The following is a 246,307-nucleotide window of genomic DNA, read 5'->3' on the forward strand; positions in this document are numbered from 1 at the left end:
TTTTTTTGATGTGTACAGGTTTTTGTGTGAACAAGTTTCCATTTCTCATGGAGTTGAGTCCAGCTACCCCATACTGCCCTCAGTACCCACTTTCCCAGCTTCCTTCCCAACTGCAGGCCTTGTTTTCTCTGAAGCATACAGCGAGTTGTGTCTCCTTGTGGTTTTCTGTCGATGTCGCTCCCGGCCGGCAGGAAGGACACACGACAAAGTCTGGCAGTGGACAACCTTTTCTTTTATTTTTCTTCTCCGTACAGCCTGCCCTGGGATCGCTCCCAGCCGAAGCCTCCTTTGGTCCGCTCCCCGCGGCTCTTTCTGGGCTTCTACTTCCGGGCTTCTTCTTCTCCCCCAGGGGTGGCACCAGTATATATACGGATACAGTGTCCAATCATGTTAAAGTAAGCAAGGCAAGCTGATTGGCTAACATCATCAGTTGCCAGGCAGACTATATTGTTGAGCGGGTTGCTTACGCGGTAAGCAGGAAACTAACGTGCTCGATGGGAGGGGTAATCTACCTCAGGCTTTACTCTTTACTACAGGCCTCACGTCCGCCAAGTGAGGCGACCGGGCTCGGGGCTGCGGCTCCCAACAGTTTTCCAGCAGGGAGGGACTGTAACTGCTTGCAGTACTCAGGATTGAACACAGGTGCCTCTACCACTAGGCAGCACCCTCGGTCACAGAGTCTCACCGCATTGCCTGGGCTGCCTCTGAACATATATGATCCTCCTGCCTCTGCCCCAAAGTAGCTGGGATTCACAGGTGTGCACAACTGTGCCTGGTCCAGGGCTGGATTTTGATGCACAGGTATTTCTTCCAGTGAATCACATATTTTTGTTGTCACAGCTAATGATTTCACATACGTTCTTAAAATGCCTGATTAAATATACTTTAATCCTGAAAAAATGTCCTGTGGAGTGACAGTATTTATCCTGTGCCCTAGGACTCCTGGAGTGTTTGCTATTGGGAGGGACAGATGGTCTGGGGACCAGGTGGGACATACCGAAGTTAGATGGCCCCCCAACATACACATCACACACAGCAACAGCCACCACGACACAAGTATTCACTCAGCCATCCCCCCCTCAGCCATCACAATATACCATCTGCTCACCACCACCTCCTCCTCAGAGAGGGGCAAACGACATGGGGTGACTCTTGTGCCCTGAGATGGGGGCCAGCTGGCTCTGGGGATGGGGGGCATTACTGCCTTAGGTGGGAGACAGGAGCTCAAGAGTGGAGCTTTGAGCAGGGCATGGTGGCACACACCTGTAATCCCAGCACTTGGGAGGCTGAGGCAAGCGGATTATTGCAGGTTCAAAACCAACCTGGGCTACAAAGTGAGCCCAAAGCCAGCCTGAACTGCATAACGAGATCCTGTCTCAAAAAAAAAACCAACTGGAGCTTTGAGGAGACACTACACAAGTCCACCCATCTGCTGTCCAGGAGGGGACCGGCTCCTGGCTTCTGGCTCCCTGGTACATACAGCAGCCCCCCAATCCCCAGCTTGTCTGTCATCTGATCCTCAGGATGCTCATGTCCAGTGTGTCCCCAGCAGGCTGCGACAGTCCTTCCTGGGCTTCACATAACCGACTCCTTCTCACAGGCCAAAGCATCGCCCGCAAGGCTGTGATGACATTTGAGGAGGGGGTTCCCTTCCTCTGTGGTGGGTTGCAGTGGATCCAAGGGCACCTCTCTTTTCACCTGGATCAACTCAGGCTCTGAGCTCTGCAACTTCACACGATCCACATAGTTCTGGAGGAGTCCGGCCCCAAAGGCGTCACCCTCCACATTGATGACGGTACAGGACCGGTCTCTAAAAGGACACAAGTGACGGGAAAGAAAATGAAAAGGGAAGGAAGCAAAGGGCCAGGGCCCATGCCTCGTGCCTCTCCTGCTGGAGTCATTAAATTTTGAGACAGGGTCTCTCTAAGTTGCCCAGGCAGGCCTCAAATTTAGGATCATCCTGCCTCAGCCTCTCTAGTGTTTAGGATTATAAGCCACGGTGCCACTGTGACCAGTTTTGAAGCCAAACTGGTTTCTAATCTTTATAATCTTTTCCCCCGTGCTATAGATCCAACCTAGGCCTCACCCTAGGCAAGTGTTCTATCACTGAGTTACACTCTCCCAGCACTCAAATTTGTGTTATTTTGAGACTGGGTCTCCCTGGCCTAAATGCCACCTCTACTAACAACCTGGGTCTACTGCCTTCTGGGGTTCCTCTTAGAACCCCACAGACGCCAACCCTCCCTCTGGAGCTTTTCCTACCTTTCCTTTTCTGTCTAGACAGGTGCCCAAAGACACACTGGCCCATTCCCTTTCTAGAGGTGCCCTGCAGCCCCCTCCCCCAAGTCCACACTCACACCAGCCAGTCTATCGCCAGGATCCAGGAGATGTCAGCGACAGGGAGGTTGACGGCTTCGAGGATGATGGCCAGGGTGAGGACCCCACCTGCGGGGATGCCGGCTGCTCCCACACTGGACGCTGTGGACGTGATGCTGTGGGCAGGGGAAGAGGAGCGGTCAAATGAGGAGGACTCTTGGTACTGGAAAGAGATGGGACCAAGTGGATGTAGGGGTCCCAGCTACAACCCCCACCCTGGATACTCACAGGATGGTGATGATCTTCACCAAGTCCAAAGGCAGCTGGTTGAGTTGTGCAATGAACACGGCGGCCACACACTGGAACAGTGCTGCCCCGTCCATGTTGACAGTGGCGCCGATGGGCAGGATGAAGCGGCTGATGTGCTTGGCCACGCCATTCTTCTCCTCCACGTACTTCATCATCAAGGGCAGTGTGGCCGAGCTACCAGGGACACAGGGCAGTTAGCGCCCGCCCACCCCATCTCCAGCAGAGCCCGCCCATCTTCCTGGCTTCCTTCCCAACTGTATCCTTTCTCCAGCCACAGGCAGAAGACGGGTGCAAAGGATCCTGCAAAATGCCAAGATTCTAAAATATGTAACCTGGAAACCCCCGAGTATAAACTGCTACCCCTCGACATATCCAAAGAAGGAAGAAATCTAAGGCAGTGGTTCCCTAAATTTTTAAGGGCTGGGGATAGAACCCAGGACTTTGAGAAATTGATGGAAATCCAGCACCTGCGCCTAGATCTAGTATCTCCAAACAAAGCTTCAGGGTCTTCAGACACCCAATGCCCAGCCCATGCACCTTTGCCTAAATATCTTGCCCTGGCAGACAGCAAGGCACACCTGGAAGAGGTCCCGAAGGCGGTGGCCAGTGGCGTCATGATGCCCCACAGGAAGCGGTAAGGGTTTTTGCGTGTGAAGAGGAAGTAGATGAGAGGCAGGACCAGGAGCCCATGGATGGCGTGGCCCACCACACAGCACAAGATGTATTTGCCAAGTTTGGTGAAGAGCTGCCCCACGTCCTCTATCTCCATGATCTTGCTGGCCACCAGGAACAAGATGCCCACAGGAGCATACCTAGTCACCCAGAGACTGGTTACTGCTATGGTCCCATTTTCCAGCCTTCCCCAGCATCAGAAGTCCAGGCCAAGCCACGCTGAAGTTTGGGTACCACACCCAGCAGCCTCTGTTCCCTCCTCTAGCCTCTCCCTTGAAGGTGGAACAGCTTGGAGATAAAAGCCTCGGGGCTTCCACCACCTCTTTGAGAGGTGTCCTCCCATTTGGATTTAACATCTGAGGGAGACAGAAACACCCATTATGTGTGGTCATTTGTTTTCTGACTTGCTTGTTCTGGCAGCAGGTATGACTTGAATCAATGCGTTCTCAGCACATCATCAAAAATAAAAGTGACGGCTTTAGACGAGATCAAGTACATTCAGGGTGGTACAGCCGTAGCCAAGTCACGGCTTCAGATCTTACTAATTCCCATGTATGAGGCATTTACAACACACTGAGCCTTTGATAGAGACTAAATTGTGACAACCCACAGAGCTCCTATTGTAAGTGTGTCTCAGTCAGAAGTAGTGGGGGGCTGGGGATTTAGCTCAGCGGCATAGGCATAAGTGCCTGCCTTGCAAGCAGGCAGTCGTGAGTTTGATCCCTGGTACCGGTAAAAAGGAAAAAGACCAAAAAAAAAAAAAAAAAAAAAGGAAGTAGTGACACACACCTGTAATCCTAGCACTCAGGCAGGAGGAAGGCAAGTTTTAGATCAGCCTGAGCTACATATCAAGACTCTGTCACAAAACAAGGTGGGGGATATAGTTCAGTGGCATAGGCGCCTGCCTGGCAACCTGAGTTCGAATCCCAGTACAAAAACATAAACACAAGGCCAAGCATGGTAGCACCTGCCTATAATCCCAGCATTCATGATGGTGACACGAGGATCACAAATTTAAGTACAATTTGGGCAACTTAGAGATTTAATGATACCCTGATCTCAAAAAACAAAATTAATGGGCTGGGGATTTAGCTCAGTGACACAAGTGCCTGTCTGGCAAACACAAGGTCCTGAATTTGATCCCTGGTACCGGAAAAAAAAAAAATTAGTTAAAAAAATTAATTAAAAAAAGACAGAGGAGGGGCTGGGGATATTGCTCAGTAGCACAGTGCCTGCCTGGCAAACACAAGGTTGTGAGTTTGGTACCAACAAAAAAGAAAAAAAAAAGGACTGGGGATGTAGCCAAAGGCTCTGGGTCCAACCCCTGTTTCAAACCCAAAAAGATCAATTAAGGTACCAGCATTTAATTCTTAGCACTCATGGAATCCAGCACTGTTGCCATTTTATAAGTGAGGGAACGGAGGCACAGAGATCACAAGTCATTTGCCCGAAGTCACACAGCCAGGGAATAGTCAATGTTGGACTTGAATGCAGGTCTGGCTCCAGGGAATGGCTGCAGGCGCCTCCTACCCCACAGCCAGGCCCAGCCTGTCCCCCTGCTACCTACCACATGATCCAGGAGACCAGCACCATGGTAGCATCATTGAAGGAGTTGAAGAACTGGATGAGCAGCTCTCCCTCAGGCCCCAGCTTCCGCAGAGCCACACCAAAGACAATGGCAAACACTACCAGGCCCAGGATGTTCATGCCATCCACCTCCATTCCCAAGGGCACCTTTGTCCAGAAACAGATGGGGGTGGAGGGAGGGACACTCAGTCCAATTGCTCAGCCATGGAGGGCCCGTCCTGGACACTCCTGAGATCCTAACTAGTCTGGGTCCAGGGGAAACAAGTGTCACCAGGAGTCACCTAAGTGAAAAGGGCTGGATATTGGGAACCCCAAGGGAGGGTGGGAACTGAAAGGGGTGCCAACTTGGGCATCAGGGAAGGCTGCCTGGAGAAAGGAGCATCCGAGCTGAAGATGAGAGATAAACCAGGTGAAGAGGTAAATCAGGTAGACGTTTCTAGAGAGGAAACAATGTTCAACAGCCAAGAAATGAGCCCAAACTGGGCATTCAAAGAACAGAAACTGGGCATGATGGCACATACCCGTCCTAGCATCTGGTAGGCTGAGGCAGGAGGATCCTGGGCAGAGGCTAAAGTGCGGCTGTGGGAGGGAGGCTGGGGTCTGACTCCACAGGGACCCACTATGCGTAGACTATGACAAGAAGCCTGGTCTTTTAGAGGACATGCAGCACAGCCACTGAGATTTGCACTGTAGAAAGACCCCTTTGGCTGTCAGGTTGGACACAAGATGGGATGGGACTGGGGATTGGGAAAGAGAAGCTCCAAGTAGGGGAGGGCTGTGGGGAAGCAAAAGTGAGGATAAAGTGCAGCCGCATTTATAAGGTGGGAAAGGCCAGACCTGGCAAAAGACTGCAGAGTTTCAATTAAATGCCACGCCAGTTAGAAGACCCAGAAGGCAGACAAAGACTGGGCCAGGAGCCAAACCAGAAAACCGCAGCGGTGCGACCCCGCAGCCCTTCGCTCACCTTCACCATGGTGTGGTTGAACGGTCTGTGTTGATAGACGGTGGTGTACTGTGGGCAAGGTTTGAAGAGTCAGTGTCAACTGTCACACAGCCCCAGCCCTCCTCCCGTCCCCAGCCGACAGGCTCAGAGCCTGCCCTAAGCTTCCTCTAAATGGATTTCCCCTGCCAGCAGTGATCCCATTAAGATAGGAAGATTTAGCATTCTGTTTCCTAGTGGTAAAGCCACCTGCTAGATCACCTGTCACACAGCTAGAATGAAAACCCACAGGGTGCTCCAGACCCATATTCCCCCTTCTCACTGGGAAAGATGAATGGGTTTTGGGACTACACAAGCACCTACAAAATCACCTGTAATATGTGACCACATGCATGCTCCCAGGCTTGGCCCAAAAGTCCAAGGCGAAGTTATGAGTGGCTGTCTTTCTCCTTGCCCACCCCAGCAGGGGACACCCCTGAGGACTTACTGATTTGAAGGCTGCAGATACCAGGTTGGAGGGGAAGATGTTTCTGTAGGAACAGATAGAGGGGTTACTAAATGCAATCATGGGGAGAGAACAGGGTTGGAAAGGGTGGACTGGCCTCCTAGAGGGCAGTGAAGGAAACTTTTGAGGCCCCATTTGTACCGCCCCTCCTCCATGTCCTGCCAGGTTTCAGACACCCTGTTGAAAAGGCTTGTATGCATTTCCAGGGTTACAAGTCTAAGCTGGCCTCCTCTAGCCCTTGAAGACTGACATTTCAGGCCCAGGGCATTGTGGGTTGTAAGAATGCTGGGCTAGGGGCTGGGGATTTAGCTGGGGCTGGGGATTTAGCTCAGTGGCATAAGCGCCTGCCTTGCAAGCAGGCAGGCAGTCGTGAGTTCAATCCCTGGTACGATAAAAATGGAAAAAAGATAAAAAAAAAAAAAAGAATGCTGGGCTAAAGAGTGGCAGGGTCACCCCAGCCTTAGCTCCACCCGTGCAGCTAACTTAACATTCAGGCCATCTTGCATCAGCTACTTCCGGGAGGCCTGAGAAGGTTAGTTTTTGAGGGGCTGGCCTGCAGGCAGGCAGGCAGGCAGGCTAGGGTGTGGTGCAGGAGGATCAGGGCGTGTTGGAAAGTAGAAGTGAGAGGCCAGGAGAAGGCGGCAGGGCAGCAGAGCAGGCAAACACATCATGAATATGCATGTGCACTCACACTGTGTGGTGCCTGCCCTGAGGGAGTAAGAGCAGAGGGCCAGTTCCAGTACCTCCCAGGACTAGGCATTCCATTCTTACAGACAGCCCTGACACAAGCATTATCACCGTATTTCACAGAATAGGAAATGGAGGGACAGAAGGGCAAAAAGAAACCCTGCCTAGCTAGAAAGTGACAGAGCTGGGATTTGAACCAGACTGTGTGGTACAGTAGAACTTCGACGTGTGATGGTCATACAGGTGTGCCCATGAACATGTGTTTAAGTATGTGCTCAGCCATTTCCGTGGCAGGCAGCATCACCAAGCAGTCTGCTAAAGGGTGTTAGCTCACAGTAACAGCTGTTGTGAAGCCACAGGTCTGCGTGTCTAAGTGTCTCCACAGGTGCCTGTGTCCATCTGGGTGGCTGTTGTTGGAAGGCCAGGTGACTGTGGCCAGCCAAGTGTGTCATAGCTGTTTTGGTACTGTTGAGGGGCATAAGGACCTGGTGCTCAAAAACAAATAGTCTGGGGTGGGAGTGCCCACCTGCAGTCCACAGCTAGGCTAGAATCCAGCTAATCTCACTCAGCCAGGAGGTATCACATTCTAAAATGTGAAGCCTAGCCCTGTGGAGTCCCCCATCTCACCACACTAAAGTCCCCAGAGTGGGAAGACTTGTTCCATGATACAGTTTCCTCCCGTAACTTCCAGGAAGTCCCCAAGCCAGAGACACTGAATCAGAGACCTTAAAGGCAAAGGCCTCCAGACCCCACTATCTCCCAGCTGGGGGAAGGAATGCAGTCTATTCCCCTTTAAGGGTGGTAGGGCTGACCCAGAAGACAGAAAAGGGAAGTGCAGGCCAGCTGGACTGGGAGACAGAGAGGGCAGGCTTAGAAAGGCAGCTGTGTCTGGGTGACACATGGTGTGAGGCTCAGAAGGAGGAAACTCCAGATCTCCTCGGGTCCTCCTGGGGCTCCTTATCCAAGAGTCCCAGTCCCTCTAATACTCTTCCTAAATCTTTATTCCAAAAGCTCCATATCGTGGGGTCCTTGGGCACCCGAAATTTCCCTTCCACTGCTGCGGATATGCAGCTGTTGGGGTGGGTCAGCATGAAGCTTCAGGTCTAGCTGGAGGGGTACTCAGGCTTCCCATCCTCCCAGAGTCCCATGCCTCTGGACAGACCTACGTCCCACAAGACTACCAAGCATTCCTCTTCCTTCTCCAAGACCTCCTTGTCAACCTCATGTAGGGTCCTGCTTATACACTCAGATTTAAAACCCCCTCCCCGGGAGTCCGGATCCACCCTCCCTAGTGACCAGCCCTCCCAGCCAGCAACCCTATGGAAGGATGTCTCACTCTAGAGGACCCAAAGTCCTTTCCTGTCCACGTGGCAACTGCCATATTCCTATCACGGGGTGTCCCACCCCGCTCAGGAGGGAAGAGAGGATGTCTGACCTTACAAGATCCAGGAACGAATCCACCACCTCCTTGCTGGGGGGCTCTTCCGCGGGCTGGGTGACAGAGGTGTTGAGGGCAGCAAAGGCGGCACCCGGCTGTAGCGCCAAAGCCAAGCCCACGCCGAGCGCCGACGCGAGTAGTGTGGTTACCAGAAAAAAGAGCAGCACCCAGGCGCCCAGGCGCCCGAGCGCGCTGGGGTCCAGGCTGGCGGCGCCGCTGATAAGGCTGCACACCACCAGCGGCAGGATAATCATCTTCAGCAGGCGCAGGAGCAGCTCTCCTGGGAAGGCGAAGATTACCAAGCGATCGGGTCTTATCGTGCCGTTGGCCCCCGACACCCCCAAACCCAGCGCCACGCCGGTCACCACGGCTGCTACGGTCAGCAGCACCAGAAGGTTGGATCGCAGGAAGCGACGCACCTGGCGGCGGGAAAGGCAGCAGCTACCGGCCGTCGCGCCTCGGTCCTCTGTGAGACCCAGCTCTGGGCCACTGTTGGCGGTAGGCTCCGCCGCCGTGAACCCCTTGGGGTCGGCCTTGGGGGGATCGACCACCATGATGGGCTGCGCCGGGTTCCTAGACGCCAGGAATTGGGGAGCGTTTGGGGGCTCTCTCCCAGGACGCCCGTCCTTAGGGTGGAGAGTGGGGTTAGAGCGCCCAGAGACTGCGACCTTGCAGGATGCCTTGGAGTTGGGAGCTGAGCTGCTCTCAGGACAGGGCGTTGCGGCTCCTGTGCTCTGGCCGGCGGCGTCGGACGCCCCCAAGCGCCTGGCTTTCTCAGCCCTGGGCGTTGGGCATACAGTTTTTCAGACTAGGACGTGAGGTCCTTGGTTGGCTCGCGGAGGTAGGGAGCGCCTTGGCGGCGGAAGTTGGCAGGAAGCTAAATCCAGGTGGCGAAGATTCGGGACGTCTGGCTTCGGGAACCGAGGACCCTGGGTCCTGGAATCCGAGGGTAGTGCGTCGGAGCCGGGAAACCGGGAAGCAAACCCCAGGAAGAAGGAGCTTAAGACTCTTGGGTCCAGGAGGTGAAATTCAGGCCCCTCGCTACGGAAAGTACCGGGACTGAAGAAAATAGTGAACCGCCAGAGAGGGAAAGCGCCCCGGGAGCGCCGCGTAGCTCTGAGCCCGCTCAGCGAAAGCTGCCAGGATTAATGGCCGGGCCTGGGTTTGAGAAGGCGGGGTCAACCCGCAGGATCCAATTGGCTGTGGCGCGTTCCGAACTCCCCGGCGAAAGAGGGGCGGGGCTGAGACCCGAGAGGGGCGGGGCTGAGACCTGGGAGGGGCGGGGCTGAGACCCGAGAGTGCCCCAGTAGCCCAAAGTAGGCTAAGAAACGAGGTCTGTAAGGGTGCGGCCGGGACGGGCGGGACCAGGGAGGACCAAAGGCGGGACTGAAGGGGCGGGGCATTGGGAAATTGCTTTTTAGCGCCAAAGAAATAGCTTTGTTGATTGGGGCTTGTTAAACCACAAGGAAATGCAGGTGATCCTCAAGTAGTTCATTTGCAAATCAGCTCAGCCTCGTATTTTTTACCGCTTGAGTTCTGTCTTTTGTTGTCTCTCAGATTTTAAGTACCTCCGTTGTAAAATGCAGGTGACAGAAGCCTATCCCTTATATGATTGCTGTAAAACTTGAATGAGACACAGTTCTTCATGTTTTTGTTTTGAGACAGGTTCTTGCTGAGTAAATCAGGCTGGCCTTCAACTCACCACATAGCCCAGGCTGGCCTAGAACTGTCGGCGATCCTCTGCCTATCTCAATCTTCTGAGTGCTCACTGGATAATGTTTACAGTTCATTTACTTATTTATTTTGACGTTATCTAACACCTGACACAGCCTCAAGTTTCCCAGTTTCCTGACTTGGACGCAGATGAAAATAATGAAGTTTGCCGGGGCCCAAACTCACCGCCTGAGCAGGGCATTTGACTGGTTTTCTCTGAGCCTGCCTTGCACCCTCATCCTCCATCGGAAACTGTTACTGACTCCTGCTCTTGATGCCTCTCCAGGAATGGAGATTTCCTTCGAGGGACTATCATTTACTCTGAGCACAACGTCTGGTCCTGTGAGAGTACGGTTAGGGACCCAGCAGTCACTGTGACAGTTGTGGCTCTGTCTCCCTAGGTCTTAAAGTCCAGTGGAGGAGACAGAGCCATCCTCACAATGATGACACAGCGACATGATTGGGAGGCAGGGGTTGCGTCAAGGAAGACGAATACAGCTGGAACAAGAAGTCAGATTGCTATAGTTTGAAAATGGTTTGTGGGGTTGGGGATTTAGCTCAGCGGCATAAATGCCTGCCTTGCAAGCGCACTGTCATGAGTTCGAACCCTGGTACCGATTAAAAAAAAAGAAAAGAAAATGACTTGTCCCCAATGAAAAAATTTTGCCCTGAATGGGAAGCTGCAGTGGTGGGAGGCTGGGAGGCGGAACCAAGGGGCTCTATCTTGAGGTTACCTTCCCCGCCCCTAGACAATTTACCTGTGGCGCGAATTGAAGTCCAATGGGTTACTTGTGCATCAGTAATGCCCCTTAGGCACCACCTCAAACCTAAGCTATATGTATGCCCCATACCACGTGTCCGGCAGAAAGAAAGCCAGATCCCGGAGGTCATGGAGTCTCTCCGCATACTTAAAATAAAGGCCACTTTTTTCTCATATTGCTATCTTTTTAGCCGCGCCGAAAATTCTATCACCCAACTCATGCAGGGATTTAATCCCCGAAGATTTATGGTAATAGTATAAGGGAATTTAATGTATCATGTTTCGGGGTGTGGGAGATTAGATTAGTAGGAGGGATCTTGATGAGGAGATGAAGCAAGGTTTGGTGGCTCCTGCCTCTAATCCCAGCCGTTTTTTTTTTTTTTAATCCCAGCTCTTTGGGATGCTGGGGAGAGAGAATCAAAAGTTGGAGGCTCTGATTGGACAGCTTAATAATTTCAAAATTAAAAATTAAAAAAAAGCTTTAAAATAACCAGCCTTCTAGGGGCTGGGGATTTAGTTCAGCAGCATAAGTGCCTGCCTTGCAAGTGTGTGGTCGTGAGTTCGATCCCTGGTACCGATAAAAAAAATAAAAATAAAAAAAATAAATAACCAACCTCCAGTGTTTCATTAGAATCAGGAAAACTGACTCATCTGTGGCCTATTCCAGATAAAGGAAATGACACATAAAAACCACAGAGCTGAAGAGCTGGGAATGTTCCAAAGCAAACATCTAACCTAGTTATCTCCATCCTCTGGTGACCCATTGCTCCGTGCTAGATTAGGTCCAGACTCCTCAGTTGGGTACCGATTGATTCAGTAGTTCATGCCTTCAATTATTCCACAAAGCACATGAGCAGAATAGAACACCAAGACCATTTAATAGCAGGAAACGCCCCACCACCACCACCATGTGCTGACACTGACCCTGGGTGGTTCCATGATTCATCTACCAGTTTGGTCTCTGTATCAAAGGATGCTTGAAGCCCTCATATAAAATGATACAGTGTTTCCTAGCACTCATGCAGATCCTCTGCATGTACCTGCATGTGTGCATATCTGTGTGTGTGTATGTGTGTGGGGGTGATGGGAATTGAACCTAAAACCCCACATGTGCTGGGCAATTGCTCTGCCACTGTGTGGGAGACAACTCCAGTGACTCCCTTTAGAGAATCTAAAACAATTGCTGTGACTTTGATTACTTGGAGACTCATTTTCTTATGCTGATATGTAAAAGGCTTCCTTCTCTCTTCAATTGGCTCTGAGCATTGCAAATACAGCTAGCCAAGGTGCTAATGTGCAAAGTCTATAGCCATCAGACAGTCCTGTTTCCTCGCATGGTGCTCTCCCCTTCAGGATTGAGCTGGTGAGATGTTAGAGCAAATAGCTCCAGGAATATCAACTGGGTAGGAGCCTCAAATAAGAGGCTATGACTCCCCAGGGCACAAGAGTTTGCATATCAGAAACCAAACCGAAGCGATAGCCCCCCAAAACAAGTCCACTGCTATCATAATTGGGTTATATAAATTGATCCTTCTGCATATCTTTATCTCTGCAAATTACAGAGATGCCATTCTTGCACCTGGCCAGTCAGCTCAAGTTACTCAGTAATCCCCAACATCCTGACTATCTCTCATTCCTGAGTGACCCCACTTTCTTCACAAGATAATAAATGCTAGGAGAGGCCTAGGATCAAGGCCTTTGCCTGCATGTCCTCACGAGGATTGGACTTGGGACCCTTGGCTGCCCATAACTTGGAACATGTCTTGGTGTCTTTACTCTCACCATGGGTTGGTTCGGTGGTGGTAGACTGGAATTAACTTGCTAGGATTCCAATAACATCTCAATGGGATTACAAATATAACCATTTGGATTGTGAGGAAAACTAGAAAGAGGATTACAATACTTGTATGACTGAACCCAATATTTGGGTTTACAATACCACTGGGCCACATTCCCAGCAATTTTTTTTGTCTTTTTCATTTTTATCAGTACCGGAGATCAAACTCATGACTGCCTGCTTGCAAAGCAGGTGCTTATGCCGCTGAGCTAAACCCCCAGCCCCACATTCCCAGCAATTTTTGATTCCTTTATTTTGAGATAGGGTCTTGCTAAGCAGGTAGCCTCAAAATGGAGATCCTCCCACCTCAACCTTTTTTTTTTTTTAGTTTATTTTTGATCCTTACATAATTCAGGTTGGTCTTGAACTCATTGTGCAGCCCAGGCTGGCCTCAAACTTGTGGCTGTCCTCCTGCCTCAGCCTCCCAAGTGCTAAGATGACAGGCATGTGCTACTATACCCGGCTTCAAACTTCTGAGTAGCTGGAATGATAGGTATATACTGTATAATTTTTTTGGTGCTGGGGTTCAAACCCAAGCCATGGTACATGTGAAAGTCTACCACTGAGCCATGCTTTAGTCAAGTTTTTTTTTTTTTTTTTTGGTCTTTTTCCTTTTTATCAGTACCAGGGATCAAACTCACGACTGCCTGCTTGCAAGGCAGGCGCTTATGCTGCTGAGCTAAATCCCCCCAGCCCCTGTCAAAAAAAATTTTTAAGAAGGGAGATGCTTGCCCTTTTTGTATTTTCCTGACATGATGACTCTACTATTTTGAGTACATTATAAAGACCAAAGAAAGGTGAAAAAACATAGATGTAAGTACTGGTGTCAGGCACAGTGGCACACATCTGTAATCCCAGGAGGCCAAGGCAGGAGGATCACTGAGTTTGAAGCCAACCTAAGCTACATAGCAAGACCTTTTATGATCAAAACAGAATAAGCAAACAAAAAAAGTACTCCTAATTGATCCAGAAGGCAGTATCTGTTTTTTTGTTTGTTTGTCTTTTTCATTTTTATCGGTACCAGGGATTGAACTCACGACCGCACACTTGCAAGGCAGGTGCTTATGCCGCTGAGCTAAATCTCCAGCCCCCAGAAGGCAGTATCTGAATGACTCAAAAGTTTTCATGTGTTTTCAGCTGTAAATTGTAACAGCCCTTTCTTTAATCTTTATACCTAAAAGGGTAAGAATTGTTCCAGGAATGCTTGTCAGCAACACCTGCTTTTTCATCCAGCTCAGAAAAAGATATTCTGTAATAATGTGCAAAGCTTGTACAATAGCGTCATGTGAATAGATTGGTAAAGTTAGCAAATATATATATATATTTTTAAAATATATTTTTAAAACCTGGCTCCAGGGGCCAAGCACTAGGCAGTGCATGGCCACTGAGCAGCAAATATATTTTTTAAAAAAAACAGATAAGAAGTACACACTGTCCATCAACTGAGGAATGGATAAAAAGATGTGGTATTTTTATACAATGGAGTACTACTCAGCCATAAAGATGGAAAGACTGGACACTTTTATAGGTAAGTGAATACAACTAGTTACCATACTCATAAGTGAAATAAATCAGACACACATGTGTAAACATCATATTGTCTCATTAGTGTGACAAACTGAAAGAAAAAATATATGTGTATGTATATAAAGAAATAGTTAAATAGTTATACTGCTGATTTCTCTGATTTCATTGAAGAGAAAGGTTTGTGATAGCATTATTCGGATATTTGAATGCAGATGTCTTGTGCTCTTGGGAGAATGATTTGGGGATGACAATGCATATTGTATGTATCATTGTTGCCTCCTAATTGACGCGTTCTGAAATTTTATTGTACTTTTTTTCTTCTTCTTCTTTCTTTTCATCCTTGAATAAAATGGATTTGGAAAAATATAAAATAAAATTGGTTTAAAAATCCTTCTGTCTCTGTCTCAGACAGAAGCTTTCTTTCAATAAATACTGCTCTTTAAAAAAATTGGTTAAAATGCAAAAAAAAAAAAAAGTGCAGGCTGAAGTGTGTCTATTTCTCAGAAGAAAAAAGCAAGGTGCAAGCCAGCACCTTGTCATCTGCAGGTGTGTCATATGTGGTGGTGCATGTTTGTAATTGTAGCATTTGGGAGGCTGAGGCAGGAGAATTGCTGCAAGCTTGAGGCCAGCCTGAGCTACATAGTGAATTCGGGGCAGCCTAAACTATATAGCAAGACCCTGTCTCAAAAAAAAAAAAAAAAAAAAAAAAAAAAAAAAAAGGCAAAGGCAGGTATGATGTCACCTTTCAGTTCATTACCTCCTTGCAGGAATTCTGAGAAATCACACTGAGGAAGGAAGCTGAGGTTTTGCAGTTCAGCGCAGGGGCCGGCAGAATCTGCCATCCTGGGCTTCTGTTTCCTTCTATTTCCCTGTTCCATGGCTCAGTGAGCAAATCACTCAGCTCTCTGAACTCAGTGAGCCTAGTATGCCATGCAAAGAAATGGGGATGCTTCCATAGAGGGGGTGAGGTGGTCACAGGGCGGGGTGGGTATACCGTGCTCTAACCGAGGCCCCCAGGTCTCAGCCCCAGGCCAAGGCTGGGGCTCAAAAGGAGACTGCTTGCCTAGCACAGGAGAGGCTCTAGGTTCTTATCTTTAGTACTGAAGATAGAAAAAACCCTCCCTCCTTCCCTGCCCAGGTTCTATAAAGCTGTAATGACCACCACCCACTACTAGGGATTGGACCCACTGATTTGCTCACTGAGCCATGGAACAGGGAAATAGAAGGAAATAGAAGCCCAGGATGGCAGATTCTGCCAGTGAATGCTGAACTATATTTTCAGCCCTTTTTTAAAATGATATATATGTATATATTTATTTATTTTGGTTTTTATGTGTGCTGGGAATTGAATTCACAATCTCACACTTGCCAGACAGGCACTGTGCTGCTGAGCTACATCCCTGACATTTTTATTTTAGTTTTTTGAGACAGTCTTGCAATGTAGCCTAGGCTGACATTGAACTCACAGAGATTCTCCTGTCTCAGCCTCCCCAGTGCAGCGACTACAAGCAAAGGTGTGTCATCACTCTTGGCTTTTTTAATTTTCTGTATACCTTCGAGAACATGTTTAATATACATCAGTGCTCTTTGTCTGCTACAAAGGGTAAAAGGGAATCCTCTCATTACAAGCTGACAAAGGTAAAAAGTAAAACAGTTTTACAATCCCGTGAACCACATGCTCAGAAACAGGGCCAGGAATGCACCTCGGTGGCACAGCGCCTGCCTGGCAAGAGCAAGGCCCTGAGTTCGATTCCTGGTGTCAAAAAAGAAACAAGAAAAATAAATAAATAAAGGAAACATTTGAGTTTAATACAAATGCGGTAATTCTAAGTTATTTACGACTACTTGTATAACTTCATACAGATAATAAAGTAGACTAAAATGCAAAGAAGGGAGAAATTAAAGAATGTGTATTGTACAAAACTAAAGTAAAATAAAGTGCATCCTAATATTTGGTAGAACTTCAGGCATTTTATTTTGCTACTGGGAATCAAACACAGGACCTTGGGCTGGGGAATTTAACTCAGCAGCATAAGCACCTGCCTTGTAGGCAGGCAGTCGTGAGTTCATCCCTGGTACTGATTTAAAAAAAGAAAGACAGACTCAGGACCTTGCACTTACCAGGCATGTGCTTGTACTACTTTATTTTATTTACCCGGCTGGCTTCAAAATTTGGATCCTCCCAAGTAGATGGTAAGGCTGTGCCACTTGGGACCCGCTGGACGAACTTTCACAGACAAAGCCTCTTGGAGCTCTGGCTACGAAGAGCTGAAGCAAGTGGGCTGCTTGCGTACATGGGTTGGACAACTTGGCAAGAACTTGGCTCAAAACTGAAACAAAGGGCTGGGGATTTAGCGTATAAGCGTCTGCCTGGCAAGCACAAGGTCCTGAGTTTGATCCCCGTAACAACAACAAAAAAAAAAACCTAAAATAAAGGCCAGGTATGGTGGTGCACGCTTGTAATCCTAGTGATACAGAGGAATGAAACTCCTGATCTCGATGTCCGGTATGACTTCGTGTTTTCTAAAATCGAAGGCTGAATTTTAGGAACAATGGAGGTTAAGAGCAGAATATATGTATTGAGAGATAGAAAGCTTCTGTCTGAAGAGAGACAGAGGGGGTCCTGAGCAGGTTGCCAAAGACTCTGTCTTTTCTAGGGACTTCTACAGAGCAAAACCATGAGGTGAGATGGGTCCAAAGTGGGTAAAACAGAGGAACTCAAGAGGCAGACAGGCAAGAGGTGGGACAGAACTATGGTCAACTAAGATTAACTATTCAAGTAAAATTGATTAAATTGGGGACAAATGGGGGAAGAGAGTCACTTAGCAAGTGGGCGTGGCTTAAAAGGGTAGTGCCTCTTTGTGTAAGGGGTTGAGATGGCGACTCCTGGCTTCCTCAAGGTGACCCATATGTATTTAGACTACCAATCCCTGATGTTTATATTTAGGGTGTGGTTGCATTTGTTTTGCCTTCTTTTTTTTTTTTTTTTTTTTTTTGGTCTTTTTCATTTTTACCGGTACCAGGGACCGAACTCACAACTGCCTGCTTGAAAGGTAAGTGCTTATGCCACTGAGCTAAATCCCCAGCCCCTAATAAAATAAATTTAAAAACCCTTAAAAAGGAATCCTGTGGTGAGAGACCTCTTGCAGGGCGCCGGCTCCCACAGGCAGACGTGGAATGAATCCTCCAGCTGGGCGTCTTACCTCTGACCCCACCACAGTCTTGAGATCTGAGACCTCTGGGCAACAGAGGCCGGGGATGGCACACAGCTGGGCCTCAGGTGTCACGCCACCAGGTGTTGGGGCATACATCTTCCTGGCTGTGGTCCTAGGAATCCAAGCCAGGGCTAGGGAGAAGCATCCCTGGCCATTTGGCCACGTGGACATATTCTGCTCTGAGGGTGCTCACCGCCACCCTCACTAAAGGTCCCAGACTGACAGGGTGTGGAGGGAGCCACCCGGACCGAGCACCTCCTTTGAGCCTACGGTGGGCAGTGCCAGAGCAGCACAGCCAGGGGGGAGCCTGGGTTGAGTTTAGGATTGGCTGGGGCCGCCGCGCCCCCTGGCAGCCCAGGCAAGCACAGCGGGTTTCCGACAGTTTCCCTCCTGCAGGGCTTTGCCTGGTACCCGGTTCCAATTTCACCACTGGGGAAAATGGCCTTGGAGTTCCGGGAAGGGGTGAGAGGGGCCAGGAGGAGGCTGGGCTGAGTAGTGGGGAGCCAAGGCCCACAGAACAGAGAAGCCCTTCTACTGCCACGTGTGAAATGACCCTGTTCCTCTTTGTGGTGTTTTTTTTTTTTTGTTGTTGTTTGTTTCATTTAGTTTGTTTTTAAGACAAGGTCTCCCTATGTAGCAGGGGTGGCCTTGAGGCCCCCATGATCCTCCTGTCTCAGAGCCAAATTAACAGTGAAGGAAAGGAAAGAAGGAGGGGACAGAGGTCAAAGGCCTGCAAGTGAGAAAGGTTTGCATACTTGGTGAAGAAGCACACAGCTGGATTTGAGTGGAGTAGAAAATTCAAGAGGGAAAGTGACAAGAAACATGGCTGAGCTGGGGATACAGCCTGGCAGCATGAGGTCCTGGGTTTGATTTCCCATATCAAAAACAAAAGAGGCTAAAAAACTAAAGCCAGGTGCCCTGGTGTTCATTCTTGTCCCCCAGCTACTTGGAAGGCTGAGGCAGGAAGACCTTGGAGTCTACAAGACCAGAATGAGCTGTATTATTTCATTCTCTCAAAACAGAAACAAACTAGACGTGGTGGGGCATGCCTGTAATCCCAGCATTTGGGAGGCTGAGACAAGAGGATCTTTGGGAGTTTGAGAGCAGTCTGGGGTTACAAAGTGAGCTCAAGGTCAGCCTGAACTGCATAGTGAGACCCTGTCTCAAAAAGATTAAAAAATTTTTTTAAAAAAGCAGAAACAGGGGCTGGGGATTTAGCTCAGCGGCATAAGCGCCTACCTTGCAAGCAGGCAGTCATGAGTTTGATACCCAGTACCAATAAAAAGGAAAAAGACAAAAAAAAAAAAGCAGAAACAGAACAGAACACATCTGCACAGGGCCTGCAAATCCTTTTGCTTTTTTTGGTCGCATCACCATCTTCCTTCCTCTTCTATGTCAAATGGCCTCCTGCGTCTTGCGTCAGGAATCTTGCGATGATCTTAGGGTACCTGAGTGATCAGCAACCACCTCACCCCAAGATCTTGATCCTTACATCTACAAAAAGGCCTCACGCCCGGGCTGCATTGCTGGGGGATCCAGCTGTAGTGAAACTGGAAATCAAAACAGAAACCCGAATTTACAGAAAGAAGGTTTCAAGCAGTGAATGCCCCTGGTGTAGCTGACTATCCCTGCAAGTCTCTCCTTCTGGGGTCTGCAGTCTTGAAGGCTGTCTCGAAGGCCAGGTAGATCTAGGGCTGGTGACTCTTGTTTTCCCAGTTTTAGACAGTCACCTACTAAGTGACCGACAGCCAGCTGCAGAGCTGGGAGCTGAGAACAGCACTACCCAGCATTTCACAAGACGAAGGCCAGACATTGTCTGCGTTGTTACCCGCTGGGTATTTGGTATCTGTAGGCCCAAGACAAGTCATAGGTTACTGGAAAAACCTCTTTTTTTTTGAGCCACGATGGCCTCAAACTCAGTATGTAGCCCAAACAGCCCTTGAACTTGTGGCAGTCTTGCCTCAGACTCCAAAGCAGGGATTAGTGAGCTGCACCACCACTCTAGACAGAAAAAGCGCCCTAAGTCCCTAACTGCCCCAGATTAAAAACAGACCAGGCTTTGGAGGAGCAACAGGTTGGCGGGCCAGGAGTCTGTTGATCTTTGTCCTGAACAGGATCTCTGATTCTGTCATCACCATGTCCTCTCGGTTGCCAGGTATGGTGATGGTGATTTCCACAGGGGTAAGTAGTGGATACCTGATTCCAGCCCACTCAGGGAACTCTAGGCAAAAAGAAGCTGTGTAAATCCTGGGGCTGGTCGGGGGCTGGGGATTTAGCTCAGCGGCAGGCGGTCATGAGTTCGATCCCTGGTACTGGAAGAAGAAAAAAAAAAATCCTGGGACTGGTTAAGACCAACTAGAAAGTAAGTCTGAAAGGGAAAAAAGGAAAAAAGAATGGAACCAAGTATAATCTTACCTTGTGGGGAGGCTGAAGCAGGAGGATTGAAAGTTTGAGCCCAACCTGGACTGTTTCCTGTGTTCGCTTCTCTCATTGTAGAATCTAGAAAAATGAAATGGCTTTTTTTTTTTTTTTTTTTTGGTCTTTTTCATTTATATCAGTACTGGGGATCAAACTCATGACCGCCTGCTTGCAAGGCAGGTGGTTATGCCACTGAGCTAAACCCCCAGCCCCCAAAATGTGACAGTGGGCAGGACTCTGCTAGAGAGGAGAGGAAGGCAGGACTAAGAGCAGGTGGCTGTGACCCAGCGCATTGTGTGCCTGTATGAAGGCGCTGGCCACAGCCATTGCTCACTGGAATTCATAGCACTGAGAGACGCGCCTTCCTTCCCGCACTGGGGAGCCCTGGCCCTGTCTGGCTTAGCACCTCCTCCTCTCCTTGACTCTGAGTTTCCTTTCTGGCTGTTTTGGTCAGGACAGACGAGGAGCTGTAGCAGTGAAGGACTCTCAGCTGGCTTGTGGCAAAGGTTTATCTCTTGCTCACCCCACGCATCCGTCTAGGGCTTGTCCAGGCTTCTGTCTGCACACGGTAATGTGAACGGCAGCTCTTTTTTTGCTTTCTTTCCTATCCCCTCCCTCTTTCCTTGTTCCATTTGAACATTTTCTTCCTATCTCACAGTACCTCTTACACATTTTGCTCCTTATGAACACTTTCATTTTCTCACAGCACAGGAAAGGTGCTGATCTGCAGCTCTTAGAAAGCATCTGCCTTTGAGAGGGTATAGTAGTAGCACAGCGCATATCTTTGACCCCAACACTCTGAGGTTGAGGCAAGAGGATTGCAGGTTAAAGCCTGGCCTGGCAATTTTATTTTATTTTATGTTTGTCTTTTTGAGTCAGGGTCTCGCTATGCAGTTCAGTCTAGCCTTGAGCTCACTTTCTAGCCGAGGCCGGTCTCAAACTCAAAACAATTCTCAGGGCTGGGGATTTAGCTCAGCGGCATAAGCGCCTGCCTTGAAAGCAGGCAGTCGTGAATTCGATTCCTGGTACCAATAAAAACGAAAAAGACAAAAAAAAAAACCAGTTCTCCTGTCTTAGCCTCCCTAGTGCTGGGATTACAGGTGTGCACCACCATGCCTGGCTTTGGCTTTTCAGTCTGGCCAATTTAGCAAGATCCAGTCTCTCTCTCTCTCTTTTTTTTTTTAACCGGTACCAGGGATCAAACTTACAACCACGCGCTTGCAAGGCAGGCACTTATGCTGCTGAGCTAAATCCCCAGCCCCAAGATCCAGTCTCAAAACTTTAAAAATAAAATAAAAAGACCTGGGAACATAGTTCAGTGCAAAGGCCCTGGGATCAATCCCCAGTACCTCGAGACAAAAAGTAAGAATAAAAAGCCAGGCACAATGGTACACAACTGCAAAGCAGTAGGAGAATCACAAATTGAAGTCCAGCCTGTGCAATTTAGGAAATCAGCAATATCCTGTCCCAAATGAAAAAATACAGAAGGGTGGGGATGTGGCTCAACAGGAAGGCCCCAGGTTCAATTCCCAGTGCCACCAAAAATAAAAATGAAAAGTACTGGCTTTGTAGGGAGCAGAAGAGCATTTGCCTAGCGCGGTTCAGCTCCTAGCATCACAAGCAAATAAGCAACAGGCAAAGCAGTGGAGCCACTCTTGCTGAAGTTTCCTATTGCCATGCAGAGACTAAGTCACTCTCTGGCCTCCAGAGAAATCAGGAGAAAGAGGAAAAGCCCAATTTCCCAAACAGGCCGTTTTGCTGGGGAGAGATGGGCAGTGGTTATTTATCTACCCCGGCCTCCTGGGATCATCCTACAAGGAAAGTAACTTTGTGTTTTGTTTATAAGGAAAGTAACTTTGGATCATCAGTGCGCCTTTTGTTTTCTGTTTGTGCTTTGGTCAGCCCTTTCCTTCTTTCTTTCGTTTTTTTTTTTTTTTTTTTTTTCCAAATATGGTCTTGGTATGTAGTTTGTGTAGTTCAGGCTGGTCTCGAACTCTAACCTTAGGGTCCAGGCAAGCCTCTTGCAGCAGCCTCCCTGGTGCTGGGATGACAGGTGTATGCCACTAGGCCTGACTTTTTCAGCCTTTTTCTATCTCTAGAAGCAATCTCTTCTCCTTGGTCTCTGTGAACACTTTTATTTATGGAATCCAATGTTGCCTGATTCTAGAATCCCTAAAAGAAGCCAGTTGAATTCCTTAGAGGTGGGTGACATGGCACAAGACTGTACTATCAGCTACTCAGGAGGCTGAGGCCAGAGAACTGAATGTTTCAGGCCAGCCAGGACAACTTAGTGAGACCCCATATGAAAAGTTAAAAATAGGCCAAAGGCCAAGGATGTAGCTCAGCAGCTCAGTGGCTTCCTGGCAAGCATGAAGTCAAGGGTTCAAAAAAAAAAGGCTGGTATGCATGTCTATAATTCCAGCATTCTGGGAGGCTGAGGCAGGAGGATCCCAAGTTCAAGCCAATTCTGGGGAATTTAGTGACCTATTGAGACCCTATTTTAAAATAAATAAAAAGGGCTGGGGATATAGATCAATGTGAAGGCCCTGGGTTCTATCTCCAGTGTCACAAAAGCAGAGGAACAAGACAATAAGTAAATAAATAAATAGGCCTGGCTTTGTGGCTTGGAACTCCCTGGGTTCAATACTACATAATGAAAAACAGTCCTAAGTTGTATTTCATTTTTTGACACTTTGAAACCTCAGGTGTCAACCAATAATCCTATTTATTTCAATCTAGAGTATGAAATAAATTAGTGAATCTCATCTAACAGTTAAATTTAAGGGGCTGGGGATTCTGCTCAGTGGCATAAGCACCTGCCTGGCAAGCGTGAGATCGTGAGTTTGATCCCCGGTAAAATAAAAAATAAACAGTTAAATTTAGCAGGAAGCATTGAGTTCAGCTCCCCATATCAAATAAAATGGAATATTAAACACTGGAATGCATTGTAGAACTAATCATTGTTTTGTAACATTTTCATTTAAATCGTATGCCTTAGAGCTGGGCACGGTGGCACACACCTGGAATTCCAGCGCCTGGGAGGCTGAGGCAGGGAGATTATCACAAGTTTGAGGCCAACCTAGCTAGCTATATGGCAAGACCCTGTCTCAAAAAACAAAAACAGACAAAACATGTGTGTGTGTGCACACACTGGCCTGCAAGGAACACACATCTCACTGCATATCCCATGTCTCTGGTTCAAAGCCACATGATGAACAGGGTCTACTGGTTTTGCTGTCACTCTCCAGCCTTCTCAACCCACCACACTGCTTCTGTGTCCGCAGCAGTGCTGTCCTCCTGTCGCATCTTCAGGTTTCCCCTGGGGTTCCCCTGAGTGCTCCAGATCCCCAGGCTAGCCCAAGTGTCCCCTCAGACCTTTCCCCAGCCCCCAGGCCTCCCTCCAGCTCTGCCCATCCTGCCCAGTCACTGTCTCAGTCACTGTCTGAGGACAGGTCTGGCCCTTCCGTTGGACCGGCTGGGAGCTGTCTCTACGTCTGCTGTGGCCCCGCAGGACCCTTCGTGGCCCTGCCGAGAGAGCTGGCCCACAGTGAGAAGGCCAGAAACGTGAGTTGACTCAGAAGCTGGAAGGAAAAGAGGTGGCCTCGGCAGGGACCCTCAGGCACAGGGAGCTCAGGGCCCCAGGGGCCTCTGCCTCTGGCCCTGGGAACTGGAGCGGCCACACTCTGTTCTTCTTCCAGTCCGCATGATTTATTTAAAAGCTGGCTTGTCTGACCACTCTGAAGGCCTCACCTCCACCCTCTTCACCCTGCCCTGGTGGCTTATGGCAGTGTTGTGCTCAGGTTTTTGCACCTGGAAGAGCTGAGGTATCCTACAGCCTTGCTGGCCTCCCCGCTAACCCAGCATGGGGGTTGGGCAGGGAGCAGTTCCCCAGAGGAGCAGCATGGCCATCACTCCAGGCCCACCTGGGAACCCCACCGGTGTCCCTGGCCTTGGTGACCTGGATATAAAGACATCTGATGCGTCTGAGGCAGGCAGGGCAGGATCCTGGCAGGGGGGAGAGGGATGCCCACTTCTCAGCTGACCTTGGGGAAGGGGTCAGTCCTGAGGCACAGGGGGGCCTGGTTGGAAGCTGGGAGAGAAAGCAGCCCTAAAGGGTAGGTGATGAGGACCGGGGATCTAGCTCAGTGGCACAGCGCCTGCCTGGCAAGCGCAAGGTCCTTAGTTTGATCCCGCTACAAAAAAAAAAAAAAAAAAGGTGGGTTACGGTGGAACTGGAGGGGACAGTGGGAAGACTGCCCTGTCCTCAGCCAGTTCTTAGTGGACATTCAGCCTATTCACAGCATCTATGTGGGTGCCACCCCCACCCAGAGCAGCTGGCCATGAAGAACCAGGACATTCTGAGCCGGGGACATTGCTGCCACCGATTGCCTGGGGCTATCGGAGCTCTGAAGTGGATTTCCTTCCCAGGAGCTGACTGGACCTAGGGGATCAATAAAAACAAATGAAAACAAAACAAAACAAAACCTGCCTGGCTTTCCAAGCCAAGACTGGGGCCTGGGATTGGACTTTTGTTTTTTTAACTCAGGACTGAACCCAGGGCCACCCACAGGCTAGGCAAGCGCTCCTCCACGGAGCCCTTTTTATCTTTCACTTTCAGAGAGGGTCTCTAAGTCACCACAGTGCTCAGGCGGGTCTAACTTTCCATCTTCCTGCCTCAGCCTTCTCAAGTGACACACAAGAGGTGTTAGAATTTGTACTTTAGCTGAGTGGCTATTAGCAGGCCCTGGGCAAAGTCAGCCCGGGTCTAGGGAAATAGTTCCAGCATTTCAGGGAAGGGAAAGCAAAAGGTGGTTGTCACCTCAGGCTCAAAAGAGACCCAGGCTCAAAAGAGACATCATTTTGAGGACATCACACAATTGGTGGGCTCAATCCTATCTTGGTAAAGACAAGGAAACTGGATCCCACATCTCCACAGCACCCTGATGTATGTTTGTAACCCAAATATTCTGGGAGGCAGAGGCAGGAGGATCTCAAGTTTGAGCCCAGTTTAACAATTTAGTGATCTAGTGAGACCCTGTGTCAAAATAAAAAAAGAGCTGGGGATGTAACTTAGTGCAAAAGCCATGGATTCAAATCCCAGTAAACACACACACGCAAAAACACACAGGCACACACACCCTATAGGGAGTTAATGAAGGAGTGCTGAAGGCCGGATGTTTCCTACAGCCTCAGGGCTGCCCAGAACAACAGAGAAGTCACTCAATGTTTTTCCCTTTGGTTGAGATGCCAAGTGGCCCAGGGTGGCCTTGCGCTCTGGGACTCAGGGACCCTCCCACCTCAGCCTCCCTGCAGTGGCTAGGACTCCAGGCATGTGCCACTGCTTCCTACCGTCTCACTTCATTCTCACTTCATTCTGAAGCATCTTCAGCCTTACTGTTTTGATTGCAGTGAAATAAACACAACATGCCCACGCCAGGGCCGCCAGAGGGGCGGGTGGGGACTGGATTGAAGGAACAGGCTGAGACCCAGCTGGGGCCCCTCTTGCTCCAGCCCCTGAGGCCTGCTGTGCCTGAAACTGGATTGATGATGACTTTTCACCCTGCTGAGCCAGTCAATTCCAGACTCTGCTGAAGACTGTGACAAACTGACACACGGCCTGAGGAAGGGAGCCTTCCCAGAGAGTGGCGGGACACAGCCATTGAGGGGACAGAACCTCAATATGGCTGTTGTATGGGCTGACAAGAGGTCACAGTGAGGTTACGGTGTCACCTTCCTCCAGGAAGACAAAAGACAAGGCCCGAGTGGGAAGGCCAAGTCCAGCAGTAGCGGGGACTTGAGGTTCCAGCCACACAGCCGAGCCGTGGGAGCGGCCTGTGCTTTCTGGCACATTTGCTGCAGTGCGGAATGTACAGTCCAGCCTCCTGGGAATGTTCTGCATCGCTTATGTCACAACAGCAGGCCGGCTCTGGGCACTGTTTGCTGTAATCAAAGGTTGGAAGCAACGTCACAGAGGGCCCTGCAATGGGACACATGCTGCCTGAAGAAAACAGGGGGGCCCCAAGGGAGGAGAAGTGTTGTCACTCAGGGGCAGAGTCCAAGGGTTCCATTCCTAGTATTGGAAAATAATAATAATAATAATGAGGTGGGCATGATGGTGCACACTTGCAATCCCAGCACTTGGGAGGCTGAGGCAGGAGGATCCTTGTGAGTTTGAGGCCAGCCTGGGCTACATAGTGAGCTCAAATCCTATCTGGAGTAACAAGCCCCCCCCCCCAAAAAAAAGCAAGAACAATGGGAAGAGAGTGTTTGAAGCCAGGGTGGTTAATGGCAATGTATCATTTACAGTAATATTTCTTTTTTGGTACAAGGGATCCAACTCATGACCCTGTACTTGCCAAGCAGGTACTGTGCCATGAACTATATCCCTGGCCCTGTAGTAGATTTTTTTTTTTAAACAAGAAGTTTATTTAAACAACAAGACACTTGACTTAAAGGGAAAACTATCTAGAATTATTTTTTTAAAAAGAGTAATTTATTCCTACTTAAGGACAGATTGCCCTACATGAAACAGCTACCTACAAAAAAGTTATAAGGGGCTGGGGATTTAGCTCAGCGGCATAGCGCCTGCCTTGCAAGCAGGCAGTCCTGTGAGTTCGATCCCCGGTAGCAATAAAAAGCAAAAATACAAAAAAAAAGAAAAAAAAAGTTGTAAAATTGCCCTTGGTTTTACAGTGATAAACAACAAACATTAACATTCTCCAATCAAACAGAGTATTGCAAGGATTTTTATGTTGTCTTTTCCATCGAAACTGAGAGCAAAATAACTCACTGAAATATAAGGATAAGGGCTGATGAGCACGCCACTGATGGAGAAAGGGAATATTTTCACGGAAGCACTATTTCCCCATCGCATCGCCACTGAACTTGGGCACTTTGTATGTGCTGCCAAAGCAAGCGCTGCGGGGAAACAGCAGCGCATCTGGTGTTGCATTAACGCTGTTTAGATATAAATTATTTATTTTGAAGTTTGTAGAACTGAATTTTTAGTTATAACTAAGCACCGGCTTGTGAAATTCCTAAATGTTTAGCAATTCCCTCTTGAGAACTGGCTCCAGTACACACTGAGATGAAAATGAATCCAAGAGGAGGAAGTGAAGGCCAATTTTTTTGTTTTTTCAGGGCACAAGATTGAACCCAAGAGCCTGAAATGTGCTGGGCAAGCTTGTGCCACTGAGCTACCCCACAACCCCCAAAGCCTAGAAGTCTCTAGACCTCTCACCTTATTTAGTCCTGCCCACCCACATCCAGTCCTAGGATACATCAGACTCATTCCTACTTCAGGGCCTTTGCACCTGCTGTTCCCTGCTTATCATAGGTCATTCTATGGCTCACTCTCTTACCTCCTTCAGCACTTTGCTAAAATATCACCTCTGAAGAAGGGCATGGTGACACACACCTGCCATTCTAGCACTCAGGAGGTGGAGGCAGGAGAATTTCTGAAAGTTGAGGCCAGACTACATAGCAAGACCTCATCTCAGTGGGGCTGGGGTTTTAGCTCAGTGGCACAAGCGCTTGCCTGGCAAAGATGAGGTCATGAGTTTGATCCCCGGTATCAAAAAAATGAAAAAATAAAACCTCATTTCAAAAGAACAAAAGTAAAACCCAAAACCTCAAGCCTGGTGGGGCATGGTGGTACACACCTATAATCCAAACCTTTGAAAGGCTGAAGCAGAAGGATCTCCATGAGTTCCAGGCCAGCCTGGGCTACATAGTGAGATCCTATCTCGAAACAACAATAGCAACAAAAAAACGCTCAAGGCTGTCTCCAGTACTGCAGCTACCCCACTTTACAGTCTATCAGTAACACTCTTCAGGCCTCCCGAGCTGCTACTATGTACTGCTAAAACCTCCTTGTCATTTTATCTATCAGCTGTCCCTCTTTACTAGAAGGTCACTTCCAGTAGAGGATTGAACTTAGTTCCCACTGGTTTTGCAGGGAAGGTTTTCATTTTTGTCTTTTTGACAGTAGCAAAGTTTCATTAAAAGTAGAAAAAGAAACAGGCTCTAGAGCGAATTTGGGTCAAGGAAATGTAGGAAAAGAAGTCTGCTGCAAGAGGGAGAACACAGGCCACAGTTTGTTACTGTTGCTGTTGCTGTTTGGTTTACTGTGGTTTGGTTTGGTTTGGTTTGGTTGCTTGGTTTTTTGAGACAGGATCTCACCATGTAGCCCAGGCTAGCCTTAAACTTAGTGATCCTCCTGCCTCAGCCTCTCAAGTGTTAGGATTATAGACATGGGCCCCGCACCTGGTTGTCTGGATTGATTTTTGTGTCTCTCCCACACTCAGACAGAGTGTCATAGGTCTTCAATAAACATGTGTTGAATAAAACACTGTAAATTAAAAGCAAAGTTCAGGGCTGGAGATTTAGCTCAGCAGCATAAGTGCCTGCCCTGCATGCAGGCAGTCGTGAGTTCGATCCCTGGTACCGATAAAAAGGAAAAAGAAAAAAAAAAAAAAAAGTAACTTCAAAACCATGAGTAAAAAGGATCAAGATGCACTATGTAGCAATACTCCATGATAAATATGCTCATTATGTATTGTAAGCATATACGAATCTCAAACTTTTAAAAATAAATAAGTAAATAAAATAAAAGTATGAATATAAATCACCCCTCACACTGGGTGGAAATGGCTGGGGTTTTTCTATTTGTTTCTTTTCTTCAGTACTAGGGCTGGACCCCAAGGCCTCACACTGAGCTACATCCCCAGCCTCCTAGTTTTGGTTTTGAGATAGGATCTCACTCAGTTGTGCGGAATGGTTTGGAGTTTGTCAGCTTCCTGCCTCAGCTTCCCAAGCATCTGGGACCCCAGGCCTAGCAGCGCAAATGATTAAACCACATGTGTCTACTGCCCATTCAGTCCCCTGGCTGGCATCTGGTAGCAATTATCATCATCAGCTTTACTGGAAAAAATACTTCCCGACCCCTTCCTGTGTTGCCTGACTTTGTCCTCAGGCTCAGAGGTGGTGGCAGAGGAGAAATGCCAGAAGCCCGGTGTTTGTGGAGTGGATGTACCAGGGCAAGGGGCACGATAAACAGACAGGGAAGATGGAGAGAGTCTGAGGCTGAGAAGTTCCATGGAGACAAACCAAGTGTGGGAGAGAGGTAGCAGTTGGGAGTTGGCTTTCTCCATCAAATTGCAGGTTTCCGAGCTGGTAAGAACTGAGTTCTAGAAGATTCAACTTTTTTTTTATAAAATGTTGTTTTTATTAGTGCACATTTCCAGTGATCCTCCTGGCTTAGCCTTCAGAGTCCTGGGGTTATAGGTGTGCACTCCCACCCAGCTAACAGTACATAATGATTACATACATCCAGGAGGTGATACATCTATGGAACATTTTTGTATCGATTGCTTTTTGAGACAGAGTCTCACTAGGTAGCTCACACTGATCTCAAATTTGTACAATCCTCCTGCCTCAGCCTCCTGAGTGCTGGGATAACAGGCATGAGCCACCATGCCCAGCTCATAACACGTCTTAATTCTAGAAGATGCTAGAAGAAAAAGAAGAGGGGGAAAAGACTGAGATGTTGTTCTTGAATAAGCAAAAGGCCCAGAGTTTCTGGGGCTCAAAGGAAGTGGACATTTTAAGAAGGAGTGGATTTATTTGTTTGGTTTGGTTTTGTTTTCTTTTCGTTTCTTTTCTTTTTTTTTTTTTTTTTTTTTTTTTTTTTTTTTTTGTGGGGGGAGGGAACACGGTCTTGCTATGCATTTTGAGCTGGCCTTGAATTCACTTTGTAGCCCGGCTGGTCTCTGAACTCACAACAATACTTCTGCCTCAGCCTCCCTAGTGCTGGGATTACAGGCATGTGCCACCACACCCAGTTGAAGGAATATATTTCAATCAGGTAGGATGTGGGCCGGGGATGTAGCCCGGCAACACAAGTGCCTGCCTGTCAAACACAAGGTCCTAAATTTTTTTTTTTTTTTTTTTTCCGGTACCGGGGATCGAACTCATGACCGCCTGCTTGCAAGGCAGGTGCTTATGCCGCTGAGCTAAATCTCCAGCCCCTCAAGGTCCTAAATTTGATTCCCAGTATCAAAAAATAAATTAGTGAGTTAAACAAAAAATAAATCGGGTAGGGTGCACATGCCTTTTATCCCAGCAAATGGGAGGCTGAGGCAAGAGGATTGTTGTAAATCAGAGGTCAGCCTGAGCTACATACACAGTGAGTGAGTTCAAGGCCAGTTTGAAGTACACAGAGAGATCCTGTCTCAAAAACAGAACAAAACAAAACCAGGTAGATTTCATCAGTGGCAGAAATGTGCATTTTCCAGAAGTCTCAACAACCAGTGTCCTCTCCATCCACATGCACTTCTTACAGTGCGACCTTGGCTTTGACCTTGCTTCCACCGAGTGTGTGTATGGGGGGAGTTCCCTCCGTGGAACATGGGCAGAACGTGCCTAGCTGAGGCTAGAATGCCTCCATAGCCCCCAGGGTCTGGGACATCGTGCAGGCTCCACCCACCACTCAGTGAGGAAGTTCCACTGGTGCCCACAGCTGCCTCGTCCAGCACCAAGAGCCTGAGTCACCAGGAAGGGCCAGAGTGTCTCTAGACCCCTGAGAGGGCTAGGCTTGCTCCAGCCCTCAGTCTCTGAACCACCTGTGATGGCTGGAACACAGAAGAGCCGCAGGAGTCAGATGTGATGGCACACACCTGTCATCCCAGCACATGGGAGGCTGAGAAAGGAGGGTCACTTGCTGTGAGTTCAAGGCCAGCCTGGGCTACATAGTGATACCCTGTTCAAAAAATAACAGCAAAAAACACAAACAGAAAGCTCCCAGAGGCTCCTGTTGAGAGATTGGCTGCTGATGGGGTTAGGGAAGAGAGGATAATGAGGGCTCCCCTCTGTCAGCTGTATAAACTATAGGTGGCTGAGTGGCATTACCAGAAGTGAAGCGCACAAAAGTGGCCGGAGGATCCTGTGGGGACCCTGGTGTCTATCTCGACTGCTGTTCCTTTGTCCCCCCTGAAAGAGTTTTGGCCCAGACAGGACACTGTAGCTGGTAAAGCCTCAGGCTGAACCAAGGAGTTCCATCTCCCCCACCCCTAGGAATTAACCTGTGACTGTATCTTCCCCGCCCCCTAGGAATTTACCTTTGGCGCCAAAAGAATACCAATGGGCTACCTGTGCATCACTAATTCCCCCTTATTTTCCACCCCTATCCTAGGCTACTTGCCTCCACTTCATGTGTTCCATGGAGAGATCACCGACCCCAGGGGGGAGATGCCACACCCCAGGGGATCAGGGGTGTCTCTCCCCGCATTCTCAAAATAAAGGTCATTTATATTTCATAGTTCTTATCTTTTCAGCCACCACCAGTCCCCCACAGTTCTATCATATGGTTCCCTAACCGGGAACGGCAGACGAGAGACCCCTGGGGCTTTCCCAGTTTGAGTCCCCTGCCTTTCAGGACCAGGACCAGACTATATCCTGCATTAATTCCTCACTTTTACACTCGGGAGCTGTAAACTTGTTGGTGCTGGCTCACAAACAACACCGACCCAGTTTACCACAGGTGAGCAACCCCCAGAGATTGCCGCTGGGTCAGGCCCCAGGCGGGTTTTCTCCCCTTTCTGGGGGTTCGCTTGACACTGTCACATACTTAGATAGCCCAAGGCAGAGTTTTCCTGGGCCAGCCTGTGTCCACACTGAGAGGCTCTCACATCCTTCAGAGCTTTTTAAGTCCTCATGGGTAGAGCTATTACTAAACTCACATGAAATCCACTCATATATACTGGTGACGGCCAATTATTACGAGCTTTGAAACCATATAATACCCATCAGTCTAGAGTAAAATGTGATGACGTACACTTAGTAGACCACGGGCTGTTGCCTCATCTGGCTCTAACTCTGTGGGCCAGACCCCACACCAGATTTTATCTTGGGGACCACTTCTTGTCCCCCCCCCAAAAAAAAATCTACGGCTTATTACACTGACCAAAGGTTAAAAAAAGCCTATCTATGGCTTATTACACTGACGACAAGTTTACAAAACTCTCTATCTTTAAGCCTTTGTTTTGAGAATGTGTGTCCTCTCCCACCAGCGTCCCTTTGTCTCCTCGCAGCTTCCCCTTTCCCACCATGCGCTGACCCATTCTCTGCCGAGATGGGAAAAATGAGCCCAAACAGTGTTGAGAGATATGTGCAGGCTGCTTTAACCTCTCAAGCGTTTTCCAGCCCAGACAGTGTTGGGAGATACTGCTGCTTTAAGCTTTCACTCCACGCCCCAACTCGGTGTGGTATCTCCGCTCTCATGCCCCACTCCGGGTTGCGGGGTCAGCTCTAACACCACGCCCTAATCTGTGCCTCAGGGAGCAGCCCCAGCTTCACGCTGCGTCCCAACCCCCAACCCCCCCCCCCCCCCCCCCCCGTGAGCCACCACCGCTCCCCTACCTTGCACCTTTCCGGTGCAGTCCCAGCCTGCCCCCCAGCGCTGCATCCTGGTGCTCACCCCGCCTTCACTCTGAGTACCCCGCCCCCACGCTGGACGTGCTCTTCCCTCGCGCTGGACCACAAACACAGATAAACAGTAGCTCGCTAGCTCGGCTCAGAGATGCTATTTTTTACATTCACAAACCATTTAATCAACGTTAAATAAGCCGGCAATAGATAAGACTTTGGCTGATAAATGGGAAAGTGGCCAACTGGTGATTTTACCAGCCTTGTTTATCAATTAAAGCCTTCAGTAATCTCCTAAACATTTAACAACTAAAATTAAGAGGTATTTATGAATTTCTTTTGCTATAAACCACCAGTAATGTTCTATGTTAAGCTTACTGCCTATAATATACTGTATTGTCACCAATCTCCTGTTTGACAACTAAAATTAAAAAATAATTATAAGTTCCTTTTGCTGGGAACCACTAGCTCTTTTCCAAGGTGGTATGATATATGCAAAACAGCAAAACCAACACTGCAGCGGAAGCCAAACTTAAATCCTTTCCAGCCTGTCTGCCTGCCCTGGCTCAGCCCTCCACCAAGCCATAATTAACTATATTCAACTGATATTAAATAACACCATAGCTGATTTCTCTCCTAAATAAAAAGGTAAAAATTAACAGGCCATCCTCTAAATATCAGATAGCATTAAACATTTTAATAACATAAAGAGATACTTATATATATGACATAAATGTCAGTTCCTAAAATTCTCTGGACCTGTCCCTATAAGAAGTCATTACTAAAATTATAAATACCCTGTTGATTATATTTAACTCCTGCATATTTACTTAATTTTACAGATACCTTCTACTGTAGTCCAGATCCCAATCAAAAAGGCAAAACTTGACCTTCAAACCTCATAGAGACCTTAATATGGCTTTTCATATTTTCAACAACAGAGATAACACTTGTGACACTTGGAGTTCTGAGACAGGTAAACTGACACAAGGTTGAGATGCCTGCCCCCCTCTAGGGAGTGGCGTGACAGCCCCAGTGCTGCCTCCTCACCTCTCCCTCCTATGGGCACATAAAGCGCCTGCCTACATTAACCATAATCCTCTCCTGCTTATGTCACATACCTGGATGTGACAATGACCCATCAGAAACCACCCCATAGCCTCTTCCTGTCCTAGCAGCCCGCCCTTGGCCCATAAAGGATGAGACCACTTCCTGATTAAATGAGACTTGATTGGACTTTTCAACTTGTCTCCATCTCTCTTTGTCTCCCAACCTGTTTTATTCATCCCCATCCCCCTCCAGGTATATACCCCACGGATTGATCCACGGGCCAGATCACCCCCCCCCCACGGACCATGCTTCAAATGCAGTAGAAAGCATCGGGCAAGAGAGTGCCCCATCCTGGCATTCCTTTGGGATCTTACCCCAGGGCTACTGGACTGTCTTAGCCACCAGAGAGTGGGTAAGCCATTCTAACTTCCAGCCCTCACAGGAAATGCCAACACTACCAGATTCATTGCCGACAGATATGCTTAAACTTGCTGCTCAAGACTTACGGGGCTCGGGGCCAACAACAGCCCCCCTTTATGGGTGTCCGTCTCAGAGTCCAAGTCCCACTAAAAGTCTCAGGTAAGACATTCTCTATATTTGTGGACATAAAAGCCATATATGCAGAGTTCTTCCTGAATTTTCAGGCCGCTATAGTAAGTCCTCAATCTCTAGAGGGTATTAAAGGTCAACCTATGCCATTTACAAACAGGGCCTATTTCGAGCAGGTTCCAGACTGTTTCTTCCCAGTCCACCCAGTGGTACCAAATCTTCCCTCCACCACTCACTCTACAGTCCTAAATCTTAAAAATGCTTTTTATTCCCTTGTGTTTATACAGGCTGACCCAGATACTGAGGCCTCAATAGCTCACACCTGTTATCGCTAGTAAACCTCTCCTCAGTGATATAAACTACCCGCTTCTTTTCTTATTCACCAGTTTCTCAGACAACCCTGGTCAAGACTGACAGATAAATTTTGTCTTCTCACTTTGTTTATATTTTTTCAGAATACATAAAAGCCTTTCATACAACCAGGGAGACTGCTGATATACTTGCTAAAGTTCTGTTACAGAAAATCATTCCAAGGACTACAACCAGATTAAAGTGACCCATACCTGATATTCTTGGCAACCTCAACAGTGATCAAAGTTGTTAGACTGCCATCCTGGTTTCACATCACTCAGGCTAAGTGGTGCCCTTTCAGCCTTAGATCTAACCATCCTGTTGCCTACTCATCTCTGCCTTACCAAGGCCCCAAAGCCACAACTCTCAGGCTGTCATGTTTTGTCATCTAATTTGGTTTCTAATTTCTTATTCTTTTTACAGCAGGACTCTTAACAGTATTTCCTAAAGACTCCAAAGTCATGCATACCAGAGACAAGCCTTACTTACCTTCCGTCTTAACCTTTACCCTTTCAGATGGGGGAGTAATCACCTCTCATAACTTCACTCCTCCTAACCCCACACTTATTTTTCAGAATTCTACCTTACTGTGGCAATAATTCTACCTCAACATGGTCCTGATATAATGACATATCAAAATCAAAAGCACCTTTCCTTTTACCTCACCTGGGTCCTTAAATATGACAGTGCCATGCCTCCTCATAACATCTGCCTTCGTGATTCTGCCTCACTCTAGCTGCTGATCAGGCCTGGAGCCCTCAGAACCAGAGGGCCAGAATGACCCTTGCCCCGGAAGTGATTTCTCTGGACTTTTTGTCACATCAAAGGTATGTTGACAAACCTCCCGGGCCCCAGGTTCTTCCAGCTGCACCCGCTTGCTTGAACCTCTGATCTGCAGAAGCCAACTCATGCTACAGTAAGCTTGGGAGTTCTTTGCTATGCAGCTGTATACAGCTGGAAGCTTTTTTCCTTTGAGACAGCGTCTCCTTATCCAGCACAGACTGGCCTCAAACTCACAGTGATCCCCCTGCCTCAGCTTCCCAAAGTACTGGGATTAAGGGTAGGCATTACACATCCAGCTAGAAACTTTTTCTTTAAACTCTTTTCTGGGTGCAGTAAGTAGGAAGCAAAGCTCCAATGTGAGAGAGGGCATGAAGGGAGGAGGTACAAGAGTCTGAGAGAGAGAGTACAGTAAACAGTTAAATACTTAAGGAGCCAGGTGTGGCGACACACACCTGTAATCCCAGCACTCTGGGAAACAGGCTGGAGAATCTGGAGTTAAAGCACAGCCTGGGGAATTTAGTGAGACCTGATTTCAAAATTTTAGAAAAAAACACCTTTTTTAAATGCGGCTGGGTATCTAACTTGGTGCAAAGGCCCGGAGTCCTATTTCTAGTACTGGGGAAAAAAAGTATAAGAAATAACTCAAGTGCATGTCAACAAATAAATGGAGGCCAGGACTGGTGGCACACACCAGAATTCCAGCCATGACCGGCTGACGCAGGAGGATGGCCGTGAATCTGAGGCCAACCTGGGCTCCGTGAGACCTTGTCTCAAAACAACACAAAAGGAATGGCTAGAATTTAGGGTGACCACACAGGGAACTCTGATTCAGCCATCGTGAGGTGCAGCCCCATCTCTAGCAGTGTGGAAAGAGCTCACACAACGCTGGAAGGACCACAGATGCCAAGGGCTTGTTAGGCCATGTGCCAGGCCCAGCATGGATTATCTAATTGTGATGCTGAATCTTGGTGACACATGAGTTTGAAACTGCTGATGAGCCCAAAACCAAAAATGTCTCGAACCCTGCAAGTGATCCTCCTGCCTCAGCCTTCCAGGTGCTGGGAGTATAGGCAGGCACCAACACACCCAGTACTAGTACATTTTAAATGGTCATTGTGAGTTGGCATAATGGTGGTGAACACTTGTAATCCAAGATACTAAGAGGCTGAGGCAGGAGGAGTGGAAGTTGGAGGGCAGCCTGGATAAGTTAGCAGGAACCTGTCTTACCTGTCTTGAAATTTAAAAAAAAAAATTTTTTTTTTTTTTTTTTGAGACAGGGTCTCTCTATGCAGTTCAGCTGAACTTGAGCTCACTTTGTAGCTCAGGCTGGTCTCAAACTCACAACGATCCTCCTGCTTCAGCCTCCCGAGTGCTGGGATTACAGGCGTGAGCCACCCATGTCCAGTTTGAAAAAAAATTTTTTTTGGTACCAGGAATGGAACTCATGACTTAGGCTTGTCAGGCAGGCACTTACTCTGTTGAACAAAATCCTAATCCCTAAAAACTGTTTATTTAAAAGGGTAGGTAGGCAGCACAGCGCTAGAACACTTGCTTAGTGTGAACAGGACCTTGGGCTCAATCTCCAGCACAGCACCACAGGGGAAAAATAACTAAAATGGTAACTTTTATGTTAGGTATAGTTTTCTTGTTTATTGATTGATTTAGTGAGATGGGTCTTTACGTATCCCAGGCTAGCCTCAAACTGGTGATGCCTGCCTCAGCCTCCTGGGCGCTGGCATCACAGGTGTGTGCCCCCATGCACGGCTTTGTGCTAAAATAAAACAGGAGGGGTGGGGATTTAGCTCAGTGGCATAAGCGCCCGCCTGGCAAAGTGCGAGGGGCGCCTTTGCTCTGCAATGAAATTGGAGAACAACATAAAGCGCCCCCAGGAGGCCGCTGCCTGAAATCAGCGAGGGACCCTTGGCAGGGCGGAGGATTCGCACCCTGATATGTGGCCAGTTAGCCCGGCCACCGCTGCCTGGGGTCGGACAGAAGGTGTCCCCTAGTAGACGCTGGAGGAGAGGGGACTGGGAGCGGCAAGGGCGACGCGGCAGGCGGGGGCGCTGTAGGGCCGAGCCCCATGTGGAGCAGCCGCTCGGCTAGGCTGGAGAAGTGAGTGAGGGCGACAGCGCCTCCCATCCGGTGTGGGGGTCTCGGCTCGGATCCCGGGATGGGTGGATGAGACGGGGCGGAGCAATGGGGCTCCGAAGCCTTCAGCGTCGCTGCTATTTTTATATCACATCACTCTAATGCTTCCCAAAGAGCATCTGGCTGGCACAGACTGCGCTACCCCCAGGATGTGGGGTCGTCGTGGCAACCTCTTCATCACTAGGTGCCGGGGCGGGGCCTGGCAGCCATCTCCATGGAAACAGCCAGACCCACCTCCTGGAGGGAGAGCTCGCTGTTTAGAAGCCCCTTACTGAGCTGGGGCTCCTCCCACCAGCTTCTCTGCCTCCTCCGGGAGGCCCCCAGGATTGTTCCCAACACCTCTGCGGGGCCTAATCTGGCTCCCAGGCTGAGTCCTGGCCCTGAGAGGGGAGGAAGAAGTCGTGGGAGCTGGGTGCAAGGAGGGGATGTTTGAAAGCTCAGGCCAGAGAGAGGTCACCAGGAAGATCCGGAACATTCGTTCAGTCAGCAAACATTTATCGAGGGCTTACCATGAGCCAGGAACCGTGCGGGCACTGGAGACTTAGAGGTAGATGAAACAAAAGCCCAGTCTTCCAGAGCTGATGTCCTAGTAGTTGTGAGGAGACAGGTCCTGAATAAAACAGCAAAACGTACAGAGCAGCATTGCTTCCAGAAATATAATGCGAGCCACATGATTTGAATTCTTGTTTTTTTAGTTTTTTTGCTCCTCTCTCCTTTTTTTTTTTTTTTTTTTTTTGTCTTTTTCCTTTTTATCGGTACTAAGGATCGAGCTCACGACTGCCTGCTTGCAAGGCAGGCTTTCATGCCGCTGAGCTAAATCCCCATCCCCCCCCCCCTTTTGAGACAGTGTCTTGCCTTGTGGGCTGGCCTTGAACTTGCTTATGGAGCCTAAACTAGCCTTGAACCCACAGAGATCCTCCTGCCTCAGCCTCCCAAGTGCTGAGATCACAGGCATGCACCACCATGCCTGGCCAGCATCTCACTTCTGTAAAATGCCCTACTGCCACATGTGCCATTTCAGTTGGCAGAAGGGTGACTGCAGTAGTCCAGGTGGTAGATGACAGCAGCTGGACTAGCAGTGGGGGTGGCCTTTGTGGACATTTTGAAGGCCAGGACGACCGGATTTCCTGCTGTCCAGGAGGTGGGGCATGGAAGGCAGAGGTGTCCAGGTCCCTGCGGAGATCCCGGCCTGTACTCCCAGAGGTGGGTGGCTGCTTTGTAGCTGCAGGAAGCAGACAGTTGGCCGCCTCTGTACAGCCCCACACCAAGGTGCCCTACCTGACAGTTCCAACGCTCGCTGTCAGCCTAGAATCCTGCACTCCAGGTGGCTGAACCCAGCCCTGGGCAATTTAGCAACTTTTCTATTTCAAAATTGAAAAAGCTGTCAACCAGGTGTGGGTTACATCACTTGTAGAGGGTGGCCAGGGTTAACCCTGATAAGACTCAGGTAGGCGCTGGGCCAGGAGCCAACCGCAATTCTGCCTCATGCTCTCCCTGTGGGCTGCGCCTCCCTTTTCTTCCCCAGTCTCATGTCTGCCTGTGTTCACTTTCTCCCAGGGCCATCTTTCTTCAGACATTGGCTACCTGTTAGCTGCAACCATGTAGGAAAACAAGGCTTTAGCAAGGGCAGGATCACTCTGATAGTTAATGCCGTAGCCAATCACAGCTCTCTGGTGCATGATTGACATAGAGATTCAACCTCTCACACCCTCCATGTGATTGGCACCCTGCCCTGGCTGCCCTCCATTTCTTGCCCATTGTCCTATTCACTGGTTATTTACATTGATTTGTAGGCGCTCTTTACATATTGTGGATGTGAAGCCCTCCGTTGGTGACATGTGTGGCAGATTTCTTCTCAATCTGGAGCGTGTCTTTTTGCTTACTTTAGGGTGTCATTTGATGCTGGAGCATATTACTTCCCATGTAGCTGAACTGATTAGTCTTATATGGTTAGTAGCTCAGGGTGGCCTTGAATTATGTAGCCCAGGTTGACCTCCAACTTGGGCAATCCTCCCCACCTCAGCCTCCCAAGTGCTGAAATGACAGGCATGTGCCACCACACCTGGCTGGTTAGTCCTCCTTGTATCCTAAGAAAGCTTTCTCTACAGTCACAACAAGGAAGTTCTTTACATTTTTTCCCCTGTACTGGGATCTTCACCTTGAGCTGCAGGCCCAGGTCTTTTCATTTTCTCTTTTTTTCTTTTCAGATTGGAGCTAGGGGTCTTTCTGCTTTTTATGTGCGTTTTCCTTCTTCCCCAGTGACATGAAAGTGGTTTCTGTCATTTATTTATGAGGAGGGCTGAGGTGCAGTTTAAAGTACTCACCCAGTTTGCACGAGGCCCTGGTTTCAGTCCCAGCCTGGAAGCCCTATCTCTCCCTGGCTCGGGGGCTGGCTCCATCCCCGGCTTTTCTAGAACTCTCCTGGTTACCTGCTGCCCACTGTTACGCAGGGACCATGGTCCCGGTTGCAAAGGCTAAATCTTGATTTCTGACAAACTCTCACTTTTGTCCTTGGAATCATCTTGCCTTTCTGTGGAGCTTTGCTTTCCCACACATCTTTGTCCCTGAGGCACGGGGACAAAGGACCCACAGCTCCAGCTTCAACAGCTGAAATGACTGTGTCCAGAGTCCCGGGGGCTCGACATCCAGAGCATAGGTGTCATCAGAGCTGGCTCATCGCAAACCCCACCCCCACTCCCCAGAAAAACCTCACATGTGCTAAGCAGTGAGTCTCGGACCCTTCACAGCGACCCACACCAGGGTGCCCTGCCCGACACACCTGCCATTCTGCGCTCCAGGAGGCTGAGGCAGGAGGGTCACATAAGATCAAGCTCAGCTTGGGCAATTGAGCAACTTCACCCTCCAACCCTTTTTACATTTTTTTAATTCCAAAACAGGGTGTCCCAAGTCTCCAAGTTTCCCAGGCTGGGTTTGAATTTGTGATCCACCTGGCTCAGGCTCCTGAGTGCTGGGATCACAGGTGTGGACCTCAAGCCCAGCTTTGGTTCTTTTTTATGGCGGATGTTACCTGGCTCTGGATGGATTGTGTCCTGCTCACCGCGTCATCACTAAGTGGCCAGCTGGCTAAGCTCCAGTGTTTGGCTATTGTGAATAATGCAGCTAAGGGCGTGTGTGTGTGTGCACAAGTCTTTATTTGTCTTGGTTAAACAAGCCAGTGTGGGGCTGCTGAGTCACAGGGGTGTATTTACCTGTTCGAGAAGCTGCCCAGCTGCTGGCCAAGTGGCCGCTCCATTTGCCTTCCAGCAGCAACACAGGAGATGCAGTAATTAACCCTGGTGTTGGCTTGCAAGGGGGGGCCAGGGCAGTGCTGTCCTCTCTTCCCTCTGCCTTTTCCTTCCTTCCAAGGCCGGGTCTCACTGTGTTGCTCATGCTGGCCTCAGACTCACTAGTGAGCTCAAGTAACCCTCCCACCTCAGCTTCCCAAGTAGTGGAGACTATGCCCATGGTTTCAAACTTTTTTTTTTGAAACAAGGTCTCACTATGTAGTGTTGGCCTCCAAATTACTGGGGATCCTCCTGTTTGTTTGTTTTTTTTTTTTATAAGATAGGGTCTCTGTAGGCAGGCAGGAGCAGGTCTACAACATGCTAGGGTCCCCCCATCTTGCACAGTACAGAGAAGGCTGTTTGTTGACTGACTTGCTGATGGACTGAGGGCATGGCTAAGTTCCCAGCCCAGTCAAGGGCTCAGAGACAGGATGGCCAGGCAGGAATGCAGGTTTATTGGGGACTCCACACACACACTCTCACGGCATCACACAACATTGACATGGTTACTCAGGACACATAGGGTGGCCTCTTGTGCCCACACTGGGACCCAGAGGCGGCAGGGTGTGGCCACCTCCCTGGTGGCCCAGGCCCCCAGGGTCCTTCCTCCAGGGAGGCTGCCAGCTGGGCCTGTTTGGGAGTGGGCAGCATCTGGGCACAGGGTGGCCACCTCACTCCAACGATTGTAGCATCAGCAGCTGCTTCAGCACCTTCGTCTGGCTTGTCTCTCGGATCTCGCCCGCCAGGAACATCTCATCTACCACTGTGTAAACCTGCGTTGTGGGCAGGGGCGGCCATGAGTGGGGAGCAGGCACCGGGGACAGCCCAAGCCCACTGGGCCTCACCACCAGGCTGGACCCTACCTTGTAGAAGTTGAACACCAGGTCCAGCTCACAGACGTTGTGGAAATACTCGTTTAAGACCTGGGCAGAGGAGACAGGAAGTGGTGAGACACTGGCCGGGAGGGAGGGAGCCAGGGACACAGGGAAGTGGGGGACCGGGAAAGAGACCTCACAGGAGAAGGATGGAGAGGCAGAGAGAGCAATGGGGGTCACAATATCCATGGAGAGAACACCGAGCAAGCAGTGGCCATGCTTATTCACATCTGTGATCTCAGCTACTCAGGAAGCTGAGGCAGGAAGATCCTGAGTTTGAGATCACCCTGTGCTACATGGAGGGACCCTGTCTCCAAAAACAAGATTTAAAAAAAAAATCGAAAACAAAAGTAACAGAAACTGAGAACAGAAGCAGAGGAGACAGACAGACAGACAGACATGACATGGTAAGACAAAGATGGTAAGGGAGAAAAACAAGAACAGGGGTTGCTAGGAGAGAACAGAGAAAGCCGGCAGAAGCCTGGACCATAGAGACTGAGGCCAGCCTGGGCTATGTACCAAGGTCCCGTCTCTAAAGCACAAGAGGAAGAGGGGTGTGGTGGCACACGTCTGTACTCCCAGCACTCAGGAAGCTGAGACAGGAGGATCACCAAGCGTTCCAGGCTTGCCTGGGCTATGTTGTGAGTTCAAGTCAAATTAGTAAGACCCTGTCTCAGAAAAAAAAAAAAGACAGAGAGAGACAGAGACAGAGACACAGAGCGAGAGAAGAAAGAAAAACGGAGAGAGAGAGCAGAGCTAGACTAAGGTGGAGGTAGCGGAATGGGCAGACACGGACGGGCACAGGCACAGCAGTGTGGCTGAGGACATCGGTGGGGGTGGATTAAGGGGACAGGACAGGGACAGGGCCCGGCACCTCCACGAAGTTATGGATGGCCTCCAGGTAGGCCAAGTTGTTGTCGCTGACGTCCACGCAGATGCAGAAGTACAGGCCGGCGTAGCGTCGGTAAATGATCTTGAAATTCCGGAACTGCGGGCAGAGGGCATGGGTGAGTGGGGCCAGGGACTTTCACACTGGGCAGGGAGGGGCTGGCACTTCAGGCCACTTGCTGCGGGCAGGGTCATGAGGAGGAAGGGATCCACACATCCCTCACCCATGTGAGGGCCCTGCAGGAGACCTCATCCCCTTGGGGCCGGGGACCCCGAGGAGGGCAGGTGCCTGCTCAGAGCCTAGGGTATGATCAGGCGCGTTCTGGGCCTAGGGCATGCCACACATCTGTAACTCCAGCTACCCAAGAGGCTGAGGCAGGAAGATCTCAAGTTCAAGCTCAGCCTGGGCAGCTTAGCGAGACCCTATCTCAAAATAAAAAAAGGGCTGGGGTATAGCTGAGTGATCCAGCCTCACCTAGCAGGCATCAGGCGCCCGTAGCATCCACAGTACGGGCCATGCCCTCATGGAATTCAACACAGGTGAGCCCTCTTTGTCTCAAAGAAGTGTTTCAGGCCTCAGAGTTTTAGAAACTGCATAGGCTCTACTGGTTTAGCAACCCTAATCTGAAAATCTCAAACCTGAAATGCTCAAAACTTTTTGAGCTTCTTTTCATACCAAGGAAGTTTCAGCTTCCTCCCCAACCTTGGGGTACTGGGGACCCACACTGAGCTACAAGCCCTTTTTAGTTTAGTTTTTTTTTTTGGGGGGGGGGGTGCTGGGGATTGAACTCATGACCTCGCGTTTGCCAAGCAGGCACTTACACCGCTGAGCTAAATCACTAAGGCCCCCTTTTTAGTTTTTAATTTGAGACAAAGACTCACTAAACAGCCCAGGCTGGGCTCAAACTTACAATCTTTCTGCCTCAGCCTCCCAAAGTACTGAGACCTTAGGCATGCACTATTATGCTGGCAAAAAGAAAAGAAAAGCTACAGATTTTGAGTTGGGTGCAGTGGCACACACCGAATTCCCAGCTATTCAGGAGGCTGAGGCAGGAGGATCACCTGAGCCAAGGCATGCAATGTCAGTCTGGGCCTCGTAAGGAAACTGTGTCTCAAAACAATAGAAACTTTTAGATTTTTGTATTTCAGGTTTTCAGATGAGGGATATACAATTGGTATCTATAAATATTAGAATAACATACTCAAGCCCATGGGGCAGGGATGCAGACTGATTCTGTGTCTGCGGAGGTAGAGACTGATGGGCTGCGGTGGAGCCTGGCACAGCACGTGCAATGCCTGGGTTCCATGTCCAGCACAAAAAAAAGGAAAGAAAGAAAAGACAGCTACAGATACCGCAGGCACAGGAAGGTAAAAGCACACATTCGGGCGAAGCCTCGTCTAGGACGTGTGTATGGCATCACCTAGTGGTGACTGTGGGTGTTAACATTAATTAGTCCTACTCGTACTCTTGTTTTCTTGCTTTAGAGACAGGCTCTCGCTGTGCAGTTCAGGCTGGCCTTGAGCTCACTTTGTAGCCCAGGCTGGTCTTGAACTTGCAATGATCCTCCTGCCTCAGCTTCCCAAGGGTTGGGACTACAGGCATGAGCCGCAACGCCCGGCTCTACAGTGTACTCTTTTTGGACTGGTAGTTTTCTTAATTTCTGCAGGCTGATTCTGTCTTCTAGTTATCACAGCAATGCCTGCCACAACCCATGGGCAAGTGACCTGACACTGATGGTCACTTCCTCTTCTTCTGTCCTAAACTCCCTGGGAAATGAGTGTGGCTGTGCACGCCTGTAATCCCAGCACTGAGGAGGCTGATGCAGAGTGATCCTCCTAGATTAAAGCCAGCCTGAGCTACATAATGAGTTCCAGATCAGCCTGGACTATGAGAGACCCTGCCTACAAAGACTTAGCTTCCCTTCCACTTGATACTCCCCACCTGAAACTTCCTGCAGGAAGCCTCCGGACTCCTGGGTCTCTCCAGCCTCTTTCCTTTCTCTAGCCCTGTACATCCCGGTGGTTAGTATCTGGGGACAGGTCTATGTCTGCTTTATGGGTTTTTTTTTTCCAAATCCATTTTATTTCAAAGAGAAAAGAAATAAAAAGGAAATAAAACAAAAATTTAAAACACATCAATCAGGGGGAATAATGGTGCATACATTGTATACTGTCATCCCCATATCATTCACCCAGAGCGTAATACAGCTGAATTTGGTTGTCCAAACAGTATCAGCACAAATCTTTCTCTTCAGCAAATTCGTTAAGATAGTTATAACTATCTTTTATAATGTATATATCCATTTACCTATAAAAGGCTCCAGCTATCCTTCTTTACAGCTGAGTAGTACTCCACTGTATAAAAGTACATCTTTTATATCTGTTCCTCAGTGGATGGACATTTAGGTTGTTTCCAAGATATGGCTATTATAAATTGTGCTGCTACAAACATGGGTGCACAGATATCAATGTATCTCTGTGGTATGATGTGTTTAATTCTCTTGGGAAGCTACTTGGTTGGTTTTGTTTGGGTCCCCCCCTCCTTATTTTTGTATGGGAGATGAAACCCAGGGGCTCTGCACTGAGTTACATCTCCAGCCCCTTTAAAATTTTGCTTTCTTTGAGACAGAGTCTCACTCAGGAGCTAAGTTGTCCCTGCTGGACTCAAACTCATAATCCTCCTGCCTCAGCCCGTGTGACAGGCTCAGGCCTGTGGTCCCTGGGTATGAGTTGCCTGAGAGCAGCACGAGGCCATGCTGGTCACCATGGAATATCAGAGAAGAACACGAGAGCCTGGATCCCAACACCCTGGGGCTTCTTGGCGAAGGCCACCATAAGCACCGCGGCAGTCCCAGTGCCCCGGGTCCCCTGGCTGCTAGGTGCCCACACCTCAGGGCCCCGCTCTCCCCCACCCCTGCATCTGCACGGATCCTCACTCAGCCTTGTCTCTGTCACCTCATTATAACCAGTGTCTCTCAGCTCAGCTGTCCCCAGTGTGCAGAAATCCCCATATCTGCACTGCCTGGGCCACCTGTCCCCGATCATTCCCATGCTCCAAGCTGCACTCAGTCTTCCAGGAAACCCACAGGCCAGCCCCAGGTGATTCTGCCACACCCTACCCAAGCTGCACTCAGTCTTCCAGGAAACCCACAGGCCAGCCCCAGGTGATTCTGCCACACCCTACCTTCTTCCCTCACGTGCCCCCAACCTCCTGGAAGTCCTGCCCCAGTGCCTTTGCACTTCTTCTTCCCCCAATTTGGGAGTTCCCTCATTCTGATAGCAACTCCTTCAGGCCTTGGCTAAAAGTCGCTTTTCAATGCTTTCCTGAAGGAGCCAGGTAAATCTGCACACTCAGAATCCTTTCCCACCACCTCAACCACTTATCCTTCTTCAAGCTCTTTAATGCCACCAGATGGGCTATCTTTTACCCATCTCCTATCAGTTAGAAAGTCAGCCCTGCAGGGCAGAGATCTGTGTCTGTTATGTTCATTGTGGTACCTTTAGTACCAAGAACAGCACTGCACACAGGAAGCCTGTGGTGAATTTTTGAATGCTCTGCAGGGCATGGTAGTGCACACCTACAACACCAGTGTATGGGAGGCTGAGGCAGGAGGGTGGTAAGTTCACCCCAGCCTGACCAGTCTAGCATAATTTATATTAAAATAAAAAACAGAAAGAGCTGGAACTGTAGCTAGTGGCAGAGCACTTTGCCTAGCGTATGTAAGGCGCTGGGTTCCTCCTCAGCATTGCAAAGATGACAGCGACAAAACCAGTAACATAACTCCCTGAGAGAATCAAAAATAAGGGAGAAAGGAGGGCTGCATAGTGACACCGGTACAATCTAAGCAGGAGTGTACGGCCCTCCAGTCTCCTTTCCTTCCTTTCTCTCTGCCCTGGCTCATAGATTTGTAACTTTTCACAATGAAAAGTGCCCCTAAATGCCAGGCATGATAGTGTACACCTTAGCACTCAGGAGGCTGAGGCAGGATTGCCTCCAGTTCCAGGACAGCCTGGGCTACACAGCGATCAGTCTGCACTACACAGCGAGACCCTGTCTCAAAAACAAACAAACCAATGGTACCCAAAAAAGGAATGGGGAGGAGAAGGCTGAAGGCTGGTGAGATAGAATGAGGAGGAGGTGGCCAGAGGCACGGGACACACAGGAGTGGGAGGTGGGGGAGCTGTCACCTCCACAAAGTTAGTGTGTTTGGCATCTCGGACAGTGACCACGGCGTGCACTTCCTCAATCAGCTTCTGCTTCTCATCGTCATCGAATTGCATGTACCACTTGGCCAGCCGTGTCTTGCCTGCGCGGTTCTGGATGAGAATGAAGCGGATCTGGGGGAGGAGGGGGAAGAGGAAGAGGAAGTGAGCGGTGCAGAGCCAGGGAGCCCTGCCCATCCCCACTGGGGCTGGGTCCAGCGTCCCAGGGCCCTCCTGTTCCGAGGAATGACTTCCTTTCTCTGAGTGAGTGGCTCTGGGGCTCCACCAAGCCTGTTCCCTTGTGCATGGACACGGGGACTATGGGGACGCAAGTTTCCCAAGGACAACCATCTTGCCAAAGTGTCGTGAAGGTTAAATACATTAATCAACCTGCGCCAGTGGCCAGTGTGTAGTAGATGTTCACTCCATGCATCTCAGCTGGGGGTGGTGGTGCATACCTGCAATCCTAGCATTTGGGAAGCTGAGGCAGGAGGATCCCTGCAAATCTGAGGCCAGCTCGGGCTACATAGTGAGTTCAAGGTCAACTCAAACTACATAGTGAGGCACTGCCTTAAATAACCAAAATAAAGGGCCTGGGGATTTAGCTCAGCAGCACAAGTGCCTGCCTTGCAAGTGTACAGTCATGAGTTCAATCCCTGGTACCAAAAAAATAATAATAATAACCAAAATAAATAAATGTTTGTAACTCAGACTTCTTCAGTCTGAGTCCTAACTCTGCCACTTTTTTCCTCTTCTTTTTCATTTCATTTCTTTTTTTTGGCTAATTGTTTAAGAAACTGAAATACAATTCACATACCACAAAATCCTCAAGCTAAAAATACAGATAGTTCAGTGGTTTTCAGGATATCCCCTTAGTATGTTCACAGTTGTACAAATATCACTACTAATTCCAACACATTTTGTTTGTTTTTGTTTTTCAAACAGAGTCTCACTATGTAACCCAGGCTGGCCTCAAATTCTTGGCAATCTTCCTGCCTCAGCCTCCTGAGTGCTGGGATTACAGGTGTGGGCCACCACAGCAGGCCAGAACATTCTTATTATCCCTAAAAGAAACCTCCTGTCCTCCCGCTCCTCTCCTGCCCCTGTGAACTTGCCCTTTCTGGAAAATGCGTGTAAGTGGGATCACACAGATGTGGCTCTGGGAACCCGGCTCCCAACCGGTTTCAGGGTGCAGCCCAGGCAGCGCACTGCAAGCCTTCATTCCTTTCTATGGTGAATAATGTCCACGCAATGGCCTCTGGCTCTGCCTGTCCACTCACAAGTTGGGCATTTGGGTCATTTTCACTTCCTGGCTATCAAGATAGATGCTGCGAGGAGCAGTGATGTCCAGGTTTTTGCGAGGACTCTTGGAGCGGAATTGCAGGGTCATATGGAAGCTCTAGGTCGTACCATTTTGGGAACTGTTTCCCATTTGCATTTGTTGTTCTTGTTCTGTTTTGCTGTGCAGGGGAAAGAATCTGAGGCTTCCCAAGGCCAGGCCAGTGCTCTGCCCCGGGCCTGTTCTGTCTTCCTGCCTCAGGTTCCTGTGAGCAGAAACAGCCCAGCCTGCCTGGGAGCTCAGGTTAGCTATGACGATCATCAGTTTTGGCTGCGAAGTTTTTTGCTATGATCCTGAAAAGTCAGGTTAAACATCACAGCTACAGTGCAAACTGAATGAGTCAAAGTCAGAAGCACTTAGAAGCTGGGCATCGTGGTACATTCCTGTAACTCTAGCTACCCAGGAGGCTGAGGCAGAAAGAGTGCAAGTACAAGGCCAAATTAGGCAAAGCAGAGACACTGTCCCAGAATAAAACTTTCAAAAGGGCCGGGGTGCAGCTCAGTGGCAGAGTGCTTGTGTGGTATGCATGAGGACAAAGTCCTGGTTCCACCACGAGTACCACGGAATAAAACAAGACATAGACAGAAGGGCTTAGTACACACAGTACTTGTTACACAGGGAGCCCTCAATAAAATTAGCCATCGTTGTCTGAGAGGCAAAGCAGAGACTCTAAAGCCAGAACAAATCTTGGCCACTATTGCAGTGTGTTTGGGACAGATCGCTTAACCTCTCTGGATTTCAGCTTCCCTTTCCATGCAGTGGACACGCTGAGTACCTCCTTCATAGACTAAGGCACACGGCAATGAACACAAGGGTGCAGGACAGGGACTAGCATCTTCTAAATATCATGTCACACTAGCTCCTAGCAGCTATTATAGTTTGCTGTTACTTGACTTTGAAAACACAAGGCCCCAACATAGGACCCAGCTAGGAAGCCTGGCATGCTGATGTCCATTTTACAGATAAGCAAACTGAGGCACAGGGAAAGGAAGACCTGGGAGTTTAAAGGCTTTGCTCAAACCCCCTTACCCTAATCTGCGGGAGCCCTGTCCTTTTAACAGCACCCTACTTCTTTTCCTAAGCCTTATTCTTCACACACTCCACTGGGCCCCAACCCAGCAAGCAGACAGGAACAGGATTTTAAAAGCTTCTTCTGCCTTCTGCTGAGGCAGAGAAAGCCACTTCCTATGCCAGCAGGGGTGAGGGAGAAGGGAGAGGGGTGGGGTAGGCGGAGCAAGCACCCAGGGAACCTCTGGGAACCTGACAGCGCTTCCTCTTATGCCCAGACCCCTCAAAACTCTTCCCTGGTCGAATCTCTCCAGATCTCCTTCCCTCCGGCATCCTCACCCCACTGTTGTCCCCTCCGGATGCCCCCTAACTTTTCTTGCCTCTGACCCTTCTCCCTTGGAGTTGTTCTCTTCTGACCTCCACTTTCTCAGTTTCAGCCTCAGGAGCCTTCCACTGGACACTCCCTCCTCCAACTCCAAGGCTGCCTTCTTCCTTCCAAAGATCACATCTTGCCAGGTATGGTGGCTCATACCTGGAATCCCAGTGCTTGGGAGGCTGAGGGAGGAGGACTCCCGAGAGTCTGAAGTGAGCCTGTACTCAACAATAAGGCCTTGTCTCAAAAGAAAAAAATCTACCACCACCAGAAAAAAACAAAAATCGTACCTTGCCTCCAAGGACCCTGTTCCCTGAGGAGACTCATTCCCAGTCTGACACTGCCCCACTCATCTCCTGTCCTGACTCCCCGACCAAAGAACTCTTCCTCAATTCCAAAGTCCCAGTACAGGGTGGACCCCTAAATCCGAGCCTCAGTGGCTGCTCCAAGAGCCCCCTCTCCGTTCACACCTCCAAGTCTCCCCTCTCCCCAAGATCTCTCCTCTGGGAAAGATCAGTTCAGCTGCTCCCCATTCATTTCTGGCGCCCATTTCCCGATCTCCGAGCCTCTTTCCTCTGGAACCACGCTGTCCCCGACTGTAGACCCTGATTCCCGGCAGTGCCTACTTCCGGTCCCCAGCCCTAGTCCCTTGCCTTGAGATACTCCCTGCTCCTGCTCCAGCTCCCTTTCTCTGCCTGCAATGCCAGTTCCCAGCCTGGAGACCCCTCCTGTAGGGGGACCTCGCTCCCTTTTTCCACGTCCCCATTCCCGTTCAACGCCTACTCCTTGCCTCTAACACCTTTTCCCTACCCCGTGCCGCGCAAGTTGCCCCTCCAGTGTCAAGCCCCCAACAACCTCCACTATCTCCCACCTGCACGGCCCCTTCTCTTGGTCCCCCCGCCCCTGTGTCCCCAAGTCTGGAGATCCCAGGGCACCCGCAGGGCAGAATCAAGGCCCTGTTCCCCCATCCTAGCCCCTGATGGCCCCAATCCCAAGAGCCCGCGCCTGGTCCAGACCATCCGCCGCAGGGCGGGGGGCTCGTCAGTGCCGAACCAGGCTTCGGCTGTTTAGGCTTGGACCCTCCCTTTGCCAGTTCCGGGCTAGGCGCGCCCCCGTTACCATGGCGACCCCTGTCCGGACCCCAGCAGCCCAGGTCCCACGGCGACTGGATGGCTCCTGTAGTGGCCGTAGTTGGGGCGCCCAGGGCTGGAACGGACTTCCGGCAGAAGGACGCGCCTCTCTCGCGCAAGACCCTCTGGGAGTTGTAGTTTAACGAAGGGGTTTCTCCGACGGGCGGCAAGAGAGGGAAAGTGTCGGTCCCGCCTCCTAGCATGCGTCACGACAGTCGTTTCTTTATCAAAGAAGCCAGATTCTAAGTGCATTCTGGGAGTTGTAGACGAAGCTTTCTCCGAACACACACGCACGCACACGCACACACACACACACGCACACAGCATGCTGGGAATAGTAGTTTTAAGTAAACAGCATTGGGGAATCTAGAAATAAGTCTCTTTCCAGTAGCACTGGGTATTGAACCCAAAGCCTTCACACTGAGCTACATCGTCCCTGGCCCTTTTCATTATTTATTTTTAAATTTTATTTATTTATTTTTGTTTTTTTGAGACAGGGTCTTGCTAATGTGGTCCAGGCTGGCATCAGACTGGAAGAGATCCTCCTGTTTCAGCCTCCCAAGTGCTGAGATTACAGCCCTGCACCACCACGCCCAGCTGTATATGTGTGTGTGTATGTATGTATGTATTTTTGGTACTGGAAATCAAACTCAGGACTTTGCCCTTACCAGGCAGTTAGTTGAGCTATATCCGCTGAGCTATGTCCCCAGCTGTATTTTTTATTTTAGAATATAGTCTTTCTAATTTTCCTGGTGGGAACTCGAACTTGTGATCCTCCTCCCTTAGCCTCCCTCAGCCTCCCAGAGGAAGCGTTACAGACGTGCACCGCCACGCTGGTGTAACTGTCTTCCAATGTTCACCTAGTACTTATTGACGCTGGGAGTGTAGATCAGTGAGTGGTAGAGCATGCGCTTTGTAAGCATGAGGTCCCGAGTTCCAGCAAGCACACGCGCGTGTACGCTCGCGCACACGGTTCCCTGTGGGAGATAGACACCATGAAAGAGCATGAATTAGGTAGTCAAACTCTGGGTGTGGTGATCCCCGCTTGAAATCCCACCACTCGAGAGGGTGAGGCAAGAGGATCACGAGTTCTGAACCAGCTTAGGCTATATGATGGGTTTAAGACCAGTATGGACTACATAGCAAAAAACGCGTCAAAAGGGCTGGAGATTTAGCTCAGCGGCATAAGCGCCTGAGCTTACTGCAAGCACTCTTACTGCAAGCAGGCAGTCGTGAGTTCGATCCCTGGTACCGATAAAAAGGGAAAAGACAAAAAAAAGAAGCAATTAAAAAAAAAAGTGTCAAAAAACCCAACACAATATTTTTGCACACATCTGGCCCCTGTGGGTCTTACCCATGTGGCTTTGCACCAGTGGCTTTACCTCTTAACTTAATCTTCAGCTGTGAAATAGAAGGGATCAAAGGGTCACCTCCCTAGGGCAGTTTTCAAGAATGCCCAAGTTCTCAAAGTACCTGGCACTGCCAGCCCTAGCTGCTTGGGGACAAACCCCTCCTTAAATCGTGTGCACGGCCACAGGTAGAAAAGACAGATCCCAGCACTTTCACTGTACTATGAACCCAAGAAACTTGTCTCTTTTGTGACGTCTTTTAAAACATGCTCAATGGAGAGAGAAATTGGAAAATGACCAGATACACCTCCTCTGAGAAAAGTTAATCAGCCCATGTGCATCACATAACAAAAACAAGCCTAGGCGCTGGGGAAAGGAAAGGAGGTGCCGGTGACACCTGTGTGTCACACCCAGTGACATCTCCTGGTGGTGCTGGGAGATGGAGCATAGGCTTCATGCCTATTAGGCAGGTGCCCTACATTCCCCAGCCACTGTGTTTTTCTCTCTTTAGTTTTTACTTAGAAAATGACTATATCTACTGTCTTGGTCACTTTTTTCTTTGTCATTGTTTCAAAATACCCAACACCCACTTTTTGAGACAGGGTCTCACTATGCAGCTCAGGCTGGCCTTGAGCTCACTTTGTAGCTCTGGCTGGTTTCAAACTCACAACACTCTTCCTGCCTCAGCCTCCCAAGCGCAGAGATTACAGGCATACACCACTACACCCGGCTCCAACATATACAATTTAAGGAGGAAGAAGTTTATTTTGGATCATGTTTCAATAGTCTCAGTGCATGCAAAGGAAACAAGATAATCCAATAAAGGGGCCAGAGATTTAGCTCAGTGGCACAAGCACCTGGCAAGTGTGAGGTCATGAGTTCAATCCCAGTTCAAAAAAAAAAAAAAAAGGCCAAATAAAGCTTCATTATGAAAATTACAAATGTTTGGGGCTGGGGATTTAGCTCAGTGGCATAAACGCCTGCCTTGTAAGTGCGTGGTTGTGAGTTCGATCCCTAGTACCGATAAGAAAAAAAAAAAGAAAGTTACAAATGTTAGTCATTGGAAAGAAGCTAAGTAGTAGAGTGCTTGCCCAGCATGCATGAGGTCCTGGGTGAGACTGTCAGTGCCAACACACGCGCATGCGTGCACACACTAATGTGCATATCAAAGGGCACTATCAAGAGACTGAACAGACAACCCACAAAACGGAAGAAAATATTTGCCAAGCACATATCTCTTATAATATGGCTGGGAATGTAGCTCAGGGGCACAAGTACCTACCTGGTAAGCGCAAGGTCCTGCGTTTGATTCCCAGTACCAGAATAAATAAATAAGTAAAAATTTTTTTTAAAAAAACCCACTACCATTTAGAATAAAGAACTCCTACAACTCAACAACAACAGCAAAATATTCCAGGCATGGTGACATATGAATGTAGTTCCAGCCCTCAGGAGGCTGAGGCAAGAGGATGGCAGAGAGTTTGAGGCTGGCCCTTCAGCTACATAGAGAGTTTAAGGTCAGCCTGAACTACATAGTGAGACCCTGTTTCAAACAACAACAGAATAAAAATCAGTCATCAGTCAGTCAATCGATCAGTCCTTGGCTTTGTGGCAGTCACATTGGAAGAGCTTCCTAAAACCGGGACTACTCACTAGTGCAGGGCAGAAAAGATTGGACCCCATTCATGCCAGACCTCGGTGTCGGGTTTTTTTTTTTTTTTTTTTGTTTGTTTGTTTGTTTGTTTTAGCTTTAGCTGGTCCTGCCTGACATCTCCAGCAGATGGAGCCAGTGTACACGGAGAATGGAGTTACCAGAAACTGGAGAAAAAGATGGGTTGAAATTAGAAGCACCAATTGGTGGATTCGTGTGGTCTTTTAAAAATTTATTTTTCTTTTTTTGAGACAGGATCTCACTGTGTAGTTCGGGCTGGTCTTCAACTCACGATCTAACCCAAGCTCTCCTCAACTTCGCAGTGATTCTCCTGTTTACTACTTATGACCTGGCAGAAAAGACCTGGCATTTGGCTTTCTCTGTCTGGAGAAATAAGATGAATAATTTTCTCCATAAACTTTTGGTTTTGATCTTGGCATCTGCTGTAAATGCTTGACAATGTTAAAGTCACAAAATGATGCATGTATCATTGTACTCTGAATCTCATAGTTACTTATTTTATCATTGCAAATGATATCACATAAGCAATGATATCCATACACCTAATCACTGGAAAGGGAACTCAAATCTAGAGTCTGTGAAACAAAGCAAAGCAGTGCAAAGAACCTTTTTTTTTTTTTTTTTTATCTTTACGTGGAAGATGGCCTTTGCACTGAGCTACATCCCCAGCCCTTTCTTGATATAGGGCTTCACTAAATTATCCAGGGTGGGCTTAAATTTGGGACCTTCCTGCCTCAGCCTCCCAGAGCTCTGGGATTGCAGGTGTGCACCACCACATCTGGCTGCTTTTCCTTTACTGACGCTGTGAATACTTCATGCCCAAGGGGAATCATCATATACCAAAGACAGCAGTTGGCTTGCTGAGCTTTTGCTGTTTTTCTTCCTGCTATCCGCTTAATAGAAATGTTTGTGTGGGGTGGGACAGATTTTTCAGTCCACGCACACAGTACAATGGAGTGATGTGTTGAGGAGGTGGAGTTGGCCTCGAAGCAGAGAGGGCGAGGGGTACGCTGGTCTGTAGCAACAGTTTCTACAGCCAGCCCATGGGGCCAGGAGCCTTGTGCTCAGACAACTATTGGCAATGACAAAGTGACTATTGAGGTCATCACAGTATTAATTTAATGCTAATACTCTGTGATTTGTCTTTTCTGTTTGAGACCAGGCCTCACTGTATAGCCCAGGCTGGCCTTGAACTCATGGTGATCCTCCTGCCTCAGTTTCCCAAATGCTGGGATTACAGGTGTCTACCATTATGCCCGATTAGGGAATGCTAATATTTTGAGTATTTTATTTTATTTTTGGCTGCTTGGGTAACTTTAGCTCTTAGCCAAGCACATTCAAACATGTGGTTTTTGTTTTTGTTTTCCTTTTCTAGGTACAGCTTAAAATATTTGGACACAAGATATGTGTTTTTCATGCAGCCTTGATATTCAGAGTGTATTGTAATATATGCTTTTTTTTTTTATCAGTACCAGGGATCGAACTCACAACTGCCTGCTTGCAAGGCAGACGCTTATGCCGCTGAGCTAAATCCCCAGCCCCAATATATGCTTATATGCTTTTTGTTTGTTTATTTTGAGACAGTTTTTGTTTGTTTGTCTTGAGACAGTGTCTCATTATATAGTTCAGGCTGACTTTGAACTCATATGTAGCCCAGCCTGACCTTGAACTTGCAGCGATCCTCCTGCCTCAGCCTTCCAAATGCTGGCATTACAAGTGTGCACCATTAAACCCAGTTCAATATACACATTTTTTCAAAATTATTTTTTTCGGGGCTGGGGATTTAGCTCAGCGGCATAAGCGCCTGCCTTGCAAGCGTGTGGTCATGAGTTCAATCCCTGGTGCCAGTAAAAATACAAAAAATATATATATTTTTTTCAATATACACATTTTTGTGATACTTCAAAGGTTAAGATTATTTTGATAACATTATTTTCATATTTAACTTCAGATTTGGTTATCAGAAGTCTGTTGAGAGGGTAAACTTATAGCATAAAATAATTAACTTGGAATTAATATTTTGCATCAGTTTGGAGAACAAATGGCCAAAGAACTTGAACAGACCTTTCTCAAAAGATCTACAAAATGGGCAATAAGTATATGAAAAGATGCTCAGCATCACTAGTCATTAGGGAAATGTAAAGCAAAACCACAAGGTACCACTACCTGCCTATTAGCAAAATGTCAATTATAAAAAAAGAAAAAAAAAGTTAAATATAGGTTTGGAGCTGGCTGGGGCTCAATGGTAGAGGAGTTGATTAGCATGTTTAAAGCCTGAGTTGGTTTGATTCTTGGTACTGAAAAAAAAAAAGTAAAAAAGAAAAGAAAAAAAAATTACCTGGGTGGTGGTACACACCTATAGTCCCATTACTGGGGAGGCTGGGGCAGAAGGATTGCCCTGAGTCCTAGGCCCACATAGCAAGACTCCATCTCAAAAAACAAAACCAAAACTATAGAGTGATTTTGCACTTTGATTTTTTTTTTTTTTTTTTTTTTGTACCAGGGGTCGAGCTCATGACCACATGCTTGCCAGGCAGGCACTGAGCTAAATCCCTGGCATGGTTTATCTTTTTTTGACATAGGTATTCACTGTGTAGCCAGGCTGGCCAAGAATTTGCAATCCTCCTGCCTCTCAAGTGTTGGGATTACAGATGTGCGCCTGGTTACATGATTATCTTTTTTAAAAGTTACTACTTAAGGCTTCCTGCTGCTGCTACAAGGTGCTTATTGTATTCCAGTTCCCTAGCTTGCTTACCCTTCCTTCCTTCCTTCTTTTCTTTCTTTCTCTCTCTCTCTCTCTCTTTTTTTTTTTTTTTTTTTTTTGTCTTTTTCCTTTTCATTGGTACTAGGGATCAAACTCATGACTGCCTGCTTGCAAGGCAGGCGCTTATGCCACTGAGCTTAATCTCCAGCCCCTCTTTCTTTCTTTTTTGTATGTGTGTTAGTTACTGGGGACTGAACTCAGGGTCTTCACCCTGAGCTACATCCCCTGCCCTTTAAATTTCTTTTAAAACAGGGCCTTGCTATGTAGTTTAGGTTGGCTTTTGAACTCACAATGCAGCCCAGCCTTGAATTCTCAGTGATCCTCCTGCCTCAGCCTCCTGAATGTTGTGATTACAGGCATGTATCACTGTGCTTGGTCTTTATATTTCATTTAAAAAATTTTTTTTTGTTTTTTTAATTTTTATCGGTACCAGGGATCGAACTCACGACTGCCTGCTTGCAAGGCAGGTGCTTATGCCGCTGAGCTAAATCCCCAGCCCTTACATTTCATTTTGAGGCAAGATTTTGCTAAATTGCTAAACTTCCTGGCTGGATTTGAACTTGTAACCCTCCTGCCTCAGCCTCCCATAGTGCTGGAGTTATAGGTATGTACCACTGTGCCTGACATGTTCCAGGCATTTTTCTAAGCATATTACTGATGATAACCTCCAAACAACTCTGTAATGTAAGTACTAACATTATTATTTTATAGATAAGAAGAATGAGGTACAGAGAGGTTGACTACTTTGCTTGAGGTAACACAGCTTAGAAGCTGTAGGGCTGACTGAGAGCCAGGCCAGCCTATGGGCTGTCTTGGCACTGAGCTCTGTCACATATGTGTCTGGAGAAAGGGCGGGGGGAAAACACAGTCTTGGAGAGGCATCTGAATTGTCCAAGGAGATGGCATCTTATCTGAGTATTTAAGATGTTTTTCAAGGACAAGAAAACTCATGTTATTTTGTAATTAAAAAATTCAAAAATAGGGGCTAGGGATATAGCTTAATGGTACAACACCTGCCCAGCATGTGCGAGGCTCTGAGTTTGATCCCCAGCTTGGAAAAAAAATTGAAAGAGGCTGAGGATTTAGCTCAGTGGCATAAGCGCCTGCCTTGCAAGCCTGTGGTCATGAGTTTGATCCCTGATACCAGTAAAAATTAAAAAAAAATTAAATTACAAGAGCCAGCGGTGGTGGCTTACACTTGCAATCCCAGCTACTGGAGGTCAGAGACAAGAGAATCTTGAGTGGGAAGCTACCCTGGGCAACATAGTGAGATTTCCGTGTCAAATTTCAAAAAGGCAAAATGATAAGATATCCAACATAGGGACAGAATAGGCAAGAGATTTGAATAAGCATTTCACAAAAGATGCTACTGAAACAGGAGATACATATTTATATATGTGATTAATCTCATTAATTTTTTTTTAAATCAGTACTGGGAATCGAACTCATGACCACACACTTGCAAGGCAGGCACTTATGCTGCTGAGCTAAATCCCCAGCCCCAATCTCATTAATCTTTTGAGAAAGATAAACTAAAATCATATCAGACAAGCATTTAACAGCCAAAATTAAAAAAATAAGAGTGCTAGGGGCTGGGGGTTTAGCTCAGCGGCATAAGCACCTGCCTTGCAAGCAGGCGGTCGTGAGTTCGATCCCCGGTACCGATAAAAATGAAAAAAAGACCAAAAAAAAAAAAAAAAAAGAGTGCTTTGGAAACGAGCAGCTGAAACTTCTTCATCATAGTAAGTGCTCTTCCATTGAGCTACATCCTGGATTGATTTTATTCATGAACTCACCATGTAGCCTAGGTTGGCCTCAAATTCATGGTGATCTTCTTGCCTCAGCCTCCCCACTGTGCAGAGATCACAGGCATGCACCACCACATCTGACTTGAACAGCCAAAATTCCTGTGCCACTTGTAGAACAGTAAATTGATACATCCACTTTGGACAACTTCTTGGGAAAGATAAGAGGGCTATTATTGGCAATTTCACTTTAAGGTAAATGCCCGTCAACACACAAAAATGAATGATCTTGAACCAAGGATGGTGGTACATGCTGGGTGATCCCAGCACTAGGGAGGCAGAGGCAGGATCGGAGTTTGAGGTCAGCCTAAGCAGCAGGGAATTCCAGGACAGCCCGCACTACAGAGTGAGACCCCTTCCATGGAAGTGAGAGAGAGAGAAAGGAGGAGAGAAAGGGAGGGAGGAGAGAAAGAGGGAAAGAGGAAGAGGGAGAGGGAGGAAGGGAGGGAGGGAGAGAGATTGAGAGATCTACCCCAACATATAGTGAGGGGCAGCTGGATTCCAGAGAATCCATGTCTAAAAGTAGCTACTATATGATCTCATTCATATGAAGTGCAAAACAAGCAAAACCAAGATGTGGTACTAGAAGGCAAGATAAAGGTTTCCCTGGAGTAGAGGGTAGTGAATGGCAGGAGGCCCAGGGGCCCGGAAAGTGATCTGTCATGCAGTGTTCTGGTTACAGTGCATGTTCTTTTTGCAGTACTGGTGATCTGTGCACTTCTCAATATCTACATTGCATATAAAAAAATTTTTTTTGGTTCTTTGAGCCAGGGTCTGTCTATGTAGTCCAGGCTGGCCTCGAACTCCCAGCGATCCTTCTGCCTCAGCCTCCAGAGCGCTGAGATCATAGGTGTGGCAGTACCATGCGCGGCCCACACTTCGATGTTTAAAGCTTATAAAAACTGAGGTTTGAAGAAAAAAAAAAAAACTCACTGAGGTTTGACTTGCAATCCTCCCTGAATACTCGGCGTGTGCCCACCAGGTGGGAATTGCGGGGCTATGTGTGTTGAGATTGCTCGGTGGACGCGAACATCACCACCTCCCATTCTTACCTCGTGATTGGCTGCGCTTGTAGCCAATAGCATAAGAGTTCATGCAGGCTGCTAGCCCCTATCACTCCAGTTGAGATGTAGCTTCCTACCGTGGGTTTGCAGGCGGCGCTGTGGGCTCACTAACTTCTTGGCCACCGGTAGACCCTCTGGGATTCTTTTTTTTGGTTTTGTTTTGGTACCGGGGATCGAACTCATGACCTCACACTTGCCAGGCAGGCATTATGCCACTGAGCTAAATCCCCAGCCCTCCTCTTGGATTCTTTCAGACTCTCAGATATGGAGACAGAATAAGTTCCAGCACTGCTGTATTCTCTACAAAACTCGTTTGCGGCTTTTTTTTTTTTTTTTTTTTTTTAAGTATTTATTTAGGCTCGTGAACCCCTTCCATGCTCTTGGTCCAGGTTTCCGTGACCCGCCCCGTACCTACCCTGCTTCCTCTACTTGGTGTCACCCGGCCCTAGGGCAATGCTTGGGACATCTTGATAGTGGTCCAAATCGTCACTTGCCATGTTGCCACATCTTTCTTGCGGCTAATTGTTTACTCGATTGTTTATTTATCCAGAGTGGCGGGGGTGGGCGGAGTGGGGACGACTGCCCCCAGGGAAGCCCACTTCCTGTCCCTAGCTGGCTCAATTTGCATTCGGCCTCTCACACGCTGGAAAGAATTGCAGAGCCAGGGAAGGCGCTCCTTGATGTTGCACCCATCCAACAAAACACTGCTGAGCTTCGCCTTGGGCCGGCGCCTTTGTTAGGGACATCATCAATGACTAACTTAGTCGTGTTTCCTCCTCATGGGATGAGAGAAAAACCTATTACCAGACTGAAGTAAGCCAGCATGTCTAGGACTTGGATGGGGAAGGATGGATGGGGCTTTGCCTTGGCCTGTGGTGGGGAGAGGTCCTCCTGAAGGGGTAAGTCTATGGAGTTCGCATCTGAAAGAAGGGTAGGAGTTATTTGGTGGACAAGGACTTTGTCTTTTTGGCTACCATGCCCCCGGTGCCTCTCATCCTTATTTAGAATTGAATTCATTCACTTGGTCATGAACAAGTATTGTGTATCATTTGCCAGACTTAGGAAGTAACCAAGAGTCCTAGCCTTAAAAGGTGACACATAAAATGGTGACATCAACACAGGACTGATGAGTACTAGGGAAGGGTGTGCAGTCACCTGACCCCCACTTATCAGGGTTTGAATCTCAGGTATATCCATTCCTAGCTGTGTAACCTCTCTGTGCCTTGTAATTTACCCATACGATTGTTTTGAAGATGGAGTTGTCAAATGCTTTATTAGTCTCCCTTTCCCAACTTTTTTGAGACAAGGTCTCCCTATGTAGTTCTGGCTGGACTTGAACTTGCTTACGTAGGCCACGTTGGTTTCAAACTCACAGTGATCCTCCTGCCTCAGCTTGTAGAGTGCTGGGGTTACAGGCTGGTGCCACCACGCCCCGCAAAAGAGTTAATTTTTTTTTAAACTTAAAAGTTAAAAGAAAAAGGTTGTTGAAAACATTCTTTACTCTGACAAGTTTTGCTTAAGCAGATGTTTTAAAAATTGAGCTCATGTAATTTTATCAATGCTTATAGAGTACTTTGTATATGCATGGCATGATTTTTAGCATTTCAAATAGTCTCACCTTAATCTTTTATCCTTTATTTTCCTGGTCGGGGGTTGAAGCCAGAGCTTCCTGTACACTGTGGAAACCCTTTTCCCCTGCGCCCTGGTTTTGCTTTCCTAAATTTCAGGGGGTTGGAAAATACTGCTATTTGTTTTAAATCTTTCAAGTGAGGGTCCACAAACCCAGTTATTTTCATTATTGATCAGTGAAGTTATTCTACTTTATTACTATTGTTGATGTTACTGTGTATCAAACTTCACCACAGGTATGCAAGTATACAAAAACATCCATGATGAATATAATCATTATGTACTTTATTTATTTATTGTCTTTTTCAGACAGGGTCTCATTATGTAGTTCAGGCTGACCTTGAATTTACTTTGTAGCCCAGGCTGGTCTCGAACTCTCAATGATCCTCCTGCCCTAGGCTCCCAAGTGCTGGGATTACAGGTGTGCGCCACCACACTGGCTCATCATTATGTATTCCAAACATATACTAATGAAAAATTTAAAAAGATACACCAACCTATATATATATATGTACAATTTGGGCTGATTTCAGGGAGCCACCCCCCTGAGGGAGGTACAATTTTTCATTTTACAGAAGAAGACTAAAGAAAGGGACAAAATGCAACAGAAAACTTGCTCCTTCTTCATGCGTTCCAAAATACAGACTCGGGCCCAGAGAGCTCATTTTTCACAATCCGTACTTCCGGAGGAGTCCCAGAGGAACTCCTCCTTGTTCAAAGGAATCAAGTTTTATAGCGGTGCCCTCTTCCATCACTACTTCCCCTCCAGACGTCCAAGTGACAGTTGATTTGCAGTCATTTGGACAATAGTGATTTGGGGGCCAGGACTGCGTGCAGCACTAGGCCATCTTCCCTCTGCCAGGCAGCGAACGATCATAGAATCACGAACAACTTGTGTTAACGCGCGCATTGCCTAGATTTTCCTCATGCCAGGTTAAGAGCACGCGCTCTCCAGCCCCGCCTTCTCTTCCGGGACGACGAATTGCAAGGATCAGATTGGGCTGAGGTAGGCCACGCCTCTCAATGCTCTCCAATCAACTCCCTCGCTGGGTGCGCTCCCTCCTTCTTGGCCCAGCCCCACAACCCCAGCACCCCACGTTACGTCTCCCATTCTCTCCTCCTCCGTTATCCTGGGGGCTGCGGCTCGCGCGGCAAACCCACCTACCCTTGCCTCCCATTGGCTGGTCAGGTCCCGCGCGAGCGGGATCGCGCCCTTCGTCTCCTCTTTCAGAGCCAGGCCGTACCTCTCCACTCCAGTTTTCTCCCAGAGTCAGTGTGAGGCACAGGATTGATTGCTCCTGGAGCGCGCTTTGCACACGCCTCCCTCCAGCCACTCCCTCTCCCTTGCGCCAGGAGCCGCGCCGGCTGGCGGCCGCTACTACGCACGCGCACTTGCCCACCCTTTTCCCTCTGCCAGTTCGCGGGTCTCCTCGCGCTCAGTCTCGCGCCGCAGTAGCCGCAGTAGCGGCATTTTCTCGGGGCGCACGCGCACTGCTCCCTTCGCGCCCGCTCCAATCTCAGGCCGTGGCGGCTGCAGCGAGCCCTTCAGGCGCGCGCGCGCTGTGGCTGCGTCTTGCTGTCCGGTGCTGCTCATCCCCTCGCGGCGCGCGCCTGGGGGCCGTTATCCCCTTGCAGCAGTCCCCGCGCCAGGCACGCGCAGTAGCGAGGGGGCGCGCGCACTCGGGAGCGGCGGCCGCAGGAAGGAGGCGCCGCCGCCATCGCGCGCAAGGGAGGGAGCGAGGCCGGTCCGCCCTCCCCCTGGTTCCCGCCCCTCCCCCTTCCCTCCCCGCCCCCCGCCCCGAGGGAGAGCCGCGGCGCGGCGGGAGGAGGAGGCGGAGGAGGGAGCCCGCGAGGGAGGGTCCGCCCGGCCCCCCGCCGCCGGAGCCACCGCTGCCTCAGCCGCCGCCGGACGAATAGTGGGGGAACATGGCGCCGGGGCCGCCGTCGCCGCGGCCAGAATCCCCGAGGCCGGGGCCGCGCTGAGGGCGCCCAGCTGGTGAGTGCGCGAGCTCGCGGGCCCCGCGCGGCGAGGCCGGGCGCCGCCCAGCTGCGGGGTCCAGGGGGAGGCGGGGACGGCGGGGACCGGAGCCCGCGAACAATGGAGGAGCCAGAGGGGGAGGGGAGGGAGCGGCCCCCCAGTGCCCCGGGCCCGCAGTCCCTGCCGCTTGGCGCTGGGGCCCGGCCCGTGGGGCCTGGCCGCCTTCAGACTGGCCCTTGTCCATCCTCCCCCTCGTCTGTGTGCCCTCCTGCGGCCCGGTGAGTCTCGGGATCTATCCGTCCCCCCACCCACCTTCGGCCACCCTGCTCCCAGTTCTGCACCTCCCCGCTTCCCTCTTCCGGCCCCAAAAATGTCCTTCGCCCCTCCTGGACTCTGCAATGCTTGCGGGACCCACCTCCTCCTTGGTGACCCTTCTGCATCCCTTAATTCTTGCTCACACTTAGAGATGCGTGACCCTTCTGCTGGCTTCTGATTTCTGCGCTCGTTGCCTTTAGGATCTGTCCCCGGGCTCTTCTGTGACCTATCTACTATTATCCTGTCTCAGAATCTAGTATTGCACTCCCAGGAGCTGTCCCTTTAGGACTTGCTGTTGCACCTCCTTGGAGATCCATCTGAAAGCCCTGGCACTGCCGCCTCCGGGGTCTTTTCCCCTGGACTTGATTCCATCAGCCTCTTGGGCGCAGTTCGCCTCAGAACCTCTGCTCCCCTAGATGTCCCTCAGCTGCCTCTCTGACCCTACTGACTTAGTTTCCTCATGTTTGCCTCACCTCTCTTGCTTTCGTTTGCCATTCAGACCTTTTCCTCTCTTCCAGACCTTTTTGCCTCCTATTTTTGCCCCTTGCTGGAGCTCAGATCTTGCTCCCCAGTCTGCTTGCTTTCTGCGTCTGCCTCCAAGGAACCAGCCTCCTCCCCTTTCTCTGACCAGGCTGGTCCCCCGTGTCTGCTATTCACTTTCCTGACCTTGAGCCCTGAGTTTCCCTCAGCCTTGGTTAGGTCTGGCCTAGTGTTCTCTTGGGGGTTTCTTACTTTCGTTTTGGCCCTGGGAGCTGTTCCATTCATTTGCTCCCCTTCCTCTGACTGGTCTTTCCTTCAATTCCTCTTTGCCTAAAACCTGCTTCCTGCCTCTGCTCATTGTGGGGCTTAGCCTTGCCCTTCCTTCACTGTGCCTCTGATGATTCTGACCTGTCACCTATCCTGTTCCTCTTCTGTATCTCACAGACTGCCCTGAAGCGTTTCCCACCTGCTCTTTATCCTCATTTCATTTCTGCTCCTATCTTTACTTAGGTTTTTCCACCCCCAACTTATTTTCTTTTGGAGCTGTCCATTTGCCCGAATATTTTTTTCACCTTTTTTTAACTTCGCTATTCCTGTCCCTCTTGAAGTGGTCCTTTTAACATTAGTCTCCATATAACTGCAACCTAGCTCTGGTCCCTCTCAATACTATCTTCTGGCTGGCATTCTCTACTGCCATACCATTTTGATTCATTTTTCACACTGATTTCATGTATTCTGTCTCCCTAGCCTAGCACTTAGCTCTTTTTTGAGTTTTTTTTCCCCCTCACTTTTAATATTAAGGTGTTTGGGGTTTTTTTTTTTCTCTCTCTCTGGTGCTGGGGATTGAACCCAGGGCTTTTGCATAACCTTTTACATCCCAAACCTTTTTAATTTTTTTTTTTAAATTATTTTGAGGCGGGGTCTTACTACAGTGTGCCCAAGCTGAATTTATACTTGTGGTCTTTTTGCCTCATTTTGCCAAATAGCTGCTTTTACAGGCATGTATCACTGAAGTGTCTTTATTTATTTATTTATTTTTGAGACAGGCTCTCTGTAGTTGAGGCTTACTCTTTTTTTTTTTTTTTTTTTTTGTCTTTTTCCTTTTTATCGGTACCAGGGATCGAACTCACGACTGCCTGCTTGCAAGGCAGGCGCTTATGCCGCTGAGCTAAATCCCCAGCCCCCAAGTTGAGGCTTACTCTGAATGAGGCCCCACATGGGCCTCACTCGGTGATCCTCCTGTCTCAGCCTCCCAAGTGCTGAGTTGGCAGGTGTGTGCTACCATGCTTGGCCTAAACAGGTATCTTCTTAGTCATTTTTTTGTGTTACTGTCCCCTGCTTCTTGGAGCCACCTCAGTTTTTGATTGATGGTCTTTTCCCTTTGCTATCCCTTATTCAGATCTCTCAATTTGGTTTCTCCCTTTTTCCTTTCTCTAGTGTCCAGTCTGGCTCCTCTTGCATTCAGTTCCCATCTGACCTGGGTCTCCCAGCTTTTCCCTGTTTTTACCCTGCCTGCCACCCATTGAGGAGCTTTTTCAGGTGTCCTTTCCTCTGGCCTCCATCCCTCAGGTTCACAGACTAAAGGACTGGCTGAGTCTCTCAGCACCCTGCACCAGAGGGTTTTACCCCTCCAGGGATCTTGTGAGATCTGGTAAATAGATGGGGGGCAGTCGGGTGTCTGCCCCATTTCTCCCACTTCCATCAAGGCTGGTGGTCGGGTGGCTCACAGTTCATTGCCCCATTTTCTTTACTGTGCCCTTGTTTGTTCACCTCTTTGAGATCTCTCTGGGCTTCACAGCTTTGTGTCCTTTAGAAAGGGGAACTGCAGTTGCTCACAGGTCTTTATTGTCTTTCTTGCTTTCCCTCTGAGCTATTGCAGAAACAGTTGTACCCTCTTCCTCCTCTACATCCAAGGCAGCACTTTTAAGGAGATGCTAGAGGGGTACTTCTTTATATTTTTCAGCTAACAAGTCCTGCTCTTATTTTACTTCTCATGAAGGAAATGCCAGTTCTCAAGCTTCCCATTCCAGGAGGGTTATGGCCAGGCTTGGTGTTTACTGCTCTGGGCCTGCAGAAGCAGCAGAACTTTTCTTGCCTTCCCTAAGTGGCCTTTGGTTTGCCCTGTGACCTTGGGGGAGGAGCTGGACAGAGTAGGTTTATTTCTTTTTCACCTCTGCCTAGGAAGACACTAGCTTCCTGGTCTTCAAAATGGGGAGGGCCTGGGTTTGGAAAGCACTCTGCGGTTGTTTGTTGAAAGAGAGAGTGCCAAGTGTCACTGGATTTCTGCCCTCTGGTATTGCAGGCACTCCCACCCACAGGAGCCCAGTGCCTCTGGGCAGAGCCATACTGCCCAGGAGTTAGTGAGTTAGTGCCTCGGTGTACAAGGGGTGTGTGGGCGGGCCTGACTTTTCCCAAATCTTTTTTGAGGGACCTCAGTGGGTAGAATTCTAGAAGGCTGCTAGGGACTGACTGACATGCATGGATTTGGGAAGTGGGCCTTTGCTTCCTTGCCTGAGCCATTTTTTTCCAATGATTATACAGTGCAATGGTGTTTAAGGAAATCCATTCAGAGGTAGAAATGGTTTTACAGAGGAGCCAGACAGCTATTTTTCTTCCTTAACTTAGGTTAGAGGACCTTTGACATGTTCTAGGTTTATTTATTTTATTTTTTAGTAGTAAATCAAAAGCCTCCCTCCTCCCCAGTGCCTAGGGCAATTGCATGTTAAAGTAGCTATCCAGCTGGGAAGGAACATTTACCAGAAGGACTTACTTGACTGAGCTATGTTCAGACTTTATTTCAGCACTTATTTAGAAAAGTTCTGTGTGAGCACATTTGAAAAAACCAAACCAAACCAAAACAAAACATTCACTATCATGTATAGAATTAGACCAGTGACTCATCCAATGTTGGGGCATATTTCTATATGTGATGGTGAAAGGGCCTGGATAGTATATCTGTATGGTTCTTTAACTTTTTGAAGACTTCAAATTTTCTGAGCAAGCACCGTGGCAATTTTAATGTGTTTTCATTATTATTAAAGAATTGTGGTTTATTTTCACTGATGAATCTTTGGTCTTAAGCGTCATGAATTTACTTTAGAGTGTGAGTTTGGCATAAATAGGGCTTTTGTTGTTTGTTTTTGTTTTTGAGACAGGGTCTCATTAAATGGTTCAGGCTGACCTTGAATTATGTAGCCCAGGCTGGTCTCGACTCCAGGTAATCTTCCTGCCTCAGTCTCCTGAGTTCTGGACACTACAGGTGTGCTTCACCAATTTTTTATTCTTAATGTGGAGGTGACAGCTAATTAAGAATAAAAACAACTGTATATGCAATGCTTCTTAAATTTTTGTTCTAGTTTTTTGGCTTTTTTTTTTTTTTTTTTGAGACAAGGTCTCCCTGTGTAGTCCAGGCTTGTCTGGAACTCACTCTGTAGCCTAGGCTGATGTCAACTCATTTTGATCCTCCTGCCTCAGCTTCCTGAGTGCTGGGTCTAAAGGTGTGTACCATTGTGCCTGGGGCTTGTTTTTTTGTTTGTTTGTTTTGAGATAGGGTCGCACTATGTAGTCCAGGCTGGCCTTGAACTTAACGATGGTCCTCCTGCCTCAGTGCTGGGATTACAGGTATGCATCACTATGCCAGGCTGTGTTCCGGTTTTAATATCACTGACAGCATAAAAAGTTCCTGCATGCCCAAAGCCTAAGTTTACATAATAAGAGGAGAGGAGTCCAAAAGAACCAAGAGCTGATTTTTCTTCTTAAGCTGGTAACTGATGTTCCAGATACTATCAGCTTTCCCTGATGGTAGCAGAGGCTCCAATACTAGTACTGACAATTGCTTTGGTGGTGGTGGAATTGGGTGCTGTAGAAATGTGAGGTGGTAGTCTGGTCGTTCTGGAACAGGTAATGTGTGAGTTGGTCGGGATGTGGAGGGAGAGATGGCAGTAGACAGTGTTTTTCAGCCTAGTTACTTGTCTTCGAGGCTCTCTTGCCCTGCCCAGACTCTCACAAACTGATGTGATCAAAGTTTACTCTCTTTCTTTTTTTCCTCTTCCTCCTCCTCCTCTTAAATCTTTAAAAATTTTTTTAACTATCTCCCTTCTTGCTTACCTGCTTTCCTTTTTTTTTTTTTTTCTTGGTTTGCTGAGGGCCTCAGGGCAGTAACAAATCAGAAAATGCTCAGTTCAGACAAATGGAATAAGTTATCCAGGTGCTGTTTTCTGGAGCTGTGAGTGACCTTTATGAAAAGATAGTCTGGGAGGGACAAGGGTTGCACAGATGACCATGAACCACACACAGTCTCATAGGTGTGTGTTTAGTCATGGAGCAGTATGGAAGCCATCAAGTGGGCCATGGTAAGATGGGAGTGACTGTGGCTCCATCTCATCTGGTCTTGTTTTTCAGTCTTTGGTGTGTGGTGGTCTTCTGAGAGATGTCAGGTTTCCTGCAGAGCTTTCCTGTGATTGGCTCTGATTCTTGTCATTTACCACCTAGCAGTCAAAACTGTTTTTTTCTTTTCTTTCCTTTTTTTTTTTTTTGGTACCAGAGATTGAACTCAGGACCTTGCATTTGCCGCTGAGCTATAATATCCCCAGCCCTCTTTTTTTTTTTTTTTTTTAAAGATAGAGTACCTCTGTGTATTCCAGGCTGGCCTCAGACACACAACAGTCCTCCTGCCTCAGCCTCCTGAGTGCTGAGGTCACAGGCATGCATCACCATGCCCAGCAAACAGTATCTTAATTTATGCAATCAGCATGAATAATAATCTAATCCAGTTGTGTAAAATTTCTTTTTTGTTTTGTTGGGTTTTTTTGAGGTAGGGGGGTACTGGGGATCGAACTCACAACTTTGTGCTTACCAGACAGGCACTTGTGCTGCTGAGCTAAAACCCCTGCCTTAAATTTTGTTTTTTTTCATAATGTAGAAGATAAGTAACATTGAGATTCTCTGCTTGAGGAGGGGACTTGTCTAGTGGAAGCACCTTTTGTGGCCCCTTTGGTTTGGTAGGTGGAACTCAGTGTGAAAATTAGTGCCTGGTCTAGTCTTCTCATTTACAGGGGAGGAAGTAGAAGGCTTGCTCAAAGTGTTGTGGCAGCTTTTGCCATAAAAGAACCCTGGGCATGAGGACAGGGGCTGCTGCTTTCCTGTCTAGGCCTTGTTCTGATTAGTTAGGACCTTGCACAAGCTGCTTCCCTCCTGGGATTCACATTCCTAGTATGAAGTCTGTTGTGCTGTCCAGCCTGGATGGTAGATTCTCTTTGACTGGGGTCATATGCCGAGTTAGAACTGGAACCAGCAATGAGCTCCTGGTGCTGTTCTTAGATTCTTTTGTCACTCCCTCCCCAAGTTCTGTCAACCAGAATTGGTATGGGACACTTTCCCTGGGAGCTACAGGATAACAGATTAGCTTTGTTTTATCGTTTTCCAATGTAAACAGTTTCTTTCTCAGCCATTCATATGGGAATTGGTTTATAATTTTGGGGATGGGCCATCCAAATTGTATTAGCTACATAACTAAAGGCATGTATAGTACCTCTTTTAAAAATACGGAATTTTTAAAGCTGAGTCATTGTTGACCTAGGCTCTCAAATAGCAATGATCTGAATAGTACTTGAATTGCTAGTATTAAGCAAAACAAACAAATCATTCATGTTCCTGAAAGCTTATTTCTCTTCAGCTTTAGATAGAATACACTATCATGCTTCATCTATAAAGAATTCTCAAAAGTAACTAGATTCAAATCCAAGTATAACAAAGCTGTATAAGTAAACCAGTTTAAGAAAAAGAGAGAGAGCTCGGGATTTAGCTCAGTGTTAGAAGTGGCTGCCTGGCAAGCATGAGGTTGATCCCCAGTACCAAAAAAAAAAGAAAAAGAGATATGTTTGCTCATGAAATACTCCTTAAATCAGTAATTTCTTCAGCAAATAAAAAAATATGAGTAGCTCCTAATTGAGTCAGTCTCTCTGTGTCTCTCCATTGCAGGTTAAACTGAAATCCTTGTACATTGTTAGCATATATTCTCCCGACAGTTACATCCCTAACCGGGGTTTTTTCCTTTGGACAATATTCTTCATGTAACTAAAAATGTATAAATAGAATGTATGCAAAGTAATTTGTCAGTTTATCGTTAAAAATAAAACAAACTGGGGCTGCGAATGCTGCTCAGTGCTGCAGTGCTTGCCTAGAATGCACAGGGCCCTGGTTTTGAGTCCCCAGTACTGAGGAGTGGGGAGGGGAGTGTTAAAATTAAACATACAGATTTAAAAATGTATTCCTTGTTAGGTGTGCTGGCACATGCCTGTTATTCTAGCACTCAGGAGGCTGAGGCAGGAAGATTGCCATGAGTTGCAGGCCAGCCCATGCTATAAAGTGAGTTCAATGCCACGTAGCAAAACTGTCTCAAAAAGACCCTCTCCCCCAAAAAACAGAAATATATAAATAAATGTATAGAAAACCACTGTTCCTTAAACTGTTTTGTGCAAGTTACTATAATTATTTAGTTGCAGTTTTCAAAAAAAAGTTAGGGTGAAAGTATAAAAAAAAAAAAAAAAGGAAGTATCTTAAGCTATACAGGTAATAGCCTCCCAAAGCACACGAAACTTTTAAAAAATGTACAGTTGCCTTTTACTCCCCCTCATTTCTGTTGAAATCAAAGGTCAAAACTGGCTTCATCTCTTGCATTTTGAGCTACTTAGGAATGAAACAAAGGAAAATGATCACCATTAATTGGCACAGGCAATTAAAAAGGGTTCTTTGTTCAGTAACAAATTGATTGTGTACAAATGAAAGTCAGCACTGCATTAATACAAGATTATTAGATTCTTGAACTCTGCACTTTCAGCTAGAGTGGCTTTCACTTCCAGGGAATTATTTCCCTGGGATAGTATCTGAATACTTGGTGATAAACTGTCACTAGGTCTTAATTTTTCAAAAGTGCCCATTAAGTTAGTAGGTGGAAGGTAGGTGGATGTTGCTTTTGTGATAACCTTTTTAATGCTGCTGATCTATAAGAAAACTCTTCTAGTAAGGAGTTGAGGAATGCCCGTAAAATCTTTGCTAAATGAGGCGAGAGAGGGGAAAAGACTGCTGGGGGAGTGGGTCCCAGCTGTTGGTGCTTGCCTGGTGTTAGCACAAAGGCTGTGAAAAACAGCAGTGTTAGCCTACACAGTCATAATTGAGTTGATGTGTATATAAGAAATATCTGTTTTTTTGTGTATAGGTCCCTCTTTTAAGTTTATTTTTGTAAAAAATTAAGGTACAGTCTATATGCAGAAAAGTACATAAATCTTAGGTGTACATTTGGTTTATTTTTTATTTTTTATTTTTGGGTACCAGGGAACAAACTCACGACCTAGCGCTTGCCAGGCAAGCACTTATACTGCTGAGCTAAATCCCCGACCCCTCTTTTTGTTTTCTTATTTTGAGCCATTTCTCACTAAGTGGCCCATGCTGACCTTGTAATTGGAATTTTCTTGCCTCAGCCTCCTGAGTATCTAGATTATAAGCATGTATCATCACACCTGACTACATAATTTTTAATACCTTAGAGAGTAGGGTCTATGTAAGAGACTTTAGTCAGTACATACATAATACACAGACATGAGCATGTAAGCCATTTCTCACTTTTCCAAACCTGGTCAAGGCCACATACATGATAAAGAATGCGGTAATAGCAATCTTAATTGCATATACATTACCACAAGCATTTTTTTTAACAACAGGTCTTTCATACTTGGGTTTTAATTCCAGATTCTTTTAGTCTGTGGAGAATGAAAAGGAAAGAGATAGTTGTCACTGCTAGTGAGAGCACAACAGGACTGGTACTCAAATTGCTGTCACACCTGCAAATTGCTGAGAACTTTCTACACAGCACCTTGGCAATAATTTGAGAGACATTGTCCCTCAGTCTACTTACAGTAACCAGTATAGACCAAGAAGTAGCAATAGTAAACACGTTTTTATATAAAGATCTTAACAATAGTGATGTGTACAAAGAAAAAAGGGAAAATAATCTAAATGTTTTAACCTTAGGGGATTGGTTGGTCTATGGAAAAATATGGAGTCATTAAAAAAGTATGTTTTTGGAGAACATTTGACATGAGAAGGTGCACACAAAATAAAACTAAGTATGGGAAAAAGCAGGATATAGAACTCTAAACAGCAGGAGTCTGGGTTATGTTGAAGTATATATAGGAACAAGTAGAAGAAATATGCTGAAGTGCGATTGGTCATATGACCTCTGTGTCTTACGTTCTTGGTTGAGTGATTAACCTTTTTTTTTTTCTTCTGAGTTTCCCCAAGTTTTCTTCAATTATTTTACTATTGATTAAAAAATTATTCTTTTTCCTTTTCCAATATGGTGGTTTTATGTTAGGTTTTTCTTCTAGCCGCATGAAGGAAAAACTGAACTGGAAAGCAAAAAATCAGAGTTAGTGAGATTTTTTGGACTGTAATCCTTCTAGTCCCCTAGAGATTAATCAAATTAATTATTAACAATATGTCTTTCTTTCTTTCTTTCTTCCTTTCTCTCTCTCTCTCTCTCTCTCTCTCTCTCTCTCTCTCTCGCTCTTTTCTTTCTTTCTTTCTTTCTTTCTCTCTTTCTTTCTTTCTCTCTTTCTTTCTTTCTCTCTTTCTCTCTTTCTCTCTTTCTCTCTTTCTCTCTTTCTTTTGTCTTGCTGAGCAGTTTAGGCTGGCCTGGGCTCACTGTGTAGCCCAGATTGGCCTCAATCTTGCATGGATCCTCTTGCCTTAACCTCCCAAGTGCCAGGATTATAGGTGTGTGCCACCATGCTCAGCAAGTTAACAGTATTAATAACAAGCAGCTGCTTATTTTGTGCTGGAAGATAATGGAGTGCTACCCCGCTCCTTCTAGTCCCATTTGAAGGTGGGTGGTATTCTTAGCTTCTATATGAGGAACTGGGATGTGGGGTGGCACTTGCCCAAGTCCACATGTCTAACAGTCCTAGAGGCACTCAGCCCAGCACTTCTGTTCTGTGGCCTTCTCTGGTATGCTTTCCACTTTCCAGAATGTTTCTGCACAAGGTGATCTGCTACTCCACAATTGCTGTATGGCTGGCAGTTGGAGCTCAATTTTCTGTTTAGTTAATGCATCCTTTTTCTTCCCCAAAATGTGCTTGTTTAATGGGGAGGAAGCCATTGGTCAGAGGCAGGTATGATCATGAAGTTATGTCGTCTCTTTCAAGGACTAAAAACCTTTAAATAAGATTTAAAGAATTTTATTTGAAATGTCATCTTTTTGTTTTGGTTTTGTGTTTTGAGACAAGGTCTCACTGTAGCTCAGACTGGTGTTGAATATACTGTGATCTTCTTGCCTCAGCCTCTGAGTGCTGCGATTGCAGGCATGTGCTACCATCTATGGCTAATCTGTTTATTTTTACTTAATTTTTATTTTTTTTCAAATCATTTAAGTAGTTAAGGTTCACTAAATAAAAGAGGAAACAAACTAGTTCTTTTTCGTTACATTGGAGAGAGAAATATTTTGTTTTTTCTTTTACCTCCCCATTCAACCAGGACTTACTAGTATCTACACAGTTGAGATACCAGTTACACAAACCATGCCTCCTCCCTCAGAGTTTGTCTGCCACTTGTAAAACAAAGGCAGTTCTTCCCTTACAGGTCACACAAGGAACACCCTGTTTCTGAACCAGAAAGTAAAAATTTTAGAAGGCAGTGGCCTGATTTTTTTCCCCTCCTGATCTTATCTTAAAGAATTAAGTGTGACTAAACATTTCAATCCAAGAATGCATTGACTAGAAAGACAGATTTCATCTTATGAGAAAGAACTTTTTAAAGAAACCAGTTTAAGTTCATATTTTCTCTTGAGTAGGGAATAATTTGGGGATTTTAAAGTTTACTCTGTTTGCTTCTGTTATTATTTAACAAGCCATTTGCACATATACAAATGTATTTACTGATTATTCTTTATGGTGGGGGAGTACTGATGGTCACAGTTGTAGTGGAAAGGGGTTTACATTAAGATATCAGGAAGGGTTGCAAATTAAAAAATTTTGGAAGCTCTGTGAGGTTATTTATTTATTTATTTTTGGTGTTGGATATAGAACAAAGGGACTCACTAATGCTAGGTTGGTGTCTTACCACTAAGTTACATCCCCAGCTCTGTTCCTATTTGTAGTCCTACAGTAGGGCCTGACTGGTAGTTGGGATATAATACCTGTTGAGTAAAAGTGTAATCTGTTTCTTTTCTTCCGGTACAGGGGATTGATGCCAGGGCCACAAGCATGCTAGGTAAACCCTCCTTCACTGAGTAACATTGCAGCCTTTTTTATTTTGTCTCACTAAATTGTGTAGTCTGGCCTGGAACTTTTGCTCTACTGGCTCAGCTTCTCGAGTAGTTGGGGTTCTAGCTAGATTACAAATGTGTATCACTGTGCCTAAGTGTGAGGTTCTAAATGAGAAACCTGCAAAGGATGAAGTCTGGAATGTTAGTCCTTAGATTCTTAGGATTCCTCAAGCGATGCAGAGGAAGGAGCTTCAGCTGTTAAATGTCATATTGCACTTAGCAACTTTTGACCTCAGACAAGTTACAGTACTTTTGAGTTCTTTGGCCTATACTATGGGTTTAAATACCTAATCTGTTTAGCTGGGTGGGCATGGCTGCACAGGATTATAATCTCAGCACCCTGGGAGGCAGAGGCAGGAAGCTTTGCCTGGACAATTTAGCCAGACCCTAATCTGAAAATACTATAAAAGGGCCAAGGGTATAGCTCAGTGCACAGTCCCTGGGTTCAGTTCATAATAGCAAAACAGCCCTCCTCTGCTAACCTAGAGTCTTTGTATCCTTAAAAACTAAGTACCGTAGGGTAGGTGAACACAAAAACTCTGTGAAGTTGGAAAACCTTTTGAGTTTGTTGAGAGAGTGAATAGTTTAAATAATAAAAATGCTCAAGTAAGCATGCATGTTAGCTGCTACTCGGGCAGCATGATGAAATTTTGAAACAGAAAGTAGAGCAACACATCCTATCGATTTGTTATCTCTTGGTCTTTGTAAAGCTTGTAACTTGCCCCCAGGTGGGGGGGGGGTTTGAGTCTTATCAGTGAGTGTCTCACACATCTAAATGTTAACTCCAGGTCACAGGCCAAATAGCAGTTATTGAGGTTGTTTAACATTCTTGGCATCGAGACAGGCCTCAGTTACTTACCATCTCTCACCAGGACCTGGCCTGGCTGGAGTACCAGTGCTTTTTTTTCCATACCAGCTCTTCATCCTTAACAAGAGCCTTAAGAAACTTTTGGTGCCTCAGGCCGCTCTATAAAAGGGGACTGTAACAGAGTCTACTTACCTGGTCACCACAGATTAAAGTAGTGTACTTAAGAAGCTTAAAATAGCCAGGTTTTGTGGCCTATAATCCCAGCACTTGAGAACTGAGCCAGGAGGATCAGAAGTTCCAGCCTGGGCTACATAGTGAGACCCTGCTTCAAAACAAGTCAAAAGTTTAAATAATTTTTAGCTTGTGATAAATGTTTAGGCAATGTCATTATTAGTGTTGAGCTTGATTCTTCTTTTTAAAAAATTTTTTTGGTACTCGGGGTTAAATCCAGGGCTCCACACTGAGCTGCATTCCTAACTCTCACTCTCCTTTAGTTATTTTAAGTTTGAGACCAGTTTTTGCTAAAGTACTAAGCCAAATTAGGCTCCTCCTGCCTCAGCCTTCCAAAGTGCTAGGATTATATGCATGCCTTACCACATCTGGTACAGACTGGACTTTTATAGGCTGGGTGGAGAATAGCTGTTTGGTAAACAGCAAGTTTACCAAAAGCAAGTTTTGTAATTCTTCCAAGGGAAGGACAAAGGAAGCAAAGTAGGGAAAGAGTGCCGTTCTCATTTTTATTTCATAAGAGTAGGGTCCAGTACTTGAATGAAAGCCCATCCCAAGGAAGTTGGTGGTCTTAACGTTGACATACGTAGGTGTATGTTTCTCATTTACATGGACTAGGAAGAATTTTGCTATGGTCAGCATCAGTAATATGTAATCAGGTATTTAGAGAGCTGGACAGATTCATATTCTGTGTTCCTCCATTTGTTTTGTCACCTTAGGCTATTTAACTTCTTTGAGACTTAGTTTTCTCATTTATAAAATAAAGATAATACCTCACAGAGTTGTGAAAACTGAGTTGTGCAGTGGTTGAAAAGTGCTTGACATAATTAGTAGAGATCATTGCTTTCAGATGGGAAGTACTATCACTGGTGCCCGTAAGTGAAATTCATTGTGCTGTTTGCTTTTGGGGATGCCAAGGTGCAGACTGCTGGCTTGTGTGCGGAAGTTTCCCTCAAGGTGTCCTTTTGCCCTTTCCTTTCTCTCTGTCTAAGCCTCTGTATCTTTTAGAAAAAAATCTGAGCTATTGCACTCCCCTGCTTAAAAACCTGCAGTGTTCCGTGCTGCCTACAAAATTAAATCCAGGCTCATTAAGTGGCCTGAAGAGCCCTTTCCTTTTAGGTGTATTCTCCCCGTCTGGCTGGCTTTGCACTTCCCTGTTGGGATACCGGTCCTCCAGCTGTGGTGGGCTGCATGGGGCCCCCAGACACTATATTCTTTCTCTGTTGTTTGTCTTTTTGGTACCAGAGATTGAACTCACGACCTCGTTTTTGCCAAGCAGGCACTTACACCACTGAGCTGAATCCCTGGCCCTCTCTGCCTGTTTTTGATGAATGCAGCTCCTCTCTCCTGAGTGACTTCACCAACTTTTCCTTGATTGGTGAATTCCCTGTTCATCCTTGACGTCTCAGGAGTCCAGTATTCTCTGAGAATTACTTTCTGGAATTGTCTGTGTTCCATTAGCACGTCGCTGGTGGTGTGATGTGTGTGACTTGTTTTTATGTAGTGATATGTCCATGTGGTTTTATATCAGTAGTCACTAAACACCCAGAACTATTCCCTTACCTTTGTCTTCTAGCCACTCTGTGATCCTCCTCAGGGATGTCAGTGGTTTCCAGAGCTAGTTTTCCTTCCAGAGATACTTTTAATACACATACTGACAAGCAAGTATACTCATACCTTCCCACTCTTTTTTAGGAGAGTGGTAGCATATTGGGATTGTGGTTCTGCATCTTCCTTTTGTTGCTAAATGTCTTGGGAGATCATTACCTAGTACAGAGAAAACTTGATTCTTTTTTATAGCCTCATGATGTTCTGTTAAGTACATATACCATTACTGGTTTTTTTCAGTTGTTTCCAGTTAGTGCTGGAGCGAAACCTTGAAGATACCACTTTGCATGTGTGAGATTATTCAAGTAAGGGAATTCCAAAGAGTAGAGTGGTTGTCTCCTGTTTCTTGAAGCTAGAGGGGTTTTGGTTTTGTTTTCTGTTTTACATATAGAAGTACCTAGCTTATTACGGGTTCTTAATGAATATCTGAATGAAGGATAGAATACTTCTGCTGGAGAGACAAGATAAATAACTGAAAAAAATGGAACACTCCATTTCTCAAGGTCTGCAGTTAAATCTTGCAGGTTGGAGAATTTCCTGCAGCTGTCCCCATGGGTGTGGGCATTATGAGATATAGCCCAGAGGACATGGTTAGAAGGTATCTATTGGGGATGGAGTGAACCTTTCATACCCTTCTAACATGACAATTCTCTCTCCTGTGAACTTTCCTTTAGAGAAATCTTTAAATTTCAGCAAAGTAGAAACTGGATCCTTAGAGAAGTTGGAGACTCTTGTAATAATAAAAATAACAAAATGCTCCTTACCTTTTTTTTGTGCCAGGCACCATTGTATGCACTTAGCTCCAGTTAGTGCTGACGGAATCCATATGACAGCCTTACGAAATAGATACTGTCTTAGCACCCTTTCTCAGATAAGGAAGTGGAGACACTACATGCTAGGTGATGCGGATGAAACATTCAGAGGAAGGAGAATAAATCTCACCTCTTACTTATTTTACTTATGTAGTGTTAATCACTTGTGATTGCCATGTTGACCTTGATTAATGGGAAATGTGTCTCTTAGTGAAAACTGGGAGTAGCACGTTCTTTGGTTTGTTCCCTTGATTTCTGGTGTAGCTTGTTAAAGATTTTCACAGTGAACTGTCAGTTAATCCCAGTTCCATTTTCCTCTCTTCCTTTTTTAGTGAGGCCCTAATTGGAACTTGTACAATAGTTTTTTCTCTTTCTTTCTTTCTTTCTTTCTTTCTTTTCTTTCTTTCTTTCTTTCTTTCTTTCTTTCTTTCTTTCTTTCTTTCTCTTTCTTTCCTTCCTTCCTTCCTTCCTTTCCTTCCTTCCTTCCTTCCTTCCTTCCACCGGGGATCAAACCCATGAACTTGCGCTTGTCAGGCAGGCGCTTATTCCACTGAGCTGAATCCCCAGCTTCTATAGTTTTTCATTTTAGGACTTTTTCTTTTTTTAATTTTAAAAGACAAGGTTTTGCTGTATGGTTCAGGCTGGCTCTGAACTCACTTTGTAGCTCAGGGTAGCTATGAAATCTCAGCAGTCCTGCCTCAGCTTTCCAAGTGCTGAAATTACAGGTGTGCACTTACCATGCTTGACCCCCTGAAGTGTTTTGCCTTTCAGGTTTGATTTAGAGCCTTGAAAAATTTGATATTGCTGATATAGGAGGCCAGTGTTGTATGCTATTCTCAGTCAGCCTGGGATGCTTGCTCTAAATATTTTATTTGTATTTCCAAAGTTGGAAGTAGTATTGGGCTTTTCTTTTGGTATCAGCCCTAATAGAACTTTCTGCACTAGTACCTATCACCTTTTGAAATCTAAACAGCGGGACTGAAAACATTTTAATATTATTAATTTTGATTGATTTAGCTGTAAATGACCGATATTGGAGAGTAGAATACAGATCTAGATGGATTATATACACCACAAAAGAAACACCTACCTTTCTTTTTTTTTTTTTCTTCTTTTTTATCGGTACCGGGGATCAAACTCATGACCGCCTGCTTGCAAGGCAGGTGCTTATGTTGTTGAGCTAAATCCCCAGCCCAAGACATACCTTTCTATCTTCCTTCCTTCCTTCCCTCCTTTTTCCCTTTCCCTCGCAAGGGAAAGGGACTGTGTTCCCTATATGTTTGATGAATGTTTGATCCATAGCTTCCAAGAGCTGAAGTATTTAGAGAAAGTTAAAGTGCTACTTAAGTTTTACCTTCCAGGCATAACTGTTGTTAACAGTTATGATTTAAAAACTGTAGGAAAAAATTTTCAGTTTGCATCAGCATTGCAGCAATTTCTGCATAGGATTTATCCTTGCTTGTAGAGAGTGGACATTACTCAAGGTTGTAAATCTGAAAGCTTTAGGAAATGGAGGCTTGATGTGCAGGTCATGAGCATAACAGAAGTATGACTAACACTGGTAAAATCCCTTTATAAAGGTAGCTGCAATACGATGGAATTTTGTTCTATTAGAGAGCTTCAAGAGCATTTAGAAAAGAAATGATGAGTCATGCTCTGCCCCTTCCCAAATCCCAGATGGTTTTGCCAGAATTTTAATTTGAGGATGGGTTGAGGGGATCTCAACTTTTTGAGTTGTTTGGAGTGTTTCAGACAGATTTTAAGAGGCCCTAACTACCTGCTAGCAAAACTGAAGAGGTAGCCAGGTGTGGTGGCCCATGCATGTAGTCCTGGTGGGCTGAGGCAGGAAGATTGCCATGAGTTTAAGGCCATTTTAAATGACACAGTGAGACTGTGTCTCAAAAAATAAAAACACAACAAAGCAAACAAACAAAAAAGCCAAAGAGGCAGAAACATATGTGCTTGTATTTCTTTTTTCGCCCATAGTGGAGATAGTATTTTAGGCAACCTTCATTTTGTAGGTGAGGTGCGTACATATGTGTGTATGTATTTTTCCATGTGAACAGGTCACTGAGTTTTCGTTTTTTGTTAGATTTGCTTAAATCTCTAATAGGTCTCTCTTCTCCAAGTCATCTGTTTTTGTCACTAGCATTCTGTGCTAAATGGATATATTTCTCTTCCAGGTAGGCTGGTGAAGTTAGGGAATAGGGAGGCAAGCATGGATGGAGGGAGAGAGTGACAGATGGTAGAACTGGTGCTTGGACGCCGAGGGAAAGAATCTCAGTGAAATGGGGTGGGGGATCATGGGTTGGGTCCTGGAATAGAAAAGGGAATGAATAGAAATTGGTGAAATTTCAGAGTAGTTTGGTTTTTTGTACTAAAGTTAATTTTTTAAAAAAATTTCTAGCAAATATACTATGGTTATATTAACATTAGGGAAAGCTTGGTGCAGGACCATATGGAAATGTAATAACTGCAGCTTTTCTGTAAAATTACTACGATTACTACAAAATAAGAAATTAAAAGCCAGGTTAGCAAGGGCCATGGCTTCATTAGAGGGCTCAGGGTGAGGACTTCTCAGAAGCACTGCCTGTCCATTTACGTAGTGCTCCAGCAGGCTGTGACTTTGGCTTTCCCAGAAATGCTTATTTCTGGGCCTTTTCAAATACCTTTTTCTATACTTGTTGCCTACTACTCACTCCCTCAACCAAACTGCGAGAAAAAGAAAGATTACCTAAAAAGAAAAAACATAGTTCGAGTAATTCTTTTTTTTTTGTCTTTTTGAGACAGGGTCTCTATGCAGTTCAGGCTGGCCTTGAGCTTACTTTGTAGCCCAGGCTGGTCTCAAACTCACAGTGATCTTCCTGCCTCAGCCTCCCGAGTGCTGGGATTATAGGCTTGAGCCACCACGCCCGGTTGAGTAATTCCTTTTGATTAAATTTTTTTTTTCTTTTTGTTTCTGTCTCTGTCTTTTAAGTCTGTCTCTTTCTTCCTTTTGTACTAGAGATTGAATCCTGGAAATTTGCAAGGATCCTCCTCCCTCAGCCTCCTGAGTGCTGGGGTTACAAGCATGTGCCACCATGCCTAGCCTGACCTTTTTTTTTTTTTTTCCTGGCCTGACTCTTAAATTTATAACTAGGAGATTAGCATTGTTGATGTTTAAGAAATGATTATGGAAGAAATACCTTCCTCAACTCAGAACAAGATTCGTGCTCAGATATTCTGAGGCTTTGCTTTGCAGTTCTCCCATGCCCTTTGGGAGTGGTGGCTGTGATTTGTAGCATATACTTTAGTCATAGATAGCTGCATTTCTACCAAGGCAAGAAACTCAGGAATGAGAAAGGAGGGGTAGGGAGGGAATAAGAGGAGAGGAAAGGGACCACATTTTGTAATGGTTTAACTGGCTTATTCTATTTAAGGCTCCTAGGAGTCTAATTTAGGAAAATGTTTTTACAAATCTTAGTTATGTAGCATTATCCTTACTGCTTGAATTTACTGCTCACTTTATTATAAAGATAATATGGCTGGGGATATAGCTCAGCAGCACAGCACCTGCCTGGCAAGTGTGAGGTCCTGAGTTTGATTTCTGGTACAAAAAAAAAAAAAAAAAAAAAAGGATAATGTGTAGATTATTTTAAACCTGTCATTTAGTGAACCAGCCAATATTACTAATTATTTAAAACATGTGCACCCTAGGTGGAATGTATAATATGATCAAGAATGGCTTCTGTTTTTGACTTTATTTTTTTCAATACAAATCTCTCAGTGAAGATCAGGCAGGCCTTGAATTCATTAGGCTAGCCTCAAACTTGCAGGATCTTCCTGCCTCAGCCTCCCAAGTGCTGGGGTTACAGACATGTGCCACCATGCTTATTGGTCCTTGGCTGCTTTTGAAGTTCTTTTTTTTTTTTTTTGGCTTTTGAAGTTCTTAGTCCTAGTTGGGGAAGATAGAACATCTTCACTCCACAGTTTGTTATTGTGACTTACCAAGAGTCAGGTAGCAAGTGAAGGGTTGTTCCAGGAGAGTGGTGAGATAGTGTAGATACTTTGCTTATGTCTTCAGGTCCCCTTATGCTGCTGTGGCATCTTAAAAACTAACTGGCTGGTGAATTTGGATTGCCTTTATTCGGACATGGCTGGAAATGCAGGTTCTAAGCAGATTTTGAATTTAGGGTCTGGCAGTCTTATGGGTTGGGCCAAGGAGTGTTTGTGGTGCTATCAGATTATATGCCAAATTTTTATTCTGTTTATTTTCATTTTTCTTTTCTTGCTGCTGGAGATTGAACCCAGGGTCTTGTGAATGCAAGGCAAGAACTCTACCACTGAGCCACATCCCAAGCCCCCTGGTTGTGTTTATTTCCTGTGGAGAGAATCTGTAGAGTTCAGATAATTCTCAAGGGAATCAATCCATGGCCCACAAAAGATTAGATCCATTGGTTTAGAATAACACTGAACCCATGGCCTCGTTTTTTGTCTCTCTTTTACTTGATTGCTTTAGATCGGATGCTTTGCTTTGTTTTTCCCTGATACGCATTTGGAGGAGTCCTTTGTGCAAAAAACTCTGCAATTGAACATCTAAGAGAAGAATACGTGAGTCTTTTTTGGAAGCGTGGTATTCTGGCTCTTTAACCTTCATCTTTTCCCTCATATTTGGCAAACATTTCCTGTTATGAAATGATTATGGCTTTCCCAGATCCAGGTATCATTCATTCTCCATGTATGTATGCTGAGTAGTAGTGATAGAGCTGAAAGGGTGGTGGTGGACCTCAGAAAGATTAGTGATAGCAGTGTAGGTATTCGGAAATGATGACTAAAGTCATGGGGATGTACAGGGTCAGATAGGAACTGGGGGAAAGGTTATCTAGAGTTACTCTTAGGTTTTACTGGGCTTTCAGTGTTGACTTATCTCATTACCTCATATGTGTTGCAAACCTTTGCATGCAGGGGTGTAACAGATTAGGTCTGCTTGGAAACACGATGGTGACTGCAGGCCTTGCTGTGAACCATGCATTCACACAGAACTGACTCTTTTCTCCATTTGACCGCTATCCTGTGGACAAGAGGGTAAGGCTCTTTGCCCTGGGTCACTCACCAGGTGCTCATCAGGCACCTGGAGGGTGTGCACTGGACTAGACCTTTGGACTGGACTATTTACTTGCTCAAGGAGCAGATGGAAGATGATTGGGTTGTGGCTCTTTGGCAATATCTTTTGATCTGTCCCAACGATCAATATGGTGATAAGGTTCTCTCTTGAGGGAGAGTTTGAGTTTGTTTCTGCCTTTCATGAGTTGTTCTCATTTTTTTCATAAATCAGAGTTGTCATTGTTAAATACAATTTCAGGTTAGTGAAGGCTATATATCAGGGAAAACCCAAACCAAACCAATCTATTGAATTGGGACTCACGACTGTGCACATGCCAGACAAGCACTTGTGCTGCTGAGCTAAATCCCTGGCCCTTAGGTTGCTTTCTTTTTTTTTTTTTTTGGTCTTTTTCCTTTTTATCTGTACCAGGGATTGAACTCACGACTGCCTGCTTGAAAGGCAGGCACTTATGCCGCTGAGCTAAATCCCCAGCCCCCTCAGGTTGCTTTCTAAGTGGTTCTATGATTAGGCTGAATTTATAGTTTTATTAAAAATTATTTATTTTTGTGGTGCTGGGGGTGGAGCCAAGGGTCTTGCACACACTAAGCAAATGCTTTGCCACTGAGCTACACCCCTAGCCAAGGCTGAATAGTTGTAAGCACAACTACCCAGCCCCCAGGATTGACCTCAGTACTGTGAAAACAAAGAACAAATGATGCAATCAGGGTGCAATCCATTGCCTGTGGATTTCAAGGAAAATTATTTTCTATATACCTGAATACTCACAAAGTCAGGCTTTGTTTAGATTTGATAATGTTATTTTATTTTGGACACAGTCTCACTGAGGTGCTAAATTGCCCAGACTGGGCTTGAACTTAATATCCTCCTGTCTCAAGTTCACCAGAATTCTGAGATGACAGGTATGTGCCACCACATCTGGCTAAGGTCCATTTTTTTTTTCTTTTTGAGACAGGATCTCAGTGTAATTCAGGATGTCCTTGAACCACTGTGTAGACCAGGCTGACTTCGTTTAGTGGAGATCCTCCTACTTCAGCCTCCTGAGTGCTGGGAATACAGGCCTGCACCACCACAGTCAGAGTTCTTGAGTGTGGAGGGGTGACTTAAAATGTCTAAGGTAGCCTTGATTTATGAATGAAATACTGCCTGAGATTCATCTTCTGAACATTATTTTTTCCTTTGAAATGTTAAATGAAATCAACTTTGTTTTTACTCTTGTCCTGCCATTGCTTTTAGTGAAAGAAGAGACATAGATCCTTTTCTGTTGTCCCCTATGTCATGTTTTACTCTGCTGTTTTATAACTGTTCTTGAGCTTGAGAGAACAGATTTTTACATTCCCATTAATTTTTACTTTGTATTAATGCTTTAAATTTGAGACTGATTTTCTTCCCATAGCAGTTAATCTTACCATTATTCTCATGGAGGGGGACAAACTCAAGATTTATGTGAACACTGTTGTTGTGCTTGCTGAGAGGGGTACTTTTTCTAGAACTTTGAAAGAGTACTTCTAGAATAGTAAAGTCATGTAATTCCACTTTAAAATAAATATAAGTGTCCTGAGTATAAATGAATTTTTGCAGTGAGATGACAAAAGTAAGGTTAAATTAAAGAGCCAAATGAATTTGAGGCCAACCTAGGCTACAGATTGAGTTCAAAACCAACTTGAACTATAAAGTGAGATCATGTTTTTAAAAAAAAAAAAAAAGTTTTTTTTTTTTCTGGTACCAGGGATTGAACTCATGACCTCATGCTTGCCAGGCAGGTGCTTATACTGCTGAGCTAAATCCCCAGCCCCCCAAAAAATTTTTTTAAGGGACAAAACTTGTAGTATTTTATCCTTTCTATAGTTTTGGGAAATGAATAAAGCTACAAATCATGGCTTTCTCAGAATTTAATGCAGTTTAATGCTCAAGCCAGGTGTGTCAAATGCATATAATTGCAGGAAGCTCTTTTAAACTTGAGTAATAAGCAGGAAGATCTCAAGTTTGAGCTGGGCTTGGACAGATCATCCTGCCTAAGCCTCCCAGGTGCTGGGATTATATGCATGTGCCACCACGTTGGGCTCTGAAATGTTTTTATTAATTAATTAATTAATTTATTTATTTGTCTTTTTCATTTTTATCGGTACCGGGGATCGAACTCACGACCGCCTGCTTGCAAGGCAGGTGCTTATGCCGCTGAGCTAAATCCCTAGCCCCATCTGAAATGTTTTTTAACATTGAAACAATTTAAATGGCATTCATTCTTATTACTGAAGTTTTGAAGTTTAAAAGAGAGCCGTTTCCTATCCATCTTGTTTTTTTGTTTTTGTTTTTTTTTTTTTGTAGCTGGTGTGGAACTCAAGACATTCTGCTTGCCAGGCAGGTGCTTACACCTCAGCTGGTTTTTTTTTTTTTTTTTTTAAGACAGTCTGGTAGTTCAGTTTCAGGCTGGCTTCTAGCTTTTGACAGTCCTTTAACCTTTCAAGTGCTAGGAATAGTCATGTATCACCACGTCAGGCTCCATCCATCCTCACTTTGCAAATGATCTTTGTGGTTAACTGTGGCAGAAATTCTGTTTCATTCATGAGACACAGTCATATTGGTGTTCCCACTGAGGGGAACAAATTGAATTCTTTACACCTTGGGCAGATCATTTAATATCCAGGTCCCAGTGTTCTTATCTGCAGAATGAAGAGAATATATCTCTCCTTCCTAGGTGGGTTTAAGCAGCATTAAGGCAAAGTATGTAAGTATTTTGAACAAGATAAGGAGCATAAACCAAAAGTTACTGAAGAGTATATTATAAAATTTCGCACCTGGCTAGGTAGGGGACTGTTTGCCTCAGAGTAGAACTTGGCTGGAAGACCAACAGCGCTGTCAGACTGCGTGGCCTCTGCTCTGTTGTTTCTGTAGTTGTGCTGTGTTGGGGTGAAACCACATGTCTGGGTTTCAAGGGTCTGCAGCTGAGGGTCTACTCACTGTATCAGTGATCTTCAATGAGCCACTTGCCCTCTCTGAGCCTGTTTTGTCTTCTGTCAAATGTAGTTGTGATGGGACCTGCTTATTGGGTTATTATGAAGAATAACACAGAATCTCATATGCACATTGTTTATTTGGTGCGCTGCATGGCTCATAAAAGAGCATTTGCCTTACATAGTGTAAAAGAGAAATGAAGCTGGGTGTGGTAGCACATCCCTGTGACCGTAGCACTTGGGAGGCAGAGGCAGGAGGATTGCCTCAAGTTTTAGGTCTGCCTGGGCTACATGATGAGCTCAAGGCCAGCCTGAACTAGTGAACCCCTATCTCAAAAACAAAACAAAACAAACAAACAAACAAAAAAGACTTAAGTGGGAAGGCAACTAAAAAGAGAGGGAGAAAGACATAGATTGGTTGATTATGTTTAGAGCCATCCCTGGAGGATCTCTCAAGATCCTTCATTTGGTTCACTTCTGTGCAGTGAAAAGACTTCACATGGGCATGAGACTCCTGCTCTAGTTGTCTTTTTATTTATACCATTTAGCCACAACCCTAGCCCTTTAAATTTTGTTTTGTTTTGTTTTGAAAGTCTTGTCAAGTCCAGGCTGGTCTTGAACTTGTGATCCTCCTGCCTTAGCATCTGGAGTAGCTAGGATTGTAAGTGTGCACTACCATGCCAAATATCTAATTGTCTACTTCTCACCTGTCCCTAAGAAGGCTGTAGTAAATGGTAAGTGGTGAATATAAAGTCCCTCATTCCTTAATATTCTATATTGAGAGCTAATTATCTATGAAGCATTATTATCTATTACTACCTGTGAAATACTTAGTAAATCCATTTCACTAGGATGTTACATTCTCTGAAAGGAATATATTGTACCTCATCCTTACAAACTGCTCACATTGGGTTGTGAAGCATGATTTTCTGTGGTAAGGTTGTTAGAAGAAATAATGGACCAGCTAAAAATGTTCAAATGTTGATTTGTTAGGCCTGTTGTCAAAGAAAATACAGAAATGACAAGCACTAAGGTCCCCCTTAAGCAGCCAGCCTGGAAAGCAGCAAGAGTTGAGTTTCTCTGTCTCTTTTGGGGTTTACATTTTCTTAACAGTGGCTGTTTCATTAGGCATTTTTTGCTAGTGGGAAGTGAGGTCAGCAGATGATGTGATGAAGGTCTTTGGTGTAGTTTTGTAAGTCTCTGAAGTTAGTGGTTTTTTATGTAGTCTTCTTTTTCCTCAACAACCTCCACTACTTCTAAGCTGTTTCTTGCTTTGATGTAATTCCTGAAAGTGAATTGGATGTAGGACTTGGAGTTGTCTATATGATCTTTAAGCAGTTGGAAGCACACAAATTTTGGGAACCAGGAGTTTGAATCTGCTCCAGGTTCAGTCAGTTCTTCATCCTTTCAAGAAGGGTTACCTGCTGTGGGTAGTTTGTTGTAGTATGGTTTTCAGGTGAGCTTTTTAACCTAACCAAAACACAGAGACCTTTAGAAATGTTTTCTTTTTATGATTATGACAGGGTCTTGTGTAGTTCAGGCTGTCCTTGAACTCACCTATGTAGCCAGGCTGGCCTTGAACTTGATAGCAATCCTCCTGCTTCAGTCTCCTGACTACTGAGATTACAGGTGTGTGTCACTATACCCAGCTCTGTCCAGTTTAGTGTAGACAGCTTTAAGTTTTTTTTGTCTTTTTCCTTTTTATCGGGACTGCCTGCTTACAAGGCAGGTGCTTATGCCGCTAAGCTAAATCCCCAGCCCCTGCTTTTTGCAAGTTTAACAATCCCCAACCCCTGCTTTTTGCAAGTTTAACCATGGCTTCAACAAGGAAGAGGTGAAAATCACTGCCCTGTGTGCCAGTCAAACCCCTCCATCATCCCTAGTCCTTCCTTAGTGGCTGTGGTTCAAGAGGGAATGAACTTTGGAATCCTTGCTAAGTGCTTTGAATGAATTTGTTTTCAAGTTGCTTTTAACAACTATTTCGCTTGGCTTTCACCCCCAACCCCTCTCTCTGCATTCCAAAGCTTTGTAAACAGTCATCAGGCTGATACCAGATACATAGAAGTACCTGCTGTGGAGAAATAGGCAAGGAAACACACAGGAGGATTCTGATTCTACAGAAAGTTCATTTAGCAGAAACCTATCGTCTTCCTCCAAAAGAAAGAATGTAAACTGGGCATGAGACACAAGCCTGTAATCTTAGCAATTGGGAGGCTGAGGCAGGAGAATAGGAAGTTCAGATGTAGCCTAGGCAACCAAATGACATGAATGAGATTGTCTCAAACTAAAGGGGACACCTAGGAATCTACCTCAGTGCAAAAGCCCTGGATTTAACCCAGTGCCATAAAAATAAGTAAAAAATTAAGTAAAAATACGATATATAGCTAAACTAGCATTGCAATTTTAGAATTCATTGATTATTTTGGGATTTACCTAGAAATTTTCTGGAATTTTAAAAAAATTGATAGTCTTCTTTTTCTGCCCTTTTGTACTTTATTTTCTAGCCTAGTTGATGTTGCTGTTTTTATTTCCTTGTTCTTTGCTGTTATCTTAGTTCCTTATTCCTTAGTCTGTTCTGTTATCTTAGTTATTGTTCATTCAGGAAAAGTAGAAACCCCTGTAGACAGTTCAACCTGAAAGGGACTTAAATGCCAGAGATTTGTGACAGAGGAGTTGGAGAGGCTGAGGAGCAAAAGGAGGGTGAGGGTTGTTACCCAAATATCAGTAAACTGCCTTGACTGGAACCCAAGAGCCTGGCTCACTGATGCCAACTCTGCTGCTGGGGCCTATGGTGCTATAGTCACTGGCTCTCCTGCGCACTTCCGTGCTGCTGCTGCTGCTAGAGACAGACCAGAGGTGGAAAGATTGGTGTTTAACCTCCTTTTGCCATTAAGTCCCTAGCCACTGACAGAACGAAGTGTGTGTGTATGTGTGTGTGTGGGGCGGGGGGGACAGTGGACAGAGGAGTCCGGGAAATACAGTCTGCTGGTTCTTCGTTCTGCTGTTACAGAGAGTTTAGAAGGGCAAGAGCGCCCAACTGAATGCCATCATTCTTGTGAATTTGTCAGAGTAGGGATAGGCAGGGAAGGGACCTTTTTATGCTGAGACATTCAGATAGGTGGTGAAGGGGTACAGTGGCATTCCAGCTAAGGGGTAGAATGTGTGTAGAAGCAGGAATGCACAAGGCATTGTAGGGAGCAGCTTAGCTGGAGCATGTTCTTGTTGAAGCATACTTGGGAATAAGGTTAGAAAGGGAGGTTGGGGTGGGATGTTGTAATAAATGCACCACACTCGGCAATTTAACCTGGTCAGACCAATGAAAACCCTTGTCATGGTAGTTCCAGTACTGAGACGGTGGGACAGAACTATGACTGGAAAGAAGCAGTCCATCCAATTGACGCACCTACCTTTTGATGTTCTAGTGCCAGTAACTAGAATAAATCATGAATTCTGATTTTCTGTGTTTCTTTTTTTTGTTTTCATTTATTGGTACTGGGGATCAAACTCAGGACCATGTGCTTGCTGATTTTCTGTTTTTCTATACAAATTGCATTTGTTGATTAGTTATGCTCATGGAAAGATTCTTGTTCTCTGCTTTTTATGCCTAAGACTAACTCATGATATTCAGATCTATCTTGAAGTGTCATTAAATTCACTTTGATTAAAACTTTATGGGGGCTGGGGATTTAGCTCAGCGGCATAAGCACCTGCCTTGCCAGCAGGCGGTTGTGAGTTCGATCCCTGGTACCGATAAAAATGAAAAAGACAAAAAACAACAAAAAAAACTTTATTAACAGCTGGTTATAGGCAGAATGGTGAGGATGAGTTCATACAAGAATTTAAACGCCACATTAAGAATTTCATAGCCAGGCATGTGGCATACTCTTAAATTCCCAGCAGTCTGGACAGCTGAGACAGGAGGATTGCCATGACTTCCAGGCCAGCCTGGGCTACACAGTGCATTCAAGGTTAGTCTGCAGCAGGCCAGGGAAGGAGTGTATAAGGATGTGGTATACAGGCCTGCACACTTCCAAAGCTGTGTCACCTTTCTCAGATGTTGCATTGAGTGTTCCTTCCAAAGATAGGGACTGTTGCGATTGTAATTATAATTGCATGGATGTAGGTTAGGATTAGCCCCAAGTGATCTACCTGTTCCCTTGAAGAACATCATTGTCCCTGAGTCTGCTGGTGGGTGACAGCTGTCAAGATAGCTTGGGTGTGAGGGGCTGTTTAATTAGATATTTTTCTGTTTGTGCTATCCTTCCCCTTTGCAAGATTTAATGACTTGCTAGGGAAAGAGTCCAGGCCTCTTGGCTTCTGTCCAAATGTTCTACCACCAAAATGATCTTACCTTTCTCAGAATTCTTCTGAATCATTTGTTAGCACAGAAAGTGGCTTTTTTTCAACTTCGATTTTTCTATTTTGAAACCTATTAGTGTTGGTACTTTTTGTTGGAAGAATTTGAACTGCTTTGGTGACTTGGAGGCCTTTTCACTTGTCTTTGCTTTTTAAAGTTGAATAGCCTGTGATAGGAATGTGCCTGCCTTCTGACATGGTAGTTGGCAAAGTAGTAGAGGTAGCCCTTAATAGGGGTTACTCTGGATAGTATTAGTTGGGCACTTAGCATTCTTTGCATTCTCATGGAATGATACAGATTTATCTCACTTTTATTAAGTTCTTAAAATTAAATGGCCTTTAGTTACAAACAAGCACATATAAAATTTTGTGGCTCCAGACAACACTGCCTCTCTGTAGTAGCTGATAGAGTAGGGTGTGTTCTGCAGGAATACGGGTTGGGTTGCAGGGAATGGAGGAGGAGAGTGAGAAGGCTGGGTTGCATACAGGCTGGCCTAGACCCTGCCATCTGCTTGCTACAGCCTTAGCAGTATGGAATGTGGCTGTGCAACTTTCCAGCTCAGTTGACTTTTATGTGCACCTGACTTGGCTTTAACCTGTCATGACTCAACTGGTTGAGTTTAGCTTTCTGTTAAATAGTAAGGAAAATGGAGCTGAGTCACCCAAGTTTTCTGAATTCATATAATGAGACTTAATAAGCCATAATATACATTTTTTAATCACCATTTTTGAAATGGCCCACTCTTAACATTTGCAATACAGTATAGGAATATACAAGCTTGGAGTGGACAAATTATTGCAAAGCAACCCTCTTTACCCCACATGAAACATACACAGAGTCAGGAAAACTTTACCTTATTCTACTGTAGATGGTTTGTCTCTGGTTGGAAATAGCTCAGTAAAGTGTTTGTCATCTTTTAAGTATGACCCATGATTATCTGTGATAAAGATGAAGCAGTTTGTGTGTTTGATACAGCGTTTTGGTATAAACAGGTTCTATAACTTTACATGCCCACGCCTGTCCTCTTGAGGAAAGTTAACCGCTGGAAGGGATTGTTATAGACAGCAAATTCAGTTGTGGACAGGCTCTTGCATTCTGGGTTTTCAGAGCAGAAGATAGAAATTACAGTTGGATTCTGGTGTAGGGAGTGGTCGTGGGTCTGGGATATGTGCAGGAGTAAAGGATTTCAGTTGAGACACCTGCTTTTCTATAAATCTGATCATTTCATTCTGTATATGGTAGTAGCCATACTACAAGTTTTCATTAAGAGTTTAAATATGTAGACATGGTGGGTGCATGTCTGTAACCCCAGCACTTGGGAGGCTGAGGCAGGAGGATCTCTGTGAGTTCAAGGATATCTTGGGCTACATAGTGATATCCCATCTCAAGAAACAAAACCAGCCCTCGCAATAAAGTCAGTGATATTGGTACAGAGGAAGGAGCTGATACAAAGTGGGGGCTGGTGTTGGAGTTCAATGATAGAGCACTTGCCTACCATGTGCAAGGCCATGGGTTCTGTCACCAGAACCGTACGCCTCAAAAAACGTTTAATATAGCTGACGGCCGTGGCAGTCAGTCTATTGATAAAGTTTTCATGATGGTGACATAAGTTGAGCAGTAACTATTGTACTTTTATTTTGTTTTTTGGTGGGGACATTTTTTTCCAAATCCATTTTATTCAAACAAAAAAGAAGAAAAGAAAACTACAATGAAATTTTAAAGTACATCAATCAGAAGGTAACAGTTGTGCATCGTTATGCCCGGATTATTCACCCAGAGCATAAGACATTGGCATTCAGTTATCCAAACAATACCAGCACAAATCCTTCTCTGCAGTGAACTCAGAGAAATCAGTAGTATAACTGTTTTAACTTATTTTTATATACATAAATACACATATACATGTTTTTCTTTCAGCTTCTCACACTAATGAAACAATACAGTGTTTACACATGTGTATCTTAATTTATTTCACTTACGACTATGGTCTCTAGATGCATATAAAAGGCTCCAGTATATCCTTCTTTGTGGCTGAGTAGTACTCCATTGTATAAAAATACCACATCTTTTTTCTCCATCCCTCAACCAATGGGCATTTGGATTATTTCCAAGATCTGACTGTTACAAACTGTGCAGCTATAAACATGGATGCACATGTATCACTGTGATACAATGTTTTTAATTCTTTTGGGAAGATACCTAGAAGGAGAATAGTTGGGTCAAATGGGACCTCCAATCCTAGTTTTCTGAGGAATCTCCACCCTGATTTCCACAGTGATTGCACCAGTTTGTATTCCCAACTGTGGAAGAGTCCCTTTTTCCCCATAGCCCCTCCAGCGCTTGTTGTTGGTTGATTTCTTGAGACTAGCCATTCTTTCTAAGGTGAGGTGGAATCTCAGTGTTGTTTCAATTTGCATCTTTTGAATGACCAATGGTATTGGACATTTTTTCACATATTTATTTGCTGTTTTGTGTTTCTTTATCTGAGAAGTGTGTGTTCATCTCAGAAGCCTATTTTTGGATGCAGTCTTTAAATCTGGGAGGACTGCCTTTTTTGAATTCTTTATATGTTCTTGATAGTAATCCTTTGTCTAAGGAACAGCTGGCAAACATTTTCTCCCATGTTGTAGATTGTCTCTTCATTCTGTTGCTTGTTTCGCTTGCTGTGCAAAAGCTTTTCAGTAGGGTGAGATCCCAGTTGTTGATTCTTTGTGATAGTTCCTGTGCAATCTGGGTTTTGTTCATAAACTCTTTGCTAGTGTCTTCAAGAGCTTTACCTACTCTATCTTTCAGCAGATTTCATGTTTCTGTTTTAATATTAGATCTTTAATCCATGATGATTTTAGCTTAGAATAATGGTGAAAGAGATGGGTCTAGTTTTAATCTGTGGCACACGTAGAGCCAGTTTTTGATCTTTAGGTCTGTGGGTTTTTTTTGCTAGTACCACATTGTTTTTATCTCAGTATCTTTATAGTATCATTTCAAGGTGGAACAAAAGATGGCTAGGGATTTAGCTCAGTGGCTCAAGCACTTGCCTGGTAAACACAAGGTCATGAGTTTAATCCCAGGTAACCAAAAAAAAAAAAAAAAAAAAAAATCAAGTCATAGATTGTAATCCCCACTGTCCTATCTTTATTGCCCAGGATTGCCTTTGCTATTAGAGGTCTCTTCTGGTTCCAAATGAATTTTAGGCTTGTTTTCTCTTAGCTCTGTATGATATTTTCTCTCTGAGGTATTAGAATTTTGATTGGGAGTGCGCTGAATGTGTATAACAGTTTTGAAAGTAGGGCCATTTTCACTATATTGGTTCTTCCTACCCAAGAACATGGGATAGCTCTCCATTTTCTATTATCCTCTTTAATCTTCTTTTTTTAGAATGCTGTAGTTTTCAATGTCGAAGTCTTTTACATCCTTTGTTAGACTGATTCCTAGATATTGTATTTTATTTTATTTGCTTGCGTACTGTTGTGAAAGGTATTGTTCCCCTGATTTCTCTCTCAGTGAGTTTATAATTTGTGTAGAAGAATGCTATTGATTTTTGAGTGTTGACTTTGTAACAAGCTATGTTACTGAATTTGCTTATTAAATCTAGAAGTCTTTTGGTGGAATTTTTGGGGTCTTCTAAGTAGCGTATCATATCATCTGAAATAATGATAGTTTCTTTGTTGATACGTTTTTAATACATCTTTGATTTCATTTGTTGGTATTGGATTATTTAGGATTTTTATATCTTCTTGATTGGGCTTTTGTAATTCATGTGTATCTAGGAATCTGTCCATTTCTTCTGTGTTTTCCATCGTACTAGAATACAAGTTTTCAAGGTAGGTATAGATAATTTTCTGGATTTCTGCAGGGTCTGTTGTGATTTCACCCTTTCATTCCTAATTGTATGAATTTTGTTTCCCTTTTTTTGTGGTAAGTTTGGCTAAGGGTTCGTCAATTTTATTTAATCTTTCAAAGAACCAGCTCTTTGATTCATTCATTCTTTGTATTGGTTTTTTTTTAGTCTCTAGTGTGTTAATTTCTGCTCTGATCTTTATAATTTCCTCCCTTGCATGAGGTTTTTGGTTTAGTCTGCTCTTCTTTTTCCAAGAAGCTTGAGGTTCAATATTAAGTTGTTTATATGTACTTGCTCTGTTTTCTGATATGGATATTTACTGCTATAAATTTCCTCTTAAGATTGCTTTCATTGTGTCCTACAAGGTCTGGTATGTCATTATCATTCAACTGTAAAAACTGTCTAATTTCTTCTTTAATTTCATCTGTGAACCATTGGTTGTTCAGTAGAGTGCTGTTTAATTTCCACATGTTTATGCAGTTCTTACACTTTCCTTTGGTATGGATTTCCAATTTCATTACTCTGTGGTTGGATAATATGCAATGGACAATTTCAATTCCTTTACATTTACTTAAGTATGTTCTGTGGGCCAGTATGTGGTCTATTTTGGAGAATGTCCCATGTACAGCTGAGAAGAATGTGTATTGTGATGTTGTGGGGTAGAACACTGTAGACCTCTACTAAGCCCATTTGTTCAAAAGTTTGATTTAGTTCTAATCATTATTGATTTTTTTGTCTAGTTGATCTTTTTGTGACAGTGGGGTATTGAGGTCTCCCAATACAGTTGTATTAGGACTCTCATGATTTTTCATGTCCATTAGTAATTGTTTTATATAACTGGATGCACTGATATTTATTGCATATATATTTATGATTGTTATTTCTTCCTCTTGTATTGTTCCCTTTATGAGGACGTAGTGACCTTCTTTATCTCTCTTAACCAATCTTGGCTTGAAATTCATTTTGTTTGCAAATAGAATAGCTACCCCTGCTTTTTTCTGGATTCCTGTTGCATGGGGTGTTGTTTTTTCCTTTGACTTTCAGTCTATGAATTTCTTTTTAAAATGTGTTTCTTGTATGCAGCATATTGTTGGATCTTACTTCTTGATCCATTCTGCCAGTCTGTGTCTTTTGACTGATGAATTCAGACCATTAACATTGATGATTAAAACTGATATGTATTGATTTATCCTTGTTGGGTTATGCCCCCCCTCTTTTCTTTGCTCTAATTGTTTGCCTCTACTGGTAGACTCTTTCTGTTAGGGTTCATGGAGCTGTAGTCTTTATTATCTCTTTCTAGAATGTACTTTAGAGCATTTTGGAGTGCTGGTTTGGTGGTCATAAATTTCTTTCTTTCTTTCTTTCTTTTTTTTTTTTTTTTGATAGCAGCTGTTTTTTATTGGTTACAAAACCTAAGCTCATATACAAAATTAGGAACACGTTTAGATGCCTCTTTTGAAAGAAGGTTTTAGTCTTTTTCAAATGAGTTTAAAAAAAATAAAAACAATGCAGTTTTTAAACACTGTTTTTAAAAACTTAAAAGTGCAGCAATATACTTTAGTTTCAATTACCTATGAAATGGTGCAATCCCAATTAAAAACTGGTAAGGTCACAACAGATTGAATCAAGCAAATGCATACATACGTCGGCACTACTTGATGCTAATGGTGGTCATAAATTTCCAGATGTTTTTTGTCATGGAAGTATCTTATTTCTCCATGAGTTTTGAAAGGTAGTTTTGAAAGATACATCAATCTGGGTTGAAAGCTGTTTTCCTTTAGAACTTGCAGTACTTCACTCCAAGTTCTCCTTGACTTGAGAGTCTATGCTGAGAAGTCAGCTATAATTTTGATGGGCTTTTCTTTACAGCTAATTTGTTTCTTTTCCCTAACATCTTTTACAATTCTATTTTTGTGTTGAATTTCTGGAATCTTGACTATGAAATGCCTGGCTGTAGATTTTTTTTTAATCATTGCTAATTGGAATGCTATACACCTCACTTATTTGTATGTCACATTTTTCCCTAGCAGGAAAGTTTTCTGTCACAATGTCTGTGAATATATTTTTAATGTCATTTGTGATATCTTATTCATTGACTCCAATTAATCATAAGTTATTCTTTGTTTCATCTGGAAGCTGCTGGATTGATTTCTCATGTTTTCTTGTTAGTTTTGAGCAGTCTTTCTTTTCCTGGTCACTAACTGGAAGCCTGTCTTCAATATCTCCTGTCCTCACATTGACCTAATCTGCTTTGAATACTTTCAGTGGAGTTTTTATTCCCCTGGACATCTGATTGAATCTGCTTTATGGATTCCATTTGTTTCCTATGCAGGGCTTCCATAATTGCTTAAGCTCCTCTATTGGGTGGGTGGGTGGGGCTGTATCTCTCTAATGATGCTAAGCATGGTGTTATTTTGGTAATCTTTGTAGTTATTTGAGAGATCATTTCTGATTTCATTTTTTCCAGGGTCTCCCTCAATTGCTTTGTTGTTATCACTTCAGAGGGATCTGGTGGTGGTGGCAGCCTTTTCAGATTGTCCCACCTCTTCCCCCTGCGTTTGCTTTTAGTGAACTGGATGTCGATGTCTGGGTTTGCATCTTGTTTAAGTGTCTTCTCATTTCTTTTTGCTTTTAGTTTCATTCCAGGGATGATATTTGTAAGTTGCTTATGGTGGGTTGCTTTATTGATGATATTTAGGACACTTAGGTGATGGTTATTTCTCTGAGGTATCTTCCGGGTGTAACTATTAGGAGATCTTACCTCTTGAGTTTGTTGGGGATGAGAAGTTGTTGCTCATTTGGCCTAGTCCCTGGTTCTTTGGCACTGTGCCACAGTATTCTCTGTGACCCTTAGTTAATCTCAGTCATGGATTATCAGGGCCCACAGCTGTTTAAAACAATTGTGTCAATTTTGGCTGTAGTGGTACCAATAGCATCAAACACAGCCTATAAAACAACAAACTAAACTAACCCTTAATTTGCAACTTTTAGCCATATGAACTAGGTCTGTGATTATATAACAAAGTATAAAACTAACTGGATAATTATGTGCAGTATGTAAGTCCATAATGTGTCAATTTTGCTCTTGGGGTTAAAATTTCAAATGGGTTAAGGAGATTACATAGAGAAATGGAAAAAGAGAATGAAATTCCAAGTAAGATTGGAGGACAATGCTGGGTCCCACCAACTTAGAAACTGGTGCAGAAGATTGAAGGAAAAGAGAGGTGGAAGAGATAAAAGGTAGAACAGAACAGAACCACACCCACAAATAAGTTAGGAACCACTCTCACACATAAAAAACAACAATGAAAGAGAAATAAAAAACCAAACTGAATAAAACAAACAAGAAAAAAAGTCCACTTCCAGGATTCTCTCTGGGTTCACTAGTAGACAGCCTGTGCAGATAGCATCCCGAATCGTGCCACCGTATGCCAGCAAACCAGCCATTGTTTCATGGCTGAGTAATAGATGACCTTAGCAGGCCTGCCCCCAGACCAGACTCACTGTGCTCGCCATAGCCCAAGCAATTTCCACGGGTCTGCGCCCAGCTAGGAGCGGCTGGAGGAAGCTGGCAGCACTTCTGGTTCAAGGCTCGTGGGGCCTTCCTCCAAAATGACTCCTGGCCAAGTTCTTTCTCCCATGGGAGGACTGAGTCCTCTGCACTCACTGCCAGCTATTTAAGCCCTCCAGGTCTATGGCTCCCCTCCACTGCCTTGTCTCTCTGCAGGAGCCTCTGGGGTCGCCAGCTGCACTGTCACCGTGCCACCATGACCATGTGTGCCAGGTTCCAGCAGCTCCTCTTGTGCAGTTAGTCTGGCTCCAGGCAAAGGTGCTGCCAGCTACAGTAACTTTCTTCGTTGAAGTTTTTCCAGGGGACCCACTCCCTTCCTTATTGTCTTCCTCATGATACTCTGTACATTTATTTTAAAACTATGACATAGAAAATAGATGCTCCGTGCCTTCCTGGGCCATGTGTATGCTGGGGAGGAAAATTGGATTTATGCTATGAAGGAGCAGTACAGATATTCTGTATATAAGCCGCTGGGCAGCGAACATGGGTCAGTACAAATGGGCTTGATAATTTGGACCCAGAGAATTGGTGCTATGAGATCAAGGTGATTTCCTCTAGCAGGTAGGACAGCTGTGGTGGAGGAGAGAAGACTAAGAGATGACTCATTGATCTTCAAGCAATTACTGGCCAAGTACTTTCTAAGCAATGGTGACTGATAAGGAGGAACTAGTTACTAATCCGGTCTGTTATCTAAAAGGAAATCATGGAGTGAGCATTTTATTTATTTATTTTTTCTTTTTTGGTACTGGCAGTGGAACTCACGACCTCACACTTACCAGGCAAGTGCTTGAACCACTGAGCTAAATCCCCAGCCCCACATTTTATTTTTTAAAAAGCCATTTATTAAATTCCTTACATGTTCAAAAATGTTTTCTTAATTACTTTCAAACTCCCAACAGGGGATATATTGTAGTTTAAAATTGACCTTGAAGTATTAAAGGGTGGGCAAATATATAGAGCAAATAAGCAGAATCTCATAAAAAAGATACTTAGGGTGAGGAGTTGAGTTTTCCTGCAGTAAATGGTATTGGCTGAACACTCTGCCCCTTCCCAGTTGTTTTGATTTTAGGACATTGGTTAATTTCCTTTACTGTCCACATGGGACAGCATGAGGGCAAGGCCTGCTGGAGCACAGGACTGCAAGGGCCTTCTGGAAGGAATGCCTTCCCCTCTCCCCTGTAGCCTGCACAGCTTCTTGAGGGAACTGCCTGCCTGCCCCGGCCATCTCTGCCTGCCTTCTAGGGCCTTCTGTACAGACAACAGACCATGTTCAGCTAGAAGTCCTTTTACTTAATTTTGAGAAGAATCTTAAGAATTTTTTCACATCAACTAGTTTTCTTCAGATTTGGCCACTTATTTGTCTGCCCTTTCCCCTTGGGCCACTCCCTTGACAATGTGCCACAGGGTCATCAGTTTAAGTATGGGAAGGAAATTATGGCCTTGAACACAGAAAGAATCTGACTCTCAGGCACTTCCTTTCAGCCACCACTGCATTACAGACACTGGGCCTGATGAGGCTTTTCAAAGGAGCATCTCACTCCACCCCTGTGTCAGCGTTTCCATCACAGGAGGTCCGTGTCTCACACACACACACACGCGCACACACACACACACACACACACACACACACACACACGCCACCGCTGCCATGGTACTTACGTATTATGTGTCTCTCACACACACACATGCCACCGCTGCCATGGTACTTACGTATTATGTCCAGGTTGAAATTGGCTTTATGTGGAAAGGTAGAAGAACAGGATAGAGATGTGGCATGTATGTAAATTGCTTTTGGGATAAGCTTCACCCTAGATCTGACTGCCAGAAGACTGTGCTCATAAGAGAATGATGTCTGCTCTCCAACATGGTAGAGCCTTTCACAGACTTGCCTCCCGCCCTCTGGTTCTGGGCCTGACTCTAGTTAGCCAGCTGTCTTCTTCTGTATCAGTGCCACTGATCTGATAGGTTTTCTAAATGCAAAAAGAAAGGATTTGGAGGACCGATGACAAGTTGCTTTTTGATTCTTGTCTCTTAGCAAAAGCTTGGGAATTATATCATCAAATGTCTAAGCATTAATTTTTTTTTTGGTCTTTTTGAGACAGGTCTCGCTGTGCAGTTCGGCTGGCCTTAAGCTCACTTTGTAGCCTACGATCCTCCTGCCTCAGCCACCCGAGTGCTGGGATTACAGACGTGAGCCACCACACTCGACTGCATTAAATGATTTTTATCATTTCTTTTTTTTTTGTCTTTCTGAGACAGAGTCTCGCTATGCAGTTCAGGCTGACATTGGGTTCACTTTGTAGTCCAGGCTGGTCTTGAATTTGTAACAATACTCCTTTCTCAGCCTCCCAAGTGCTGGGATTATAGGAGTGCCAGGCAATTTTTATCACTTGTGAAAAAACTATAAAACTCAGTTTTTTTAATGTGGGACCTCAGTATATTAAACAGACCAAATGTTTTTACTCATTTTATTTTTGTGTGTGTGTAGGTACCAGGAATCACTCAGGACCTTGTGCTTGCCAGGCAGGTGCTGCACTACTGATATATATATATATATATATATATATATATATATCTCCTTTGCCCCTAAACACACCAAATTAAAGTTGCTTCTGAGGCTGAAAGTTCTGGTACACTACCTGAGCCTTCTTAGTAACCTAAAGAGCTACCAATAACATCCTGGTTTCCCAGGATGCTGCTTCTCAGCATTTCTTCTCACTTGCTACTGTGAGAATTAGTCTCCTGTTTGATATGACCTCAACCAGAAGCCTGGTATATAAGGTGAGTATATTGGAGTGGTCAATTCATATCCCAGCTCTACTTGGTAATGGTGTGAATGTGTGACTTTATAATATCCATTTAGACAGCTGTATAGAAAAGTGTAGAAAGTATGTACAGCATGAGCAGTTAGAATGTGAGTACCCAGATAACTACTCATCACTGAAGTAATAGAACTGAGTCCTGTCTATATCTCCCTCCTTTCCTAGCCAAAGAGCTAGACCCTGAAATATGCTTTTCAAATACTGATGTGAAATCAGGCATGGTGGCACATGCTTATGCTGCTGAACTAAATCTCTGGCCCTGTAAATGATCATTGTTCACCATCCCATACCTCTGGATTTATCTTGATTTTTCTTTTTATTCTTCATTTGAAACAAAGTGAGCATGTAAAGTAAATTTGAGGCCAGAAAATGGAAAAGATGCATATGGGTATTGACTTTGTTAGTGTAAATTTAAGTCTTTAATCTGTAGACCCAAATTAATCCCTATTAAAATTTACTGGGTTTGAAAGTCTGTTCTATTTCTTTGTGACACTATCCTTATCTTCACTTTAGGTGAAATTAGATAAAATAGAAGCCACATACTCTTTTTTTGAAAAGCTGTGCATGTGGTATAATTTTTATTACTTACAGTAGCCTGTTTTAGCACTGGCAATTTATAGAGCAAATGAGTGGAGAGGAATAGTTTAAAATCAGGGACTGACATGCTTGTGTCTCTTAAAGTGCCACTAGGGGAATAGTTAGGCTGACTGTTGGATTTGAAACTGTGCTGACCCATTTTTACCAATTGACAGAAATGCCTGTTTCTTCGGCAATGTCCTGTTGGCCAAAAAACCGCCAGCACCCCCCGCCCCATGCTTCCATTCTTGCATAATCAGAAACATTTTCATGAAAAATGCTTTCCAAAAAACATTTTTTCTACTGAGATTCAAAAAAAGAAGAAACCTGAATAGATTATAAATGGTTAGTAGGAAATGCTGAAATAATTTTATAGGTTTTGCCACTTAAAAATAATAAAATTCATCTTAGTATCAAGAAATTTGAAGATAAGGCCTGGCTGATTTGGTGTCTTGGCTGGTGGGAATCTGGGCTCACCTGGTTGGTGACTGCATAACACTGTGACACCTGCATGTACTGGAGTGTTGCCAAGTTTGAATTTGCCTTGGTTTATGTTACCTTTGGTGTGGAGTACTTTTTTTTGGGGGGGGGGCTGGTCTTTTTCGTGTTTTGTTTTTTTTTTTTTTTTGTCTTTTTCGTTTTTATCGGTATCAGGGGTTGAACTCACGACCGCACACTTGCAAGGCAGGGGCTTATGCTGCTGAGCTAAATCCCCAGCCCCAGTGTGGAACACTTTTATAGTTTACCATAAATTCTGGTGGTGTTGTTTTCCTTAACAAGATCTGAGAATCCGGGGCTGGGGATTTAGCTCAGCGGCATAAACACCTGCCTTGCAAGCAGGCAGTCGTGAGTTCGATCCCTGGTACCGATAAAAACGAAAAAGACAAAAAAAAAAAAAAAAAAAAAAAGATCTGAGAATCCAGGAGTAAACACTCAGTTGGCCACACTATCCACGAGTCAGTCAAAACCCAAACACTGGCCCTCTGATGCCATTGGATTTGAAACTATGCTGACCCGTTTTTAGCAATTGACAGAAATGCGTGTTTCTGTTGAGTTCTTCACTGTGCAGTTGAGCCTGCTGATCTGGTTTATATTTTTGGATCAGCGCAGCAGCATCCTAAGCAGGACGTTATCCGTTCCCTAAGGAAATACCATCAATACAGCGGGTGGCCGTGTTGCTCAGAGCTGTGGTAAGGCACTGTCCAGGTGTCTGAGAACCCAGCAGGCCCGTGTAAACAGGCGCCATCCCACTCTGGAACTGCGGCACGCTGCGTCCCACGGGTGCCTCACCTAAGACGTCACGGTTTTCTCAGGTTTCAAGATTACTTTGGGTCCTTTGCGCATAGGGACAGCTTCAGCCTTCGCCCTGCAGCAAGGTATGAGTGTCCCCGAGTGGAAATTCTCTAGCCTGCAGCCTCTCGGGCACCAGCTGAGGGTCCGGCTGGGATGCTGCACAGAAATGGGCCCTGCCAGCATCCACTCCTCCACACCGTGGGCTGGAGTGTGTGAGCAGTTCCATGCTCATGCCACGTCCAATTAACACTGCCAGAAGGGTGGCTGTCCACACCTTCTGCTTACGTGCTTGCTAGGTTGGGGAGAGCTTTCCCAGGGAGATACAGTGTCTGTCCAATCCTGCAGTGAGGTCAGAGCAGCTCAGTCACTTCACAGGAAGCAGCTTGTGGAGCTGGGCTCTGGTTCGGCAGCAGAGCACTTGACTAGTGTGCACAGGATCCCAGATTTAATATCAAGCTTTGCAAAGTAGAGATTTATACATACCTATGTAAATAAGTATCAGCTCGCCTATAAACTCTTACTTCCATCTACCCATACATTCTTAATGGTGGCACCCACTATGATCTAATGGATAGATTTGATTTGATTTGATTTTTGATCCTGGAGAATTGAACTCACAACCACACGTTTATGCCAAGTAGGCACTTATGCTGCTGAGCTAAACCCCTGACCCTAATGGATAGATTTTAATGAAATAATGTTCCTTATCAGTAATCTTGTCCAGTTCCATAAAATATCCCTGTACAGCAGGGAATATAGTTTAGTGGCACAAGCATCATCCTGGCAAGCACAAGGTCCTGAATTTAATACCTGGTACAAAAAAAAAAAATCTATATCAATATCTATCTCTGTTTTACCTATCTTTACTATAGCCCTGTACAGGAGATACAGCCTTTTTACCTGGTGCCGGCTCCAGCATCTACCCCAGTTCTTATAGTCCAGTCCACCTTCACACTTCTGTTCTCAGTCTAGTTGTAGCCCTCACCAGGCTTCCCCAGTGGAGCTTGGTACCACAGTGCATGGGACTCCCACATTGAGGAGTCCCAGGAATTTCTCCTCACCACACTGACCAGTTTTTCTGCTTGTATACATGAGACTTTGGGACCTACGATTGGAGATGGAGAGTTTTAGCCAATATTCTCTAATCTTTTATCTCAATTCCCGTTCATCTTTACCCTAACTTCCCTATTGCTCCAGGCAATTTCATACCAGATTCCTCAATATAATATCTGCATTCTGAATTTTAAAGCTTCTAACAAGGGCACTTATCACAAACTTGCCTGTAACTTCTTAATGTTAAGTGACCAACAGGGATACCTCTGGGTCTACTCTGCCTTTCATAATATTCCATTGTATTGCATTGTTTATTTTTTATTGTTTTGCTTTTTCTTTTTTGAGATGGCATCACTATGTAGCCCTGGCTGGCTTCAAACTTGAAGCGATCCTCCTGCTTCAACCTCCCAAGTGCTGGGATGACAGGCATATGCTAACACATCCAGCCTTAAAGTATTATATTTAGACTTTTGTTCTCATAATTCTCCATTTTTAGTTTACCTCATAAAAGTTTTTCTTACTTTATTTTCTAATAATATTTAAATTTTTTTTGCCTTCTTGGGTGAGTCTATTGACTTTTCCCTCTGCCTTTCATTGTTCTCTTGTTAATTCATATAGTGTATTTATCAGGACCTGTACGATCTCTGAGAGGGCATTAAGCCAGCAAATCAGATAAGGCTTTTTGAACTGGTTTTTGATTTTGCAGCAGTAAGGTTACCTAGTAGATTGGGTCCTATGTTAAAGGAGCCACCCGTTTTGTCATAGTATTTGCCATAACCTGGTACAAAAAGTATCAGCAGGTAGATATCCACTGATCATAGCAGCCAGTTCCATGCCACCTACATGGAGTTCACCAACTGCTTCATCTGGGACATTCCTTCCACCTGACATGGAGAAGGGGCTGAGGATTTAGCTCAGTGGCATAAGAGCCTGCCTTGCAAGCGCAAGGTTGTGAGTTTGAGCCCTGGTACCAAAAAAAAAAAAAAAAAAAAAAAGAAACACTTGCCATGGAGGAGTGGAAGCAGGCAGCCCTTTCAGGGTGAACAGTCCAGCAGGTGACTGTGCTCTTGGGAATGACCTCCCGTGTGTCTGGATCTTGTACAGCCACCTGGCATCTGTCCATAGGGAATGCTGAGTTCTGTGTCTTCCATCCACTGTGCTGCATTCGCACACAAGAGAATTGCCCTTGATTCATTCATCACTCCCAGAATCCACTTCAGGAAAGGCACTGCAGGAAGCTGTGATACTGATCTGCACACTCTCCCCTCTTGGTTTTCTACTCCTGCCACTTTCACTACCTTCTTGGTAACTAGAGTTCTTGGAGGTATTTCCTGTTGTCCTTGAATAATTTTTCCCGTGGGAGGTGGTTTGAGGCTTGTGGCCAAAGCTCAGACAGGTTGGAATGCAAGATTGGTCTAGCACTGAAGTCTGACCCAGTGTTATCTTCTGCTTTCATTTTAACTGTTACAGAGAGCAATAACCAAGGGAGTATTTCAGTTTTTTCGTTTGTAATTTTTGTTTCCATGTATGTTTGGCTAACTTACTAAATAACGTTAAGTCTTTCCGCAAGTGAGTACAGCACAGCTGCTGCTTTGCACTATGAGTGACCACATGGCCACCCAGAAGTCACAGTTCTCACTTCCATTCTTTTGTTTCTTTCTTCTCCAACCACATTTTCCTGAGCTTGGGCCATTGCAGCTTATCTCAGCTGTGACTCCAGTTCTGAGGATATCAGAATAAACAGACTGTTTCTTGCATTACACTCACAGCACACCTCTAGGCATCAGAAGTGCAGTGGTTCAACCCACTCCCTACCCTGACCCCGACACCAAGCAGGCATTTGTGCAGTGGACACCAACCAGATGTCCTCTGGTTAAATTTAGCTCTGATGACAAAAACGTAGAGGTGAAATTAAATCCTACAGTTTAAAGGCTCAGTCCCATGCCAGGTTGTTTTAGTTGTTTCTAGCAGACTAGCTACAAATCATGAGTTTAGTGAATTTGCTAGAATGGCTGACAGGACTCAGGGAATTGTGTACTCGTTTATCCTAAAGGACATTACAAAAGATGTATCTGGGTGCAGTAACACATTACACACTTGTAATTCCTGCATATTAGGAGGCTGAGGCAGGAGGATTGCAAGTTTGATTCCAGAATAAAAATGAGATTGGAACTGCAGCTCAGTACAAAGGCCTTGGGTTCAACCTCCGGTTTGGAGGGTAGGGGGAAGAAAGGGAAAGAAAAAGAAGGAAGGAAGATACAGATGAAAGGATGCATAAGGCAAGATACATGGAATGGGCACAAGCTTCCCTGGGTGTCTCTGGATGCATCATCTTCCAGGAATCTCCACATATTTAGCTATCTGAAAGTTCACTGAACCTTGTCCTTTTGAGATTTAAATGACATAGGTATGATTGATTAAAGATTGGCCATGGGTGATCAGCTTAACCTTCAGTTCATCTTTCCTCTCATAGGGTGGAGCATGGAGCTGAAAATCACAACCCTCTGTAATCCTGCCTTGGTTTTAGTTGAGTAATCCGTATCCTGAAGCTGCCTGAGGTCTTCTGGTCCCAATCAGCTCATTAGCATACAAATGAACACTGATTACCCTGTATCAGCCTTGTGCCTCAAGAATGCTAGGCTAACACTAGTACTTAGCCACAAAACCAGCCCAGCACACTATTTAGAAGATTCCCAAGATTTTAGATGTAAGCCAGGAAGCAAGCATAGACCAAAAATATATTTCCCAGTATCATAATAGATAACTCAAAGAAATTACACTGCATCTGTAAGAATGATTTTTCACTTTTAATTGGGCCTTTGTATTTGCCTTATGCTTTAGTAGATAACGTGATTAGAATTTTATAGCCACCTGGTGGAATGCTGCTGAGAAAAAACAAGTGTTTTTGTTAAAAGTGGTCCCTTTAGTCATTGGATTTTGGGGATACTGGGAATTGAACTCAGGGCCTCAGACTTGCCAAGCAGGCACTGCATCACTCAGCTAAATCCCCAGCCCCAAATCATGGTAATCCTCGTGGAATTTTTGATTTTTTAGGACCAATTTGAAGAGTTTTGCATGCCTCAAAGCATGAGAATAATATCAGGGTATAAAATGGGCTTGCTGTGTTTAGTGAGGGCTGGCTACCATGGTCAGATAGCAACATGATTGTTTTCCTATTTGAATTCAGCAGAACTTGGGGAAAAAATGAATCAAGAGGGCCAGAGAATATTTGTAAAAATTATGAATGGAATGTCAGAATATTTGTAGCTGCTCTTTAAAAAATTAATTTTGGGCTGAGCATGGTGGGGCATGCCTGTAATCAGCAGCGACTTGAGGCAGAGGAAGGAGAATCACAAGCTCAAGGCCACCCTAAATGATTTACTGAGGCCCTGTCTCAAAGTAAAAAGGGCAGGGCATGTAGTATAGCAGTAGAGGATTTGCCTAGCATGTGTGAAGCCCTGGGTTTAATTCCCAGTACTGCAAAACAAACAAAAACTAGGCCAAACAAAAAGGCTAGATTGTTAAATAGACATCTAAGTTATCAGTCCTTGGAAATTTTTTGATTCCTTATGTTTTCCATGTTGGGCTTTTTGGAATGAACCATGCACTGAGTTTGCAGAGAATGTAGTATGAGGTGACTGATCTACCCGGTCAAAGAACAGCGCATCTGTTGTGTCAGATAACACATTTCAAGACACATCAGTCTTTCTGAAGATCCGGGTGGTGACCATTTTAGAGATCTTCTGTACTTAGAGCCCAAGGGATAGTTTAGATTTTGTGGTGTGAGGAAATCTTTCCATTACCAATGGTTGGGATTAGGTGTAGGTAGCTTGTACTGATGAGTGCAGCTAACAGTACTTCTGGTCAAAATGTCATTTGCTTGCTTCTTTTTTTGTAAATTCATCATTTTCCACATACAAACACATTGCAAATTTTATTTTAATTAGCATGGGATTGAATGATAGAAATATGACTGCCAAGAAACTCAAATGGACATTGATTATAGGCAGGGTCGCTGTGTGGTTTAGGGTGGTCTTGAGCTCAGGGTGGCTTTGAATTTGTGGCAGTCCTGCTTCAGCCTCCCAAATGCTGGAATTAAAGGTGTGTGCCACCATGCCTGGTTGGAGGTTTTGTTTTGTTTTGTCCTTTTGACACAGGGCTTTGCTAGGTAGTTCAGACTGGCCTTGAATTTGCTTTGTAGCCCAGACTGCCCTTGAGCTCATAGCAATCCTCTTGCCTCAGCTCCCAAGTGCAGGGATTATAGGCACAAGCCATCACACCTGGCTCTGGAGTTGATTTTTTTGTTTTGCCTTGTTTTTCATTTTTTAAACAGGATCTCCCTTTGTGATATAGGTTGACCTTGAACTTGCTGTGTAGCCCATACTGGCTTTGAACTGGAGGCAGTCCTGCCTTAGCCTCCTAAGTACTGGAATGATAGGTGTGTGCCACCACCCCTACTCCCTTTCCATTTTTAGAATATATGTACCACCTCTCTAAACTTGGCCCATCTTTTAAATACCAGTCACATTTTACTTCTGTTCTTGCTCCTTCCCCAACTATCCCAGTTCTGAGTGATCTCTTCTTCCTTTCTCTGGGCCCTGGGAAATAGTCTGTATCATCTATTGATTGTCAGGTGGTTTTGTTACTTATTTGTAAATCGTTAATATATGTTTGCAGTAAATAATGGTTAAGAGTTTTGTCTGTTTTTGTCTTTTTGGGACAGGGTTTCCCTATGCAGTTTAGGCTGGCCTTGAACTCACTTTGTAGCCCAACCTGGCCTCAAATTTGCAGCAGTCCTCCTGCCTCAGCCTTCCTAAGTGCTGGAAAGTTTAATTTTGTTTTAAGTTTAGTTATTTTTATAAGTAATTTTCTCAGGTAAACTCTTAAGATCTTTATCAGCAAAGACAGTGCTCTTCTGTTTCATCCCTTTTTCTTTGCTCTATAAATAAATATTTGGTTTGGTAGATGGACAGTTGTACTCTTTAGTTGTAAAGCTTAGAGAGCAGTACACAAATGACTGTTCCTGTAGAAGAGAAAAGAAGCTAGCTTCTGTGTAACTGGGGACTTCAAGTGGGACCTTTCTGTTGTCCCGTCTTGGGGGCCATGTTGTTTGTTGAGTTTGATGTCATTCATAAGACACTCCTTGTGACAGATGAGTAAAATTAAGGATTTTGCTTCAGATTGTAGCAGAAATCTGACTCACAGAAAATGAAAGTGGCTGTTGTGCCTCAGCAGATTGAATGTTCTGACATACCGTTTTTTGCATTAGCACCAGCTTGAAGTTTCTCTCAATTCATCTAGATTAATAAGTGAGTGACAGGGGCTGGGGATTTAGCTCAGTGGCATAAGCGCCTGCCTTGCAAGTGTGTGGTCGTGAGTTTGATGCCCTGTACCAATTTAAAAAAAAAAAGACAAAAAAATTAGTGACTAAGGACCTTAGGCTCTGCTTTCACCATTTTGTCTCTAATTTATCTGTACTCCAGAGGAAAGAAAAGCCAGAAAACTTAATGTTTATTCATATGAAAACAGAAGCATTGCATTTAAAAAAAAGTTTACATTCATAGTCCAGAGAATTGTGGGGGAGAGAACTGAGTTAGGGTCTTTTTTTTTTTTTGGTACTGGTGATCGAAGTCACCACCATGCACTTGCAAAGCAGGCGCTTAAGACACTGAGCTAAATCCCCAGCCGCTGCTCATAGGGTCTTGAGCTCAGTCTTCCTGCTTCAAGTTTCCAAGTGTTCCATTGCATCCAATTTAGTACTGCGTACTCTACTAGAGCCTGTATAGCGTGATCTGTTTGGAAGGTAAACTGGAAAGCTTTTGTGGCTTCTGTCTTGCAGGAAAGGATTCCCCATAGATCTGTTCTCTAGGCCCCTCCCCGCAAGTGAGCCTTGTGATGTATTGCTTGATGCAAGCATTTTACCAACTGCTCATGTTAATTCTTAACTTTGTAAGATGTTGCATATTAAGGCAGTTTGGGGAATGCTTTCTTCATTCTGATAGTTACAGCATATATTTCTGTTTCTTTCCTTTTGGAGGATTAAGGAAAATTGTGGTATAAGTATTTCATTTTCTTTGTTGTCCCTATGAATTGATTTCCTGGTAGTATATTAGTTGATGGTGTTGCAAATGTGATCGTGATTTTAGAAGTTGTTCGCTGTACCCACTGATTTATGGATAATGGTGAAAACCTTTGTGTCTTAAGGGGGCAACCTACACCACAGAGCCCAGGAATGTCCTCCTTGGGAGAGAAGGATGGTATACACTCCCAGGTGTGCCTGAGAGAGCTGTGGCAGAATGAATTTAAGCAGTCAGTAATCCTGAGATCAGAGTGGCGCTTCTGGGAAATGTGTGCTATCTTCTTAACTCTGGGTCTTTTGTGGAGGTATTAAAAGAAAACAAAGCCTCCTTCTACCTTTCAGCAGTTGTGCTTTGATGGGGCACAGGAGTCATAGTTAAACAAATCACAGACAGTTCTGGGTGCCTGGTGACAAGCTCTAAAAAGCTACAGATGTTTGCATTGTTTTATTATAGCATATATTTGTGATAAAGAATTGAAAATAGAGTGATACCTCAGTTGTCAAACTCATTTCATTTTCTTTTTTTCTTTTTTTGGCTTTTCGAGACAGAGTATCATTATGCAGTTCAGGCTGGCCTGGGGCTCACTTTGTAGCCTAGGCTGGACTCGCGCTCCCAACAATCTTCTTGCCTCAGCCTCCCAAGTGCTGGGATTACAGGCATGCTCTGCCATGCCCGGCTACCAAATTCTTTTTCAGACACCAAAATGTCTGAGAACTGAACGTATTTTTTCCATAAGAAATAATGGAAAACCAAATAATGGGCTCTGAGGCCCAAAAATTACTCTTATAAATTTATTTTCCCAGGACTTTTAACTGGTTCTCAGAGTTTTTCTCTTAGCTAACTACTGCTGGTAGTAACTTTGGAGCCATGGTTATGATAGTTTAGTCAAATAAAGCTCCCCCCAATAAAAGCACTCAGTGATGAATGTTTTAACACACTGACAAGCACTTTGTGTTGTTTGGGGGAACACGGTGCTGAGATGTCACCACTATCGCATGACTGGTTTTTTCAAGTTGAATTTTTGGTTTGACTGTTGTGCAAAGTTACAAACACCAAGCAGATTTTTTTTTCAACTGCTGTTTGAGTAGTGGTAAATTGAAGCTTGAAGCCGTTTGACAGCTGAGGTATCACTATATCCTGAAGTATTTTCCTCTCAAGTAGTTGACTCATGGCATCAAATGTGAAACTGCTATGTTCTGTATTTTTCTTTTTCTAATATGAATATCTCTGTAACACTCAAAGATACAAAGAATTACTGTAGTTTTATACTGGGGATTGAATCCAGGGAGAGTACTGAATTATGTATTCCACTCATCTCTGTCTCTGTCTCTCTGTGTGTGTGTGTGTCTCTCTCTCTTTATTTTTGCTAAATCACCAGAGCTGGGCTTGAATTTGCCATCCCTCAGCCTCAGCCTCCTGAGCCTGGGATTGCAGGTGTGTACCACTGCTCCCTGCATTTATTTATATTTTAAGTGAAACCTGCGAAGGTTTAGTCTGATAATACCCACTTACTACATTTAAATGAACAAGACCCAAACACTCATATTAAGATGTATCTATAGGCCAGGGATATACGGTCAGCAGTATAGTACTTGGCAAGCACAAGGTCTGGAGTTTGATTCCCAGTGCCAAAAAAATAGAAAAATCAGAGAGAGAGAGAGAGAGAGACAGACAGACAGACACCTTTAACTGCAGAAGGAAAAAAATCTGTCTTCATGTGTTAGAACATGAAAATTGGAATACTAAATCAATATAATTGAGATTTGTCTCAGGACCTGTGCTTTTTAATTATCAGCTCTTTAATCTTGGAACCAATCTTAATGGTTCTTAGTACCCTCATTAGTTTAAACTGTCCTAGGTATCACATGCCTTATATGTATCCAAACTCATACTGAATCATGAGCTCTGGATTGCAAAAGAGAATTTATGTTTAGCAGTTATCTGTGAGTCTTTGTCTACAACTTAAAAGCACAAAGTGCTGAGTTAACGTTCTTTCTTTCTTTCTTTTTTTTAAAGACAGGGTCTTCCTATGTAGTTCAGACCAGCCTTGAACTCACTGTGTACGCCAGGCTGGCCTGTAACTTGCAGGGCTCCTTGTGCTTCAGCCTCCTGAGTGCTGGGATTGCAGGTGTGCATCACCACACCCAACTGAGTTAACTGTTTTAAGAGAAATTTTTCCCTCTGTTGTAACTCTTCAGTTTTAAAAGGATTAGTATTGGAAAATTGTTAGAATGAATTTTCAGATTTCACTGTTCAACTCTCTCAGTTGCTTACTAAGAATATTAAGTGCCAGACTTCAACTCTAAAGATATTATAAAGCTTGGACATGGGCTTCTATTTTCTCTTCCTTTGTGCCCGTCAAATCATTAAATTTAGTGACTTACCTTTTTTTTTTTTTTGCATATCTTTTAGAAGAGTTGAATGTGTATGTGACCAGGCACTTAAAGTTATTTCCTTTAAACTAAGTGTTTGAGACTCTTTTATTTATGACAGTCTTTGTTTACCATGTAATTCAGTCCAATTGAGGAACTAGTAAAACTGCATTATCCAGACATCAAAGCTTAGAAGAGGATGCTTACACCAAGGAACTTACTAGATTTCTAACAAGTGGAAAGTTACCAAGTGTCCAAAAATTAACCACTTCCATGCCAGCTAATTCTCGTTTTTGAGATGTAGATTGTTTCAGCATTGGTTAAAAATATCATTGGAACATTTTTCAGAATGACTGTTGCTTTTTTTCTTAACATCTTTCAGATTGAGACTATCATGCCATTGAAAGCAAGGTAATTAAACAATGTGAAGAATAATGTATTTTAGTTTATTTCAAAATAGTCAATAGTCAATAGTTTTGCCTTTTTTTTTTTGGTCTAGAATTTCTGAGAAAGTATAGATAGATAGACCCACTTTGCAGAGAATAGTTGAGACATAGACAATGGATAATATGCCAGCTACAGGTGGCAGTCAATTCAAGTAGGACTGGTATTGCTAAGTTGTACTGTAAGATTGGTCCAAAGGGTAACCTTGAGACCTGCCCATTCCTGGTGAGCTGTGGGTGGAGGAGAGTTCTTAGGTGAGTAACCTTGACTTCCTTAAACCTTCGTCAGCAGTCCTGAGACTCTGCCAGACCTAAGTGTATCCTTGTGGATTGAAACAAAATTATACAAATATATGCAGATAATGTGCCAAAGCACTTCGATTTTGTACAAATCTTGCTGTTTAGATATTTCTGAGGATGTATGTAAACAAGCCATAGGTGTTCACAAGCGGCTTATAATTTTGTTTATGTAAGCAGTCACCCAGAGATACAGTTGGTGATGGGAGGAGGGTGGGGCAGGTTTGCTTTTTGTCATCCATGGGTGCTCTGCCTGCCTGTTCCTGTGAAATCTGGAATGTGGCTTCCTCAGGAACACATCATCATCTGGAGGTTATGGACCACATCATTGAGATTTGTTTTTAAAGTTTTTTTTTTTTAAGGTTTTTTTATTTTTACTTTAAAAATTTTTTCTTATTTGTTTTTCGTACTAGGAATTGAACTCAGGACCTTGTGCTTGCCAAGCAGGTGCTGTGTCAGGAGCTATATCCCCTGCTCTATTTTTAAATTTTTTTCCCCTTTTTGAGACAGAGTTTCACTATGTATGTAGCACAGGCTGGCTTGAACTCACTTTGTAGCCCAGGTAGCCATGCTCCTGCCTCAGCCTGAGTGCTGGGATTATAGGCGTTATGCCACCATGCCTGGCATGAGATGTCCTTTTTGAAATGATCAATTTTTATGTACCACATTTTGTTTCCTTAGAAGGTTTAACTTCCCACATTGTAGGAGGAAGACATTTTACAACAGTTCTGTGACTGCGAAAGGTCATTATTGCAGGGGATAGCTGTGCTTTCCCATTCATTGCCCCTGTCTGTCAGTCAGATGAACACATGGTGGTCTGACTTCTGGTGGCACTGTTGTGATCTGGGCACACATGAACATATCAGGGTTGTAGAAACATAGGTTCCTACCACATAGAAATGAGAGTCAAAAGAAAATTGCTGTCAATTTTCTGTTCTCCTCTTCATGGTTGTCTCAGGAGACTTCGTCTCAGTGTGTAAGAAACAGCTGTGCAATAGCTAAATCCTGCCGGCCAGAAGACCACATATATTGAGGCATCCAGGCTAGCTCCTTATTTCAGCTGGAAAGTCGCTGAAGAATTTGTAAGACATAACATGAAGTTAATAACACATTACTATAGCTGTTACAACTGTAGGTCCTTTAGGGTGTCACTTTTCAGCCTTGTTCTTGGCTTTAAAATGGCTTAACTCAGCTCTTGTGTATTTGCTCATGCATCTAGCCCATCTTCTCTCCACACGTCCCTGACTCTAGCTAGTTCCCGCCAGTTGCTCCTGAGTTTTCTGGGGAGAGAAGGGCCTTTGGGCATGCTTCTGTCTTAAAGTGCACTGCATTTTTCCAGGTATCAGCTAGCCTGGAACTTCTCCATTGTTGAAGCCTGGACTTGGGCACCTTTCATATGCTTCATAGTCACTCCATTATTTATTCCTTTTGAAATTGTGCAACCACTGTGCCAGAATGAGGAAGATACAGCAGTGAACTAGAAGCAGTAGCTTTATCCTCAAGGGCTTCCATGCTTGTCAGGAAAACTACCTCATATTTATACCTTTAAGAATTTTTTTAAGCTGGGTGTGGTGGTGCACAGCTGTAATCCCAGCACTCAGGAGACTGAGGCAGGAAGTTTGCCACAAGTTTAAGGCCAGCCTGAACTACAAAGTGAGACAATTTTTTTTAAATTTAGAAATAATTATAAACTTATAGAGCATCACGACAATAGAAAACAAAGTAATGCGCTATACACTTTACCCTTGTGTGACTATTATTAACATTTGATTCAGTTGTAGTCTTTTCTTTTTTGTACTAGGGATCAAACTCATGATCTCATGCTTACCAGGCTGGCACTGTGCCACTGAGCTAAATCCCTGGCAGTCATTTGTATTCTTACCCTTTTTTTTTTTTTTTTTAATTTAAGGAGAAAAGAAAAAAAAAGTGAAAGGGTACAAGTTATACAGATTTACAGAAGAAAAAAATGAACAGTAGGAAATCACTAGTTAATGGATTACATATTGCCATCTTAAAAATAATTGTTCAAGTCACAAAATTAAAGCTTGTAGAGTGGACATTCCATCAATGATACTGCAAACAGTTCTGTTCAATGATCCAATAAAACTCTGTGATATCATTTTCTATCTTATACACTTAAATATACATGCAGTTATATAGTTTAGAGCACTTTCTTTTCCTCTCTTTTGTTACCCTTTCTTAATATATCTTTTTTCCTGGCCTACTTACATACATTATCATCCTTTTCTCCAAAATACTTAAGTATATACTTCCTAAAAGTAGAGATAGTCCCTTCTATTAGTTGACAACTTCATACATTTTTTTATTTTTGACAACTTCATAAATTTACGTGATAACTTTTTCCCTGGTTTATCTTCCCTATGTTACTTTTTCTTTTGTGAAATTGGGTAAAATACATATACATAAAATTACCAGCTCAGCCATTTTTTCCTGTGTAGTTGAGTGGAATTTATACATTCTTAACGTTGTGCGAGCAGTCACTACCATTTGTCTGTAAGACTCTTCAGTTTTGTAAAATTAAAACTCTATGCCCATTAAACAATACCTCTCTATTCTCTCTTCATCTAGTATTGGCAGCCGCCATTTTGTTTGCTGTCTCAGACTACTCTTATGTACCTCATATAATATATGAGGAATCATATTTATCTTTTTTTATTTGTCTTATTTTACTTAACATAATTATTCAGAGTTCACTTGTAGCACATGTCAGAATTTCCTTCCTGAATCATATTCCCCTGTATGTATGTACCATGTTTTCCATATCTTTTCACCCGTCAGTGGACAGACATGGGCCTTGTTTCCATGGTTTGGTTGTGACTAATGATATTGTGAGTGTAGATACACAGATATCTCTTCAAGACCCTGTTTTGAGTTCTTTTAGGTACATACCCAGGAGAAAAGTCACTGGGTCATGTTGTAATTCCTGCAACTTGCTGAGAAACTGCCGTACTGTTTACAATAGCTGGTACACTATTTTAAGTTCCTGCCAACATCATAAAAGGACTTGAATTTACATTCTCTCTGGTAATTTTTTTATTGGTTTTGTCCATGTTGAATATCATATACTCGTTGACCATTTCTTGGTCTTCTTTGGAGAAATGACTAATCAAGTTATTTTCTTTGGCCTCACCTCTCTTTTTCATTGTACAGGGGATTGAAGCCAGGCCTGTCACACCAAGTTACATTTTATATTTTGAAACAGAGTCTCAATAAGTCACCGAGTTGCCCGGCTCAAACTTACCATCCTCTTGCCTCAGCCTTCCAGAGTACTTGGATTATAAGCGTAGGCCACCATGCCCAGCTGTCCATTTGTGAACTAAGTTTGTTGTTGAATTTTAAGATTTATATATTCTGTATTAATCCCTTTTATGAGTTGTAGTCCTTTATTCTGTAGATTGCCATTTTACCTTTCAGATATGTATATGTGTGCACGTGTGTGTGATCTGTTTACATTTAGATATAAAATCTTTTTAGCCTCTTATCTGGAATATTTATGTAACCATTCATTTTATTAATATACTTTTTTAAAAGCCATAATATCCTCCCCTTTTTTAGAAAAAAGTATTTTCCATCAAATTTGTTACTTGTTTGTGTTTTGCATTTGATTGGTTCATATTGTTCCTTCTAAAGCATATTACTGCCTAGTGAGGTATTTTGGGGAGGGTACCACATCCAAAAGTCTGTGATTATCTCTGTTTCTCTTTTCAGTGATTTTAACTTATTTTCCCAAAGTGTTGGCTTCTTTCTCTACTGTAATTGCTTGTTTATCTATTGTCGTTTTTCCTTCCTCATTGCCTTGCAGCTAATTAATATGTCAGGAGATATCTGAATATACTGTGAATATCCTGCTTCTCACCAAGGTTTTCCGCCTAGATTTAGCATCTGGTCTTGATTTTTTGCCTGATTCATTTGAATCCACTCATGTGCCAGTTTTTTGCAGTTTGTTACAATTTATTATTTAATTACTTTGGTATTCAAATTGTCTCAGATTTGGCCAGTAAGAATCCCTTCAAAGTAGCATCCATCCCTGTGCTTATGAGATGCCCTGTTGTTTTTTTTCTTGCACAAGATGTTCCTGGATGAGCTTGTATTCACCTTGTGCTGGCCCTGGAATTAGCCATTTTTCTGAGGAGTCCTCACAGTCTTGCTTTCGCATTTAGCACATTCCTTGTTTATATATTCTGACAGCAGTCTGACTATACCTCTTTGAGAGCACATAGATGTCAGTCTTATTCCTTCATATCTTCACCTAGCATAAGGCCTGCTACATTAGATATTTACTAAATATTTGTCGAGTTCAATGATTTTTGTTATAGTTCATGGTTTAAAATTGGGTTCCAAAATGCTGATGTGTTTTCTTGTTTTCTTCTTCGTTTAGGAAAAAATGTTGGCTCTTTGGCAATAAATGAGAAGCAGTAAAAACTGACCTCAGAGTAGTGAGTGAGCACTATGGGACCTGATACTTTCACTCTGTGGGCAACCAGCCTCCACTGGTGATGTCAAGAAGCCCCTCTACTCCACTGGAAAACACTAATCTGATCTCGGAAGTGGTTGACTGTGGCAGGATGTGTCTACGATGATGATGGCAAGAAAGCAAGATGTCCGCATTCCCACCTACAACATCAGTGTGGTGGGATTGTCTGGGACCGAGAAGGAGAAAGGCCAGTGTGGCATTGGGAAATCTTGTCTTTGCAACCGCTTCGTGCGCCCCAGTGCTGATGAGTTTCACTTGGATCATACCTCTGTCCTCAGCACCAGTGACTTCGGCGGGCGTGTGGTCAATAATGACCACTTTCTCTACTGGGGAGAAGTTAGCCGCTCCCTGGAGGACTGTGTGGAATGTAAGATGCACATTGTGGAACAGACTGAATTTATTGATGATCAGACTTTCCAACCTCATCGAAGCACGGCCCTGCAGCCCTACATTAAGAGAGCTGCTGCAACTAAACTTGCATCAGCTGAAAAACTCATGTACTTTTGCACTGACCAGCTGGGACTGGAGCAGGACTTTGAGCAGAAACAAATGCCAGACGGAAAGCTGCTGATAGATGGTTTTCTTCTTGGTATTGATGTAAGCAGGGGCATGAATAGGAACTTTGATGACCAACTCAAGTTTGTCTCCAATCTCTACAATCAGCTTGCAAAAACAAAAAAGCCCATAGTGGTAGTCCTGACCAAGTGCGATGAGGGTGTTGAGCGGTACATTAGAGATGCACATACTTTTGCCTTAAGCAAAAAGAACGTCCAAGTTGTAGAGACCTCTGCGAGATCCAATGTAAATGTGGACTTGGCTTTCAGCACCTTAGTGCAACTCATTGATAAAAGTCGGGGAAAGACTAAAATCATTCCTTACTTTGAAGCTCTCAAGCAGCAGAGTCAGCAGATAGCTACAGCAAAAGACAAGTACGAGTGGCTGGTGAGTCGAATTGTGAAAAACCACAATGAGAATTGGCTGAGTGTCAGCCGAAAGATGCAGGCCTCCCCAGAGTACCAGGACTATGTCTACCTGGAAGGGACTCAGAAAGCTAAGAAGCTGTTTCTACAGCACATCCACCGCCTCAAGCACGAACATATTGAGCGCAGGAGAAAGCTGTACCTGGCAGCCCTGCCATTAGCTTTCGAAGCTCTTATACCTAATCTGGATGAAATAGACCATCTAAGCTGCATAAAAGCCAAAAAACTCTTAGAGATCAAGCCAGAATTCCTGAAGTGGTTTGTTGTGCTTGAAGAGACACCCTGGGATGCCACCAGCCACATTGACAACATGGAAAATGAACGGATTCCCTTTGACTTGATGGATACTGTCCCTGCAGAACAGCTGTACGAGGCCCACTTAGAGAAGTTAAGGAACGAGAGGAAGAGAGCAGAGATGAGAAGGGCATTCAAAGAAAACCTGGAGACCTCGCCTTTCATAACACCTGGAAAGCCTTGGGAAGAGGCCCGTAGTTTTATTATGAATGAAGATTTCTATCAGTGGTTGGAAGAATCTGTATACATGGATATTTATGGCAAACACCAAAAGCAAATTATAGACAAAGCAAAGGAAGAATTTCAGGAGTTACTTTTGGAATACTCAGAACTGTTTTATGAGTTAGAGCTGGATGCTAAGCCCAGCAAAGAGAAGATGGGTGTCATTCAGGATGTTCTGGGAGAGGAGCAGCGATTTAAAGCATTACAGAAGCTCCAAGCAGAGCGTGATGCCCTCATTCTGAAGCACATTCATTTTGTTTACCATCCAACAAAGGAGACATGCCCCAGCTGCCCAGCTTGTGTGGATGCTAAGATTGAGCACTTGATTAGTTCTCGGTTTATCCGACCATCTGACCGGAATCAGAAAAATTCACTCTCTGACCCCAACATTGATAGGATCAACTTGGTTATCTTGGGCAAAGATGGCCTTGCCAGAGAGCTAGCCAATGAGATTCGAGCTCTTTGTACAAATGATGACAAGTATGTGATAGATGGTAAAATGTATGAGCTTTCCCTGAGGCCAATAGAAGGGAATGTTAGACTTCCTGTGAACTCTTTCCAGACACCAACCTTTCAACCCCATGGCTGCCTCTGCCTTTACAATTCAAAGGAGTCACTCTCCTATGTAGTGGAAAGTATAGAGAAGAGCAGGGAATCCACACTGGGCAGGCGGGATAATCATTTAGTTCACCTTCCCCTGACGTTAATTTTGGTTAACAAGAGAGGAGACACCAGTGGAGAGACCCTGCATAGCTTAATACAGCAAGGTCAGCAAATTGCCAGTAAACTTCAGTGTGTCTTTCTTGACCCCGCCTCTGCTGGCATTGGCTATGGACGCAACATTAATGAGAAGCAAATCAGTCAGGTTTTGAAGGGACTTCTAGACTCTAAGCGTAACTTAAATCTAGTCAGTTCTACTGCTAGTATCAAAGACTTGGCTGATGTGGATCTGCGAATCGTTATGTGTCTGATGTGTGGGGATCCTTTTAGTTCAGATGATGTACTCTTTCCTGTTCTTCAGTCCCAAACTTGTAAATCTTCCCATTGTGGAAGCAACAACTCTGTTTTACTTGAACTTCCCATTGGAATACACAAGAAACGGATTGAACTGTCTATTCTTTCATACCATTCTTCATTTAGTATCAGAAAGAGCCGATTGGTCCATGGGTACATTGTTTTTTATTCAACCAAACGTAAGGCCTCCTTGGCTATGTTACGTGCCTTTCTTTGTGAAGTGCAGGATATTATCCCCATCCAGCTTGTAGCACTTACTGATGGCTCTGGCTCTATAGATGTCCTGGACAATGACTTAAGTCGGGAACAGCTGATGGAAGGGGAAGAGATTGCTCAAGAAATCGATGGAAGGTTCACAAGCATCCCCTGCAGCCAACCTCAGCATAAACTTGAGATCTTTCACCCATTTTTTAAAGATGTGGTGGAGAAAAAGAACATAATTGAGGCCACTCATATGTATGATAATGTTGCTGAGGCCTGTAGCACCACTGAGGAGGTGTTTAACTCCCCCCGGGCAGGGTCTCCACTCTGCAACTCCAACCTGCAGGATTCAGAAGAGGATATTGAGCCCCCATCTTACACCCTGTTTGGAGAAGACACATCACTGCCCTCTCTGTCCAAAGACCATTCCAAGCTCTCTATGGAACTGGAGGGAAAGGATGAGCTGTCCTCCATGAGCAATTTTGAGAGTAAACTGAACAACAAAGTACCTCCACCAGTCAAACCAAAGCCTCCTGTCCATTTTGACATTACAAAGGGAGATCTGTCGTACCTAGACCAAGGGCATAGGGATGGCCAGAGGAAGTCTGTGTCTTCTAGCCCCTGGCTGCCTCAGGATGGGTTCGACCCTTCTGACTATGCTGAACCAATGGATGCTGTAGTGAAGCCAAGGAATGAAGAGGAAAACATATACTCTGTGCCCCATGATAGCACCCAAGGCAAGATCATCACCATTCGGAATATCAACAAAGCTCAGTCCAATGGCAGTGGCAATGGCTCCGACAGTGAAATGGATACCAGTTCTCTAGAGCGAGGCCGCAAGGTGTCTATGGTGAGCAAGCCAGTGCTGTACAGGACGAGATGCAGTCGGCTGGGGCGGTTTGCTAGTTACCGAACCAGCTTCAGTGTGGGGAGTGACGATGAGCTCGGGCCTATACGGAAGAAAGAGGAGGATCAAGCATCCCAGGGTTACAAAGGGGATAATGCTGTCATTCCATACGAAACAGATGAAGACCCAAGGAGGAGGAATATTCTTCGGAGTCTAAGGAGGAACACTAAGGTAAGGCACCAATTTAGAATAAATCATTGAAATAGCTATACCAGTGATGGTGAACCTTTTAGAGCTGTCAGGGATACGGATAGTCCAGTGTGGCATGGACGTCATAGGTTCCGCACCACTAGTTTATGTAGTGTCTTAGTGAGAGCTGAGTGATAATGACTTTTCAAGAGCATTTTATTCTGGTCAAACAAGCCTGCTCTGTGTGTGTGTGTGTAAGAGAGAAGGAGAAAATAGAGGAAGAGGGAGAAAATTTATTCTTAGATTCACCATTAAAAAGTTAGCAGTGGCTGAGCTTTGTTGTGCACACCTGTAATTCTAGCACTCAGGAGGCTGAGACAGGAGAATTGCTGCAAGTTCAAGGCCAGCCTGAACTGCATAGCGAAACCCAGTCTCAAAAAGACAGGAAAAAAAAAAAGTTTGCCGGGCCTCAGATAATTAGTACTGGCAGCTCTCAACTAGGACCTTGACTACACAGTCTGAGTTGTCTTCCTCTAAAACAGTGATTAACTATCCAGATTACCAGGTAGCACAGAACTTGTCAGCATTCTGACAGGTAGTCAAGCAATCTGCTTGCCCTTTTTTTGTTTTAGAGCTTCTTGGTACATTTTAGATTGACATAAGTGATTACATTCATCACAGGGAATTTGTGTCTGTACAGGATATAACTCGATTATTTTTTCCCCTTCCCTTATCCTTCCTGGCTTGCTCTTTCTTCACTTACACACCAGAATGCAACATTGCATGTCCCAGTCTCTTGATGTGAAACATATTTGTCATCCATATATATCTTCAGTACTCCTTCCCTTGATTTGCAAAGGTGACTGTATTTTAGATTAGTGAGAGATTGGGTAGTTATTTGCCCACACAAACAGTGAAAGGTTTTCTGGTGCACAGATGAAAAAGAATCTTGACAGTAAGACTTCTAAACTTGTCTGTCTCACATTTGTAAATTAGGAATGTCATCTACTTCCATTATTAATATTCTTTGGTGAGTTTTTGCTTTTAGAGCCTCAGATTTTCTTTCAGGATCACAAGTGGGGTAGGAGGCAAAGGAAAGAAGTCAACAGTGCATTATACACATCAGACCTGCTCTGCCAGCTACAGAGGCTGCCATCCCACATGCAGGGGCCAAGGACTTCTCTTGTGTGGAATTGTAGTTTGCAGTTTGCAGGGCAGAGATCTCTAGGTAGCACCTTGTCTTTTTGGGCTTGAGCTCTGAGTTAGAAAAATTATTTCCAGTTTAAACCCCCCTCCCCATTTAGAGTCGGAGAATATACTGTGGTTCCCCCCCACCAAAAGACATCTTAGTGAAAGACTGCAGTAAAAATACAATAACCCTTGACGAGCATTTTAATATACAGAATAGTTTCCTTGTCTTGCAAGTTGTTTTGTTTTGTTTTGTTCACCTTCTCACAAAACAGCAGAGAACAAAGTCACTTGTTTAAGGTATTACAGGGACTTTTGGAAAGAAAAATTTTCAAAAACTTACACTGTTTCAAGATATAACAGATCAGAAGGTTTGCATTCCTGCCTGTCTTGAGAGCTCACAGTTCTTTTGTGATGTACAACATGAGAGGCTGGCTCAGTGTCTCCCAAGGAATTTTATCCACCTGTGCTTCCTGTAATGTGCAGTCAGTTTCCTACCTGTGCAGTGTCGAGATGGGAGGGGCAATGTCTTGTGTGTGCTGGCCCCACCTGATAAATATTAATAAATATCTGTGCATTCTTCTCCCATTTGATTTCCCTGTGGTTGTTTTTCCACTGGAGCTCTTTGTCTGCCTCCAGTATTTTGTTCTCCAGAGGTCAATGGGAAGCAGATCAAAAGCAGTTCTTACTTAGGAAGTAGAAAGCAGCCTCCTGGTATGTTCCCAAAGTGCCCCTATTTAGTAATACTGAAATCCTAACATTTTTTTGTACATTTGGCTTTTGTCTCTTCTACCTCCACTCCCAGTGAACACTGATGCCAGAGCAGCATATCTGAATGCTGCCAGCCTTCTAATTTGTGGGGGTGTTTGCACACCTGGGAATTAAGGAAGTGTCATAATAGTGCACTAAATTACTGTAAAACTGTTTTTTATCCTGCCTTCTGGTGACACTTTTTAATACTTGGTGCAAATGATGCTTTTAAAACACATTCTTAATAAGTCAAGCTTTCACCGGCTCTCCGGTGGTACAGGCTTGGTGCAGACGTGGTGAGCACAGTGGCTCTTGGCGCCTAGAAAGTATCCATGCTCCTGTCAGTGCATTCCATGTGTCAGGAGTCAGTTTAGGAGTATCCTTTGGCAAGAGTGAGTAGAAGGTAAAATCGTTTTTCTGCCTTGGAGAATGGTACTTTGGAATGAATGTAGCTGCTTTGTCATCCCAGGGCAGAACAGGAAAGTCCTTGCCACCAGAGCAAACCTCTACTAACATTGCTGCAGCATAGAATCAGAGCAGAGAATGCCAAGCCGGCCCCTTCATGAGAGAGTTGACCTTTGATTTTATTGGCATGACAAAGCAATACAGTATCTGAACGAGGGGAAAAGCCCTGCAGTCTGATTTCAGTTGGTCATGAAAAACAACTCCTACATGTCCAACACCTCTCAGGAAGTGGCCAGCCCCTGTCATGGCCATGCCTTGGCACCCAGCTGGGACAGCAAGATCTGCACTGCTACTGAAAATGGGTCTTCTGCTCTGACAAGGCTGTGTGAGGACAGAGAGCCCATTCAGGGGACTGGGTTCAGGTAGAGTGGGGTGTAGTGATTAGCAGCTGTAGATGCCAACCTCCCTACCTCCTTGAGTATGCACTTTGGGTATGAGTCACCTCTCTGGGTCCTTTTGTACAAGATAGAGCACCTTCCTCCGGGGTCGTGAGGAATGATGATGGGGCTTGATGTAGGCAGGGAAGCCTTGCTACTCTTGTCAAGTAGCCAGATATAGACCCCAGCACTGGCTCAGGAGGGACCAGGAGGTGGGATAGGCATGCTGTGAACTCAAGAGAAGGAGAACTTAGAGCTGGCCTGACACTCTCCACCTTTTGTGTAAGTTTTAACTCTTTATGTTACTTAGCTTCTTTTTTGGTGCTTACTCTGGCAACCACTCTAACAACAACAACAACAACAACAACAATAACAACAAAGCTATGGTCTGGGTAGCAGTGTGATGAAGAGAAAGAAAAATCCCTTAGCACCCTTTACTAATTTGCTCGATTAGTGCTTCACTGTGAAACTGGAGTCAGTGAGGGATGCGCTTTCATCTCTGCTAATGAAAGTGCAGACTGTAAAGCCCACTCTCTTTCTGGGTCCTTTTCCCAGCGGAACCATTCAGCAACCCGCCCTCAGTGGAAGCCTTCCGCACTCAGCTGAATGAAACTGAAACTCTGTGATTGCACTTCAGCAGGGGCCATGAATAGAGCTTTGTCCCAAGCGGTGGTGCTGCACATGGTCTCTGTCTCCCAGTGCCATGTACTTGCAAAGACGAGATCAGGATCGGTGGCTCTTATTCTAAAGCCAGAAAAGAGGCTGGGGAGCCTTACTCCACAAATGTGCCTTTGGGGCTTGCTCAGATTGCTGAATTTGGGGTGTTTGACCATGATTTAAAAAGAAGACATTATTGGCTTCAATCTGATGTGTTCTTATATTATATATATATTGAAAGCTAAGTGATAAAGAAAATCTTTCACTTCACTATAGCTGCCAGATGACAAGACAACCTATTGAAAAGCCAACCGATTCAATCACGCATTGTTTGGTCTGTAAGGCACCAAGTAACCAGTTTGACAGTTTGTGTGTGTCTTCCCACCCCCAGTGAATTGGCTTATTTCATGGGATACAGTGAATTGGCTGGTTGTTGTGGCTTTGTGTGGACACAGCTCTCATTTTGTGAGGCCTAGAACAGAGTTAAAGTTTTAGTGTGAATAAAAACCAGCTGGGGAATTGGACTGCTTGCTCCTCTGGGAGGGATGTTGATTTTTGACAGACAAGCTAAATGCTAAGAGATATGAGTTCTTTGTAACCTACCAGGAAAGACTCAATGTGTGCTTCAGGAAAGGCTAGTGCTATTCAGTGAGCTTTAAAACCAAATAAATCCTTGGTCTTAAAAATACTGTATTTGCCAGATGTAGTAGCTGTTTGGGAAGCTGAGGCAGGAAGATTATAAGTTTGAGGCCCATCTGGGTTACTTAGCAAAACTGTTCCTCAAAATAAAATTAGAAAAAATCTAGCTGTAGCTCAGTGTAAAATCACTTACTTAGCATATGTGAGGCCTGGAGTTTAATCCAGTTTTAAAACAAAACCAAAAAAACCCCACCAATTTGACCTTGGCTTTCTGATTCCTGAAATAGTTTTATCGTCCAAAGGAAGTGCTCTGGCAGCAGCACATAAGCTCATTCTTTCTCTTTGGAAGGAAACACTGATTTCAGTGCATGAATGTCCAGCAAGCACTTGTTCGTGCCTGACATTGTTGTGGGTGACTTAGATGTGTGTGTTACATTCAGCCGGTTTTTAGGGGGTGATGCATGTTGAGTATATAGTACAAGTGTTTCTCAGTACCAGAGAGAGGTACAGGTACTGAGGAATTGTTTAACAAGAAAGCTTAGCCTAAACTAAACAGCTAGGAAAGCTTCCCAAGGAAACAATATTTATTTATTTATTTTTTGGTACCGAGGATAGAACTCACGACCATGCACTTGCAAGGCAGGCACTTACGCTGCTGAGCTAAATCCCCAGCCCAAGGAAACGATATTTAAAGCTGAGACTTGTAAAGGGGGAGGCAGGCAAAATCAGGAAGAGGAAGGCTTCTGGAGAGAGTTTCCCAGGAAAAAGTGTGGCCCTCAGAGCTGAGTAAACAGGACCTTTGAAACTGTCACAGAACACCTGTTCCTGGCCTGGCTCTGCACAGACAGGAGCGAGAACCAGGCTGAACATTGGAAGGTGCACTTACTTTCTGGTATTTATTGAATACTTACTGTGTGCCAGGCCTTCTGCCAGACATTTCCAGAGCGCCGTTTCTCTTACTCCTCTTGCCAGTCTCAGTGAAGTGATCTTTTCATACTGGTTTCCATTTTTTTAGAGATGGGGTAACTAAGACTTAAACACCATGCCCAGGTTAATGTAACATGGGGTACAGGAGCTGAGAATTTTGAACCCAGTCTTTTGATGTCCACCTCCAGTAAGTTTTTCAGAGTCTCATCTTCTGCAAGAAAGCTGCTACTATTCAGTGGTCTGGCACATGAAGCCACTCAGCCAGTCCTATCGATGTGCCTATCCAGACAAAGAACTTCGGTTAACCAGAGCCCGCTTCCCAATGCTATTCCCTAAGAACCGCATAGTGTTGCCTGTTCCCAGCTACACAGCCTAGTTGAATAGAGGATGAAAAAGGCAGAGAGACCCTGAAATAGCCACTGGAACTTTCACAAATTGTTTCAAAGTGGTGTCACTCAATTCTTAGTGTATTTTAAGCCCGAAGAACTTCTGTGATGTGTTTTTGGTGATTAAAAGTAGCCTATTTTTTAACTTTCTTAGCTTAAAGTATACCTGTTCTTTAAAAAAAGGTTACAATAGTCAGTGCAGATCAGTTTTTGAAAGAATAGACCTGCTTCCTTAAGCCACCACCTGGAGACACTACAGTGCCTTTTCAGGCAACCAGGAGTCAGTCCCGCTTCCCAAGAGAATGCCTTCCTGCCTAGTCTCATCAGTGTTTGAGAAGAGGCCAGCAGTTACAGAGGGGCCTGTGCCACTGGAGGGCCAGGCTCAGTAACCGTGGCATTTCAGGCAGGATCTGGGGGGCCTTCCTCTCCACTGAGCTCCCAGTGTGTGGCCATGAGTCCAGTCTTGAGAGAGCAGCGGAGAACCAAGTTTTTCAGATTTCATGGAAAAAAAGCTGTGATCTCTGTCACTTGGAGCAGTGGAGTGGCATGCCCTCCTTTTCACATCGTCAGAAAGGTATGGCAGGAAGGCCAGTACTTCGTGCTCCTTCCTGTTCATCCCAAAACAAGGATGCTTCAGGCTGGCAAGTGACTGGGCCATGCGCCAGCCTGAAGAATACCACATTTGAGCATTGGTGTTTACATGATAGTCTTTACTGACAAGAATTATCCACCTTCAGGTTTTCTCTTAAACTTGACCTTAGGTTTATTCTGAGCCAGAAGGGGAAGCACCAGTTAATCAAGAATGCCTTTGGGGCACAAATGAGTGATGTACTTGAAAAGGTTGCTTAGAAGCTCTCTTGGGAACACAGCAGAATTCTTCCTGGTCAGCAAGGTGCAGTGTTGGTTACAGGATGCAAGAAGGTATTGCGGAGGAAGCTTCAGTAGTGGAGCTTGTGGACTCTCACTATTGCTGAGACTCCTGTCATTGCAATTAATCCACTATACGTCACCCCACAACTTGACAGTTGTCTGCTTCTGTCTTATACCCGTGAGGTGATGCCACCCCTGTTACACTTTACATTCTGCGTATGTTGTTCCCCCTTCAAAAGAAAAGTATCCATATGCGTGTACCAACTCCCCACATATATGGTAAATGTTATGCACTGCAAACATGTACTAATAAAAATTTTTAAAAACTTATAAAAAACCCAACAGCGTGGATTTTCTCTTTGACTTTTTAACTATGTTACCAAGCATCTAAGCATTTAAAGGCTTTCCTACTTAGTACGCAAATCTAGTAACCATATTTACTGACCCTCAAATCTATTTACTGACTTTAACAGGTATGAGACTGTTTATGGAGACCAGAAGATAATACTTGGAGTTGATAGTCTAGGATTACTGAAAAGCTATGCCTGCTGTTCCTACAGAAGATAAAATATGCTTTATCCAGGGAGAGTACCTGGCCTCTCTGCTGGAGCCCTAGAGCCGCTGGTTCTTGTTTATAACCCTCCTGCCCATTTGCTTCAGCGTTTAGTCACTAATGCTCATGTGATAGCTGGGTCTGCCCTATGGTCTTGAGTGTAAGTTTAGTGAGGGTGAGACTACTTTAGGCCTGGGATTAGCTCTTCTGCCATTTTGCTGTGTCATCTTGGATAATTCATTAAAAAAAGCAAAACTGCTGAGATTCTTGCTTTCTAGGGACTTAGCCCAGTAGAAAACAGTTGTATGTGGACCTAAGTGACTACCTAGTTCAGTGCCTACAGGGTGAAAGGATTTTTGTTACAATACCAAGAATGAACAAAGCCTTCTGTGCCTCACTCCTCATGAGCGAGTGTGAGCGGCACACCAAGGTGATTAAGAGATCTGTACCGGGTGGTGCTCGCACAGCCAAGCGTGAGAACATGGGCGGGAGCCGTGGCCTGGGCAGCCCTGGAAACTGCTCATCAGCAAGTGTGTTGCAGTCCCACTGCATAACCAGGTCTGGCCCAGCCATCTTCCAGGCTTGAGGAAGGGCGTTTCTTTTGATCTTCTTTAGATGTAGGTGGCATTCTACTCTTTTTCTTGCCCCAATGGGATTGGAAGGGGTTTTGGGGTGGACTTTATACCCTAGTGGTTAGTAGAAGCCAGTGAACACGTAGCTTCCTGTTCTGCCAGTCTGGTTTAGAGCTAAGAGGCCTGAGGCAGATTCCATTCACCTCTTTTCTCCAGTGCAACACTGGCATAAAGTATTCTTTATATCAAGTTTTATTATTCTTAGTATCGGGACTAAGAATTAGGCATCTGTTTAAGTAAACTCTAAGGTCCAGAATAATAGACTGGGTTATTTATTACAAAAACACCTATCTGAAAGGTTGGGGTGAAGGTAGTCCAACTGGGCCTTGGTGTTTCATCATTGAGGGAGGATCCCAGCAACCCTAGATGACAGCCCTGTCTGCTGGATGTGACCCTCTCAGACCCTTCATTCTCAGCTGTGAAAGGGGGAACATAACCTTCAGTTTACAGGGCAGTTGTAAGGTTGCAGATAACTACAGAGTGCTTAGCACCCTTAAGGAATTATAGTACTGTTCTTTGTGTGTGAGTGGTACCAAAGGTTGGACATGGAGTGTTCACACTGAGCTACATCCCCAACCCTTTGCTTAATTTTAATTTTTTAAAATTTTATTTTGAGATAAGGTCTCCTTAAGTTGCCCAAGCTGGGCTCACACTTGCCACTCTTGCCAGGATTACAGATGTATGTCACCATGCCTGGCATCTCTATTCCATTTTTGACCTATCAGAAGCTGTACTTGAGATGCAGATGTATAGCTGTATTCTCAGGTTTGGCTTCCTCGGCAGGATGCTTTTTCACTTCAGCCACCAGGTATCCCCCAAAGAAGATAAGATGTTGGGTAATGCTGTTTTTACCTCTGTAAGCATCTGTTGCTGCTGAGAGTATGCCTAATGATTCCTCATGAGGGACAGACATCTGACTGGGTCCTAAGATACCTGGCAAGCCATTAAGTGGATAGCATTTCCTGCTGAAGTGTGCCCAGTAACCCTTCACGTGCCTGAAGTATTGGTGATTATATCAGCAGTGTGGCTCAACTTGCACACACAACAACTCTGATTTCCTTAATAGGAAGGAATATGAGTTAGTCCTGCAAGAATTTGTGCCAGGCTGGTGGCACACACCTGTAATTCCAGTGCACAGGAGGCTGAGGCAGGAGGATTGCTGTGAGTTCAAGGCCTGCCTCAAATGCATAGTGCAATCCTGTCTCAAAAAGATAAAAAAATAAGAATTTGGAAAAAAATTCTTGCCTAATTTTGTGATACCAGTCTAGGTTACCTAGTGAGTTCAAGGCCAGCCTGAACTATGTTGTGGGTCCTTGTCTTAAACCTTAACTCCTAAGGGAGAAAATTGTTTTTATTTATTCAAGACAGGGTCTCACTGTGTAGTTCAGGCTGGGTCCTGCACCTGGCCCTAACCTGGTCTAACTAGTGGCAGTTTTCCTGCCTCAGCCTCCGAAGTGTTGGAATTACAGGTATGTGCCATTACCCCTTTCATCTGTAAAGAGAAGATCTTGACGTCTGTACCTGCAGATGAGTTAGATATTTGAATGAGGTACTATATTTCAGAAAGCTTTGGGTCTGGGGCATAGGAAGTGTTTAGTGATGTGAGCAAAACTTTCTAGTTAACACTTTGGTTGATAGTACACACCTACATCTTGTTCTAGTATTGAGATGGTAGAAGAAGATGAGATTAAAATTTGTCTACTGAAATGATGGCTAGAAGGCTTCATGGTGATTAGGAGTAAAGTTCCTTTCAATTCCATTTTTTCCCCCTTAACCATTTATTTGGAACTTGAGTCTTACTGAAGAACAATACTGTTATGTTAGTTTTGACAGGGAAACTCGTCAGGATTGATGGAAGAATATTTAAATACAGATGGTTGGTTTTGGGTATTCACATTCTAGAGTTAACCTTTTAAATAGTAGGGATTTTTTTCAGGAAAAGCATTACTTAACTTGTAGTTACATAATTACAATAATGTAGCAGGCTGGGCTTGATGGGGCTTACTTGTAATCTTACTTGTTTGGGAGCCTGAGGCAGGAGAATTGCAGTTTGGAGGCCAGCCTGGGCAATTTTGCAAGACCCTATCTCAAAATTTAAAAAAATAAGAAGGACTGGAGGTTCAGCTCCGTGGTGGAGTACTTGCCTAGCACGTGCAACAGAGGTGCTGAGCTCTTCCCTTTCCTTCGTAACACTTCCCATTTACCACCATTGTGTACAAGATGTGGGGCCACTTCCCTGTATCGTATCCTTTACGCTATGTGACCTCCTTGTGCCCCAGGCACTGTCATGGAGGTGGAGATGATACACTACTGCCTAGCCCAGGTCACAGAATTTGGTAGTCTGAATTCCCACCAGCTTTATCAGATTTTAAAGTGTAAATTCTTCTTGTAGTTTATTTCCTGCAAAAAATCATGAACTCTTAATTTGCTTTTCCTTATTTCTTTGGTTAAGTCTGAAATCAGTGGCTGTTTGCATTGGGTGTCATGTCAGGGGATTGACCAGAGGCAGGCACATCACAGTGGGCAGGGCCAGGTGCAGGACCCAGAGTCCTTCACACAGGTTGTGTGAAGATTGGGTCATCTTTCTTTGCCTTCGGGTTCTCACTGGAAATATAGTCAACTGGTTGCCCAGAAATGGACGTACTCTTTGTTTAATCTGCATTTTATTGCCTATAGTGTTTTTTCTCTCCCTCTCCCTCTCACCCCCTGGGGGGAGGCCAGTTATTTGACAGGAAGTCCTCAGAGAATCTCAGACTAAACAGGAAGTGACTATTCCCATATAAAAGGTTCTAAAGGAAGGAGGATGGTCAGGGGAAGGAATGGAAAAGATTGATACTGGCACTTGACCTGGCAGTTATCTGTAGTGGATTTTCTGTAAAGACCTCTAGCTAGGTTTATAGTCTGTGAACGTTTCTTAAGTAAATCTGTCTCTCCATATTGGTTTCATCACCTTGCAGTGGAAATCATGTGGAAATGTACCTGGGTCTATTTACTTTGATTCCATTTGGTCGCTTTCTTCTTCTTAGTAGCTATTTTAACAAAAGATCAGCATTTCAAGTGTATGTCTTTGGCTTTACAAAAATTTAGCATTTATAAACAGCAAGGGTTTTTTCCTCACACGAGTTTCAGGATGAATAATGTTGGAGTAGAATGTCTCAATGTTAATAGTGTTAATGAACATGTGCTTTGGAGACAGACCTTCCTGGGTCTGAGCCCAAGCACTGACACTTGGTAGTTGGTATCATTTAGACATGTGAGACCTTTTCTCTTTGATAAAATAAAATGTTGTAAGATTTAAAAAGGAAACAAGTTTTCAAATATTTGCTGCTGCCACTACTTCATGAAGAAGGTGACTTTGAGGAAAGAACAGACAATTATGTTGTTTGGTTGGATTAGTTGGCTTTGTTCTTTCCTAATGTGGAAGCCATGGGAATTAACCCCTGGCTAGTGTATCAAAAACCAAATTCCTTTTGTTAGTGTCAGCCTAAATAGAATACTACTATGTATGTCCTTTCTAGAAAGGAAATTATTAGTCTTCCAATCTCTCTTTTATCTTTTAAAGTATATAACATCTGTTATCTACATGAAGTGTTTGGAAAACTTCCTGTTTACTCCAGTGTGTCGCTGATAAAGGATGTGGATAGTCATCTTATTGTTATTTTATTAAATAAACTTGGCCTGCTTTTTATAAACATCTTTAAATGTGTCAGTCTCATACTCAAGGTGTGTCTCTGCAACAACTTTCCAGCACTTTTTGTGATATTTAGAGGCTATAAAATGCAAAATTAGTCAGTGTGGTGGCACATGTCTGTAATCCTAGCACTTGGGAGGCTGAGGCAGGATTACTGAGTTTGAGACCATCCTGAGCTGTATAAGCAAGTTTAAGGCCAGCCTGCATTATATAGTGAGACTCTGTCTCAAAAAAAAAAAAAAAAAGAAAGAAAGAAATGGAAAAAAAGAAAGAAAGAAAGAAATGGAAAAAAAAAAAAAAAAGAAAGAAAATTCAAAATTAGAGCAAGTAGATCTCCTTATCTTGCTTGAAATCATTCTAGGACTTTCCACCTGTTGTGCTTCTCTCTGGAAACCTTGCTGATGACATGTTAATACTTACTTTGTTTTTGTGCTTCCTTTTCTCTTTTCTGGACAGAAACCAAAGCCCAAACCTCGGCCATCCATCACAAAGGCAACTTGGGAGAGTAATTATTTTGGGGTACCTTTAACAACTGTTGTGACTCCAGAGAAGCCGATTCCCATCTTTATTGAAAGATGCATTGAGTACATTGAAGCCACAGGTAAGAGTGTTACCTCACAGCAGGTAATAGCTTTTGCTGTCTGCAGGACATTTTCAGGAGGGCCAAGCTTGTTGGCGTTGTTTATTTAGTGTGGGATGATCCGATGGCTGTCAGATTTGTGGCTCCTCTGTTTTTGTGCAGATGTGAGGCTGTTGTGTGGCATTTACTGACTTCTTTGTTTGCTGGAGCAGTTGTATTCTCGGGACTGCAGTCATGACAGGTTAGATCCCTTCTCTGTGCTGGCCTCAACTCTCAGCCATGCTTGCAACACTGTTCGGCAGTTGCCTGGCTCTCTGTGTCCCCTGTAGATTTGTAAACTCCTTGAAGGCAGGGATATGGTTTTATTACCCTGTTGTGCTGTGTTGTGTTGTATATACTGGACACATAACCGATTTTTAAGTAATAAATAGCATAACTGTTGCAGCCCCTGGCATTGCTGAACAGATGCCTAAGACTTGTCATTAATAGTATATTTTTTCTGAAACAAGAAAACAATCAGGATGTTTGGCCATCTTGAGGTCCTGAATGTTGGGTTCAGCACAAAGACAGATTAACTTAAAATTTTTCTGCAGCATTCTTAAAATGACAAGATTTTACTTGCATTAAAACCATTTATTTCATTCAGAGTTCTCACCTATGTGTCTCTTTGGCCTTCCGGTTTCACATCGTTGTTTCCCCTGATTTTTCTCCTGGCTGCTCTCAAAGTTGATGATCTTTGGGGAAAAGATAATATAGCATTAATAATTGAGCTGAAAAATACAGGTTTATGCTTATTTGAAACTAAGGGACTATAGTCTCTTTGGTGTTCTTTTTAATGCCACTGTTGTATCTCATGATCCTAAGCACTGTGTGGTGTGGACAGCCCACCAGGCAACATCCTGTGCAGCCTAGTGACTGTGTGAATATTTATTTAGGATTTGCCAAATCAGGGAAGACAGCTTTCAAGTTGAAGTCCACCAAATACTATAGTTATGTCCAGGGTTTCCTCTGCAGCACCCAGGGTTGAATAATCATAGCAGATCTGCAGCCTAGCTTCGTCCATTCTGTACCTAAAATCTCTCAATGTCCATCTTTCCACAGTGCTTTCATATAAACATTTGTTTTTGGCATCTGCCTCTCAGACAAGGAGAAAATTTGCAGGAAGCAAGTTTGAGTGGTCAGGGCCTCTCCTTCTTGTTGATCTACATTTCAGAGAGATTAGGATTTTCATAAAGCGCCTTTTTCCTTAATCTTTTCATTTAGATTTCTAGAGAAGTTATACATATGGATAACTGTTAATAAATTATGTTATAAAAACTTCTGCTGCCCTAAATTTTAACATTTAAATTTGCTTTGTCATTGTTTGTCTCTGTATACCTTCTTTTATCTCCATAAAAATTTTGAAGCTGGGTGTGGTGATGTATGCCTGTAATCCTGGCACTCCTGCAAGTTTCAGGCCACCCTGGGCTAAAATAGTGAGTTGAGTGGCTGAACTGTACAGCAAGACCCTGTCTCAAAAACCAAAGGAAAAAAAATTGAAAGTCACATATATAATGCCCCTTTCCTAACAAATATGTTAGTGTGTGTTTCCTGAAAACATTCTCTTATGAAAGCTCCTTGTAATTATCCTACCTTATACTGAGACCTATTAATACATCTGTGTTTTAAACCAGATGATGTCCTGTGAGCTTGTTCTTCTCTTGTTAGAGACTCTGAAAACATGGCTTGCTTTTTAAAAATGACTTACTTTAACTGACAAACCAAAATTACATACATTTATGTTATATAACTTGTTTTGAGACACAGATGTGTGGGAAGCATGACTGCAGTATGCACTGCTGTATGACATGGCTGTTGCACAGATGACCTAACTGTTCCTCAGTAGCATTTTCTGCTGAGCTGCCTACAACTAAGAAACAGAATAGTGACACATGCCTATAATCCCAGCACTTGGGAGGCTGAGACAGTAGGATTGCTGTGAGTTCAAAGCCAGCCTGGGATACAAAGTGAGCTAAGGCCAGCCTGCACCACGTAGCAAGACCCTGTCTCAAAAAGACCAAAGGAGGAAGAGGAGGTAGAGGCAGAGGATAGAGGGAGGAGGAAGAGGAGGTGGAGATAGGGGAAGCTAGGGGAAAGAGGAAGAGGGGAAAGAGGAGGAAGAGTGATGCAGCTCCTGATCTGTGGTGGAGCCTGGGTTGGTGTCCTTGCTCGACCATGTACTTAGCTGTAGAATGGGGTGACACAAACTCTGCCTCATTGAAGGACATTTAGGGCCACATACATGATGCCTGTCTACAGAAGTGTCCCCTGCTACACACTGCTGATAGCTTCACTAGCAGTGCTTTTGGTCTCCTTTTTGTTTGGCTTTCTGACATTCCAGGTAAACTCCCATCAGCTTTCAGTTTGAAAATGGTAAAACCTGCTGAAAAACTGAAAGTTGTACAGGACCAGCTGACGCTCAATGGTTAACATCATACCACTTTTGCTCTTTTCTGTCCCTAATTTTTATTGTTGTTAAGCCATTTAAAGCAAACTTCAGATACCATGTCACCTCATTCCTGAAAATTTCAGCGTATATCCCTAATGTTAAATATACCCTGTCTTCCAGAACTGCACTAATACTTCCTAGCCATGGGCAAGCGTGTAGCCCAGTGATAGAGCACTAGCCTAGCATGCTGCAGGTCCTGGGTTTGACCTTGCAGTACTAAATAAAAAAAACAAAAAGAGTATTAGTGTTAATGGTATATTTCATTTCCTGTATAGTCCATGTTTAAAATTTGCTCATTTGACTTAAAATTATGATGTGGTTATTTTAGACCAGGATCTAATCAGTATGCATTCTGCGTTTGACTGTTGCCTCTGCAGTTTTATTCATTCTAGAACAGTCTTCTGCCTTTGTAAACTGATGACTTTCTGAATCATCTAGACAATTGTCTTGTAGATATTCCCTTTGGTCATGTGCTGTTTAGACCTTTCAGTCATCTTCGGTCCCCTTTCACCACCACCTGTGGTTCCTCAGAGTGATGCAGTGGACATGGGACTGACTGCTACCCCTCCCTGGATAGGACTCTGTAGACTGTGTTGACTAAGTCCAAGGCTGTGCTGTCTCCATCTCAGACTGACTTAATTGTTCTTAGGCAAAGCGGCTGCTGCCACTGGCCTTCTCGTCCATTTCTCCCTCTGTCATGTCTGGTAGAAGCTGCCCTGTGACTGCACAGTCTCACATGGGTGCCCTCTGAGCCAGTTTTGCAGAAGTCATTCCAGTGTCCTTTGTTTGACGGGCCTGGCCCAGGGAGAAGTCCGCCTGTCCCCATGTTTGTGTCTGTCTCCTGTACTTTGTACTTGGCTGCTTGTCTCGGCAGAGAACACTTTGCATCACCCCATGTGAGAGTAGAGTTTAGGACACAGACACACACACACCCTGTTGCTGCCACACGCAGGAGGTGGTAGGAAGAACATCCATGCCCCAGGGCCTCCAGTGCTGCCCACCTGCCTCAACACAGCTAGGAGCACAACCAGCAAGAGAGTGATGAACAGGGAGGACACCACAGCCTTGCAGTGGGAAGGAGAGTAGCACTGAGCTACAAATCAAGACAACCTGAGCCATCTCATCACTGTAGGTGGATGTGTGTAATCCTAGCATTTGGGAAGCTGAGACAGGAGGATCCCTAGGAATTGGAGGTCAGCCTGACCTACATGGTGAGTCCAAGGCCAGCCTGAACTACAGAGCAAGACCCTGTCTCAAAACAAAACCAAAACACTTAAATGAACAGGTATGTAAAACAAAAAGTATTGCTTAGAATTCTAATCTCTTGAAGTAATCTCCCATTTGGAGTTGGATTGTGCTTTCTGCTAGTATCAGCCCTCCAAAATGTTTGAAAACTTGAGATCATGTCTGTAGTGTTGTTTGTTTTATGGTCAGCATCGTCTTAATTCCATTCCAAGCCACTGCTGATGGTGGTGGTGGTGGTAATGGTGCATGTGTTGGAGAACAGAGCACATGCTCTACCACTGACCTCCCCCCTAGCCCTACTCTGTGGATTTTGGTAGGGAAAAGGGCAGCAAGAGTTGGCACCAGAAGGGAGGTTCTGGGGATGTGGGGAGAAAAGAAACCTTGTTTGAAGAAGGATCATGCTTCTGAGTCCTGTGACTGTCTGCCCTGTCTCCTCTTCCAGCTTCTTTATAAGAAAAAGGATCATAGTTTTCTCACTTCAAGATTTGCTTCTCCCAGTAATTGTGACAAGGCTCTTTCTTCCCATTCGTAGGTTGGCTTCTGACATTATGGATACAGATTGGTTCTGGTTTGAACTCGTCTTTATTTCCTGGGTTTTGCGACCTGTCCTTTACGTTTGTTGCACATTTCCTAAAACCTGAGTGTGTTCAAGCATGTAAATAGAACACCTTTCACACTGATCCACAGATGCTTTTAGGTGCAGCAGGCCTGGGACAACCTCTCTGCCTGCTTGCTAATAAGGTATTAGGTTCTCACTGTCACGGCTCCAGTTACATGGTGGGGCTGGAGGAGGAGTTCCATAAGGGTGCTGGCAGGATGGCAAACTTGGCAGTCAGAAGGACTCTATATTTCTGTCTTAGCAAGTGCTTTTTCCAGCTTTCAGCTATGTGGGATATCAGTGGAATATGTACTACTCATTGGTCCTTTCTAGAGTGGTGCAACTCTGTGACAGATGGCCTGGTCAAGCTGATGTACATGACAGGAAGTAGGCATATTTGATTCTGTATCATTTTTCTTGCTGGAGTGGGGCTACTCTTACAGCTTGCTCACTGCCCCAAGAATAATTGCTTGGGGTAGAATTTGCTGTGTCTGCAGCTGCTGGTGGCCGTAGGACAAAGTTTTAAGGCCTGTGTCTCTGGGAAGATGTGAGCCATAGCTTTCTACAGCTCAGGAAATACCTATGTCCTGCAGCATAGGATCACCCTGAGTAAGCTGCTCCATGCCTGCTCTCCCTGCTATGTAGGTCTGGGTCCCTGGTGCCCTGCTTGCCGTGGTTCTGTTGCCCCATTCTCGGGAGCCCAACTTCTCCTCAGCCTTACCTGAAGACTTGATTAACTAAAAATAGTTTTTTCTAGGCATGGTTTCTTTGAATAATGTAAGAGCAAACCTACTTGCCCCCTCTTTTCAGTGATTCACCTTTTTCTTTCAGCAGTGAAAAGAGATTGGGCAGTGGTGACAAAAATAGCATCTCATCCAGCTAGTCCTTTCTTAACGGGCTTGCTGTGTGGAGGTAACCAACCCCTAATCCCTCCACGAAGCACTGACAGGGACTTAGAAAAATTGTTCTGGGGAAAAGCAGTTTTACAGAAGTCATCTAGCAAGCCTCATAAATTATAATGCATTCAGATCATTCAGTAGAAATAACTAGTAGGCCATGATTTTGTTAGTGCATCTTAATTTCATTTGGTCGCCAAGGATTGCAAAACTCCCTAATGTCAGGGAAGACTGGCAGTTACTAAAACAAACACTGAAGCTAGTTTGCCATCGTGGCCCCTCACCCTGCTTTCTACTCCTTACACATTTGTGGAAGATTGCAGTGATCTAGCAGTTGTTGAAGCACTTGGCGTATGTGATCTTTTTTGCACAAGGGATTGTTCTGTTGCTGTAACAACCTAGATATGGCGAGACACAGGCCTTTGGGAAGGGCTAAGAGAAAATTTCAATCTTTTATCACTTCAGGGAAGACCTCAGTGACCATAAAGTGCAAGGTTAGTCTCATGGAGACAAGGTAGCACAAAGTTACGTTTTCATCCCCTGCTCACTGGGAGGACTCCTGCATAATCCTGCCTCTCAGGGTAGCACCTGCTTAGGCCAGTACTGCAGTGGAAGTGTGTTTATTTTCAGAAGTGTTTGCCAGACTTGAGGTGTCTGTGGCCATGCATGTAGCAGGACTATGCCATCTTGACTGGCTTTCCAGGACCACTGTCCCTCAACAGTCAACATAATCAGGTTGAGGCTGATCTCCTCCATGGTTGAGTGGGAAAACCCAAGACACAGGACTCTGTGGTTGTAACTTGCTTATAACTCATTTGTAGCTCTAAAAATGATTTATCATCTTTTTATGTGTAGAGAAGTAGCAGATCTCATTCAGTCAACCAATATTTATTGAATATCTCTATTAATTAAGCACTTACTATATGCTGGACACTGTTTTGAACTCAATTTGCCCTCACTATGGCCAAGGGTGGGAGAGACAGACATAATCACACAAATGCATAATTAATCAGGCAGGAAACATTATTGGATTTTAAAGTCTTTTGTAAATAAAATAACTGGTAGGACCACGTGTTGGTGAGGAGGTAGAGCAGTTAGCCCCCTCACAGGCACTGGGGGCAGTATAAAAGGGTGGGCTTACCTTGGAAAGCTCTTTGGCAGTTTATTTAAAAATGAAGTATGCAAGCCAGGCGTGGTGGTTTATGCCTGTAATCCCCACACGGGGGAGGCTGAGGCAGGAGGATCCTTGGGAGTTTTAGACCAGCCTAAGCTACAAAGTGAGCTCAAGACCAGCCTGAACTGCAGAGAGAGACCCTGTCTCAAAAAGACAAAAGAAAAAAAAAAAAGCGGAATTAGGCACTTACTTCTAGGTATTTACCCCCCCAAAATGAAAACAATATTCAAAGACGATTAAACACAACCATTTCTAGCAGCTTTGTTCTTGAGTCCCAAGCTGGAAACTACTCAAATGTTTATCAGAATAAACTGTGAAACACCCATCCTGTGGGGTACCTCAGTCATTCTATAGTGGGTGATAGGAGGAGCTAAGCACAGAAACTACAGGAATGATCCCGTCTCATAGAGCTCTAGAAAATGCAGGCTCGTATGGTGGCTAGGAAACTGGGCAGCAAGTTTATTACGTACAAACTATGCTGGCCAGGACTGATGGTACACACCTCTAATCACAGCACTCAGGAGGCTGAGGCAGAAGGATGCAAGGTAAGATCTTGTCTCAAAAAAAAAACACTATGCTGAATAAAATTGATCTTTAAAAACTAAAATTTTAAAATGATGACTTTCGTAGAGCTTGATATTTGTTTACATTGTCTGAAAATTTTAGCTAACACATGATTACAAAGCAAGCAGACTCTTTATAATGGCAAAACCTAGGAGTTACTATTTTAATGTGTGTTTCCTTGCCAAATACTTAATCTGACTATTATAAGACAATAATCAGTCAGGTCCAGGATGTGATACATTTTGCATGACACCAGGCCTGGCCTCAACAAAACGTGTTAAGAAGAAAAGTTTAGGGGCTGGAGATTTAGCTCAGTGGCATAAGTGCCTGCTTTGCAAGCAGGCAGTTGTGAATTCGATCCCCAGTATCGATAAAAAGGAAAAAGACCAAAAAAAAAAAAAAAAGGAAAGAAAAAAAAGAAAAGTTTAGGGGCCTGATGTGATGATTCTGTTCATAACATGAGCCCTGTTCCCTGGCCTGACTTAGTTTTAAATCTTCAGGCTGTGACACCTTGACTTGCTGATGCACAGTCACCAAGCCTCACATTGGCAAGAACCAACTCCTTCATGGGTGTGGTGCCCTCTCCTGTGTCTCAGTGTTCTAGACACTGCGCAAGTGTATTGGAAGTTCGGACCCAGCATGAAATTTAGCAAAACTCAGTCCCAAACATAAAAATAAAGGATTGAAGATGTAGCTCATTGCAGTATTCAGTTCAGTACTGCTACAAGAGAGAGGGCTTTGTAGTGCACACCTGAAATCCCAGCGCTCAGGAGGCTGAGGGAGGAGGACCACCATGAGTTTGTGGCCAGCCTGAGCTCCAAAGAGAGTTCAAGCCCACCCTGAACTGCGTGTTGGTGAAACTCTGTCTCAGAAAGAGAGAGACAGAAAGACAGACAGACAGACAGAAGAGGGAGGGAGGAAGGCAAGTCTCTTAAAGGGAGTTTTGAAGAATTAAATCAGTTTGTATTATTCTTAGCATAATGGAATCCTGACAGATGGCACACTTTTGTCTGCCTTCTTTCACTCAGCATTGCACCTGTAAGATTCATCCACAGCTAGATTCATAAATTCATGTGTGATTCTGTTTGTTTTGTTTTTGTTTTTAAAAACAAGGGTTTCAGTGTGTAGTCCAGCCTGGCCTCAAACTTCCAGCAGTCCTCCTGCCTCAGCCTCCTTAGTGCTGAAACTACAGGTGTGTGCTATCACGTTGCTCCATACAATTACCTTGTGTAAATATTCCACAACTGATTTATTTCTTCTGTTCTCCCTGGCATTTTGGGTACTTTCCAGTTCAGGGTAGTTATAAATAGTGCTTCTGTGAAAACACTTGCGCATGAGTTTTGATAGACATATGTCTACATTTATGTCAGTGTCTACCTAGAAGGAGGCAGTCTTGCATAATTCATTTTAGTGTGTTGAACATGACGATTTGAGACATTTGGGACACATAGCAGTCCCAGAAGAAACAGGAGGTAGATGGCTGAAGCAGTCAGGGAGTCTCTGGGCTTCTCACTCTGGCTTTGTGATTTGTATCGTTTACGGCTGAGGGGGCTAGGCTGGGGGCAGGAATGAGGACAGCTACCTCAGAATCCCCACATTCCTGTACAGCCGAGTCCTCCCCCTGTGCAGGGTGCCTGGTGGGATCTGCTCGCTTGTGCTGTGGCTCCATCTTTCCTGTGACATGCTGTCTGGTTTGGAGCTGAGACTGTGGTCCCACGCATCTTCACAACCCTGGGGTTTTACGTGCCAGACTATTCCAAAATAAAAGGTTGGCCCTGCAGTAGTTTTTCAGGAGACAAAGGGAGAAAGGTCAAGAAGTGAGTTTTCTCTCAGCAGCTCTTGTCAGCAGGTGCTGCATGCCCACAGGTCAGAGGTGACCCCTGGCTCCTTGCCTGCAAATGGAAGCCCACTATAAAAATGGCCTGTGACAGAATACACAAAGTGTGACTTTCCTTCCAATGCAGCTCATTTGCCTGGGTAAATGCACATAGAGCTTTCTGCATGGCAGATTTAAATTTCACCACTAATTGATGGAAGCATCTTTAGGGAATAGCGCTTTACCATTAGATCAGGGACCTTTGGGAGACAACCCAGCAGCAGACACATCCAGGGCAGACTAAGAATGGTGGGAGTTGGGGAGAGCGCAGAACACAGCTATTGTTAGTAACTGTGGACATGCCACAGAGAAGCTAGGAGAGGGCTTCTGCCATGTGGCCTGTGCATGTACACTGTGTGCATGTTTGGTGGCCTTTTCTTCCTCGCTGTTGAACAGTCCATGAGAATGAACTGAAGCCAAATATCTAGATCCAAATCTTGGTTGCGCTGCTTAGGAGCAAGTGTTTGTTTGTCTTTTGGGAGTGTTTGTTTGTTTGTTTGTTTTGAGACAGGTTTCACTATGTCAAAACAGACCAGCCTTGTGCTGAACTCATGGTGATCTTCGTGCCTTGACCTCCCAAGTGCAGAGATTGTAGGCATGTGCCACCACACCTGGCTAGGAGAGAATGTTTAACCTCTCTGTTTTCATTTCCTTGACATAAAATGGGCCTAATGATAGCACTTTGAGATGCTGAATCATTGAGATGATTCAGTATGTTACAGATCTTTTAATAGTCATGGCCAGGTTGTAAGTAGTCAACCACTGCTTTTGTTGGTTGTTTCCTGGTGCCTCTCCCAACTCTAGGAGGACCTCTGTGCACGACCTTAATCTTCAAGGTCCCGACAGGCTGTTCCCCAGAAACAGTAGCCCTCGTGCCCTGCACTTCTTTTGGATTTGCAAGGGGCTGGACAAGCCCAGACAGAGCATGAACTTTGGAATTGGTACAATTGGCGTGGAGTCCAGTTCTGCTGTGTTCCTTGGCTGACTGCTTCCTATCTCTGAACCTTTGTTCTTCCTTTACAAGGTGCAGCTTAGGATAAAGCTTTTAGCTCTGTGAGGCTTGAATGAGATCTTGGCATGGTCCACAGTAATTTCACGGCATGGGAGCTGTTACAACTTCATTGTAAAATCAGCAGTTTTAACTTCTGGCTTGTTCTTGAATTATCAGATTGTTTCACGGGTTGGTGCTGAGTCCTCAAAACTGCTCACTCCTTGCAGGATTCTTGTCCCTCACGTGCTTTTGGATCTTGTTTCTGCTCACTAGGCCTATGATACAGAGTTGGGAACCTGGTCTCTTACTCTCAACACTGTGTTTGACCTCTGTCAGTAATGCTTTGTGTTTAGCAGGCCTGGAGGAGGAGGCCTTGCTTTACTCAGTTAGGAGCAAGTGTGAGCAGAGTACCTCATTCATGTGCCATGCATGTTCAGGCTGCTGACCATCCACTGTTGAACCAAATAGACAAGCATCCTTGCCCCTGTGCTAGACATGCGACAATTTAATGGAGATGCACAATAATAAGTCAAGTTGTACAAAGGATCGTAGTGACTACTGCTCAGGACAAAAACTAAAGCATCGCCCCAGGGATGAGAATTGTCTAGGTGAGTGTTGACATTCAGATAAGAGAATGAGGAAAGTGCCTGTGAGGAGGTGAGGAGGAGTGTGGCCTTGGGGAGAACCCTCAGGGACAAGTGCAAAACCCTGAGACTGGACTGTTCCTAGCAGAGCCCTGACTTTCACTCTGAGAAAGAAGCCATTGGAGGGCCCTGAGCAGGACTAGATTTGGCTTCTGTCTGACATAGTTACCCTGCCACTGTGGGAAGATAGTGCTGGCCTTGAGGACTCCAGTGCTCTAGATGTCTTCCTCTCTTTACTCTCTCCTCCATGAGACTAAGAGGGACAGAGGTCCTGTCCTGTATTACCAGCCTTGGTCACCCAGGCTCAAAAGAATCAAATCATGCAGCTCAGCATAGGGGTGGCTGGAGCCCACCATGGAAGAACTCACAGTTGGCAGGAGGGTCATGGTGGCCTGTCCCACCTCAGTTCTCTTCACACTGAATACCCTGTTCCTTTTCAAGCAGTGTCATGCCTGGATGTCATTGTAATCACTTCTGACTGATTGATGTGTTGTGCTCCTGCTGGCTGATGGATCTCCAGTCTTTCTGAAGCCTTCATTCTAGCCAGCCTCCAGGATAACCCTTTCCATTTACAGTAGGGTTATCTGTTTCTCCCTGCCATCCTTCACAAGAAAAGACTCAAAAAGCTCACCTGCTCCTGCTGTCTTCTTACTGTGTGAGGACACACCAAGAAGGCAGCTGTCTACAGACCAACAGGAAGAGGGGCCTCACCAGAACTAAATTGGTGAGCACCCTGATCTTGGACTTCGAGGCGTCCACAGCTGTGAGGACATGCATATGTGTTACTCAGACGGCCCAGCTTGTGGTATTTTGTTGTGACAGCTCAAACAGACAGGGAGGGGTTGCTGCAGGATCAGAACATGTGTGATCCCTGTGGGCCCGGCTCTTCAGAGACCTCAGGCAGGACCAGAACAGAGAACTGGGTCAGTAGGAATGGGAATTGAGGCAGCAGAATGAGGACTGGACAGGTGGGTGGAAGACGTAGGAGAATATCACTTGAGAACCTGGGTCGGGAAAGATAAGCGCACTCTTGTGCACTGCCTGGCTCTTGGGTGCTTTACTGGTTTGAAACGTAAGATGATAAGATGAAGGGTGTCAGACAATTGAACCCTACTTTTCAAACAGATGGTGCGAGACCTTGTGATTTCACCCCAGTTTGAGTTCTTCAGTCTTGGCAGGAATCCTTTGGCTATTTAAATTCGGTGGCCTCCCAACAATTTAAAACAAAGGCCTCACACAATTTATCTTTTCACGTCAGCTGTGGTTTGGTTAAAATAAGACCTTTCTAGAATTTAGTCCAAAGCTCCTGATAACTAGAACTACAATCGTTGTTTCTGTTTGGTGATCTATTTTGTGTGTTTCAAAAGCCACAACAGAGACTCTTTTCTTCTGTTGTGGTTGTTGGGAGCCAGCATTTGGGCTGTGATAGTGAGAGAGCTTTTTTTTTTTTTTTTTTTGTGGAAGATTAATATGTAATGAGGTATTCACTCCCTGGGCTGGGCCCTCTCTAACCCTGAAGCCACGAGGGACCCTGATTCTGGGTGAATTTACAGTTTTCTGAGCCTTGGGAAGTCTTCAGTATAAATCTGGCAGGTCTGATGTGAAAAATAGGTTGTGTAGTAGTTGGTGGTGGTACTGATATCACAGAGGTTGAGGAAGAATAAGATAGAAGTTCCTCACCTGAATTAAACTCAGTCCAGTAATTCTTGATTGTGTACCGCTACCATTCACAGCTCCCTTTCTTACTGCCTGGGGAGGAGGGGGTGGCAGCAGGTAAGCACAAGTATTAATGGTAAGTCGGCCTGCTGTGGAAAACATTAAAATAGGCAGAGTCATACATCATCAGAGAGCAAGATTGTGGCAGTAGCTATTCTAATTATAAGAATGATGACGATAATGAACGTTTAGGAGGCACAGGCCTAAGCTCTTCATCGGCATTGTCTTATTTCATCCTCCCCATGAGGGACAGCACCTCAGAGGAGCTGTCCCCTGGCCACACACAGCTAGCTTTCAGCAACCTTCTTGGCAGCAATTAAACCAGGCTGACAATATCTTCTTAATCTAAGCAGCACTATTTCATATTTCCGGTATTTCGGACAAGGAAGCTTTATCTTCACAGTGATTGTTGAAGGGAAGGACTTACTCAGCATTTAAATAAAGTAACCAAGATTACCAGGGAACCCCTTAGACCATTAAGGAAAAGAGTTTCTTTTTCACAAAATGAAAATCATTATATTGCTATGCTTTTCCTCCTAAAAGATACAAAGGAAAAGGTAAAAATGGGCCTTACGGCTGCCGTGCAGATACAACCAAGGGGTGCCCCAGAGCCCCTACTAGAAACCAGTTAGAACCAGTAGAGTCCACACCAGACCTAGCACCACCACTCAGCAGCCTGCCCAGTCCATGCCCTTCCTTCGTTTCTTTCCCTACAGAATGGGGATGGTGACAAGCGACAATATTTTCACATATGCCTAGGTTTCTGGGTGTGTGTGTGTTTGAATCAATGTGTGTTTGAATCAGTGTCTCACAGTGTAGTCCAAACTGGCTTTGAACTCACTGTATGAAGCCCAGCCTGGCCTCAGACTCAGCAGTCCTCCTGCTTTAGTTTCCCAAGTGCTAGGATTACAGGCAACATCACTATATCCCTGGTTTATTTTTGTATTTTGAGGCAAGGATGTCTCTCTGCTGTTTATGCTGGTCTCATACTCATGGGCTCAAGGATCTTTAACCTCAAGAGTAGATGGGTTGAGCTAGGCATGGTAGCACACACCTGTAATCCCAGCCCTGAGCCAGGAGGATCCTCATGAGTTGGAATCCAGCCTGGACATGGTGAGTTCAAGATCAACCTGGACGACATAGTGAAACCCTGTCTCAAAAAAAAAAAAAAAGAGCAGATGAGACTGTAGGTACGCACTATTATACTTGGCTTGTCCTAACTTTAACCAACTATTTCTAAGCATTGAGAAACATTCTATTTATAGGTCTTAGCACCTTCTTACAAATAAGTGTTAGCTATTAAAGCAATTTAAATAGTACTGATCTTTGTCTTTGAAAAAAATCTGGTTTAACTGAGCATGGTGGTGCAATTCTGTCATCCTAGTATTTACAAAACTGAGGCAGGAGAATCCCTGCAAATTCGTGACCAGCCTGGAGTATAATGCAAGAACAGTTGCCTGGTGTGTTCGCACATGCCTGTAATCCCAGTACTTGGGAGACTGAGGCAGGAGGATCACTGAGAGTTCGAGGCCAGCCTAAACTACACAACAGAACCCTGTCTCAGTGGGGAAAAGCCTCTAAGAGACCAAGGACAAGGAACCAGACCTGGCCCTTGCCCCTAAGATTAGGGAATGGGAAACAGGTGTAGGAACAGGGAGATTTCCTTTATTGAAAGCTCTGAGGAACTGGGGTGTGGCTCAGAGACAGAGAACAAGCTTGTACACGTACACTGCAGGAGCACCACAAAATAAAGACTGAGAATCTCAGTATCACCCCATATCCCTTCAGGTTGTGATTTTTTGTTTTGCTTTGCTTTTTTAAAAATGTTTTCCCGCTAATTCCCACCCACCCACCCTTTTTTGTTGTTGTTATTTCATCTCTCTTGTCCTTAATTTCTTTGATGCACTGTGGAGATCCTGTCTGCCTACACCATACTCCACGTACTGCAGGACAATGTTTGAGATGAAAGGAAAGACACATGAAGATGCTCTGTACATCCTGAGACTGCAGCTATTCTTATCTGGGGGTGTGTTAGTGCCCTGATTTAAACCTGGAAGTTGGGCTGTCTACTTCTTGGCTAGGATTTATGCTAGGTGCTTGTTCCCTCTGCTCTGTACCATAGGCTTGTGAGACTGACATTATAATGGTATCACAAAACTTTGAAAGAGATTAAATGTGTGAGTTGGGAATGCAGCTCAGTGGCAGAGTCCTTGTGTAAGCTTGTGAGTTCCTATGTTCCTTGTTCCTTTCTTTTTTTTTTTTTCCCTTTTGAGACAGGATGTTGCCGTGTAGTCCAGGCTGGCCTCAGACTTGCAGTGATTGGCCAGGGGTTTAGTTCAACAGCACAAGTACCTGCCTGGTGAGCAAAAGATCATGAGTTCAATCCCCAGTACAAAAAAAAAAAACTTGTGATGATCCTCCTGACTGAGCCTACTGAGTGCTAGGATTATAGGCATGTGCCACTACACCCAAGCTTAGTCCTGGGTTCCATACTCAGCACTACAAAGGTGGAAGGCCTTGCCCTCTACATAGGGAACGTTTTACCAGGATGTAATATGTTACTTCTTGCAGATGTAGTAAGAGGTTGTGCATTCAGCCATAATCTCTGCTGATGTCTCCAAATTTTGGATTCAAAATAAAATAAAATAAAATTATAATAAAATTAAATGCCTGAGGATGCAACTCAGTGTAGGGACACTGGTACTGTGGGGAAAAAAATAATTGATTGTAGCGATCTGTAGAAAACTCCTTGGGTCTTGCTTAACAGGGCCTTTCTTTGAATGTTTTATATGAGAATGGTGCTAGAACCCCTTCTTGTCCTCAGACCTGTCGCTGTCACCCTACTCATCCATAGAAGGCTTCCTACACCTTTGGCTTTATAGTTGTTCATGCTAACCTGGGTTGAGGACCCTTTGGTCACCAGTCCTGAACCGGCCCCACTGCTTGGAACAATGGACTTTGGCTTCTGGTACCAAGCATTTACTTTTGAGAAATGGCATGGTGTGCTGTTTCCAACATCTGTAACAACAGGCATACTCTTCTCACTTTCCCACACCCTTCCTTGACCTTTACAGCATTTGACTCTTCTTACTTATATACTGGAGTTCAGGGTCACAGATGTCTCCAGTTTTGTCAAAGATGTGATGTTTCTGTTTCTCATTCTCCTGGTTGCTCTTGTGTGATTCTCTAGAGGAAATCTTTATTCTGCTGTTTTTAAACTAAGTCCAGTCCTTTAAGTTAAATAAATTTAGCAATCTGAAATACGGCTTTTGGGCGGGGGGGGGGGTGTGGAACTCATGACTGTGCGTTTGCAAGGCAGGCGCTTATGCCACTGAGCTAAATCTCCGGCCCCTGTATGGCCTTTTTTAAACGGTCATTATATTTTGCCTACAAAAGAGAATTTCCTGACTGGGAAACTGCTGCTTTTGTGTCACTTAAAGGTAACCTAATCTTGTGAGGAGCAACTTGAAGGTTTAGTCCTGTGCCCTCCCCACCTCCCCTCCTTTGTTCCAGCTGTTTACGTCTTGAGATTTATTTAGTGGTCCAGTCAGATCTTTGACCCTGGCGCCCACCCTGTGTATATGTCTCATTCTGCTGAGATACTGCCGGGAGCCACTTCTCCTCCATGGCCATGCACGTGCACTGCCGGAGCCTGCTTGGACCAAGGTGGCTACTGCAGCCAGAAGCTCTTGGTGAGCTTGGAGTTGAGACTCTCAGGTCCCGTGGCTTCCTTTGGCCATGGCTGATGGAGAATTTGACCGGTTTTTATTCTGTACTCTACATAAAGATCCCTTTTAGAGAGCAGATTAAAGAAAATAGAGCTTTGTACTACTTCATGTATTTCTGTATATACAAAAAAATTAACAATAAATATTACTATTATTTTTTTTTGTCTTTTTCCTTTTTGTCGGTACCAGGAATCGAACTCACGACTACCTGCTTACAAGGCAGACGCTTATGCTGCTAAGCTAAATCCCCAGCCCCAATATTACTATTATTTAAAAAATCAAAGAATTGTCAGAACTAAAAACAAAAGTTTTCTCATTCCCCAAAGTTATCATCTGTTAATAGTTTGAATGATATTTCCAGAAATTTCTTTTTTATGCATATTCTTACACATCCTATGTAACAGGTACTTAACTGTTCTTATACTGTTCTATGACTTGCTTTTTCTTAACTGAAAATATATTGTGAACACTTTTTTTTTTTTTTTTTTTGGTCTTTTTCGTTTTTACCGGTACCAGGGATCGAACTCACGACTGCCTGCTTACAAGGCAGGCGCTTATGCCGCTGAGCTAAACCTCCAGCCCCTCATGAACATTTTTCAATAATGATAGGTATAGAGTCTCATCTAATTCTTTTTTTTTTTTTTTTAGACAGAGTCTCACTATATAGTTCAAACTGACCTTAAAGTCACTTGTGTACCCAGGCTGGCCTTGAACTCACAATGATCCTCCTACCTCAGCCTCTCAAGCCCTGGGATTATAGGAGTATGTCACCACAGCCAGCTGAACTTCTTTTCTGCTGAAAAATTGACTGCATAATGTTTCTTTGGGCATGTTGTAATTTAATCAATCTCCTGTTTTCAGTCTTATGTTATTATAAATATTGTTGGAGGGCTAGGGATGTAGCTTAGTGGTAGAGTGCTTGCCTAGCATGCATAAGACCCTGAGTTCAATCCCCAGAATCACAAAAAAAAATTAAATTTTAGAAAAATAAATACTATTGCAGTAGATCTGCCCGTGGGTGTAGATATACATGCACACATGTGGATGCGTTGTTGTATTTGTAGGGTAAATATGAATGAATTAGATGGGTAAAAGGTATGTGCGTTTTAGAGCTCAGAAGATACTGCCGAAAGCTCTTAAGAGTGAAAATGTAAGCAGTGTGTAAGCAGCATGGTCATATGGAGAGTGCATACTATCGGATTCTGTTTCTGTAAAATGAAAAACTGACCTGTGCTATTAGAAATCAGTGAAGAGGGGGCTGGGGATTTAGCTCAGCGGCATAAGCACCTGCCTTGCAAGCAGGCAGTCGTGAGTTCGATCCCCGGTACGGATAAAAATGAAAAAGACAAAAAAAAAAAAAAAGAAAGAAATCAGTGAAGAGGCTGTCATTTGGGGAGAGTACATTGAGAGAGGGCACCCTGGCCTTCTAGAATGCTGGGACATTCTGTTTCTTGATCTGTGGGTCTCATTCACAGTAGTGTGATCAGTCTGTAAATTTGAAATGTGTCTTATCTTCCAGTAAAAAAAAATTTTAAAGCACCTATCTCAGCCCTTATTTATATAAGTCTCTAAAATATGAAGAGTTTCCTCCCTCTCCTGCCATACACAGCTGAGGTTTCCTGTGATCTTGGTGCTGTCATGCCAAGGCTGGCCTAGCTGTGGTGTTGGTGTGGTATGAGTGTCTCTCACTTTGAGGCCCCAGAAGAATAATGGAGTGTCTGAGAGCCAGCTGATGTGAAAATTGGCGCTTCTGCTTTTATAGCTTGAGCTGTTGGTTTGGGGGAGAGATCCTAGCACCAGTCCTCACACTCAGGTGGCAGACAAGCTCTGGAAGGATCAGTGCTAATGTCCTGCTGCTAGCCTTTCTCATTCATGAGTTCCTCGACTGCTTCCTCCTCTTGGCATCCAGATCTCCACTCCACTGCTGCTGCTTCCTGATCATTTTCAGGCCAGTGTTGCAGATCATTTTGTTTTTGTTTTGTTTTTGTTTTTTCAGTAATAATATTGGCTTAGGGTAAAAAGAAAACAGATTTCTTTTATTCTTTGTGGGCTTGCTCTGGGAGGACATAAAGTGGTAAAAGTCAAAGGAATTGTTTGCCTGCTGTGACTAAGATGGGAGATTTTTAGCATCCAGCACTTCTTTACTTTCCTGGGCAATTCTGTCCGGAAGCTTTCTGTGACTCAAAGCAGAGCTGATGTTTGAGCATTTCCTGTGATCAGCATGCTTGCCTTGGAGTGGAAATTCTATCCATTCTGAGCGCAGGCCGGCACACACTGCTGACCTCGTTCAGGCACACCTGTGGGTGCCCTGCCAGTGGGTGCACTCCTCAGCCTCTTCACTGCCTCCTTCCTCCTTTCTGGATGCAGCCAGTTGTCAGCCAAGAGCCTGTGCAAAGTGCGCTGTGGGGCGAGCACACCTGCTGTGGACTTGGGTCACTGCTCTGTGGTTAGCAGGGGACCATGGTCCCCTTTGGCCTTGTTATCTCCTATCATCTTTCAGGCTGGTTAACTCTTTATCTTTCCCTGTCTCCCCTACCCAGTTATTTTCTCCTAAAAGGTTGTCAATTTTTGTATCCCCCATAGGATTTAGTAAAGGATCCCACACACAGTATGCTTTTGATAATGATTTATTACTTTCATACTACTTCCTAATTGCCACCATATGTTATACAAGCATCAAAGATGAAGTTATAAGTTAAAATTTCAGTTTTTATCTTGTGAACCTCATCAGGTGGCACACATGCCAGTCACCCATAGAAACACTATGTGACAACATGTTTTAAGTCCCAGCTAACCTCGGCTCAGCTCTGAATGGGGGAGTCATGTACTTGATGGGGCAGCTTTTTGTTCATCAGAACAGCAAGTGAGGCTTAGGGGACTGGAAAGGAGGCTGCGCTGGTCATGGGGTCAGTGTGGGAGCTCTTTGGAAAGGTGGAAGTAGGCACATGGCAACACATTGTCTCCTTCAAGCTAAGAACTCACATGAAAGCAGAAGCCTCAGGAGCTTGCAGAATCAAGTAGTCACGGCCACTTTGGGATAGCCTCCTAGAATATGAAGCAGATTGAGAGAGATTTATTTCTTCTTCTATATTTGTTTAGTTATAATGCCCTTTGATATTCTATCATATTTTGTCACCATTATTTTATACTAAATCTTTAAAACTGAGTCTTTTCTAATATTTTTGTTTTACTGATTTGACCTTGTTTTTATACCAAAATGTTGCCTAAATTCTTATGTTATAATGTTCTTTTAATAGCTGATAAGCCAGGCATGGTGGTGCATGCCTGTAACCCCAGCACTGTGGAGGCTGAGGCAGGAGGATCACTGTGAGTTCAAGGCCAATCTGGACTATGTATTGAGACCCTGTCTCAAAAAGAAAAAAAAGCTGGTAAAATTACTTACTTTCTACTCCCTTATTTGTTCTCTTTATTAGGATATCCTGTAGCTTCACAATCCTAAAGTAGTAATTTTGGTACTGTTATGTGTTCATTTTATTAGGTGTTGGAGATTAAACAATGTAGCCCTAAAGGACTCTTGGCCTAGAAACACTGTGGTCAGGACCAAGTCAGTCTGGGTGTGCTGGTCTGGCTGGGAACATGTGTTCCTGCAGCCCAGCACCTAGTTTGTTAATATGCCCAGCAGCCCCCTCACACACACTTTGAACTTAATTGCTGTTTGTGATATTTTCTATTGGATAATTTTCAGATACTTTTAATGGGTTTTCTTTCTTTTTTGAGCAAACTGTGGTACTGTGTTTGTAATTTCTTTGCTTAGTTTATTATCATCATTACATTGAGATTTTTATTTATATTTAAAATGTTGTTGAACATCTTTAGGATATGTGGTCTTTCAGCCCAAACTCTTTATCTTGGGCCTTTTTCCCCCTTTTCTTTCTCATACGTGGTCATTAGAGTTATCAATTTTACTTTTTAGGGGTGATGAGATAGGATGTGTATTAAGTCATCTGTCCATAAATGTTTCTGTATTAAGAGGATAGTGAGGAAGCCTAAGGCAAGCTCTGCTGGGAGAGATGACTGAATCGGAGCGAGTGTGAAAGCTCCTGGCAATGAAGTCACCCAATGCCGGGCTGCAAGCCCTTCGTGCCCTGATGTTAGGAAGGAAGAAAGCACTGCGGGTCTGAGTACTGGCTGCCCTGAGACACCGCTGCACTCTTGCAGAGAGAGAGCAGAGTCCTGAGGGTAGTGGGTGTGACCTGGGTATGAGTCAGGTGGGGGTGAGGGGTAATGTTGCCCTGAATCCTCGAAAGGGAAGCTTCTAGCATCTAGGGCTTTTCAGATCTTGCATTTTATCCCTAGTACTCTAAGGAAGGAGGAAAAAGACCAGGACACTGGAGTCTGGTCCCTTAAGGTTCAGCTTAAGATTTTATTTGGAAGAGATCTCATTACTCTGAAGAAAGCCTGTCAGCTATTGCCATCATCAGGGAAGATGGGTTTCAAATGTTTTCATCCAAGAGGCGTCGCTGGTCCAGGTCAGCAGGAAGCCTTGGGCCACTCCTTGTTGGCTCCCTGCACACTCAGTCCAGCTTGCTGTGGCACTCACTCTCGACACTCGCTCTTGCACTCTTCTGCATTTCCTGTCACAATCTTTACAATCTCTGTGACTGGTCTCACTGCTCCAGATCTCACGTCCTTCAGTGTCTTATGCACACTGCTACAAATAAAACAGCTGGGCTTTACTTCCTCTTCCCCTTCCCCTTCCCCTTCCCCTGCTGAAAACCCCTCAGTTGTTCTCCATCACTGCAGGACACAGTTGACTGCTGTTGCCAGCAGAATCTGCCCCTGCCCGTTGTCTGTCCTTGCCTCTTGCTGTTTCCTTCCTCCAGCCCACACCTGTGAGCATAGGGCAGAGCTGCATGTGTTCCACTAAGGTCTTCCTTGTGGCTGCACCTCAGGAACCCCTCCCAAGTCCTTCTCTAAAGGACCCTGAGCCTTGGCCCCGCCTTGTGGCCCATCATGTCCTGTGCCTCCCTCTGTGAGTGTTTAGCACACTGGACATGGATTGTCTGCCTCCCTCAATAGACCCTAAGTTCCTTGAGGGAAAGGATTGGGTCTTCATCATTGTCTCCTCCAAAGTAAGTACACAGGGCCCCAGTAAATAACTGTGAAAGACTGAATGATGTGGAGACACTCAAAAGACTTCATCCCACAGAAGCTCCATTCATCAGTGGAAACGTGAAGCTGTGTATATAGAAAAGGGGAAGGGAAAAGATGTATATAATAGTAAGGTCTCGAGCAAGGTTGTACCATCTGAGCGGGAACAGATGCCCTGTGTGTGTGGGGTGGGTGGGGGTAGAGGACGTGCTGCTGACAGCTCACAGTGTGTGTGTGAGACATCTAGGTGGGGTGTCCAATACACGAGCTTGGGAGGACAGAGCTGTGGTTAGGGGGTCAACGGGGAGCTTAATGTCCGCAGGGTGAGAACTGGCAGTGAAGACACCAAGGCATCTTCCCCAAGTTCAGAAATAAGAGACCCTTAACAAAATAATGTGGAGACAGCATTATTCATAATAATGAACAAGTGGTAACGGCCCAAATAAACTGATGCATGGCAAACAAAATGTAATACATCCATACAGTAGACTTATTCAGCCATAGAAAGCATGAAAGTACTGAGAAGCCTGAAAACACTGTGGTAAGTAAAATAAATCATTTCCAAAAAGTCCAAGTATTATATGATCCCTTTTGTACAAAATGTGTAGAATAGAGCCAAGTGTGGTGGCACACCCCTGTAATCCCAGCACTAGGGAGGCTGAGGCAGGAGGATTATTGCAATCAAGACCAACCTGAGTTACAAAGTGAGCTCAAGGCTACCCTGAACTGCATGGCAAGACCCTGTCTCAAAAAGACAAAAAAAAGTCCAGAATAGGCAAATCTATAAATTCAGAAAGTAGGTTAGTGGTTTGCCAGAAACTGCAAAGAAGTTTGGAGTGGCTGCTCATGGCTGTGGAATTTCGATTTGTTTGTTCGTTTGTTTTGAGACAGTGTCACTTTGTAGTTCAGGCTGGGCTCAAATTCATTATAATCCTCTTGCTTCAGCCTCCTGAGTGCCACATTACAGATGTGTGGCACCTTGCCCTGTTGGCATTTCTTTATATGTTGATGAAAGTATAAAATTAAGCTTGGCATGGTGGCACACACCTATAATCCCAGAGGCTGAAATAGGAAGATCCACCATGATTTCAAGGCTAGTCTGGGCTACATAGTGAGCTCAATGCTAGCCTGAATTACATAGTGAGTCTGCCTCAAAAAAAAAGAAAGAAAAAAGGAAAAACGAAAGCTTGGCTAAAAGATTTCTTTCTTTCTTTTTTTTTTTGGTCTTTTTTGAGACTGGGTCGCACTATGCAGTTCAGGCTGGCCTTGAGCTCACTGCCCAGGCTGGTCTCGAACTTACAACAATCCTCCCACGTCAGCCTCCCGAGTGCTGGGATTATAGGCATGAGCCACCACACCTGGCTCTAAAAGATTTTTTTTTTTTTAATTGGTACCAGGGATCGAACTCACGACTGCCTGCTTGCAAGGCAGGCGCTTATGCCGCTGAGCTAAATCCCCAGCCCCTAAAAGATTATTTTTTAAAGTATGAAATTGAAAGGGCTGGGGATTTAGCTCAGTGGCATAAGCACCTGCCTTGCAAGCAGGCAGTCGTGAGTTCGATTCCTGGTACCGATAAAAATGAAAAAGACCAAAAAAAAAAAAAAAAAAGTATGAAATAGATTGTGGGGATGGTCACAGTTTGTGGCTGATTTTTGGTGGAGGTGGGGAAGGTTTTGGTTTTTTGAGATAGGGCTTTGCTGTATTGCCCGGGCTGGTCTTGAACTCTCAGTGATCTTCCCGCCTCCGCCTCCCAAGTGCTGAAATTACAGGTGTGTGCCACCGCATTCATCTGTGAATATGATTGTTTTTTTTTTTTTTTTTTTTTTTTTTTTTTTTTTTTTTTTTTTTTTTTTTTTTTGAGACAGAGTCTGTCTCACTATGTTGACCAGACTGCTGGTCTCAAACTCACAGCAGTCCTACTGCCTCAGCCTTCTAAGTGCTGGGAATACAGGCGTACACCACGATGCTCAGCAAAAAAAAAAAAAAAAAAATCTGTTCTCCTTTGTGTGAGAGATACTGGGAATTGAACCCAAGACCTGCATGTTGAACTACATCCCCTGCTGCATCTCCCTTTTCATTTTGAGGAGGCTTTTGCTAAGTTGCTGATGTGCCCAGACACTTTGATCCTCTTCCCATAGCCTCCCAAAGTGTTGGGATTGCAGGCTTGTGGCCACCAGGCCCAGCTGAAGTGTATTCTTACTCGTAAATGAGCAAAATATATGGATGTAAAGTGTACCTTAAATGAACAAATTGTGTAGATGTAAGCTGTATCAGTAGAACTTGTAGAATAATAGTAGAGATAGAGAAATAGGTGTTTTTCCTCAAGTCCACAAAGGCATGAAGTAACCGAGGGGGACCCTGAGAGGAGTGGCCTGCTTAGGGCATTGCTCAGCTCTGGGGAGCAGCTGGGCTTGGGAGAGACAGCAGCATCTACATCTGGCTAGTGTGGGCAGCAGCAGCACACAGAACAGGAGAGGACACGTGCAGATTTTCAGGGCTCAGAGGATGGAGCATCCTGAATAAAGTGCTGCCTCAGGGAGGCAGCACTGGCTTCCTTCTGGCTCCCTCCGTCTGTGGGCAGTTGAGCTTCTCATGTGTTTGACCGCCTTTTTCTACAAGCTGCTTGGTCTGGGTCCCTTATGCCTTGGCTCTTCTGTTGATCTCCCTGATTTTAGAAGTCCTTCCCCAAGACACCCTCCCTCCCACCTGCCGAAGGCGAGACAGAATGCCCTGCCTGGGAGATTACTGCCCTGTTGTGTCCCTGCCACTTTGCTTATCCACTTCCCCTACTAAACCATGTGGATCTGGGCAAGTGCTTTCTTCCCATCATCCAGCACGGCACCTGCCCTAGGTTGGCATTGGGGAGCTTACTAGAGAGATAGCAAGTTATTCTTCCCATGTACTAAGTGAGTTAGTGAAGGGCAAATAAGGAAACCAAGTCACAAACTGCAGATGAATTCTGGGGGTGATCACTTGGAGATCTCAGGTTGGCTGGTTGCCTCTTTCACTTTTCCTTTCTCTTGCCGGGTTTGCCCTATTGCCATTGGCTATGTTGCTTACAAGTTTTCTTTTACCTTTGAGTGCTGTGGCCTCAGGGTCATCTTTAGAGTTTTTTTTAAATATTTGTCATTTAAGCACTCTGCACAGGGTAGAGCAGAAAATTTAGGGGAAAGGAGGTTCTCAGATGGTATAATCTGTAACTTGAAGGACTGGGTAAGCAGATGAAGCATTTTTGTTTGAGGGTGGATTTTGGAGGGTGAAGTTGAAAGAGGGTCTCACTGTGAAGTCTGGGCTGCCCTTGAACTCACTATGTAGCCTGTTTTCAAACCTTTGATCTTCCTATCTCAGCCTCCTAACTTCTGGTATTACAGGCATGCACCCCCAGCTATCTTTTTTACTTAGGTTTAACTGATGGCCTTTGGATAGGCTTCTTTTTGGGACTCCAAAGCCCTAACCTGAAATCACTGGAGAGGTTCTGTGTACATAAGTGCATATACATGCACATGAGCATTTGCACATAATGTGGAGCAGCATATCTGCTGCCTTCATTAAATCATCAAAGTGGGAGTGTCTGCACCTTCTACAGAATCACAGGCTACCATCCACCCGAAATGTGTATGGAATACTATTGCATGATCTAGGGCAAGCACGGCCCTCAACGCAGCCTTATCCTCAGCTACTTCAGGATTGTAAGAGGGCAGGCCACAAGGTCCAGGAGGGAGACTACTCAGATTGACAGGATAAGCTGGATTGGACTGATGGCACCAAGCTAGTTTATTCTTCACAGGTCTCTGACATGGAAGACCTCACAGCTACCCAAGTTAGCTGCAGTGGACCTGTAGCTTTACTCTATACCCATCTCTTGCCACTGCTCCTGTCCACAGCAGAGTCATAACAATAATAGTAGTTAGCAGTGTTTCAGTCACGTTAGCCCTGGCTTTATTTTCTGTATTGCACCTGTCTTTTAGAATACAAGCAAATGTCCCACACAGGTGTGGTAGTACATGCCTGTGATCCTAGTACTCTTTTGTGTTTTGTTTTGTTCTGTTCTGTTCTGTTCTGTTCTGTTACTGAGGATCAAATTGACAACTTTATGCTCATCAGGCGAGCACTTGAGCCACTGAGCTAAACCCCCAGGCCTAAAATTATGGAACACTTCACAAATTTGCATGTCATCCTTGCACAGGGGCCATGCTAATCTCTGTATCGTTCCAGTTGTAGTAAATGTGCAGCCAAAGCAATCTCAGTCCCAGTACTCTTTTTTTTTTTTTTTTTTTTTTTTTGTCTTTTTCTTTTTTATCGGTACCTGGGATCGAACTCACGACCACACACTTGCAAGGCAGGTGCTTATGCCACTGAGCTAAATCCCCAGCCCCCAAGTCCCAGTACTTTTGAGGCAGAAGATCATACGGTTGAACCCAGCCTGTGCAACTTAGGCCTTGTCTCAAAATGAAAAAAATTAGAAAGGGCATAAAGCCTGGATTTAACCCCTGGTACCAAAAACAAGAACAAAAACCAACTAGGGTGCTACATTCTGACAACTGCCACAGTGTCAATGCTTTTCCAAAGGGAGATGGCCTGGCATATTTCTGCCTTTTTTTATGTTTGTACATGTTATCAGGAAATAAATATTAGGGAACAGTGAGTAGTGTATCATTTCAGAAAATATCAACCGAATTTTTCCTGGAACTTCCCTCCAGAAAATTCCACCATAAAATTATTAAGTGGAAAATAACCCTTAACTATTTGGAATAAATAATATGCAAATATTTTCAGCTTTCTAACTAACTGAGACCAAGTTACAATGTTCTGATGGGAGACAGCAGTACAAAAGGCCAACTATTGCTTTAGCTGATTCCCCACAGCTGTTGGTGAACTCCCAGATTGCTTAATCCAACTGGAAGTGCACTTCGTTTCGACCGGGCACGCAGCACAGAGCCTTCCACAGGAGGTGCCAGCACAGTGTCTGCGGGCGTGTGGCCATGGTGGCCCTGAGCAAGTTCCTTCATTTCTCTGAGTCTCTGTTTCCTTGACTGTAACATAAAGACAAAAATAGCTTCCTTGCAGGGTCATTGTGGCATTAAAAGGGATCGTGTATACTAAGTGCCAGCTCTACGTTCACCTGCCAGGCTCTGAGCTAAAGTTTCCACATGTTTAATCCTCATGGCAACCCAATGAGACAGCTGTAATTGCCAGTGTTCTGATAAGGAAAATGGGATTCAAACCCAAAGCCATCATCTCCCCAGTCACATTGCCTCCCATCTCTGAAGGTAATCTGAAGCTCACAGGTGATGCCCCAGCAGTCCGTGGAGAACTGGAATCAGGCCAGAAGATGCATCCTCTCTAACTGCTGGAAAGGGCTTTTTCGTCATCCCAAATGTTGAGGGAACACTTTCCAGCCCCTTAACACCACTGGCTCTCTGACAACTGACACTAACTGTGGGAGTTAGCATCGCACTCACAAGTGTAAGCAAGGCCTCAGTCCCACAAGACTGCCCCCACTTCTTTTTTTTTTTTTTGTCTTTTTTTTTTTTTTTTGTCTTTTTCGTTTTTACCGGTACCAGGGATCGAACTCACGACTGCCTGCTTGCAAGGCAGGTGCTTATGCTGCTGAGCTAAATCCCCAGCCCCGACTGCCCCCACTTCTGACTTCGGGGAAGTATTGGGTGACGAAACACAAGCCAGCTTACTAACTTGCCTCCAAAGTACGGGACCAACATGAGCCCCTTCTACATGCAGGAATAGATAATTTGCTGAAACAGCTCACAGGACTCAGGAAAGCAGTTTATTTACAATTACTGGTTTTGAGGGGGCTGCAGCTCAGGAATGGCCAGATGGAAGTGATGCCCAGGGCAAGAGAAGGGAGGCTTGTGGAGCTTCTGTGTTCCCAGAACACCCTAGCACATATCCCACACCTGCCCACACTTGCCCCACACTCCTATGCATTTCGTGTGCTAATCCAGATGCTCTGCAGACCCTGTTTTGGGTTTTTAATGAGTTTCCATTACAGAGGTATGATTGATTAAGTCATTCTCTAAGAGTTTTAGAAACTGTGCCAGGAACCAAGGACAAATACCAAATACATATATGTCCTACTGCTCCATCCCCTACCCCTAAGACTCCTAAATCTAAGACCTTGGGGGTGGGCTTCCACTGCCCTCTGGAGGTACCCAGCTGAAGAGGCTACCATCTGAAGCTGGCAGGAGCATCAGGAAAGGCCAGACCACCCGAGGCTGGGAGTACAGGGGCCATTTGCCTCTCATGAGCATAGTGATAACCTTGGGTTTGTGTGGGGCTTTTTCTTGAAAGAATATCTTCACAGTTTAAGTAATCTTCCATGAGCTGGAGGATAGCATTAATCTCAGAGAACGAATCCTTCTTATAAGAGGAAGCTGAAGGCTGGAGGTACAGCTCAGTGGTAAAGTGCTTGCCTAGCATGCACAAGGCCTGAGTTCAATCCTCAGTACCAAAAAAAAAAAAAAAAAAAAAGCGGAAACCCCAGAGGCCTTTGGGTACAGGCTGCTCACAGCTCCAGAGAGGAGGTCAGATTCCCGCCATTTCTTCTGTGCTGAAGACTGTTGGGACTATGGATTTTATAGCTCTGATTGGACAGATCAAGAATTTCCCCAGATTCCTTCCAACTTGAGAAGCAGCTACTCTACAAGCCCTGTTGTGGGGCTATCATGAAGGAAAGTTGGTGAAGCTGGCACATGCCTATAATCCTGGCACTGGGAGGCTGAGGCAAGAGGATCACCATGAGTTTGAGACTAGCCTGAGCTACAGGCCAGCCTGAACTACACAGCAAGACCTTGTCTCAAAAACAAAACAAAACACTGGTGAGTCTAGACCATTCAGTTCAGTCAGTGATTTCCCTGCAGTCAGAAAGCCCAGTTCTGTGGCAGTTTTCCAGCAAGGCAGCTGTTTTTCAGTGTCTGCTCCCATCTATTGCTGTAGCTGTTACTTAGGTGCCACTACAGCTTGGACACACCAGCAGGCTCACTGTGAGTGAATGCCATATTTTTGCTCTAAATTGGCAATAAAATACAAAGTATTTGGTTACATATACTGTGATTTTTTTCAGAAGGGGTCTATGTGACTTAAATCTCTCCCTCCCCTATAATTCAGGGCTTATTAACAAATCGCTTTCCTACAGTCCAAATAGCTTTAAAACAAAAGTCTCTCCATAGTTTTTTCATTTTTGCTGCCTTCCATGCACCCATTCCTCACCATTCTGCTTGCTTGTAAATGAAGTAAGAAATCACTTGATTTCCAAAAAGTTCCCATTGCCATGCAAGCCGGTAGTCCGCTCGCCAGCTCTTGGCTATTCCAGATAAACAGAGTTCATTGAGCTTGTGACTCGGCACTTTGAGTGGATTTCCTCAGGACCCAGTGCCCTGCCTGATCAGAACAGTGCACCCTGGCATGCTGCCTGGATGGCCCAGCAGCCAAAGAGAAGTAGGGCTTGTCTCGCAGTAAGCCTTTCGCCCCAGACAGGAATGGTCTGGGTGGCAGCCCAGGTCCCCAACACAGTCCCATGGGCCTGCTTAACCCGGCTGTCCTGCCACATGTGCCCCACTCTGCAGGCTGAAAGGAGAGGGGGCTGGGTTCACCATGAAGGACAAACAGGAGGGCACAGAGGGACAACAGGTTGTACTGGAGAGCTTCCCTCTTCTGGGCCCTCTGAGGAGCTGGCCTACCTGCTCTTGTCCTGCATGTGTCCATCTGCCTGCTTTACACACACACAGCCAACTGTGGCCTGACCTTGTCCAAATGGTCAGCAGCAAAGGGTGGCTGTAGTGACAGATGCAGTCACGGGGCGGGGGGGTCAGAACCTGCACACATCTGTAGGGGAGAGTAGATGGGCATTCTCCCACCCACAGGTAGTCTCCAAGTCCTTGTCTTAAGTGCTAGGAACTGTGCCGGGCCCAATGGCTGGAAGGGCCATCAGAAAGCACTGCCTAAGCTGGATGTGGTGGCACATCCCTGTAATCCAAGCACTCCAGAGGCTGAGGCAGGAGGATGGTTCCAAATTCAAGACCATCCTGGGTTGCAAAGTGACCTCAAGGCCAGCCTGAACTGCATAGCAAAATCCTGTCTCAAAAAGCAGAAAAAAAAGAAAAAAGCACCATCTGCTCCCTGGGACTTTAGAGGGAACTAGGGGAGCAGCTTTAAGCAGGGACACACTGCAGTGACTTTCTGTGCTGCTCACTGCTGTGTAGAAAGAGTGTGGTGTACTACTTAAGCACAGCCATGGAATCAGACTGCCCAGACTTAAAAATCAGCCCTGCCCACCTTTACCACTTGGCCGGGTTTCTTCAATTACCAAATGGGAAGCCTGATGGTAGTGTACAGGTGGTTGTGAGGGCTTTGACAGGATGTTCCGCGTACGACGCGTGTGGCAGTGCCTGGCCCAGGAGGTTAGTGGGCCACAAATGTAGGCAGCATTGTCATTATAACAGGGCCAGCACAGCATGGAGGTAAGGCAAAAGGCCATCCTGGGGAAGGCCCTGAGGCTGAGGTGGTGATTGCTTCAGGCTGAAAGGCCACTGGACTTAGAGTGAAGTGGAACAGGGGAGGTGACAGGCTTGAGCCCAGTGACAGGACCAACTGAAGTCCCATATTGAGAAGTTTGTATATTTGCCTGGATTATATAGGGTCTGGGAGGAGCTTTTCTTCCAGAGGGTTTTGAGCATCTAGGTATGAAAAGTGTGACCAGGGCTGTGATTGGTGCCGTCTTTGCTTCCTTTCTGGGACCCTGAGAATCAGGACCCTGGAGAAAGTTAGCCTCTGTCTTCATTAGAGCTCGAGGGAGTCTGCCTGTGTCCTCATAGGCCTTTTCCACTTGGGCCACTGATGGAATTGGTGTGGTGTGTGGAAGTGGGGTTATGTGCCTGTGTGTTGGCAGACAGGCTGTGGCTTCATGGGTACCTCCTTTGTTTACCCATGTGGCGGTATCAGCTGCCCTCCGCCATGCTGTGAGCACCCCTTTACACTGGGCTAGGGCAGTGTGCAGGCAGAATCACATCTCAGAGCCCAGACAGCGTGTTGTGTACTTGGCAAGAGGGGCCTTCCGATTGTTCTGGCTTGGCACATTCTTTCCTGTTCTGCACAGTGCAGCCTGCTTACCTCGATTGTAGCTCACACTTCTCACTCCCCAGGCTGGGAAATGTCAGCTCCAGAGGCCTGCACCCCACTTTGCCTGTGTGATTTCTTCAGCACAGCCCTGGGTGTGTCCTCTCTTGAGAGGTGGGAAACACAGAGCCTGTGTTTGGCTCAGAGCAAGGTCCAGAAGCTCTGCTTTGCAGTTTATGCAGGACCAGCCAGATGCCAGAGCCATATGATACCCCAGACCTAGTGTGAGGTTTTCCTGGCTTCCCCTCCAGATCATCCACCCCTCCCCGTCAGCCTGAGAATCATGACAGGATCGTGTGACCTGTGATAATATCGGGGATGCACAGAGCTGCTGTGCCTGCTTGTAGAGCTAACACACAGTCAGGCAGTCATAATAGAGCATTCATAGTGCTCTGTCCTAGAGAGAGGCACTGGCAGAGCTGCTCTTGATTGAATTGCTGGGACTATGGATGACAGACACTGGAGCAAGTAGCCCTCGTGTTCCAGCAGATGGGTCAGAAAGATATTCCAGGCACATCGGAGCAGGAAGGCAGCAAGGAAACCCTGTGGGGACTGTGAGCATGGCGCCCCTAGACCTTCACAGAGAGAGCAGACAGGAACCTTGAACTCGTTTATATAGCCCAGGCTGGCCTCAAACTCACAGTGATCCTCCCGCCTCAGCCCCCTAAGTGCTGGAATTATAGGAGTGCACCAATATGCCCAGCTATCAAAATTTAAAAATGAAAAAAGAATGTAGCTCAATGTGAAAGCCCTGGGTTCAAACATCAGTACTATAAAACAGTAAAATTATTGGGAGAGTCCATGATGCTGTTTCTAATGAAGAGTGGGTAATTCCTCAGCCAGAAGTTAACTATTATGATTTCAGTGTTATTTCACTATGCTGCCTACTCATACTAACTACTTTCTTTTACATAATAACCTCAGTAGTCATAGCTTCTTTTTGATTTTTGGAGACAGGGTCTTGCTGTGTAGTTCAGGCTGGCCCTAAACTTGCTCAGTAACCCCGGCTGGCTTCAGAGTCACAATGAACCTCCAGGTTTGGGTTTGTTTGGGGTTTTTTGTTTTTGTTTTTGTTTTTGTTTTTGTTTTTTTTTCTCTTTTTGAGATGTCTCTATGCCTTCGGGCAGACCTTGAGCTCATTTTGTAACCCAGGTTGGTCTCAAACTTACAACGATCCTCCTGCCTCAGCCTCCCAAGTGCTGAGATTACAGGCATGAGCCACCGCGCCTGGCAATTTTTTAGGGCTTTTTTGTTTTTTGTTTTGCTTTTTGAGATGGGGTCTTGCTATGTAGTTCAGGCTGGCTTTAAATTTGCGGTGATCCTCTTTCCTCAGCCTTCCAAGTGCTAGGATTACAAACAGGTGCCACCACGCCCTGCTCATTTTTGTTTTTGAGACCTGTTTTAACTGCATGATCCAACACAGTCCTAGACTTGCTATGTGACCCAGACTGGCCTTGAATTCATAATTCTCCCACCTCAGCCTCCTGAGTGCTGGAATTTCAGGCATGTGCCACCATCCCCAGCCCGTTACCCATTTTGGTAAGAATCCCAAGCCTTGGAGAGGTAAGGTGCTTTATTCTCAGCCACCCAGCTTAGCGCTAAGGCAGAGTGAGGATCTGAACCAAAGTCACTGTAGTGTGGAAGCCCATACATGTTTTTAAATGCCGTTCTGCTGACTGGCTTGTTCTTGGCCAGGCCTTCAGAACTGAAGTCAGGCCTACAGGCAGGTGCTGCAGCTGAGGCTTGTTACAGGTGGACATGGGGACACAAATAATGGTAGGCATCAGGCTGTGAGCTTTACAGGGGTCAGCTCGTTGATGCTGTCCTATACAGCCAGATGAACAGCATCAGGCTCAAGATTCGAACCTACACCTCCCTGACAAAACTCAATGTTTTGGCCTGTCCACCTGCTGTTGCTAGGTCGTTAAGCTAATGTGACCATTAGGCAGTGAGAGCACGGTGCCAAGATCTTATTAAACACACCCACTGCGTTGAGCTACTGTTGCTGCTGTGCAGAGGGACATGAGAGCACACTGGCTTTTGGTTCTGACCCAAACTGCCCCACCCACTTGTTCTTTCATCTGCCGTGGAGTTGAGAGGCAGACAAGCAGCGTGGTCCTCAAAAGGAGGTACACTGTCAGCTGCTGATATGCATCCTAAAGAAAAGGCTGCAGTGCCCAGAGAAGCTCCCCCACCCCTCAACAGGGTGGTCCTGTTGTGCGAGAGGGGCTGGGGCTCCTCGTCCCTGACCTCTCAGTATCCCTTGGGCCTTGTGGCCTAGCCTGCCTCAGTCTGCTCACACAAGAGAGAAGGAGAATGGTTTATTTCATGCTTTCAGCCTCCAGAAAAGTTCATCCTGTCTGTGTTTTAGCACACTGGCTGAGCTGGGTAAATTTTTGTAAAGGACAAAAGTGCTGAGTTTTTATATCCAAAAATAGAAAAAAATAAGCAAATCCGAGTTTGTCTTGGAGGAAGAATTGATTCCTTGCTAGAAATGAAACTTCTCAAGAACCGAAGCCTGGTGTCGAGGAGCAGCAGGGAACTGATGGGGCCAGTTGCAGAAGGACTCCTGGCTAAGGCAGGCCTGGGACCTAGGAAAAAACTTGTTTGGACATCTTAGAAAGCCAGGCCCATCCTGGGCCGGGAGTGGATTTTCCCCATTGGCTTCCACACTCCTGTGGGGCCTCAGTCCTGCCAAGCACTGCTGGCATCTCTCAGGAGCCAGGGCAGAACCTGCTGTATCTGAGCCAAGGGAGGCCGCAGTGGTGGAGGGAGCCAAGCCTGGATCTACCTGTCATGCAGATGTCTGCTCAGTGAGCATGTATTACTGCTTTTATCTGCTGTCTTTAAAATTTTTTTTGAAACTCATGGGTGACCATGGTTAAGAGATTAAATTATAGTTAAAAGCTTGCTTATATTTAAAAAGCAACTGTTTTAATACCTCTTAGAAATGCTTTGTTCGTAAAGCATCAGCCTTTTTTAGAAAAAAATTTTTAACAGTAGTGGGGATTGAACCCAAATCCTTTCTTTTTACTTTTGTTATTTTGAGACCGAGGTCTTGCTCAGTTGCCTAGGCTGGGCACAAACTTGAAATTCTCCTGCCTCAGCCTCTTAGAGTGCTAGATCACAGGAACAAGCCACCATACCGGCTCTGGTGTCTGAGTTTGGGCTTTGGAAGGTGTGTGTGCACGTGTGTTTCTGTCTGTCTGTCTGTTTTACTTGGTATATTGCCCCCCTTGTATTGCCTCATTGAATTCAGGAGCCAGAGAGACCTTCCAGAACCATCCAGCAGTCGCAACCCAGGGAATGTGTGTAAATACAGACTCTGCCTCCACTGTAAAGCAACAGAATCCAGGGTCTCAGCTTCTGTGCCATGCCCTCTAGCTAATTCTGATGCGTACTCAGTTCTGAGAACTGGCAGGATAGAGCATGATAGGCCACAAGCCCTTAGAATTGAGCAGGGTTCACACCATACCTGCACAGCTCACAAGCTCTCCAGTCTGTGCACACTGCCTGTGAGCCCCGAGTTCTGTCTGTGCAGTGGGATTAGCAGTTGCCTGTCTGAGGGGTCACTGTGAGCACTAATGGGAAAGAGCTGGGCAAACAACACTGCAGGCCCCACATGTGGTCGACATTCGGCAAGTGGTGTATGATGTGATTGTTGTTCTAAACTGTCTTCCTAGATCAGATACTAACCTTAAACACATGCCAATCAGATGGCTATCAAGTGAGGAGGGAATGCAAAAGCTTTGGCCAGTTCCAACGAATGATGTCTGTAGCCATGAATAGGCATTTTATATACTGAGAGAAAGTAATTTCCACCCTCAGTTGTAGCTGCAGTCCTAGAGCCACTGGAACAATACTGTTCTACATGGTGGTGGTTCGGATATTTAAAATAGTCACATTAGCCATTCTGAGGTTTGTCTTGTCCTAATCCCAAAGATCAATTTAAGTTTCAGTGAAATTTGTAGGGGTCTTTCAAAAAGAAGGCAGGTATGGTGGTACATGCCTATAATCCCAGAGCACTTCGAGAACCTAAGGCAGGAAAGTTGCAAATTCAGACCCAGCCTGGGTGACTTAGCGACTTAGCAAGACCTTGTCTCAGAATAAAAAAGGACTGGGAATGTAGCCCTACACAAAGGTCCCATGTTCAGTCCCCAGTATTGTGGGGAAGGGAGCAAAGATGGGAGGGATATGAATATTGGTTTAAGCTTGGTGCTGTTTCACGTACACTTGGGAACCTGGAGTGGACACAGTAGATAGAGGCCACTTCTGGAAGGAGTTCTGCTTTCTGCTAGCAGACATGTGCTGAGCCACTCCTGCAGTGTTCTGTGGGCACCAGGCCCCTGGCTTGTTCTGCAGTGGTCTGGAGTCCCTCAGCAAGCTGTTCCATTCCGAGTCCTGGTTCTCAGCTGGGTACCAGCTACTACTAGTTATTGGCAGCCTTCATGGCATTGGCAGTGAGCTCTCGTTTTTAAATTGATGTCTAATTAGTAGTTGTGATAAATTGTGCTGGCCAAGCTAATGATACCTTTCCTAGATTATGCCCTGGTGTTAGGTACAATAGTAACAGAATTGCTGTTTTCAAAAGAGATTTTGTAAATAAACACACATTCAGAGTACAGGAAATACTAAGTTGATGATTACTTGATGCTCTGGAGCTGGCCTTGTGCTTACAAATGCTTCCATCTTGGTGATGATCCATCTAACAAAGCTTTGGCAGGTCCACACCTCTGATTGTTCCCAGATAGCTGATATGTAGTTTATCTTCTGCCTCCGGTGCTAGAGCAGATGCCAGGAGGAAGCCATACACAGGGCACTGTCCACACAGAGGGTTGGGATGCAGAAGGTGACAAATGGCCGGGGCTGTTGGGTCTTCCACAGGACGGATGTGCTTCTTTCCACTAGGATATGGTATCTGTGACACTGCTGCATTATTGAGGGCTTTGTAAGCTCCATCATTTTCTTTGCATTAAATTGGGCTGGGGGAGCCAGGCATATTCTTTTATTTTTTTGTTTTTTGTACCAGGGATTGAACTCATGACTGCGGGCTTGCAAGGCAGGCGCTTATGCCACTGAGCTAAATCTCTAGCCTCTCTCTTTTGGTTTTGTTGCCTTAGGGGTTTTTTGGTTTGTTTTGTGTGTGGGTGTGTGTGAACACATGTGCATGTGTGTTTTTGAAACAGGGTCTTGCTGTGCAGTCAGGCTGGCCTTGAACTCACTTTATAGCCCACGCTGGTCTGGAACTCAAATCGATCCTTATGCTCAGCTTTGCGAGTGCTGGAATTACAGGTTTGTGTCACCACACCCAGCTGAGACCCATCTCAAATTTTTAAAAAAAGGCTGGGCTATAGATAGGGAACAAGGAGAAGTAAAAAGAATTAAAATGTGTTATCTGTGTGTACCAGCTCCCTACAATGAGCGTAATTCTTATGTACTACAAATGCCTACTAACAGTAGTGGGGATTTTTTCAAAAGGCAGCTGAGTGCTCGCTTTGGCAGCACATATACTAAAGTTGGAATGACAGAGAAGATTAGCATGGCCCCTGCGCAAGGATGACATGCAAATTTGTGAAGCGTTCCGTATTTTTTATCTTCTGTTTGAAAGCAAATGTTTTCACTGTTTTGTTCCATTATGATTGTTTTACTCTATTCAATATTCTCCTTCGATTGGTTTTATAATGTTCTGTCTTTGATTTGATTTTGCTATACCTAATTGGCTAGACAACTATTGTGAAGATAACAAGATATAGCGTGGTACCTATTACTGTTATCCTGGTAACCTGCTCTGAAGTTCTGTACTGATTTTACCACATTGTCTCAGTTACCTTTGTTCTGTCTTGTTCTGTTTGTTTGTTTGTTTGTTTGTTTTTGAGACAGGGTCTCGCTATGCAGTTCAGGCTGGCCTTGCTCACTTTGTAGCCCAGGCTGGACTCGAACTCGCAATGAACCTCCTGCCTCAGCCTCCCGAGTGCTGAGATTACAGGCATGAGCCACCACGCCTGGCTCCTGTTCTGTTGTATTTCTACTACCTTCAAAAAAAAGGCAGCTGATATTCAGGGAAAGGGAAGGGAAAATACTTATTTTTTTCACACTTGAAAGTAAAGACCTGAAACTGCCAACACATACTCATGGTTTGTCAGCATGTGGGTGATCTCATGTGTAAGCCTTGGTGTGGCACCTCAGCTGCGAAATAGGTAGGAAGTTCACACACATCTGAGAACAGCTTAGAAAAGCCACTGAGGGACAAGGGACGCTGCCCTGGTCAGCGTGCTGTGCGGACTCAGTGTGGTGAATGGTCCCAGTAGCCATGCAGAGCCCGGGAACTTAGCACATGTGGGACTTCTCCTGGGGACACTGTGGGCCAGAGCCAGCCCAGTGGGTTACAGCAAAGTACATGAGGCTAAGCTGGGGTTTCTGGAACAGTGCAGAGGTGCAGATGTGGCTCAAACAGGCCACCCTGCAGCCATGCAGCTTGGGGCAAGGACTTCGCCTGCCCACATAAACCTTGCTTTTCACAGCTGTATTCTGTCCCCACCTCCCTGGGGTGGGGATGGTGGTGGCCTCCTGACTTATGACTAAGTGCATGGTGGGTGTGGCACACAGCAGGGCCCTGCTCCAGTGAGGAGCATGTGGCAGCAGAGCACAGCCAGGGCAGCGCCTGGTCGCTCACGGTATCCTGGGGGCTGCCGTTAGCCCCTTTCTGGGTGAGAGGCCTGTGTGCAGTTAACAGCTTTTAAGCAGGAAACTGATGCCTTCTGTGCCACTGCTCTTCAGCACTCACCTGCCACCTACTGAGGCCCTGAAGGTAGAGTGACTGCCTTGCTCTTGCGAGATGGGAACACACAGACGCAGCAGCCACACTAGCAATGGCCTTGGTACCCCAGGCTCTCGAGCCCCACTCCCTCAGGCCTGGTCCTCCCTCTGCTGCTTGCACTGCCCACGTGCTCTGTGGTGGGCACCAGGTAATGTCCTCAGCAAGCGAGCAGTGCTTAGGACCAAGCTCTTCACAAGGGGCCCAGAGTTTCTTTGATCAGCAGATCCCATCCTGGTTTTTAACAATGATGTCACTGCCCTTTAGACTTATGATCTTGGTGGTGAACCATGTTTTCCATCCCTGGGACAGGAGAGTGAGCTCAGTAGACAATGCTCAGGGTCCACCTGAAACTAAGCAGCATGACCTCTTTCCCAGGGCAGGGACCACAGTCAGTCTGTCACTTGTTTTTTTATGTTCCATATCATTTAAGCAATTGACTTGTACTATTGTATTTTCCTTACAGTGTACACCAAATAAATTCCAGGAGAATGGCAGTTTGAAAAAATCATAGCTGGGTGTGGTGGCGCACTTCTGTAATCTCAGTACTTGGGAAGCTGATGCAGGAGGATCACTGAGTTCCAGGCCAAACCCTATCCAAAAAAATTTTTGCATTGTATACATTTTAAAAATTTAATTAAAAAAAAAAAAAAAAACAGGAGCCAGGTGTGGTGGTACACACCTATAGTCCCAGCTACTCAGGAGGCTGTGGCTTGAGCCTAGAAATTCAAGACCAAGCTGGGCAGCATAGAGACCCTGTCTCCAAACAAGTGATGCAGTAGGTGATTAACATTAATAACATTAACATAATTCCTTGGTACTCTGTGAAAAGAAGCATTGAACCCAGGGCCTTTGCACTGAGGTATACCTACAACCTCGTTTTTTTTGTTTGTTTTGAGACAGGGCTTCTCCAAATCGCCCAAATTTGCCTCAGACTTTTGATCCTCCTGCTTCAGCCTCCTGAGTAGCAGAGATTATAGGAGTATACCACCAAACTCAGCCATGTTAAAATTTTTAAGTGATAAGGAAAATAGGAAGTGGATTAAAGCATCTGTGGTAGGCATCTGGTGCCCTTCATCCCTTGTGTGTATACTTGTTCCCTGCGCCCCAACCGCTAACGGGACCGCTACCTGTTTCTTTCCCCTCAGGACTGAGCACGGAAGGCATCTACCGGGTTAGTGGGAACAAGTCCGAAATGGAGAGTCTGCAGAGACAGTTTGACCAAGGTAAGGTGCCCCTGGCCAGGCCCTGGCTACCAGAGCCAAGCAGGGCAAATGGCACAGCCCCCATTGCCCATGGGGCAGGGGGTGCTCCTGCAAAGCCACAGCCAGAGCACACAGACTCAGAGACAGAGAAAGAGGCCACATGTGACCCCAGGTAGCTCTGCCTCTGTGGTGGCAATGCCTTACATGGAGAGCCAACCTGTGAGCCAGCTGAAGCATGCCTGCCAAGGCCGAGTCCCCGCGCCAGACCACTCTCCACATCACCACACAGAAACACTGCTCCAGGTGGGCTGACACATGCCATCCCTCTGACTATAGTGACATGACACAGAAGTTGGGTGAGATGTTGGTCCTGATCCCAGGGACCTGGGAGTACCCCAGCTTGCTGGAAGAGAGGATCAGGGGCTGGGCTGCACCATACAGGCTCACAGCAGAGCTTCCTTTCCTGAACTTGCTTGGCTGTGAGGAACCACACCAGCCCATGCCAGAAGCCAGTAGCCTAGGGCAGCAAAAGTTTCTGGTGGTCAGTGAGCAGGGAAGGAGGCCAGCAGAGGCCACAGAAGGGAAGACTGAGCCCCACCACACGCCTCACACACTCCTGTGAGTCCCAGCCAGCTGTGGCAGGCTGTGGTGAGTACACAGGAGAAGCCCTGTTGCTCTTAGGATCTGGGAGACTAAGGTCAGAGGAGGGTGGAGGGGTGGGGCCGTGGCTCAGTGGTGAGCACTTGCTTAGTGCTCCTGCCAGCCCTATCACTGCAAACAACAACAAAATTAAGGCGGAGAGCCAGGGATAGTGGCTCACCCCTGTAATCCCAGGACTCAGGGAGGCTGAGGCAGGAGGATCATTGTGAGTTTGAGACCATCCTGGGCTACAAAGTGAGCTCAAGGCAAGTTGAATTGCTTAGCAGGACCCTGTCGCAAAAAAAAAGTTAAGGCGGAGCCCTGCCTCAGAAATTGCACTTAGTCTTCTGTCACCAAAGATGAGGGACGTGTTCTGAGAATTGTATTCTCCAGTGTTCTGTCACCTGGGCTTGTTTCGCAGTGTGCTCAGTACATTGTTAGTAGGCAGTACCATCTCATGGGACCACAGTCACATGTGCCAGTGGCTGGAACATGGTTAGGTAGCTTGTGACAAGAGAGGCAAGAGTCTAAGAGTCTGAAGAGTTGACAGCTCCCAAGATGGACTCTTGGCAGTGCCCGTCACAGGGTGAGGAATGCAAGGAAGAGAGAAAGCTGGAGGCAACGTCATCGCAGCCATGGTATCTCCCAAGCTCTGCAGCCATAGGGTACAGATGGAGCCAGTCACCAAGGTGGCTGTCACACTTTGGGGACACACGTGGGAAGTGAGCAGCCTTGCTCCCCATACTGCTGCCAGGGAGGGAGCCACGCAGCTCAGAGATACCATGGTGCAACCCTTACCCAAGAAGCAGCAGATCCAGCAACCTTGGAAAGGCTTAGAGTCACTTCCCTCTTTTGTTTTTTTGTTTTTGTTTTTATTTTTATTTTTTCTGGTACCAGGGATTGAACTCACGACTGCCTGCTTGCAAGGTGGGTGCTTATGCCGCTGAGCTAAATTCCCAGCCCCAAATTTTTTTTTTTTTTTTTTAATCGTTACCGGGGATCAAACTCACGACTGCCTGCTTATGAGGCATCCCCAGCTCACTTCCCTCTTTCAACCACAGATCAGTTTTGTTTTTATGTTCATGGAACTAGAAATTAAACCCGGGGCCTGTATCCTGTTACAAACCCAGAGGTCACCCCCTTTTTAATATAGGGTCTGTCCTCTTCAGTTACCTAGCAGGCTGGGCTGGAACTTGAAATCGTTCTGCCTCAGCCTCTCTTGAGTGCTGGGATAACAGATGTGCACCACCATGCCAAGTTTCAGACTCTAGCAGTGTTCACACATGCCACCTCCTCCGCAGTCCTTTCTAATCTGGAATCCCTGCCCAGCTCTAGCATCCCAGTGCCCTGAGTTTTGTCTGGCATCTCCTGGACCTCGAGTGTCCTGGCCCTTGAGTGCCCCTGTTGTTTCTGCCTAGCATTGGCTAGTCCAGCCTCACTCTCCTGACTTCCTTTCAGACCACAACCTGGACTTGGCAGAGAAAGACTTCACGGTAAATACTGTGGCTGGTGCCATGAAGAGCTTTTTCTCAGAACTGCCGGACCCCCTGGTCCCATACAACATGCAGATTGATTTGGTGGAGGCGCACAGTGAGTACCAACGCCCCAGGGCCAGGTCTCTGGGCTGCATAGCAGGTCTGGCCTGGGTGGACTGGTGGGAGACGGGGTGTAACACTATACAGACAGGTCTTTCCCTCAACAGAGGTCTTTCCCTCAACAGAGGTGCGCTTGCCTTGCGTGGGGGGTTAGATGGGCTGCAGGAGGAGGAAGTAGCCAGTAGGCCCAGGCTCTTCCAGTTAGGCCCCGCCTCAGCAGACCACAGGTGGGCTCTGAGGCTTTCACCAGGGCAGCAGCAGCTTTCCCTGTCTGTGAAGCATGTGGTTTGGATGTCCAGCCTGGTCAAACCCCTACTCCCCTCAGTTGTGGACAGCTTACCCCACAGGCCTGAACGTTGGCTGCTGCCCTCACCCCCCTTGCTGTGGGTGAAAGGAGGCTCAGAAAGGTCTGTGAACAAGGCTGGCCAGGACTGCCTTGGTAAGCAGGTTTTCTTCTCCTCCTGTCATTCCCTGCCTTCCCACCCATCGTGGGAGGAAGGTAACATCTGAGGCCATGATGCTCCTTAGAAAGCTACTCTGGGGGAAAGGGACAGTTCCCATGGCCCCAACCAGATGTTCCTGGTGCTGTGGCACACTTGCCCTTCTGGTCTCAATGGCAGTCCCTGCGTGCCATCTCCCTTGACCTCTAGGAGCTGCCCCATGGGCACACTATCTATTCTAGCCAAAGGCAGCTTCTGACTTGGCCCCACTGCAGGACCAGGACCCAGAAGCAGCCGTTGCCTGGCAACTGCAGAAGGAGGTGGCCTGGAAAGAGGACAGGAGGCACATGTCTCAGGTCATTGGGCTCATCTTGTCACTGGCCAACTCAGAGGAGGAGTCTGAAACAAGCTGTTTGCCCACAAGCTTGGTGGTGAGGCAGAACTTAGAGGTTATGGCTCAGTTCCCCTTGAGTCTGGGTCCCACATTTCTGGTGGCTTCTATCAGAAGTAGAGGCTGAGGAAGCCCATCGTGAGAGGAGACCACTAAGCTGCCCTCAAGGTCACCTCTCCAGGGTCTGCATCTCGCCTGTTGCTCCTGTCTGCAGCCAGAGTATTCCTTTCCCTGCTTCTGGCCATGCGGCTGAGCCACATGGAGTTGGTCACAGCTCCTCACTTACTCTCAGGTTACCTCATCCACAGAGAAGGGGCAAGACTGCATCACACTTGGGAGCCTGTTACAGGGCTGGTCCTCCCTCCCACCTGCCCCTGAAGACTGGGCTTAGGGGTGGAGACACATGCTGGCTTCTCCTGCAGGCTGCAGTGAAAAGCATAGGAAATCTCTGAAGCAGGCCTTGCTCAGCTTTTCGCCCAGGGTCCATTCTGAACAGAAGTTGGGAGAGGGAAAGGTGTGGCCTGGCCTTCAGCCTCTGGAAGGCCTGGGTGCCTCTGCATTTGTCTTGCCTTGGCGCCATCTAGAGGCATGCAGGATCCTGGCACACCGCAGATAGCCATTGTCTCCACGGGAAGTGCTGACAGGGCAGCTTTTTGTTTGGGGAGGTCCTGTTGATAGCAAGCCAGCCCCACTTCCTCCAGCACCACTTATATGGGGCTCTCACTGCCGAAGAGGTTGCTGCGGCAGCCTGGAAAAGGGTGGAGGTTTCCAACTTCCTCTCCCCATTGTGAGTTTCCTGTGCCGCACTAGTCATCTGAGGCTTCTCCGCAGTCCTTGGACTTGGCAGAAGAGAATGGGGGAGGAGGGCTGTTACTGTCACGGCCCCTCTCACAGCTGAAGCAACCGAGGGACAAGTGGCTATAGCTGTAAGGAGCAGGGGTAGCTGAGCCAGAGACACCGGCTAGTACAGAAGTTAGTGCCAGAGGACATTATGCCCGAATATAGCTGTTTCCAGATTGATTGTGTCTCCATAGCAACATCAACTTGACCAGCTCCTTCCACTTAATATCTAAGAGCAGCTGTGTCTGTGGGGTGTAGCTTGGGCCTGCTTTAACATCCTTCATCACAAGCACCAAGGTCGCTATCTCACTGTTCTGTAAGCAACAGAATGTCACAATATTGAACATTGTTGAAAATGTGCCCTCATAGTAGAGGTTTTTGTGATTACTCACTAGTTGTCTTCCTGCCACACTGAGAATGACGTGGAGTGGACTGAGGACTGAGTGGCAGCAGCAGTCAGAGCTCACCTCTGCTTGTGGGGTGCCTGGCCTGGCTATCTGCAAGGTGTCAGTGCTCTTGGCAGCACCGTCAGGCTGGTGGAAGAGGAAACTGAGGTTCTCGGAGGGATCACAGCTCAGCTTAAGGCCCAGGACCACCTGCTAGGGAATGGCGAGCGGTGCAGTGATATTCTCTGCAGACAGTAAGGTGAGCAGAGCAAGAAGTGCAGGCCACGTGGGGAGTAGGGAATGAGGGGAGGGCCTGAGCTGTGGCCCATGGTTGGACCAGGACCAAGACTCCAGGAGATGAAGAGAAGCCTTTGCATCACCTGTTTTTGCCCTGCTCATCCCTTACCTGGTGTAGGAAGATTTCCTGCCTGGATCTGCCTTCTCCTCTCTCCCCATTCTACCTCCCTGCCTACTCCAGTCCCCAACCACTGTCTGACAGTTTTTGTATGTCAGGGTTCCCACAGCTGGTTCCATCCTAGACCAGAAGTTCTAGATACAGCCTTAGCCACAGGGTGCCCATTGACCCTTAAAACTGCTTGTAAATCTGCACTTTGTAGCCTAGGGAAAAGGCCACTGGCTTTACCAGATTGTTGGGGGGCATGCTTTGGGCTACTGGTTTACCATCCTCCCCTTCCCCTTTGACTGGTGAGACAGCCTAAGGTAGAGATAAGAGAAGTCCCATTGCCAAAGTCAGCAGGCAGACAGCTCTGCTACCCTAGGGTTCTTGTTCCCCCCACTGCCCGTGACATTGCCGATTCTAGGATTCTGCCTTCCTCTTGCCTGACCCTCACTCCCAGACCCAGCCTTATACATTTCACAGATACACCGGTGTGCCAGGCTCCATGTACAATGGTCCTCCTCAGTCTTGTGGGACAGCGGACATGTTGCAAGGTCACCTCCAGAAAGACAGCCTGAAATTTCCGTTCCAGGCACATGCAATGAGATCCCAGCCTGGCCTTGGAGTCACCTGCCACTATGGGGAGAGGGCAGTTCACACACTGGCTGCTGCACCCAGTGCTTATGGCCTTGAGCCAGGCTGTTTCTCTTTGTTGTGATGTGGGTGTGCAGGGCACTCCAGGCACTGAGGGGGCAGCAGCAGATCAAGCTGAACACTGGCTTGGCAGCCTGGGGCCAAAGATGGCAGGCTGCCAGGGCAGGGATCCTGCCACCAGCCCGGGTGACTTAGGGCCAGTTTTTATACCTTTTTGAGCCCTAGTTTGTACTATAGAGGTTGTCTAAGGTTCCCATGGCCTCTGACTGTCCCCACCACTTCCTCCTAAGTTCCTGGAGTCCCATAACTCTCAGACACCTACTGTGTCCAGTCTTGGTCTTGACTCACCTGGGCCCAGAATGCCCCCATGTACTTTTCTTGCTGGCTGTGTGGGACCCCATCCCTTCTCTCAAGAGATTTCTGCAGCTGGAAGCAAGGCTGGGATTGGAGCACACGGCTTAGCTGGGAGCCTGGCCTGGGGTTGCCTCCCACCCACCTGCCACCAGCCTTTAGTCTTAATAGGGCTTCTTGAGAATGCCTCTCAGCCAGCATGGGGGAAAGTCTGGCCCTCTTCTCTCCACCCAGTGCATGGCGAGGCTCCCCAAGAGCAGCTGTGAAATGCTCCCATAGCTGGCAAAATCGGGCATCACTGGTATCTTCTACACATGTAGAAGTCTAGGCCTAGAGTCAGTCTCTCTCCGAAAGGGACTTGGAGGGCTGGGGTGAGCTCTGTGAGAGAGAGGAAAAGGAGGTCAGGCCCAAAAGACACAGGCAGGGTTGGTCTCCTGCAGGGAGGCTGGGCTGGGCTTTGCCAGGTTCTCCCCAAGGTGCTCCTGAGTCCTAGGCCAAGGCTGGGGAAAGGGAAGAAAAGGGCAAGACATTGGCCACCAGCCCCTCATCAGGCTCCACGCTGCAGGCCTGGATGGAGGAGGGCTGGGCTTCCTCCCACGGCTCCATTACTGCCCCAAGGAGGAAAGAGAGGAAGCCCCATCTTCGCTGCTCCTTGGGTAGGAAGGAGAGGAGGCATCCGGCAGATTGTGGCCTACCCAGCCTGGCTTCCTGTCTCAGCTAGACTGAGACTCTGCTGTTCTGCGAAGGTGCTGCCATTCAAGGACCTGATTAGAGCAAACACAGCTGTGTTTGTGTCACACAGGCACCTACAGAGACCTGCACACCCACATCAGGAAGGGGGCCTGATTATTTTATTAAGCGGAATTTGAAGCATAGTACACATGCCTTATTGTGTTTCCTAAAATGATCTCTGACCTCCCTGTAGCAGATTTTTTTTCTTTCCATTTTTTTTTTTTGTTTTTGTTTTTGTTTTTGTTTTTGAAAGAGGGTCTCCCCATGTAGTCCAAGCTACCCTTGAACTCAAGGTGATCCTCCTGCCTCAGCCTCCTAAGTGTTGGGATTACAGGCATGCATCACCATGCCCATTCCAGTTTATTTTTTGCTAAGCCAATTTCATTGAAAAAACAGTAAGAGGGGCTGGGGATTTAGCTCAGCGGCATAAGCACCTGCCTTGCAAGCAGGCGGTCGTGAGTTCGATTCCTGGTACCGATAAAAAGGGAAAAAAAAAGAAAAAACAGTAAGGGCTGCCAAGAATCTGCTATTGAGGTTGAACCCTTAAAATGAATCTCCGGTTCAGAGAATGAGGCTGATCGTAGTTCTATATTACTTCTTGTGGTTTTAATCATTTCCTAACAGATGCTCCAGGCCCGACTCTCAGACCAAACAAAGCTCTACCTGCTCTTGCCTCTCTCACACACCTGCCAGCCTAGGCTGATCTATGCTTTCCTTGTGTCTCGCCCTGAGCTCTGCTCTTAACTGACACTCTGGTGTCCTTGTTCAGGGTCACACACTAGAAAGAAGATTGGTACCCAGGACCGTCCAAGTTGGGATCTGGGTTCTGAACCTCTGCACACCTTCCTTTCTGCTCAGCCCTGCCCAGCTTGCTCCTGAGTGTCACCTGCTGCAAAGGTTCTTACCCAGGAGGCTGTAGCCTTCACAAACTCACAGTGTGGAAGATCCGTGAGCCTCCAGGAGTCTGGGACAGGAAGGGCCGTGGCACAGCTGCAGGGCAAGCATCCAGGGCTCTCTTTGGTGTCCAAGAAGCCTGTGCACCCAAACCCACTAGGAACCATTGTAGGGGTTTTGGAGTTTTTTGTTTGGTTGGATTTTGGTTTTTTTGGGACAAGGTCTCACTGTGTGGTTCAGGTTGGCTTCAAACTTGCTTATATAGCCCAGGCTGGCCTCAAACTCACAGTGATCCTCCTGCCTCAGGCTCCTGAGTGCTGGGATTACAAATGTGTGGCACCACGCCCAGCCCGCTGTGGTTTTTAACAAGCCCCCAGGAAGCCCTGGCCCACAGCTATGGATGGCCACTCTCTCCTTCTGGGCCCTTTAGTGACTTTCCTGAGCCTTGGCATTCTAGAGCTGCCCTTCACTCTGAAGGAGCTCCAGGGAAGTCTATCTGGGGCAGACAGCTCTGCCTTGGCTCAGGTGGGTGCTGGGCTAGATCCGCTTCACGGCCTCAATGGCCAGGCCACTGAAGGAGGGGAGCCAGGGCACCAGGGAGCCCCGGGATCACAGCTCAGGCTCCAGGGCCAGGCACTCAGCTCTGCCACCTCTGGGCACCTGATTCCTTATGCTTCAAATGTGGTGAACTGTCCTGCCTCCAAATTCTGACCACATCGGGTCTGGCATGATTTTGCACTTCCTTCAGGGCAGTCTGCTTCCTTCTCCCAGCACATTAGAATTCCTCAGTGGGTAGTGTGTAGGCAGCAGTGGGGGATGGGGGGTGCAAGGCCCTTATGATGAGCTGTATAAGAATCCGCCACTGTTCCCACAAGCCCCAAGTGTCACTGGGCAATGTATGGAGGCTCCCTGGGACCCCGGGAAAGGACAGAGCCCTGGTCTTATGGCAGGCGCCCTCCCTACATGTCTGCTGTCATGGATAGGTGGTTAGGAAGCAGGCAGTCTTTCTGCATTGGGATGCCTGTCTCCAGGGGCAACCGGAGGGGCAAAGAATGGCGTTCTTTATGGTGGAGTCTTTGGATGGTTCCGTTTCAGGTGGGGGGGGCAGGAAACCCCAGCACACAGTACCACACTTCAGCTGGGGCCTGGGACACAGAAGTGAGCCTTGCTGCTGGGCTCATGCCACTGCAGGTGTGCTAGCTGTGGGCACAGGCTTTGGGGAGAAGGCCAGCATGGGTGCATATGACCTCCCTCTCCAGAGGGTCTGAATCCCTCACACCAGCCCATGCATGGGTCCTCCAATGGGTCCTGACTGAACACAGGACGCCCAGTCAGCTGTAGTGATAAAAGTCTGATTTTGTCTTGTCAGAAATCAACGACCGAGAACAGAAGTTACATGCCCTTAAGGAAGTATTAAAGAGGTTCCCAAAGGAAAACCACGAAGTCTTCAAATACATCATCTCTCACCTGAACAAGTAGGTGGAAGAAGGGAACAGCCGGGGTCAGTTAAGAGCTGTTGGCAAGGCTCCCTCTCAGCCTGGTGCAGGGCGGGGGGTCACGGGCACTGCCTGGCTTCCTCCCTGGACACCGTGGCTTCCCACAGTGACTCTCAGGTCTCCATCTTGGCCTGAAGAGATGCAGATGGCCCTGAGCGTGCCCAGCACCAGATTTTGCTTGGCTTTATTTATTTATTTGTTTATTTATTGTGCTTGACTTTAGCCAAGCTTGCAGGGCACTTTGTGGCATCTATGCCCTTGCTCCCTCCAAAGCAGAAGACAAGGAGGAGTCTTCTCCAGAAATGAGTCCCAGTGGTACCCACAGTCCCCTCTGTTTCCACCCCAGGAGTGGTGCTGCAGGCAGAACAGCCACTCCCAAGAGTCACCTTGGCATGAGCTTGCTGGTAGCCAGCAGCGTTCCCAAGTAGCCTACAGCCAGGCACGTCACACCAGATTGTCCATCGAGCCAGGACTCGGCAGAGGGGCAGCTCCAGGCTGCGTGGGGATGACAGGCAGGGAGGACAGCTCTGGACGAGGACTGGGGGCATAGGCAGGGCCCTGACTGCGTTTGATGTCACCTGCAGGGTCAGCCACAACAACAAGGTAAACCTTATGACGAGTGAGAACCTCTCCATCTGCTTCTGGCCCACGCTGATGAGGCCGGACTTCAGCACCATGGACGCGCTCACGGCCACACGCACCTACCAGACAATCATCGAGCTCTTCATCCAGCAGTGCCCCTTCTTCTTCTACAACCGGCCCATCAGCGAGCCCCCCGGCGCCGTGCCCAGCTCCCCCTCAGCAGTGGCTCCCTCCGTCCCCTTCCTCACCTCCACGCCGGCCCCAGGCCAGCCATCACCCCCTCAGTCGCCCCCGCCCACCCCTCAGTCCCCAATGCAGCCCCTGTTCCCTTCGCAGCTGCAAGCTGAACACACGCTGTGAGCCACCCAGGCAGCAGGAGAGCCAGTCTTCCCTGCAACAGGGCGGCGCTGGGTCTTGAACAAAACCAAGTTTGCTGGCCAGAGCAGAGGCCAGGGGTGCCTGGCCCTGTCATCTTCTCAAGACCTCAGGGTCCAATGGTCCAGTGGTCCCCCGCAGGCCACGCTTTCAGGCACCCCACATGCAATGTTGTAGGCCTGCTGGCCTCCGGCAGCACTGTGGATGGACCATGCCCTCTAACGTGGACCCCGGGACCAGATGGGTCAGGCACTGCTCCTTAGACCTCTGCCATCTGCACGTACCAGCCCTGTGGTGCCGCCAGCTTGTGTGGAGCTGGCTCCCGGGACATTCCAGCCTCTGCCCAGGGAGCAGGGGACCCCGAAATGAGGCTGCCCCAGCCAGCTGCACCCTGAAGAGAACGCACCCCGCCCATCTGTATTGTCCCTCCCCACCTCCACATCTGCACACACTGGAGCAAGGGTCCACTTGGACTGCCTGCCCAGCAGTCAGAGCCTCAGGAGGGGAGCTTTGGGCCTGGCCCAGGGGTGCGTGTCCCCAGCGCATGCCTGCCAGGACTTTGCACACAGTCCCTTCACAGCCGAGCAACACTGGAAGGAGCTGCGCACCCCTCTCCTCCAAGAACAGAGCAGACAAAGAAGACTTCCCAGAAAGAACACTACAGACCTCAAGCTCCACCCCTCCCAGCTCTGTGGCAGGTGGAGGGCACCCTGACGGACAGCATGGCCTGGCCTGCAGGCCTTTGCTCCTGACTTGTGTCCACTTGGCAGCGCCCTGTCCCTAAGAAGATGGTTTGAGCCCTTGGGTGGCACTGGTGGTGACTGGCCCCAGGCTTTAACACTACCCTGGGGAAACACTACTCGCCAACGGCCTGGGCTAGGGCTCGGGGTGGAGTGGCACCAGTAGGAGTGTCGGGGCGTGTGCTGTGTGGGCCATGGAGAAGTGGTGATCCCTGGGGTGTGTGCAGGGATCCCTTATGCCCGCTGGGCCAGCAGGGCCCTGAGTCTGTCCCTGCCAGTCACCACCTGCCTGGCCTCCCAGACACGCTTGTGACCCTCCCATTCCCCCCACTCCCAGCACAGCAGTTCTGCTGGCTGTCCCTGCCCCCCAAGTGTCCATCCTCACTGCTGGACCACACCTAACACTAAGGTACTCGGGTGTGGGAAAGGGGGCCGAGGGGCCTGCGCCACCCCGCCCCGTTGTTGCACTTTAGAAGCAGCTTGTGTGGCAAGTTCAGAGAGGCCCCCCTACACCTCCCATCTGCTCCCCTCCTCTGACCCCTCCTTTGGATATGCTGGCTGTGTCTCCAGTTGCTGGGGGCCAGATAAGGTGCTTGGAAACGGTAATTTATCCTGCAGGTCCGGCAGCCCTCCAGGAACCTGCCCGAGGTGCACATGTACCCTCCCCCACAGTCTGGGCTGTGAGTGGGGCAGGTGGCAGTGGAGCGGCATTGTGTTGGGTGGGTTCCCTGCCTTTTTACCCCTTGCTGTCCCGAGGCACTGGAGTGGCTGGGAAGTCACAGCAGAAGCCACCAGCTCCCCTGGGAAGGTGGGCCAACATCCTGGGGGCTGCCTCAAGGACCTCGCTGGTGCCCCTGCCCAGCCTGGCCTTAGGGACAGTGGCCGAGAGCTGCCGGTGTTGCACTCGCTTCCTGCTTCTCCAGGCTGAAGGGCCAGCAAATGGTCACTCATCTGCCATGATGTTGTGGCCATGCTGACTGGGGACAGGCTGGCCACACAGAATGCTGCCTGCCCTGGTGTCCATCAGGCTGCAGATTCTGGAAGGTGTTTCCCCATGGACCTGCAACCCGTGGTGGCCAGAGGGCTCTGCTGCCATGCCCGAAGGCACTCTGCTCAGTCCTCAGCTGTGCAGGGGAGGGCTGGCCTGTGTCATGGTTGGTGTCACCATGCCCCACTTCATTCTGTCACTCCCCATCATGGCATTTTGGGAGGAACACAGAGAAATGCGCACTTATGAGTCTGTACCCTCTCTACCCCGCCCATGCTCCCCTGCTCTGGAGGCTTCTGGTGTGCTGTTTGTCTCCACCACTTCGGCTATAGGGGACATCACAGGAGCGGCTTGCTCCTGCTCCCTCCCAATCTGAGGGGAGGCCACCCTGATGGCCGCAGCCTCTGTTAGGTTCCCTAGGCCCCAGGCCCCCGCAACCTGCAGCAGCCTCTTAGCAGATGAGCTCTGGCTGCCTGCCCCCTGTCCTGTGAGCAGAGCTGTGCTGCACTGGCAGCAGTGGCCCAGGAAGGTCCCTTTGTCCGGACAGTCCCAGGGGTAGGCGCACTGGGGCCAAGGGCTGTGTGCAGGCCGAGCTGGGTGTGGGGAAGAGGAAGGACGGCACGCCCGGGACCCCTTCCTCCTTCCCCTCAGAGCCATCTGGGCTGTTGCCTGCCTGTGCCCTCCCAGTGGTCATGTCACACTCAACCACAGCTACCCACAGCTTTCCGCGCAGTGGAGACAGGGCGTAAGTTATTGTTTGCATCAAGAAATCACGTTCCCTGTGTACATTTTAAAAAGAAATGTCTCCAAATTGTATGGGAATAAAACTTGTTTGAAATTTGGAATAGTGCTGCTGCCAGCTTATTTTTCTGGTACTTGTATTTTCACATGTTAAATGATCTTTATATATGTTGAATTAACAGATATTTTGAGTTTCCTGAGAAAAACAAAAAAGCATATTAATGGTATTGAAATGTGTTAGTAGTCTGGCCATGTGCCCAAAATTCTGTTTCGCAGCAAAAGTGGAGAACTGTATGTAAAGAAAGTATAACAGTTATTTTCTTGTGTTTTAGGGGCTTTAACCAGCACCTCTTCTAGTTGGTGTTAGGAATGTTGGCTTCATTTCCATTTTTTTCTTTAACACATCATGGGTTTTGAGGCTCCAGCCTGGTTAGTGCATGGTCAGCCCTCACGAAGGCTGAGGCATTTCTGAAGGAGGTGTTTTTGTTTGGTTTTGTTTTTTAAAATCATGTATTTGCTACCAAGTATTGTACTTGTCTCAATGGGAATGGTGTAAAAAACTGAAAAGGCCTTATGTGAAATGTATCATAGTTAATAAATCAATCTTGTAAAAAACCAAAGCGGAGAGAGATGTAGGGGCCTCCTGCCAGAGCTGCAGCCACCCCACTTCAGGGCCCAGTGCCAACAGGGTGCAGGCCGCGCTGCGGGCAGAGGCAGAGCCCAGCTCACCTCCGCCTGATGCCAGAGCCGGCTTTGCAAGCACAGGGACGTGGCCAGCCTACTGCCGCAGCCGGACGCCCATCGCGCTGTCCCCACCACTACCCAGGACTGCTCTTCCAGCAATGGCCGTGGGCCACTTTCCCCAGAGACAACCCTGTGCCAACAAGAAAGGCCTTCACATTGTGCTGCATCTCCACTTGTACTTGAGATTCTCCTGCCTCAGCCTCCCACAGTCCCAGGGTTACAGACTTGCACTAGGGCCCTGGAGCTCCGTCCTAGTGATCTGCCCTCCCCCTTTCCCTCTTCACCGTGCTCCCCACACCTCCCCGCCCTGACTAATTCCCGTGTGCCCCGTGTGCTCCGACCTGACCTCAGGCCTTACTCCTGCCCCTTCACTTTTTTTGTCTTTTTCCTTTTTATCGGTACCGGGGATCGAACTCACGACTGCCTGCTTGCAAGGCAGGCGCTTGTGCCCCTTCACTTTACCCAAGGCAGGAGTAAAAACTTGAGGCACCTTAGTGGACACAGTGAGTGGCTCAGAATCCACAGCCAAGGGCACACAGTGGTCCTGGTGCTGGGGACACCACTTGCTGGCCATGGGCATCACCTGGGCAGCCGGTGAGACAGGCCTCCCCTTTGACCACACAGGGCCTGCAACTTATACCCACTCCCCGGCTCCCCCCGCAGGGTTCAGCCTTACCTAGTCCTGGTCTGTGCTCCAGGGTGTCCCTGCAGCCCCTAGCATCCCCATGGAGCCACCGTGCTGCCTAGCTCCTGACACTTCAGCATTCTCAACACCTCGATGTCTTCCAGTTCACCCACAGGCCAGAGACTCGGGGCATCACACTCCCCTGCCCGCCCCGCAGCCCCTCATTGCCTCCCACTGAGCTCCCACCCTGGCCTGTTCCAGCCTCACTGGCATCTGCCCCTGTAGCACCCAGGAAGCTTTTGGCACTCAGCATCTGGGCTTCTGCACGTGCTCCAGGGAGGCCCTGGTCACAGCGCCCTCTTGGCCTGGACCAGGGCCCACCCACCGCAGGCCATCTGCACATGCTATCACCTCCTGCCACCTCACTGTCCACCCATCTGCAGGGTGGACATCTCTAACCCTAACCCTGTCCTCCAGGCTAAGTCTGTTCCCGTTTGGAGAGGAGTTCTCTACTAAGAAACTCAGAAATATCTTTTAAAAGATGAAAGTTCACAGCCTGGGGGTATACCTCAGCGGCATGGCCCCTGCCTGGCAAGCACGAGTTCCTGAGTTTGATCCTCGGTACCTAAATAAACAAAGTTCAACTCTCACCTAGTGGCACACATCTATAATCTCAGCACTCAGGAAGCTGAGGCAGGAGTTTGAGGCCAGCCTGGGCAACATAATAAGTTCAAGATTAGACCCAGTCTCAAAAAATAAAAAAGTTCAAGCTAGGCATGGTGGTGCACACCTGCAATCTCAGTACTCTAGAAGTCTGAGGCAGGAGACTAGCCTAAAGCCAGTGTGGGGTGGGCACCTTATCTATTTACTAAGACCTCATTTTAAACTATAAATAGATAAATACATGATAGAAAGACAGGGATGGACACGTAGCTAAATATGAAGGCCCTGGGTTCAGTCCCCAATACCAGGGGGGGAAAATTCATGATAAACAATAATCAAGATTCTAGAGACCAATCAGGAACAGAGCAGTGAGCTGTCCTGGAGCCTTAGGCAGGGGGCGCCCGGGAACTCAGTGGGAGGTCAGGCTGTATCCCTCCAGAGCGAGCGGCCCCTGTGGAGGAGGCGGGGTTCTGGTGGCCGGCCACAGCCAAGGCGACAGCATTTGCGGATGGTCCATTACTCCTGGCTGGGAGTTAACCAGGTCCAGGCCACGGCCTAGCAGAGTGCGCTGCGTTCCTCCTTGTGGCCACCAGGGGGTAGCAGAGCGCCGTCCTGACCACCCGGGCCTGGGGTCACCAGGGGAGCCGGGCCCGGGCGGTTGCTGGAAGCGGCGGGCCCCCGAGCAGCCGGCGCCGGTCAGAGGCGAGTGGAAGCCACGCGTCCCGGGGCGGCCCGGGAGCCGGGCGGGGCCTGCAATTCCCAGCTGCTCATCCACCCAGTCACCGGGACCTCGCAGGGCAGGAGTAAGTTCCAGGTTAGTCCTCAGACTTTGCAGCGCCACGGAGCGGGCTGGATCAGCAGGGAGACCTGGCCAGGGCTGGAGGAGCTGGAAGGAGGGGACACGGGCGCATAGGAGCCCTGCGTCCGCGAGGGGACAGAGGGTTCCCAGAAACGTAGCATCCCACACACACTGGGACTGAACCCAGGGCCTTTGCACTGAGCTACATTGCCAGCCCTACTTTTATTTTTTATTTTGAGGCGGCGTCCTACACGTCACTAAATTGCCAGTCTGGGCCTGAACTTAAGATCCTCCTGCCTCAGCCTCACTAGTAGCTAGTGTGTGTTCTTGATTTCCAATTCTGAAGACAGCCTTGGTCACTAGGCAGGGCATGACCCTGAGAGAGGGAGAGAGCCATCTCCCATCGAGGGAGGAGGCAAAGCACAAGCAGAGGTGAGGGGAGCCTGGACAGAGTGGGCAGGTGAGGTGGCCACAGGGGGGATTCTGGGGGCCTTCTGAAAGGCCTGACCAGTTCCTGACCAGTGGCTGGATATGGCGTGGCATAAGAGAGGAGCGTAACTCCCACCTGAACACTTGCACGATGGCACTGCCAGCCTGGCCTGGTGACACACCTACAACAGTCACAGCACTCTGGGAGACTGAGGCAGGCGGATCGCAAGCTCAAACTTCACCTAAGCTACTTAGTGACTTAGAGAGGCCCTGTCTCAAAATTTAAGGCAGGTAGGATGTAGTTCTGTGAGAAGGCCTGAGGTTCAGTCTCCAGTACTGCAGAAAATAATTAATAATCAATTAATTAAAGAAGTCTTGTGGCCATTTGCACCTCTTTCTCTCCTGGCCACCGCTCCTGGGGTGCTCATGGGGCAGCACCCTACCCTTGGTCTCATGGCTCCGGAGCCCAGAGACCCAGCAGCCCTCTGCCAGGCTGTGAGGAGTGTCTGACCCCTGCCTTGCTGACTTCTAAGCTTCCTGCAGGTTGTGGCCCTCAGTCTTTGGCTTGTAGCCACCTCCCTGCTGGTCCCTGCCTGCCTGTCTTCTATGCTCTCCACCCGCCTTCGTGTGTGTGTGTGTGTGTGTGTGTGTGTGTGTGTGTGTGTATGACACTGGGATCGAACCCTGGCCCCTCACACTGACCCACACCCCCACATCCCCAGTCCTTCTTTATGTTTTGTTTTCAGACAAGATTTCATTAAGTCAGCCAGGCTGGGCTCAAACTTTCAATCTTCCTGCCTCAGCCTCCCAGAGTGCGGGGATTACAGGTGTGTGTCACCACACCAGTTTTCCCCTTCCTGTAAGGATGTTGGTCAGATTGCGTTAGGGGCCACTCTCATGACCTTACCTTAATTCTGTCACCTTTGTTGAGACCACACCTGTCTTCAAGTGGTCCCTTCCGAGTGGGGACTGCAAGGCATCCTGGGGCAAACACAGCTCAGCCCACATTGTGCTCCCCAACTCCCTTTCATTGCTATGAACTGAATCCAACCATTTAATCCAGCCTGGTTTAAAATAATAACAGTGACCATTAAGTGGACATCTAGGTACCCACCATATGCATAAGATGTTAGCCAGGTATAGTGATCCTAGCACTTAGGAGGCTGAAACAGGAGGATCTCAAATTCCAGGTTAGCCTGAGCTATGTAGCAAGACCCTGTCTCAAAAAACAAATAGAAAAAAATCATTGCTATCAGTTCTTGCTTTGTAGTCCAGGCTGGCCTTGAATTCACAATGTAGCCCAGGCTGGCCTCAGACTTATGGCAATCCTCCTGCCTCAGCCTCCCAAGTGCTAGGATTACAGGATTGTGCTACCACACTCAGCTGAGATTCCATTTTTGAGATACATGTGGATATAGGCAGAATTTGATTATTTACTTGGGAGTACTGTTACTTATCCCCATTTCACAGATGAGGATAGTGAGACCCTGAGATGAAAGAAGCTGGGGGCTGGGGATTTAGCTCAGCGGCATAAGCGCCTGCCTTGCAAGCAGGCAGTCGTGAGTTTGATCCCTGGCACCGATAAAAAGGAAAAAGACAAAAAAAAAAAAAAAAGAAAAGAAAAAAAAAGAAGCTGCTCAAGTTCACAGGTAGGGCCAGAATTTGATCCAGAGCCAGTTGAGGGGGGATGAGTATGTTTAAGCCAAGTCTCTGGGACCCCCAAACATACACACCCAGCACATACCAAAATGCTTGTATGCCTCCCAGGTTTCCCCCTGTGACAGGGAGCTCACTACATTGAAAGGGAGCATACGGTCCTTTCTTTTCCCATCACTTCCCTTCTGGGCTGCTTCAGGAATATCAAAGCCCCGTAGTTTGACCAGAAAATGTGGGTGCAGCACAGGAAGGACAAGGAGAGCCAGCTGAGAGGCCAGGAGCTGGGTGGGGGTGGCTGGGACTCCCTGGCACCCCTCCGAGGGATGCACTCCATGCCCTGCTCTGATGCCCCAATGCCCCTGCCAGCCAAGGCTGGGGAGGGCTGTCTCTCCACAGTGGTCCTTGCTCCACCAACCCTGCCACTCCTCAGCCCCAGCCCAAAACTCTGGGAGACACCGGGGCTCCCAGATGTGGGTAGCCTGGTACTCAACCTGCCCAAAAGGCTGTCATCCGGCCACAGAGATCAGGAACAGCCACCCAGGTCACAGATCAGCAGGTAAAACCAAGGGAGTGGCACACACACACACACACACACACACACACACACACACACACACGTACACATGAGCCTGGTGCATTAGTGTTTCACAAAAACCCTCAACCAAAAGGAAAATGCTCCACACAGGAGTTTGGAAGGCAACACTAGTGGGCTGGTGGGGGCTGGTTCCAAATCACCAGCCCAGGTCAGGTTACAGTTCGGTTTAAATACATTCTGCAAGCAGGAAGTACAAGGCTGATAGCAGGTTATTAGGTGATTGGCTACATGAGATAAGTCACAGGTTGTCAGGCAAGCTAGTTATCAGCAGATTTACTTACAAGGGATTATTTACCGTAAGGTAGGAACAGTCCAGGAAGGAGAGGAGGAGGTATGAGGGGAGCCAGTCTGTCCCACAAGTGAAGTCCTTGCAGTAAGTATATATTTATCTTTTCTTTTCTTTCTTTTTTTTTTTTTTTGTTTGTTTTTTTTGTTTTTATCGGTACCAGGGATCGAACTCACGACTGCCTGCTTGCAAGGCAGGCGCTTATGCCGCTGAGCTAAATCCCCAGCCCCAGTATATATTTTTCTAAGTCAGGAAAAGCGCAGGCATCACAGCCGGATGCAGACAGGTTGACCCAGTGTGTCATCTGAGCGGAGTGGGTGGACGAGTCGAGGCTGACTGAGCTGAGCAGGCTGAGTGTGTGACAGGCAGCAGGAGCAGTCACAGCTTATTTTTAGCTGCTGCTATAAGGTGTTCCCACACCCGCTGCTCTATGACTGTGTCCTCACATTAGGATAATGTCTAGCGTGTTCACAGTGAGGGCAGTGGCACCCAGGGCCCCGGGCCCCTTTACACTCCTGTTTTGGGGGTGGAAGTTGCAGGGGAAGCCCCAGGAGTCCTCATTTCTGAGTGCCAGCTCAGCCCTTGCTATTTCACTTTCAGACAAAGTTGTTCAGTGTTTCGGGCTGGGCTCAAACTCTCTATCCCCCCACCTCACCTCCCAAGGTTGGGGGATCACAGGCCTGCACCATGGCACTCAGCATTCGCCTGACATGGTTTTATTTTTGTTTATTTGGGGCAGACAGGGTGTCACTATGCTGTTCAGGCCGCCTTGAACTCATTATGTAGTCTAAACTTGTCTGGAACTCATGGTGACCCTCCTGCCTCAGCCTCCCAAGTGCTAGGATTACAGGCGTGTGCCACCGACCACATCTAGCTTATTTTTTACTGTTTGAGTTATTTTTTTGCTGTACTGAAAATCAACCTGGTCCTCAGACGCGCTGGGCCTGTGCTCTGCAGCTGACCCACCCTGAAAGCTTGAGCTGATGTTCAGCCTTTCTTTCTGTCTTTTTTTTTTTTTGTATCAGGGATCAAACTCATGACTTTGCACTTGCTAGTTAGGCACTTATGCCCCTAAGCCAAATCCCTGGCCCTTCACGCTTTTTTTTTACTGTATTTGTAATTTTTTAATTTTTCATTAATATGTGTTTTTAGTGCACAATGATCACATTCCTTGTGGGAAGCACGTAACCCATCTCAATCCCTTTTCATCCCCCCCCTTTCTTCTCCCTTCCCTCCATCTCTTGGTTCTCTCTCTCTCTCTCTCTCTCTCTTTTTTTTTTTTTTTTTTTGGCTTTTTGAGACAGGGTCTGGCTATGCAATTCACGCTGGCTTTAAACTCACTTTGTAGCTCAACCTGTCCTCAGATTCACAGCAATCCTCCTGCCTCAGCCTCCTGAGTGCTGGGATTACAGGCATGCACCACCACACCCGCCTACATTTTTAAAAATAATATTCATGGCCAGATGTGCTGATGCACAGCTGTAATCCTAGCACTCAGGAGGCTGAGGCAGGAAGATCACAAACTCAAGTCCAGGCTGGGCAATTCAGTGAGACTGTGTCTCAAAATCGAAAGTGAAAAGGACAGGGAATGTAGCTCACTGCAAAACCCTTAGGTTAAGTTTCAGTCCCTAGTGCGGACAAAAATAAGCAAATAAACCCCAAAGCCATTACAAGACAACATATTTGATGAAAAATGAATTTTCCAACACAGAAGTAATTCAGTGAGAGGGGTGGCTTTATTTACTTTTTCAAAGTCTCCCTCACAGACAGCCCTCGAGGAGAGGAGCTGACTAGCTTTCCAGGGTGCTTCTGCCATCGGGTTTTCTCCAGGAGGCTCAGAAACCCCACAGGACGCAGGTGACAGAAAACCTCACAGTATGAAAACATGACACGACCCAGGCATGGCAGCGCACATCTGTAATTCCAGTGCTCTGGGAGGCTGAAGCAGGAAGATGGTAATTTTGAGCTTGCCCCAGACAATTTCGTGACTTAGTGAGTCCTTGTCTAAAAATAAAACAATATAAAAGAGGTTTGGGCATGTACCCCAGAGCCACGGTCCTGGGTTCAAGGAACTCAGCGTACCACTCCCACCCCCACCCCACCAATGCCAAAAAAACAAAAACAAAACCAGGCCTGTGGAAACCCTCAAGGACTGCCCCAGGCCACAGGTTTTGGGGCCATGAGCACTGCGATGAAATGTTCTCCTTTTATGGAGGAGGAAACAAGGGCTGGGAAGCTGACTTCCCTAATAAGCGGCAGAGCTGGGGTTGAACCCCAGCAGCCAGACTTTTGGGTGGAAGCAGATGGGAGTGTGCACCCCGCCCAGGGCTGGCACGGCCTCTGCCAGGCCATGGCGCCAGCAAGTGTCAGGAGCCCGAGATCGGCGCTCGAGTCCCTCCCCTGACACTGACTCTCTCTGGGGACACTCGGGGACCGTGCTGGCCACACCACTGTCACCAGGCTCTGTGGCCTCTGGTGTCTGCTTCCCCAGCTCTAAAACAGATCCAGAAGGAGCCCAGGCATACCTTACTGAGGAGCAAAGGACTCTGGGACATAAACCCTGACTGTGCACAGGGTGTTCATGTGTGACTCGGTTTCCCCCTCGATCCAACCAGGGGTGCTGCCCACGCTCTTCGGGAGCCTCCCCCTCCTAGACCTCTCCATTTCTGTTTCCACATTGGGGTTTCACAGGGGCGTTTGCTGGCGAGACCCTGGGCCCTGCGCCAGGTGCCTAGCAGCCTGAAGGCGGGATTCAGTCCCTCGGAGGGGCATGGAAAGGAGACCCCTCAACCCTGGTTCTGGAGCCCCTGAGACCTGCGTTGGAAACCGCCCCCGCGCCAAACTCTGGCCTCCAAACCCGGCGCTGGCCTCAGCGGGGAGGCGGTGCTGAGCCCGAGTCCTCTTCTGGAGAGCAAGGGACTCAAGGCCTGGATGGACCTGCAACCCTGCAGGGGGCGCCGCGCGGGGGTCCGGTGCCGGGCGCCCCTCTCCCTCGTCCGGGACTGCAGGGGCGCGGAGCTCCCGGGAGAGCCGGGTTCCAGATTCCTCCCTAGTGCTTCTGCGGTGTCGCAGCTCCAGAGCTCCGACCACAAGCCTCTCCTGACCCCTGATGCCGCCGTGGGATGAGGGATTCAGACCCCAGATCTGCAGTACTCCGCTTGGTGGCCACGACCCCCTAAGGCGCGAGCAGGGGCGGAGTCTCGGTGGGCGGGGCCCCAGGCCACGCCCCGGCGCTGTCCTCGGTCTCCAAGTCTGCCGGGCGGCTAACGCCGAGAGCCGCTCGCCGCCCGGGGTCTATGGCGCGGCCCCCTGCGCCGCCCGGTCGGCCCCGAGCCTGCGCTTCGAACAGGTAGCTAGGGGGCCGGGTCCCGCGGGAGGGGACGCCTGGAGGCTCAGCAGAAGGCGCAGGGACCCCTGGGTGCTGGAGGAGTGGGGAGCTGCAGCTGTGCGTCCTGGGGGCTAAAGTGTGAGGACGCTTGGATCCCCAAGCTGGCAAAGGGGCGCCAAGGAACCCAGACTCCAGGCAATGGGGCATCCATGTGGAACCCTGGCTGAGAGGCTTGGGGTGAGGGGGCAGGAAGCAGGGAGCACCACCTGATCCAATCCCTGGTTCTAGGCGACCTGGTGCTCGGGTACAGGGCGCCCTTCTCCAGGTGTGGGGTGTAAATGGGGGGCGCCGCGGGCCGAGGCGTCGGAGGCTGGGGCACATGCTAGGATCTGCAGGGAGGAAATTGGTGGCCGAAATTTGGGGGCCAGGACACGTGGCACCCCCCAAGGGACTGGGGGTGGGGGGTTCCCCAAGCAGGGCGGGGGGGCCCCTGCGCTCCGCTGTTTCCAACCTTTTGAGTCCCGCTTGGGAAGGAGGTACCCCGCAGGTCTGGGGGTCAGAGATCAGGGGGCTCGGGAATGCGGGACTGGGCCGCTGGGCCCCGAGGCACCCGCCCGCCGCCAGCTGGCTTGGCGATGCCTGGCACGCAGCGCGGTGCGATCCGTATGCGCGCCGCGTGCGCCCATTGGTATGCGGGAACCGGCCCGGCGCGGGCGTGCGGCGGGCGCTGGCGGCCGGCAGGCGGGCGCGAGGGCGGGGTCGGCGCTGGCCACGTCCTCGCCAGAGCCAGGAGTGTGTCGGTGCCCAGCCATGGAAGGGGAAACTGAGGCACAACCAGTCCGGCTCTTCACTGGACTCCTGGGCTCCACAGGGGCCTCAGTTTCCCTAAAAGGTCTTCCCGGGGCACTAAGCGCCGCCCCGACTCCTCCCAGCAGCCCGAGTCGCGCGTCCTCGATCCCGCCTGACCCGATTCCGGAGATGGCGACCCCGTGCCCCGGTAGCGAGGTCAAGTGTGGGGTGGGCCGCGGCGCCAGCGTCCCATGGGACTTTCTGCCCGGCCTGATGGTCAAGGCCCCGCCTGGACCCTGGTGAGCACGGCCCCGCCCCTAAAGCGGAGACCCCGCGGCTTGGGCACCCCTCCCCCCAGCCTCCTGTCCCGCCCCTCGGCTGGGATTTCCCACCCTGACCTGTCCAGATGCCGGTCCCCTCTCACGGGATTCCACCAGCGATTCTGCAAGCGGGTCGTGGGGGCGCACGCCCGTCATCCCAGCCATCCGGTGGCTGAGGCAGGAGAATCGCCGCGAGTCGGAGATCATACTGCGAGACAGCGCGAAGACCCTAACTCAACAACACAAATTATTCCCCATTCCTAACCCAAGGAAGTCAAACTCACACCCCAGGTTCTGTCCCCACCACGGCCCTAAGGTCTGCCCCATCCAGAGGGCCAGTCGCTCTGCCCGCCCGCGACGCCTCCTCCGTGCCACCCGCCCAGCCTGCAGGCGCAGCGCAAGGAAAAGTCTCGCAACGCGGCGCGCTCGCGGCGCGGGAAGGAAAACCTGGAGTTCTTCGAGCTGTCCAAGCTGCTCCCGCTGCCGGGCGCCATCTCCAGCCAGCTGGATAAGGCGTCCATCGTGCGCCTCAGCGTCACCTACCTCCGCCTGCGCCGCTTCGCCGCGCTCGGGGCGCCGCCTTGGGGGCTGCGGGTCCTGGGGGCCCCGGCCGGGCTCGGTGAGTACGCATGCGCGGCGCCACTCCCCACCCTGTTAGCTGCGGGAGTTGTGCGTCATGGGTGGCAGCAGCTTTCCAGGCCTCGGTTTACTCATCTGTGAAATGGGCACGCGAGTAGGGCGATTTTGTCAGTTTGAGGCTAAGTAGGATCCAGCAACAGGGATCACGCCACGAGGAATGCTTTTATTTTATTGGGGAAGGTGAACCGTTATTATTACGAAAGGAAAAGTTTCACGGAGGAGCCAGGCCTCCCTCCCACTAACGGGATTGGGATTTGGGCTTGAGTTTTGATTGTCTGAGATTGGAACTCTGTACAATCCAAGCTGGCCTCAAACTCACAGCGATTCGATGTGGTGGTGCGCGCCTGTCATCCCTTCCCCAGCACTCGGGGAGGCTGAGGCAGGACTACCGCAAATTCAAGGCCAACCTGAGCTCACAGTGAATTCAAGGCCAGCTGAACTGCACAGTGAGACCTTGTCTCAAAAAAAATCAAATAAACCCTCACAGCTGTCCTGCCTCAGCTTCCCGCGTGCTGGGAAGACAGGCGTATGTTCCCACGCCGGGTCCACTGTCTAACGGGCGAGAGACCCCGCTCCCAGGACTGCGGGGCCTCAGAGGGGTGGCAGGGAGTGTGGAGTTCCCGTTTGGGGGAGCGGGAGAGGTAAAGCAGGGAGTGGGGGCTTTGGGAAGGCTCCGGGGCCTGCGCGGCCTTGGCCACGCGCCGGTTCCCTGACTTCCCCCAGGGGACCGAGCACAGGCGACCTTGGCCAGCTCGGAGCCGAGTCACCTGTGTCCGGTCGCAGGTGCTGCCTGGCCCGCGATTGCGTCTGGCGCCGTCCGATGGCATCGCTCGGGGTCCCGGCCCCGGAGAGGCGGCCCTGCTAGTGGCCGGCGGGATCGTGGCCCCGGTAGTGTGTCGAAAGACAGGCGGTGGCAGGGTGGCGGGGAGCTCTGGTGTCTTCGTCGCTCAGACTGGATCCCTGACACCCGCGGGTGCCATTGTCACCGTTATCGCTTCTACTTGGTGTCTCCCTGCGAAAGGTGTCGCCGGCGACCGGGGCAGGGCACGCTGCGTCCCAGGCTGTGCCCAGCGCAGGGAAAGGGTGTCCCCGGGGTGGGGTTGGAGGGGCTCCAGTTCCCCTCGTGCCCTGGCCCCAGGGGAGGAGGGGGGAGAGAAAATAGCATTGATTAAGCCCGCAATAAATCACCATTTAAATTTAAATAATCGGCCTCGCAGGCGGTAATTAGGCGAAATGACTGGCGCGCAGAGAATGCCGCATTAGCGCGGCTGATTACTGCCATTCCCAGCAACACGTGCGCCGCGGGGGATAAACATCTTGTCTATTGTCCCGAGCTGGGGAGGGGCGCTGCCGGAGCCCCCCTTACCTGGCTGGGCACCCAGAGGCTGCTGGTGAGGTCACAGCACAGGGGTGACATGCGGCCACCTTCAGCCAGCCCCGTGTGGTGGCCAGGACGGCCAGGAAACCGAGGGAGGTGACCCTGCGGGGTCCTCAAAAAGACACCAAGCATCTGAAAAGACAGGATCCCTAGTGTCCTCCTCAGCCATAAGAGCGATAGTATAGACCGGGGTGTCAGTGCACACCTGGAATCCCAGCAGTTCGGGACGCTGAGGTGGCAGTATTGTATGTTCCAGTCCAGCCTGGGCAGCTTATGATTTAGCAAGACTCTGCCCCAAAATATGAAAATTAAAAGGAGTTGGGTATATAGCTCAGTGTGAGGGTTCTGGTTCATTCCTAGTACTGAAAAATTAAAATAAAATAGGTAGAGTGCGTTTTCCAGATGCTAGGCCCAGCACTTCACACAAAGCACCACTGGATCTGCAGAAACCCCAGAGGGTAGGTCCCTTATGGTTCCCATCACAGACACAGAAAGCTGCGACCCAGCCAGAGGAAGCTTTCTGCCTAGGACACACAGTCCTTGGCTTGCAAGGCTGCGCCCAAGCCTAGGTCTCTGGTCCCTCTGGCTGGACAATAATTGTTCAAGTCTAGCCATGGGCCTCCAACTTGGCAAGGAGTAAGACTCCATCTCCTGGGCAGTTTCTTGTCTCCCCTCCCCGCACATCTTCCACAACAATGTTCACACCATTTGTTGGCAACAGTCAGTGTCCCTGTCCCCCAGGATGGACCTTCTGCCCTCCCCACATCAGCCAGTCTTTTTTTTTTTTTTTTGGTCTTTTTCATTTTTATCGGTATCAGGGATTGAACTCATGACTACCTGCTTGCAAGGCAGGCGCTTATGCTGCTGAGCTAAATCCCCAGCCCCCGAGTCTTTTGCTTTCTCCAGCACCTGTTTTGACAAGCATATCTCTACCACAGGGCCTTTGCACTTGCTCCGCCCAGCACCAGGGTTGCTTTGCTCAGCAGGCTTCTCCCCAAAAGGCCCTGCCTGCCTCCATAGCACCCCACCACCCCACCCCAGTGCCTCTCCTGCTTGCTGACACTGCTGGAGTCTCTCCTCTCCCATTCATCACTTATGAGCCTCCAACTGTGCCTGGGCTCTGTACATAGCTGCTGGGTGAGTGTGGACACAGGTCAGGTGACATCTTAGATCACAGCTTGGGCACCACTCTTAGAGGAAGTGACCTGTGAGCTGAGATTCCATTCCAGGGGTGAGTGACAGGGCACTGTCCATGCAAAGGCCCTAGGGCCACCAGGCCCACTTGCTTGGTGCAGCTGCCACCTGGAGCCTGTAGAGGTTGGTGGTGGAGGTCAGCAAGGACAACCTGTCAAGGACTGGTGGTGACCCTACCGAGTTCTGACCAGGGAGGGGCAGACCAGGCTGGGTCGTGGCAAGAGCTGGTAGAGGTGGGGATGAGGACACCCAGGTCCCTGGGCTTGCCAATGTAGCTCCTGTGCTAGAGGTAAGGGCCCCGCAGGTGGGGTGGGGGGTGCAGGGCCAGCGTCATTCACAGTGGTGTCAAGGATTAGGTGCCCACTGTCTGCTAGGGAAGTGCCTTCTGATCTCACTGCTTCCTGCCTGGGTCACAGATGGGGCTGGGGACAGCGGAGGCCACCTCAGGGGGATATCCCTCCCCACCTCCCTGCACTGGGCGGGTCCTCAGGGTGCTTGTGTGACCTTTGGGGCTGGGACTTGCAGAAGGAGGCGGATCCAGGTGGGGTGAATTTGGAGGATGGGGTGGGGGGGCTGGAAGTTGAGGCAGAAGCCTGGTCAGGAAGACTGCAGCTGTTCGTAATCGCAGGCAGAGCCGGGTCCCTGTCACGGGGGGACGGGACCACGCGTGGGAGCAGCAGGCCCCAGCGCCCCAGCCTGCCGAGCCCATTAATGCCATTAATTGCGGCAGCTCAGTCTGACCCGGGCTGATCCTAGAAGAGGGAAAATGAAAGAATTAGCAAAAATGACAGGGGAAAATTGCGACAATTAGCAGGCAGCATTGTTCCCGCCTGTCACCGGGCGGCTGGAGCTGCATCTCGGGGGAGGGGTCCCCCTCAGCCCCTCAGTTATTGTTCCCGCAGCTCTCTTGAGGAGAGGCCTGGAGAGCCTGGAGGAAGGGGATGCCAGAGGGGCGGCCTAGGGCTTTGAGGCTATGGTGGAGACAACAGCACGTGCTAAACCCAGTCCCCAGGCTGCACACCTGGGCCCCTCTGTCTGCTGAGCTGACTGGGTGCTCCTTGCAAACCCACTTCACAGTGGAGCAAACAGAGGCACAGACAGGGCTGGGCAGGGCAGCACAGGAGCTTGACCTCAGCCTGCACCCTCAGCCCAGCAGGAAGCAGGCACTGAGGACCCTGAAGCCTGAGTCCTTTTCTGGCCTCACCAGAGCACCGGATCTCCCTGGGAAGGGGGGGTCCATCCTCTGCAGGGTAGGGGTACTGGGGGGTCCCAGTTGTGGTTGGGCTCCAAGACCCCCTTGTCTCTGCCAATCTCCTGACAGGCTGGGGGCTGCACCGCCTGCCTCCGTCTCCTTTGTAATCTCTGTCTCCGCATCCTTTCCCTCTCTGCCCCTGTTTCTCTGTTTATGTCTCTATCCCTATCTTTAAAAAAAATAACTGAGGTAAGATTGGCCACTTTAAGCTACTCATATTGGTGCAGGCCTATAATGCCAGCATCCTGGGAGGCCGAGGCAGGAGGAGCCCAATTTTGAGCCCCTGGGTAATTTAGTGACTTAGCAAGATCTTGTCTCAAAAAAAGAATAAAAATAAAGGGCTGAGTGTGTAGCTCAATGCAGAGTCCCGGGTCAATCTTGGAACCACACAACGAACAAAACTGGCCATTTTGCTCTTTTTGTGAGACAAAGTCTTGCTATGCAGTCCAGGCTTGAACTCCCTTATGTCACTCAGGTTGGCCTCAAACTCATAGCAGCCCTCTTGCCTCAGCCTCCCAAGTGCTGGCATGATGATGTGCAGCCATGGTTGGTGAAGATTTACCATTTTAAAATGTGCACACCAGGGGCTGGGGATTTAGCTCAGCGGCATAAGCGCCTGCCTTGCATGCAGGCAGTCGTGAGTTCGATCCCCGGTACCGATAAAAAGGAAAAAGGCAAAAAAAAAAAAAAAAAAAGTGCACACCAGTGGCATTCAGTGGGGTCCATCACAGCCCTCTATTCCAGGGCATTTCTGTCACTCCCAGGAAGAGTCCCCAGGCCTGCCAAGCAGCTGCACCTCCTTCCCACTGTGGTTCATGTACCACATATGTGCCAGTGCTGCTGCTTTTTTTTCTTCAATGCTGGGGACTGAACCCTGTGCCTTGAGGTCTTCCTGCCTCAGCTGCCCAGAGTGCTGAAATGACAGCTCATGCCACTGGGCCCACCTTCAACCTTCCTTGGTGGGGCTGGTGCTGGAACCTAGGCCTCCTGCATGCTGAGCCCCGCTCCCACCCCAGCGATCCACGACCCGTCCACTGGACAGTGGGGCCACTGGGCTTCATTTCCACCTTTTGGGTGTAGATGTGCATGGGCCTGCGTTTGTTTCAAGCCTGAATCTGGTGCGTTGCTTCTGCTTACACATCTAGCAGAAGGGTCGCAGGCTCCTGTGACAACCCCGCGTCTACTGGGTGCCTGGAGAGCCCGCTCTCCGCACCGCCTTGGTCCCGCCCACCGCCCTCTCCAGCAGCCAGAGAGGATGCATTTCTCCGCCACCAGCACTTACTTTATCTCTTTATTTTCCATTCATGGCCATCATGGTGGGAGTTAGGTGGCGTCTCACTGTAGCTAGGATTTGCATTTCCCTAGGGACTAGTGAGACTGAGCATCTATCTGTGTGCTTATCGGCGGCTTGCACATCTTCCTTGGAAAAAATGTTTGTTTCACTTCTTTACCACTGTTTGCTGTTTTTCCTTTTTTTGTGGGGGGAGGGGAGTACTGGATTGAACCCATCCTCCACACAGACTCACTTCCTCAGCTCTTTGTGTAGTTATGTAGTTGTTTTGCCTTTGAGGGTCTTGCTATGTAGCTCACGCTGGCCTTGATCTCACTGTGTAGCCCAGGTTGGTCTCAAACTCACAGCGATCCTCTTGCCTCAGCCTCCCAACGGCTGAATTACAGGTTGCAGGCTCTCAGGCTCTTTAACGCCATCTAACCTACAGGACCCCAGCAACAGTCTCCATTTGTGTTTGTTCGTTGCTTGGTGATCATCTACCCGGGCATCGAGCCAGGCAGGGGCAGCTGAGTTGTGCTGATCACTGCTGTGCCCCCAGCACTGCCCAGCACAGGACAGGGACAGTAGGGTTCAGGCAGCTTGTGAGGATCCCTCTCTATGCCCTCCTCTGTGTATGCGTCTTTGTTACCCTGTCACTGGACCCCACACTTCGCATGCCCTCCCCACATCCCAGCCCATCTCTACTGAACCCTGTGACCCTGGGTGCCCCAAAGTACCCCAAGGTAGCCACAGGCCGGGAGGAACTCGGGAGGTTTGTGGGACGGCTCGTCAGGATCGCCCGCGGCTGGGTCCGCCAGACCAACCAGCTCCGCGCACCCTTCCCTCCGCCCGCAGCCCCCGGCCGCCGGGGCCCCGCAGCTCTGGTCTCCGAGATCTTCGAGCAGCACCTGGGAGGACACATCCTGCAGGTGAGGCTCCGTCGCCATTCTCTGCTGCCACCCGGTGGCCACTCTCGGAATCGCAGCCTCTTCTTGCACCCATGCGCAGCGCGCGGACGCTGTGCCCCCTGTCGCCTGCCACCCTGGTTTACTGCACCCCCAGGGGAGACCCAGACTTCAGACCCGGTCTTCCACTGCGGGTGGAATCCTCCCTATTCCTGCCCCGTTTTCCCCGACTGCAGTCCCTGGACGGCTTCGTGTTCGCCTTGAACCAGGAAGGAAAATTCCTGTACATCTCCGAAACCGTTTCTATCTACCTGGGTCTCTCACAGGTAAGGTCCCCCGCGGCTGCTGTGCCCGCCCAGGCGGTGCACACCTTGCTCTCTCCTGGTCCCCGTCCCAGCATGGAAGGAAAAAAATGGATCTGTGGTTCCCAAAATCTATTCCCTGGAATCCCACGTGACACCCTGGTGGCTTGTCATGGAGAAGGAGGTTGTACTGGGTCAGTTTGGGGAAAGCAATAAGCTGAAAAATAAGTTCAACAATGACTGGATGGCAAGATGCAAGATATTTGCCAACACTTGTTCTTTTTTAAAAGTTTACAAATTTTGTTTTCTTTCGGTACTGGGATTGGACCCAGGACGTTCACCTGAGTTATGCATTTCCCAGACCACCCACCCATCCACCCACCCATCCACCCATCCATCCATCCATCCATCCATCCATCCATCCATCCATCTATGTGCTTGTCTATTTAAGACAAGGTCTACTAAGTCGCTAATTGCCCAGGCTGGGTTCCAGACCCTCCTGCCTCAATTGTTCAAGTGCTGGGATCACAGGTGTGCGCTATCATGCCCAGCTAAGGAGGGGGATCTGGACCAAGAGAAAAGGGAAGGAAAGCGGTTTATAGGGGCAAGGATGTGCATAGAGAACTATGCGAAGGGTCTGAGTTCAGCCCTCATACCAAAAACAAAAGATAAAAATCAAAATATTGTTGTTATTGTTTTTGTTTCCTTTTTAGTGGTACCGGGGATCGAACTCACGACTGCCTGCTTTCAAGGCCGGTGCTTATGCCACTGAGCTAAACCCCCAGCCCCCCAAAAATTGTTTCAATTTTTTAAAAAAGGGGAGGCTGGGGATTTAGCTCAGCGGCATAAGCGCCGGCCTTGCAAGCAGGCAGTCGTGAGTTTGATCCCCGGTACCGATAAAAAGAAAAAAGACCAAAAACAAAAAAAGACAAAAACCAAAACTAGCAGAAAGGGCATTGATTCTGGGTTGCACCTCAGCCGCCCCTGCACTCCCTTCTGTCGCCGACAGGTGGAGCTGACAGGCAGCAGCGTCTTCGACTACATCCACCCCGGGGACCACTCTGAGGTGCTGGAGCAACTGGGGCTGCGGGCCCCGACCTCCGGCCCTCCCACCCCGCCTTCTGTCTCCTCTTCTTCCTCCTCTTCTTCCTCGCTGGCGGATACCTCTGAGATTGGTAATGCTTTTTTATTTTTTCTTTTTGAAACAGTTTCACTTACAGCTCAGGCTGGCCTTGAACTCACTTTGTAGCACAATCTGGTCTCAAACTCAGCAATCCTCCTGCCTGGAGACCGGTGATTCTAAGGGTCCCCCAAATTATGAAGCCTGAGTGTGACTGGGGGTGCCAGTTACTTTGCATAGAGCTAAGCCTGCTTTGTAAAAAAAAAAACAAAAACCTTTCCTTGAGTTGTGCATAAGCGAAGCTTTGTACAACAAACCAGAATCAGTAAGAATCAGTTCCCTAAAATCGCCCGAGCTCCCTAAAATGCCAGGCGCCCCCAAGACATGAACTTTAGAAAGACCTCTCTGGCTGCTGAATAGGTGGGGTGCTTAGGCTTCCCGGATGTCCACACTTGCACTGGATCCTGACCTCAAACCCACAGCTCAAGTCCACTCCGTTTTAGGGCGCAGCACGGAGAAGCCAAGCAAATCATCCAGGTCCCACAGCCATAGCCCATTTACCTGACTCCAGCACCTGCACCCCCAGTCCTTATCTGCAGTGGGAATTTCCACCCTCCTGGGGATGGGACGCCTTCTAGTTCAGTGTTGGGGCCTTTGAGGCTCTCTGTCCTGTAGACAGGGCCTCCCTGCACTGGATTTGCTTAGCATTTCAGCAGTGGCTAGGGAGGTGTCCAGAAGCCTGCAGCTGCCTGTGACAGTGTGGGGCACGGGGTCCTCTGTGAGCAGCTATGACACCACAAGATGAGGGCGCAGAATCATCTAGATTTGGGAGTTTGATCTGTTGCTCTTCCCGGGGCCCCTGCTCTGTCACAAGCCTGATGCTGGAGACACGAGGTGGTGACCACAATGGGAGCCCACCACTACCCTGGGAGCCCAAGTCTTAGTAGGGAGACTGGGCTGTCCCCAAACAGGTCCCGAAGCCCAGGAGTTAGTGCATGCATCGAGTGTTAGAACCTCTGGGGTTCCTGGCTTAGAAACATCGTGGGGAGAAGGTGGGCGGCATCTCCTCTTTGGGGCATATAACCACTTCTCTCACCCCAGATGCCAGCCCTGCCGAGGCGCCCCCTTTCGCCCAGGTCCAGGAACGCTCCTTCTTTGTCCGCATGAAATCCACCCTCACCAAGAGGGGGCTACATGTCAAGGCCTCGGGGTACAAGGTGGGTGCCTGGCTGCTAGAGAGTTCCTGCCAACTCTGTCCTATCCTGGAGTGTAACCAAGGGAACCAGACTGGTGATTTCATTGGGTGCTGTAATTTAGGGAACTGGGGGCCACACGCTAGCCTCTGTGCCCCCAACTGTGGGTGATGGATGGAACCTGGCCCACCTTGCCCCTCCTCCAACCATGCCACCACGGCCCCTGGCTTCCCTAGCCAGCCCACCAGCCCGTTGCCCCGCCTTCCCCATCAGACACCCCCACCGCCTCCCTTGCTCCTCCACCAATTTCAGCCTCTCAGCAGGTCATCCACGTGACAGGGCGCCTGCGCGCCCGTGCGCTGGGCCTTGTGGCCCTGGGCCATACGTTGCCCCCAGCCCCTCTGGCAGAGCTGCCTCTCCATGGACACATGATCGTCTTCCGCCTCAGCCTGGGTCTCACCATCCTTGCTTGTGAGAGCAGGTACCGGGGCTGGGGGCTGAGGCAGGTGTGTGTGGGGGGGTGCCCGGGAGAGCCTCATTCTATGGGAAGTCAGGGCCAGCGTGGGTCCCAGGTTCTGCAAGCTGAGGAGGCGGAGCCGGTACAGAGGCGAGGGGAGTGACAGCCAGGCTTCCCAGCCTTGCGCGGCCCACCAGGGCCATGTCATGCTGGGGTCTCTGAGTCTGCAGAGCCCCACCCTTCGCAACCCGTCTCTCCTCTCTCTTCCCTGCTGCTTCGCCTGCACCAGGCACTGGGCACTTGGCGAACTAGTCCTGGCCTTGGGCCCTGGACATGCTCACAGCCACCCTCCCAGGGACGCTATGATGCCCAGCATTGTGGAGCAAGGCCTTGTGCTCTGAAACCAATTCAGGCTCCTCCCCTCTCGCCCGTCACCTCCAGAGTCAGTGACCACATGGACCTGGGGCCCTCAGAGCTGGTGGGCCGCAGCTGCTATCAGTTTGTCCATGGACAGGATGCCACCAGGATCCGCCAAAGCCACCTGGACCGTGAGGCCCATCCCTGACACTCATCTCTGCTGCCCTGGCCCCAGGAAGTCCTTCTTCCAAGCTGGCCATGGTCCTTCCTGCTGCACCTACAGCTCGAGGGGCCTGGTCAGCACCGGAAGATGCTAGAGGACACTGAGCCCTGGCTCAGCATGGGGGCGGGCTGTGGGGTCTCAGCGACCCACCCTTCAGACTCCACGAGCCCCATTGCCACCTAGTTCTGCTTCCTCTGACTTGCTCTCCGTCTCCTTCCCTGCGCATCTGGCTCTCCTCACCTCTCCCTTGCTGCCTGCCGCCGGCCTCTCCCCCTGACCGCCCTTTCTGCTGGCCTCACCCTCCCTGGCCTCTCCTCTCCTCCATCTCACCCCATCCCTTCCTGTCTCTCCCGCCATGTCTGGGCCCAGTGCTAGACAAAGGCCAGGTGATGACTGGTTACTACCGCTGGCTGCAGCGTACGGGCGGCTTCGTGTGGCTGCAGTCCGTGGCCACTGTGGCTGGGAGCGGAAAGAGCCCTGGGGAGCACCACGTGCTCTGGGTCAGCCACGTGCTCAGGTGACAGTCACAGGCCGTGCTGTGCCCCTCTTGGGGTGGGTGCCCTCCAGGGGCAGGACACGTAGATGGGAAGGGAGCAGGAAGTGAGAGCAGAGGCTTAGAGGTGCAGGGGGTAATGACAGTCACTGCAGGGAGAGAGGCAGGACAGGGTCACAGCAGTCTCCAGTCCAGCACAACGGTCTAGACTCAACTCTGGGGTACTGGGGAGCTATGGGATGCTCTTGCCATGTAGGCCCAGAGTGAAACAACTCATGGAGAGAAGCTGAAGCTGTTTGGGAGGCTGAGGCAGGAGGATCAGCAAGATGGAGCCCAGTGTGGAAAGGGTACTGCCAGCAGGGGGCCCAGCAGAGTCAAAAAACCAACACCCTGAGCTGTTCACAGGAGGAACAGGAGCAAAAAGGGCTGGAGGTTAAGTGCTCAGAGAAAAAAGCTTGCAGATGGCTGTTGGGCCTTTTGTCTCAGGAGAACTGGGGAGCCATGGAAGGCTTTAGAGTCGGAGTCATGATTTTTGGAGTCTCCTTGCTGCTGTAGAGAAGGGGGCCAGGGAGGAGGCCAGGGCAGGTCTTGGGGAAATGCCAGACTCCAAGGCTACAGGAAAGGGACAAGGGGATCTTCTGCCCAGGTCTCTGGATTTGCCTGGGAGAGGGACAGTAGTTTTAGAAGGAAGATGCTGAGGTCAGGCAAGCATGGGGCATCTTGGAGAAACTCAGGTGGTGGCATCCACGTGGCCAGTGGCTATGGCCTCAGGAGAGACAGCCAAGCTGGGCTAGAACAGCATCTGGGTGAGGGGTGCCTGCCCTCAGTGAGGGAGTTGTGCTTCCTGCTGGTGTCGTGTGGGACAGGAGGGTCACCAGAGTCGGGTGGCCAGGAACCCATAGCTCTCAACCTTATCCTCTTCTCACCAGCCATGCTGAAGGTAGCCAGACACCTCTGGACACCTTCCAGCTTCCAGCCAGCACCATCTGTGAGGACGTGTCCAGTCCCGGGTCAGAGCCCACTGGTAAGATCACCTCCCTGCCCCCACTGTCCTTGGTAAGCCCAGATGGCCCTTGGGAGCTCTGTCCAGCTGTGAAGTCACCAGCCCATGTGGCCATGCATGTGAATATTAAAAGTGCATTGTTGGATGTGATGGTGCACACCTGTAATCCCAGCACTTGGAGGCTGAAGCAGGAGGATCACCATGAGTAAAAAGCCAATTTGACCTTGCCTTACACAGGATTTCTTAATCCCTGCCTGCCTGACAGTTCAGGCTGAGGGTTCTGGGCTGTGGGGCCCAGTCCTGCGCATCCTGCTCTGATATCAGTGGCAGCTTCCACTGCCTTTGATAATCAAGAATGTCCCCAGCCACTGCCAAGTGCTGACAACCCTGAGTCTACCCACTGAGCACAGCTGCAGTCAGGGAAACTGAGGCCCGGGACACCCACCAGTCCATCGTGATTTCTTTCTTTCAGACGGGGGACCTCCGGCAGAAGGGAAGCAGGCTGCTCCTCCAGACCAGGATGATGACCCCCAAGTCCGGGCTAAGCACATCAAAGTGGAGCCTCGATCGCAGGAAGCCAGGGGCTCAAAGGACAGCGGGGATGAGGAAGCCACCGAGCAGCCTCGAGCAATGCGACCCGGGTTCACGTCCGTCATCCGGGGTGCACTGCGGCCATGGGGCCCTGAACCTCCTCGAGACCCACCGCTGTCCCTGCCACCGTCACTGCCACCCGCTCTGCTGCCTGCGGGCTTCCTGCCGCCGGTGGTACGCGACCTCTGCGCACCTGGTGCCATCCGCTACGCGCCCGCTGAGCTGGGCCTTGTGTGCCCACGCCTGCCCAGCGCCTTCTGCCCCACACTGGGCCTGCCCTGTTCTGGGCTCGGGCTTGCAGGCCCCAGAGCACAGCAGAAGGGGGACTGAGGACCGCGGGCCCCCCCCCCATCCTCCATCTCCTCCCTCCTCCGTCCCGCTCCGCTCGCGCTCTTCTTCCCTCCCCTCCCCCTCCTCCTCGATGCTCTCCATCGCCCCCTCCAGGCCCTGTTCTCCAATCGCGCCTTCCCCAAGGAACAGGAGCCACCACTCTGAGTCTGGAGTCTGGAGCTCGGGCAGCTCAGTGTTTAATGTCCCAGTCCTCGGGCCGATCTGTCCTCACAGCCCTGCTGCTCACTCTGATGGAGGCCGGCTGGCTTCATCGGGACCTTCGGTGGTGGCTGCCCCATCATCATCGGGCACCAGTTCTACGTCGAGCTCAAGCTGGCCCATGTAGAGGCCCACGGCGCAGGCCCACAATAGGCTGGCAGCCAGGACTGCACTCACACCAGCGGCTGCGCCCCCCAGCGATAGTTGCATGGGCCCACGCAGCGAGGCCAGTCCCACAGCGTAGGAGGCGCTGCCCCACACCACGCACAGGCCACCCAGCAGGAAGAAGCCTGCAGAGAGGGAGAGGGAAAAGGGGGTTGGAGGGGTCATCAGCTCCGGCAGAGAGGCCAGGGAACAAACCCAATGGGGCAGGCACAGCCATCAGGGTGTCAATGTCTTGGGGGGGGGGGTCTGGAGCCAGCACCCTCCACCCCCTGGCTCTGGACACCGGATCTCTAAGAGGTAGCATTAGACCCATGTCCTGGGCCACTAGTGGCAGCCAGAGGATGATGCTTAGGGTCCACACTTAAATTCGGGCCCAGAGCACCCTCAGTCCCTTGAAGGGGTCAGCACTCACCATAGGCAGCTTCCCGTCCCATGTCACTTTGCATGAAGGAGATAACCCCGATGCCTGAAGCCAGGAGGCCATTGCGGAACCAGGACAGGAAGGCTGCAGAAAGAGGAAGATGGGCGTCAGCCCAAGCACTGCCCCCAAAAACCCCCTTTGCCCAGTCAACCTGAGGGGCTTTTCCTTTTCTCCGTACTGTCCAGCCAACAGGCCAACCCACTCCAAATCCCCATCTCTTCCAGGAAGCCCCCACCAAAGGCCCCATAATCTCATCTTCATCTCCGAACTTCCCCCTCAATTCTCCAACACCAAAGATTCAACATGACTCTGTGGAACCTAGAGGGCGATCTAGAGCCAAAAGTGAAGAACCCTCTCTCTCCAAGTAGAAAGGCTCCACGGGGGCCATCTCGGCCAAGCCGTCTCCCCAAGTGTAGCCCCAGCCTCCTTTTTTCTCAGACCCTTGGGACACAGCCCCCACGCAGGCCTCTCTCAGGCATCCGCCTTGATCTCCTTCAAACGCCACTGTCTCCTACAGTATAGGACCAACTTAAAAGCGCCTACATGTTCTCCAGTTCAAATCCCCTACTCTATCCTTAATCCCACCGCCCTATGGGTTCCGATCTGTCAGCCCTCCCACCCGAGGCTCCTCCCCCAGAAGCCTCTTCTTCCAATCAGCAGAGAGTCTCGCTCCTATTGGCTGCGCCCTCCTCCAATCCAGAGCTCCCCATCTTCTACTGGGAGCTGCATTCTACTGTGGCCGGAGTGGTCCTCTCGGCCACCCAAGCGGGTCCCTGTAGCGGGGAACCCCTTACCGTTAGCTGCCCAGGAGAAGTCCCCTCATCGTGCATGCGCAATTCTGCCAGTCGTCTTCCTAGCCGAATCGCCTGCCCTGCTCCCCACTGCGCCCCGCTGGCCCGGACCCCACCGCCTTTCGCACAAACCCCTGTCCTGTGCGCACAGCCTGCACCCCTGCAGTCAGCGTCTCTGCGCGGATACGGAAGCCCCCGTCGCCCCGGTGCCCGGGCCCTGCCTCCAGCAGCGGCTGCAGCCTCGCGGCCCGCATACGCGCTCGGCACGCTCGGTTGCGGAGTCCCCGCTCCCACCCGGCTCGACCCCAGCCCCTGCCACGGACCTGTCTCGTGAGCCTTCCGGAGGAGCCAGGCGTCCGCGCGGTCCAGCTCGGACACTGCGGGCGGCGAAGCTCCGGCGCGGGGACCGTGACCTGGGGCGAAGGATCCCCGCGCGCCCCCGCTCCGGGGCCGCTGTGGAGGCAGCAGCGAGCCCCGGAAGCGAAGTCGGGCCAGGCGAGCGACCCGAGCCCACCACCAGCTGCCTCCCATGGTTCACACTACGGGCCACCGCGCGCCGCTCCACCCCATGGGGCGCCCGTAGGCTGTCACTCACATCACTCAGGCGGAGCGGCTCACTATTGGTTGCTTGCCCGCTACTCAGGCCCAGTAAGTGTTGTCCATTGGTCAAAGCGGCGGTGGTTTCTTCCTCTGTCATCTATGCCGGTAGTGCGCATCCCTCCTCGCTTTCGCCTCTGGACTACAAGTCCCGAAGGTCAGCGCCTTGGGGAGAAGGCGGGCTTCAAAGTCCCGGCGCGAGGTCTGCTGGACTTGTAGTTTTGTTTTGTTTGGAAATGTAATCTTAAAAATGACTTTAGGACCGGGCATATTCAGCGGCACAACGACTGCCTAGCAAGCGCGAGGTCCTGAGTTCGATTCCCCGTACCAAAAAGCTCTTTAATGCCAGTGACCACAAAACAAAAACTCCAGGTTCTTAAAGTGCAATAAAAACCGCAGAGTACCCAGACAGGAGAGTAAAACTCACCAATAATCTCATCAATGAATGGTCCCTATTTTGTTGTATTACTGTATGATTCTATGCAGAGATAAAATAAAATGCCGTTTGACAAATTACTTTTTCATATAACTTTACTGGGAACATTAACTTGGGTCATTGCACATTTCTCTTATGAATTTGTTTTTTGTTTTGGTACCGGGGATCGAACTCACAACCTCGCGCTTGCCAGGCATCTATGAATTTTTTTGTAATTTTAAAGATGGTGAGGTTACCGGGCGTGGTGGCGCACGCCTGTAATGCCTGCAACTCAAAAGGCTGAGGCAGGAGAATCACTGAGTTCAAGGCCAGCTAGACTTAAGGGAGAGGTGAAGGGGAAAGGAAGAATCGCAGCGCAGTTTGGAAACTCGCTTAGCGGGCAGAGAAGTTCTAAATAAACCCCTGCGGTCCTTCCTTAGTCTAACCCTCGGGACGGAAGCGCTCAGAGCATGTCCATTGCCCTGGATGGGACCTTGGTGGCCAGGAGCTGGGCCGGCTGCTCTCCTAAGAAGGTGGGAAGTTTTCTCCAATAGGGAGAGAGGGAGGTGACCCTGAAAGGTCACGTGGGCCAGGACAGGCCTGTGGCTTGCAACCATGTGGCTTGCAGGTCGGTAGTTTGAGAGAGAAGGGGAAATACTTGAGACAGACACATTCCTCACGTTCTTGTCTAAGGATGCTGTTGAGAAGAGAAATAAACTGTTTAACACCAGAAAGGATCAGAATAGGAGAAACAAATTCTCCATACAGAGGTCGGTTTATTTATTTATTTATTTTTAGGTGGTTTCACTGTGCCCTTCAAAAGTGGCTTTGAACTCACTTTGTAGTCCAGGCTGGCTTCGGATTTGCAGCAATCCTTCTGCCTCAGCCTCTAGAGTGCTAGGATTACAGGCTTGTGCCACCATGACAGGATTAACTTTATTTATTTATTTATTTTTAATTTTTAGAGAGTTAAGTGGGTTTTTTCTTTTTAATTTTATTGATACACTGTAGATGTACATAATGTAACATTCATCAGTGAATTTGTATCTGTATATGACATATCTTGATTCCTCTTTTTTTTCCCCATTTCCCTCCCTTCCCTTCAACCCCTTCATTTAAACATTTTCTTCCCATTTCCCTATATCTATGATACATTTTGGTCCTTATTTACACTTTTGGTTTCTCACACCATAAAACCATGCAATATTTGGACATGTGTATATGATTTCTTTCACTTATGAGTATGGTCTCAAGGTGCATCCATTTACCTAGGAATGTTTTAGGCTTATCCTTTCTGGCAGAGTAGTACTCCATTTTCTTAAAATATATTTTTATTTCTTTTTCTTTTTTTAATTGGTATCAGGGATCGAACTCACAACCACACATTTGCAAGGCAGGGGCTTATGCCGCTGAGCTAAATCCCCAGCCTTAAAATATAATTTTAAAAACTCACATCTTCTTTATTGATTCATTGGTTGATGGCCATTTGGGTTGCTTCCAAGATTTAGCTATTACAAACTGTGCCACTATAAACACGGGTATGTGTATATCCCTGCGCTATGATGCTTTTAATTCTTTTGGGAACATACCTGTTGGGAGCTGTGGAAGCTGGAAATTGACCTAGCACATGATCCAGATATGATGCTACCAGAAAACACAGAGCCCCAGGTCAGCCACCTGAAAAAGTTGCTACAGCCCAGAAAAACAGCAAGCTCCTAGACAATCCAAGCAGTGGGTTGCTGGGAGGGGCTGAAATTGACGTCATCCTTCCCAGTATGTAAACAAACTTGCTACAGGGTTGAGCAGTACCTTTCCTCACCTCAGGAGAGTAAGGGCTCCCCCTGACCCCAGCTTTGTCTTTTCTTTATTTTTCTCATCCTCTCATGGTCCTTCACCCCAAGAACCTCAGGGGCTGCACTAGGTCTTGGCACATACTAAGAAGGGGAATAGCCAGGTAGAATGGGACCTCTAGTCCTAGTTTTTTGAGGAATCTCCACACTGATTGTCACAGTGACTGCGCCAGCCTACAAGCCCCTCAACAGTAGAGAAGGGTTCTTTATTCCCTACAGCCCTACCATGGATTTGTTATGGGTTGATTTCTTGATAATAGTCATTGTTTCTGGATGAGATGAATCTCCGAATTAATGTTTTTTAAAATTATGCTTTGTTTCGAGACAGGGTCTTGCTATGTAGTTCAGGCTGACCTTAAGCTCACTATGTAACCCAACCTAGCCTGGAACTCATATGATCCTCTTGCCTCAGCCTCCCAAGTGCTGGGATTATGGACCTGTGTCATCACAATGCATGGCTCAGCATTATTTTAATTTGCATCTATGGAATGACTGGTGATATTTAACATTTTTCCTTATATTTATTTGTCATTTCTATTTCTTCATCTGACAAATATATGTTCATTTTAGATACCCATTTTTGAATCAGGTCCTTCCTTAAATTTGGGGGATCAAGCGGGGTGGTTAGCTCAGCGGCATAAGGGCCTGCTTGGCAAGTGCAAGGTCCTGAGTTCAATCCTTGGTACAAAAAGGTTTTTTTTTTTTAAATTTGGAGGACCTGGCCCTGAATCAAGGCCAGCCGCTTTCTGACACTGTTGGTTTCAAGGAGGAGCCTAAAGAGATGTCTTTCTATGGTCGGTTGGCCATTTCAGAACTTGGGCAGTGCAATGTTCATTTCATTAGAAAGAAACAGTTTAGAGCAACCCCACCCTCGCCCTGGGTGAGCAGCGGTGAATTTGGCAGGATCTGGTGGCCCAGGAAAGCAGCCACCAGTGGTGTTTACTGGGACCTGCAGCATGCTGGGACCTGGAGCACCAGGAAACCAAGCACCCCCTTCCCCGCTGCCTGTTTTGTTGAACTTCAATATACATGAAAGTATGGACAGCTATTTTGAAGAGAACGAGAGACTCTCCGTGGCCATTAGTGACTTCCCTGTTGACTGGTTTGGAAGACCTAAAACACCTTCCTCATTCTGTTTGGATCCGTTTTACTCCATTGCTTTGTATGAATTCTCTGTATGGGGAGACGTGGACAACTATTTGGAAGAAAATGAGAGACAATGTGATAGACAGTGAAGATCTCAGGTCGTCTAGCTTTGAAATTTACATCTCATACATTGCTTTCTTATGTCCTATTTTGTTCTATTTTGTTGTGTTTAATTTTACCCCTTTTAAAAATTGAAAACTTTTAAAAACTAAAAATAAAAAATATTTGGAGGAGCTAATTTCTTTTTGAGGTTTTTATATCTAGATATTAGTCCTTTGTCTGAGGAACAGCTGGCAAAAGTTTTTCCCATATGTGGGTTGTCTCTTCACTCGTTCAGTGATTTCTTTTGCTATGCAAAAACTTTTTAATAAGATGAGATCACAGATGCTGATTCTTTGTGATATTTCCTGTGGGATCAGGGTTTTGTTCATAAAGTCTTTCTCTATACCAATGTGTTCAAGAGTTCCATCTATTCATGGCTCAGTGGCATGGTGCCTGCCTGGCAAGCATGAGGTCATGAGTCTGATTCCTAGTATCCAAAAAAAAAAAAAAAAAGACTTCTATTTATTCTTTTTTCTTTTTTTCTTTTTTTTCTTTTTTTTTTTTTTTTATGTGTGTGTGTACCAGGGATTGAATTTATAACCTCAAATTATGGCATTGAGCTAAATCCCTAGCCCTCTATCTCTTCTATTTTCCAGCACATTTAATGGTTCTATTTTAAATTTTAGATTTTTAGCCAGGTGTGGTAGTGCATCCCTGTAATACCAGCACTTGGAAGGCTGAGGCAGGAGTATCATTGCAAATTTGATAGCAGGCTTCCTGGTGAGCCCAAAGCCAGCCTGAACTGCATAGCAAGACCCTATCGCAAAAAAACAAAAAAACAACTTAAGAAAAACAAATTTTAGATCTTTGATCCATTTTAATTTAGTTTAATGCATGGTAAAAATATGAGTCTAGTTTTTTGACATGTTTTTCCAGCACCATTTATTAAAATGAGTATCCTTCCAGTGAAGGTGTTTGACTCATTTGTCAAAGATAAAGTGGTTGATTGTATTTGGAGCTGTTTCTGCATCTTCTAATCTATTCCATTAATCTTCAGATTTGTTTTTTGGTTTTTTGTGTGTTTTGCCAGTACCATGATGTTTTGATCACGATAGCTTTGTAGCATAATTTCAAGTCAGAGATTGTGATACCTCCCGTCTTGCCTTTGTTCCTCAGAGTTGATTTTGCTATTCTATGTCTCTTTTGGTTTCAAGTGAATTTTAGGATTGTTTTCTCTATTTCTGTGAGGTATGATAATGGTGATCTGGCTTGCATTACATCTGTATAACAATTTTCACTATATTAGTTCTTCCTACTGAAGAACAGGTATTCCACTTCCTGATATCCTCTTCAATCTCTTTTTTCAGATTACTGTAGTTTTATTTTTTAATGAGTTAAGCCTGTTGGTATGTTTTAGGTATACATAATAATCGCATTCATCGGGCTGGAGATTTAGCTCAGCGGCATAAGCACCTGCCTTGCAAGCAGGCAGTCGTGAGTTCGATCCCCAGTACTGATAAAAAAAAAGACAAAAAAAATTAAATAATTGCATTCATCATAGGGAATTTGTACCTGTACAGGATATAACTTGATTCAATAGCCATGCTGGGGTTTAGCCTAGTGGTGGCTTAAGTGCCTGCCCTGGCAATCTCGAGGTTGTGAGCTTGATCCCCGGTACCAAAATAAGTAAATAAGTAAACAAATAAAACATAAAAATCAATAGCTTTCCTATACACAACTGAGCCTGGGGTTTTAGCTCAGCGGCATAAGCACCTGCCTGGCAAAGGTGAGGTTGTGAGTTTGATCCCCAGTACCACAAGAAAAGAAAAGAAAATTACAATACTTGATGGTGTGAGAAACCAAAAGTGTCAGTAAGAACCAAAGTATATAAATGAAGTAGGGAAAGCACAGAGGAGAAAAAGGAAGGGGAAAGGGGAAAAAATGGAAACAAAGCTTTTGTAAATGGGGAGGGAAGAGGGATTGAAGGGAGCACAGGAGAATGGGGAAAAAACCAAATTATATCCTGTGTCAACTTTGTATCCAGCTACATGGCTCAATTTGGGTTTTTGTTTGTTTTAGGTACTGGAGGTCCAATTTACGACCTTGAACTCTCCAGACAGGCACTTGTGCCACTGAGCTGTATCCCTGGCCCCCTTGCAATTTGGTTATTAAATACTTTTTTTTTTTTTGTCTTTTTACTTTTTATCGGTACCGGGGATCAAACTCACGACTGTCCGCTTGCAAGGCAGGCGCTTATGCCGCTGAGCTAAATCCCCAGCCCTTGGTTATTAAATCTATAAGTCTTCTGGTGGAGTTTTTGGGGTCTTCTATGTAGAGACCATGTCATCCACCAGTAATGACGATTTAACTTCTTCCTTTCCTTCCTTATCCTTTTCATTTTTTTCTCTTGTCCAATTGCTCTGGCTAAAGTTTTCAGAACTGTGTTTAACAAGAGTGGTGACAGCAGACGTCCTCCTCTTGTTCCTGATTTTAGAGTAAAACTTTCAGTTTTGTCCCTGTAGTATGATGTTGGCTGTTGGCTCCTCATAAATGGCCTTTATCAGATTGAGATAAGACCGTCTATTCCAATTTTTGGTAGGGTTTTATCATGAATGGGTGCTGGACTTTGTCAGATTTTTCTGCACTGCCAGCCCACTTGGAGAGCAAGGAAAATTTTCACAGGTGCGGTCCCAAGGTTAAAGCACACACATGTGCAAGACATCAGCAGCCACAGGTAGCGTGGAACGAGCAGAGAGCCAGAAAGAGCATGCAAGAGAGCTGCCTGTGTCCTTTTATAATCCTTATACACGTTGTAATCTCATATTATATTCTTGTATAGTGCAGAACCAGTGCTGTTCCTGTGCTGTTACAGTTACACAACTGTGTCCCACTGTGCACCTGCACTAGACAGTCAGGGTCACATTTCCAAGTGTCCTTAGATGCTCCTGAGTTTTGAAGCAGTCTGAGAGGGTCCCCACATGCATCTTTTTCTTTCTTTTTTTTGTACCTGGGATTGAACCCACAACCTTGCACTTACCAGGCAAGCACTTAAGCCACTGAGCTAAATCCCCAGCCCCTCCACACGCATCTATTGAAATGATCATATGGTGTTTGTCTTTGGTTCTGTTAATATGATGTTACATTTATTGATTTGCGTATATGGAAGCATCCCTGCATCCCTGGGATGAGCCCTACTTGCTCAATCGTGGTGTACAATCTTCTTGATGATTTGCTGCAGTCTGCTTGCCAGTATCTTATTGAAGATATTTTGTTTGTGTTCGATTAGCCTGCAATCCTCCTTTTTGGTTGAATCCTTCTCTGATTTTGGTATCAGGGTAATGCTTGCTTCCAGGAATGAATTTGGAAGTATTGTTTCCCTTTCAATTTCGTGAAAGGGATTGAGAAATAGCAGCATTAGGTCTTCTCTAAATTCCTTGTAGGATTTAGCAGTGAATCAATTAGGGCCTGGGCTTTTCTTTGTTGGCAGGTGTGGTGTATTAATTAACGGTCACCTCGTAACACCCAGCTGAACTGAATCAGCGTGGTGCTGGGTGTGGAAGGCCCACTTGAGGATCGTTGCCAACAGCAGAGAAGGAGAACTGATGGGGAAGATGGTGCTGTGGATGCTCCTGGAGAATCTTGTTACACTAGCATCCTGATAAGAACTCATCTGGTATCCTCGGAGGCTTGGGACCTTGTTGTTTCTGAGGATGGCTGAAGTTCTTTTCAGGGGAGCTCTAGTGCTTAGCTTGAGCTTTCCTCCCAGCTCCAGTGCAGACCCCCCAGCCTGCTGGCCCAGACCTTCACCCCGCTGGTGCAGACTTTTTAGCTTCCACTGCTGACCTTTGGATCTTCCCAGTGCAGATCCTCCATACAGACTTGCAGGAGACATTGACGTGGGCTCTAGACCTCCAATTGGCCTTGTGGAGGACACTGCCAGGGGTTTCAGGCCTTCAGCTAGATTCTTTGGGTCTCTAGTGTTGTGGACAGATCTCTTGCACTCTTGCATTTATTTTTCTTTTTTCTTTTTTCTTTTTTCTTTTTTTTTTGGTGCCAGGGATCGAACTCATGACCTCGTGCTTGCCAGGCAGGCGCTTAAGCCACTGAGCTAAATCCCCAGTCCTGCATTTATTTTTTTTAATTTTTACTCTTTGTTTTTTTTTTTTTTTTTTTTTTTTGTCTTTTTGAGACAGGGTCTCTCTATGCAGTTCAGAATGGCCTTGAGCTCACTCTGAATCCTAGGCTGGTCTCGAACTCGCAATGATCCTCCTGCCTCAGCCTCCTGAGTGCTGGGATTACAGGCATACACCAACATGCCAAGCCAGCAGTAGGTTTTTAATTTTATCTTCAATTTCACTGACTGATATTGATTTATTTAGAATTTTTGCATCTTCTTTTTTTTCCTCTTCTCCGTGTCCTTGAAATTTTTTTATTTGTGCATCTCCTTAATTCAACTTTGGTAATTCATATGTATCTAGGAATCTGTCCATTTCTTGTTTTCCATCTAATTACATACAGATTCTTGAAGTAGGTATTGATCTTCTGGATTTCTGCAAGATCTTTTGTGAGTTTACCCTTTTCATTCTTCATTACATGGATTTGAGTCTTTTTTTTTTTTTGTACCAAGGATCAAACTCATGACCTTGCACTTGCCAGGCAGACATTTATGCCACTATGCTAAACTCCTGACTCCTTATTTGTATTGTATTGTAAGGTACTGTATTTTGGTCTTTTTGAACCAGAGTTTCATTATGCAGGTCAGGCTGTTCTTGAACTCACTTTGTAGCCCAGGTTGGTCTTGAATTCACTGTGATTCTCCTGCCTCAGCCTCCCTTGTGCTGGAGTTACAGGTGTGTGCCACCACATCTGTAACTCTGAGCATTTTTTTTTTAAATTTGAGTCTTTTCTTTGCTATTTTTAATCAGATTAGCTAAGGTTTACTTGACTTTATTTAATCATTCAAAGAACCAACTCTTCAGTTCATTGATCATTTGTATTGTTTTCTTAGTCTCCAGTGTATTACTTTTTCTTCTGATCTTTACAGTTTCCTTCTTTGTATGATCTTTGGGCTTGACATGCTCTTCTTTTTCTAGAAGACTGAGGTTCAACATGAGGTTGGTTTTTTGTTTGTTTGTTTGAATACTGGGGATTGAACTCACAGCCTCGAGTTTGCCAGGCCAGTGCTTATGCTGCTGAGCTAAATCCCTGGCCCAAGGTTGTTTTCTGATCTCCCTTTGTTTTTCTGAAATGGAAATTCACTGCTATAAATTTCCCTTGTAGGACTGCTTTCATGCAAGTCATAAGATCCAGTATATTGTATTGCCATTATTGTTTAATTATAGAAACTGTCTAATTTCTGTTGTAACCTAACCAAAGCGCCGCCGTCCTGTTCTGTATGCCTTGTTACCCTGACCTTTGGACTTCTGTTTCCCATAAAATTGCCCTTTTCTGAGAAAGACACATGTTCCTGGAATTGGTCGACCACAGATTGTAAAACACATGTTCCCAGAATCAGCTGATCACTGATTGTAAAACATTGCCAATGGTTAACTACCTGTTCGCACAAGCCCACCTCCTTGTGTTTTTTCCTTTTATAAACTCTTCAAAAACCTGCCCACATTGCAGATCATCCCACCATGCCTGTGCTGCTGGGTACCAGCTTAAATAAAGCGCTTCTTTTTGTTTTTGGATGACGCCTCGTTTTTGAGTTACAACATTTGGGGGCTCATCCATTATCCCTCAGGACCCCCCCTCAAATTCATTTTTTGCCAGAAGAGCTCAAACTGTAAGTACATTTGCTTGTAAGTACATTTGCTTGGGTGTGCACATTTGTAAGAGCAGACGAGCCTGGTGCTCCTTCCCTACTGGAGTGGGACGCCCTCCATTTGTAACTTGGGGCAAATTCGCCCATTTGGTTTCCTAAGATTTTGAATTTGTCTTTGTTTCAGTGTTCTGGGCCCTATGTGCCATTTGGATTTAAAGAGATAATCAAAATTGTTTCCCTTTAGGTCGCCTGGCTGCAGATGGAAAGACCCTTGCGTCTGTGTTTACTGTCTATCTCATTTTCTATGGCACCTTGTCCTGTGTTTTTGTCCTTGACTATTTACTAACAACCACGGGCCAAATACCCTCATTGGTGTCTTTGTTCCCCTTGGCCCTGATTCTTAATTATTTTAAAGGTTTCAAGGACTGAGCTAGAGGGTACAGGAAACCAGCACACCCTGGAAGGCTCCATATCTTCTATGAATTGGAGGGGCCCTCCAGGGTCCCAAACTGGCCCCGGGTGGGAAGTTTCAATCAATCCACAGCACAGGCCGTTTGACAGTATGTCTTCTGTCCCCCAACCCACCTGGACCAAATTGTCTACATTCAGGTTTGGATTGATCTTATCTATGCCCCCCCCGCCCCGGCTAAAAAAGTTTCTTAAGGCTTCTAAGCGACAGCCTGGAAACCCTCCTCTCTTGGCATCTTAAAAATCAAAATCGAAACCTGTGCCAAGCCAGATCCTGCCTGCCAAAGAAGAAGAACCTTTGCCGCCACCCTATAGGCTCCCTGCTCCGATGTCCTCGGCTCTGGAACCAAAGCTTCCCCTCTAGTCCTCCCAGTCCCAGGCCCATCTGAACTGGGAGCCACCATCATTCAGAGTTGCTCGATTCCTCATTGGCAGTCCCCACTCTTCTCCCTTTGCATGAAATCCCTAACTCCAAAGACCCCTCTGCACTGTTGTTTACCTTTGTCCCGTTCTCCGCCTCTGACCTCTACAATTGGAAACAGCAGAACCCACCTTTTTCTAAGGATCCCCAAGGCCTCATTTCTCTTCTGGAGTCTATCTTTTTCATTGTCCCACTTGGGATGACTGTCAGCAGCTGTTATAGGTACTGTTTACTGTGGAGGAGAGAGAGCACATTTGCACCCTGGGACGAAAAGCAGTGCGCAATCCAGATGGAAACCCATCCTCTGATCCCAAACTCCTGAACCATATCTTCCCTTTATCCTGCCCCAATTGGAACCCTAATATGCCCACAGGTAAGGAGGCTCTCGATTGGTATTGCCAGTTGTTCTTCGAAGCCCTTAAGGGCGCTGCCAGAAAATCCACTAATTTGTGCAGTGTTTCAGAGGTAAGACAACTGGCTAATGAGTCTCCCTCAGGTTTCTGGAAAGATTACAAGAGGCCTATCACATTTATACACCCATAGATCCAGTAGCACCTGAGAAGGCAAGGGCCATAAATATTGCCTTTGTAACCCAGTCGGCCCCAGATATTAAGCACAAACTACAAAGCTTGAGGGATTTGAGGGAACGCCCCTTAGCCAGTTGTTAGAGATTGCTCAAAAGGTATTTGACAACTGTGAGGATACTAAAGACCAGACACTGACAAAGGTGTTGGAGGTGCTAGCCAATAAAGTCTCCAAGCCTGATGTGAAGTACTGTCTGCTGCTGAATAAAAATCAAGGTGCCTATTGCAAAGAGAAGGGGCACTGGTGAAAGGACTGTCCCAAGCTAAAAGCTAAACTGGAAAAAGATGCAAAGACTCTACTGACTCATGATTGAAGGAGTCTTCTGTCCCCCCAAGCCCAGGCTAACCCTACATGTGGGGGGGGTGCAACCAGTTGATTTCTTGGTGGACCCTAGAGCAGCCCACTTTGTTCTTACCCAACTCTACAGGAAAAAGGCTAAGAGTACTGGGAGCTACAGGGACTGCAAAGACTTATCAGAAACTTCAAGCTCAGCTTGCCATACCAGAGCAAAAGACTATTTCCCAGAGTGGGTTCCAGAGTGCCCCAGTCCCTTGTTGGGCCAAGACTTTTTGCATAAGCTAAAAGTTCATCTGAGTTTGTTTGTTTTTTTTTTTCTTTTTCCTTTTTATCGGTACTGGGGATTGAACTCACGACTGCCTACTTGCAAGGCGGACGCTTATGCCACTGAGCTAAATCCCCAGCCCCAGTTCATCTTAGTTTTAAATCAGCCACCCTAGCAGTGCAAATGAACAATGGTTCACCTGAAGTTACTGGCACCAAAGTCTTTGCCCTATACACTAAAGGTAAAGGACACCTGTTATTGGGAAGTCCTAAAGTTTCTAATGGTGATGAGCTATTACGTCACTAATAGGAAATTCCTGGGGTTTGGGCAGAGCATAACCCTCCCAGCTTGGCGGGGAACCAAGTCCCTCTGGTAATTGAACTTACACCTCAGGCTATCCCTATTCAGCTTAAGCAATCCCCATCAGTTTGCAGGCCTGTGAAGGCATAGCCAAGCATATATTGAGATTAAAGGAACATGGCATATTGAAACCTTGTACCTCCCCATGGAATACCCCCTTGTTGCCTTTCCAGAAGCCTGGAACCCAGAACTACTGACCAACACAGGATCTCAGAGAAGTAAACAATAGAGTTGTGACTCTCCACCCCACTGTGCCCAACTCCTACCCTCTACTGAGCTTGCTGAGCCTGAGTGGACCTGGTACTCGGTGTTGGACTTAAAGAACACTTTTTTTTTTTATTTAAGGAGAAAAGAAAAGAAAGAAAAAAAAACAGTGAAGGGGTACAAGTTATACAGATTTACAGAATAAAAAAATGCGCAGTAGGAAATCACTAGTTAATGGATTACATATTGCCATCTTAGAAATAATTGTTTAGGTCACAAAATTAAAGCTTGTAGAGTGGACATTCCAACAATGATACTGCAAACAGTTCTGTTCAATGATCCAATAAAACTCTGTGCTATCATTTTCTATCTTATACATTTAAATATACATGCAGTTATATAGTTTAGAGCACTTTCTTTTCCTCTCTTTTGTACAGTGACTATTACACATTTTGGGTTTCATTGCTCCCACGGTTCTTGTTGCTTTTTTGGAAGAGAGTAAAACCAAATGTGACATAACAGAACAGAATCGGTCAAGTCAAAAGGGTGGACATAATAGATAATATAAAAACATAATACAAGGTGATCAACAATGGTTACCATAATGCCTCCCGCTATTTCTAATAGAATTGCCTATATCATTAGTTGTAATACAATTGAACAAAACCGTAAAGAATAAAACCGACAAAACCAAAACATTGGAGATATTGTAGGTCTTCAAAAGTAGATAAAAGTCAACGAGAATGGGCGTTATAATGAATCTCATTATCTTCTCAGCTGATGCCTAAACTTTCGAACCTGATACTACCCAGCAAAACAGAATATAGGAACCTCAGTCAAAAACAAGATGGTGAGAGTAATACAGGGCTTCAAATCGAGATAATAGAAAGTCAAAGTGGGTTACTATATTATATCCTGCTATATTTTTCCCTTTAATTAAATGGATAAAAATAAAAAAGTAAATAATGGAGTGGAGATTGAGAAAAAGGAGGGCATAACAGCGAAACAGGGCAGATCAAAACATAACCATTTAAGCAGAATAGTGTTTCACCACCAGCTAATCCTGACCCAAAAATAGTTACCATATTGACTCCCTCCCTGAAGTCCTTGAGTACAACTTCATATACTGTAGCATTAAGTATATCAAAACAATGTAAATCCATTTAAGAGAATGACAGCATTATAGAGTATTTAGAATCGACTAACAGAAAATGAACAATGGTCTCTGTATAATCTCCTTGTCTTTAAAAGGTTTTTTCTTATACTATCGTACATAACAAAATCCAATAAGATACAACCTGTTTAGACCATTGGAGACAGAAGAACAAAAGCTAGATGAGACTTCAAAACAAGATGGTACTAAATCAGCATTACCTATTAAGATGTCATTTTCTCCAAAAAAAGCTGTTCCTATCATCCAATCTTCTGTCTCATTTCTGTTGAGCTCTTTTTCTGTCAGTAGCTGTCAGTTTGTCTTCTTCATTTTGTTCTCTGCTCCATTCGTTGTGGCCTCCCCGCCCCTATTTCTGGGTTCTTTGTATTTTTCTTTTTTTAGAATATCCTGCAATACTTTCTGTAGGGTTGAATTGGTGGTTGCAAATTCCCCCAGTTCCTCTTTATCCTGGAAGCACCTCGTTTTTCCATCAATTTCCAGGGACAGTTGTGCAGGATATCTCAATCTTGGCTGTAGATTATTATCTTTCAAAGCTTGAATTATTTCTCCCCATGCTCTTCGTGATTTGATGGTTTGTGAAGAGAAATCTGCTGTAATTCTGATGGGTCTTCCCTTGTAAGTGATCTGTTTCTTGTCTCTTACAGCTTTTAATATTCTGTTCTTGTATTGAATTTCTGGAATTTTTATTATTATATGCCTGGGTGTTTCTCTGTTAGGGTTGTAGGTAGCTGGGGTCCTGTATGCCTCATACATTTGAGTATCTTTACCTTTTGCTAAATTAGGAAAATTCTCCTGGATTATTTCTGTGAGTAGCTTTTGTAGTTCACTTGTTTGTGTCCCTACTTCTTCTTTTACGTTCTTAATCCTTAAGTTATGGCTCCTCTTATCATCTTCTTGTCTTTGTATTATTGCTGTGTGTTTCTTTGTTATTTTTAAGAAGTTTTTCATTTCATTCTCCCTTGTTTCAAGTCTGCCCTCCAATTCAGATAGTCTGTCCTTAGTTTCTTTCAAGCTGTTATGCCAGTCTTGGGTAGACTTCTTAATTTCTTGATAGTCCCTTTGCACCTGCTTCACATACTCAATGCTTTCTCTGTTTTCTCCATCAAGCAATTCTCCCCTCTTTTTCTGTTCTTCCATTCCACCATCTGCTTTTTCCTGGGTGGTGCTTAGCATTTCTCTAACTATTCTGCATACTTCTAGCTTCAGGTCATTGATAACTTCATTCCTGAATTGGTCTATGAGGCTCTCTAAATGGCGCTTAATGTATATTGGTGCAGTGTCCACTATTGCCTGATTCTCAGGATTGGGGGCCGAGGAGCCTTTTTTGTTGCTTCCCTTCCCCATATTTTCTGTTCCTTATAAAATGTAATCTTTTTTTTTTTTTTTTTTTTTTTTTGGTCTTTTTCCTTTTTATCGGTACCAGGGATCGAACTCACGACTGCCTGCCTGCAAGGCAGGCGCTTATGCCGCTGAGCTAAATCCCCAGCCCCATAAAATGTAATCTTACACAGGAGGCCCGGCTTCCCTGCCTGTCAGCCACAGCTTGATCAAATTGCGCTGGCTAGTTGTTCCCGCCCACCGCTGCGCCCCAGGGAGTTGCGGAGGAGGCAGCCTACGCGGGAGTCGGTCGCTCCTCCGGGCCACCGTCAGGCTCTGGGATCTGGGTTAGGCCAGCCTAGGGAGTCCGCGAGCAGCGTCCCTCCGGCCAGGCACCTTTCACCAATCCCGTCCGAGAGGGAAATGTGCGGCTGCAGTTGCCACCGCGCCCTGCTCTTACAGGACTGCCCGCGCCCAGAAAAACCTCCGCTGGAGTCAAACTGCGGTAGGGAGTCAGTTCCTCGCTCACCTCGCCACCAGTCAGCCTTCCTCCCTATCCGTCGCGTTTCCGACTCCGTTCGGAGACTCCCGTTCCCAGAGCTCGGCAGTCGCGTCTCTCCTTGCCGAGCCGCTGTGGAGGTAGCCGGCCGCCAGGCGGCGGGAAATCCAAACCGCGGTTTCCAATGGCGCGGAGTCGAGCCTCCACACCGAGATTTTTCTGTTCCTATTTTAGCGCCAGGACTGTATTCCAAGTTGGATTCTCTCAGCCCAGTTCGTTCCTGAGTCAGCAGAGCATATCTCTACTGGTTCGTATCTCCTTAGTCCGCATCATTCCTGGCCTCTGAGCCGAGCCTTTAGAGAGCGTTCAGTAGTTGCTGTTGTCTGTCCGCCATGTTCTCTCCTCCCCAAGAACACTTTCTTTACCTTGCCTGTCACTCTAGTAAGTCAACTCATCTTTGCCTTTGAATGGACAGACCCCTCTTCAGGGGTGTCAGAGCAATTAACTTGGACATGCTTGCCACAGGGATTTAAAAACCCTTTTTGATGATGCTTTAGCTAGAGATCCTATGGGCCTCAGAGAGGACCACCCAGATGTAACTCTCCTGCAATATGTTGATGATATCTTGCTGGCAACAGACTCATATGAATGCTCATGTGAATGCTACCTAAGCCCTCCTGTGGGCCCTAGACAAGTTGGGTTAAAAATGCCCAACTGTGGGGGCTGGGGATTTAGCTCAGCGGCATAAGCACCTGCCTTGCAAGCAGGCAGTCGTGAGTTCGATCCCTGGTACCGATAAAAAAGGAAAAGACCAAAAAAATGCCCAACTGTGCCAAAAGCATGTGACCTACTTGGGCTGCCAAATTCATGAGGGAAAGCATACTCTCTCTCCCCTCAGCATATACAGGCCAGCCAGAAGATCCCAGACCCATTAACAAGAAACAAGTACGGGAGTTTCTGGGAGCTGCAGGCTACTGCAGGCTACTGCAGGCTTTGAATCATCAACTTTGCTGAAATAGCTCAACCCCTCTATGACTCTTTGAGGGGAGCCACCCAAGATCCTTGGAATGACAATGTGGCAGCAGGATGGCCACCTCGCCTGCAGGTGATTGCCTCAGTGGCCCTCGTAGTAAAGGAGGCACAAAAACTTATCTGGACAGAGACTCTTGGTTATCTCCCCACATTCATTGGAAACCATTATCAAGGCACCACCAGATCGATGGTTGTCCAACTCATGAGTAATGCACTATCAGGCCTTACTCCTTGACTCAGCAACCACCAGTTTCAAAGAGACAGCAGCTTTAAACCCTGCAACTTTGCTAGCCATCGGTGTGCAGAGGAGGAGCTGGGCGGATCTGGAGTGCCTGCAGAAGCCCCTTCCTTTGTCTGGAGGACTGAATATCTCTGCAAGCAGGGAGGGATGGCAGGTTCCTGAGGCACCTCGGCCTGTGGTGAGTGCTTAGCACACTCTGCCCAAATCTCAGACTGTTCCGGACCCCCCAGGCTTCCGGGTGCAGTGAAGTGGAGCAGTGGGTTAGAGGCCACTACATCCGCCTCCCGATTCCAGCTACACTTGGAGGTCTGCTGAGCTCCCGACGGGTGGGCGGGCCCACACTATCCCCCGAGCCCAGCCACGCCTAGCCATCGGTGTGCAGAGGAGGAGCTGGGCGGATCTGGAGTGCCTGCAGAATCCCCTTCCTTTGTCTGGAGGACTGAATATCTCTGCAAGCAGGGAGGGATCGCAGGTTCCTGAGGCACCTCGGCCTGTGGTGAGTGCTCAGCACACTCTGCCCAAATCTCAGACTGTTCCGGACCCCCCAGGCTTCCGGGTGCAGTGAAGTGGAGCAGCGGGTTAGAGACCACTACATCCGCCTCCCCATCCTGGCTGCACTTGGAGGTCTGCTGAGCTTCCGATGGGTGGGCGGGCCCACACTATCCCCCGAGGCCAGCCTGTTTTGCTGCCGCGCCTTCCTTTGTCTGGAGGACTGTGGATATCTCTGCAAGCAGGGAGGGATCACAGGCTCCTGAGGCACCGTGGCCTGTGGTGAGTACCCTAACCCTGCTGCGATTGAAGAGCTGTGGAGCTTCCAAGGGGCAGGTGGGCCCACAGTGTCCCTGAGGCCCAGCTTGTCTGGAACTGCAGAGTTCTGAACAAGCAGAGGAGGGCCATTGGTTCTGCAGGCCCAATGGCTTGGGGTAGCGTGGTGCCAGAGTCTCAGTAGCTGCAAACATAGAAGGGGATTTTCAATAGATCCTGAGGAAGCTTTCAAATAACACTTGAAACACAGAAATATAGGAAAGTGACAAAACGAAAGACCAAATTACAACCTCAAACCTCCAGCCCATCTCAGGAAACCCTAGGAGGAATGTATTTAAAAGAAAATATATCCCATCCACCTCATATATCAGACACAATAGCTACTGAAATTGACAAGCAACTCCAGGAAGCTTTAAAGAAATTCAAACTCGAAATAATCTCCCAGATAAAAGAAGAAATGATAAAAGAAATGAAAGAGATTCTAAATATATCTAAAGAAAACACAGATAAAAAATTGGAGGAACTAAACAAAAAGATAGAATCCCTAGATGAGCAATATAAGAAACAAACAGAATACATAATGCAGATGCACAGAGATATACAGGAAATAAAAAACTCCACTGAAAGTTGTAAAAACCGCCTTAATGAAAGTGAAGATAGAATTTCAGACCTTGAAGACAGGATTGCAGCTAGTGAACAGGAAAGGAAAGATCTTTTAAAAATAACAAGGAATCAGGAAACAACAATTCAACAACTGCAAGACGATGCAAAGAAGAATAACATAAGAATGATAGGGATTAATGAAAAAGAAGGAGACAACATAAAGGATATCAAGAGGATATTTAGAGAAGTAATAGCTGAAAATTTCCCAAGCATGAGATCAGAAACTGACATCAGGATCAGTGAAGCATATAGAACTCCAAATAGTCATAACCAAAATAAAACTACACCCAGACATATAATAATCACCATCCCAGAAATCCAACACAAGACTAGATTATTAAAAGCTGTCAGAGAGAAAAGACAGATCACTTATAAAGGAAAACCTATCAGAATCACAGCAGACTTCTCATCACAAACAATAAAGTCAAGAAGAGCATGGAGTGAAGTATTCCAGATCCTAAAGCAAAATGATTTCCAACCAAGACTGATATATCCTGCAAAACTATCATTCAAAATAGATGGTGAGGGCTGGGGATTTAGTTCAGCGGCATAAGCGCCTGCCTTGCAAGCAGGCAGTCGTGAGTTCGATCCCTGGTACCGATAAAAACGAAAAAAGACAAAAAAAAAATAGATGGTGAAATACGATACTTCCATGACAAAGAACAGCTGAAGAACTTCATGAACACCAAACCAACCCTGCAAAAAATATTGAAAGACAGTTTAGATACACAAAGGAAAAAACCACTAAGCAAAGCAAATAATTAAACAGAACAGAAAGATAAAGATGCAACAGCAGAGAGATAACATTCCTACAATTAACCAGCATTTAACAGTAATAACCATTAATGTAAATGGTCTTAATGCACCAATCAAAAGAAACAGACTAGCAGAATGGATCAAGAAACAAAATCCAACCATATGCTGTTTACAGGAAACCCATCTAACCCAGAAGGATACTCACAGACTGAAAGTCAAAGGATGGAAAACAATTCTTCATGCAGCAGGAATCCAAAAAAAGGCAGGAGTAGCCATTCTGTTTGCAGACAACGTGAACTTTAAACCAACAATGACCATAAAGGATAAAGAAGGTCACTACATACTCGTAAGGGGAAAACTCCAAGAGGAAGAGATAACTATCTTAAATATATACGCACCAAACTCCAGAGCACCCAGTTATATAAAACAATTATTAACAGAAATGAAAACTCAAATTATCAGTAACACAATTGTAACAGGAGACCTTAATATGCCATTGACACCAAGGGACAGATCAACCAGACAGAAAATGAGCAAAGAAATAACAGAACTGAATCATACCTGTGAACAAATGGGTTTGATAGACATATACAGAATGTTCCACCCAACAACATCAGAATACACATTCTTCTCAGCAGTACATGGATCATTTTCTAAAATAGACCATATATTAGCTCACAGAACATATTTAAACAAGTGCAAAAGAGCTGAAATCATCCCTTGCATGTTATCGGATCATAGCGCTCTGAAATTAGAAATTAATGATAAAAGATACTGCAAAAATCCCACAAACACATGGAAACTGAATAACACACTCTTGAGTAATCAGTGGGTCACAGAAGAAATTAAAGAAGAAATTAAACAATATCTAAAAGAAAATAAAAATGCAGATACAACTTACTGGAATCTGTGGGATGCAATGAAAGCCGTCCTGAGAGGAAAATTTATTGCACTGAGTTCCCACATCAGGAAAACAGAATGAATACAAATAAATAACTTGATGCTACACCTCAAACAGCTAGAAAAAGAAGAGCAAGTCAAGCCCAAAGCCAAAAGAAGAGAGGAAATTATAAAAATCAGAGCAAAAATCAATGCAATAGAGACTAAGAAAACAATCCAAAGAATCAACGAATCAAAGAGTTGGTTCTTTGAAAGAATAAATAAAATCGATAAGCCCCTAGCCAACCTTATTTTTAAAAGGGAAGAAACAGCTCAAATTCATGCAATAAGAAATGAAAAAGGAGAAATCACTACAGACCCAATAGAAATACAGAAGATCATCAACACCTATTTCAAAAACCTCTACTCTCAAAAGTTTGATAACACAGAAGAAATAGACAGATTCTTAGAAGTATATGAAGTGCCAAAGCTAGATCAAGAGGATGTAAAACTGTTGAATAACCCAATCTCTGTTACTGAAATTGAAAATGTAATTAAGTCCTTACCCACCAAGAAGAGCCCAGGCCCAGATGGATTCACTGCAGAATTCTACAAGAAATACAAAGAAGACCTAATGCCGACACTCCTCAAACTATTCAATGAAATTGAAAGGGAAGCAATCCTTCCTAAGTCATTCCTGGAAGCAAATATTACTCTAGTACCAAAACCTGAGAAAGACCCAACTAAAAAAGAGAACTATAGACCGATCTCCCTAATGAACACAGATGCAAAAATCCTCAATAAAATATTGGCAAATAGGATCCAGCAAATCATCAAGAAGATTATACACCATGACCAAGTGGGATTCATCCCAGGAATGCAAGGATGGTTCAACATACGCAAATCAATAAATGTAATCCACCATATCAATAAAGCCAAAAATAAGAATCACATGATCATTTCTATAGATGCAGAAAAAGCCTTCGATAAGGTCCAACATTTATTCATGATAAAAACTTTACAGAAAATTGGAATAGATGGTCTTTACCTCAATATAATAAAGGCCATTTATGACAAACCAACAGCCAGCATCATACTAAATGGCCAAAAATTGAAAGCCTTTACTTTAAAATCAGGCACAAGACAAGGATGTCCTTTATCACCACTCCTATTTAATGTAGTACTGGAAGTACTAGCCAGAGCAATTAGGCAAGAAAGAGAAATAAAAGGGGTAAAGATAGGAAAAGAAGAAGTTAAGTTATCATTGTTTGCAGATGACATGATACTCTACATAGAAGACCCCCTAAACTCCATTGAAAGACTCTTAGATACAATAAATAAATTCAGTAATGTGGCTGGATACAAAATCAATACTCAGAAATCAATAGCATTCTTATACACAAACAACAAAATCACAGAGAGGGAAATAAGAGAAACTGGACTATTCACATTAGCAAGCAAAAAAATGAAATATTTAGGAATTACTCTTACGAAAGAAGTGAAAGACTTATACAGTGAAAACTATAATACACTGAAAAAGGAAATTGAAGATGATCTCAGAAAATGGAAAGACATCTCTTGCTCATGGATAGGAAGAACAAACATTGTGAAGATGGCCATTCTCCCAAAACTGTTATACAGATTCAATGCAATCCCAATAGAAATACCATCAACATACCTTATAGATCTAGAGAAATCATTCCTAAATTTCATTGGAACCAGAAGAGACCTAGAATCGCAAAGGCAATTCTAAGCAGCAAAGACAAAGCAGGAGGCATCACAATCCCTGACTTGAAATTATACTACAAAGCAACAGTAGTAAAATCAACATGGTATTGGAATCAAAACAGAGCTGAAGATCAATGGAATAGATTAGAAGATACAACCATAACTACAAACACACTCAACCACCTTATCTTTGATAAAGGAGCCAAGCAGGTTCACTGGAAGAATGACAGTCTCTTTAATAAATGGTGCTGGAAAAACTGGCTCTCCATTTGCCGAAAACTAAAGCTAGACCCATGTCTATCACCATGTACTAAATTAAAATCTAAATGGGTCAAAGATCTGAATATTAAAACAGAAACACTAAATCTATTGGAAGACAAATTGGGTAGAAACCTTGGAGACATAGGAGTAGGTAGAGAATTCATGAACAGGACTCAAACCGCCCGGGAAATACTTCCCAGAATCAATAACTGGGACCACTTCTTATTAAAAAGTTTCTGCATGTCAAAAGAAATCTCCAGCATAGTGAAAAGAAAACCCACAAACTGGGAAAAGATTTTACTGAACTCTCTCTCAGACAAGGGACTCTTGTCTAAAACATATAAAGAATTAAAAAAACTCATACCTCCAAAATTCAAAGATCCAATCCAAAAATGGGCATCTGAGATGAATACGCAATTCTCAGATGAAGAAATGCAAATGGCAAATAAATACATGAAAAAATGCTCATCATCATTGGTCATTAGAGAAATGCAAATTAAAACCACACTGAGATACCATCTCACTCCTGAAAGAATGGCCAGGATCAAGAAAACCAACAACAAATGCTGGAGAGGCTGTGGGGAAAAAGGAACTCTCCTGCACTGTTGGTGGGAGTGTAGATTGGTACAGCCTTTGTGGAGGTCTGTCTGGAGATTTCTCAAAAAGTTGGGATTGGAAATCCCATTTATTCCAGCTATTCCACTTCTAGGCATATTCCCAGAAGAACTGAAAGCATCATACCACAGTGATATATGTGCACCTATGTTTATAGCAGCACAATTTGTAATCGCCAGATCTTGGAAACAACCCAAGTGTCCATCAACTGAGGAATGGATAAAAAAGCTGTGGTATTTCTATACAATGGAGTATTATTCAGCTATAAAGAAGGATCACATTGAGATATTTATCAATAAATGGGCGCAGCTTGAGACCATACTCATAAGTGAAATAAATCAATCTCACATGTATGAATACCGAATAGTTTCCCTAATGTAAGTAATGATTCAAATATATAAAAATATGTGGTAATCATGATTCCCCATTATGTGGCCTTGAAGCCTTATATAATTTTCACTTATTAATTAGAAAGGCTTTATTCTGGGCTTCTTGATATGGAAATATTTGAAGCTATAGTATATGAAGTTTTATCCAAATATTTCAAGGAAAAAGACAGACACTATTGTAACTACTATTAAATCGGGTTATTCGGTGGTGAAGCACGAGGTTGCTGAAACAGTCATGCTTTGACCTCTATTGTTATATTGTTATGTCCTGTTTTAACTCAATCTCTCCCTTATTCTTTAAAAAAATTATTTAGTTATTTCTTATATTTATTTTAATTAAGGGGAAAAATTTAAAACAATTAGGATATATAATAGTAACTCTTTTTGATTTCCTATTAACTTGTTTTGAAGTCCTGTAATACTCCCACGATCTTGTTTTGACTGATTAGACTCTGTTCCATTCCGTGTGATAGTATCAAGTTTGAGAGTATAGGCAACTACTTTGAAGGCAATAAGATTCACTAAGATGCCTATTCTGGTTTGACTATCGTCTCCTTTGGAAGTCCTGTAATGTTTACAATGCCTCAGTTTTATTGGTCTTGTTCTCTACTGTTTTGTCCAACTTTATAATATCTAATGAGACAGACAATTCTTTTTAAGGAAACAAGAGACAACGTTGATAACCATTGTTGATAACCTTGTACTCTGTTCTACATCATGTGCTATGTCTATCCTTGGTTTTGACTGACAGCTTTGTTTTGCCATATTTGACTTTATTCTCTCCCCCCCCCAAAAAAGTAATAAGAACTAAGGAGTAATAAAATCCAAAATGTGTAAATTTTGTTGTAAAAAAGAGAGGGAGGAAAAAAAAAAGAGCTCTAATGGATATAACAGCAAGTGTGTTTAGGGGTGTTAAATAGCTGACTATATTAATGTTTTTGGATCATTGAACACAGCTGTTTGCAGTCTCTCTGTTTGAATGTCTACTTTGTATTCTTTGATACTGTGAGTTGAGCAACTATTTCCAAGATGATAATATGTAATCTATTAACAGGTGATTTCTTACTGTTATGTTTTTTTTTTTTTTGTAGTTCTGTATTATGTGTAACCTTACACCGCTTTGTTTTGTTTTGTGTTTTTCTCTTTTTCCTCTTAAATAAAATTAAAAAAAAAACCCTGCAACTTTGTTACCTGATGACGACCCCTCCTTCCCAGTCCATAACTGCATTGAGGTCATAGACCACCTCATGGGGCTTCCACCAGACCTGATGGATGAGCTATTACCTGGAGCCTCATCTTATTTCTCTGATGGAAGCAGTTTCATCCACCAAAGTAAGCGAATTGTGGGAGCAGCTGTTACCACAGAATCTCAGGTTCTCTGGGAACAAGATTTAGAGCCAGGGATATCTGCCCAACAAGTTGAACTCATTGCCTTCACTGAGGTCCTAAAGTTGTCTGAAGGTAAAGACATAAACATTTATACTGACAGCAGGTATGCATTTGCCACAGCCCACATTCACGGGGCTATCTATCAAGAGCGGGGCCTTCTGACTTCTGAGAGTCAAAAGATCAGAAATGCCCCCCAAATTTTAGATTTGTTGGCCGCCATTTGGATGCCAAGGAGAGTGACTATCATCCACAGCAAAGCCCATCAAGTGGGAGATGATCCTGTTATAATAGGAAACAATCTGGCAGACGCCACCGCCCGAAAGGTGGCCTTAACATCAGTGGGGATAGAGACAGCCCGACATTGCTGCTGATCCCACCAACTTTGTCAGAGCCCATTTACACTCAGAAGGATTTGCATCTGGCAGCTGAACTCCAAGCTAAACCTAGTATGCCTGGGGGCTGGTACCAACCTCTGACAAGCGAGTCCTCCTCCCTAAGGCATTAGGATGTGAACTCATCCAACAAGCTCATCAGTCCACTCATCTGGGAGGATCAGAGCTCGCTGCCCTCTTTCAAGACCATTTCTTTATTCCCCAATTATCAAAGCTTACCCAGTCTGTGAGCCTCAGATGCCCCCAGTGTCAACTAGTGAACCCAAAATGATAGCAACCAATAGAAACCGCTCATTACCTGTGGAACCATGCCTGGGGAACATTGGGAAATGGACTTCACAGAAATGGGAAAACATGGACTTCCAGGGTACAAGTAGTTACTAGTAATGATAGATACTTTCACTGAATGGGTCAAAGCTTTTCCTACTAAGTCTGAATTAGCCTTAATAGTAGTTAAAAAGCTCTTATATAAAATCATCCGCCAGTTTGGTCTCCCTTTCTCCATGGGGTCTGACAATGGCCCAGTTTTCATAGCCCAGATAACTCAAAAACTGACCCAAGCCTTGCAGATTGATTGGAAATTCCATTGTGCTTACCAGCCTCAAAGTTTAGGACAAGTAGAAAAAAATGAACCAGACTTTAAAAACAGTAATAACAGGGGCTGGAGGTTTAGCTCAGTGGCATAAGCACCTGCCTCGCAAGCAGGTAGTCGTGAGTTCGATCCCCGGTACCGATAAAAAGGAAAAAGACAAAAAAAAATTAAAAAAAACCAGTAATAACTAAGATGGTTTTGGAAACTGGGTGAGTCTCCTTCCTTTTGCCCTCTTGCATGTGCAATGTACCCACTATGTTGCTGGTATTTCCCCTTTTGAGGCTCTATATGGGAGACCCCCCCCATCCCTAAGATTTCTGAAGAAAAACTGGCTGATCTAGCTAACCAAGATCTTACTAAGTCCCTCCAGGCTCTTCAGCCAGTTCTGACCTCTGTCCATCAACTGTTTTGCCAACATCCTCCACCTGCACCCCTTTCCAAGGATGAAAGCCCTGCAGCAGAACCTGGAATGTTGGTCCTCATCAGGACACATCACCTGGAGTCTCTCGAACCATGTTGGGAGGGCCCCTACACCAGGTCCTCAGCACCCCAATGCTGTCAAGGTTGCTGGGAAACCTGCCGGGATCCATCATTTCCACTTCAAGTGGATCTCACCCTCTGAAGGTGACGAGCCTACAGATAAGTGGATTATTATACCCTCAAAGACCCTTTAAAGCTTAAATTGACTAAATGTACTTGATTCTCCTGCTCCTATGCCTCCTCCCTTTAGGAAACCCAAGGGGTCATTCACGCACCCATTCCCATGGGAAAATAACTGACTGTAATACTGGGGAGGTTTTGGCAACAAACACCACCTCCACACTTAAACTCTCTGACTTCTCCTATCCTGCAAAACAGCACCTTGTTGCCCCTAATGGTGCCTGGTTTGCATCTACTTCGGGCGTAACCCCTTGTGCTATGCATCACATATTTATGATGCAACCAGAGCTCAGGTGCATAGCCTTCCCCAAGTATATTGGTATTCTGGAGACAATGGAAGAAGCCATATCTTCCCCCACTTAGACCTTGAAGACTACCCTCAAAGCAAGAGGGGCAACCCTGTACTAATCCCTGTCTTATTGGGAATTAGTATGGCAGGTTCCACGGGGACAGGCGTATCTAGTCTAGTCGTTGGAGATGCAAATTACAAATGTTTCAGTGCACTAATTGACCAGGATCTAGACACCCTCAGTGACTTGGTCTCAAAACTAGAGGACTCCCTAAATTCACTGTCAGAGATGGTCCTGCAGAACCAGCGAGGCCTTGACCTCCTCTTCCTAAAAGAAGGAGCCTATGCCTAGCCCTAGGGGAAAACTGTTGCCTTTATGCCAATCACTCTGGTGTTATCAGACAGAGCATGGCAGACCTAAAGAACAGAATATTAGAAAAAGCTAGACAAGCAGAACAAAATTGGTTTGAATGATGATTCTCTTTTTCTCCTTGGTTGACTACTTTAATAACAGCAGCTGCAGGACCCATAATGATACTCCTCACCTGTGTTACAATTGAGCCATGTATTATAAACAGACTGATGCATTATGTTTGGGAGCAAGTGCAAACTGTTAAACTGCTGATCCTAAGAACACAAAGATGTGAACAAATACCCTTGTCTGAAGTTCCCTCCCATGAGCCAATGATTTGACTCACTGACTAAAATCAGTGGGGAATGTTATAACCTAACCAAAGCACTGCCATCCTGTTCTTTATGCCTTGTTACCCTGACCTTTGTTTAGACCTCTGTTTCCTGTAAAATTCCCTTTTTCCGAGAAAGATACATGTTCCTGGAATTGGCTGACCACTGATTGTAAAACACATGTTCCCAAAATCAGCTGATCACTGATTGTAAAACATTGCCAACAGTTAACTACCTGTTTGCACAAGCCCACCCCCTTCTGGTTTTTCCCTTTATAAACTCTCCAAAACCCTGCCCACATTGCAGCCTTGCACCTCACCATGCCTGTGCCCCTGGGTACCAGCTTAAATAAAGTACTTCTTTTTCTTTTTGGATGATGCCTCGTTATTGAGTTATAACAATTTCGTCTGCGACCCATTGGTTACTTGGGAGGATATTATTTAATTTCTATGTTTATGAAGTTCTGATGGTTTCTTTTACCACTGATTTGCAACTTCATTGCATTGTGATCTGATAGTATGCATGGGATACTTTCAATTCCTTTGCATTTACTTAAGCATGTTCTTTTTTTTTTTTTTTTTTTTTTTTTTTTTGGTACTGGGGATCAAACTCACAACTTGGTGTTTGCCAAGCAGGCACTTAGTTATGCTGCTGAGCTAAACCCCCAGCCCTTGACTTAAGCATGTTCTATGAGCTAGTTTGTGGTCTATTTTAGAGGACACCCCGTGTACACTGAGAAGAATGTGTATTCTGATGTTGTGGGGTGGAACATCTCTCTATAGACATCTACTAAGTCTTTATTTTCTAAAGTATGATTAGATTTGGTTCTTATATTTCATTGTTAATCTTTGGTCTAGTTGATCTATTTGTGACACATAGTATTGAGGTCCCCCATTATACTTGTATTATGCTTGTTTGATTTTTCATGTCTATTGGTTTTTGTTTTATATAGTTGGCTGCACTGGTATTTGGTGCATATTTATTTGTGATTGTAATTGTGTCCTCTTGCATTCCCTTTACAAGGATATAGTGATCTTATTTGTTTCTCTTAGTCAGACTTGGCTTGAAGTCCCACTTTGCAAATAGAATAGCTACCCCTGCTCTTTTCCTGAGTTACTGTTCCATGGAGTACTGTTTTCCATCTTTTGACTTTCCTCTATGAATTTCTTTTTTAATTAAATGTGTTTCTTGTTTGCAGTATATTATTGGATCTTGCTTCTTGACCCATTCTGCCAGTCTGTTTCTTTTGATTTGTAAATTGAGACCATTAACATTGATGGTTGGCCAGCCTAGTGGTGCACATCTGTAATCCCAGCACTTGGGAGGCTGAGGCAGGAGAATTGCCATGAGTTTGAGGCCCTGCCTGGCTACAGAGTTCAAGACTTATGTACCCCAAAAACAAGGCCCCAAAATGTCCAAAAAATGGGGCAAGACTTTTTTTTTGGTCTTTTTCGTTTTTATCAGTACCAGGGATCAAACTCACGACTGCCTGCGTGCAAGGCAGGTGCTTATGCCACTGAGCTAAATCCCCAGCCCCACAAGACATCTTTTTAAAGAAAAAGGAGTGCTTTTATTTATCCTGGCACCAGTGACACAGTGCAGTTGGAGTGCAGAGCTGTGTAACTGGTTTAAAATTTTGACAGACTTTTATAGAAAGAAAAATTTAAAAGACCTTTGTTTCCCTTTGCTTTAGGGCAGAGAAGTTTCACAGTTGGTGGTCAGCCATTTCCTTATTTACAAGAATTTACAGCCCTCTGTCTACTAATTTCAGAATTAACTATCTTTCTTTCTTTCTTTTTTTGTCTTTTTTTCTTTTTATCGGTACCGGGGATTGAACTCACGACTGCCTGCTTGCAAGGCAGGCGCTTATGCCACTGAGCTAAACCCCCAGCCCCAGGATCAACTATCTTTCACAAAAGGGGTACAAAGTTGAAGAGGAATATAGGTAACTTTCAACTGACAATTGTCTTTCGCAAAGGGAACAAAGATTAACACTGCAAACAGGTTACCAGGGTGATGGTGCATACAGAACAGTATGGTGGCACTTTATAGTTGCAGTATGGCAAAACCAGCCTGAACTTCAGAATGAGACCTTATCTTAGGAAAGAAAAAAGAAAGAAGGAAAGAAAGAAAGAAAAAAGCAAAAATTATGGCTGTGGCAATTGGCAATTGTTATAACTCAGGCCCCGGTATAAAATTCAAGGAAGCAAGAGACTGAAAATTTAGGTAGCAAAGGCTTTATTTCCAGGCCTGGCGACGAGTCTCCGGGAGCCAATTTGGAGACTGTGTCCCCGAGACTGAAGGGAGGACTTTAAAAAGAGGCTGGAGGAAAAAGGAAAGGGGGGGGGACAAAGAAACTTGCAGAGCCATCAAACTTGTTGACCCGAGTCTGGAAACTGTATTGCTGTCCACTTAGCTCTGACAATCTCGGGAGTTCCTGGTGTTTCTCAAATTACTCCCATCCTACAGACTGACATTATCTCGGAGTGGCACATCTACAGCAATATTTGGAGAAGAAAGTGGAGAGTTAATTATCCCAGGACAGCTCATTTTTGCTAGTGGGTGTGAAGGGGTCAAGAGTTACAAGAAGCTGAAACTTAAGTTTTACAAAGATCTGATATCTAACTCATTTGATGCATACAGAACAAAAAAAAAGTACTGATTGGGGTTTGGGCCATAGTATTTCCCGGTAATTTCTTTGAAGCTAAACAGTTCTCAGGGCTGGGGATTTAGCTCAGCGGCATAAGCGCCTGCCTTGCAAGCAGGCAGTTGTGAGTTTGATCCCCGGTACCGATAAAAAAGGGAAAAGACCACAAAAAAAAAAAAAAAAAAAAAAAAAAAGAAGCTAAACAGTTCTTAAAATTGGGGCAGGCTCATTTTATGACAGATCATCACCGGGTCGGGAAGAGGTCACCAGAAACCCAAATTCTTTATGGCCTAGATAGATAGGTGAGGGGAGAGGGAGGCAATAAGGCGCCATACAGAACAGAAAACGGTGGTTATGTGTCAAGGTCAGGTAAAGGGTTAAACTCATACACAAATCTCTCTGCACACAAGCAAGTTACTTCAAACAAGTGTAAATTAGTGAGCCATCCTAGTTTTCTTTAGCTCTTTAGCAGAGCATAGAGGCGCCTAACAGTGATTAACAACCCTTATTAGCTTTAGCACAACTTCTGTAGTTTGTAGAGGGCAACAATGGTTAACATATCAATTAGGTGAGATTCTTGCAATTCTTTACAGAGGAGAGTATTGCTCAACATATCAATTAGGTCACTTAACATATCAGTTAGGGAAAAAGGATAAAAAACACATTTAGTAAGCCACGTTGCAGGTTTGCTATAATACATATATAACGAAGCTATTTTCTTAGAGTACAACAGCAATGCTTTAAGCACACACATGGTATCCAGGGGAAAACTTAGGGTCAATCAAGAAAAGAGTTTCATGCCAAGAAACTGGGACCTAGGCTTGAGACTAGGTGACCACCCTGGCCCTGCTCCACCTGTCAGGTGGCTGATGTGCCTGATCCGTGGCACTGGAGGTTTGATGGTCCCCAACTGAAGAGGGCTAAAGGGGCCCAGGACCACTCGCAATATCCCTGTCCACAGACATCTCCCTGTCCTCTGAGGAGCCTTTTGGACTCAGGTACAGCTTACTCTGTTTTAACTTCCAACTTGAGAAGATCCTCCTCTATAAACGGAGTTGAGGGGGATCCCAGTTACTATTTTCTGTGTATGTGTGGTCCGTGGGGATCGAACCCAGGGCCTAGTGTGTGCAAGGCAACAGCTCCACCACTGAGCCACCCCTGAGGCCCAGGACTCCCAGTTACACAGCTGCTTTACTCCTGCTCTGACCTGTATTCACAGGTCAGTGTTCAGCCATGGGTTTTTCACTGTCCCATGGTGTCCTGCTGGTATAGGGGAAATACATGTAACACTCCTCACCTGTTAGATACGCTGAGTTTGTGCTCCTTAAAATCAAGGGATGAACGGTAAGGAACTATGGAGGTTAAGAGTAGGAAATACTTACTGAGAGAGAATATTTATTGAGAGATAGCTCCTGGGCCTGCAGCTCAGTGGCTGCCCAGCAAGCACAAAGTTGTGAGTTTGATTTCAGTTACAAAAACAAAACAAAACAAAACAAAACCATAAGTTCCTGAGAGAGGGAACCTGAAAAACTGGGTTGTCATGGAGTGCTTTTTACAGAGTAAGTTTTATAGGGCAAAATCCTGAGGTGGGCACAGAATACAACAAAATTAGGAGCCAGCAATACTAGTACAGTTTACCAGGCAGGTGTCATTTGTTGTACCCCAAAAATGAGCCCCCAAAATGGTGTCCAAAAAATGGGGCAAGACATGTCTTTTAAAGAAAAAGGAGTGCTGTTTATTTATCCTGGCACCGGTGACACAGTGCAGTTGGAGTTTGCCAAGCTATGTGTCTCGCTTAAAATTTTGATAGACTTTTATAGAAAGTACAATTAAGGAGACCTTTGTTTCCCTTTGCTTGAGGACAGAGAAGTTTTGCAGGAATTTACAGTCCTTTGCAGAGGGGAACAATGGTTAACATATCAATCAGGCCACCCAGAAAGCTGGCACATACAGAACAGTTTGACAGCGCTACAGCTATTTTATAACAATGTGGTCGGTACCCTAGGGTGTCCAGTTGTAGAAAATAGTTGTTTGCAAAGGGAATTAACAAGTAATTTGGTCATATAACTTGGACATTGGCAAACAGTACAGGATAATGAAGCTCTTTTTGTTAGTGTACAACATTCCCCACTGATTTTTGTCAATGATCCAAATCATTGACTCATGGGGTTTTTAGACATAGGTATCTGTTTATAACCTTGTGTCTTTAAAATCATGAACTTTATAGTTTGAACCTGATTTTTGACATAGTTTACCAATTTGTTTATAATACAAGGCCCAGTAGGAGATTAACAAAGGTCCTGCAGCTGCTGTTATTAAAGCTGTTAACCAAAGGGAGAAAGAAAACCAGCATTTAAACTAGCTCTTTTCTGCCTGCCTGGCTTGTTCTTGCAATCACTTTTTGAGGTTAGCCATGCTCTGCCTGATGACTCCAGAATGATTGGCATATAAGCAACAATTTTCTCTTAAAGCCAGACAGAGGCCTCCTTCCTTTAGGAACAGGAGATCTAGACTCCAACCATTGTGTAAAACCATCTCAGCCAGTGAACTTAAAGAATCTGAAAGTCATAAGATTATATTGGTTGAGAGCAAAGGAAGATGAGGTCTCCCATGTAAGGAAAAGGTAATGATCTCCTTGGGGTCTCCATAAGGGAGAACACATAAGAATAAGATTGTCAGATATATTTGGCAATCTTAAGCTTTAAAGAGTCCTTGGAAGGAATGACAGTCCACTTATCTGTAAGTTGATCGCTGTCAGAGGCTGGGACCAGCTTGAAGTGGGAATGATGAATCCAGGCAGGCTTTTCCAGAGACTTTGACAGCAATTGGAGTGCTGAGGACAACAGTGTAGGGACCTTCCCATCATGGCTCAAGAGGTTCATAGTGATGCCTCTTGATGAGGACTAGTGTCTCAGGCTCTACTGCAGGGCGTTCGTCCTCACAGTAGGTTGCAGGCAGAGGATGTTGTTGTGGGAATAACTGGTGGATGGAAGTTAGAACTGGCAGAAGGGCCTGGAGGGACTTAATGAGATCTTGATTAGCTAAGTCACCTAATTTTTCCTCAGAAATCTTAGGGATAAGAGAAGGAAGCCTCCCATATAAAGCCTCAAAAGGGGAAACACCTGCAACATAGGGGGTACATCACGCACGCAAGAGGGCAAAAGGAAAGAGACTCACCCAGTTCCAAGGCCATCTTAGTTATTACTGTTTTTAAGGTCTGGTTCATCCTTTCTATTTGTCCTGAACTTTGAGGCTGGTAAGCACAATGGAGTTTCCAATTGATCTGCAAAGCTTGGGTTAGTTTTTGAGTTATCTGGACTATAAAAGCTGGGCCTTAAGGGGCTGGGGATTTAGCTCAGCAGCATAAGTGCCTACCTTGCAAGTGTGTGGTCATGAGTTCGATCCCTGGTACCAATAAAAACGAAAAAGAAAAAAAAAAGTTGGGCCATTGTTGGACCCCATGGATAAGGGGAGGCCAAATCAGGGAAACTGCTATCAGGGCTGACTCAGACTTAGTAGGCAAAGCTTCGACCCATATAGTGAAACATATCTATCATTAGTAATAAGTACTTACTCCCTACAAGTCCAGGCTTTTCCATTTCTGTGAAATCTACTTCCCAATGTTCTCCAGGCATGGTCCCACAGTAGTGAGTAGTTTCTACTTGTTGCAATCACTTTGGGTTCACTAACTGACATTGAGGGCATCTGAGACTCACTGATTGGGCAAGCCTTGATATTAGCCCCCGTGCATACTAGGCTTTGCTCAAAGTTGATCTGCCAGATGCAAGTCTTTTCAAGGGCAAATGGGCTCTGACAGAGTAGGTGGGATCAGCAGTAATGTCGGGGCTATCTCACTCCCCACTGATTTTGTGGCCATTTTTTGGGCACTGGCAACTGCCAGATTATTTCCTCATATAACAGGATCGTCTCCCACCTGATGGGCTTTACAGTGGATGAAAGCCATTTTCCTCGGCATCCAAATGGCATCCAACAAATCTAAAATTTGGGGAGCATTTTTGATCTTTTGGCCCCCAGAAGTCAATAATCCCCATTCCTGGTAAATAGCCCCATGAACCTGGGCAGTAGCAAATGCATATCTGCTATCAGTATAGATATTTATATCTTTACCTTCTGACAGCTTGAGGGCCTCAATGAGGGCAATGAGTTTAGCTCGCTGGGCCGATGTCCCTGGCACCAAGGTTTGTTCCCATAGAATCTGAGAGTCCATAGTGATGACAGCTCCCGTGACCTGCTTACCTTGATAGTTGTAACTGCTTCATTCAGAGAAATACAAAGGAACTCTGGATAGTGGCTCATCTGTCAAATCTGGTCCCCAATACAGTCGTGGAGGAGCAAGGAGGGATCATCATCAGGCAGCAGACTAGCAGGGTTTAAAGCCGCTATCCCCTTGAAACTGATGGTAGCCAGATCCAAAAGTAATGCCTGATAATGCATGACTCGGGAGTTGGGCAGCCATCGGTCCGGCGGAGCCTTGATGAGAGTCTCCAGCAAATGGGAGGGGACAATTAAGAGTTTCCATCCAGGGGCTGGGGATTTAGCTCAGTGGCATAAGCACCTGCCTTGCAAGCAGGCAGTCGTGAGTTCCATCCCCGGTACCGATAAAAAGGAAAAAGACAAAAAAAAAAAAAGAAAAGAAAAAAATAAATCCCCAGCCCCTAATTTGTACTACTCTTAATCCTCCCTCTCTGATGCCCACAGGCTCAGAAATTAGCCACTCATATCAACAGGTGATTTCCCAGACCTCTGCAAGCAGGTAGGACATTGGTGACCTGTTTCCCCAAAACCCTGAGGAAGAGCGCTACTTCACTGATGGAAACAGCTTTGTCCAAGGACATGGAAAGGCAATTATGCAAAAAAAAAAAAAAGAAAAGAAAAGAAAAGAAAGGCAATTATGCAGTTGTCAGTCTACTACAGGTCACTGAGGCTGAACCCTCCCTCCAGGAACCTCTGCTCAAAAAGTAGAGCTCATAGCTCTTACTCAGGCATTGATATTAGGAAAAGGCAAGAAGGTAAATATTTTCTTATCTTTTCAATTTTTCATTATCATTATTATTAGTTTGTCTTTTGGAGATAGGGTCTCTCTGTGCAGCTCAGGCTAGACGTGAGCTCACTTTGAAGCCTAGGCTGGTCTTGAATTTGCAACAATCCTCCTGCCTCAGCCTCCCAAGTGCGGGGACTGCAGAAGTGCACCACCATGCCTGGCTTTTCTTTATTATTTAATGGATAGATAATAATGTATATCTCAAGGAGATACAGAGTTGTCTTGTATTCATGCACAGTGTAATGATCAACTCAAAATATTAAGCATATCAAAAATCTCAGACTTTTAGCATTTAAGAAGCTAAAGCTCGGGGCTGGGAATTTAGCTGAGGAGTGTAAATGCCTGCCTGGCAAGCATGAAGTCTTAGGTTTGATCCCCAGTACCAAAAAAAGCTAAAGCTGGGGATTTAGCTCAGTGGCACAACCACCTGCCTGGCAAGCACAAGGTCATGAGTTCAATCCCCAGTACAAGACGAAAAGGACAATTAGGTTCTCCAGTGGAAATCATCCCTCAGTGTGAGCTGCTCCAGTCCCTTCCCAGTAGCAGGGGGCCTTCTTTTACTTCTCAACTCAGTGGGTGGCAAAGGCGTTAGGAATAAAATTCCATCTCCATTCTGCACCTGAGACCTGGGCCCTCTGGAAAGGTTGAGAGTGCCAACCAGACCCTATAGGAGCTTAGGCAAAATTTTGCCTAGAGCTGGGCATTGTGGTGCACATCTGTGATCCTAGCACATGGGAGGCTGAAACAGGAGGATCACCATGAGTTTGAGGCCAGCCTAGGCTATACAGTGAGTTTAAGGCCAGCCTGAACTACATAGTGAGACCCTGTCTCAAAAAGAAAAACAAACAACATCCATTAAAAAAAAAAACCCACCCTTAAACCATATTATTCAGGTGAAAAAAAATAAACATAAAAAAATTTTAAAAACCCACCTTGTCAACAGACTTCCCAAGTTTTGCCTTTGTTTCTTGCCAACAGCCCTCAGGAGGGTTCAAAACACCCCAAACCATTTGAGTCCCTTTGAGAGGCATGCAGCGGTCTTCCCCACCTTCTGGCGTAGTAGTAGATCTGAGCCATAGGACTCTTATGGTATCTCATAAATCTGGGCCATGAACAATAAGCTAGGAACAAAGTCCTGCCAGCTCCTGGCCTGGGGGACTCCCAGTGTCTGCTATGGAGACCATGTGCCCATTAAATTTTGGTGAGAAGGGGCTCCTGCAGCCCAGTCAAGGGCAAAGTGAAAGAGCTCCTTTTTGGGGACCCCTGCACCCCCTGCAGTAAGTCGGTAGAGACAGAGCTGGATCAGTTAAAATCAATCCAACACCACCCGAACTGTCTGAGGGTGATGACTGATGACCCCCACAAAGAAGAAAGCTCTCCCTGTGAGCCTCTGGGGGCCCCGAGACTTCTCCCCAGAAAGCCAGGCACCTGCACTGCTCTGGGTGTGAGTAAGCAGATCGCTGATGAGCCCTGATCCACCATGGCCTAAATGGGCACCAGTACCAGGACTCTGTGTGTAACTGGACCCATAATGTGGGGAATCTTGCTGGGCTACAGTGCTCAGGCTCATGGTAGTTTATGTGAGATCCCGCGTCATAGCATGGAAATAAGATCCTTTAAAAAAAACTTCTCTGGGGCAAGGGATTTAGTTTAGCGGCATAAACACCTGCCTGGCACGCTCAAGGTTGTGAGTTCGATCCCTGGTACCAAAGAAAGACCCCAAAACACAAAAAAACCCCATCTTCTCCCAGGTGAGTGGTGGTGCATGACTGTAATCCCAGCCATTGGGAGGCTGAGGCAGGAAGATTGCTGTGAGTTCAAGGCCAGCCTGCACTACATACTGAGACACTGTCTCAAAACACCAAAATAAATAAGCAAACAAATACGTAAAATACAAGAAAAAGGTTAACCAGTCAATAAAGTAGATGAACACATATTTAAAAAAAAACCAACTGACTCCAGTTGAGTCTTTGCCCTTTACTTCTACATGTATTACTGGGGATTGAACCCAAGGCTATGCCCCAGGCACCCAGTAGAATTTATTGTATAGTACAAATTTTTTATACATATTTTCAGTGGATTCATGGATTCTGTCTAGGACCCCAGCCCATTTTTTATTTCTAATTTTGAAACAGGTTCTCCCTAAGTTGTCAAACCTGGACTGAAATTTGCAATCCTCCTGCCTCAGCTTCCCAAAGTGTTGGGATTATAGGTGCACACACCCTTGTTGGCCCTTTACTTTTCCATTTTGCATAGAGGAGTACACAGAGCTAAGGGATAGTCTCATCTTGGAATTTGACAGAGGCATTTCGATTTACCTATAGATGTCAATTATAGCACAATGACGGTGTAACTGATTATCATAATCATCAAAATGACATATTTAGTTCAAGGGATACAGTAGTCCCCCCGTGTCACTGGGGGATATGTCCCAAAACTCCCAGTTCATTTCCAAAACTGGGGAGCTCAAGTGCCAAACATTAGATACAACAGTGCCGGTGGAGATGGCTCTGGAGCGTGCTGGGAACAGGCAGGCAGGTAGCATATATGGTGTGGACACGTTGCACAGGTGGATGAATTCTTGTGCTTGGTGGGACAGAACCAGCACACCATGAGATTTCATCAGGACCAGGTGCCGTTGTACAATGTGCCATTACAATTTAGGAACTATTTCTGGAATTTTCCATTTAGTATTTTGGTTGATAGCAGGCAACAAACAGTGGTCAACAAAACGGAGGATCACAGGGGACCACTGCATTTCCTCTCACAAAACAGGACCCATGGGATCTGAGCATTTGGGCCATTAGCTATTTGTCCTAACATGGCTTTTGGGAAGACAACGGCGTGCCTGGGAGATAAAGGAGCAGTTGCAGGTTGAAGGCTGAGTGAAGAGACCTGTGAGGGAAAGAAAGGGCTGAGGAAGGGGCATCTTCCTGGAAAGGCTGCAGGTCCTCTGCCTCCCACTCCCATGGTACACGGGGTTACGCGGGGATTACTGGGATGGGGTCGTCGTCTCCATCACCTTTCTCTGCCCCTCAAAGCTGCACCATGTCCTCATCATCAGGGACTCTCCTCTACACTGGGCTGAAACTCCAAGGGCTGTGCAGGATGCGGGTTGTGTGCTTTACAAGGGTGAAGGTCCAAGGCCCTGGAGGGTCTCCAGAGCTCCCATGGAGCACGGTGACCTGGACACAGCTGAGAAGTCCTCTGTCACTCAGGTTCGTGTCAGTGGTCCTCCTGGACCTGCTCCGTGGTTGAAGCTGTAAGTCTGCAAACCACATTTCATGTTTTCCTCTGGGCCCCTTGGCCCAGCAGGTGGCGGCAGCTTCTTGTACCTGCTTATCATCTGTCTTTTAACCCCTCCGAACCTCTCAGTCCTTTGGGTTCAATTCCCTGCATTCCTGCTGGTCCACATAGTACTGAGAGTGATTTGTTTCCCTGATCAGGTGTTGACTGAGTGAATAGGAAAAGAAGGGCCACTCTGGACTCACCTGACCACTGACCACCACTGGCCCAGGAGATTCTATATCCTAGAAAGAAGAGTCTGGAGCCAGTCTCTGTTTGAAGCTTTACTTTGTCACTGAGCAGCTATTAATCTAAATAGGTTATGCTGTGCCTCAATTTGCGTATCTGTGAAATGGGGGACACTTGCATCATGGTTCAGTAAAAGTTAGATATTCTATGCAGAGGCTGTCATGGTGACACCCACCTGTAATCCTAGCACCTGGGCAGGAGGGTGAGCCAGGAGAATTATAGATGTAAAGTCAAAATTTAAAGACTTAAAGAGATCTCATGTTGAAATACAAACATAAAAGGCTGGGGATGTAGCTCAGAGGAAAGGCCCTAGAGGTGGACAGGGGAAGGGAGTTCCAGATTTACTCAGCTGGCCCCAGCTGAGTTGCTATCTGGTTCCCTGTTAAATGTGGATTTCCCACAGACCGGCAAAACAGAATTGTGCCACACACAACTTCCTGCCGTTACAGTCTCTTCTTCAAGGGCTAGAGGGGCACAGTCATCCTACTTCAGCTTGGATAGAGCGTCAGAAGCACCCTTGTTTATTTGGACAGTGGCTGGGAGGGAGGCCACTGTCTCTCAGTAATTCTGATGCTGTCTGGCTGGGCGAGGTAGTGTGTACCTGTAGTCTCACACTCTAGGAAGCTGAAGCAAGAAGATTACAAGTTTGAGCTCAGCTTGGGCAATGTAGTGACTTAGTGAGGCGCTGTTTAAAAAAAAAAAAAAAAGACCAGTACCACCAAAACAAAACAAAACAAAAAACCAAGTCTATCCCCCAAACTACTCCATCCTTCCTGATACTGGAGACTGAACCCAGGGCCTTTGTACTGCATTCTCAGCCTTCTCTCTCTTTTACTTGGAGCCAGACTTATGAAGTGGCTAAATTGCTCAGGCAAGGCTTGAATTTGTGATCTTCCTGCCTCAGCTTCCCAGAATGCTGGTATTAGAGGGCCATGCCGCCATGCCCAGTTGCAAAAAATAAAATAAAAGGCATCCTTACCTACGCACTGTTTCAAGCCCCTAAATTTGTGGTCATTGGTTAGAGCAGCACTGACAAGCACTGAGCCAGCAGTGGGAGGTCTGCAGAGGGGAGCAGTCGCCAGAGATAAAGGGCCACAGCTGAGGTTTGCTGTGGTACTCAGCCACAGGCCCACCTGGCTGTTTAAACATCATTAAAGATAAAGTCAACACCTGTGTCGTACCTGCCACAGTTCAGTACTTGGTAGCCACGTGGGGCTGTGACAACTGTGTGGGACAGCAAGGACATGACACTTGCACTGTGGCGGAACAGTCCAGTGGTCTGGGCAGGGGACAAGGCATCACATTATTTAATGTTGCACAATCAGTTAAAAGCCGGGCATGGTGGTACAGGCCCACAATCCCAGCACTCTGGGAGGCTGAGACAGGACAATCCCAACCAGCCTGGGCAATTTAACCACTTAGTGAGATCTTTCCTCAAAGGCAAAAAAAAAAAAAAGCTAAAGGGCTGGGAGCAGGGAATGGTAAACTGATG

At 46.4% G+C, this 246,307-nt stretch overlaps 5 protein-coding genes, 1 long non-coding RNA gene, 2 other non-coding genes and 2 pseudogenes across 15 annotated transcripts; 4 read left to right on the top strand and 6 right to left on the bottom strand.

The window, feature by feature from the left end:
• Window positions 1–211: 211 nt before the first annotated feature.
• Window positions 212–9,607, bottom strand: Slc1a5 (solute carrier family 1 member 5). Of its 2 annotated transcripts, XM_063252941.1 has the most exons (8): window positions 8,452–9,603; window positions 6,312–6,354; window positions 5,849–5,896; window positions 4,865–5,031; window positions 3,204–3,437; window positions 2,605–2,799; window positions 2,358–2,492; window positions 212–1,810 (listed from the first exon to the last, which is right to left on the bottom strand). In XM_063252941.1, the coding sequence occupies exons 1-8, from the start codon at window positions 9,006–9,008 to the stop codon at window positions 1,576–1,578; spliced, it is 1,614 nt and encodes a 537-aa protein (XP_063109011.1). In that variant the 5' UTR covers window positions 9,009–9,603; the 3' UTR covers window positions 212–1,575. The 2 variants fall into 2 exon arrangements, with proteins under 2 accessions (XP_063109011.1, XP_063109012.1); XM_063252942.1 differs by lacking the exon at window positions 3,204–3,437 and having other exon boundaries at window positions 8,452–9,607.
• A 5,668-nt stretch (window positions 9,608–15,275) lies between these two features.
• Window positions 15,276–37,940, bottom strand: LOC134476879 (uncharacterized). The gene is made up of 4 exons (XR_010048665.1): window positions 37,738–37,940; window positions 19,922–20,005; window positions 19,560–19,727; window positions 15,276–19,056 (listed from the first exon to the last, which is right to left on the bottom strand). It is a non-coding gene; the product is annotated as an uncharacterized LOC134476879 (long non-coding RNA).
• A 3,004-nt stretch (window positions 37,941–40,944) lies between these two features.
• On the bottom strand, window positions 40,945–50,520 carry Ap2s1 (adaptor related protein complex 2 subunit sigma 1). Of its 2 annotated transcripts, XM_003464692.5 has the most exons (5): window positions 50,318–50,519; window positions 46,464–46,613; window positions 42,262–42,375; window positions 41,376–41,435; window positions 40,945–41,285 (listed from the first exon to the last, which is right to left on the bottom strand). In XM_003464692.5, exons 1-5 carry the CDS (start codon window positions 50,318–50,320, stop codon window positions 41,184–41,186), a joined length of 429 nt encoding a protein of 142 aa, XP_003464740.2. In that variant the 5' UTR covers window positions 50,321–50,519; the 3' UTR covers window positions 40,945–41,183. The 2 variants fall into 2 exon arrangements, with proteins under 2 accessions (XP_003464740.2, XP_023418590.1); XM_023562822.2 differs by lacking the exon at window positions 42,262–42,375 and having other exon boundaries at window positions 50,318–50,520.
• An 11,948-nt stretch (window positions 50,521–62,468) lies between these two features.
• Window positions 62,469–182,400, top strand: Arhgap35 (Rho GTPase activating protein 35). The gene is made up of 7 exons (XM_003464605.5): window positions 62,469–62,607; window positions 116,315–120,199; window positions 131,749–131,893; window positions 169,999–170,076; window positions 172,153–172,284; window positions 178,744–178,849; window positions 179,455–182,400. Exons 2-7 carry the CDS (start codon window positions 116,513–116,515, stop codon window positions 179,810–179,812), a joined length of 4,506 nt encoding a protein of 1,501 aa, XP_003464653.2. The 5' UTR covers window positions 62,469–62,607; window positions 116,315–116,512; the 3' UTR covers window positions 179,813–182,400.
• On the bottom strand, window positions 110,661–110,783 carry LOC111755403 (small nucleolar RNA SNORA40; annotated as a pseudogene).
• Window positions 157,046–157,145, bottom strand: LOC111755394 (U6 spliceosomal RNA; annotated as a pseudogene).
• On the top strand, window positions 167,523–167,627 carry LOC111755393 (U6 spliceosomal RNA). Its single transcript, XR_002789946.1, has one exon. It is a non-coding gene; the product is annotated as a U6 spliceosomal RNA (small nuclear RNA).
• Window positions 182,401–190,774: 8,374 nt separating the features above from the next.
• On the top strand, window positions 190,775–207,946 carry Npas1 (neuronal PAS domain protein 1). 6 transcript variants are annotated; one of them, XM_063252950.1, is made up of 12 exons: window positions 190,775–191,442; window positions 192,293–192,509; window positions 192,914–193,149; window positions 199,119–199,192; window positions 199,405–199,494; window positions 200,480–200,645; window positions 201,692–201,807; window positions 202,104–202,264; window positions 202,682–202,788; window positions 203,190–203,337; window positions 204,243–204,337; window positions 204,789–207,946. In XM_063252950.1, exons 2-12 carry the CDS (start codon window positions 192,400–192,402, stop codon window positions 205,235–205,237), a joined length of 1,752 nt encoding a protein of 583 aa, XP_063109020.1. In that variant the 5' UTR covers window positions 190,775–191,442; window positions 192,293–192,399; the 3' UTR covers window positions 205,238–207,946. The 6 variants fall into 6 exon arrangements, with proteins under 6 accessions (XP_063109020.1, XP_063109018.1, XP_063109019.1 ...); XM_063252948.1 differs by having other exon boundaries at window positions 192,354–192,509; XM_063252949.1 differs by having other exon boundaries at window positions 192,357–192,509.
• Window positions 205,406–207,364, bottom strand: Tmem160 (transmembrane protein 160). The gene is made up of 3 exons (XM_003464694.5): window positions 207,157–207,364; window positions 206,034–206,126; window positions 205,406–205,746 (listed from the first exon to the last, which is right to left on the bottom strand). The coding sequence occupies exons 1-3, from the start codon at window positions 207,362–207,364 to the stop codon at window positions 205,481–205,483; spliced, it is 567 nt and encodes a 188-aa protein (XP_003464742.1). The 3' UTR covers window positions 205,406–205,480.
• Window positions 207,947–210,413: 2,467 nt separating the features above from the next.
• LOC111755399 (small nucleolar RNA SNORA2/SNORA34 family) lies at window positions 210,414–210,550 on the top strand. The gene has a single exon (XR_002789951.1). It is a non-coding gene; the product is annotated as a small nucleolar RNA SNORA2/SNORA34 family (small nucleolar RNA).
• Window positions 210,551–246,307: the final 35,757 nt, after the last annotated feature.

Source organism: Cavia porcellus, unplaced genomic scaffold (genome assembly GCF_034190915.1).
Source record: "Cavia porcellus strain 051 isolate PalLab524CR breed Dunkin Hartley unplaced genomic scaffold, mCavPor4.1 scaffold_7, whole genome shotgun sequence".
Classification (NCBI taxonomy): domain Eukaryota; kingdom Metazoa; phylum Chordata; class Mammalia; order Rodentia; family Caviidae; genus Cavia; species Cavia porcellus.

What these genes read in the sequence shown, in the direction of transcription:
- Npas1 (XM_063252945.1), top strand. Translation starts at nt 192,232, where the DNA reads ATGGAAGGGGAAACTGAGGCACAACCAGTCCGGCTCTTCACTGGACTC. An exon ending in TGGGAGGACACATCCTGCAG is followed by an intron (nt 199,193 to 199,404) that starts GTGAGGCTCCGT and finishes CCCCGACTGCAG; the next exon opens with TCCCTGGACGGCTTCGTGTT. An exon ending in TCAAGGCCTCGGGGTACAAG is followed by an intron (nt 201,808 to 202,103) that starts GTGGGTGCCTGG and finishes TCAGCCTCTCAG; the next exon opens with CAGGTCATCCACGTGACAGG.
- Ap2s1 (XM_003464692.5), bottom strand. An exon ending in CCATCCATAACTTCGTGGAG is followed by an intron (nt 41,436 to 42,261) that starts GTGCCGGGCCCT and finishes TCCTCTGCCCAG; the next exon opens with GTCTTAAACGAGTATTTCCA. An exon ending in TGGTGTTCAACTTCTACAAG is followed by an intron (nt 41,286 to 41,375) that starts GTAGGGTCCAGC and finishes CCCACAACGCAG; the next exon opens with GTTTACACAGTGGTAGATGA.
- Slc1a5 (XM_063252941.1), bottom strand. Translation starts at nt 9,008, where the DNA reads ATGGTGGTCGATCCCCCCAAGGCCGACCCCAAGGGGTTCACGGCGGCG. An exon ending in GCCTTCGGGACCTCTTCCAG is followed by an intron (nt 2,800 to 3,203) that starts GTGTGCCTTGCT and finishes TGTCCCTGGTAG; the next exon opens with CTCGGCCACACTGCCCTTGA. An exon ending in CTGGCGATAGACTGGCTGGT is followed by an intron (nt 1,811 to 2,357) that starts GTGAGTGTGGAC and finishes GTGTCCTTTTAG; the next exon opens with AGACCGGTCCTGTACCGTCA.
- Tmem160 (XM_003464694.5), bottom strand. Translation starts at nt 207,364, where the DNA reads ATGGGAGGCAGCTGGTGGTGGGCTCGGGTCGCTCGCCTGGCCCGACTT. An exon ending in CCGGAAGGCTCACGAGACAG is followed by an intron (nt 206,127 to 207,156) that starts GTCCGTGGCAGG and finishes CTCTTTCTGCAG; the next exon opens with CCTTCCTGTCCTGGTTCCGC. An exon ending in GGGACGGGAAGCTGCCTATG is followed by an intron (nt 205,747 to 206,033) that starts GTGAGTGCTGAC and finishes CCCTCTCTGCAG; the next exon opens with GCTTCTTCCTGCTGGGTGGC.
- Arhgap35 (XM_003464605.5), top strand. Translation starts at nt 116,513, where the DNA reads ATGATGATGGCAAGAAAGCAAGATGTCCGCATTCCCACCTACAACATC. An exon ending in TGAGTACATTGAAGCCACAG is followed by an intron (nt 131,894 to 169,998) that starts GTAAGAGTGTTA and finishes CTTTCCCCTCAG; the next exon opens with GACTGAGCACGGAAGGCATC. An exon ending in GCAGAGACAGTTTGACCAAG is followed by an intron (nt 170,077 to 172,152) that starts GTAAGGTGCCCC and finishes ACTTCCTTTCAG; the next exon opens with ACCACAACCTGGACTTGGCA.